Source organism: Anomaloglossus baeobatrachus, chromosome 6 (assembly GCF_048569485.1).
Source record: "Anomaloglossus baeobatrachus isolate aAnoBae1 chromosome 6, aAnoBae1.hap1, whole genome shotgun sequence".
In the NCBI taxonomy this organism is placed as follows: domain Eukaryota; kingdom Metazoa; phylum Chordata; class Amphibia; order Anura; family Aromobatidae; genus Anomaloglossus; species Anomaloglossus baeobatrachus.
The window spans coordinates 175,186,438-175,474,795 of NC_134358.1; the positions used below are offsets into that span (position 1 = coordinate 175,186,438).

General features: G+C 44.0%; 1 long non-coding RNA gene across 2 annotated transcripts; it reads left to right on the forward strand.

Annotated features, from left to right (window-relative positions):
* The first annotated feature begins 33,703 nt into the window (after window positions 1-33,703).
* Window positions 33,704-214,756, forward strand: LOC142244186 (uncharacterized). 2 transcript variants are annotated; one of them, XR_012724462.1, is made up of 4 exons: window positions 33,704-33,788; window positions 188,966-189,081; window positions 190,084-190,198; window positions 214,502-214,756. It is a non-coding gene; the product is annotated as an uncharacterized LOC142244186 (long non-coding RNA). The 2 variants fall into 2 exon arrangements; XR_012724463.1 differs by lacking the exon at window positions 188,966-189,081.
* The last annotated feature ends 73,602 nt before the right edge of the window (window positions 214,757-288,358 follow it).

Below are 288,358 nucleotides of genomic sequence, written 5' to 3' on the forward strand. Positions count from 1 at the left end.
TGATAGTGGGTGTGGGCGATATACATTGAAGCAGTCTCGGTGGGAGGATATATATATAGAGTGGCAGCTTGTGGAGGGATAGTATACAGAGGGGCAGCATATATATATATATGCACATATATTATATGTGTATATATATATATATATATATATTATACACAGGGGCAATGTATGTGTGGGGGGATATTATACAGAAGGGCAGTGTGTGGGGAGATATTATACAAAAGGGCAGTGTGTGTGAGGATATTATACAGAGGGGAAGTGTGTGTGGATATTATACAGAGGAGCAGTGTGTGTGGGGGAATAGTATACAGAGGAGCAGTGTGTGGAGGGGATATTATACATGGGGCACTGTGGGAGAGATATTATGAAGATAGGTTGTGTAAAGGGTCTATTATGGAGTGTGGCGGTGTAAAGGGTGTATTATTAATTTTCTGAGAGCAATACTTTATTTTCTGGAACAACTGCAAGGGTGCTAACACTTTTGGCCATGACTGTATATGTGTGTGCATATATAATATACTGTATATATATATATATATATATATATATATATACTTTTCAAAGAGTGGCGGTGAGACTGTAGAAGCCTTGATGGGTGGAGGAGGAGCTGGGGTGGAGCTTGGGTGGAGACTCAAGGGAGCCCCAAAATTTTGCCAGTATCGGGCCCTGAAATTCCTAGTGGCAGCCCTGCAGAGACCCCTCGAGCCACAGCGGATCCGGATCCGAGCGGCGGCAGCAGCCCGGCTGCTCGCACTGGAGCAGTACGTTTCCAAGTACTATCCATCATATAATCATTATCATAGTCAACATCATCATTATCCCTGACCTGGCTGACATTTTTCTTCATATGAAATGTTTGTTTGCTCCCCCTCCTGATTACCACCTCTAGATTTGCAATGACTGGCACTAATACCATGGCTGTCAATGCAAGTGTTCCTACCACTAACACCACATCTACCAGTGCCTAAGCTACCATGGCTGACAGGCCTGCTGCTACTATCACCAACAACACAACTATGCGTTTGTGTCATGTCCTCCACCTCCTTGCCTCAAGTCCTGTCTAAGTGCATATGCCGACTTCCAGCAAATCAACAGGAAGAAGTTGTGAAATATCTTCCTTAGCAATAGGGGTGATGGTACTTATGGGGGAAAACCAGGTTAAAAAGCAGTAGAGCAGAACCAGAATCCTTCTTAGGTAACTAGAGAAAGGATAATTTGATCCAAATTTCAAGTTTAGGTATAAAACAACCCAATGTCAAATGTCAGGGATAAAGAGCACCAGAAAAGCACCAGATTCAGTATATGTATATAAGTAGCAAAGACCACAAATTAAAGGTAGATTTCAATAGGATGCGGTTCTCGGGAATTTGCTGACTAGCCCTGACGTTTTTCGCAAACTGCGAGACCTAACATAGCTAAAAGCCTCTTTTATACTTTCTATTGGTTTACTGTATAATCAAAGCAATGCCATAAATCTTTTGGAGGAGTTATTTAGGTTTTCCAATTCTGTTTTTAAGGCAAAATATTAATGACCTAGACCTTATTGTCCTATTCATTCATTTTGGAAACAGGCAAATGTTTCCTTTAAACCGTGCTATCCATTAATACAAATTGTATATCAGAAAAGAAAACAATAGGTTTCCAATACATTTATATACAAACAGTATTCATTAGTGTCATATAATGCCATAATTAATATTGTACCTTTGTGCACCTCTAAATGCGCTCAAAGTTTTATTTCTTGCATGAATCTGTGAGAAAAAAAAGAAACATGGAATATTACAAGAAGACAATACAGTCAATCACAGCAAAATCACGATGGAGTGTCATCAAATTATATTGTTACATACATTATTTAATATGGTTGATAAAAGACAAATGTCTATCAAGTTTAAAAGAGGGATGAGAAAGAATAAAATCAATGCATGACCCACGGTAGTTCCTAATCCAATTGTGCATCCAATGAACTAAAAATTCTGAAAAGAACTTTAAACATTTTGATAATTATTGATGTTATTTTCGAGTGTGTCCCATTCTCAGGGAAACCTCTGGCAAGTCGGGGACCAGAAGCTCACCCCGCATTATAGTTTGAAAGTCTGCAGCTTGTTTTTGAGTGAATCTACTTTATTTTAGTGTTGTAGGGGTTAAGCATACTTTCCTATCTGCATGTCCTTTGTGGCCTTGAACTCTGCAGCTCTTTTGTGACCATTCATCTTCCCTATAAGTTATGTGTCTTACCATCTGATGCCGGATATAGATTCTAAAACTATGCTGTCCACTTTGAAAGGAGCCTATCTCTGGAAGAAGCTGAGGAGTCATGACTATTGCAGCTGTGGTGTTTAGCTGCATTGGAGAAGTTTGGAATGTTTTCCTTTTTGTGTTTATTTTTCCTCTGCCTGTCTCTCTTATCTTGTATTGTAATTTTGTAGTGGTGAAACTGCTGTGCTCGCTGGCATTCTCATTAGCCAGGGGGAGTTTAGGGCAAGAGAGGGCCTATGCACATGAATGCAACAGGGGAAGAACTTGCATATGGATAAAAGGAAGAGTAGGGTTCAGACTCAGGTGAATTGCAGGAGGTGTCCATTCTCCTCTCTCCCAGGGCCTTCCTTTAATACCATTCCCATTGTTACCCTTGTGTTGCGCTGCATACTGAGTAACTGAACATCTGTACGCTCTGGAGTGACAAAAAGCATCTAAGCTTTTTTTAAAAAAATATCAATGATTCCTGTGGTGACCAGGTCTTGATGTAGACTATTCCACATATTAATAGTTCTCATAGTAGAAGGTCTGACTCTTCATGAAACTGTGCCTTGATTCTCCAGGCGGAAGGAGAGCCCTTTGTTTTTTTTAGGAAAATTACAAGAATCCACTTTTGACCATTCTTTATTTTGATTTCAATTAGAACAGCAAAAACCTGGTGACAGATTCTCTTTCAAGGATATGGACACCTTTGGGGGCAAGTATCAGGCATTTTTTTGCAATAAAGAAGTCTAATTCCAAAGTGCGTTAAATGTCGGTATAATTGTTTAAACCTGTGACTTTTAATGGCTATTTAACAAATAAACATTTATACAAGGAAGATGAAGAGCTGTTTTTTTTCAATAAGATTTAATTAAAAATGCCTCCATGTATCCCTTTCACAGCCTCCATGCATCACATAGTATATCGCAGACTTATCATTACTCATCTGAATGCGCCTTTTAGTTCACCTGATTTATTACCACTTGATCTCACTAGATAAAACATGAACTAGGGGGAAAGCCTGGACCTGATATTGAATGACATTGGTCAACATATCCTCCATTACTAACATGGATTTCTTTACTTCTTAACCAGCTTCTAGGATTACAACATTATGCAATGTTTTTTTGGTTTAGAATTCAATGTTTTTTAGTTGTAATATAAAACTATCCCCCTCCCGTATAGAATATATGTAAATATTGAATATTTGATATATAATAAATCTATGTTTCATTTACATTATTCACTTCAAATATGGCCACAGATAATGGATGACCCTAAAGTGTGTTATTCTTTCCTTTTTTTACCCTACTTTTTTCAATTTCATAAATCTTTATACATGTATCCAGCAAGGTAACTTATAAATCTTAATCACAGAGAATTATACATACAGTAATATTTCCTGTAAATTCAATTATCTTTCTCTTATAAATCCCTAAAACGTTGATATTACAGGAAAGTTGTTCCATACATATGTCTGCTATTGCATTCATAACGCAAAACCTTGGAAACTTGCCATACTACCCTACCAAAACGCCCGTCCATTTTATTACTACTTACCTAGCAAACGCTACTGCACCCAATAATGAGACATAATAAGGCCGCATTGACTCACTCTGTTGAGCATGAGCATAATGTGATGTTTTCCAAAGAAGATATGTTAATGAGGCGAGATAAAATGTATAAGATTGAGCACAGTAATACATACATTACAGTACATTCAGTAGCTGTTTAAAATCGCTGCTTGAATTTAAAGCTGCTTATTGCCTTGATAATAATGGGGTATTTACAGTTTGGCTACAGGTCTACCACCTCTGAATTCATTTATTTATGCCAACATTCATTCAAACTAGAAAACTTAACTACTTACTTCATGAATAGAAATAGTATTTTCATTCAACAATGGCGCTGATTTCACTAAAATGACATGCTTGGTAGAAGAGAAATTACATAAATTATACTGTATCCTACATGCACCGTATGTTACACATAACATTCAGGTTCTGTTAGGTTTTAATAAAAGCTCATAAAATATCACACAGTGCTGCACAGCAACCAATAATATATAAAATATATATATATATATATATATATATATATATATATTACAGTGTGTATATATAGTACAGACCAAAAGTTTGGACACACCTTCTCATCTCTAGAACAACTGTTAAGAGGAGACTTTGTGCAGCAGGCCTTCATGGTAAAATAGCTGCTAGGAGACAACTGATAAAGGCAGGCAACAAGCAGAAGATACTTGTTTGGGCTAAAGAACACAAGGAATGGACATTAGACCAGTGGAAATCTGTGCTTTGGTCTGGTGAGTCCAAATTTGAGATCTTTGGATCCAACCACCTTGTCTTTGTAGAAAAGGTGAACGGATGGACTCTACATGGCTGATTGCCACAGTGAAGCATGGAGGAGGAGGTATGATGGTGTGGGGGTGCTTTGCTGGTGATACTGTTGGGGATTTCTTCAATATTGAAGGCATACAGAACCAGCATGCCTACCACAGCATTTTGCAGCGGCGTGCTATTCCATCCCGTTTGCGTTTAGTTGGACCATCATTTATTTTTCAACAGGACAATGACCCCCAAACACGCCTCCAGGCTGTGTAAGGGCTATTTGACTAAGAAGGAGTGATGGGGAGCTACGCTAGATGACCTGGTCTCCACAGTCACCAAACCTGAACCCAATCGAGATGGTTTGGGTTGAGCTGGACCGCAGAGTGAAGACAAAAGGGCCAACAAGTGCTAAGCATCTCTGGGAACTCCTTCAAGACTGTTGGAAAACCATTTCCGGTGACTACCTCTTGAAGCTCATCAAGAGAATGCCAAGAGTGTTCAAAGTAGTAATGAAAGCAAAATATGGCTTCTTTGAAGAACCTAGAATATAAGACATATTTTCAGTCGTTTCACACTTAAGTATTTCATTCCACATGTTTTAATTCATAGTTTTGATGCCTTCAATGTGAATCTACAATTTTCAGAGTCCTGAAAATAAAGAAAACGCTCTGAATGAGAAGGTGTGTCCAAACTTTTGGTCTGTACTGTATATATACTGTATATATTAATATGTGTACATATATATATATATATATATATATATATATATATATATATGGTCCAAAAGTAGGTGGACAGAAAATAATAACAATTCCTCCTGTGACTGTTCCATCAAAAAAATATTGGTCCTAAAGCACTAAAGCTTGAAATACCACCCCAAACATTGACACCAGGCTCATTTAGTTGTTGCTCTAATATTAAATGCATGTTCTCATTATACCAATAAATACAATTATGTCTGTGAATATGGCCGGATAATATGAAAGAAGCTTCATCACTTCATATATTGTTATCTAAAATTACTAGATTTTCTTCAATTTTATTAAGCATAATCTCACTAAATTGCAGCCGCCTGTCTGGATCATCCTCCAATAAACCATGAATTAGACGTGAATGATAAGCTTTCACCCCAATAGATTTCAGGATTCGCATGATAGAAGCTCGTGAAATTCCCTGTTCTCAAGAGACTTTTCTGGTGGACCTTTTTGACCTCTGAACAAATGTTTCAGCAACAAGTTGTTTATTATTTTCTGTACAGGCTGTTTTGGGTCAACCAGTATTTGGAGCATTAAGGATTGAGCCAGTGGCATCAAATTTGTCACAAATGCGGTAAATGGTTTGTCTCTTTGGGACTTGAGTACCAAATGTTTCAACCCAATTTGCTCTAACGGTTTCAGCATTTTGAGATTACCAATACTTTTTTAAAATCCATTTTATTTGATCTGTATTTTAATTATTTGCCGTTATGGGTTATCTGAATTATCTGAAAAGAAAACAGATTTAGGGTCAGATTCCACCTTTCATTTTCCAAAGAATCTGTGAAGAATGAAAAGGGGAATCTGATTGGTTGCTAAGGGCAACTGAGTCACTTTACACCATGTTTGATAAACCTCCCCCTTCATAACCCTATTACACATACTGTCCACCTACTTTTGGACCACCCTGTATATATATATATATATATATATATATATATATAAATAAAAAAATACATATATACAGAGAGAGGGATAGATGTGTGTATATATGTATATATATATATATATATATATATATATATATATATATATATATATATATGTATATATATATATACACACACACAAACAACAGGCACAATATGTTTTATTCTATGAGCATAAACAGTACTCGGCATAAAGCACACCTGTGATGATCTAGGCAGGTATTTGCTACTGGGTTTCCTCAGCGCCGGCCTGGTCATGTGAGGGGTTAATTCCTCTCTGTCTCATTCCGGTATCAGAGCACTATATCCTGGCGCTGCACCTCCGGTTCTGCCTTGCTGTGCGTGTACTGGCTCTAGTGACTGTTCCTGATCTGTCCTGCATCCCTGCTACTGTGTTCTGATCTGTATCCCCCTCCGTCTGTCCGTTGGTTACAGTCCCTGACTACCTGCTCCTGCTTACTGTTTATCCTCCCTGTCTGCTTGATCTCGGTCCTGATCTGTTTGTCCTCCCCCTACTTTAGTACTCTGACTTCATGGCTCTGACATGTATTCACATTCTTGACTCCGGCTCCCGTCTCTCCCTTTGGTATATCCATGACTCCTCGGCTTCTTGACCCTTGGCAATCACCTGACCATGATTTGTCTCTCTCTATACTATTGTCTTTATTTTCTACTTCCGACTTGGAATGCTGAGTTGTCTACTGCCCTCTTGTGGTCTGTCTGCTAACTGCCCTCTGAGGCTGCTTTGCTGGAAGCTTCAGCACTCTTCATAGTGCATTGTGACAACACCCCTACAGATTTGCCAGTAAACCTCTAGTTTTATTTTAGAATCCATATTTTCTATGAAATGTTTCTATGGACAAGGTATTCTCACCCAGAAAAGAAATTTTCTTAACAAATTATTTCAAGATGATAGTCAAAATGAATACACCTAAATGAAAGGCTTAGTAGTAAAGCTAAAGTGTAGACTACAAAATTCTAATTAACAAGAATTCAATAACAAATAAATCTAATTATTTATTAAACAGGTGTCCAGCAAACAGTTGACTAGAAAAGATGTTACTTGAGAAAGAAAATCCTTCCCATTTCATGCCTTGCCATTACACAAGAAGGATGAAGGCTACATGAAGATTAGCAAAGCTTTACTAAGTAGTCAGAATTTTGTAGCAAAAGTGATACAAAGATTAACAAAGATGGATTTGCAACCATCTCACAAAAATGTTCTGAATGACCACAGAAGTTATCACCCAAGAGGAGCGTTTTCTGATGAGAAGGGTTGAAGAAAAGTGATATGCAAGTACATCTCAGGTGGTTAAAATAGTAGAAATATAAACTAGATTTGTTGTTTCTTGGGACACAAAACAGCATACAATGCAGAGGAATGGCATGCACGGGTGTTGTCCATGAAGGAAGCCTTGCACAAATGCACAAAAAGCCCACCTACAATTTGCCAGGGCCCATGATAAAAAAATATGAAGACTACAGGGACTCTATGCTCTGGGGTGATGAGGCCAAGATAAATGTTTTTAGAACTGATGGCTTCACAACTGTATGGCATTGCAAATGAGTAATAGGAAAAATGCCTGGTGCCTACAGTGAAACATTGTGGGGGTGCGGTACTGAGAGGTTATTTCCTAGATACAGCGGGCCACAAACAGGGAACGAGACCAGACAAGGGCTGAGTGCAAACTCTTTGTCTTTATAAATCGATTTGGGCAGTGGGAAATGCAACTCAGCATGAATGTGGGATTTACCACAAACAACTGTACATACACCTGGCTCAGAAGACAGGATCAGTGTGCTAGGCTAGAGTCCCTTTCCAATATCGAGGGAACTACTGTAACACAATTTACCTAACAGGAAAACCAAATAATACTGGAATAGAACCTATCAACTAATAAAGAGTGTAAATTACTGAGTGTAACTAGGACCTGTCTCTGGATTAGCCCACTGATAATAGAATCTTATCTATTCTTCTATTCCCCTCTCTCTCCCCTCATTACATGTGCACATTAACAGCTCACCCGAGGTTACACACTTGGTAACCGCAGTACAACAGTAGCTTCAGTTCAGTTCTGCATAAGTGACTTCAGCATACTTTAACCATTTTGGCGCCAAAACCACTGTGTGCACACTTGCCCCCAAAATAGAAAAAAATATGCGCGAGGCCCTAGCTTAGGTCTTAGTTACGATGGATGGATCCAGGAAAGTCTTAAGTACAAAGGGGAAATCCTGGCAGCTTTCAGCTTCACAGCAAGTCCATAAGGCACCGGCAATCACAGAGACAGGTCACCTCAGGGATGGATCACCACAGGGACTTATCACTTCATGATGGATCACCACAGGGCAGATCACCATAGGAGTGGATCTCCTCAGGAATGAATCACCTCAGGAACAAATCACCTTAAGAATGAATCACCTCAGAAATGGAACAGCAGACTGATGGGAAGGCCCAGGTAACCAGGGAAAACAATCTGATCACATTTTTCTTTCTCAGTGGCAACAGCCTTTGAACGACGCTGGTACTTAGCTGTGAGGCCTCTATTTGCACAGCAATCAGCAGGCTGTCTCCAGCAGTCCAGGGAACTCGGACCAGTGCAGGGACAGGCGGCCACCACAATTTAGGGTCCCTCTCATTCTGTCTTTCTCTCTTTCTTTCCCTCTTCTTCTCCCTTCCGTCTCACAGCATCCTGCTCCAAGACTGAGCAGACATCCCTCTGGTGGACGGGAGGAGACAATGCAGCTGGATATCAGCATTCTCACATGGGCACTATCCTTATGTGGGGCTCAATGAGTGTTGCTGGTGTCGGGAGCTACATTTCATTGATGGTATCATGAATTCACAAAACTACTACTCTATATTGAAAGAGCAGATGCGCCCATCACTACATGCCCATTGTAGACAAGCACTTTTCCAACATAAGGCTATGTGCGCACGTAGCGTTCTGTCCCTGCAGAAATTTCTGCAGCAATTTGAACAGCACACGTGCACTTCAAATCGCTGCAGAATATGAAAAAAAAGGCGATTCCATGCGCTATGAGTGCAGCCCCTCCCATAGACAGAGCGGGGTCTGCAGGCTAAGCGCACGGAATAAGTGACATGTCACTTCTTAGAACACGCGCTTCGGGCCGCAGCTGAAGCGCTGCGCTCTAATACGCCACGTGCGCACGTCTCCTGCATAATCTTCATAGATTATGCTGGGGACGCAGGACACATGCAGTTACGCTGCGGTGCAGATCGCAGCGTACCTGCATGCAAATACGCAATGTGCGCACATAGCCTAACAGAATGACTAAAGATAGATGTTGCAATATGTCACCAACTTATTTATTTCATACCTAAAAGACTTAAACAGGCCTTAAAAATCATGCAGGTCATACAAAAAAAGAGATATGGTAGTTTTTAATGTAGGTTGTATTCACTTTTGCATCAACTAGAGTAAAACTGATGATTTTGTAATGAAAGTTATATTATTAACCTTACTGTCATGTTATATGTTAAATAATGCTCTATGAAACTGAGTATTGTCAAAATTTTGGAAATTGTCCTTATATTCAGGGAGATATTAATTATTTTTTTTCTTTTCATAGGGTGTGTATTCATTTATAATGACTACTACTGTATATACAGTATGCATAATTTAATCAGAGTCAATAGATTAAAGAAAATCTTCAGCCAATGCTTGAAATTGTTCCTATTACCCCCTACTCTGACATTATAACAATCTTTTTCTGTCTTGAATATGTGCTGTGTTAATTGTACAAATCACAGTTTGCTGGCTTTTGATCTTGTAAATTAATGTCCAATGATTCTTTGCCCAGAGAAGCAAAGCGTGACTAGATCACATTTATCTAATGCTATAATATAAAAAGCATTATGTAGAAGGCGGGTGCTTGTCCCTGGGCTGTGACAAAAAGCTCATTCAGTGGATTAAAAAATAGGCAGCACTCCAACTTAAAATGAAAAATTTAATGTCATTTTATTGACCTACATCTCCACAACATTTCAGCTCCAGATAAATAGTTAATCTTTCTAAAACATAGCAAGGAACATAATGTTCAGACATTTATGGGATGAAACCATAATCCATCAATTAACATCATTACATGTATAATTAATTCATAGACAAGTGCTATGATATATAAAATTATAAAAAATAATACATTTTTTAATGGCTTTTGACTCGATCTCGAGCCATGATGACTTGATGGATGAATGATCTGTAGGTAGGTTGATTTTATGCAAGTCTATGTGAGTCAACCAAGGTCTTCTTCACTATTTTTATTCTATCAATCCATCGGGAAGCTTGTCTTTCTCTTCACCTTCAATTAATTCATATGCTATATTATATTATACAATAGAAAGTGCATCATCAACATTTCATTATAAATAGTGAGCGAACCCCAACTGTAAATTTCAGGGTTTGTACAGTACAGACCAAACGTTTGGACACACATTCTCATTCAAACAGTTTTTTTTATTTTCAGGACTCTGAAAATTGTAGATTCACATTGAAGGCATCAAAACTATGAATTAAAACATGTGGAATGAAATACTGAACAAAAAAGTGTGAAACAACTGAAAATATGTCTAATATTCTAGGTTCTTCAAAGTAGCCACCTTTTGCTTTGATTACTGCTTTGCACACTCTTGGCATTCTCTTGATGAGCTTCAAGAGGTAGTCACCGGAAATGGTTTTCCAACAGTCTTGAAGGAGTTCCCAGAGATGCTTAGCACTTGTTGGCCCTTTTGCCTTCACTCTGCGGTCCAGCTCACCCCAAACCATCTCGATTGGGTTCAAGTCTGGTGACTGTGGAGGCCAGGTCATCTTGCGTAGCGCCCCATCACTGTCCTTCTTAGTCAATAGCCCTGACACAGCCTGGAGGTGTGTTTGGGGTCATTGTCTTGTTGAAAAATAAATGATGGTCCAACTAAACGCAAACCGGATGCAATAGCATGCCGCTGTAAGATGCTGTGGTAGCCATGATGGTTTAGTATGCCTTAAATTTTGAATAAATCCCCAACACTGTCACCAGCAAAGCACCCCCACACCATCACACCTCCTCCTCCATGCTTCACGGTGGGAACCACCATGTAGAGTCCATCCGTTCACCTTTTCTACAAAGACACGGTGGTTGGATCCAAAGATCTCAAATTTGGACTCATCAGACCAAAGCACAGATTTCCACTGGTCTAATGTCCATTCCTTGTGTTCTTTAGCCCAAACAAGTCTCTTCTGCTTGTTACCTGTCCTTAGCAGGGGTTTCCTAGCAGCTATTTTACCATGAAGGCCTGCTGCACAAAGTCTCCTCTTAATAGTTGTTCTAGAGATGAGAAGGTGTGTCCAAACTTTTGGTCTGTACTGTAGGTAGTACCAGGGTGAGTAAAGCTTGTTGAAATGTTGCAGCACAGCCAATCAACAAGGTTTTCAACTATGAGCACTTCCGCAACTATCACAGCCGTGTCGAGTTTTGGCATGGCTATGGTTGGCCGGTGCATTATGTAACGCAGCCTGTATAAATGCCAGTTCATGGGTGGGGGCCATCCATTAGATGCGACAGTCCCGGGACTCTACCCGGCTCATCCCAAATTGCCCTGGTGCAGTGACAATCGGGGTAATAAGGTTAGGTTATTCATGACAGGCGTCTCCCCGAGATACCTTCCATGATTAACGTGTAATTGAAAGTAAATAAACACACACAATGAAAAATCGTTTATTTGGAATAAAAGACAAAAAACACCCTCATTTACCTCTTTATTAATCCCCAAACAACAATCCAGGTCCGAAGTAATCTACATGACGCTTTCAGCTCTGCTACATGAAGCTGACAGGGAGCGCCGTAGAACAAGAGCGCTCTGTGTCAGCTCAACGCAGCAACCACTTCTCGATTCTCTACTGCAATACAGAGGTCAAGATTACCAAATCTTCCTATGCTTTTCATTAGAGGCAGTGGCTCAATGGGTAGAGCTACTTCTTAAGGAGTTTGAGTCCTGGCCGTCCCGGTAAAGAATTTAATTTATTTTAAATTATAATTTATTTATAATTATAATTTAATTTAATTATGCACTGAGGGGAGGAGCCGGACATCAGTTGTGAGCCGCGGGACTCACCTCTAAAATCAGAGCAGATCACGGAAAGAGGCTGCATTGCTCTCTTCTCTCTCTCCTCTCTTTCTCTTCTCCCTCCGCTCTCTCTCACTTCTCTCCTCTTCTCTCCTATTCTCTCTCTCTTCTCTCACTCTTCTCTCTCCTCTCTCTCTCTTCTCTCTCTCTCGCCCTCTCTCCTCTCTCGCCCTCTCTCCTCTCTCTTTTCTCTCTCTCCTCTCTTTCTCTCTCTTCTCTCCCTTTCTCTCTTCTCCTTTCTCTCTCTTTTCTCTCGCTATTTTCTCTTTTCTCTCTCTTCTTTCTCTCTTCTCTCTCTCAGACCTGGTGATGATCAGATGATGCGGTCACCTGACGGAATCAGCTGACACTATAAGTCGAGCGTTGAGGCCGGCTTTTTACCGCCCAGCTAAACTATCAGCTGCTGCTGTCGGACAGAAGTCTGCACAGAAGTGTGTTGTTTGTTTTTTTTTTGCACTGATGCATCAGCTGATTATATAAAAGCCGTTTATACAATCAGCTGCTGTGTCATGTGATTCAGGCCCTTGAACCTGACACATCATCTGATCGCTTTGCCTTCCAGCAAACCGATCAGATGATATTGGATCCGGATTGGACGGCGCGAGACCCTTGACCCCGGATTACGGTGGAGGGGGGTTCTTTATTTCAATAAAGATGGAGTCACTAATTGTGTTGTGTTTTATTTCTAATAAAAATATTTTTCTGTGTGTTGTGTTTTTTTTTATCTGTACTAGAAATTCATGGTGGCCATGTCTAATATTGGCGTGACACCATGAATTTCGGGCTTAGGGCCAGTTGATAATATACAGCTAGCCCTAACCCCATTATTACCCAGCGAGCCACCCGTCACCAGGGCAGCTGGAAGAGTTGGATACAGCGCCAGAAGAAGGCGCTTCTATGAAAGCGACATTTTCTGGGGTGGCTGCGGACTGCAATTCGCAGCAGGGGTGCCCAGAAAGTTTGGGCACCCTGCGCTGCGGATTCCAATCCCCAGCTGCCCAGTTGTACCTGGCTGGACACAAAAATTGGGTGAAGCGCACGTCATTTTTTTTTAATTATTTCATGAAATTCATGAAATAATTAAAAAAAAAGGCTTCCCTATATTTTTAGTTCCCAGTCGGGTACAAATAGGCAGCTGGAGGTTGGGAGCAGCCCGTAGCTGCCTGCTGTACTTGGCTAGCATACAAAAACATGGCGAAGCCCACGTAATTTTTTTTGGGGGGGGGCAAAAAATCCTGCATACAGTCTTGCTGAGCCTTATAGTTCTGCAGCTGCTGTCTGCTCTCCTCCATACAGACAGACAGCAGACAGCAGCTGCAGAACTACAAGGCTCAGCATACTCCATCCAGGACTGTATGCAGGAGTTTTTTGCCCACCAAAAAAATGACGTAGGCTTCGCCATATTTTTGTATGCTAGCCAGATACAGCAGGCAGGTACGGCTGACCCCAAACCCCAGCTGCCTATTTGTACCCGGCTGGGAACTAAAAATATAGGGAAGCCCTTTTTTTAATTATTTCATGAATATAAAGCAGATTCCCAGTACCTGTTGCAGTGAATGTGACAGTCCTAGAAGCAGAGAGAAGGATATCTTCTCAGAATGTAGCATTCAAAGCCAAAACTCCACTTGCTTGGTGATGAACTGGATGGCCTCAGTCAGGGGTTTTCCATCTATGGACAACACTGCAAGGGGAGCTTGCAGTCACTGGATAGGAATCTGATACCAGTCCATAACGGCCTGTTGCACAAAGTTTCCTTTGGAACCGGAGTCTAGATAGGCCAACTCAGTGAATCTGGTGTTACCTTAGGGTATGGATATGGAAAGAGACTGCGGCATCTCTAGAAAGTTGGAGGAAGATGCTCATCTTGCAGTCCTGTGAGCTGAGTGGTACTGGAGCCTGTGGGGTCTATGACCAGAGCAAATTGTTATGCTGGTGGGCCATTGACAACCTTGTCTTTACTAGAGCCTCTGATTGTGAGGATAGGCTTGTGCTGGAAGGTAACCACCAGGTGCTAGTCTAGGTGATATCTCAGCACTGTGGCAGCTGACCCCAGGGGTAAAGGGTAAAGGAACAAGCTCAGGTGCAGACACAATGACTGCTGCAGACTGGATGGCTGGTACAGCAGGTATGGTATATATGGCAGGTACAGGTACATCAGGTATGGCAGGTTATTGCAGGTACGGCAGTTAATTATTATTATTATTATTATTTATTATTATAGCGCCATTTATTCCATGGCGCTTTACAAGTGAAAGAGGGTATACGTACAACAATCATTAACAGTACAAGACAGACTGGTATAGGAGGAGAGAGGACCCTGCCCGCGAGGGCTCACAGTCTACAGGGAATGGGTGATGGTACAATAGGTGAGGACAGAGCTGGTTGCGCAGTGGTCTACTGGACTGAAGGCTATTGTAGGTTGTAGGCTTGTTGGAAGAGGTGGGTCTTGAGGTTCCTCTTGAAGCTTTCCACGGTAGTGGAGAGTCTGATGTGCTGAGGTAATAGTTAATAGAACACAGGTACAGATTAGTAGGCACGGGTAAAGGACACAGGATATAGGGAACAGGAACAGGACATGACAACTAACAAGCATATCCCTAGCAGTAAGACTATGTTGCCCAGACACCTTCCACAAGGGGAGGATGCATTAAGTACCTAATGCCTCTCAGCCTATGGCTGAGAGGCACTTTCAGTTTAGGGCGTGCTGGAACTGTAAGAGCAGGAAGATGCATGTTTCCTAATCACGCTCCCAGGAAACCTGTGTGGCGTGTGCAGGCCGCAGGAGTCAGAGACAGGGACTGGAGCATACGCCACCGCTGAGCGGTCACGGTCGGAAGGGTAAGTGCCCTGCTGGGAGGAGGAAGCTGGACAGTTTAGGGACGCCGGCATGGGTGTTACAGGTGTACTGTCGTTTATCACAGTTTCTGTATGTCTACCCTCTTTTTGAGAATGATCCACATTTTGTCAATGGGTTTGAGATTTGGTGAGTTTCCTATTCATGGACATAAAGTTTAAAGGGTGCTTTACACGCTGCGACATCGCTAACGATCGTCGGGGTCACGTCGTTAGTGAAGCACATCCGGCGCCATTAGCGACATTGCATCGTGTGACACCAAGGAGCGATGATCAATGATTGCAAAAGCGCCAAAAAATCGTTGATCGTTGATTTTTGACACGTCGCTCCTTTTCATAATACCGTTGGTGGTGCATGCCGCTGGTTGTTCGTCGTTCCTGCGGCATTACACATCGGTATGTGTGACACCACAGGAACGACAAACATCTTCTTACCTGTGTCCACCGGGAATGAGGAAGGAAGGAGGTGGGCGGCATGTTCCGGCTGCTCATCTCCGCCCCTCCACTGCTATTGGGCGGCCGCTTAATGACGCCGCAGTGACATTGCTATGACGCTGAATGCACCTCCCCCTTGAAGGAAGGATTGTTCGGCGGTCACAGCGACGTCGCTGAAAAGATATGTGCGTGTGACGCTGCCGTAGCGATAATGTTCGCTACGGCAGGATCACCAAATGTCGCACGAACGACGGGGGCGGGTGCTATCACGGACGACATCGCTAGCTATCGCTAGCGATGTTGCAGCGTGTAAAGCATCCTTTAACACTAGAAGTCCCAGAGAGGGGTCATTTAACATTTCTACCTTTGGAACCCAGAGACCAGTCGAATGACCTGGAGGATTTTAGCTAACTTCCTATAATCACAGTCTTTTGTTCTGTAATTAAGGCCATTACTGTCGCACTACAGGAGGTTGTTGTTTTCCATTGAGTTTAGCCATTTAGTTTCTAGTTAGTTCTATTCAGTTTATTGTATGTCATTTGACCCTCTTTCGGGACTTCAGGAGGGAGCTTGAAATTTCTAGGACTTCTAGTGTTAATGTTTTCTTCACCGAATTGCATAGTTAGCATTATTGCTTTGTGTCATGGTCTCCATCATGCTTGAAAAAGCATTCTTCATCATTAAATTGCTCCTGCATCATTGGGAGGAGTTGCTTTTGGAGAATGTTTAGATCCCATTCTTTATTCATGTCAATGTTCTTCTGCAAAATTGTGAGAGAGCCCACTTCTTGGATTAAAAATAACTCCAAACATGAATCGTTTCAGGATGCTTTACTGTTGGCATGACACAGGACTCATGTAGCACTCATTTTCCACAAGCAATTATTTCTCCAGATGCCAAAAAAATGGTCAGAAGTAAGCTTCATCAGAGAAAATAACTTTAGAGGATGTACAGAGGTTGGGAAGCAGAAGACTGCTGGAAAACTGCTAAAAAGTTAGGGTCAAGTTTGAGTCCAGAACAGAACTTCATCTACAGTAAAGTCTTGCTGAACAGGCAGAACCCGAACTTCCACAGGTCTGCTCATCTCTAGTGCTTGGTGCACCCTTGGTGTAAAACAAACCACAAGGATAACATCAGCTTACCGACTCCAGGGATGCCATGATGAAAAGTGGGTCATGGAGCTCCAGTCCCACTTGCTGGGAAAGATAGACAATGTAGAGAAAGAAGATAGATGTCTCACATATTGAAAAAGGATCCAAAATTAAAATATCACATTTCTGAGGTCCATTTAAAATAATTGTAAAAACAAATATATACCAAGTCTATGTGTTTCAAGCTGTTAAAGTTCTTAATCACCCTTCGTGTAGCCAGGAGGCTTAGTGCGCCATTCTGCCCAATAGTTTTAATTGACTTGCCTCTCCCACTGGTGGTTGACAGTGCTTGCTTGACCATTGTTTTTATACAGGTAAACCAGCCATGTCATCCACCACTGAGGGACGGAGGTCATGCAAATCCAGTAGGTGTAACGATGCACTTAGCCTCTTGGCTGCACCAAGGGTGCACCGAGTACCTTAATTAGCATGGCTGCTAAACTTCAGTTTCCAAAGGACAGAGGCAGAACATTAAAACTGTGATTTCTGTACAAGCTATATCATTTATAAGGCTATGGACTTATAGTATATACTGTCAGCTTAATATCAGCAGCATACGACTTTGAGTAGCAGTTGTCACCCACTGCATTCTTGGATTGTTGCTATGTAACCAACCAGGCACATTCTGTCTGGTATTGTATTATTCAGAAGACTACAGGAGTAACAGCATTACCCATCATGATTACAGGTGAGGATTCTTTCAGACTGCTCACATCACCAGCTCGTCTGAATGACTAACTTACAATAACTTAATCATGCCAGACCCTTATTAGCAATACCTTTTTTATGGGTTGGGGTGGGGGTGGCAATACCCAGCACTGTATGTTTTCTGAAAAATAGAAATACCAATATTGGACGGGTTTTTTTTATCAACTTTAGTGATTTGCTGCTTCATGAATTTTTAGCCTCCTCCTTTGTATCAGATTTTATAATCATCCTCACAGTTTTATGAATCCTAATTACTAGTAACAACATGAATATTTAGTTACCATTATACAATATATAAAATAATAAAGATATTATTTCTAAGGCTATACCTTACTACTATTACCATATACTGTACATGAACCTATTGTTTGGTAGATTGATATAAAATATAATATACTTTGTTTTGTTTAGTGTTTTTGGGCAGTTCCCTTGTGCCCAACATTTAAAGTTTTTTTCTTTATCATTTTGCCACTAGGATCAGCATTAATTACTGATGGCAGCACAATTATGTTTAATGAGATGATAAAAAACTAATTACATTTAGAATGTCTACTGTTTAGATAAATTCTTAATTAACTATAAACATGCGACTTTCTGCTCTGCAAACAAAGCCATCCACATTGCTTTACAAAAAAAGTATCATATTACTAGAACATTATGGGTTAAACCAATGGGATAGAATGTTACCATGGTAACGATCAGTTTTCTGCTTGTTCTGTGCTTGCAGGCAAAGTAGCCTGTGAATTTAGTTCTGCACAACTGATCTAAGCAAAGCATACAATGAAATGACAAGGGGGGTGGACTTTATGTAGACCTTGTCTTACTAGTTACAATAGGTCTTTGGAACAATGTGGTCTTTTAAAGCTTTAAACATTTATTTTTTTTAATCTTGTTTTATTGGAAAAATTCTAATGGAGTCAATGGGTTGAAAATATATTTTTTGTATCACTTGATTCTGTAGCAGGATTTAATTAATAATGATATCTGTCTTTATTCTCTTGTAACATCACCCTACACCCTTCTTATTTCCCTTCTGAAGAGCTATGAAAGCACTGGGAAAATCAATCCTGACTCCTAGTCTCCCAATAAAAGGTAGTGTCTTCTAGAAAGCTAAAGGACAGACAAGTCTTGAGCAATTACTGGACTTTTTTTCTTAGTCATGTATTTTGAGCTGACTTCTCCTTATGAATGGTGACATAATCCTTATATTTACGTCATAGGGTTCACACGCTTTTTTATGCATTTTCTCTGCATAAAAACCACAACTATAGTTAGAAAAGAGCAATGAAAATTATGTTGTATTTCATTTGTTACATGTTGTTGAGCTGTTTTTGAGTTTATTCATTTTATTTTTAGAGGTAAAAACAGCAGTAAAAACATTGAAAGAATTGTCATGCTGTGTTTTGTTTTATTTTTTAACACACTACAGGTAAAAGAAATGCAATAAAAAAATGATGTACTGCAAAATTATCATGAAAGAGTGTTGCTATGATCATTTGTTCCATAATAATCTTGCAGTGTAAGCAGACTGTGAATCGCCCTATGAATGAACAAAATGCTCATTTCTCTGGCGAAGTGATTGAGTGAATAGTGAAATATTTGGGTTTGGATTATTCTAGCTGAATAATTTCTATTATTCGTGTCATCATGAATAATGAACCCAGTGCAAGTCAATGGGACACTCAATTTTCAGGAGGGGCTTGGAAGTCGGTCTGAGAGGGCTGTAAAAATGCTGAAATGGATGGAAAAGTTTTGAACTGAATGGGAACAACATGGGTAAGATGCCTGGATGCATTTCTGACGCACATTTTGTTTTCTGGGAATAATATTTTGAGAGTATTACAGCAGGAGAGTTAGACTTACCGAGCTTCCCCATGTCTGTCACGCTACTTCCAATTCCGCTCTCTAGATCTCATACATATGCAATGCATCCCCCACCCACTGTCTCTGCCGGTGTCTGTGATTGGCTGCAGTCAGACTGATGGCATGCTAGCATCTCTGAATTGCTGCCCTCACAGTAGCCGTATGGGTCTCCTAATAGAGTGTAAAAATAAGTAAATAATGAAAAAAATTTTGCATGGTCCCCCGTATATAAATACCCAGCACAGATAAAGCATACATCTACAGGCTGCAGCCCTCAGCCATGCGCGTTATTTTGACTGTGTATCAAAAAAAGAATGATCCCATTTTTTTAAATCATTTATATTAATAATTACAAAAATAAGTGCGGTCACCCCCAATTTTCATACCCAGCCAAAATAAAGCCAAAACCTGGGGGCTGTTATTCTCAAGCTAGGTAGTCTTATGGTTATTGACCTGGTGCGGTGGAAATCGCCATAATATAATGGGTTAATGACAGCTCACAGCTGCCACTAAGTTCATTAGATGTGACCTTTCAGGCATTTTATCCAGCTCATCTCAATTGCCCTAGTACAGTGGCAATTGGGGTAATATAATGAGTTAATAACAGCTGTGATTTGTCAAAAAAATCACAGCTGCCACTAAGTCCTAGATTAGTAATGGTGAGGGATCTATGAGCTCCCCCATTAAAAATCATGTAAGTAAAAATAAATAAACACAAAACACAGAGAAAAATCTTTTATTTAAAAAAAAACAAAAATACACCCTTTGTTTCCAATTCATTAACCCCAAAGCACCTTGGACCAAATCCACATCATGATGTCCCATGACTATCCCAACGCTGCTATATACTGAAGTCACAGAGCGCAGACACATTAGAACATATGTGGCTTCATGCAAATAAAGAATGAGCCACAGCTGTGAGCCGTGATGTTACTGAGTTTATCTGTGGTCATAGCTAGAGGTTTACATGGTACTCCACCTGTGACTGCAGGTAAACTCAACTCAGGAGAACTCATTGAACTCAGTTGCCTCACTTCAGTCAAACTCATTAAGTTCAATGAGACCTGCATCTACTGGCTGAAAACCAAGCTTTTTTTTTGCAAAGAGATGCAGATTTGGTGCTTTAATTCATACATCAAATTCCTGCTCCTATACTTCATCTCCTGGCAAAAAAAGCATCAAATGCAATGCAAAAGAGATGCAGAGTTGGTAATGAAACTTAAACACCAAATTCCTGCACCAAATCTGCATCTTCTGGCAAAAAAACCTGCATTAAAACGCGTTTTATCGCTGACTGTAAGATTGTGGAATACAACGGCACACCAGTGTGACAGTCCGGTAGCTAGAGTCCCAACAGCTAGGAACTCCAAAAATCTTACAGGTTCTCTTAAAAGCTATCTTAAAGGCTCCTTTAATGTTACTGGGTTGACAACTACCTTGTGACCTGCTGGCTGTGAACTCTAGTTAGCTAAAGGTTACCAGATCTCACAGCCATCAGGTTTCCCAGCAGCTGTGAGACCTATAACCCTTAAAGAGACTTTAGGAGGTCCTTTAAGTTTCTTGGAGTTCCCAGCGGTTGGGACACCTGGAGGCTGTGAATGCTGGTAATAGGGGTTTCTTTTGGGGGAGGCCTCATGATTTCTATGTTCTCCCCTGCTGCTTTCCTTAAATTTCTGTTCTGTCTCATAATAACATAGACAATGCATTCATTTAAATGAGAAGTGTGTAATGCTTACTTCTCCCGTTTTGCAGTGGAGAAGTACTGCCAGGCAGGGACGGATTAAGTGTAACCAGGGCCCCGGGCTGTTCAGGATCTGTGCGCCCCCCTATCCCTACACACGGGTCATGTGACGGGTCCATCATCATACACCTGAAACAGATAATTTCTGAAAAATAGTTGCCGAAACTATAACCTTAAAAACATCCACTAATCTAGTAAATACTGTAAGTGTGTCCCTCCCCCACCTGTGCTCATGGTGTAATAGTCTGTCTCTCCTTGACTGTCCTGTATCTACCAATACTGAACGTGTGCTCATGACCTTAGCCTATGTTCACACAGGGTGTTTTTTTTTCTGCAGCAAAAGCTACAGCTTGTTATTAGCATGTATTTACATTAAACCAATGGAAAAAACGGCAAAACTGCCCTATGTGAACATAGCTTAAAAAATACGGTAACAAGAACTCTAATACTGAACATGTGCATGAGGCCTTGGGGCCATATGCACTCGCTGAATATTTGGTGAGTTCATTACCTCATTATTTGTAATGCATTGTCTGCACGTTCAGCGTTTAGTGACTTTTCTACCTCCGTATTTGTACAAAATACTGAGGTAAAAAAACTCACCAAATACTCAATGTGTGCACATGGCCATATTGTAGTAGTGAAAACATATATGGGGTATGGGATTGGTGTGGGCAGTTGTCCCCGGCCTGCACTCTGTGTGTGCCCCTCCATTATATCCACTATATACATTATGATACATGCAGAATATCCTGATGGAGGGGCACACACAGTATTTGGAGTCAGACATTGGAAATATCCAAGATGGAGGGTGAGCCAGTGGAGCACAGTGTGCTGGGGTGTGTAACCCATGCAGTTTCAAATCCTCTATTCCCAATCTATACATACACAGTGGATGTATTGGGAATGGACACTTGAAACTACATAGATCAGATGCCCCAGAACACTTTCATTGAAGACACCCTCGTCCCCCCCTTCACATAGTATGCTGCCATTGCCCCCCCTTTCACATAGTGTGCCGCCATTGCCCCCCCACCTTTCACACAGTGTGCCACCATTGCCTGCTGCTATTGAACAGGTCGGCAGGCACCTCCACAGAACAGGTCACCGGTCCGTCTCCATTCTTCAGGCTGCTGGACTCCAGCGTGGCCTGCAACAACGCTATCTGCCTTCACCATTACAGAGGATGCTCCTCTTCGGCAGACAGGGGGGCAGGACTCCCTCAGCCGCGCCACACCCTGTATGTTGCTCGTACATCCTGCCCAGGGCTGCCAGCAGGAATTTTGGAGCCCCATAGTACTGCCAACATTTTCGGGGCCCCTTCAGACTCATCCTCCACCACAGCTTCGCCTCTACCCCTCAAACATTCGGCAATAGAAAAAAGTTGTTTCCAGAATCATGTCCAAGAAATAAGGTTAAAAAACAAATTTTATTCCATAAGGGTAAAACCAGCACTAGGTTTGATGGACGTCCACGAAGTATAAAACAATGTCTTATGCGTTTCACACCTAAAGGAGGTTCTTAGTCTTTGACATAACCTGCTAGATTTGCACAAGTTATGGAATAAAATTGGTTATTAACCTTATTTCTTGTATATGACGCTGGAAACAACTTTTTTCTATTGCCGGACTTTGCCTCTTTGAACATGGAGCTGCCCTTCCTGCACCGTCCCCCTTGAAAAGGACCCAGGTGATGCATTTACCGGGTGAGCGGAGATCCTCCTCTGCATACTTATCTCCAACCTTCCACACCACAGTCCACCATCACTCTTGGAAAATCTCCAATTCTGCAAACAGTCCTCATCAATCAAACATTAACCGCTAGTCATCATTCTGACAGCCCGAAAAAAGCTGCATGCACCATTTTTCAGGACATTAAAATGACAAGCCCAAGACAGAATCGTCAGCCAAATGCGTATATCTAATATAAAAAGCTGTGTGTATATATATATGTGTGTCTGTGTATTTGTGTGTGTGTGTATTTGTATGTGTGCGTGTGTGTGTGTGTGTTTGTCCGCTCAAAAGGAATCCGCACCATCACATTTATAATCCCGACATTTTGCACAGACACCCCATTTCACTCAGGGAATGTCATAGACTACGTTTTGAGGGGAAAATTTAACCCCACGCCTTACAGTTGTTTGCCAAATAACCTGCTTACATTAAAGTCAATGGAGCTGTGATTGGTTGCTATAGGCAACGAAAGACATTCTTAGTATAAGAAGCTTATGTGTGAGGTAATATGATTTCTATGGAGAGACAGATAGAGACTGACAGAGAGACAAAGAGAAAGAGCCAGCCAGCCAGGAAGAGAAAAAGCCAGCCAGAGAGAGAAAAAATCAGCCAGCCAGGGAGAGAAAGAGCCAGCAAGGGAGAGAAAGAGCCAGTCAGTCAGCCAGGGAGAGAAAGAGCCAGCCAGCCAGGGAGAGAAAAAGCCAGCCAGAGAGAGAAAGAGCCATCCAGCCAGAGAGAGAAAGAGCCAGCCAGCCAGAGAGACAAAGAGACAGTAAGCCAGAGAGAGAAAGAGACAGTCAGCCAGAGAGAGAAAGAGACAGCCAGTCAGCCAGGAAGAGAAAGAGACAGTAAGTTAGCCAAGGAGAGAAAAAGACAGCCAGTCAGCCAGGGAGCGAAAGAGAGACAGCCAGCCAGTGAGAGAAAGAGACAGCCAGCCAGGGAGAGAAAGAAACAGAGCCAGCCAGCCAAGGAGAGAAAGAGACAGCCAGACAGAGAGAGAAAGAGACAGCCAGAGAGAGAAAGAGCCAGCCAACCAGCCAGAGAGAGAAAGAGACAGCAAGCCAGAGAGAGAAAGAGAAAGCCAGTCAGCCAGGGAGAAAAAGAGACAGCCAGTCAGCCAGGGAGAGAAAGAGATAGCCAGTCAGCCAGGGAGAGAAAGAGACAGCCAGTCAGCCAGGGAGAGAGAGAGAGAGAGAGACAGCCAGCCAGGGAGAGAAAGAGACAGCCAGCCAGGGAGAGAAAGAGACAGCCAGCCAGGGAGAGAAAGAGAAAGCCAGTCAGGGAGAGAAAGAGACAGCCAGCCAGGGAAAGAAAGAGTCAGCCAGCCAGAGAGAGAAAGAGACAGTCAGTCAGAGAGAGAAAGAGACAGCTAGTCAGCCAGGGAGAGAAAGAGACAGCCAGTCAGCCAGGGAGAAAAAGAGACAGCCAGTCAGCCAGGGAGAGAAAGAGATAGCCAGTCAGCCAGGGAGAGAAAGAGACAGCCAGTCAGCCAGGGAGAGAAAGAGAGACAGCCAGCCAGGGAGAGAAAGAGACAGCCAGCCAGGGAGAGAAAGAGACAGCCAGCCAGGGAGAGAAAGAGCCAGCCAGCAAACCAGAGAGAGTAAGAGACAGCCAGCCAGGGAGAGAAAGAGACAGCCAGCCAGGGAGAGAAAGAGCCAGCCAGCCAGGGAGAGAAAGAGTCAGCCAGCCAGGGAGAGAAAGAGCCAGCCAGCCAGGGAGAGAAAGAGCCAGCCAGGGAGAGAAAGAGACAGCCAGGGAGAGAAAGAGCCAGCCAGCCAGGGAGAGAAAGAGACAGCCAGCCAGGGAGAGAAAGAGACTGCCAGCCAGAGAGAGAAAGAGCCAGCCAGGCAAAGAGACAAAGAGACAGTCAGCCAGAGAGAGAAAGAGACAGTCATCCAGAGAGAGAAAGAGACAGCCAGTCAGCCAGGGAGAGAAAGAGACAATAAGTTAGCCAGGGAGAGAAAAAGACAGCCAGTCAGCTAGGGAGAGAAAGAGAGACAGCCAGCCAGTGAGAGAAAGAGACAGCCAGCCAGGGAGAGAAAGAGACAGAGACAGCCAGCCAAGGAGAGAAAGAGACAGCCAGCCAGAGAGACAAAGAGACAGCCAGAGAGAGAAAGAGACAGACAGCCAGAGAGAGAAAGAGCCAGCCAACCAGCCAGAGAGAGAAAGAGACAGCCAGCCAGAGAGAGAAAGAGACAGTCAGCCAGAGAGAGAAAGAGACAGCCAATCAACCAGGGAGAGAAATAGACAGCCAGTCAACCAGGGAGAGAAAGAGACAGCCAGTCAGCCAGGGAGAGAAAGAGACAGCCAGTCAGCCAGGGAGAGAAAGAGACAGCCAGTCAGCCAGGGAGAGAAAGAGACAGCCAGTCAGCCAGGGAGAGAAAGAGAGGCAGCCAGCCAGGGAGAGAAAGAGAAGAGAAATGCCAATCCATATCATACGCATAAATAGCCTGGGTCTCAGCTTCCCATACACGGTAGGTTTTTTAACTGCATGAGAGGACACACACAAGCTAGGGACCCCAACGTAGAGAAATACTTTGGCGTAGTGTTGGGGCTCTATTGCATTGATCAATTCAGTAGCTAAATTTCTCTTGATTCATATGTTCATGGTAGTAATGCAGATTCCATTTTTCACATATTCACTCTTACATATAGCTATTGGATTTTTCAAGTCAGTATTCACACAGCAGTTTCTTCTATTTCATGTATTCCCCTTACATAGTCACTGGTGTGCATACCTTATCTCCCCATAGTGATTTTTTTTAGGTTTTTGCACCCAGTTCGGACTTAAAATGGTGTTCCAAACGTTACTCCTATTTGTTAGGGAGAGAAAGAGAGACAGCCAGCCAGGGAGAGAAAGAGACAGCCAGCCAGGGAGAGAAAGAGACAGCCAGCCAGAGAGAGAAAGAGCCAGCCAGCAAACCAGAGAGAGTAAGAGACAGCCAGCCAGGGAGAGAAAGAGACAGCCAGCCAGGGAGAGAAAGAGCCAGCCAGCCAGGGAGAGAAAGAGCCAGCCAGCCAGGGAGAGAAAGAGACAGCCAGCCAGGGAGAGAAAGAGCCAGCCAGAGAGAGAAAGAGACAGCCAGCCAAAGAGACAAAGAGACAGTCAGCCAGAGAGAGAAAGAGACAGCCAGTCATCCAGGGAGAGAAAGAGACAGTAAGTTAGCCAGGGAGAGAAAAAGACAGCCAGTCAGCCAGGGAGAGAAAGAGAGACAGCCAGCCAGTGAGAGAAAGAGAGACAGCCAGCCAGTGAGAGAAAGAGACAGCCAGCCAGGGAGAGAAAGAGACAGCCAGCCAGGGAGAGAAAGAGACAGAGACAGCCAGCCAAGGAGAGAAAGAGACAGCCAGCCAGAGAGAGAAAGAGACAGCCAGAGACAGAAAGAGACAGACAGCCAGAGAGAGAAAGAGACAGACAGCCAGAGAGAGAAAAAGACAGTCAGCCAGAGAGAGAAAGAGACAGCCAGTCAACCAGGGAGAGAAAGAGACAGCCAGTCAGCCAGGGAGAGAAAGAGACAGCCAGTCAGCCAGGGAGAGAAAGAGACAGCCAGTCAGCCAGGGAGAGAAAGAGACAGCCAGTCAGCCAGGGAGAGAAAGAGACAGCCAGTCAGCCAGGGAGAGAAAGAGACAGCCAGTCAGCCAGGGAGAGAAAGAGAGACAGCCAGCCAGGGAGAGAAAGAGACAGCCAGCCAGGGAGAGAAAGAGACAGAGGCAGCCAGCCAAGGAGAGGAGACAGCCAGCCAGAGAGAGAAAGAGACAGCCAGCCAGAGAGAGAAAGAGACAGCCAGACAGCAAACCAGAGAGAGTAAGAGACAGCCAGCCAGGGAGAGAAAGAGACAGCCAGCCAGGGAGAGAAAAAGACAGCCAGCCAGGGAGAGAAAGAGCCAGCCAGCCAGGGAGAGAAAGAGACAGCCAGGCAGAGAGAGAAAGAGACAGCCAGTGAGCCAGGGAAAGAGACAGCCAGTCAGCCAGGGAAAGAGACAGCCAGTCAGCCAGGGAAAGAGACAGCCAGTCAGCCATGGAGAGAAAAAGACAGCCAGCCAGGGTGAGAAAGAGACAGCCAGCCAGGGAGTGAAAGAGACAGAGAGCCAGGGAGAGAAAGAGACATCCAGCCAGAGAGAGAAAGAGACAGCCAGTCAGCCAGGGAGAGAAAAAGACAGCCAGTCAGCCAGGGAGAGAAAGAGAGACAGCCAGCCAGGGAGAGAAAGAGACAGCCAGCCAGGGAGAGAAAGAGACAGCCAGCCAGGGAGAGAAAGAGACAGCCAGCCAGGGAGAGAAAGAGACAGCCAGCCAGGGAGAAAAAGAGACAGCCAGCCAGGGAGAGAAAGAGACAGCCAGCCAGGGAGAGAAAGAGACAGCCAGCCAGGGAGAGAAAGAGACAGCCAGCCAGAGAGAGAAAGAGACAGCCAGTCAGCCAGGGAGAGAAAGAGATAGCCAGTCAGCCAGGGAGAGAAAGAGACTGCCAGTCAGCCAGGGAGAGAAAGAGAGACAGCCAGCCAGGGAGAGAAAGAGACAGAGACAGCCAGCCAGAGAGAGAAAGAGACAGCCAGCCAGAGAGAGAAAGAGACACGATTACAGTTTGATTAAGGAAGACATATGCTTAGGCTAGGTTCAAACGGGAGTTGTAAAAATTGGTCATCATGGTCACAAATTGTGCAGCTGTGTGTCCATTTGCATTGCACATGGACCAGACTAGAGCATGTAGCATGTTTTGTTTTTTCCTTTCACACTGCAGAGGTAAATTTCCCGCTGGTTGCAGAATCAGAGAATGCACAGTTTGGGCAATAGGTGCAATGATGCTGCTGGTCCTAATTTTCTATCTAGCAGGCGCATAATGTGCCTCAGCAAGACAAAAGCCAGAAAACATTCATCAGGTCCCTAAAATGACCTTTAATTAAAAAAAAAACCTTGCAGTTTTTTGTTTTTTTTTAGTTTTTTCTTTTTTTTTGAGCAGTTTATGCTCTAAGTGTATGTTTTATGTGTGATTGGTGTTTTGTTCCATTTAGAAGATAATTTACCATGAGAGTGTTATTATACTATAAATGTTTTTTTAAGCCTCATCACAAGAATTCTTGAGGTTTGTTTTAGCAGTCAGCAGACTTGTTCACTAAATGAGCATTATCTTTACTCTGCAGAGGGAAACAAGAGGTGTCATTTCTCTGGTTCTGTCTCATAGAAGTTCTATTTTCTTGAGAACAATGGATCCTCAGACATTCCTATATAGTGATGAGTATGTTAAAAATGTAGAATATGGATACACTACACGTGTACATTGTTTTATAGCCACAGAAATTGAATCCATAGAACACAGATTTGGAACCACTTTACATATTATATTTGGGAAATCGTATGTCAACAGTTCTTTAACCCCTTAAAGGGAATCTGTCACCAGGTTTTTGCCTCCTAATCTGAACTCAGGAAGATGAAAGAAAAGAGATCCTGATTCCAGGAGTGTATCACTCACTGGGCTGCGTAGTGTAGTTTTGATATAATCACTGTTTAATCAACAGTAGATTATCATTAAAGGACAATTTGACCTGCTGGCAGGTAGTCCAGAATATTCATGAGCTCTGTATAACTATTAGATCTGCAGCAGAGAAATAATTGATTTTATCAAAATAACAGCAGACCGCTCATTAAGTGACACATGGCTGGAAATAGGGTCTCTGTCTCTATGTTATGCTCTCAGATGGGGGAGCAAAAACCTGGTGACAGATTCCTTTTAATGCTGAAGGGGTCTAAAAGGGCAGAGCAGATATTAGTATTTTTACTAGGCACATGATTAACTTCTTCCTAACATCTGCCATACATGTGTGGCGCCCCTGCGGCTTCAGGAGCCACAGGGTACTGCACCCCTTATAGGGTGTAGTACTCATCCTGGGTCCGAGGAAGGTTGAGGCCGGTTTACACATACACAAACATACAGTCAGTGGGTTGCTCTCCCCAATGGGGACTGGGCCAGGGCTGGATCACACTACACTACACTACACTACAGCGGTGGGTTTACAGGACACCACCACACCAGGGCTCCCTAGATCCACTGGATCTGGGGACTCAAGGTCAGGGAGAAGCAACCACCAGGGGGAGTCAGGAGCACAGTGGGAAGAGCAGGTTGACTTAGTGAGAGTGCTGAACCAGCTGGTGGCAGCGGCTAGGGGCAACAGCTCAGAATACACAACACAACTACAACAGAGAGTTCAGCTTTAGACACAGAGCAGAGCGGACGTGCTGTGAGCAGTTCTGTGGGCCAAGGTGTTAAACACAGTTGCAGGGGGGGAGAATCAGGGCAGCTGCTTCCAGAGGACTGGCGCTATCGGGATACAGAATCCTAGAGCAGGCATACTTCATGTTGTCTACCAACTCTGCAAAGGTCACAGGGAACGGCTAAGAACAGTCACCGGACCCCTCCCACAAGTCTGCAGCAAATAGCATATAGGATCCGGGGTTGAGGACGGGCCCCATAACGGAACCACGCTATCAGCATACAGAACGGGACACCTTATTGACCCCGGGACCCTCAAGTGCTTCACGCCACGGGGGTCCGATACTTAGCACATCAAAGGAGGAAAGGGCTCACAGGCGTCACACACACACACCGGACTTGGCCTTTCACGGATCCGGGATCGGCTGGAGCCCATCGTGGCAGAGAACGGTACCTTGGGCAGCATCTGAAAGACTTGTTAGTAAAAACACCTGGAACCACAGTGCCTGTCTCTGCTTCTCCTTTACTGGCGCCGTCGCCCAGCGCTGCGGCGCGAACGGGGAATACCACCCCCGCTCCGCCTGTGGGGAGCGACACCATCCCGGCTGCACCCAACATCTGCCCCGGCGAGAGACCCTGGAGCGGCAGCCCTATCTCTGGCCGCATACCACAGGTTGCGTTACGATCCTAATAGACTTTCCTAACCTCCAACTACTACCTTCATCCTCCCTACCACCCTCCAATTCTCTTTCCTGTACGCTTCAGGGTAACGAAAGAGGGCCAGGTCACCCCGTGACAAGGCAGAGAATCTGCACCCCCGGCCCGGCAATGAGTAGGTTAAAACACCTGCCCCGTGGGGCGCTACACATGTACATCCCAAGTCAGGTGCAGGTGCATGGAGCAGGTACATGAGCTGTGTTACCCATCCAGCAACTGCCAGTAACAACAGCGATTACAGATTAGCTCCAATTTCTGACGTTAAAGGCACAGTCTGCACAGAATTACTTTTCAAACCAAGTACAGGCGTTCAGAGCATCATGGCGTGACCTAACATTAAAATGCATCTTCCCACCTGCTGTCACATGTTTACATAGTTACATAGTTACATAGTTACTAAGGTTGAAAAAAGACCTAGGTCCATCTAGTTCAACCTTCCTCCACCAGTTCTACATTTGGTCACTAAGTCATTTATAACCAACAATGTTGTGTGTACTGAGGAAATCATCCAGCCCTTTTTTGAAAGCTGTTATAGTATCTGCCATTACTACCTCTTGTGGTAGGGTATTCCACAGTCTGACTGCTCTAACTGTAAAGAACCCTTTCCTATTTAGCTGTCGGAATCGCTTTTCTTCCACTCGCAGTGAGTGCCCCCTGGTCCTTAGTATTGTCTTCGGAAGAAATAAGTCATGTGCCAGTCCTTTATATTGACCACACATATATTTATACATATAAATGAGATCTCCTCTGAGACGTCTTTTTTCTAAGCTAAACATATCTAACTTTCTCAACCTGTCATCATATGGGAGGCCTTCCATTCCTTGTAATAATCTAGTTGCCTGTCTTTGAACTGACTCTAACTTCTGAATGTCCTTTTTAAAATGTGGAGTCCAAAACTGGATCCCATATTCCAGATGTGGCCTTACAAGTGATTTATAGAGGGGTAATAATACGTTGGGATCACGGGATCTAATCTCTCTTTTTATACACCCTAGAATCTTGTTTGCTTTTGCAGCTGCTGCTTGACATTGAGTGCTGCTGCTCAGCTTATTTGTAATGAGAATACCCAAGTCCTTCTCCTGTTCTGTAGTCCCGAGTTTACTTCCATTTAATGTATACGCAGTTATAGGATTACTCCGTCCTAGGTGCATTACTTTACATTTATCAACATTAAATCTCATTTGCCAAGTATCTGCCCATTCTTACATCTTATCCAGATCTTTTTGTAATATACTATCAAGGTCAGTTTTTAATATCCTACATAGTTTGGTGTCATCAGCAAAGACTGACACTTTACTATCAATCCCATCCACAAGGTCATTAATAAAGAGATTAAAAAGAATTGGTCCTAGCACAGATCCCTGCGGCACCCCACTGCTGACTATAGCCCCTTTAGAGAATGTACCATTTATGACTACTCTTTGTTTCTTATCTTTTAGCCAATTTCTTACCCAGTTGCATATAGTTTCCCCCAGTCCTTGCTTCTGGAGCTTTAGTATAAGCCTATTATGTGGTACAGTATCAAATGCCTTTGCAAAGTCCAAATAAATCACATCAGCTGCATTACCAATATCCAGGTTTGCACTTACCCCCTCATAGAACCCCAACAGGTTGGTTAGACACGACTTATCTTTCATGAATCCATGCTGTCTGTCAGTTATTATATTATTTTCTGCAACATATTTTTGCATGTCATCCCTTAAAATGCCCTCAAAAACTTTGCAAACTACTGATGTCAGGCTTACTGGACGGTAGTTGCCTGGATCTACCCTCTTACCTTTCTTAAATATCGGTACCACATCAGCAATCCTCCAATCCTGAGGCACCAACCCTGTTACAAGCGAGTCTAAAAAGATGAGATACAGCGGTCTGTCAATTACGGAGCTCAATTCCCTCAATATTCGTGGATGAATGCCATCTGGCCCTGGGGATTTGTCAATGTTTAATTTACTCAGACATAGGCGTACTTCTTCTTGTGTTCTGGTGTTCAGCTTTAAACTTACCAAGTGTCTTGGTGACTTATAACCCTGTTCACATTTCAGAATCTTACACCACCTGGTGCTATCGAGTTGCTCAGTCATACTCGGGCGTCAACCAGTTGTGTTCTTACTAGTGATCAGTCTAGCAGGAGGTAATTTCTACTGGCCTGTGGATTACTGCAAGGGTCACAGGTTGCTGGAGTCCTATCACAGCCACTTCTGCTCTTTAAAATATGGTGGAGCCTGTTTCTCCACTCCGATTATAGCTGCATTTGCGAAAACAAGTCGTTGTGCTGTGGTGATCTACTGTGCGTTATTTGGTGTGTTGTGGAAATATCCTCATTGTTTGTATTTCTTCCCTGATTATTTCCTCCTGAGCACATATTGTCTAACCTCTGTGTGTGTACAGTGAGTTTGAGTTTTATTTGTTCCCTATTTGTGTGGTATAAAGCACTCCTGTCCATGTCCTCCCTGGGCATGGGGGAGAGGGGGTACAGACCAGGGTAATTCAGGAGCTATGGTTAGGAAGGCAGTCCAAACATCATCACCATCAACCGTATCTTTGGGAACAGGGACACCTACGGTCCCCTTAGCCCTAGGGCCAGTGTAGGCACCCCATTTAAAGTTACTTTGTCACACCCCGTGACACCTGCTTGTTTTCCATCTATATCCCCCCTTCTCTGCCCCTATGAAGCCAGAGCTGTCAATAAAAGAAGTGGGGGTGAAGACCGAGGGAAAATAAGCAGGGAGCAGGTGCACTTAAAAGTTTTGCCAGGCCATGATGCACTGAGCACCTGTACTCGGTTTGAACAGTCATTCTGTGCAGACAGAGTTCATTTAAATGTCATTGTCAATCTTTGACAGCAGAACTTAAGGCGTGTATAAAAGAGGGATCTCCAATCCGGGCACCTTTCAGCCCCCTGGCTATGTGATCGTGGAGCAGATTGCACGACCCACAATGATCAGTGTTTTGCTACAGTGCTGGTCCGCGCTGTCAACATGACATAACCACTGCAGCCAAAACACGAAGATTCGAGCAACGTCAGGGAGCCAGCATTGGAACTGAGAAGGGTGAGGACCTGCAATTTTTGTTATTTTAAGTATTTTAGACCATTTAGCTTCAACTTTACTGAAAGAAGGAAAGCTCTTTATAATGACTCTCCAATTTATTTTGTTTTTGCTTTTTTAATTTTTTTAGTGACATAGCTGCATGAGTCTTTGTTTGAATGTTGAAATATTGTATCATTGTATTATGTTTAGCATTGCTTTGTGGTACATATAAATTATTGTGGAATTTATATAATTTTGGTTTTCAATGCAAATAGTTTTATAGTTTTAGGATTTTCTTTTAAATTTTCACCGTTGAATCAATTCTCCCACTTATTACTGTTATGCAGCTACCTGATATGTGTAGGCTTGTGTTTTTTCTTTTGTATGTAATTGTAGAGGAGAAGTGTTGGTATATAATGTATATAACATCTCTCTCTCTTTACGTGTATATATATATATATATATATATATATATATATATATATATATACATATATATATACTGTGTGCATATATATATATATATATATATATATAAAATTAAATATATATTACATATCAATGGCAAGTGTAGGCCCGACTGTTTTTTTTTTTTTTGTTCTTGTGTGTTGTTGGCAGAAATATTGTTTATATTGTGAACTAAGATAGGTAGAGGTTCGTAGACAAGTATCATTCAAAGTGCTATGTTATACTATGCGCCTAGGCCTTGAAATTGAGACTATTTATTTATTTATTTTAAACTTAACATGGAATTAAATAAAAAATCAAAGAACCTATTCCTAAGGGTATTAATGTTTTTCTGTTTCCTTTTTAAGAATCGTTAGGTCGTTGCAGTGATCTATACAGAGTCAGTTATTGTTTTCCAGGAAAAATCCAGCTGGTCAGAAAAGGTGTTCCAGAGAAAAAGAACTTTTAAACACAGCAGGTACAAGATGGACAACTCCAAAATGGCTCCATTAAGAGTGAGTATGGATTTATCCACCCTGAGGTGATTAGTAAAGCAGAATGCATTGCACCTAGTGTGCCCCGCTATCCCCAAATATGCAGAATTACTGTGGTATGCTCTATTGGAGCAAGTATTTAGCCTTGATAAGTTGTATAAAGACAGACGGACTGTTTTAAACAAAACAAGAATACGGCTCTATATGCATGCTAAACTGGATAGAGTTGATAAGAAATCACAGTGTAAGCCTGAAACTCAGTTGAAAGGGACAGCTTTCCCAAATGTTCAACGCCAGTGTTGTGTCAGTAATTTGAAGAGAGTTTGTGCCTTACAGACACAACTGGCAGAAAACGGTCAATGTATTATTGATAGAGAAGCCGATTTGCATACTTACATTGCAACTGCTGGAGATGAAATATCATTGTCTTGACATTGATATCCAGTCTGCTGCTGAGACCAAAGCATTTAAGGATAGAGCAGCAACTAGTGATGCTACTATTAATAAGCTGAACTTGGAACTCTCTACTAGATCTCAACTGCTAAGAAGTATGCAAAATATCATCAATGATTTTTCAAACATGCTACCAGAATTCTCATTGTCTCTGAAACCAAGACCAGATTCTGTGCCGAATTTGCCCTTTGCAGGTCAAAAAGGGGAAAGTAATGGAATAAGTGACAGATAAAATATTTCAAATTTTGATCCTGTCCATAAATGTATAGGCATGCATGTGCTTTATAAAAGAATGCAAAATAAAAATTGTTAAAAGTGCATCACTTCTAATGAAACAGATTGAAAGATGTAGACATAATGAATAGAGATGAGCAAACCGGTCGCGGTTCGGCTCGAGTTCGGTTCGCCGAACGGAGGTCTCGTTCGAGTTCGGTTCGGCGAACCGGTTCGGTGAATCGCTCGAACCCATAGGAAACAATGGGAGGCAATCACAGACACATAAAAACACCTAGAAAACACCCTCAAAGGTGTCCAAAAGGTGACAAACAACTCACAACACAACACAAACACATGGGAAAGTGACAAGGACATATACTCATGCGAAAACAAAAGAGCTGGACAAGGAAAAAGAGGAGGAGACACAGATATATGAGTATATGCAAGGGAACATCGATGCCATTACTGTGCAACTTGAGGCCTGCTCATTTTAGGCTTCCAATCTGGATAAATTGGCTGAGCTCGGCACGTACGCCTTGGGGATCTTGTCGTGTCCTGCAGCCAGCGTTCTCTCGGAACCTGTCTTCAGTGCTGCTGGGGGTCTGCTGGCAGATAAGCACACGCGTCTGTCCACTGACAATGTGGACATGGCTCTCAGAGGACTTTTCTTCCCCTGGGTCATCCAGGGGAGGCGAAAGGCACGCATATTTTTGAGAGTGCTTCATGGAAAGCATCTTTTCCATTTTGAAAAGGGGGATCAACTGATGCCAGTCAAGTGGGGTGTGTGTGGCCCAATTAGTGGAAACGAGGGAGACTGTGGTTGGAGTCCCCTTGCTGTGTTTCTAAAAGAACCAAGATGAACAAGTCATGGCTCTCAGAGGACTTTTCTTCCCCTGGGTCAGCCAGGGGAGGCGAAAGGCACGCGTATTTTTGAGAGTGCTTCATGCAAAGCATCTTTTTCATTTTGAAAAGGGGGATCAACTGATGACAGTCAAGTGGGGTGTGTGTGGCCCAATTAGTGGAAACGATGGAGACTGTGGTTGGAGTCCCCTCGCTGTTTTTTACATGATTTTCGAAGTGCATGACATGCCTAAGAGGTTTAGTTTCGGCATCTCAAACTTGTTGGCTACAGAAAGGCTGCCTTTACACCCTTTTGTCACCGAGAATTTTCGAGACCTTATGCCCATTGCAATGCCCCAAGAGCCGATGGCCATTTGCCACTCCTTCTCCAAGAAAGGGGTGCCCGCGCTAACACAGGAGGTCGCACACAACATCACCGCTTCCTTAATAAACTCTGTGTGTGACAGGGTGCATTTCACCACAGATACTTGGAACAGTAAGCATGGACAGGGGCGTTACATGTCGCTGACTGGGCACTGGGTAACTATGGTGATAGATGGAGAAGTGTCTGCTGTACAAGTCTTTCCGTCCCCACGAGTTGTGTGTTTAAATCCTTCCTCTGTATGTACAAGTTCCTCCACTGCTTCTGCCTCATCAACCTCGTGTTGTTCCTGCACCTCAGCCCAAACCCTGTGTGGTCAGGCCACCCTTCCTTGTAACTGCGCCCAAGGAATCCCACACACCTCCTTACTATGCTGGCAGCAGACCTCAAGGCCATCAGGCGGTCAAATATTTACTTTGAAATGTAGGGGAAATGTGAGACACCGCTGAGGAGTTGTGGACGGTTAGCTCTGTAGAGTGAGACCGAGTTTCATCAATGGTTGTCTCCACTCAACCAGCAGCCAGGAAATGCCGGGTGCGACAATGATGCTAAACAGTCTGCGGCCCTTCTTCAGGGCAATGTGACACATGTGCCTTGTATGGCTCACGTGTTGAATCCGAATCTCCAGCAATTTTTAAAACACTATCCTGGCCTACATGTCCTTCTGTCGAGGGCACGGTGTAACGCCTGCCTGGATTGACACACTCAGACGGGCTGTAAAGAATAGGCTAGAGGGAACCCACTCACCAAGCTGGACCCCCAGAACCCTGAAACCCTTTAATCCCTATACAGTGATGTTGAATGACACAGGGCCCAAGTTGATCAATACCTGTGGAAGGCTGCAGTTCCAGAGAACAGTAGTCATGCAGGGTCAAAACATTAATTGAGGAAGAGGAACAGAATGGGAAGGACAGGACTTAATCAGAAAACAAGCAGAGGTGAAATGCAAATCAGCCAACGAGTTACCTAAACAGCAAGCAGGAAAAGTAGTCCGGTAACAAGCACACAAACTCATAAAACTAAACTGGGGTAACAGTAACCAGAGGTTCATAGCTATGTCTGGCAGTGGTCTTCAGACAGGAGGGGCCTAAAAAAGGGTGTTGTGTCTTCCCATTGGTTGTAGCTGAATGATGGTACTTCATCTGTGAGATGCCCACCACCTGCATTCAGCCTGTGGTTCTGAATCTGTCAAGGTAACGCATCCCAGTGGGTGAGCATAACCTGCGTCCACCTGCGCCGCTGGCGTCGACTCCTCTCCCATCATCAGCACTATGCACGAAAGAAGCACGTTGTCACCTTGCGACAGGAGTACAAATTGACGTAGCGGACTACGGGGGTGACTTAACAGCCGTGTGCGGCAATGATACAAACATGGCAGCGTGCCTTCGTCAGGCCCATGTGACACACGTGACTTGTATGGCTCACGTGTTTAATCTGATTCTCCAGCAATTTTTAAAACAACATCCCGGCCTACATGGCCTTGTACAGCGGGCACGCTCACTATGTGCTCACTTCCATCGTTCGCACCCAGTAGCTCAACAACTTTCATCGCTCCTGAAGTCTTAAGGTTTGGTGGTTAAACGTCAGAAATGCGATGTTCCAACACGCAGGAATTTTAATCTGCACATGTTGCAGCGTCTGTGGCAGCACCGCAGAGCCCTGCTGAAATACGTTATGACGTATACCCTGGGCTAACTTGATCCAGAGGTGGTGCAGATCAAGGACATATGCACAGTTCTACACAGTTTACAAATGTCGACGCAGATGTTTAACACTGGTGATGACATTCTCAGCGTGACAATTTTGGTCATCTACATGATGGAACACACTGTAAGTATTATTCGGAGTCAGGTGTTGGTCAAACAAATTCCACTAGTTTAGGCATGTACATACAATTATCATAAACCCTATCTAAAACTTAACATTTATTCTTAATTTGATTCTAAAAGGTATATTACCACATTTATGTGAATAGGTGATTATGTGCACAGAAGAGAGAGGGAAACAATCCCTACAATATCCACTCCCTCCTGTGCTCTACCTAGCCATGGAGGTTGGCACCCTAAAGATACGTAATGGCGCCCCCACTCCTCAACGACTGTCCCTGCTATGACCCTATGAGCCCCTAGCCAAAAAGATAAAGTGCAGTGCATATATATAAAGTGCAGTGCAAAACCATAAGGTGATATTGTGCCAGGATGAAACTCACAATCAACCTCTAAAGAAAAGAGGCCGCAAAACTTTCTCAATGAAATTCTCAATTATAGCAGGGATGTAAAACTGAGCTTATGCTGCCTCAACGTGTTTCCCCATTTCATGGTTCATCAGGAGGCCGATATCCATCTATTGTGGCATGATAAACCTGTGGCAGTCAGGATGCTGCCAGATTCACATGAAGCTAAGTGATCCTGCCTCTGCACTGTCAAATTGTCACGTACAGTTTAAATCATAGAGGGACAGCGACATGTTTGCATTGAATGTTGCTTTTCAATATTTACATGACTGTGTTGCAGAGCTGTGTGGTTTGCATACACACTGTTATCATCTGCCTTATCTGTGAGACTTCAGGTAACAAGGGTATTCAGGGTGGGTGATGTGTTTTGTCTATGTTTAGGTAGATAACTGGGAAGCTCTTGTGATGCGCCACTAGTTAGTTGTCTTCGCACACACACACACACACGCACAAACACACAATTACTGCTGCTACGCAGAGGGCTTAGCAAGCAGTAGGCCACTGATTAGATTGTTCTATTATTTCAATTTAATGCATGGTTCTTATTGTTTGTTTTAGGAAAGTGAAAGAATCATTTATCAACCCAACTGCAAACAGTGCTTTTCATGTTGCGTAGTTTTGCTGCATACTGTCGATCCCGCCAAATACAAGACTTAAAATAAAGCATAAGTCGCAAAGGGAATTTCACTGTGCTACAATGCGGCCTAGCGGGGCTGTACAACCACCGCCTGCCCCATCAAGAGCATCTGCGTGCTCTTCATCTTCTGTGACTGTGGGGACAGCAGTCACACAGGCTTTTTCACGATGAACTTCCACCCCTTTACCCGTAAACGGGAGTGTGATTGCCAGGTCATCACTTGTTTTGGAAGTGGAAACAGATGGTATTGTTGAGCTGTCAGACATCAAGAGAACCACCATTGGATGAAGGCTAAATTATATCCACGCCTGCACCTTCGTGAAAGATTGGCTGGACTACCTGCAGTTAATTATTGCGTTCAACAAATGGAAAGGTGTGAAGAATGCACAGGTGTTGTACCTTGCTTGGCAGCAAAGGAAAACTAACTTAGTATTCCAGACAATTTTAGGATGGCAGAAAAAGTGTCAGCTCTTTGGGCAAATTAAATAGCGTGGCAAAAGTGGGCAGGTGGGTACAGTGGCCGTGTTCTGTGTGTACCAGGACAGTAAAGGAAGCCTCACTTTCTATCCCTCCTAATGGTGAAATGCAGCAAGGAATTCCACGAGTTTGCTATAAAAATAGCGTTGCAAAATGTGCAGGAGGGTGTCATGCAGAGGTGTTAGAAATAGCTTGGCACCATTGGGGCACAAATGGAGTACAACAGCCACTTTTTGGATGCCACTAACTGGCAGCATTTTTTGCTATTATTATAGCTTATTAAAAACAGAGCAGGAGGGTGTCATGCAGAGGTGCTAGAAATAGCTTGGCACCATTGGGGCACAAATGGAGTACAACAGCCACTTTTTGGATGCCACTAACTGGCAGCATTTTTTTGCTATTATTATAGCTTATTAAAAACAGAGCAGGAGGGTGTCATGCAGAGGTGTTAGAAATAGCTTGGCACCATTGGGGCACTAATGGAGTACAACAGCCACTTTTTGGATGCAACTAACTGGCAGCATTTTTTGCTATTATTATAGCTTATTAAAAACAGAGCAGGAGGATGTCATGCAGAGGTGTTAGAAATAGCTTGGCACCATTGGGGCACTAATGGAGTACAACAGCCACTTTTTGGATGCCACTAACTGGCAGCATTTTTTGCTATTATTATAGCTTATTAAAAACAGAGCAGGAGGATGTCATGCAGAGGTGTTAGAAATAGCTTGGCACCATTGGGGCACAAATGGAGTACAACAGCCACTTTTTGGATGCCACTAACTGGCAGCATTTTTTGCTATTATTATAGCTTATTAAAAACAGAGCAGGAGGGTTTCATGCAGAGGTGTTAGAAATAGCTTGGCACCAGTGGGGCACTAATGGAGTACAACAGCCACTTTTTGGATGCCACTAACTGGCAGAATTTTTTGCTATTATTATAGCTTATTAAAACCAGAGCAGGAGGGTGTCATGAAGAGGTGTTAGAAATAGCTTGGCACCATTGGGGCACAAATGGAGTACAACAGCCACTTTTTGGATGCCACTAACTGGCAGCATTTTTTGCTATTATTATAGCTTATTAAAAACAGAGCAGGAGGGTGTCATGCAGAGGGGTTAGAAATAGCTTGGCACCATTGGGGCACAAATGGAGTACAACAGCCACTTTTTGGATGCCACTAACTGGCAGCATTTTTTGCTATTATTATAGCTTATTAAAAACAGAGCAGGAGGGTGTCATGCAGAGGTGTTACAAATAGCTTGGCACCATTGGGGCACAAATGGAGTACAACAGCCACTTTTTGGATGCCACTAACTGGCAGCATTTTTTGCTATTATAGCTTATTAAAAACAGAGCAGGAGGGTGTCATGCAGAGGTGTTAGAAATAGCTTGGCACTATTGGGGCACAAATGGAGTACAACAGCCACTTTTTGGATGCCACTAACTGACAGCATTTTTTGCTATTATTATAGCTTATTAAAAACAGAGCAGGAGGGTGTCATGCAGAGGTGTTAGAAATAGCTTGGCACCATTGGGGCACAAATGGAGTACAACAGCCACTTTTTGGATGCCACTAACTGGCAGCATTTTTTGCTATTATTATAGCTTATTAAAAACAGAGCAGGAGGGTGTCATGCAGAGGTGTTAGAAATAGCTTGGCACCGTTGGGGCACAAATGGAGTACAACAGCCACTTTTTGGATGCCACTAACTGGCAGCATTTTTTGCTATTATTATAGCTTATTAAAAACAGAGCAGGAGGGTGTCATGCAGAGGGGTTAGAAAAAGCTTGGCACCATTGGGGCACAAATGGAGTACAACAGCCACTTTTTGGATGCCACTAACTGGCAGCATTTTTTGCTATTATTATAGCTTATTAAAAACAGAGCAGGAGGGTGTCATGCAGAGGTGTTAGAAATAGCTTGGCACCATTGGGGCACAAATGGAGTACAACAGCCACTTTTTGGATGCCACTAACTGGCAGCATTTTTTGCTATTATTATAGCTTATTAAAAACAGAGCAGGAGGGTGTCATGCAGATGGGTTAGAAATAGCTTGGCACCATTGGGGCACAAATGGAGTACAACAACCACTTTTTGGATGCCACTAACTGGCAGCATTTTTTGCTATTAATATAGCTTATTAAAAACAGAGCAGGGGGGTGTCATGCAGAGGTGTTAGAAATAGCTTGGCACCATTGGTGCACAAATGGAGTACAACAGCCACTTTGTGGATGCCACTAACTGGCAGCATTGTTTGCTATTATTATAGCTTATTAAAAACAGAGCAGGAGGGTGTCATGCAGAGGTGTTAGAAATAGCTTGGCACTATTGGGGCACAAATGGAGTACAACAGCCACTTTTTGGATGCCACTAACTGACAGCATTTTTTGCTATTATTATAGCTTATTAAAAACAGAGCAGGAGGGTGTCATGCAGAGGTGTTAGAAATAGCTTGGCACCATTGGGGCACAAATGGAGTACAACAGCCACTTTTTGGATGCCACTAACTGGCAGCATTTTTTGCTATTATTATAGCTTATTAAAAACCGAGCAGGGGGGTGTCATGCAGAGGGGTTAGAAATAGCTTGGCACCATTGGGGCACAAATGGAGTAGAGCAGCCACTTTTTGGATGCCACTAACTGGCAGCATTTTTTGCTATTATTATAGCTTATTAAAAACAGAGCAGGAGGGTGTCATGCAGAGGTGTTAGAAATAGCTTGGCACTATTGGGGCACAAATGGAGTACAACAGACACTTTTTGGATGCCACTAACTGGCAGCAATTTTTGCTATTATAGCTTATTAAAAACAGAGCAGGAGGGTGTCATGCAGAGGGGCTAGAAATAGCTTGGCACCATTGGTGCACAAATGGAGTACAACAGCCACTTTTTGGATGCCACTAACTGGCAGCATTTTTTGCTATTATTATTGCTTATTAAAAACAGAGCAGGAGTGTGCAATGCAGTGGTGCTGCAAATAGCTTTGCACCAGTGGGACACTAATGGAAGTCCAACAGCTACTTTTAGGATGCCACTAAGTTTACTCAGTGTTTGCTAGTATAATGGCTTAGTAACAATGAGTTTGAGTGTGCAATGCAGAGGTGCTGCAAGTAGCTTTGCACTTGTGGGACACTAATGGAAGTCCAACAGCCACTTTTAGGATGCCACTAAGTTTACTCAGTGTTTGCTAGTATAATGGCTTAGTAACAATGAGCTTGAGTGTGCAAAGGGCATGAGAGTACAGTGGCAGGGTTGTGGGTCTGGGTAGAGGAAAGGAAGCCTCACTTTCTATCCCTCCTAATGGGGAAATGCAGCGAGGAAATCCCTGACCTTAGCTACACAGCCGCTGTTAACTTGTGTAGCTGTTAAAATCTGTTTTCACGGACCTGACTGTCACCTATTGTTCTGAGCCTGCTGGTTTTAGCCCTTACAAGGGCTAATAGAAACTTCTATCCCTATTCTGTATAGCGTTGTGTGTAGAGTGTACACAGCAGTATCGGAGACAGACGCTACGCCAGCGGTGACTGACACCCAGACGCAGAAGGCAGATAATAGCGTCCAGACGGGCAGTTGCCCGTATTTATAATGCAGGGACATGTGACACGGACATCCTATCACACATGCCGTTGCTTCTCTGGCTAAAAGTCCACTTAGCTGTGTGTGTGTCTGGGATTAGCTGACATGCTGGCCGGCCCCACTACACGCGCGCGCTTAGGTAAAGAAGATAAGGAAAAACAAAAATTGGCGATCGCCATTATCCCAGCAGCAGTGATCTGAATGCGCTGTTCCCGTACACTATACGCTGAAATTTCATAATAGTGTGAGTCACAGAGTGACTTACACTATTACAGCAGAAAGCCAGCTAGTAATTAGCTTGGCTTTTTACTGCTAGAACCGTTCTCGAACGTAACTAGAACTATTGAGCTTTAGCAAAAAGCTCGAGTTCTAGTTCTATCTAGAACAGCCCCCAAAATCACTCGAACCGCAAACTGGAGAACCACGAACCGCGAACCTCGCTCAACTCTAATAATGAATAATGTACCATTAGGAACCCTAAATAAAGCATGGCATGTGATATATGTTATACCTGTCATGGCATAAGTTATATTGCCAAGTACTGCAAATGATCAAGGACTAAAATAGAAAGGAAATTTTGCTCTGTGAAATGTTTTAAATATAGTCTCTTTGGCTATATTTCAGAATTGTCATTGCATAGAGGATAGGCATTTATCTAGACAGAATAGCCATTGAAGTGTTTACTCTCAGACTCATTTGTCCCACCATGTGCCACGATGACCATGTGATAAACAGGGAAGAAATGGTAAGTTGAATTAATCATATGTAAGGCCTTGAATTGCAGCAGGTATGTATGATTTCTTTATGTATACAGTAGTTTATGTATACGGTTGTTTTGACTTATTAGTTTATATTTTTTGTGTATTACATTTGTTCTTTCATATAGCTTTAATAGCTTTACAATTTCTGTTATAATATGAACTTATGTTACTAGACCTTGGAGGCTCAGACAGGTGTCAGAAAAGTTTAATCTGAGGTATAATGTTGGTGCAATTTAAAACAGGAGTTAATTCTTAGTATGCTGGTTGTTTTCTGTGTTTTCTATCAGACCCCCTGTGAAGTGAATGAGGCTTTACACTTGGTTTAGCTATAGTTTTTCAGTACAGTTCAGGAGCAGCAGGGATAATTATTTGTGAGGGTTGTATGTTACTCTTTTGAATTGTGAAGGACTGGAGGGTGTATCTTTTATTTTAGCTCCAATTTTTCAAGGTTAGAGGTAGCACTCATCGCAGGGATAGCGATGTCTACCAGAACAGGGATTGTATATTGCTTTGTATAAGAAGTTGCAAGGGTTATAGTTTACTCTTTTTGAATTGTGAAAGACTGGATGGGGTGTATCCAGTACGTTCAGTACATTAGTAATTTACTGGGCACCTCAGGTAAGGTTCACAGGAGTAGGGCACCTTGAAGGAACAACCACACCCAAATCAATCTTATATGTTATAGAATGCATGAGTTTGGTGCAATAGGGAGCATAAAATAAGAAGGATGTTATCCAGTGTCAGTATAGAAAGGACTTGGTACTCAAACATCAGTGTTGATTTTATAATTTGGCTATTGAGAATCATCAACTTAACAGATGGTTTGTGTTATAGTCTGTCTACTGGTTTTCATGTTTTAGCAGGGTGTATAAAGTGGCTTGTTCCAGAGCTATGCACAAGGAAAAATTGTGCTAGCACACATGCAAGCATTCAGGATGTTAAAGAGCCTAGAGCCATACCTGGGAGCTGGGGAGCAAGTATGGGAAACTTGGTTGCTTAATAGTAGATGTAGAAAAAAAATACACCTTAAAGAAAGACAGCTGAGAGACCAAGAGGCCTATGTGTCGAAGGTGAACCCTTTGTTGGTATGTGTATTTTGTTTTAACTTCACTGGGAGAAATCCCAGGAGCATACTGTACCTTTAATTCCAATTTTAGGTCAATAAGACACACCTGTGCTACTCTAGAAGATACTTCATGAGTTTGGTACTGAACTGTCAGATTTCTCCTGTCAGATTTCAAGCATGAAGAGGAGACTATGAGCTAGATAAAGACTCAACAGCATCATAATGAGTAAATACAGCCCCAAAGCCACTTCTTTCTTTAACCTAACATTTATTCTGTCAGTGTCCTCCTGGTCCTGATCATAATCATATATTGGACTGTCTCTGATTTACAGAAGGACCAAAAGACTGGCCACCCAAATGCACAGAGGTTAGGCTGAGCTTCATGAACTCAGCCAGAGATGGGGGTCTAAAGCCTGCTTTACACCTTACAATTTCGCATACAATATCATATGCGATGTGACCCGCCCCCATCGTATGTACGGCACGTTCAATTTGTTGACCGTGTTGCTCAATCGATTATTTCCCGTCACACGTACTTACCTACCATATGACCTCGATGTGGGCAGCGAACATCCACTTCCTGGAGTGGGAGGTACGTTTGGCGTCACAGCGGCAGCCGGCCAATAGAAGCGGAGGGGCAGAGATGAGCGGGGCGTAAACATCCCGCTCACCTTCTTCCTTCCGCATTGCCGGCGGGAGCCGCGGGACGTAGGTAAGTTGCTGTTCATCGTTCCCGGGGTCTCACACACAGCGATGTGTGCTGCCCCGGGAACATTGAACAACCTGACGTTCAATTTTTAGTAATTGAATGACGTGCATGCCATCAACGTTTTAACGTTCAATCGCAATCGCACGGAGTTATCACACGCTACAATGTAACTAACGATGCTGGATGTGCGTCACTTACGACGTGACTCCGCCGACACATCGTTAGATAAATTGTAGTGTGTAAAGCCCGCTTTAAGGATATAAAACAAATCCATAACCCCAGAACCAATATATTTTGTACACAAATACAGTATATGAAAATATTTTGTTTGTTGTTTTGGGGTATATCACCCCTACTGAAATTCCATATCTTTGTATATAGACACTTTAGGTATAAGTGCAAGTCTGCAAATACATGGACATACTCAGGTAATGAGATTAATCGTCCACTGCAAATGTGTTCATGTGAAGGTGTTCACGCATTTATGGCTCGGGAGGTAAATCTAATTGTACATGTGATCTGCATTTTTTTTATGGATCAGCATTTTATAAGTTTAAGCTTAACTTTCTGTATGCACTCGAACCAAAGCTATTTTTGCAATAAAGTTATCTGTCATGTTGTATGAATGGGGAAAAAGAGTAAGGTTCCCTAGGGATAGGTCATCTCATTTCATAAGGTATTTTCCACTTCAACACTAGTAATTGTCAACGTTCATAAGATATGTATTAAGGGTTAGTTAAAGTTAGACATTGTTCTTTCCCGCAGTCAACTTATGTATGAGGATATTATGGCCTAGTCAAGAAATTCGGACTTGATAAGTAAAGACCAATGTATTGATCCATGGAAGAACCTCATTAACAATTTATACTTCAATCAAGGTTTCAGGAGAAGTGTCTGATGAATGTCATGCCTCTGCTAGAAAAATGCCATCCCACAATTGATTGTGCTCCAAGATCTGGCAAGCTGAGCTTTGACACAGGATAAAGACGAGGGCCAACCAACAGACTGTGATGCTGGAGCCATTCCAGAGTACAGTATTTTGGGCAGGCAGATATCTCAAGATTGGCAACAATATGACAGACAGCAAAGAGCTTTATTCCTAAACCAAGATTGATTGTATCCCAAGAAGAAGGAGGTTCTCAGAGACACCAACCAGTAAAGCCTAACTACAGTTTGTGACACCCAGCAGACCCATAATGCCAGATGTACTAATGGAAAGACTGGCAGGGTGAGGGTTGTATACAGGATAATGATGAGAAAAGACCTATCGATTGTGAGGGTGGAGCCGAATCTGACCAGTCAAACCTTAAAAAAAGAGTTTGCATAGCAATTAAAGACTGTATTCCGTGGATGGAGATGTTGGGTTAGGGTGAATGGCAGGTAAGAGGTGTCATAATGGGTGATGTCTACATACCTAAGTGCAATATTATATTTCATTACATCCTCAACTATTAGCAGTTATGCTAGGCTTGAGCAGATACATAAATCCTAGCCCAACACTTACCTAAAATGTCATTGTTGCATTCTCGTTTAAAAAGCTGGAGCGAAAAGAGCACAATAGGGTCTTACCCAGTAATAAAGAATAAAAATAATAATAAGGCAATGTGCTCACCTTATTGAGTTGTGTTTCACACAAGCAGAAGAATAGTCTGTAACCAACTGCTGCAGAGTCCACATGCTGAAGAAGCCAAAGATCACTCAGGAATACCGTAAATGTGGAACCTTTACTGCACTGCTGGAGAGACAACACACATCCAGGAGAAGTAAAATACGAGGTGGTTTCATTCAATGCATTATAAAAGTGTAACCCCACTTCTTCATCAGGAAATGCACCCATATAGTCATACTGGTGGATTTCGTGATGAAGAAGTGGGGTTACACTTCAAAACGCGTTGAATTAAACCACCTCATATTTTACTTCTTCTGGATGTGTGTCATACCTCCAGCAGTGCAGTAACAGTTCCACATACAGTGTTCCCGAGCTATTGTTGCATTCTTGACAACAGGGAGATTGCAGAGGGGAAGTGTTGGTATAGTATATGACATCTCTCTCTATATTTACACTATATATATATATATATATATATATATATATATATATATACAGTATATCTGTATATGGATATATGGATTAATATATATTACATATATCTCTACCACATGTACTGGGTGGGCAGGGAAGGAAAGCAAAAGAGACAAACGGTCATGTGCTGAAATCAGGAATAACCAGTTTTTCCACAATCTGATTTTAGGCCTCTGCTAGGATGAGTGGAGAAATTTTGGTCAGTGGGTTAGGAAAATACAAAGTTACATTATAGCCAGTAACAGATGGATGAATCTTAGTACAAACCCTTGTTTCTGTTGGTTTATACAGTGTGTCCACCCATATGCTGTCCACCACCATTAACTTGAGAACGGTGGCAGCTATAGGCATAGAAGTGGTGTCTGGGTATAGTAAAGTAGTGATGCGCTACGCAATGAAACCACCTATAGCGCCACCTGGTGGAAAACAACAGCGTTAGCATTTTTATCTCGTAAACGGAACGAGATAGAGAAAAAAAGTGAATTAAAAAATTGTAGGGCATCATCAATTCAATACGAATCGACACCTTGCATACAGAAATGCTATGATATGAAACCAATAACCCCCCCCAAAACATTGAATGCTAGTCACGCATATGGCACTCATATAACTTTGATGCTCAAAGTGGCCACCGTGCACATCTGGACTCTGGACAGCATACTGTATTTTGCTGCATGTTGTGCAATATGGTAGGTGACACGTTTGCACAAGCATCTGTGATACGTCGTCGTAAGTCCTGCAATGTTGGTGGATGGGTCGCATACACCTGCTGTTTGATGTGACCTCACAGAAAGAAGTCCAATGGGGTCAGGTCAAGTAAGCATGGAGGCCACTCCACGCAGCCACCATACTCAATGACATGTAGGAAAGTCTCCATGAGGTATCGCTTCACGTCCGCAGCCTTGTGAGTTTTACACGTTCTAATCTTAGCATTTCTGTATGCAAGATATCGATTCGGATTGAATTGATGATGCCTTACAACTTTGTAATTCTTTTTTTCTCTATCTCATTCCATATTCGAGATAACAATGCTAAAGTTGTTTTCCACCAGGTGGCGCTATAGGTGGTTTCATTGCGTAGCGCATGGCTACTTTACTATACCTAGACACCACTTCTATGCCTACAGCTGCCGCTGTTCTCAAGTTAATGGCGGTGGACAGGATATGGGTGGACACACTGTATACAAGAAGAGAGCTGACATGTGCTCTTATTCTTTCTGACCAGTGGACCACCAGGCAAGGATCAGAAGCATAATTGTCTATTTGTATTAAACCCCACTGAATTACATTCCTGTACCCACTGTATGCTCTGTACGGACAGTTAGAAAGTGATAGATTAGGAGGTTTGCTGCCATTGTGTGGGAGTGTCTTTTTTTAAGTGGTTGAGTGAAGGTACAATCACTGGTGTTCTCATGCATTATAATTAGGTGTAATAGAGTATAATGTATTTTATATTGATTCGTATATGTATTGACATGTGCTAATATTATATTGTGAATTAAGCTTGTTTGCAAATAAACTTGTTATATTTTATTGACGTGAGTCTGCTCATGTATGAGAGACACCAGAGTAACAGAAATATGTTAGTAGGATATCTCCTTTAATCATGGTGATACAAGTAAAATATATCTTTGTACCGTGTTAGCCAGTAGAGATAAAAAAATTGTTTAAAAGAACAGAGAGTCCTCAGTGGTTGATACCTTTTAATGGCTAACTGAAAAGATGAATGCCTGATGAAGAGACCTGAGTAGTCTCGAAAGCTTGCAATTATTACCATCTTTTCAGTTAGCCATTAAAAGGTATCAACCACTGAGGACTCTCTGTTCTTTTAAACAATTTTTTAATCATGGTGGGTATTCCACCTTTTAACAGTAATAAAATACATTTTATATGACAAATTCTTATTTAGACTTTTTACTACTTTTTTTGCATATTTTATATACTTTTTTTTTGCATAATTTTTACACTACAAAGCTCAAATGTACTGCCATGTAGCTGGTGAAATAAAACACACAAGCAATAATACACCACTTCTCTAGAATGCATGAGATTTAACCTTGCACCATAAATAACAATAGCACCGAGTTAAACACTGAGAATAAAGCACAGTAAAGGTGTATATAAAAGAAAATAATATTTGTTTTTATTTTTACATGTGCATGTGTTGGGGACATGATTTTGTGGCATATGTGGCACACTGTCTTAATCCTTGAGCATGCTCTTGATCAGATTCAAGCATGTCCTTACCAAAATCTGATCCCAAGTTCTTCTATACAGTTCCAATGTTGATGCATACTGGTTGATTAACATGAGTATGTATACAGCTTTTTGTCGATTGGGTTGACGTCTAGGGACTGTAGAGGCCAATAGAGCACCTCTACTTCATTGTGATTGAACCATTTCTCTGCCAATCTAAACATATGCTTCGGGTTGTTGTCCTGCTGGAACACTATGTCGTCCTTTTCATACACATAGTACTCAATTCTACAAAGTAACTAGTCTTGTAGGATACTCACATATAGCTCAGCACTGAGACCACCGTCGATACTGGTCAAATATCTAATGCTTTTGGCTGTGAAACAACCCCATACCATCAGGTTTCCTCTACCAAACTTTACAGTTCCTTCAATTTCTTGATTCATTAACCCCTATTTTCTCGTTTCTTCCAGACCCATTTGCACCCATAAGAGCCTGGTTTATTGACTTATCTCTCCAAATCACCTGCTTTCAATCTTGTACAGTCCATTTTACGTACCTTTTTGGAAACTTGAGCAGACGCTTCTTAGAAAAATATTGAAGTCAAAGCAGCTTCACCTTTTTTCGGGCTATCATTTGATCGTTGTTTAACATGCGTTTTTGCATAAAAGTCTGTGATGTTACTATTATGAAGCTTGCCTTTTAAATAGATGGATACAATTAATTGTATGTTCTTCCAACTGTCATGGCACTCACATGATGCAGTTTGTCAATTTTCTTAGCTGAGAGACCACTATCGATGAGCTGAATAAGGCTATTTCTCTTTTGTTGGGAAATGTTCATGGCTGCTCCTTGATTCATACCAGTGACCTTTCACTTGGGAACCAACCATATAACACATTGAGCTATTAGGGATTGTGAGAAGAGGTTGTAATTTGTAGTATATGGGAAGAAATTTTTTTTCCACCACCAGGAGTAAAACAGTAACAACACAGTGACATGACAAGAATCTGCATAACCAATCATATGCTTAATAGTCAAGTTTATGTATGACATAGCCAAGATGATTATCTATAAAATGAAGGTAGTCTCACGTTCGAAACTGTAGTGGATGGTGAGTAGAGTTGAGCGCGGTTCGCGGTTCGAGGTTCTCTAGTTCGCTGCTCGAGTGATTTTGGGGGCTGTTCTAGATTGAACTAGAACTCGAGCTTTTTGCTAAATCTCGATAGTTCTAGATACATTCGAGAACGGTTCTAGCAGGAAAAAGACAAGCTAATTACTAGCTGGCTTTACGCTGTAATAGTGTAAGTCACTCTGTGACTCACACTATTATGAATATTCAGCGTATAGTGTGCGGGAACAGCGCATTCAAATCACTGCTGCTGGGATAATGGCGATCGCCATTTTTTTTTTTCCTTGTCTTCCTTTCCTAAGCGCGTGCGTGTAGTGGGGCGGGCCAGCATGTCAGCCAATCCCAGACACACACACAGCTAAGTGGACTTTTAGCCAGAGAAGCAACGGCATGTGTGATAGGATGTCCATGTCACATGTCCCTGTATTATAAAAACGGACATTTTCCTCCAGCACGCCATTATCTGCCTTCTGCGTCTTGGTGTCAGTCACCGCTGGCGTAGCTCCTGTCTCCGATACTGCTGTGTACGCTCTATACACAGCACTATACAGAATAGGAATAGAAGTTTCTTTCAGCCCTTGTAAGGGCTAATACCGGCAGGGTCATAGCCAAAGGTGACAGTCAGGTCCGTGAAAACAGATTTTAACAGCTACACAAGATGACAGCGTCTGTGTAGCTAAGGTCAGGGATTTCCTCACTGCATTTCCCCATTAAGAGGGATAGAAAGGGAGGCTTCCTTTCCTCTACCCAGACCCACAACCCTGCCACTTTACCCTCCTGCCCTTTGCACACTCAAACTCATTGTTACTAAGCCATTATACTAGCAAACACTGAGGAAACTTAGTGGCATCCTAAAAGTGGCTGTTGGACTTCCATTAGTGTCCCACTGGTGCAAAGCTATTTGCAGCACCACTGCATGGCACACTCAAACTCATTGTTACTAAGCCATTATACTAGAAAACACTGAGGAAACTTAGTGGCATCCTAAAAGTGGCTGTTGGACTTCATTATTGTCCCACTGGTGCAAAGCTATTTCTAGCACCTCTGCATGACACCATCCTGCTCTGTTTTTAATAAGCTATAATAATAGCAAAAAATGCTGCCATTTAGTGGCATACAAGAATTGGCTGTTGTACTCCATTAGTGTCCCACTGGTGCCAAGCTATTTCTAGCACCTCTGTATGACACCCTCCTGCTCTGTTTTTAATAAGCTATAATAATAGCAAAAAATTCTGCCATTTAGTGGCATACAAGAAGTGACTGTTGTACTCCATTTGTGTCCCACTGGTGCCAAGCTATTTCTAACACCTCTGCATGACACCCTCCTGCTCTGATTTTAATAAGCTATAATAATAGCAAAAAATGCTGCCATTTAGTGGCATACAAGAAGTGACTGTTGTACTCCATTAGTGTCCCACTGGTGCCAAGCTATTTCTAGCACCTCTGCATGACACCCTCCTGCTCTGTTTTTAATAAGCTATAATAATAGCAAAAAATGCTGCCATTTAGTGGCATACAAGAAGTGGCTGTTGGACTTCCATTAGTGCCCCACTGGTGCCAAGCTATTTTTAGCACCTCTGCATGACACCCTCCTGCTCTGTTTTTAATAAGCTATAATAATAGCAAAAAATGCTGCCATTTAGTGGCATACAAGAAGTGGCTGTTGGACTTCCATTAGTGCCCCACTGGTGCCAAGCTATTTCTAGCACCTCTGCATGACACCCTCCTGCTCTGTTTTTAATAAGCTATAATAATAGCAAAAAATGCTGTCATTTAGTGACATACAAGAAGTGACTGTTGTACTCCATTAGGGTCTCACTGGTGCCAAGCTATTTCTAGCACCTCTGCATGACACCCTCCTGCTCTGTTTTTAATAAGCTATAATAATAGCAAAAAATGCTGCCATTTAGTGGCATACAAGAAGTGGCTGTTGGACTTCCATTAGTGCCCCACTGGTGCCAAGCTATTTCTAGCACCTCTGCATGACACCCTCCTGCTCTGTTTTTAATAAGCTATAATAATAGCAAAAAATGCTGCCATTTAGTGGCAAACAAGAAGTGGCTGTTGGACATCCATTAGTGCCCCACTGGTGCCAAGCTATTTCTAGCACCTCTGCATGACACCCTCCTGCTCTGTTTTTAATAAGCTATAATAATAGCAAAAAATGCTGCCATTTAGTGGCATACAAGAAGTGACTGTTGTACTCCATTAGTGTCCCACTGGTGCCAAGCTATTTCAAGCACCTCTGCATGACACCCTCCTGCTCTGTTTTTAATAAGCTATAATAATAGCAAAAAATGCTGCCATTTAGTGGCATACAAGAAGTGGCTGTTGGACTTCCATTAGTGCCCCACTGGTGCCAAGCTATTTTTAGCACCTCTGCATGACACCCTCCTGCTCTGTTTTTAATAAGCTATAATAATAGCAAAAAATGCTGCCATTTAGTGGCATACAAGAAGTGGCTGTTGGACTTCCATTAGTGCCCCACTGGTGCCAAGCTATTTCTAGCACCTCTGCATGACACCCTCCTGCTCTGTTTTTAATAAGCTATAATAATAGCCAAAAATGCTGCCATTTAGTGGCATAAAAGAAGTGGCTGTTGGACTTCCATTAGTGCCCCACTGGTGCCAAGCTATTTCTAGCACCTCTGCATGACACCCTCCTGCTCTGTTTTTAATAAGCTATAATAATAGCAAAAAATGCTGCCATTTAGTGGCATACAAGAAGTGGCTGTTGTACTCCATTAGTGTCCCACTGGTGCCAAGCTATTTCTAGCACCTCTGCATGACACCCTCCTGCTATGTTTTTAATAAGCTATAATATTAGCATAAAATTCTGCCATTTAGTGGCATACAAGAAGTGGCTGTTGGACTTCCATTAGTGCCCCACTGGTGCCAAGCTATTTCTAGCACCTCTGCATGACACCCTCCTGCTCTGTTTTTAATAAGCTATAATAATAGCAAAAAATGCTGCCATTTAGTGGCATACAAGAAGTGGCTGTTGTACTCCATTAGTGTCCCACTGGTGCCGAGCTATTTCTAGCACCTCTGCATGACACCCTCCTGCTATGTTTTTAATAAGCTATAATATTAGCATAAAATGCTGCCATTTAGTGGCATACAAGAAGTGGCTGTTGGACTTCCATTAGTGCCCCACTGGTGCCAAGCTATTTCTAGCACCTCTGCATGACACCCTCCTGCTCTGTTTTTAATAAGCTATAATAATAGCAAAAAATGCTGCCATTTAGTGGCATACAAGAAGTGGCTGTTGGACTTCCATTAGTGCCCCACTGGTGCCAAGCTATTTCTAGCACCTCTGCATGACACCCTCCTGCTCTGTTTTTAATAAGCTATAATAACAGCAAAAAATGCTGCCATTTAGTGGCATACAAGAAGTGGCTGTTGGACTTCCATTAGTGCCCCACTGGTGCCAAGCTATTTCTAGCACCTCTGCATGATACCATCCTGCTCTGTTTTTAATAAACTATAATAATAGCAAAAAATGCTGCCATTTAGTGGCATACTAAAAGTGGCTGTTGGACTTCCATTAGTGCCCCACTGGTGCCAAGCTATTTCTAGCACCTCTGCATGACACCCTCCTGCTCTGTTTTTAATAAGCTATAATAATAGCAAAAAATGCTGCCATTTAGTGGCATACAAGAAGTGGCTGTTGGACTTCCATTAGTGCCCCACTGGTGCCAAGCTATTTCTAGCACCTCTGCATGGCACCCTCCTGCTCTGTTTTTAAAAAGCTATAATAATAGCAAAAAATGCTGCCATTTAGTGGCATACAAGAAGTGGCTGTTGGACTTCCATTAGTGCCCCACTGGTGCCAAGCTATTTCTAGCACCTCTGCATGACACCCTCCTGCTCTGTTTTTAATAAGCTATAATAATAGCAAAAAATGCTGCCATTTAGTGGCATACAAGAAGTGGCTGTTTTACTCCATTAGTGTCCCACTGGTGCCAAGCTATTTCTAGCACCTCTGCATTACACCCTCCTGCTTTGTTTTTAATAAGCTATAATAATAGCAAAAAATGCTGCCATTTAGTGGCATACAAGAAGTGGCTGTTGGACTTCCATTAGTGCCCCACTGGTGCCAAGCTATTTCTAGCACCTCTGCATGACACCCTCCTGCTCTGTTTTTAATAAGCTATAATAATAGCAAAAAATGCTGCCATTTAGTGGCATACAAGAAGTGGCCGTCGGACTTCCATTAATGCCTCACTGGTGCCAAGCTATTTCTAGCACCTCTGCATGACACCCTCCTGCTCTGTTTTAATAAGCTATAATAATAGCAAAAAATGCTGCCATTTAGTGGCATACAAGAATTGGCTGTTGGACTTCCATTAGTGTCCCACTGGTGCCAAGCTATTTCTAACACCTCTGCATGACACCCTCCTGCTCTGTTTTTAATAAGCTATAATAATAGCAAAAAATGCTGCCATTTAGTGGCATACAAGAAGTGGCTGTTGGACTTCCATTAGTATCCCACTATTGCAAATCTATTTCCAGCACCTCTGCATTGCACACTCAGACTCATTGTTACTAAGCCATTATACTAGGAAAGAGTGAGTAAACTTAGTGGCATCCTAAAAGTGGCTGTTGGACTTCCATTAGTGTCCCACTGGTGAAAAGCTATTTGCAGCACCTCTGCATGACACCCTCATGCACATTTTGCTACGCTAATTTTATAGCAAACTCAGGGAATTCCTTGCTGCATTTGATCATTCGGAGGGATAGAAAGTGAGGCTTCCTTTACTGTCTTGGTACCCACAGATCACGGCCACTGTACCCACCTGTCCACTTTTGCCACGCTATTTAATTTGCCCAAAGAGCTGACTCTTTTTCTGCCTTCCTAAAATTGTCTGTAATACTAAGTTAGTGTTCCTTTGCTGCCAAGCAAGGTACAACACATGTGCATTCTACACTCCTTTCCATTTCTGGAATGCAATTATTAACTGCAGGTAGTCCAGCCAATCTGTGACGAAGGTGCAGGTGTGGATATAATGTAGCCTGCATCCAATGTTGGTTTTCTCGATGTCTGACAGCTCAACAATACCATCTGTTTCCACTTCCAAAACAAGTGATGACCTGCCAATCACACTCTCTGTTGCGTGTAAAGGGGTGGAAGTTCAGTGTGAAAAACCATGTAAGACTGCAGTCCCCACAGACACAGAGGATGAAGAGCACGCAGATGCACTTGATAGGGCAGGCGGTGGTTGCACAGGCACGCTAGGCCGCATTGTAGCACAGTGAAATTCACATTGCGACTTATGCTTCATTTTAAGTCGTGTACAGGGTGGGCTCCCCAGTATGCAGCAAAACCAGGCAACAGGAAAAGGACTCTAGGCAGTTGGGTTGATAAATGATTGTTTAACTTTACCAAAACAAACAATATGAACCATGCATACAATTTAAATAATTGAACAATCTATTCTGTTGCCTACTACCTGCTAATCCCTCTGCGTAGCAGTAATTGTGTGTTTGCGCGTGTGTGTGTGCGAACACGACTTACCAGTGGCGCATCACAAGAGCTTCCCAGTTATCTACCTAAACATAGACAAAACACATTACCCCCCCTGAATACCCTTGTTAGCTGAAGCCTCACAGATAAGGCAGATGATAACAGTGTGAATGCAAACCACACAGCTCTGCAACACAGTCATGGAAATCTTGAAAATCAACAGTCAAACATGTGTCGCTGTCCGTCTATGATTTAAACTGTACGTGATAATTTGACAGTACAGAGGCAGCAAGTCTTATTGTCTATAAATAATCGGCCTACCCAGAACAGATATGTGTTTTGCTAATAAAACAAAGTGTTGCATGCCCGCATTATTGTCTGGGCACAGCCTACCGTACCCGGGTACTGTGATGTCCAATTGCCAGAAATACAGACTTTACGCTCCTCTCACGGTAAGCAGTATAGACAGCACCGTAAGAATGTTGGTCTGTGGCACAGGATGCTGCTCACTGGCGTTACGGTACTCCTCACCAAACTCTAAAATGGCTCCCCTCACAATTGAACGAAGTGTTTCCGCGGTGGCTCCTTGCTGTAACACACACCTTTAGCTTTTCTTTCTGTTCATGGACAGCATCTCCAAGTCCACACCCGAAGAGCAATTTCTCCTCCACGTCTAAGTGTGGAGAGGCAGCTAGTGCGCATGCGTGTGCCGATTTACCCCAGCCGCAGCCTCACTACAGTGTTTCGCCTAGTGAGTATGCTCAGCCTGACTGTGCCATTCCTGAGGCTAAGTCTTCATTTCGGGATACAGCGCATGCTCCCACACTTAGTGCGAAAAGCCTCTTTGCACAGGTACTTGCATTCCGTGCCGGGTCTAGGTCCTGTTTTGTGCCTAGACACCATGCTAAAGCTGATAGTCTTTTTTCAGAGACTGTATTTCATGCTACTGAGCATGCTCAGGCACTTACTGCATCAGAGACTAGGTCCGGTAATGAACTCTTTGGCCCTGCCCCTGATGTGGGAGGCCCCTATAGATCACAGGGCATCAGGTGTCCTGACGATGTGGCCAGGCCACTCCCAAATGGTTTGCAGAGGCCCGCCCCTATGACTTGTCACCTCATTATTGATGGTCAGATAATGACTGGTGAGGTGTTTATGTCGTGGCAGCCATGAGGTCATTATTGAAGTTGCGGTTCCAAATAGGACGCTAGTTATGCCACTCATGACATGTCACTCTGCTTTTGTCTCCAGGAGGTGCATTGTGGTCCACCCTGGTTTGGGGCGGACCCAGGTTATAAAACGGGCTGGAGCCAACAAGGAGGTGCGCAGTCTTCTATTATGCTCCGAAAGAGCACACCTCTATGTGTTGAACCCATTGCGGCTTTAGGCCAGAGGTAGGCAGGGATAGGGCGTCGATGCAGGCCGCCACCACAGTTGGTAACGCAGAACGGTTAAGACCAGCTCCTGTCCTACCAGTCCTGCTTGTGCAGCCCAGTGGCATTAACAGGCCTGCTGCTGCTGATGCGCCTGCTGTCCACAGGTGTGGCCCCAATGCACACGGTCAGCGTACTCAATGGCCCCTGTGATGTTAACAGGGAGTTCCTGGGCTGGGTGGGCGTGTGGACCCTGTGACGCTAACAGGGCTCCCACTCTCAAGATCCGAGTGGCGTCTAACTCGGTTCAGGCTACTATTAGTTTCATAGCCACACAGCTCTGTATCCTCCACCTAACCTTCCAGTTGCTAACCTCTCCTTTTCCATCTGGGAGCACGGTGGACACTGACTGCTGATGGGGATATATACCTTTCTCTTTCTTTTCTTATTAATTTTTGTTATATAGCGGTAACATAGTATATACCACCTTATCCAAATCTGCCAGTTCCACCGTAGCAGATGGTGTTTCTTCAGCAAATGTTACTTTTGCTTAACCACCAAACCCACGGACAAAAACTTTTTTCCCCTTTCCAACACACCTGTTCCCCTTTCCACCAGCATCTGTCCTTTTTCAACTCATTTTGTATATGACCAAAAGTGCAACTCAGCAGGGACACCATACTCAATGCCATCTCAGCACAGCAGCCAGCCCTCAGTCACTCAGATGTGGACAAGTAAAAGACCATTTCCTCCTATCCATGACAAAGCATTGAGATTCACTTTGTGCAGCACTGGTGTTTACTGGAAAAGCAGATCGAAGATTGCGTACCACCTTCTGCAGATACTCCTGTATACGTGCGTCCCTTTCTATGGCAGGAATTATTTCGCCAAATTTTGTCTTGTACCGGGGATCTAACAGTGTGGCAACCCAGTAATTAGCATTACTTCGAATTCGTACAATCCGAGGGTCATGTTGTAGGTAGTGCAGAAGAAGGCGCTCATGTGTCTTGTGCATCCAGGAGGACAAAGTCCTTGGTGTGTTAGTGGCAGAGAGGTGAGAATCGTGCTTCCTTCTTCTGCCCTCTCCCCCCAACCTCGTACAACCGAAATGTGAGCAAGCTCTCACTCATCTGCTGTGTCTTCCATGTCCATCGCCAGTTCGTCCTCCATTTCTTCATGGGCTCCTGCACCTTCCTCAACACTTTTTGCTGATACTATGCGCCCTTGTTAATCCCTCTCCCCCACCATGACTGCCGCCTAGGTGCCGCTGACCATCTGGACCTCGTAGATCTTGTTATCCCTTCCGCATATGACTCCTCCTGTAGTTCCTCCCCTTCCTCTTGTCCCAACACCTGACTCCGAATAATGCTTACAGTGTGCTCCATCATGTAGATGACCAGAATTGTCACTCTGAGAATGGCATTGCCAGTGCTAAACATCTTCGTCGACATTTGTAAACTGTGTAGAAGGGTGCATAGATCCTTGATCTGACACCACTCCAGCAGCGTGATCTGCACCACCTCTGGATCAAGTTAGGCCAGGCTATATGTCATAACGTATTGCAGCAGGGTTCAGCGGTGCTGCCACAAACGCTGCAACATGTGCAGATTCAAATTCCTGCGTGTCGGCACATCGCATTTCAGGCGTTTAACAACCAGACCTAAAGACTTCTGGAGCGACGAAAGTTGTTTGTTGAGCTTCTGTGAGCGAACGATGGAAGTGAGCACATAGCGAGTGTACCCGCTGCACAAGGCCATGTAGGCCGGGATGGTGTTTTAAAAATTGCTGGAGAATTAGAGCCACACAAGGCACGTGTGTCACATTGTCACGGCAAAGGGCCGTACCCATGTTTGCATCATTGTCACACCCGGCCTTCCCTGGCTGCTGGTTGAGTGGAGACAACCATTGATGAATCTTGGTCTTCAGAGCTAAACCGTCCACAACTTCTCAACGGGGTGACTCACATTTCCCATACATTTCAAAGTAAACATTTGACCGCATGATGGCATTGAGCTCTGCTGCCAGCATAGTAAGGAGGTGTGTGGTTTTCCTTGTGCGCAGTTACAAGGAAGGGTGCCCTAACCACACAGGGTTTGGGCCGAGGTGAAGGACCCACACGAGGTTGAGGAGGCAGAAGCAGTGTATTAACTTCTACATACAGAGGAAGGATTGATACAACTCGTGGGGACAGCAAGACTTGTACAGCAGACCCTTCTCCATCTCTCCCCATAGTAACCCATTGCCCAGTCAGCGACATGTAATGCCCCTGTCCATGTTTACTGGGCCAAGTATCTGTGGTGAAATGCACCCTGTCACACAATTTCTCAAAGAAGTGGTGATGTTTGGTGCGACATGCTGGTGTAGCACGTGCACGCCTTTGTTGGAGAAGAAGTGGCACCTGGGCATCGGCTCTTGGGGCACTGCGATGGGCATAAGGTCTTGAAAATCCTTGGTTAAAAAGGTTGGAAAGGAAGCATTTTGGTAGCCAACAGTTTGCATATGCTGAAAGTCAAGCTCTAAGCCATGTCATGCCCTTCTAAAAGCATGTAAAACACAGCAAGGGGACTCCAACCACAGTCTCCCTCATTTCCACTAATTGGGCCACACACACCCCACTTGACTGGCATAAGTTGACCCCATTTTCAAGATGAAAAAGATCCTTTGCATGAAGCACTCTCAAAAATACGTGTGCCTTTCACCTCCCCTGGCTGAGCCAGGGAAAGAAAAGTCCTCGGAGAGCCATGACTTGTTCATCTTGGTTCTTTTTTCAAAAGCGAGAGGACTCCAACCACAGTCTCCCTCGTTTCCACTAATTGGGCCACACACACCCCACTTGACTGGCATCAGTTGACCCCCATTTTCAAGATGAAAAAGATGCTTTGCATGAAGCACTTTCAAAAATACGCGTGCCTTTCACCTCCCCTGGATGACCCAGGGGAAGAAAAGTCCTCTGAGAGCCATGACTTGTTCATCTTGGTTCTTTTTTCAAAAGCGAGGGGACTCCAACCACAGTCTCCCTCGTTTCCACTAATTGGGCCACACACACCCCACTTGACTGGCATCAGTTGACCCCATTTTGAAGATGAAAAAGATCCTTTGCATGAAGCACTCTCAAAAATACGCGTGCCTTTCGCCTCCCCTGGCTGAGACAGGGGAAGAAAAGTCCTCTGAGAGCCATGACTTGTTCATCTTGGTGAACGTTAATCTGTCCACATTGTCAGTGGACAGATGCCTGTGCTTAGCTGTCAGCACACCCCCAGCAGCACTGAGGACACGTTCCGAGAAAACACTGGCTGCGGGACACAACAAGATTCCCAAGGCGTACGTGGTGAGCTCAGGCAATTTATCCAGATTGGAAGCCTAAAATGAGCAGGGCTCAAGTTGCACAGTAATGGCATCGACGTTCCCTTGCATATACTCATATCTGTGTCTCCTCCTCTTTTTCCTTGTCCAGCTCCTTTGTTTTCACATGAGTATATGTCCTTGTCACTTTCCCATGTGTTTGTGTTGTGTTGTGAGTTGTTTGTCACCTTTTGGACACCTTTGAGGGTGTTTTCTAGGTGTTTTTATGTGTTTGTGATTGCCTGCCATTGTTTCCTATGCGGTTCGAGTGGTTCGTCGAACGTTCGCCGAACCGAACTCGAGCTGAACCACGGCCGGTTCGCTCATCTCTAATGGTGATATATGGAGCCAGAAAATCAAAAGTTCAAAACATTGTTACCCTTTTACTAATCTGTGCAAGTGCTAGTGAAGAAAGGAGTTCCTCACACCAAGTACTGTATGTTTGAGGTTTAATAGAGATGTCGTATCTGCGATGTCAATAGCCTTTTATATTTATTGTATAGTCATCTTACAATTTGTTAATTTCTTCTTCATCCCTCCAGTGAATACTTTGTGTCAGTATGATAATCTGTAGCTTTCTTCACATACAATTTAAATCATGCTTGGATGGTATTTTACATTGAAACTTTTTAAATCCAAATCAAATAAATTAACCTTGAATCGACAATTCTAAATAAAATTCCTTTCTGCTTGTTAATTGTAATTGAAACCATGGAATGGTCAGGGTCAATATTTGAGTCTATTTTTTAAATCATAACACTGAAAAAGCGAAAACAATTACAGACATGTACATATAGTAGCAACTAGATTTTATTTGTTAAAGCTAAAATCAGAGATACATTAAGAGGCATGAATATAACAGACATATAATTGCAAATGGACAGCTGAATAGGATTATGTATTCAATGGAAGGGTCATGAAAAAGTCTGGATACATATCAAGTATAATGGAATAATGAAAATGTAGAGATCAAAAGGCTAAGTAGTCATCCTAGATAAACCATAACAGATGTAAACACAGGTCTATGTAGAAAGCACCACTAACAAGCAAAATGTTGAACATCATTGTTGTAAATATAACCAATGTAATGTAAGGACATGTGCGCACATTGCTTTTTTTTTTGCTGCGTTTTTGGTGCAGTTTTGGGTGCAGTTTGTGGTTCTAAACTTCATGCATGACCTTCCCTGGCTAAGTCTATGAGAAATTCGAAAGGCTGTGCGCACGTAGCTTCTCTTTTTGCCTGCATTTACTTCTTTACTGCATTTTCCCCTGCGTTTTTCCATTCAATATAGTGAAAAAAATGCACCAAAACCACAGCAAAAACAAGGTTTTTTTATGCGTTTTTTTCAACCAGAGGTGCATTTTTCGGCCAGAGGGTGCGTTTTTTGCTCAAGAAACAAAACTTCTGTGTTCACACATACCCTGAGATGGATACCTCATAAGCCACAAGGAAGCAAACAAATGTAAAAAAAAATCATAGGTGTGAGAGAATAGAATCCATTTTGTTCTTATAGTATTCATCTTATACTTAACTCTGATGTCATCGTGATCAGGTAACACGGAATAGACGGGGAAGTGTCACATTTCTGTTCAGGCCCCTACTGCTCTTATTGGTTCATAGTTCAGAGTGGACTTGTCCTTTCTCCGTGACATTATATAAACTGGTCACATGTACTAATAAATGTGAATTCTTTCCGTACACCATATTAAGTGTGTGCTGTGTTGATTTCCCGAGTGTTTGTAAAACAATTCTTATTAATTTGGAGTTCAAGAGGCATAGAAGTGTATTTCGCCCAAATAGGTTTAATTAACCATGATTAAAGAATTGTATGCATGCATGCATCAATGGAAACACACCAGACACACGCTTTGCTGAAGGCTCGAAACGTGCATTGGGTGGATTTCAATGATTGGATGTTTGTATACATATTGCCTTAGGGGTACTTTGCACACTACGACATCGCAAGCAGATGATGCGATGCCAAGTGCGATAGTCCCCGCCCCTGTCGCAGCTGCGATATGTGTTGATAGCTGGAAAACAAGGAGAAAGCTTGGACTAATAATGCACTCCACTCACTAGTATACAAAAAAATCAAACATGTTTATTTAGACAGACAATTAAAAACATGTTAAAAACAAGGTGCCATCCATCATAAATGCAGCATAAATAGACTATAGTTGTCACAGGCAGAGTCCATATGGATCAATAAACAGACAGTGGATATCAATAACAATAGGAGGCATAAACAGTTAAAGAAAATATCCACATATAACAGCCCTCAATAAACAGGATAAAGCTGAGATGATTTGAGTCATTGGGGTCCAATAAATGACAATAATATATAGCAAATAGCACCAGAATTAATCAATATACAATATACAACCTGTATCAGATACCCATACTGCCACAACCAAATGGACAAAAAATCTCATCATTATTTAGATGCTGGCATGATGTGCAAGTTCATAAGTCCCCAGACACCTGCGATGTCGTAGTGTGCAAAGTACCCCTTATAGAGTTGCTGTGCATTCTCTAATTCAACTGAAAGTTAGTAAAAAAAAATCAATGCATGAGTATAACTTATGTCTATTCAAGTACAAAGAGACTATTTTTTTCATCTGAATGATTCTTTAACAAGTCTTTTATGTCCCATCTGTGAATGCTTGCTTTACCTTTACATTCCCAATTCTTATCTAACAGAATATTATAGACTACCAGCAGAATGTTTCCCTTTAGTTTACTGATTCTTTTCTGAAATTCTTTAAGAAAAGATTCAGGTCCTTGGTCAAGATCCATATAAATTTATAAGTGTAAAGGGTATAATATTTAGCAGTGCAATAAAATATATCTTTTGTTTTATGTAGTTAAAAATCCAGTTGGACTTGATGTGTGACTGCAATAAAAATGTTAGCAGTTTCTTTTCTAGTCTTCGGCAAAAAATTGTGGGACAAGGTTGTGAGCATAGTTAAAATAATCTTTAACCCATTTCTGCATCTTCCATCCTGACCAGGTCAAAATTTGTGACAGTACAATTATAGCGACACCAGATGAATATAGTTAAATATGTGTTTCGATACTTTTGCGCAAAACCTTAATTTGAAAACTACAACTTTTTAAATTTTTTTCCTACAAAACAGCTGAGTGAGGGCTTGTTTTTTCTTTTGGCCAAGTAATGTATTTCTCAGACGCTATTTTTCGTTATGTACAACTATTTGATTTTGTTTTCTTCAACTTTTTGTGTGGTGGATGAAAACAGAAACAGTATTTTAGAGGAGTCTTAATTTCTTTTTTACAGTATCCACTTTTGGAATTGTAATTGGTTTTTATATGTGGTGATACCAAATATGTGTTGTTTTTTGTTTATACATAAAAAATGTATTTTTTTTAAGTATTCCTTTTATGAAGCTTGAACACAGAATAATCTAATGCACTATAATAGAATTGTCAGTGGCGTAACTAGAGTGCGATGGGCCCCGGTGCGAAATTTAGACCTGGGTCCCCCTCCGGACGTTGGTCAGTAGAGTTCTAAGTCATATATATATATATATATATATATATATATATATATATATACACCAGGATAGGCCCACACCCTGGGGGAAAAATATATGTCACAATAGGGCCCAGTCTGGGAGACAAATATATATATATATATATATATATATATATATATATATATGTCTCCCAGACTGGGCCCTATTGGAATATATATATATATAATGTCCCCAGGCTGGCCCCTACGCTGCCATATACAGTTAGGTCCAGAAATATTTGGAAAGTGACACAATTTTCGCGAGTTGGGCTCTGCATGTCACCACATTGGATTTGAAATGAAACCTCTACAACAGAATTCAAGTGCAGATTGTAACGTTTAATTTAAAGGTTTGAACAAAAATATCTGATAGAAATTGTAGGAATTGTACACATTTCTTTACAAACACTCTACATTTTAGGAGGTCAAAAGTAATTGGACAAATAAACCAAACACAAACAAAATATTTTTATTTTCAATATATTGTTGCGAATCCTTTGGAGGCAATGACTGCCTTAAGTCTGGAACCCATGGACATCACCAAACGCTGGGTTTCCTCCTTCTTAATGCTTTGCCAGGCCTTTATAGCCGCAGCCTTGAGGTCTTGCTTGTTTGTGGGTCTTTCCGTCTTAAGTCTGGATTTGAGCAAGTGAAATGCATGCTCAATTGGGTTAAGATCTGGTGATTGACTTGGCCATTGCAGAATGTTCCACTTTTTTGCACTCATGAACTCCTGGGTAGCTTTGGCTGTATGCTTGGGGTCATTGTCCATCTGTACTATGAAGCGCTGTCCGATCAACTTTGCGGCATTTGGCTGAATCTGGGCTGAAAGTATATCCCGGTACACTTCAGAATTCATCCGGCTACTCTTGTCTGTTGTTATGTCATCAATAAACACAAGTGACCCGGTGCCATTGAAAGCCATGCATGCCCATGCCATCACGTTGCCTCCACCATGTTTTACAGAGGATGTGGTGTGCCTTGGATCATGTGCCATTCCCTTTCTTCTCCAAACTTTTTTCTTCCCATCATTCTGGTACAGGTTGATCTTTGTCTCATCTGTCCATAGAATACTTTTCCAGAACTGAGCTGGCTTCATGAGGTGTTTTTCAGCAAATTTAACTCTGGCCTGTCTATTTTTGGAATTGATGAATGGTTTGCATCTAGATGTGAACCCTTTGTATTTACTTTCATGGAGTCTTCTCTTTACTGTTGACTTAGAGACAGATACACCTACTTCACTGAGAGTGTTCTGGACTTCAGTTGATGTTGTGAACGGGTTCTTCTTCACCAAAGAAAGTATGCGGCGATCATCCACCACTGTTGTCATCCGTGGACGCCCAGGCCTTTTTGAGTTCCCAAGCTCACCAGTCAATTCCTTTTTTCTCAGAATGTACCCGACTGTTGATTTTGCTACTCCAAGCATGTCTGCTATCTCTCTGATGGATTTTTTTCTTTTTTTTCAGCCTCAGGATGTTCTGCTTCACCTCAATTGAGAGTTCCTTAGACCGCATGTTGTCTGGTCACAGCAACAGCTTCCAAATGCAAAACCACACACCTGTAATCAACCCCAGACCTTTTAACTACTTCATTGATTACAGGTTAACGAGGGAGACGCCTTCAGAGTTAATTGCAGCCCTTAGAGTCCCTTGTCCAATTACTTTTGGTCCCTTGAAAAAGAGGAGGCTATGCATTACAGAGCTATGATTTCTAAACCCTTTCTCCGATTTGGATGTGAAAACTCTCATATTGCAGCTGGGAGTGTGCACTTTCTGCCCATATTATATATATAATTGTATTTCTGAACATGTTTTTGTAAACAGCTAAAATAACAAAACTTGTGTCACTGTCCAAATATTTCTGGCCCTGACTATATATATATATATATATATATATATATATATATATATATATATATATGCGCCCCCCATACTACATTGAACAAATAAAGCCTTCAAACTCTCCTGCTTCAGGGTTCTCCTGGTGGCCCCAGCGCCGACGAATCAGAGCAGTCTCATCGCGTGCGCAAGATATCAAAGTCCCGGTGCTTTGCGGTGACGTCACCACGCTGGGACTCTGATGTCCTGCGTGTGCGCTCATGCAGCAGTGCAGGGAAATCATATTTCCCAGCACTACCGCAGAGGTTAACTACATCAGCACGCTCTATGCTACTGTTTGAAAGTAAACTAACAGCTGAGAGGAGCGGCTGTTTCTCTGAACGGGGGGCGCTGGCCGTGGGCCCCTAACCTGCCTGGGCCCGGTCGCAGTGGTGACCGCTGTGACCGCGGTCATTACGCCCCTGAGTATTGTAGTACTTTAGACCTGTCAGTGTCTCTAGTAGTGCTTATTTCACAACTTAACACGAAAATGTACCTTGAAGATTCAGAGTTCATTGTTAGTTCTCCTGTTGCCATTACAACCATTGGCTCCCCATGATCTGAGTAAGGGAGTGCAAATGAGGTTAAAGCCAACCATCTAAATAGCCGAGTTACTATTGACTGGGGCATCTAGAGGGTTACACAGCCAGGGACAGCTTGGGCTGGAGGAGCATGGCTGTCAATTAAGTTGAGCTCAGGCTGTGATCATGCCCAGGACTGATCCTGTGCCCGCATCATCACCTAGACCGGTGCTTCCATCTGAGGCAACATCTTTAGAAATAGAATGTATCGGTACGTCCAATGTCAGAAATAACAAATAAGACTTTTAAATGTGTAAGAATGTTAAAGAAACAGTTTCAGACCAAGTTAAAACAGAAGAACAGCATTTTTGCTGTGACAAGCTGGGTGGTTACAAATCTCATGTGGCGAGACATATCAAAAAGAATCTCAGTCTCCTAACTCGCAAAACTAATTATAGAAAAAGGCCACACAGTGCATACACTATCTAATTAAACAGCTGCTCAGTGAGAAACATAAAAAAGAAAAAGGAAAATAAGAATATCACTGAGTGTTAAAAAGTAACTTTTATTAGATACACTAAAAAACAAAAGGGTAAAAATGTTTTCAACTTTTGACATTTGGGCTCCATATGTCACCATCCACTGCAGCTTGAGCGGTTTATAGCATTTTATAGACAATGAGCTTAGCTATCTCATACATAAATTTAACTTGCAACTGTGACACCGTGGACTAGTCAGGTCGTCACAGGGTTCTGCACAATCTTTCTCTCCCCGAACAGGGCTCAACCCCCCATGGTTCTGGGAACCTAACCTTCAGTACTGCCTCCACCAGCATTCACAAATCCTAGCACCACACCTGTCAGGCACACCAGTGGGCTGCTTAAGTTGGAATAGGGCCGCCCACTTAGGGGTCAGGCAGAAAGGTGGGAGGTGTCAAGTCAGTTGAGTGGTAGCCCTCCAGCTGTGAGCAGTTTTGAGGAAGCTGGGAGTTGTAGCTCCCAGGGGAGAAGCAGACTAGGTCACAGACAGTGGTCTGGACCTAGAGGAGTCGGACCCCCGGACGCAGGGGATTGAGGCTAGGTGCCTGGGACTTGTCTTGAAGGATGGTCAGCAGCCTGAGCCTAATCACCGGTCCGAGACTGAAGGCACGACGGGGTCCACGGACCATAGGTCAAGGAGAAGCTTCAGGCAACCCGGCAATTAACCTGCGGAGGACAGGACCTCTATGGACTGTTCCCACGAAGCTCAGAGATCGGGGCACTAGCGCAACGAGGGGGGTAGGGCTTTCCAAGCAAGTGGCCCACTGAAATCCCAAGCGTGAGCCCCTGAGAGCAAGCTTTTCTACTTAGCCACAGTGGGCAGCGGCGCCCGGAAAGCTCCAGGCTGAAGGGCCACAAAGGACACTCTAAAAATACTGTGCCAGGAGGCAGGTCATGGACCACCAGGCAGTGCTGCAGGGGACGGGACCCGGACGAGCTACCCCAAGAGGGCAGCGGCACCCAGAGACTTGGTTTACCCTGTTGTCAGCCTCTGCTTTATTGCTGAGTGAATACCAGAATAACCCCTGCAACCAGCGAGCCTGCGCTCCCCCTGCACCCCACTCCACCATCTAGAGTCCCGGGGCCTTCCCCTACCCATGGAGGGTAACGTCATCTCGCTGCCCCCACTCCATCACCCCGTGTACTCCCCAACAGCAGCGGCGGTACTCCCTATTACCGCACACCACAGATGGCGTCACAAACTATATCTCCCCTGTAAATACCCCCTTCTTCATTCGGGTGTTATCCTTAGCCCCCCCGGGTCCGGAGACCCTCGAACCATGAGCAAAGACATCCGGATCCTTTCAGCAAACAACTTTTCTCTGTGGCAAGGAGAATATAAATTAAGTCTTCTGTCAGACCAAATGGACAGTATAAATTAAACACATGCAAAATGTATTTAATATACAGTAGATTCCTAATAAGTCCGAAAGATTAGGATGTTAATCATTTCATGTAATCCCCTCTATTTCTCCTTTCTCTGTCTTGAGGCACAGATTTGAAATTAAGCTTAAATGGGTTGTATGTATATGATGCGTTATCAATATGAGATTAGTGTGAGTTCTTTACCTGGTACTAATTAACTGATATCAATTCCAACAATGGCCAGAAGTGAATAATGTACAGAGTGGAACCACCACATCACAACTCACCCTATCTTTCTTAGTAACCACTGCTGAGTGATTAAGTTAATTCCCTTGTCTGGCTGTTGTTTTCTCCTCTCCCACCTTTGTTTAGTTTCGCCAAGTGCCGATAGATATATAGGTGAGTTAAGGCCCAGTCACACACAACGACTTACCAGCGATCCCGAAAACGATGCGACCTGATAGGGATCGCAGGTAAGTCGCTGGGAGGTCGCAGGTGAGATATCACACAGTCATATCTTACCACCAATGCAGGAACAATACAGGTCGCAGTAGCGACCTGTATAACAATCTCAACAGTCACTGTGACCCTGTCACACAGTGTCAAACACAGCGATGTGTCCTGCCCAGCAGGACATCGCCTTTGAAGAAAATGGCCTTTGACCATTCTGCAACGACTCGAGATCTCACAGCAGGGGCCTGATCACTGGTAGGTGTCACACATAACAAGATCGCTAACGGGATCGCTACTGCGTCACGGAAACCGTGACTCAGCTGCGATCTCGCTAGCAATCTCGTTATGTGTGACGGTACCTTTAGGCCAATAGCTGTTTTATGTTTATAGCAAGCTTTAGTTAAGATACTAATGTTGATAGGTTATCATGTGATATAAATTTTAATGGAAAACTGGCACAGGCATCCCCTCACAGTCCTGTCCTCCTTCCCTGGAGGAGACGCCAGTACAATAACCCTCCTGGCCACTCAGCAGTGGCTGCTCCCTCACCTGTTCCTGATGCCGACTCCCAGGGCCTGTGCAGGCCGCACAGGCTTCCTGGGAGCTCTTTTAGGACACACCCGAAATCATGCACCTTTTGTTAAAGGGTCAGTACACCCTAACCCATAAGTGCCTCTCAACCTATGGCTGAAAGGCACTAGGTATTTAAGTCACCCTCCCCTTAGGGAAGGTTCCTGGGCAACATGATCTATATGTTACACATGGGAAAAAAATCTGGTCCGCCATACTCCATTTTGGAAGTTCAATGACGGTTCAGTCTTCCAGGATATCGGGGCACGCTCAGCAAATGCATCCCCCATTTTCTGGAAGTGTGGGCACTCCATGTGAGGAGTGTGCCTGCAGTGATCTCAGTGACTCCCTGGCTCTCATTGAGGGCAGTGTGAACTGCAGTAACCTCAGTGACATCACTGCACTGATGTCACTGCAAGTTCACTCTTGCTGCTGATAGCCGGCTCTTTGCGCATACACCCACCATTTTTTAGAAGATGATGAGAAGGAGAGGCCACAGGGCACTCAGTGCTGCAGGAAGTACCGGGGTACAGAGGGAGTACCATGGGTCACAGGGGGTGACCTGGGCAGGACTTTTGTATCCCATCTGACATGTACCAAATCTGCATCTGTTGGCAAAAATTGCACAAAAACAGTTTTGATGTATTTTGGTGCAGTCTTCTGCCAGTAGATGCAAATTTGGTGCTGAAATGTCTGCACCAGATTTCTGCACCAAATTTGCATCTTCTAAAATAAAACTGCACCCACACGGCGTCAAATGCACAAAAACATTTCTGATGCCCTTTTGGTGCAGTTTTCTGCCAGGAGGTGCAAATTTGGTACATAAATCTGGTGCAGACATTTCAGCACCAAATTTGCATCTCATGGGAAAAAAACACACCGAAATGGTGTCAAAACCATTATGGGGATTTTTTTTTTTTGCCAAGAGATGCAGATTTGGTGCTGAAATTTATTCACCATATTTCTTCACCAAATCTACATATCCTTGCAAAAAAATCACATTACTATCACATCAAAATTACATGTTTTGGTGCATTTTGTTACCAGATTAGCAGATTAGGTGCAGGAATATGGTGTATAAATTTCAGCACCAAATCTGCATCTCTTGGCAAGAAAAGTGCTTTTCTGTCAGGAAATGCAGGTCTGTGAACTCAGTGAACTCACCTGAGGTGTAGTCACTAAGTTTAATGAGGTCATATGAGGTCAATTTACCTGCAGTTAAAGCTCTGGAACTGTGGGAATCTCCCACTGTGACCACAAATAAACTGAGTGATGTCAGCACTCATCACTGGGACTTAGTCTTTGCCTAAAGCCACAACATGCGAACATGTTCTGTGCCGAGCGCTGTCAATTTAGTATGTATGTAGCAGAGAATAGTAGAATCGTCCTGGGACCCTGTGTGGATTACATTGGAACTGTGTGTTATTGGTTAATAAAAAGAGCAAAAAGGGTAGAGTTTTTTGTATTTTATTTCAAATAAAGATTTTTTTGTGTGTTTGTGTTGATTTCTTTTCACTTACAGATTAGTAATAGAAAGGTTCTCATAGACCCTCTCTATTACCAATCTAGGGCTTAGTGGCAGCTGTGGCAGCTGTCATTAACCCCTTATCACCTCAATTGCCACCACACCAGGGCAATTGGGATGAGCCGAGTAAAGTTCTATGATTGTCGGATCTAATGGATGTGACATTTGTGTGACTGCAGGCTGCTATTTTTAGGCTGGAGGGGCTCAATAACCATTAGTCTCACTAGCCTTGGAATACCAGCCCCCAGCTGTCAGCTTTATCATGGCTGGGTATCAAAATTGGGGTGGACGGCAAGCCATTCTTTTTTTTTTAAAAAATACTTGAATAATTTTGTAAAAATCTGCATAATGTCCCTCTTATTTGGATACACAGCCAAGAAAAGTACACAGCGGGGGGCTGTAGCCTGTAGTCATGGTGCGCGGTCTGACTGCAACCAATCACAGACCCTAGGACTGCCGGTTGGCAGGTGAAACAATGCATATGGTTAAGGGATAATGAGCAACCCCGGGAGTAATGTCACAGACGCACAGAGAATGATAAGTATAATGCGCCTGCTTTAATCTTATTTTTTTTTTCTTTCTATTATTTTAATTACCTGGGTGGCCAGATCTGAACAATTACCCGGAATTCCCTGAGAACTCCAGTACCTGGATCGGTGCACGGGTACTAGGTAACCCATGCAAATCCGGACTTTTACTGTCCGCCCATCACTAATAGCTCCAACTGCTGGATTTAAATGGAGCAGTTGTCAGAGCGCACTCACACTGGCTTGTATTGTCCTCCAGAAATGGGATCATAGTGCACAGATTTCATAGTTTCTAAAGTTACGAGTACACTTAAGTCCATTGAGCTCCACCTATAGTGTAGCATGTTGATCCAGAGAAAGGAGAAAGGCAAAAAAAATCATAGTGCAGACACTAAGCTCCATATTAGGGGAAAATTCCTTCCCAACTCTACATATGGCAATCAGACTAGTTTTCTGGTTTATCACCCAATAGCAGAATCTAGTGCATGCAACCGGTATTTTCTTTTTCAAGAAAGACATCCAGACCTCTCTTGAATTTTAATAGTGAATCAACCATTATAGCATCATGTGGCAGGAGTTTCACTGTCTCACTGCTCTTACAATAAATATGTGATTATGATTAAACCCCATATGATCTGATAGTCAGTGTATTTCCAACCAAGGATGTACAGGGTACGTCCTGGCATTTGTGCAAGCACAAAAGCTGTGCATGAAGAGATCACTGCAGAGACTTCATCTTTCCCGACAGCTGAGACTGGGCTCTCACAGCCAGTGATGCTCCCCACGCTGTCCCTGACTGTTTAACCCCCTAAAGGCCGCTATCAATTGCAGCATTTAAGCACCTGGGAGAGAGATTGTGCTCCAATTCCCATCTGATCGATGCCCCTGTGATGTTCTCACAAGGGCCAGAGCGTTGGTGCTGTAAAATGTATTTTTGCTGTTTTTAAAGCTTTTCTATTCCCCCTAAAGGTGTTTTCCCTGCCTTATGTTTCGCCTGCCATTGAAGTCAATGAGGTTCGAAAAGGTTCGTCAAACGGTACGACCAACAGTTTGATGAATGTAGTGTTGGTAAGGCTCGGAGAACCAAACTTTGAAAGGTTCGCTCATCTCTACTGCTAGGTTAAGCAAGTGAAATTTAATGGATAATTAATGGTATCCCTGATCATGTCATCTTTCATAGTATTTTCTTGTATACATACTGTTGAGAAGATTGTAGCAGATTGGCCTTGGCCTCAACATCTACCACCATTTCACCCAGAATAGTTTTGAGGGGGGAAACACTATCATTTTTGAGATCTTACTGTTTATTAGAGATGAGCAAATTTTTTCGATAAAGGCTCGCCAAACTCAGGTTCGGTACGAGCCTGAGCTTGTTTGTCTGGGCTCGCCAAACACGAGCATTACACTTAAAACTAGGTAGTCGATTTGGTTTTCCCATGAACACTACTTTTGCAAAAATATATTTGGAATCCGGCACAAAGGGGTAGGAGCAAGTGCTTCATATTCACCGGGCTTTCACACTGCTCCCGCGTGGCTGTACGCTACTCTCACGGCCTTTCTTTCACTTCCTGTGCTGCTTATCGCATATGCAATGATTTCCTTGCTTTCCCTGCCCACCAGTCGTCTTGGTGTCTTTGATTGATTGCAGTCAAATGCGCCCCCAGCCTGTGTGACAGTGTCTGTCTGCAACCAATTACAGTAAGCGCTGTCTGCGGGTCAGTACGTTTCATGGTATAACAATAAATAAATAAATAAAACAATTGGTGTAGGGTCCCCCTATATTATGATACCTAGCACAGATAAAGCCCATGACTACAGGGTGCAGCGCTCAGCCATGCACTTATCTTGGCTGTATATCAAAATAAAAGGAACTGAATGTGGCTTTTTTTTAAATTATTTAAATAACTAAAATAAGCAACGACCCTCTACCTAAAAATATCAACCTGTATCCTCTCGAGATTGTCGCAGCCATTGGTTGCGACAATCTCGGCGCTTTAGCTGGCTCTTCCCGATTGTCCTGATGCATTGGCAATCACGGTAATTAGGGGTTAATAACAGCACACAACTATCATCAAGCCCAAAATCAGTGATGGGAAGAGGTCTATGAGATCCCCCTATCACTAATCAATAAAGTAAAAAAAATACATAAACAAGAAAAATCCTTAATTTGGAATAAAATGTAAAAAAACCCACACATTTTCACTACTTTATTAAACCCAAAACACTCAGGTCCGATGTAATCCACACAAGGTCCCACGATGGTCCTGGCTCTGCTATATCCGAGCCTGGAGAGACCGAAAACATGTCCAATATTTCCAGGCTCTGGGAAACATTGACAAGAAGGACCCGACTGGCAGCACTGTTCATCAGAGATCATACCTGGGTTTCCACAGTATGACCTTTGGTCACCTGAAGCACTCTGGCTTAAAGTGCGGGGCCATGTCCCACACCCCACCAACACTTTAACAGTGACAGTACCAGCATAGAGGTGCAGGCTACCCTGCACTCCCCGAATGACATTGCCAGTATTGAAGGACTGGTGGGGAGTGTGACATGGCTCCGACCTTAACAGTGGCAGTCCTGGCAGGGGGCCACCCACAATCAGCAGTGACATCACTCAGGGAAGGAAGACCATGAGAACCTTCCTGCTGTGCCTGCAACTTACCCGAGTGACATCACCGCTGATCGCGGCGGGCCCCCTGCTGGCACCCAATGTTAAAGTGTGAGGCTGTGTCCCACTCCCTCCCAGCCCTTCAACACTGACAATGCCATCCGAGGAGTGCGGGGCAGCCTGCCCTTCCATGTCGGCACTGTCATTGTTAAAGTGCTGCCGGGTGCGGGACATGGCCACACACTTTTACAGTGGCAGTGCTGGCAGGGGGCCAGCTGTTATCAGCGGTGACTTACTGTAGAAAAGCTAGAACCAGAACAGAATAAGGAAAAGTTAGAAGATAGGTTTATTAAGAAGGGGACAGAATTTATTCTAAAGCACTATTCGGAATATGAGGACAATTAGTCACACCCTTTACATAAAATAAGTGGTATCTTATAAAGACTATCCAGGGCTGGTAGGGGAAACTGAAGGTTTAGGATGATGAGCATATAAGTATATATGTGTGTGTATATGCATATATATATATATATATATATATATATATATATATATATATATATATTTACCATACAATGTATGCTGTAAAAACAAAGCCAAAATAAAATAGAATTGCATTTTTCACCACTTTATTACAAATGTAATTTTTGTTCCAGCTTTTCAGTGTAGTGTCTGGGGCCCACTAGAGGAATTGACTCTAGGGGCCCATCCTACAGCTATATGTAAATACCTGTTAGCCGCTATCCCTGTTATAGTAGAGCACTGACTGTAAAGCACAGGTGGCTCCTGCACATCTCCTATGAGCACAATAACTGATGTACAATTACAGTAGTTTGTAGTAAAAATGGTCTTTGGTGAAAACAACTTATCACCGATTCACAGGTTAGGTACATGATAACTTATTGATTGATGGTACCAGACCAGTGGAAACCACACCGATTGGAAGAATGGGGAACTTTTATCCCTGACAGGGCACTTTTATCCCCATTATAAAATGCAGCGGCAGGTTGGATGTGTGACCGCAGCTCTATTCATCCTCTTTGGGGGCCAGATAAAAACAAGTGCAGCACTTGGCAACCACTGAGGGAACAGATCAGTGGTTGAGATAGACATGAGCTTCAGTGTAATGGGGGATAAAAGTTGCACATTTTGCCAATCACTGCGGATCCCAGCAATCGGTCCCCACTGATGAATAAGTTATAACTAATCCTTAGATCACATTCACACGTTCAGTATTTGGTCAGCATGTTACATCAGTATTTGTAGCCAAAACCAGGAGTGGGTGATAAATGCAGATGTGGTCAGGGCTGTATTTTGAGTTCATGCTGCCCTAGGAACTGTCAGTGGTGGTGCCACTTTCTATGTGCACACAGCATTTTTTTTTATTTAGACCGATCCGCTCTGTAACCCACCTGAAAAACACAATAAATAAATACTAAAGGAATTAACTCAATCTAAAAACAACTTTCTGTCCATATGTTCAGTCTTTAGAGGTTTTTTAACTGCGGCAGGTTTCCTCAGACATTAAGCTGCTAAAAGCGACCAGTCCATTATATTGATGCTGTTTACTAGTTTATTAAAAAAAAAAATAAAAACTGAAAGCTAAAAGATGTTGGAAAAAATAACCAAGAAGAAAAAATAAATTGCTTCAGGATAAAATGGCGACTGTGTCCTAAAGTGTCTTCTGTCTGAATAATTCAGGGAGTTCACAGACATCTACAAGACCTCGTGTACACATGCCCTGAGAGTGCCCATAGCCTTCAGATATTAGTTATAACCTCCATACACATTAATCTAAAGTTGTCTAAACCCGCCAATATCGACAGGTTCTGCTGACAGTCCAATATGTATGGGGTCTATAACATCTGACTGTCGGGGGAATAAGGATCCAGCATATCAAATTACGGAGTGTAGATCCTATTATCCGCTGAATGATAAGCAGCTGCTGGAGACATCTAGCAGCAGCTCCAATAGAGAACACAGAAACACGTGGCAGAATGAGTGCTCCTGTATATGGAAGAGCCAAGCAAGATAGCTGCAGATCGAAAGATCAGACTGTAGTTTATTGGGGCTTTAGTCTCTTATTCGGCTAACAGACCTACAGAAATCTGTATGTTTAGTCCAGCACACTGACCCTATGTTTTAGGATCATGTCTGATAAGGTAAAGATTACAACTTCCACATGACTATCACCAGAACCACCATCAGTACAGTAATACATAATTAAAAGTACACTAAATACAATAATACATCACCAAAACCACCGTCAGTACAGTAATACATCACCAGAACCACTGTCAATACAGTAATACATCACCAGAACCACCGTCAATACAGTAATACATCACCAGAACCACCGTCAATACAGTAACACATAACTATAACTACACTAAATACAATAATACATCACCAAAACCACCATCAGTACAGTAATACATCTCCAGAACCACCGTCAATACAGTAATTACAGTAATACATCACCAGAACCACCGTCAATACAGTAATACATCACCAAAACCACTGTCAATACAGTAATACATCACCAGAACCACCGTCAATACAGTAATACATCACCCAAACCACCGTCAATACAGTAACACATAACTATAACTACACTAAATACAATAATACATCATCCAAACTACCGTCAGTACAGTAATACATCACCAGAACCCACTTTCAATACAGTAATACATCACCAAAACCACCGTCAATACAGTAATACATCACCAGAACCATCATCAGTACAGTAATACATAACTAAAACTACACTAAATACAATAATACATCACCAAAACCACCATCAGTACAGTAATACATCACCAGAACCACCGTCAATACAGTAATTACAGTAATACATCACCAGAACCACCGTCAATACAGTAATACATCACCAAAACCACCGTCAATACAGTAATACATCCCCAGAACCACCATCAGTACAGTAATACATAACTAAAACTACACTAAATACAATAATACATCACCAAAACCACCATCAGTACAGTAATACATCACCAGAACCACCGTCAATACAGTAATTACAGTAATACATCACCAGAACCACCGTCAATACAGTAATACATCACCAGAACAACCGTCAATACAGTAATACATCACCAGAATCACCCTAAATACAATAATACATCAACAAACCCTTGGTACAGCAATCAAGTGCAGTGTCAAGTTGGCCCATATACAATTGTATTGTATTAACTTACAACTCCCAGTATGTCCTTAACTATGGCAAGGAAATGCTGGTAGTTGTTACCAGCCATCATCAGACTGTGGACCATATAGGAACCACAGTACTGATTAGTCGCAGGCAGTAGCTTTATTAAACATATAAAGAGTAACTTAACTTTTGGAAGATGTCGTATATGTTTAGGGTCATTAATTGTGAGGAAATTAATCGGGGCGGAGGTGGTCTCAGTAAAGAGGAGGATCATCATGGGATGGGACCAGAGACTTAAGTGCACGGCCCCAAAATGTGCCCCATTAAGTTTCCCACTGCCCCATAATGTCCCAATTTGTTCCATAATGTGCTCCATTTCACCATAAAGTCCCCCACTGCCTCATAATGATCCTTGTAAAGTAATACCGTTCCTTCCCCACCACAGCCCCCTCATCTAAAATTATTCTACAGGTCATTTTTGGCACCTCTGGAGCGCTTACCTGTGCCTGCACATCATCCTCTTCTCTGCATCTGCTGCCTTTTGATGATGGTATGTTTGTGCATTGAGTGCTCCTCTGCCTCAGTCCTGTCTGAAAGACACGCATACATTTTAATAGTGGCATGGTCTTCAGGTCCTGTGCACCTCATAAGCAGGACTGTGCACTGTTAGGACCTTTGATGAGTCACATGACTGTGATGTCACCAAAGGCCATTATGTAACTGCGGAAACTTCAGTGATAGTACGGAACTTGTACTATCTCTGAAGTTTATGATTGAAAGGTTTGGAGCCCCTTAGAGAGTAGGGGCCCTGGATCAGCTGCCCAGTCTGCCCACCAATAAATAAGGAATAACGTTTGGAACACCATTCTAAGTCTGAACTGGGTGCAAAAACCTAAAAAAAAACAAAAAAAAAACATCACTATGGGGAGATAAGGTAGGCACACCAGTGACTATGTAAGGGGAATACATGAAATAGCAGAAACTGCTGTGTGAATACTGACTTGAAAAATCCAATAGCTATATGTAAGAATGAAAATGTGAAAAATGGAATCTGCATTACTGCCATGAACATATGAATCAAGAGAAATTTAGCTACTGAATTGATCAATGCAATAGAGCCCCAACACTACGCCAAAGTATTTCTCTACGTTGGGGTCCCTAGCTTGTGTGTGTCCTCTCATGCAGTTAAAAAACTTACCGTGTATGGGAAGCTGAGACCCAGGCTATTTATGCGTATGATATGGATTGGCAATAGGTGTGGTTGGGGAGGGTTCACAAACGAAAAACTACTAACAAATAAGGAATAACGTTTGGAACACCATTCTAAGTCTGAACTGGGTGCAAAAACCTAAAAAAAAAACATCACTATGGGGAGATAAGGTATGCACACCAGTGACTATGTAAGGGGAATACATGAAATAGCAGAAACTGCTGTGTGAATACTGACTTGAAAAATCCAATAGCTATATGTAAGAATGCTATTTCATGTATTCCCCTTACATAGTCACTGGTGTGCATACCTTATCTCCCCATAGTGATTTTTTTTTTTGTTTGTTTTTTTAGGTTTTTGCACCCAGTTCAGACTTAGAATGGTGTTCCAAACGTTATTCCTTATTTGTTAGTAGTTTTTCGTTTGTGAACCCTCCCCAACCACACCTATTGCCAATCCATATCATACGCATAAATATCCTGGGTCTCAGTTTCCCATACACGGTAAGTTTTTTAACTGCATGAGAGGACACACACAAGCTAGGGACCCCAACGTAGAGAAATACTTTGGCGTAGTGTTGGGGCTCTATTGCATTGATCAATTCAGTAGCTAAATTTCTCTTGATTCATATGTTCATGGCAGTAATGCAGATTCCATTTTTCACATTTTCATTCTTACATATAGCTATTGGATTTTTCAAGTCAGTATTCACACAGCAGTTTCTGCTATTTCATGTATTCCCCTTACATAGTCACTGGTGTGCATACCTTATCTCCCCATAGTGATGTTTTTTTTTATGTTTTTGCACCCATTTCAGACTTAGAATGGTGTTTCAGACGTTATTCCTTATTTGTTAGTAGTTTTTCGTTTGTGAACCCTCCCCAACCACACCTATTGCCAATCCATATCATACGCATAAATAGCCTGGGTCTCAGCTTCCCATACACGGTAAGTTTTTTAACTGCATGAGAGGACACACACAAGCTAGGGACCCCAACATAGAGAAATACTTTGGCGTAGTGTTGGGGCTCTATTGCATTGATCAATTCAGTAGCTAAATTTCTCTTGATTCATATGTTCATGGCAGTAATGCAGATTCCATTTTTCACATTTTCATTCTTACATATAGCTATTGGATTTTTCAAGTCAGTATTCACACAGCAGTTTCTGCTATTTCATGTATTCCCCTTACATAGTCACTGGTGTGCATACCTTATCTCCCCCTAGTGATGCCCACCAATAAACGCTGGCCCTGAGAAACAGATGGCCCCATTGCCTTGTACAGCTGCCCCTCACTATATAAGGCATGGGGGCCCACTGAGGGCCCAGGGTCGCCGTGGGATTCCCTGGTACCCGGAGGGCCAGTCTGACCCTGTCAATAAAGAAATAAAACAGTTGTGGCTCTGAAAACACTGAGAGGGAGAAATGTTAATGTAGGAATCAAAATTATCAGTGCCTTTAAGGGGTCTATTAAAATTTATCATGCACTGTGATGGTGGGATATTGTGGGTCATGTACCATTTTGTGTGCGTTAATGTTTAGGCGTGGTTCACTGTCCATTATTTGTATTGCTCGTGTGTACATTCTATTGTCTGTAGGTAATCAATCCCTGTAGTGTTTGTCACTAAGTGTGGGGGGGGAAGGGGGCCTACAATCCAGAAACCATTTTGCTTACCTGGGGCATAGACAGTCTGTTTGAGAACTTCAAGAGTGAAGCAGGAAGATTGAACCTCTGGGAGAAACTGGCTTCTCAGAGAGACCTGGATATTTATCGCTTGCCGGATTATATTTGTGTTACTGGACTAATTTTACCCTCTGTTTTGTGGATTATAATCCGGCACTCAAACTTATTGAAATGAAATGATTTTTTTATTTAAACAAGCAATTTGTGTATTCAAAAAAACGTTTTCGGTCAAACGACCTTCATCAAGTTTTAACATTATGACAAAAGAGAAAAGAAAAACATTGAGATATAAGAAAATCTTGTGGCATAATAAGCTTTAACATGCAATATACACAAATAAAAAAATATATTAACGATTGGTACAGTGCAATACAAAGAAAAGGATTCTGATGATAATCAGAATGTCCAAAAAATTAAACATATATTGGTAGACATCAAAAAACACATTATAATGAAATGTGATTCATAATCAATATTCAATAAGCATTCGAACCTGCATCCTACGAATAAAAAAGAACAATAAGTAAAAAGCTGTCATAAGAATTCACACTGTGAAACAAATAGCTGCAATAGCATTGTTCACAGTTTTTGTCTCAATAGTAACTGAGTAAATACACAATGAAACTGTCAGACTTACCAAAGCTGGTGAAGTGATGTAAGTAAGCTATAAATTTAGATAAGAAAGCTGCCTCTCCGGGTCTGTGGTGCATATGGCCTGCCTGCATGACTTCTGGGTTTAAATAGACCACTTCACTTGATAAGCTAATGGGCGTGTGGATAATGACATCATAACTAGAGATGAGCGAACCTCTAGAGACTCGAGTTCAACTCGGTTCGTTGAACGGAGGCTGCGTTCGAGTTCGGTTCGGCGAGCCGTTCGACGAACCTCTCGAACCCCATTGAAACCTATGGGAGGCAAACACAAACACATAAAAACACATTATAAATGTACACATACAGTTAATAAACATTGCCATAACTCTTACCTGTCCCCGCGATGCATCCTGCACTCTGTCTCCCGCCACTTTTCCTTCTGATAATCGCTGCATCCTCCCGGTAACCAGCACCAGCATAGGACCTATCGTGACGTCAAAATAGCCATGTGACCAGTCACGTGTCTATTATCTCATTGGCTACAGACTAGTCACATGGCTTTGATGTCATGCTAGGACCTGTCAGTGCATCTCTCCAGTACGCGGTGATAGTTTGTGTATCTCCGTGTACCAGCGACATGCTCTGGCACACGGTCGACTCCCCGTTCGGCTTCCCCGTTCCGTTATTTACCGGCTGCCACAGCCGGTCAATAACAGAGATCACCGTTGCTATAGCAACTTCACCGCTTACAGGCAGCAGCTTCTGGTCACTCACGGAGTGATATAGACTGCACGGGAAGCAGCGTCTTCCTCCCATGTAGCGGTTCTGATTTAGCAGAGCTGCATGGGTTGAAGGAGAAAGAAGACAGAAGAGTAGGATCGTGGATGGATCAGAGGGAGTAATAAACATGGAGTCTCTAAGTGTTTCTGTGTATTTATTTCTATTAAAGTATTTTTTCTCTGTGTGGTGTCTTTTTTTTAACCCTTTATTGGAGATTCTTAAAGGCCGGCTCAAACTTGCTTGACATTAAGAATCTCTGACTTAATACTAGCTAGTAAAACAAAGCTAGTATTAACTCATAATTACCCAGCAAGCCACCCAGCTCCAGGGCTGTTGGAAGAGTTGGATAGATGATGGCGCTTCTGTGAAAGTGCTATTTTCTGGGGCGGCTGCGGATTGCAATTTTCAGCAGAAGGGCCCAGAAAGCTTGGGCCAACCTGTGCTGCAGATTCCAATCCCCAGCTGCCTAGTTGTACCTGGCTGGACACAAAAATGGGGCGAAGCTCATGTCGATTTTTTTTTTAATTATTTCATGAAATTCATTAAAAAGAGGGCTTCACTATTTTTTTTGTTCCCAGACGGGTACAAATAGACAGCTGGGGGTTTGGGGCAGCCGTACCTGCCTGCTGTACCTAGCTAGCATACAAAAATATGGCAAAGCTCATGTCATTTTTTTGGTGGGCAAAAAACTCCTGCATACAGTCCTGGATGGAGTATGCTGAGCCTTGTAGTTCTGCAGCTGCTGTCTGCTCTCCTGCATACACTAGTGAATGGAGCATGCTGAGCCTTGTCGTTCTGCAGCTGCTGTCTGCTCTCCTCCATACAGATAGACAGCAGCTGCAGAACTACAAGGCTCAGCATACTCCATCCAGGACTGTATGTAGGAGTTTTTTGCCCCCCCCCCAAAATTATGTGGGCTTCGACATTTTTTGTATGCTAGCCTATTTGTACCCAACTGGGAACCAAAAATATAGGGAAGCCCTTTTTTTATTAATTATTTAAGGAATTTCATGAAATAATTAAAAAACAAATGACGTGGGCTTCACCCTATTTTTGTATGCTAGCCAGGTACAGCAGGCACCTACGGGCTGCCCCCAACCCCTAGCTGCCTATTTGTACCCGGCTGGGAACCAAAAATATAGAGAAGCCCTTTTTTTATTAATTATTTCATGAATTTTATGAAATAATTAAAAACAAATGACGTGGGCTTCGCCATATTTTTGTATGCTAGCCAGGTACAGCAGGCACCTACGAGCTGCCCCCAACCCCCAGCTGCCTATTTGTACCCGGCTGGGAACCAAAAATATAGGGAAGCCTTTTTTTTATTAATTATTTCATGAATTTCATGAAATAATTAAAAAACAAATGACGTGGGCTTCGCCATATTTTTGTATGCTAGCCAGGTAAAGTAGGCACCTACGGGCTGCCCCCTACCCCCAGCTGCCTATTTGTACCCGGCTGGGAACCAAAAATATAGGGAAGCCCATTTTTTTTAATTATTTCACTTATTACATGAAATAATTAAAAAACAAATGACATGTGCTTCGTTATATGTTTGTGTCCAGCCAGGTACAACTAGGCAGCTGGGGATTGGAATCCACAGCACAGGTTGGCCTGAGCTTTCTGGGCCCCTCTGCTGTGAATTGCAGTCCGTACCAGCCCCAGAAAAGGGTGCTTTCATAGAAGCGCCATCTTCTGGCGCTGTATCCAACTCTTCCAGCTGCCCTGGTGACGGGTGGCTCGCCGGGTAATAATGGGGTTGGAGCTAGCTGTAAAATATCAACTGGCCTTAAGCCCGAAATTCATGGTGTCACGCCAATATTAGACAAGGCCACCATGAATTTCTAGTACCGATAAAAAAAACCACAGCACACAGAAAATATTTTTATTAGAAATAAAACACAACACAATTAGTGACTCCATCTTTATTGAAATAAAGAACCCCCCTCTGCAGTAATCCTGGGTCAAGGGTCCCGCACCGTCCAATCCAGATCCAATATCATCTGATCAGTTTGCTGGAAGGCAAAGTGATCAGATGATGTGTCAGATTCAAGGGCCTGAATCACATGACACAGCAGCTGATTGTATAAATGGCTTTTATACAATCAGCTGATGCATCAGTGCAAAAAAACCCAAAACAAACTACACACTTCAGTGCAGACTCCTGTCCGACAGCATCAGCTGATAGTTTAGCTGGCCGGGCGGTAAAAGCCGGCCTCACCACTCGACTTATAGTGTCAGCTTATTCCGTCAGGTGACCGCATCAGCTGATCAAAGAGAGAGAGGGAGAGAGAGAAAAGAGAGAGAGAGAGAAGAGAGAGAAGAGAGAGGGAGAGAGAGAAGAGAGAGGGAGAGAGAGAAGAGAGAGAGAGAAAGAGAGAGAGGAGAGAAGAGAGAGAAGAGGAGAGAAGAGAGAGAAAAGAGAGAGGAGAGAGAGGAGAGAGAGAAGAGAGAGGAGAAAGAGAGAGAGAGGGGGGAAAGAGAAAAAGAGAGACTGAGAAAAAGAGAGAGAGTGAGAAAGAGAGAAAAAGAGAGAGGAGAGAGAGAGGGAGAGAGAGAGAGAGAGAGAGAAAAAAAAGAGAGAAAAAGAGGGAGAGAAAGAGAGAGAGGGAGAGAGAGAGAAGAGAGAGAGAAGAGAGAGGATGGAGAGAAGGGAGAGAAGAGAGAGAAGAGAGAGAGGAGAGAGCAATGCAGCCTCATTCCGTGAAATGCTCCTCCCCTCAGTGCATAATTAAATTAAATTATAATTAAATAATAGTTAAAATTCTTTACCGGGGCGGCCGGGACTTGAACTTGTGAACTAATGCTTCTTAGGCGAGAGCTCTAACCATTGAGCCACTGGCTCTATTAAGAAACATAGGTAGATTTGGTAATCTTTAGCTCTATACTGCAGTAGAGAATCTAGAAGCAGATTGTTCAGCTGCAAGGATGGATGGGCGGGCAAAGTACCACACTCATCACCGCACACATGCAGGCACTACAACCCCCATCATCACCGTAGACACTACAACCCCCATCATCCTCTCCTCAGTGCATAATTAAATTAAATTATAAATAAATAATAATTAGAATTATTTCCCGGGGGGGCCAGGACTTCAACTCGTGAACTAATGCTTCTTATGCGAGAGCTTAAACCATTCAGCCACTGGCTCTAATGAGAAACATGGGCAGATTTGGTAATCTTGACGTCTGCATTGCAGACTGAAATCTCCGCTGACAGCGCGATTCACTTCAGGTGCTACATGGAGAGGACACAGCGCTCGTGTTTTACGGTGCTCCCTGTCATCTTCATGTAGCAGAGCTGACAGTGTCGTGTGGATTAATTTGGACCTGGATTGTTGTTTGGGGATTACTAAAAAGGTGAATGATGTGATTTTTGTCTTTTATTCCAAATAAAGGAATTTTTGCTGTGTGTGTTTCTTTACTTTTACTTACAGTTTAATCATGCAAGGTGTCTCGGGGACACGCCTGCCATGATTAACTCCTTAATACCCCGATTGCCACTGCACCAGTCCCGGGAATGCCGCATCTAATGGATGCGGCAATTCCGGGCGGCTGCTGGGTGATATTGTTAGGGTGGTGGGCTCCTCATAATGTGGCACTCCTCATCCTGACAATACCAGCCTCAAGTCATGTGGCTTTATCCTAGCTGGTATCAAATATGGGGGGAACTGCATTTTTTTTTTTTATTTATTTATTTTACGGCACGATATAGACCCGCCCGCCGGCGGCTGTGATTGTTTGCAGTGAGACAGCTGTCACTCATTTAAGGGTGACCAGCCTTCTTGGGCGACTTGAAAGAGTTTGTGATATTGTAAAGATGCAATATTCTCGAAATCACAGACTTGGGACGAACAACTTCTCTTGCTATAGCTGATAGGTCAACCTTTTGGCCTTCATCTGGACAACCTGCTTTTGGTCAGTTTGGAAAGGCACACCATTTCAAAGTCAGTGAAAACTGGAAAGTTAAGCTGTCAGTTAAATAAGGTTTGTCAGATAATTAAAAAATTAGCACCAGGTGCCAGATTAACACCAAAATCTTGCAGGTATCTGAAATTGTTCTCTAATTTTGATCATTGTTCTTTTTCATTTTACCTCATTCACATTTTTATTATGTGCTTAAGAATAAATTCAATTTATGAAATAAGCTCAAAATACTACTGTTTCACTCATGTTAGGATAAAATCACATAGGACTACACAGTGACCTTAACATTTACGAAATTGTGTGTTGTTCTCTAACTTTGATCTCCAGTGTATATATATATATATATATATATATATATATATATATACTGTATGTATAGGGTGGTCCAACAGTAGGTGGACAGAATTTGGACAAAAATGTTTCTCAAAGCGTAAGTGGTAGACTTCAAACCTGTGAAAATTGTAATGGAAAACAGTTTGAGCACCTGCGTTGATAAAATGTAAGGGTTTTTGTACTATTGTTCAGAATAAAATGTAATTGTCAATGTAATGCTTGTGTTAGTAAATATAATTTTAAACATAAATCAAAATACATGTTATTATTTTCTGTCCACCTATGATCAAATAAAAGAAGTTTTAATCCCTTCACGACCCATGACGAATATATCCATCATGGATCGTGTGAGATTAATCCCCAACCCCTGTCGTGGGCAGGCCGTGGCGATCCGCGCACATATCAGCTGATTTCAACAGCTGACATGTGTGCCTGCAAGTTACGAGTGGAATCGCTTTCCACCCGCAACTATTAACCCCTTACATCTTGCTGCCAAAATCTGTGCGCACGTGGCCATTACTTTTACTTACCGCCGCCCCCATCGGAAGTCACATGTGCGATCACGTGACTTCCGGTGGTTACCATTGTAGCACAGGGTCATGTGATGATGCCTGTAGCTAACATGAGTCACTTTCTCTCAGTGCTGGCATAATTCCGGCATTGAGAGTAAAGCAGCATATCTGCAGTTCTCAGCTCTGTAGCTGAGATCTACAGATATGGAAAAGGAATCGGCTTTTTGATCCATATAGCCCCCTAGGGGGACTAGTAAAATAAAAAAAAGTGAAAAAAAAGTTTAAAAAAACACACAAAAAACCTAAAACTTCAAATCACCCCCCTTTCAAACCATTATTGAAAATTAAAGGGTTAAAAAAAGAAATAATATACACATATTTCGTATCGCTGCGTTCAGAAATGCCCGATCTATCAAAATATAAAATCAATTAATCTGATTGCTAAACGGCGTAGCGGCAAAACAATTCAAAACGCGAAAATTATGTTTTTTGGTCTCCGCAAGTTTTGTGCAAAATGCAATAACAGGCGATCAAAATGTAGCATCTGTGAAGAAATGCTACCATTAAAAATGTCAGCTCGAGATCTAAAAAATAAGCCATCACTGACCCATAGATCCCGAAAAAGGAGAACGCTACTGGTTTCAAAAAATGGCGCAAAACGTGCGCCATTTTTATTGGACAAACTTGTGATTTTTTTTAACCCCTTAGATACAAGTAAACCTATACATGTTTGGTGTCTACAAACTCGCACCGACCTCAGGCATCACAATTACATATTAGTTTTACCATATAGTGAACATGGTGAATAAAATATCCCAAAACCTATTGTGTGATCACACTTTTTTTTGCAGTTTTTTCATACTTGGAATATTTTTGCTATTTTACAGTACACTATATGGTAAAACTGATAATTTCATTTAAAAGTACAACTCGTCCCACAAAAGACAAGCCCTCATATGGCAAGATTGACAGCAAAATAAAAAAGTTATGACTCTCGGAAGAAAGGGAGCAAAACGGAAAAGGGGAGCAAAACGGAAAAACGGAAAACGCCCTGGGGCTGAAGGGGTTAAATATTCATCTATTGCCCTCCTTGGATGCTCGAGGCTTTTTGCTTTCTTCAGATATCCAACCCTGACCAGGGTTGCTCCGTGCGTCGGCTGCAATCTCTACTGAGATCCAACTATGGGGTGAGCTGAATTTCTTTTGTTTCACAAAAGCATAAGTGTTGCATTTATATTTTTGTTCAGTATAATTGTAGTGTGAAATTTATAATACATGTCCTTTTTTCTGAAATACATTATATTGTTTAATCAAGACACATTGTTATATTACACATCCCATTTTCTGTTTGCGCTAGTAGAGACCAAAATATCCATATTAAGTATATACATATGTAGCGCACATTTGGCTGCTTTACCAGTATGTTTATAAAACAGTCAGAGCTGTTGCTGCCATTTACATTCAGTAACAGAAACATTTCTTTTTCCTAAAAATCTAAGTGAGCTGCATTTCATTAGAACATTATAAATTCTTTTGCTAAATTTCTATGGCTTAACAAATGTAATGCTACAATATTAAAGCATATGTTGATTCTATATTTTTCAAGCAACATTTACCTTCAGTCTTCTTATGTTCTCGAGTAGAGATGAGCGATGTTCAATTCGAACCATTCACCAATTTCAAATTCAAGTGATTTGGGGCGGTGTTCGAGTCGTTCGACGAACTTGAACAATTTGCTTCAAGTTCGGCAGGTCGAGTTACCATTCGATAACGGTTCGATCACCAAAAGTGTAGCTAGTTGCTAGCTGGCATTTCACTGTAATACTGTCAGTCACTATTAATAATGTAACGAGAGAAGAAGAATCTGTACAAAGACTTTATAGATGAAACAGAATATATAAATTTTATTGAGTAGAAAATACATAAGGCAAAAAAGTGATTAAAAAATGTAGAGACAGGCGATAAATACCACCAAATGGCACCCCCACAGCATACTGGTACATATATAGATATTCAGAGCAGTCAGTGAGCCAAGAGACCAAGGTAATGGATGATCAATAGCAATCAATCAGCATAATTTCAAAACCCACTGACTTCTAGACATTACCTGTGCCAACGTTGTAATATAATACCACCAAGATTCTTGCAAGTGCAAGTATAACTAGTAGCACAGGGTGTCTAATCACACAAAACTAACGTACCGGAAGTGTGGTGTGAGGGTGAGAAGCCCCGACCTATAGGTTTCGGTGTTATAATCCTTCTTCCGGGGGTGGTCTCAGAATAAAAAGAGCGTCCTTATAAATAAAATACATCCAATCCAAAGCCATGTCAGTCCAGACCAATCAGAGCGTCTCATTATACACTGTCCCACCAAAGTGCATTGCAACAGTGTCTGCCATTGGGAAATGGCCCAAAAAGCCGAGTCAGGCTCTGCCCCCATGAATGACGCGATACCGGAAATGTACAAATATGGGCATCGTGTCATCAACTAGGAGGCGTGTCCATCGCGTCATACAGGGGGGTGTGTGCGTGCCGTTCGGTCCACATTGGTGAGTGACCCAAGATGACGAGTTGGGCTCCGCCCCCATGAATGACGCGAAACCGCAAGTGCACAAATATGGGCATCGCGTCATCAACTAGGAGGCGTGCCCATTGCGTCATACAGAGGAGTGTGTGTGTGCCGTTCGGTCCACCTATAGAGGCCCTCGGACTGAGTGCCATAGCAACCAGATACACAACAACAGCAAGACCATTCCTCCCTATCCTCGGCAGAGGCCACGCCTCCCCTCATCCACATCCAGTGTGAGTACACAGGGGAGGTAACTTTCAAATGGCAGAATCGCACATGTGATTCACAAACAGGGGGCGTGCTAGTCACATGATACGAAACGATAGGTCCTGTTATGTGCACATATCTGATCATATCATAGTTATGAGGTCAAATCAGTATAAAATATAACAATATCGGCACTAGGTCATAGCACATTATGTATACATTAAATATCGGGACCATTGTTCGATCTCGGTTAACCATTAATGGTGCGCGGGCGGATGCCCGGGAAGCACCGCGTCACCACGAGCGCGTCCAGCACCGACCACGGTGATCAGATCACCGCGGAAGGAGCCACAGGGGACACGCACACGGCGACACAACGCAACCAAGGCTAACGCGCGCACTGGTACCGAGAGGGAAATAGTCACCGAATGGAGAAGGAGTATCCATATCTCAAAGGAGAACATCCACCCGACACTGCTAGCCATATGAACCATTCAATAACTATATAAAGACAATATACAAATAACAGACAATATTCGTTCAGTGAATTGTGGCGAGTGTCAGGTAAGGTAGTCCTATTCGTCCTTGCAATAATCCAATGGATCACAAACTTCTCCAAAATTCTATATAGACGCGATGATGGATCAGGAAAGGCATGGGAATATGGATATAACTATAAATTAAAAAAATATATAAAGAGTTAAAAAGGACCAAACGGATCAAGAACAAGGGGATCATATACAAAGCTGCAGATTAATAAATTGCAAACTCACAAACATTGAGACAAGACGGGACATTGTCTGGGAAAACCTATAGGAAGGATACAAAGCTTAAACACTCATTCAACCCATGGGGTTGTAGAGTCTTCAAGGTTCATATCCATTCCGTCTCACGCTGTGTGAGGAGACGGGTAACTTTGCCGCCCCGAATCCCAGTTATGATTTGATCAATGCTCCGTACCTTTAATGCAGTATGGTCACAATGGTGATGTTTCCTGAAATGCCTTGGTATTGTCTTAAGGCTCTCAATGTCTGTCTCGTCTCTGGCGGCCTGAATGTCTCGAACATGTTCTCTCACACAGACCTTCAAGGCCCGCGTAGTCAGGCCGACATAGACGAGAGGACATGGACAGACAGCATAATACACCACGGCCTTAGAAAGGCAATTAATCTTCTTCCTGATGGGAAAAACTTTCCCATCAGAAGAAGTAAACTCTGTCACTGTTTCAATGTTGGGGCATGCAACGCATGCCCCACAAGGTGATCAGCCAAATCTTGACCTCGATGTAGCGGAGGAGGAGGACACAAATGGGAGAACATTTTTATCCTTTTTGTTATAATGACTAGAGGTCAATATGTCCTTCAGATTCCTGGCCTTGCGGGCCGCAACCGATGGTCTATCAGACAAATAGTTCTGAAGAATGGGATCAATAGTAAGTATAGACCAGTATCGGGACATGACTTCCAGCATCCGTTCCCAATGTGAATGGTACCTGGTGATCATTCTAACAATGTTCGTGTTCTTAATCCCATGGTCACCAAATAATAGATCAAAACGTGGGGAATTCCTCGCTCTATTATATGCCTTTTTAATAGACCTATTGCTGTGCCTACGATCACGGAATCTTCGTTTGAGATCCAGGGCTCTGGATTCAAAGGAAGAGTCCATAGGCGAAGAAATTGTCCCACGGGGACCGCTCGTACAACATGTGCGGGGTGGGCAGAGGTGGCATGTAAAACTGAATTTACAGAAGTGTCCTTACGATATAGATCAGTTTGTAAGAAACCCGATGTATCTCGTATGACCAGAACGTCCAGGAATTCGAGGGACGTGTCGCTGAACCTATGAGTCAGCCGTATATTGACCAAACGAAGATTCCGTGATCGTGGGCACAGCAATAGGTCTATTAAAAAGGCATATAATAGAGCGAGGAATTCCCCACGTGTTGATCTATTATTTGGTGACCATGGGATTAAAAACACGAACATTGTTAGAATGATCACCAGGTACCATTCACATTAGGAATGGATGCTGGAAGTCATGTCCCGATATTGGTCTATACAGTCAGGGCCAGAAATATTTGGACAGTGACACAAGTTTTGTTATTTTAGCTGTGTACAAAAACATGTTCAGAAATACAATTATATATATAATATGGGCTGAAAGTGCACACTCCCAGCTGCAATATGAGAGTTTTCACATCCAAATCGGAGAAAGGGTTTAGGAATCATAGCTCTGTAATGCATAGCCTTCTCTTTTTAAAGGGACCAAAAGTAATTGGACAAGGGACTCTAAGGGCTGCAATTAACTCTTAAGGCGTCTCCCTTGTTAACCTGTAATCAATGAAGTAGTTAAAAGGTCTGGGGTTGATTACAGGTGTGTGGTTTTGCATTTGGAAGCTGTTGCTGTGACCAGACAACATGCGGTCTAAGGAACTCTCAATTGAGGTGAAGCAGAACATCCTGAGGCTGAAAAAAAAGAAAAAATCCATCAGAGAGATAGCAGACATGCTTGGAGTAGCAAAATCAACAGTCGGGTACATTCTGAGAAAAAAGGAATTGACTGGTGAGCTTGGGAAATCAAAAAGGCCTGGGCGTCCACGGATGACAACAGTGGTGGATGATCGCCGCATATTTTCTTTGGTGAAGAAGAACCCGTTCACAACATCAACTGAAGTCCAGAACACTCTCAGTGAAGTAGGTGTATCTGTCTCTAAGTCAACAGTAAAGAGAAGACTCCATGAAAGTAAATACAAAGGGTTCACATCTAGATGCAAACCATTCATCAATTCCAAAAATAGACAGGCCAGAGTTAAATTTGCTGAAAAACACCTCATGAAGCCAGCTCAGTTCTGTTAAAGTATTCTATGGACAGATGAGACAAAGATCAACCTGTACCAGAATGATGGGAAGAAAAAAGTTTGGAGAAGAAAGGGAACGGCACATGATCCAAGGCACACCACATCCTCTGTAAAACATGGTGGAGGCAACGTGATGGCATGGGCATGCATGGCTTTCAATGGCACTGGGTCACTTGTGTTTATTGATGACATAACAGCAGACAAGAGTAGCCGGATGAATTCTGAAGTGTACAGGGATATACTTTCAGCCCAGATTCAGCCAAATGCCGCAAAGTTGATCGGACGGCGCTTCATAGTACAGATGGATAATGACCTCAAGCATACAGCCAAAGCTACCCAGGAGTTCATGAGTGCAAAAAAGTGGAACATTCTGCAATGGCCAAGTCAATCACCAGATCTTAACCCAATTGAGCATGCATTTCACTTGCTCAAATCCAGACTTAAGACGGAAAGACCCACAAACAAGCAAGACCTGAAGGCTGCAGCTGTAAATGCCTGGCAAAGCATTAAGAAGGAGGAAACCCAGCGTTTGGTGATGTCCATGGGTTCCAGACTTAAGGCAGTGATTGCCTCCAAAGGATTCGCAACAAAATATTGAAAATAAAAATATTTTGTTTGGGTTTGGTTTATTTGTCCAATTACTTTTGACCTTGCTTGCTTGTAAAGAAATGTGTACAAGTCCTACAATTTCTATCAGATATTTTTGTTCAAACCTTCAAATTAAACGTTACAATCTGCACTTGAATTCTGTTGTAGAGGTTTCATTTCAAATCCAGTGTGGTGGCATGCAGAGCCCAACTCGCAAAAATTGTGTCACTGTCCAAATATTTCTAACTGTACTTACTATTGATCCCATTCTTCGGAACTATTTGTCTGATAGACCATCGGTTGCGGCCTGCAAGGCCAGGAATCTGAAGGACATATTGACCTCTAGTCATTATAACAAAAAGGATAAAAATGTTCTCCCATTTGTGTCCTCCTCCTCCGCTACATCGAGGTCAAGATTTGGCTGATCACCTTGTGGGGCATGCGTTGCATGCCCCAACATTGAAACAGTGACAGAGTTTACTTCTTCTGATGGGAAAGTTTTTCCCATCAGGAAGAAGATTAATTGCCTTTCTAAGGCCGTGGTGTATTATGCTGTCTGTCCATGTCCTCTCGTCTATGTCGGCCTGACTACGCGGGCCTTGAAGGTCCGTGTGAGAGAACATGTTCGAGACATTCAGGCCGCCAGAGACGAGACAGACATTGAGAGCCTTAAGACAATACCAAGGCATTTCAGGAAACATCACCATTGTGACCATACTGCATTAAAGGTACGGAGCATTGATCAAATCATAACTGGGATTCGGGGCGGCAAAGTTACCCGTCTCCTCACACAGCGTGAGACGGAATGGATATGGACCTTGAAGACTCTACAACCCCATGGGTTGAATGAGTGTTTAAGCTTTGTATCCTTCCTATAGGTTTTCCCAGACAATGTCCCGTCTTGTCTCAATGTTTGTGAGTTTGCAATTTATTAATCTGCAGCTTTGTATATGATCCCCTTGTTCTTGATCCGTTTGGTCCTTTTTAACTCTTTATATATTTTTTTAATTTCTAGTTATATCCATATTCCCATGCCTTTCCTGATCCATCATCGCGTCCATATAGAATTTTGGAGAAGTTTGTGATTGTAAAATAGTGAGTTTATGGAGATTTGATTCATAGACTGGATTACATGCATTCATATAATGTATGTATATTTCGCCCATCCCTTTAAGGAGAGTCTGTAAGTTGGAAAATGTTAACCAAGAGTTTGAGATGGTAAAACCAAGGCCATCTGCTAGTTGTTCATCAAAGCCATCTGACATTGTTCATCAAAGTTGTCAGCATATTGCTATATTCTGTTTGGAATGTTGGGCTAAGAGCTGAAATAGCTATGAGAACTTCTTACTGTTTCTTTAAGGTCAAAGTTCAGCGAGCTTCAAAGGGTTTATATATATAAGTTGAAGTAGGTTTTGTTACAAGTCTCTAGTGCGCAAGTACACTTATTTCGCGGGTAAAACGTACCACGTGACATGATGTAATGCTCAACTAAATTAGGATAGTTAGTTTTTGTGTTACCATGTAAAGAGATAAGGGCAATCAGGAGGAGGGGTTTGGGTTATAAAAGAAGCCCACACTTCAAAGGTTGAGGAGAAGGAAGGAGAAGGAAGGAGAAGGAGGGAGAAAGAAAGACGGACTTATCCGACCAGACCATCTACAGATCATCCCGAGACGGCTTACACACTACAGCGATGTAAGATAAATGAACTGTTATTTTTTCTATCTGTCTATCCATCTATTAACTCAAGCCAAGACAGTTATTTTTTCTCTAATGACTGTAACCCTCCAATTCTTATCTGAATAAATCCATAATATGTTTTTGACCTATCTTCGCTCCAATCATTTGTATACTGGCTATGCAGTTGTCGCCCAAAACCCATTATTTAACATTTGGCGAGCACCAGCCTGAATGATTGTGAAACACAGCTGTTTTCTGTGCGAGGTGATTTTTTTCACGCTGCCTATTCACAGCGATAAGGACTCTTTTTTCTCTCACGTCATTCCCTGCCCTTTGTCCAAGAAGGGGGGTCTGTGAGTTTGTGAGTAATTTCTGTCCAAGTGCTGCAGGCAAACGACGATACACTGTGTCCACATCAGAACCTAAGAGAGGTTTAACGTGACAAGCTGCAAGGAGGTCGTATGTGTCAAGCCTTGACGGTTGGAGCCATCTCAGGACCATCCATGCAAAAGACGGTTGGAGCCATCTCAGGACCATCCATCCAAAAGACGGTTGAAGCCATTCAAGGACAAGCATCACATATTGGTGAGAAATGGATTTTATTCATGATTATTTTAGTAACTGTCATGTAGAGTATTCATTTGATCATACACATAGTGACGCACAGTTATGGTCAAATCTGTACCGGCAATGTGAAATTGAGAATACTAAGTTAGATAAGAAGTTTTTTACTGTGAATCGGTTACAGAAAAAGATACAGAATGTATTGGGTATGGTATACACTTACAACTCCATGGTGGGTGGGGCACAGCCATATGCACACACTATCTGCATGGTGACTGACACACCCATAACAACAGACACACACGTCACAGATGCAGAGACAACAGATTGTCCAAATTGTTCGATATTAGCAGAACATATCGAACATCTGGAGGATCAGTTGGATACAAGAGCAGATTTAATATCAAAACTACGGAAAGATATTAAATATGTATCTGTTAATACGAGACAGAACAAGACAGATCCTTCCCAGTCACCTGCATCAGGTTTAGGTTCAGACGTACCAGACGGGCTGGATACGGCCGAGGACGGGACTCTGAATGAGGAGGAACTTCGGAAAAAGAAGTTACATGATAAGGCCGCCCGTCTTAACATTAAAATCCATGACCAATTAATGAAAATCATTAAAGACATACCCAAATATGATGATAAAATGGACGCCTTCCATAATGCGGACATTTTTGAGTCACATTCCGATAAATATAATCTAACAAATGAACAGAGAAACAAGATTTTCAGGGTATGGCTTCCCTCCCACATGGCAAAAAGGTTACAAGCAACACCTAGGACTGACGAACACAATGACCTGATCCATGACACAAAGGAAGATAGGCTGAGACAGTTAATTCTTTTTACCACAGGAGAGACTACCCCAACAGTCGAATTGTTAGAAAACCTTAAGACACACATACAGGAGGATCCATTTGTCTTTGTAGTCAAATTTGAACAGGCCTACAGAATGATAATGGAAATCGGATCTGATCAAGAACCGCCTTCCATGATCAAGGCCTTTGTTAAAAAGTTTAAATATTTGGACCCTGCTTCATTCGAAATAGCTTCTAGAATGGAAAGTCTACAAGAGGCCACATCATTTATTGATAGAATACGTAGACGAATGAAGCAAAATCAGGTAAAATCAAAAATAGCCATGATAGAAGGGAACACTGACACATTAGTATCCCAGGAAAAACAAATCAAAAACAACAAAAGACCGGTGTTGAATTCTAAAAACAAGAATTCAGGGGGGGGTAGCAGGAAAAGCACAATTCACTGCTTTTTCTGCGGCCTACCCGGACACCTGAAGTGGGAATGCAAGAAATTCCTGAGGGCGGGAGTTGAGGAAAGGCTGGGTAAGGAAAATGGACTGATGCCAAACACATCCAGTGCACCTCCCCCATCTTCAGCACCTCCACCTTCATACACGCCCACTCATACTGACAACAGAAATAACCAATCACCATATACGCCCACTCATACTGACAACAGAAATAACCAATCACCATATGCACCTCTGACCAGACAGATAAGAGAAATGACCATACAGGGATTGCATGGAAGGGGCAAGACACCTGCTGCTCTTCTCCCTTCTCCATCATCCTGACTGGCAAAGCCGGTCCCCAGGCTCCATCCACTGGAATTTGTTACTCGAGTTTCAATGGATAGCTGTGGTCGACCATTTTTAAAGGTAAATCTTGAAGGTCAGGAAGTAACATTTCTCCTTGATACAGGTGCGCAATTGAGTGTCACAAATGTTGATTTACATTTAAAGCCAGATTCCCCTGTATGTACAATTGTTGGTTTCAGTGGTAAAAATGGAACAAAGGTGACTTTAGCGCAGGATGTTTCTTTGGAAATACCTGGTTTTTTGAAAACGAAAATGGATATTTGGTGTTGTCAGGATACTGAGAATATAATTGGCACTGATTTTATGGAAAAGCATGGCTGGATTATTGATTTGGGTAACAAAACAGTTTGGAAAGATTCTAACGGTTGTAAGGCGGTAGTTCTTGATCCAGATGAATATAGTCATGTCGGGACCATTTGTTTGACCGATGTAGTGTCAGCAGATCATTTGTGGCCTGAAACTGGTGGTGATGAAGTATTGACTGAGTTAGTACAGCGGTTTCCTTCTTTATGGGCTCAGTACAGGAATGAGGTTGGAACAATTAAGGATGTAGTTGTCAAAATTGAAGGCCGAGACCCACCTCCACAGCGTCAGTATAAGTTGCCTCCGGAGTCAGTTGCTCCGATGTCGAAGATTATACAGGAATTGTTGGCTCAAGGTGTGATACGTAAGGCAAATTCTGTTTGTAACAATCCATTGTGGTGTGTTCTGAAAAGCGATGGTAGCTATAGGATGTTGTTGGACTTGAGGATGTTCAATAAGTGTACTCCCAATGTAGCACCGATTGTAGCTGATACACATGACATGATGTCGAGATTGGATGCTAAGGCAAGGTATTTCTCAGTATTGGATATCAGTAATGGTTTTTTCAGTATACCGATTGAGCAAAGTTGTCAATATAAGCTTGCATTCAACCACCTCGATCAGCAATTTGTATGCTGTCGTCTTCCTCAGGGGGCAAGTATGTCGCCGAGCATTTTTCATCAGGCGCTAGCGAACGTTTTGTCGAAATTTTCTCGTCCGGAATGTTTATTGCAATATGTGGACGATATCTTGTTGAGCACGGAGGATGAGGAGTCGCACGTGATCTTGCTTGCAGAATTGTTTGAGCTGCTGCATGATGCAGGTTTAAAACTGAATACCAAAAAGGTCAAGCTGATGCAGACTGAGGTCAGGTTTTTAGGAGTTCTGTTAAATCCAGGTACACGGCGACCCCTACAGGACAGAATAGAGGCAATTGCATCTCTTCCAATTCCAACATCACACAAGGCACTAAGACATTTTTTAGGGCTTGTAAATTACTCAAGGGATTTCATTGAAAATTTTGCTGACAAAGCCAGACCTTTGTATGATCTTTTAAAAGGTGACAATGATGATTATTTTGGTCCCTGGAGTGTTGAACAGGAAAAAGCCTTCACACAATTGAAACATGATCTACAACACGCACCTGCGTTAAGTATGGTGGAAAGGAACGCACCTTTTGCGCTTCAAGCACACACTTCAGAGACAAGTGTCTCTGTGGTTTTGCTGCAGCTGCAAGGGGGGGAATGGAGAATCTTGGGGTACTTCTCTAAGCTTCTCTCACCTGTTGAGAGGGGGTTTGAGGTGTGCGCAAGACACCTGGTGGGAGTGTATTTTGCGATAAAAATCACTCAACACATCATCGGGTTCCAAAAGGTTATTCTCCAAACGCCACATTCCACACTGAAACTTCTCTTTGAGAAAAACATCCCAGGTGTGTCAAATCAGAGATTTGCCCATTGGTTGCTCTCATTGTCTCCAAATCAAATTGAGGTAGATTACAAGGCCAAGTATGTTCTTCCTCAATTGATGCAGTATGAAGGACAAACCCATGATTGCATAGAAACGTTCCATGAACCAAGTCCATCTCTCTTCAGACGACAGTCGGAAGACGCAGATGAACCTGTGTTTGTAGACGGTTCTAGATTTTTTCTGGAAGGACACTATCACACAGGATATGGAATTTTCTATTCCAAGCGAGGACAAGTGGTAAAACACAAGTTACCGAGTCATTTCTCAGCTCAAAGGGCAGAGATAGAAGCGGTAAGAATGGTCCTTCAGCTGAATGAAGCTGATGATCAAACTCCAATGGTAATCTACAGTGATAGCTCCTATGTTGTCAGATCCCTAACCGATTACCTGCCTGTTTGGGAAAGGAGAGGCTACGTGGACTCATCCAACAAAGCCTTGCTGCACCGCGATACGCTAGAATCAATTTTTGAGATGGCATCTAGGGCCCCAAATAGATTTGCTATAGTGAAAGTCGCTGCACATCAAAGATCTGATGATGAGTTATCTGTAGGAAATGCAACCGCAGATGCTCTAGCCAAAGAAGCTGCCCTGACAGGAGAGGAAGTGTTTGACTCTGAACCTTCTGAGATTTCAGCGGTTCAAAGAACAGACACGTACATACCTTCATTTGCAGAAGAACAGAGAAAAGATCCTTCTCTTGTTATTTTTCTGGATGATCTAGAACCTCCTTTTATCTGTGAAAATGGGGTTTTGTGTCACAGTTCAAATGAAGAATTGCGTCCAGTTGTACCAAAACATCTACAGGTAGAATTCACTCGATACAACCATGAGAGTTTAGGTCACTTGGGACAACAGAAATTGTTAGTCATTCTCAAGGAGAAATTTTATTGGGAAAAAATGGACGAAACAGTTCAAAGTGTTGTACTATCATGTCTCATTTGTGCCCAAATAAATCCAAGACCTAAAGGACAGAAGCCACCACTTCTATGGATCGCACCTGCAGATGGTCCATGGTCTACACTGCAGATAGACTATATTGGTCCTTTACCCTCAGGTAAACATGGTCTCAGGTATGCATTGATTGTGGTAGATGTGTTCTCAAAATGGGTAGAAATATTACCTGTTAGGAAAGATGATGCTTTGTCCACAGCAAGGGAATTGGTACAACATGTCTTTTGTACTTGGGGGATCCCAAGGATGATTACCTCCGATCGAGGTAGCCACTTCACAGGTAAAATCATGCAAACTGCTTGTGCTATTCTAGGGGCGCGACAGCAATTTCATGTCCCCTATCATCCACAATCTGCGGGAATTGTGGAAAGAATGAATAGGACAATCAAGTCCAGAATTGCAAAGATGCTTTTGGACAAAGGTAACACTTGGGTTGACAAGGTACCTTTCATACTGATGAGTATAAGAGGTTCAATCTCTTCTACAACTCAATTCACTCCGTTTGAGTTGATGACGGGAAGAAAAATGCCATTGTGGTTTCCACATGAGCCATTTTTATCCACTCCACAAAAAGATGCTATCTCAAGGTCCCAATGGTTGAGATCGCTACAGGAGAACCTGAAAGCGATTCTGCCATATGCGGCATCGAGAATGCAGAAAATGGAGCCACCCTATGAGTCCAAATTCAAGAAAGGTGCTCTAGTGATGATCAAAACCTTTCGCAAGAGTGGTCCATGGGAGTGTAATTGGGAAGGTCCTTTTGAAGTCCTTGAGACTATGGGACAAGTCATGATTCTTGTGCACCGAGTGTCAAATGTGGTAAAAAAGACCCGGAAAACACAAAAAGTGTGGGTTCACGTTGACCAGTGCAAAATATTTGTGACAAAATAATGATACTGCATTTCTTTCCAGGAAGAAATGGATTCCTATACGAACTGGAATAAAGAACCTAAAGACTTTGAAGGAAAGATGACATCAAGCCTTCTGCAGAAAGAACATCTTCCCAAGCTCAAGACAAGCTTCTACGTGATGGGATCTACTTTCCTGCTGCTTTGCTTTATTTTCGTCATTGTTTACATGTTACATCAAGGAACAATCGCCAATGATGTGAATGAACGGACTAGAGAGATTCAACATTCTCGAAGACCAAGAGGATCAGATACACGGAACTTACTGACAGAGAACATCACGGACGATTCTGTGGAGATAACAGGAAATATCTGCATGGGATATGGAACAAAATGTTGCATTGAATTACATTTCATACACGACACAGACATAATATTACAAATGACATGATTGCAAGGGGAAAGTTTGGAAGATCCAAAACAGAAATTTTGTTAAAAACTCAGGTTTTTGGGAAAATTCTGGATCCTTCTTTACTCTCCATTACAGAAGGAGATAAAGATTGGGTCAAAACATGGAATTTCCAGATAACACGGGAACCTGTGCAAGTTCAGGTATCTGTAGTGTTTACCGTTACTAACACTATAGTTCCGGAAATAAGGGTTTCACCACAGACAGTACATAATAAAGTATATACATTACCCATAATGTTAAAATGTAACACAAGGTTGAAATTGCCTTCTGAGTCTTTGTTGACATGGACCAAAAATTCATCGTTTTTGGGAAGTTTTTTAAACAGTCCAACTAATGTCATTCACAGAGGTCAGATTGGTAATATCAGGTGGATGGATGATAATTTCATTTTTTCCATAGAGAATCCATCTTCCAGGGACTCTGGAATTTACCAATGTTGCGTTGAAACAAAGACACATTACAGACATTGTAAAGACGTTAGTGTGAATATTTGGTCAGCAGCAGATAGTGCATGCACAGACACGAGGTTCATGCCGTCTACTCCTTTCCAAATTAATCAATTTCAGTCCAAGTCCTTATTAAGGGATGGAGAATTTATGACAATGGTGTGGACTTTCAATATGTCTCATTGGAAGATCTCTACCAGGTTTCCTCAGTGTCAATCACATCTCATAAACATGGAGATGGGGATAGAACAATGGTTTGGGAAAAGAACTGCTCAGACTAGGAGTAAGAGAGGAGTGTTAGAAGGAATTCTGGGAGGAATTGGGACAGTGGGAAGTCTGACTAATGCCATAGATATACAGACACTTAAGTCAGATTTGGATAATATTGGTTTTATTGGAGGAAAAGGTGTAAAGGTTCAGAAGAGTCTGAATCAACTTCTTGAAAAGATGGTAATGAATACAGCTGCTGTACTAGGCTCTTCCGTGTCACATCTACAGGATGCTACATTAGCTCTCGTGGAAAGCACACACGAAACACAAGTAGCTAAAGCGTGCCTGGAGATACAGGTAGAGTACTCTTCTAATTTAAAGTTGATTGCACAAGCTTTACAGAGTGGAATTACTCCACTGGGAATACTGCGAAATTTACCTGTAGAGTATGATTTTGCATTGAATCATACGGATTTGTGGGTAAATAAGTGGTTAGGATGTGAACGAAACATTTGTGTTGGCACATCACTAATCCCGGTGATTGGAAGAGAGGGGACTATTGTTCCTGTTACAGTTTTGGGTATACCTGTGAGCAACACACAACAAGTGTTCTATCAACTGCAGTACACAGATTTTGCATTTGATGGAGTGAACACTGAACAAGTAGACATTTCTTCATGTTTGCATTTTGTTTCTAAGGTGATGTGTTTACCTGGACAGGATAAGATGATTTATCATTCATGTTTTCATAATCATTCTTCTTGTCATGCGAGAATAGAGACTGTACAGACACTACATGATCTGGTGACTCCAGTAAGTCCAACTAAGATTTGTTTTCAGGTCATGTCTGAGACAGAGAAGGTTTCTGTTTTCTATTCTACTTGTGTACATAAGGAAAACCTACCTATGGGTTTGTATTGTATAGAAGGAAATGTGAGGTCTCTTTCAAAGAAGGAAGGAAGTTTTAATATCACTTCTATAGGAAAGAGAAACTTAACGGCATTTCCCATACAATTCAATTTATCACAGATAAATGATTTTCCTTGGGATATGTGGACAAGTGAAATAAAGAAAGACAAGGGTTTGTTAGATTTATTAACGAAACAATTAAAGGAAGCAGAAATTATATTCAGGCATGAACAAGGTGAATTAAGTGATATTGAACACGAATGGAATGGAATGTCAGGTAGAACTTGGTGGAAGAGTTTTAGTAAATCTGTACATTCCTGGTCTCAGTCATCTTTTCAGTCAGCGGTTGGTAATGTTTTATTTAATCCCATCATAATCATATTTTTATTAGTTTTGATGTGTATTATATATCAAGTTTTTGTGATGTGTAGAATTCAGAAGATATATAGGAACATAAAAATAGAAATGAAAAAGGAAGATAACATTCTTAGAGGAATGTTAAATCGCAAGATGACTTTTTGACAGAAAGTTGCAGATTGGTTTATCAAGTCAAATATTGGTCTAGAATTTCCAACAAGAATGTATGTGATACGAATGATGACACGATTGAGTTAGGGTTTCCCGGGGTTCATCAAACTTCCATATAAGGGGGGACTGTAAAATAGTGAGTTTATGGAGATTTGATTCATAGACTGGATTACATGCATTCATATAATGTATGTATATTTCGCCCATCCCTTTAAGGAGAGTCTGTAAGTTGGAAAATGTTAACCAAGAGTTTGAGATGGTAAAACCAAGGCCATCTGCTAGTTGTTCATCAAAGCCATCTGACATTGTTCATCAAAGTTGTCAGCATATTGCTATATTCTGTTTGGAATGTTGGGCTAAGAGCTGAAATAGCTATGAGAACTTCTTACTGTTTCTTTAAGGTCAAAGTTCAGCGAGCTTCAAAGGGTTTATATATATAAGTTGAAGTAGGTTTTGTTACAAGTCTCTAGTGCGCAAGTACACTTATTTCGCGGGTAAAACGTACCACGTGACATGATGTAATGCTCAACTAAATTAGGATAGTTAGTTTTTGTGTTACCATGTAAAGAGATAAGGGCAATCAGGAGGAGGGGTTTGGGTTATAAAAGAAGCCCACACTTCAAAGGTTGAGGAGAAGGAAGGAGAAGGAAGGAGAAGGAGGGAGAAAGAAAGACGGACTCATCCGACCAGACCATCTACAGATCATCCCGAGACGGCTTACACACTACAGCGATGTAAGATAAATGAACTGTTATTTTTTCTGTCTGTCTATCCATCTATTAACTCAAGCCAAGACAGTTATTTTTTCTCTAATGACTGTAACCCTCCAATTCTTATCTGAATAAATCCATAATATGTTTTTGACCTATCTTCGCTCCAATCATTTGTATACTGGCTATGCAGTTGTCGCCCAAAACCCATTATTTAACAGTGATCCATTGGATTATTGCAAGGACGAATGGGACTACCTTACCTGACACTCGCCACGATTCACTGAACGAATATTGTCTGTTATTTGTATATTGTCTTTATATAGTTATTGAATGGTTCATATGGCTAGCAGTGTCGGGTGGACGTTCTCCTTTGAGATATGGATACTCCTTCTCCATTCGGTGACTATTTCCCTCTCGGTACCAGTGCGCGTGCGCGTTCGCCTTGGTTGCATTGTGTCGCCATGTGCGTGTCCCCTGTGGCTCCTTCCGCAGTGATCTGATCACCGTGGTCGGTGCTGGACGCGCTCGTGGCGACGCGGTGCTTCCCGGGCGTCCGCCCGCGCGCCATTAATGGTTGACCGAGATCGAACGATGGTCCCGATATTTAATGTATACATAATGTGCTATGACCTAGTGCCGATATTGTTATATTTTATACTGATTTGACCTCATAACTATGCTATGATCAGATATGTGCACATAACAAGACCAATCGTTTCGTATCATGTGACTAGCACGCCCCCTGTTTGTGAATCACATGTGCGATTCTGCCATTTGAAAGTTACCTCCCCTGTGTACTCACACTGGATGTGGATGAGGGGAGGCGTGGCCTCTGCCGAGGATAGGGAGTACAAACAAGAGAATTACGACCAGAGTCCAGGGTACAAAGTGAAAAAACTTTATTGGTAAATAGGTGCAGGGCGGCACAAACAAGTGTGGACATAGGCAATGATCTATAGCGGACTACTGACAAACCATAAATAATAATTGCTAATACTGGTAGCGGTTACATGTAAACCGGTGTACCTATGTATGCAGTCAGATAATTAATAGTCCACCAAGGAAACTGCATGGAATACACTCAAATATAAATGGGTCATAGACCAAAACAACCTCCTCAGAAGACCATGGCAACCACATAGAGTATATGTAAAGTATATAAATAACAAACAGGGTTGCACAGGGTTGGTGGAGGATTGTGGAAGAGACCCCAGCCTCCATTGATGAGGGAGACAATGGCAAATGCAGTTTTACCTGAGAAGTATGGAGACCAAAGGAGCCTGCGTCCAACCCGACGGCCGTTTCGCCTGTAAAGCCTTCGTCAGGGGGCATGGCAAAGTGAGGGGAAGTGGGAATTAAAAAGGGGGCGTCCGCCAATCAGAGTGGATGGAAGAATTGGCATCTCCAAGTTGCGCGCGCTGTCCAGGGCAACCAGGGACGCTTAGTACGCGCCGCACCGCTCCCTGCCCGACACTTCCGGTCACATGACTGCCATGTGTGCACATCACATGGCAGTCACGAGAGCGGACGTCACGCAGGGTGATACAGTGCGGCGCCGCAACCACGTCCCGGCGCCCATGGCACGCATGCGCGCACATCTCATACGGCCGGAGCAATAAGGTATTAGAGGATAAGGACAATATATGGCCACAATATAATACCATGGGATATACCATGGTTACCCACCATGAGGCCAGATGGATTTGGACTCTCAAAACGCTTTATCCCATGGGCTTAAATGAAAACATCTCTTATTCCTCATTTTTGTGATGGTCGTGGTCTTTTTCTTTGAGGGGGTTTCCTCCTCTATGTTTTTATAATACATTAATATATGTTCTTTTTATGATTTTATTAGGCGTCCTCCTTTCCTTTTGCCGGATTTGTCCTGCGTGTGATGTTGGATTACCCATATGTTCGGCCGGACCATTTTGAGGAATCATCAATTCAATACTGTCAGACTGATCAAGAACTTTCATTATAGGATAATGTTTGGCTATATGTACCGGAAGTGACCGGAAGTGTCGGGCAGGGAGCGGTGCGGCGCGCACTAAGCGTCCCTGGTTGCCCTGGACAGCGCGCGCAACTTGGAGATGCCAATTCTTCCATCCACTCTGATTGGCGGACGCCCCCTTTTTAATTCCCACTTCCCCTCACTTTGCCATGCCCCCTGACGAAGGCTTTACAGCCGAAACGGCCGTCGGGTTGGACGCAGGCTCCTTTGGTCTCCATACTTCTCAGGTAAAACTGCATTTGCCATTGTCTCCCTCATCATTGGAGGCTGGGGTCTCTTCCACAATCCTCCACCAACCCTGTGCAACCCTGTTTGTTATTTATATACTTTACATATACTCTATGTGGTTGCCATGGTCTTCTGAGGAGGTTGTTTTGGTCTATGACCCATTTATATTTTAGTGTATTCCATGCAGTTTCCTTGGTGGACTATTAATTATCTGACTGCATACATAGGTACACCGGTTTACATGTAACCGCTACCAGTATTAGCAATTATTATTTATGGTTTGTCAGTAGTCCGCTATAGATCATTGCCTATGTCCACACTTGTTTGTGCCGCCCTGCACCTATTTACCAATAAAGTTTTTTCACTTTGTACCCTGGACTCTGGTCGTAATTCTCTTGTTTGTATTCAAATTTAAACGACTTGTCCTAGTCCCCAATCAGGTATTATGATCACTATGGTTTTACTACTGTGTTACATAATTTCCTGGTAAACTATGGAGTGGCTGTGGCTTTTCTTGTACGAGGATAGGGAGGAATGGTCTTGCTGTTGTTGTGTATCTGGTTGCTATGGCGCTCAGTCCGAGGGCCTCTATAGGTGGACCGAACGGCACACACACACTCCTCTGTATGACGCAATGGGCACGCCTCCTAGTTGATGACGCGATGCCCATATTTGTGCACTTCCGGTTTCGCGTCATTCATGGGGGCGGAGCCCAACTCGTCATCTTGGGTCACTCACCAATGTGGACCGAACGGCACGCACACACCCCCCTGTATGACGCGATGGACACACCTCCTAGTTGATGACGCGATGCCCATATTTGTACACTTCCGGTATCGCGTCATTCATGGGGGCGGAGCCTGACTCGGCTTTTTGGGCCATTTACCAATGGCAGACACTGTTGCAATGCACTTTGGTGGGACAGTGAATAATGAGACGCTCTGATTGGTCTGGACTGACATGGCTTTGGATTGGATGTATTTTATTTATAAGGACGCTCTTTTTATTCTGAGACCACCCCCGGAAGAAGGATTATAACACCGAAACCTATAGGTCGGGGCTTCTCACCCTCACACCACACTTCAGGTACGTTAGTTTTGTGTGATTAGACACCCTGTGCTACTAGTTATACTTGCACTTGCAAGAATCTTGGTGGTATTATATTACAACGTTGGCACAGGTAATGTCTAGCAGTCAGTGGGTTTTGAAATTATGCTGATTGATTGCTATAGATCCTCCATTACCTTGGTCTCTTGGCTCACTGACTGCTCTGAATATCTATATATGTACCAGTATGCTGTGGGGGTGCCATTTGGTGGTATTTATCGCCTGTCTCTACATTTTTTAATCACTTTTTTGCCTTATGTATTTTCTACTCAATAAGATTTATAGATTCTGTTTCAACTATAAAGTCTTTGTGCAGATTCTTCTTCTCTCGTTACATTAAATTTCTGTATATGGCTTTTTCCATATGCTAATTATGGCACGAGATTTCTCGTGTGTTATGGTATTGTTTGTTCACTATTATTAATGATAGGTGCTAAATTAAGCGTATAGTGTTCGGGGGGAGGGGGGGACAGGGTTTAAATCAGTGCTGCTGAGTGGTGAAAGAATGGCGTTGGCCATTTTTTTTTTCCTAACCGCGCGTACAGTGGGGCGGGCCAGGCTGTCAGCCAATCACAGACACACACACAGCAAAGTGGATTTTGCCAGACAAGCAAGGGCATGTGTCATAGGCTGTGCATGTCACATGTCCTTGCCCTACAAGACCCGGCTATTTATTTCCCCCATCGCCGCCATTATCTCTCTGCTGCGGGTGTGGGACAGTCACCGCTCCTGCTTCCGCTGCTGCTGCTGTGTGCGCTATAGCCATAAAGTACAATCTACACAGCGCTTTAGGGATTAGGGACTACTTGTCATTTCAGCCCTTTTCAGGGCTGCATTACAGCATTTCATAGCCATTTTTACTAGGCAGGGCTGTGCCAGCGCTGTGCCAGGGTTTATCACAGTATCTGTTTAAATCAGCTCAGGCAATTCCTTGGGGCACAATTTCATTGTCAGGGATAGTAAGTGAGGGTTCCTCTGCTGAAAAGAAAGCTATACCACCTCTGCATTGTACACCACCTCTCCTTTTTGCTACACCATTTTAATAGCAAAAAGTGCAGCCAGTTTTAGGGGCATAGTTTCATTGTCTGGGATAGTAAGTGAGGGTCCCTTTGCTGACAAGAAGGCTATACCACCTCTGCATTGTACACCACCTCTCCATTTTTTCTACGACATTTTAGTAGTACAAAGTGCAGCCAGTTTTAAGGGCATAGTTTCATTGTCTGGGATAGTGAGGGTTCCTCTGCTTAAAAGAAAGCTAGACCACCTCTGCATTATACACCACCTCTCCATTTCTGGTACGCAATTTTAAACTGCAGGTAGTCCAGCCAATCTGTGAGAAATGTGCAGGCGTAGATATAATGTTGCCTTCATCCAACGGTGGTGCTCTCGATGTCTGATAGAGCTCAACACCAGCAGCTGTTTCCACTTCCAAAACAACTGACGACCTGCCAATCACACTGCCTGTTGCGGTTAAAGGGGTGGAAGGTCTGTGTCCAAACGTATGTGTTACTGCTGTACCCACAGTCACAGAGGATGAAGAGCACTTGATGGGGCAGACGTTGGTTGCACCACCCCGCTAGGCCGCATTGTAGCACAGTGACCTTCCCACTGCAACTTATTCTTCATTTAAAGTTGTGTACAGGCTGGGCTCCCCAATATACAGCAAAACCACGCACTAGAAAAAGGACTCTAGCCAGTTGAGTTGATAAATGATTGTTTAACTGTACCAAAACAAACAACAACAACCATGCATAAAACTGAAAGAATAGAACAATCTTTTCACAAGTCCAAAAGCCTACACCCCTATGCTGCGACACTCGTAATGGCGATTTATACCCCCTTCTCACCAACCTTTGCCTAACCAAGGGACTGTCTAAACAGTTGCCTACTACCTGGTAATCCCTCTGTGTAGCAGAATTCATTGTGTGTGTGTATGTGTATGTGTGTGCGAACACGACCTACAAGAGCTTACAACTTATTTACCTAAACATAAACAAAACCCATTAACCCCGCTGAATACCCTTGTTTGCTGAAGCCTCACAGATAAGGCAGATGATAAAAGTGTTAAGGCAAACCACACAACTCAGCAACACAGTCCTGGTAATCTTGTAAAGCAAAAGTCAATGCAAACGTGTCGCTGTCCCTCTAGGATTTTAACTGTAACTGACAAACTGACAGAGCAGAGGCAGCAAGTCTTATTGTCTATATAGTATGACTAAGCAGAACAGCTACGTGTTTTCTTACCAAAACAAAGTGTTGCGTGCACGCAGTCCTGGCTGGGCCCAGCCTACTGTGCCCAGGTACTGTGGTGTCCAGTTGCCATAAATACAGAGTTGACGATCCTCTCATGGTAATCAGTATAGCCAGCACCTGAAGAATAGCGGTCTCAAGCACAGGATGCTGCTAACAGGCGTTACGGTCCTCCGCACTAAATTCCAACACGAGTCTCCTCACAATCCACCAAAGTGTTTCCGCAGTGGCTCCTTTCTGTTCCGCACACCTTTCGCTTTTCCTTCAGCTCACATACAGCACCTCCTCCAGTCTCTAAGTCCCCAGCCGAAGACCGTTTTGATATTGCTATAGTGACCAAACAGTCAAAGGCAGATGCAAAACAGCGTCCCCTTGTGAGTGGTCGGCATTGCAATAATGCATACAATGAACGGCAAATAAGCATCTTGCATTCACAGTGAATAAAGGTCATCAATACACCCTCACCCTATCACTTCATATCCATGTGACGATTCATGGACGAAGTACTCAAACTAGTGATTTTGAATGCATCCTCTATTTGCGCCTTGCTTTTGGAAACACATTTTAAGTTATTATCAAGATGGTATTTCACTCCTTAGAGAATTCATCAATTCAATCACAATAGTTCTTCTTTGTGTTGGAGGAACTGTGGTAGTCCATGCACATTATTACATATTTTTTGGGACTGTCCGGTGCTGCAGAATTTTTGGAAAGAGGTCTCTAACTTGGTTAGTGATGTCACACATTCAAATTTAATATTAACTCCACAATTGGTCCTTCTTTCTCTGGATTCTGATTCTTTGGACACAGTTTAAAGGCATTTGGTTATCAGCAGCCTCATGGAAGAATCCCCTTCCTCAAACCCTTACCATTTTAACTAACTCATTAAACTTACATAATAAATTTGAAGAAAGATCTGCAACTTTCAATAATTTGTTTGCTAGATACCACGAACAATGGCATCTTTGGAACAGCTACCAGCAAGGTCTATCGTAATTTCTAAGCCGTTTATGTTTTTCATGTATTTTGTTCAGCTTGCTCCTCATACCTGAAAGAAATCTCCTCCTCCATTTGAATGCTTCAAACTTTTGCCCTTTATTTGCCAACGTGGTTTCAGAAATATTGTACATAGTTTTTTTTTCTTTGTGTAATTATATTCTTTATAAATAGCTATGATATTTTCCTTTCTTTTTAAGGATTCATGATATATGGTTCTCCTACTTCCCATTCTTTTTTTTCTTTTTTGCCAGTTTCCCTATTAAACTTTTGCAATCCTTCACATCCTAACTTCCCCTTCTCTTGCTCCTTCCCTATCCATCAACATTTATTTATTACTTGTAAGAAATCATATGACTTATTACAAATTAATATGATGTTTTTACATGACCTTTCCCATATATGTTATATAATCCCTAATACAAATATTTTAAAACAAACTAGTGATTTTTTGACCTCTACTTACAGATTGGTAACAAATCTTACAGATGACATGGGTTGGTTAATCCTTTGCGATGTCAAAAAAGGCCCAGGCTAGGCAAGCCTTGCAGCCCATGTGACCTTCAGAGCCACCACGACTTGTGCTCAGAGGCAGAGTTGTGGCTGAGGATTCAGTTGTTGACGTGCTTCCAGTACTTCGTCTCTGTCCAGGAAGACGCAACCTAACCCCGTTGTCAGAAGCATCCTCCTCCACCTCCTCCGCTGACCTCATCGACTGGCTGTCTGTGGTTTGACAGTAAGTGGGCTCTCCAACTTGATCATCACCCTGTGTGTTTTCACTCCTCTCATACTGACTCCTCAGAGCCAACCTCTTCCTGCCCTGACCAAATAGTACAGTTGTCGTTCCAATCAGGTATCTGAGTCTCATCAGCATGTTCCCCATTGTCTCCACCAAGAGGATTTACAGTTTGGGAATGAGGGTCTACATTATGCTCAGAACCTTCTTCATCAGGGCCTGGATCTGACTCACAAAGCTTCTGTCCATCAGTGCAGACCATTTCCTTGTCTGGACTCACTTCTGCTTTGGAGCAGACCTCTGATTCCCAGGCTATAGTGTGACTGAACAGCTCTTCAGACTCAACCATCTCTGTTACCCCATACTCAGCAAGGTGGGTGGAAACTTGAGAGCTGGTAGGAAGCAAGTGCGATTGGGTTTACACCACAGTGGAATGGAGTATTTGGGATATTGAAGTTGAGGTAGAGGAGAGGCCACTTGAGATCCATTAAAGCACCTGCTGTTTTGGTGCCTCATCTACATTTGGTAGCGATGGTCGTGTCCGTAAACAAAGGGATCATATCAGATTATCCACGGGAAGAAGTAGACATCTTATTTTGGCTGGAAGTTGGTGTTACGAATCGGTGCCGCCGTAGCCGCAAGCAGCCTGCTGTGGTTCCATTTGCGCCCAGGCATCAGCTGCCATTTTTTGCCATGCCTCGGGTCGTCCAGCTGGCTGCTTCCTCCTCCACGTCAAAGTGTGGAGAGGCGGATAGTGCGCATGCGTGTGCTGATTTACCCCAGCCACAGCCTAAGTCCAGTGTTTCGCCTAGCCTAGTGAGCATGCTCAGCCTGACTGTGCCATTCCTGAGACTAAGTCCTCAGTTAGGGCTACTGAGCATGCTCCCACACTTAGTGAGAAAAGCCTCTTTGCACAGGTACTTGGCCTCCGTGCTGTGTGTAAGTCCTGTGTTGTGCCTACAGAGCATGATTAAGCTGATAGTCTGTTTTCTGAGACTATTGTTCAGGCTACTGAGCATGTTCAGGCACTTAGTGCATCAGAGGCTAGGTCCGGTAAGGACCTCACTGGCCATGTCCGTGAGGTGGCAGTCCCTGATAGGCCAGAGGGCATCAGGTGTCCTGATGATGTGGCCACTCCGGACTGGCTCGCAGAGGCCCGCCCCTATGACTTGGCACCTCATCATTGTTCGTCAGACGATGACTGGTGAGGTGTTTGGGGCGTGGCTGCCATGAGGTCAGCAGTGAAGTGGCAGTTCCGGATAGTCCGCTGGTTAAGTTACTGATGACGTGGCACTCTGCTATTGGCTTTTGGAGGTGCATTGTGGTCCACCCTTGGTTGGGTCGGACCCAGGTTATAAAAGGGGTTGGAGACAACATGGAGGTGCGCAGTCTTCTATTATGCTCAGACAGAGCACACCTCCATGTGTTGAACCCATTGCGGCTTTAGGACAGAGGTAGGCAGGGATAGGGCGTCAGTGCTTGACGCCACCACACTTGGTAACGCAGAATGGTTATGGCCAGCTCCTGTCCTACTAGTCCTGCTAGTGCAGCCCAGTGGCATTAACTGGGCTGCTGCTGCGCCTGCTGTCCACAGGTGTACCCCCTATGCACATGGACAGCGTACCCAATGGCCCCTGTGTTGTGTGGGAGCTGGGTGTGTGGACCCTGTGATGCTAACAGGGTTCACAGTCTCCAGATCTGAGTGTTGTCTAACTCGGTTCAGGCTACTATTAGTTTCAGAGCCACCCAGCTCTGTATCCTCCGCCTAACCTTTGCGTTGTCAGCATCTCCTTTCCATCTGGGAGCACGGTGGACCCCGACTGGCGATTGGGATATATACCAGTTAATCTTAATCTGCAAGTCCCCCTGTAAAAGATGGTGTTTCTTCAGCAGATGTTACTGTTGCTTTATACCAACCCCACGGACACAAACTTTTTTCCCCTTTCCAACAGACCTGTTCTCCTTTCCACTCATTTTGTCTATGACCAAATTTTCAACTCTGCAGGGACACCCTACTCAATGCCGTCTCAGCACAGCAGCCAGCCCTCGGTCCCTCAGATGTGGACAAGTAAAAGACCATTTCCTCCTAGCCATGACAAAGCGTTGAGATTCACTCTGTGCAGCACTGGCGTTTATTGGAAAAGCCAATCTAAGATTGCGTACCAGCTTCTGCTGATACTCCTGCATACGTGCGTCCCTTTCTATGGCAGGACTTATTTCGCCAAAATTTGTCTTGTATCGGGGATCTAAGAGTGTGGCAACCCAGTAGTCAGCATTACTTCTAATTCTGACAATCCAAGTGTCTTGTTGTAGGTAGCGCAGCAATAAGGCGCTCATGTGTCTTGTGCATCCAGGAGGAACAAGACCTTGCTCTGTTGTTGGCGGCAAGGTGAGAATCATGCTTCCTTCCTCTGCCCTATCCCCCCAACCTCGCACAACAGCAATGTGATCAAGGTCTCCCTCATCTGCTGAGTATTCCATGCCCATCACCAGTTCGTCCTCTATTTCTTCCTGGGCTCCTGCACCTTCCTCAACAGTTTGGTTGCTACCATGCACCCTTGTTAATCCCTCTCCCCCACAGTCCCATGCCTGCTGCCTTGGTGCTGCTGACCATCTGGACCTTCTAGTTCTTGGTATCCCTTCCACATATGACTCCTCCTGTACTTCCTTCCCTTCCTCTTGTCCCACCACCTGACTCCGAATAATGTGTAGAGTGTGTTCAACGGGCTCAGCGGTGCTGCCACAGATGCTGCAACATGTGCAGATTCAAATTCCAGTGTGTCGGCACATCGCATTTCACGCGGTGAACCGGCAGGCAGAAAGACTTCTGGAGTGATGCAAGTCATTCAGCTGCGGGGTGTGAACGGTGGAAGTGAGCACATAGCGAGTGTGCCCTCTGCAGAAGGCCATGTAGGCTGGGATAGTGGTTTAAAAATTGCTGGACAACCAGGTTAAACACGTGAGCCATACAAGGCACGTGTGTCACATTGCCCTGGCGAAGGGCTGCACCCAGGTTTGCATCATTGTTGCACACGGCTGTTACGTCACCACCAGAGTCCGCACCAGCGACTTGTACTCCAATCGCCAGGTGACACCGTGTTACTTTTGTAGATAGTGCTGGTGATGGTAGAAGAGTCGATGCCAGCAGCACCGGTGGGTGCAGCTTCCGCTCATCCACTGGGCTGGGTTACCTTGAGATCTGCAGTACCACTGGCTGACTGTAGGTGGTGGGTGTCTCACAGCTGAAGTACCATCATTCAGCTACAACAAATGGGAAGACACCACACCCTTTTTTATGCCTCTCCTGTCTGCTGACCACTGCCAGACATAGTTCTGAACTTCTGGTTCCTCTTCCTCCCAGTTCTGTTTTGTGATTTTGTGTGCTGAGTACCGCTTGTTTCCGGACTATGTTGACCTCTGCTTGTTTTCTGATTCCGTCCTTGCCGTCCGATTCTGTTCCTGTTTCTCAATTCATGGTTTGACCCTGCCTGACTACTACTACTCTCTTGGACTGCAGCCTTCCACAGGTATTGATCACCTTGGGCCCTGTGTAATTCCAAATCCCTGTATAGGGGTTAAAGGGTTTCAGGGTTCTAGGGGTCCTGCTTGGTGAGTGGCTTCCCTCTAGCCTATCCTTTACAGCCCGTCTGAGTGTGTGGATCCAGGCAGGCATTACACCGTGCCCTCTGCAGAAGGCCATGTAGGCCGGGATAGTGGTTTAAAAATTGATGGATAACCAGTTTGAACACGTGAGCCATACAAGGCACGTGCGTCACATTGTCCCGGCGAAGGGCCGTACCCAGGTTTACATCATTATCGCACACAGCCTTCCGTGGCTGCAGGTTGAGTGGAGACAACCATTGATGAAACTCGGTCTCCAGAGCTAACCGTCCACAACTCCTCAGCAGTGTGACTCACATTTCTCATACATTTCAAATTAAAGAGTCAACCACCTGATGGCGTTGAGCTCTGCTACCAGCATAGTAAGGAAGTTTGCGGGATTCCTAGTGCACAGTTACAACACGGGTGGCCTTACCAGACAGTATTTGAGCGGAGGTGGATGACCAAGACGAGGTTGAGGAGGCAGAAGCAGTGGTGGAACTTCTACATACAGAGGAAGGATTGACAAACAACTCGTGGGGACGGCAAGACTTGTACATCAGACCCTTTTCCATCTCTCACCATAGTTACCCAGAGTCCAGTCAGCGACATGTAACGCCCCTGTCCATGCTTACAATTCCAAGTATCTGTGGTGAAATGCACCCTGTTACACACAGAGTTTCTCAAGGAAGCAGTAATGTTGTGTGCAACATGCGGGTGTAGCGCAGGCACACCTTTCTTGGAGAAGTAGTGGCGACTGTGCATCTGCTCTCGGGGCACTACGATGGACATAAGGTCTCGAAAATCCTCTGTGTCCACCGGGCGGAAAGGCAGCATTTCTGTAGCCAAAAGCTTGCAGATGCAGAAAGTCAACCTTTTAGGCATAATAACGAATTTTTTTGTTTGTTTTTTTAGGTTTTTGCACCCAGTTCAGACTTAGAATGGTGTTCCAAACGTTATTCCTTATTTGTTAGTAGTTTTTCGTTTGTGAACCCTCCACAACCACACCTATTGCCAATCCATATCATACGCATAAATAGCCTGGGTCTCAGCTTCCCATACACGGTAAGTATTTTAACTGCATGAGAGGACACACACAAGCTAGGGACCCCAACGTAGAGAAATACTTTGGCGTAGTGTTGGGGCTCTATTGCATTGATCAATTCAGTAGCTAAATTTCTCTTGATTCATATGTTCATGGCAGTAATGCAGATTCCATTTTTCACATTTTCACTCTTACATATAGCTATTGGATTTTTCAAGTCAGTATTCATACAGCAGTTTCTGCTATTTCATGTATTCCCCTTACATAGTCACTGGTGTGCATACCTTATCTCCCCATAGTAACCTTTTAGGCATGTCATGCCCTTCTAAAATCATGTAAAACACAGTAAGGGGACTCCAACAAGAGTCTCCATGTTTTCCAAAAATTTGGACACAGACACCACTTAACTGGCATCAATTGTCCCACAGTTGCAAACTTAATATGGTTATTTGCATGAGGCACATTCAAAAATCCACAAGCCTTTAGTCTTCCCAGGATGACACAGGGGTAGAAAAGTCCTTGCGGATACATGATTTGTTCATCTTGATGAAGTTTAGTCTGTCCACATTGTCACTGGACAGACGCGTGCGCTTATCTTTCAGCATACATCCAGCAGCACTGAATACACGTTCCGAGAGAACGCTGGCTGCGGGGCACTATAGGATCTCCAAGGGTAGGTGGCGAGTTCAGGCTATTTTTCCAAATTGGAAGCCCAAAATGAGCAAGGCTCCAGTTGCACAGTCATGGCATCGATTTTCATTTGGAGATACTACTACATCTGTGTCTCCTCCTCCTTTTACTCATCCAGCTCTTTTGTTTCAGTATGAGTATATGTACTTGTCACTTTTCCATGTGTTTGGGGTGTCTTGTGAGTTGTTTGTCACCTTTTAGACACCTTAGAAGGTGTTTTCTATGTGTTTGTATGTGTTTGTATGTGTTTGTGTTTGCCATTGTTTTCAATGGGGTTCGAAGGTGTTTGTCGAACGTTCACCGAACGTTCGCTTAACTGACCCGCCGTTCAACGAACCGAACCGAACTCAAACACTAGGGGGATGGCTCAACACTATTCTGGAGCTTAAATATTCTGGTGCATAATTAAATATTAACTAAACAGAAGATTTTTTTTAATGGAATATTGAAAAAAAAATACTACTGTATCTAAAAAATGATAATTTGTTATGGTGACCCCATACTGTCATTTTAATTCTCTCTTAGAAGATCCGCTTAATATATCCACATTGTGGCTAGTCACACTTTCTTAGTAGTTCAGTGTACCCAAATTACAGATATTATATTTACAAAACAGGTGTGCCTTCAAAAGAATCATTAGGGCACAGTCAGACATTGAGTATTAGTGAGATTTTTACCTAAATATTTGTAAGGTAAAACCAGAAGTGGGTAAAAAAATGCAGAAATGGTGCTCACGTTTCTATTTTCCTTTGACTGTTGCACTCCTTTTGGGCTACAAATACTGAGGCAAAAAAACTCCCCAAATACTCAACATGAACATGTGGCCTAATGCAAATCTGAGTTCAAACTCTTTATGCCACATGCACACATTGACATTTTCGTCCATATTTTACCTCAGTATTTGTAAGCCAAAACCAAGAGTGGGTAATAAATACAGAAGCCCAATATCCAGACCTGAACCCCATTGAAAACCTCTGGAATGTAATCAAGACGAAGATGGATAGTCACAAGCCATCAAAGATCAACTGGTTAAATTTTTGCACCAGGAGTAGAATAAGGTAACCCAAAAACAGCGTGAAAGACTGGTGGAAAGCATGCCAAGACACATGAAAGCTGTGATTAAAAATCATGGTTATTCCACACAATATTGATTTCTGAACTCTTCCTGTGTTAAAACATTATTAGTATTGTTGTTTCTAAATGATTATGAACTTATTTTCTTTGCCTTATTTGAGGTCTGAAAGCAATGCATTGTTTTGTTATTTGACCATTTCTCATTTTCAGAAAATAAATACAAAATGAAATTTGGAGACATGTTGTCAGTAGTTTATAGAATAAAAGAACAATTTACATTTTACTCAAAAAAATACTTATAACGAGAAAAATCAGAAAAAAATGACAATTTTGCAGTGGTCTCTTCATTTTTGCTAGAGTTGTACAATCAGGTCCAAAAATATTTAGATAGTGACATATATTTTGGCATTCTGGCTGTTTAGCAAACTATATTCAAGACACAGTTATATACGGTAATGCTCAAAAGTGTTGGCACTGTTGAAATTATTTCAGAAAGTGAATTTCTTATTCATTTTATTTATGAATTTATGTGATTAAAATCAGCAGTGAATTACAGTATTAGGAAAGTGAATTTCATTTTATATATCTCCCCACGTGCCACAGACATATGCAATGTGGAAAATTGAGGATGTTGCAGATCTTACATGAACATTCATATCGTTGTACAAATTTTTTTTGAACAGGAAATAAGAAGCACAAATGGCAATAAAATCTGCCTGAAAAAAATACATTTTTTTGCAGTAGATTCTAAGTAAATTTACAATTGAGATCCATGGTGGACATCCATACTGAGATCTACCATGATTTCTAGACATACACTTTGGGCTCGCTCACATGAGCGTATACATTGGAGAAACTACTATCCAATTTTTTTATTGGATAGCACAACAACCAATGACATGTAATGGGGCAATGCTTATAAGAATATTTTTCTGATACTGATTCGGTATGAGAAAAAAAATCAGATGTCACCCATTCAAGTCAATGAGTGCATGGAAATCATCAGACTGCACTTGGATGATATCCGAGTGCAGTCCAATTTCCGCAGACTCACACAATGGAGAAGCTTGAAAACATTTTGTTTTCCATCTTCTCTGCGATGTGCCCGTGTCGCACAACCGATGGGGGCGGGTACGCTCGCTAGCAATATCGGTACCGATATCGCAGCGTGTAAAGTACCCTTTAGATATGGGAGAGCAATACAATTGGTAGTCCGAAATTGAACATGACTGATGTCCATCTTTCCCATCTGTCAGTTGGCTAGTGCCATACACATTAAACTTTTGACTGAACCCATCAATATTGGCAAACATTAGACTTTAGACACAGTTAAGGCTACTTTACACACTGCGATATCGGTCCCGATATCGCTAGTGTGGGTACCCGCCCCCATCTGTTGTGCGACACGGGCATATCGCTGCCCGTGCCGCACAACATCGCCCACAGCCGTCACACATACTTACCTGTCCGGCGACGTCGCTGTGACGGGCGAACCGCCTCCTTTCTAAGGGGGCGGTCCATGGGGCGTCACAGCGACGTCACTGAAACGTCACTGAACCGCCGCCCAATCGCAGCGGAGGGGCGGAGATGAGCGGGACGTAACATCCCGCCCACCTCCTTCCTTCCGCATAGCGGCCGGGAGGCAGGTAGGGAGAGCTTCCTCGTTCCTGCGGCGTCACACGCAGCGATGTGTGCTGCCGCAGGAACGAGGAACAACCTCGTTACTGCTGAAGTAACGATAATTGGGAATGGACCCCCGTGTCGCCGATTAGCGATTTTTCACTGTTTTGCAACGATGCAAAATCGCTAATCGATGTCACACGCAACGGCATCGCTAATGCGGCCGGATGTGCGTCACGAATTCCGTGACCCCAACGACTCCGCATTAGCGATGTCGTAGCGTGTAAAGCCCGCTTTACTCTGTCCTAGTAAAAACTGATCAGGGAAGGCTCCAGTGATCAATCGTTTATCACTATGGTAGGTAATGTATTTCATGGAATCCCCTTTACCATGTAAAGTATTCTTTATACAAAGTCTTAAAAAAACAAAACAAGAGGACATTTTTACAGAAATTGAAAAAAAATATATTTTCCCATGTACTAGTTTCCATGTATAATGTACGAAATATCATTTTTCATGCTCTAGTTCTCTTTGATAAGTCTCAGTGACTAAGTAACAATGAAATAAAGAGCTGCCTGGAAAAGTTCTCTAATAAGGGAACCTGTTAGTGTGAGATGATATGGGGATCAAGAAAATTATACAGAAAATATATGTCAGAGAGGTTGAAGCCCACATCTCAATGAGACAGTAATAAACCTAGCTGAATCACATTTCATCAGCTAGAAGCTAATCTCTAAATGTCAAGTGCTTGCAGTTTTGTACAATTCGCTTGAAATGTTGTTTCTATCCCTTATCTGTATGTTTCAGACTGGTTTAGGCACTAATACCCAAATATCAATGCACACATTGTGTGGTCACATTGATGTACAGCATATGCTATGTACTGTGGTAAGTATGAGTAAGGACCATGTTTTAGGGTCCGAAACATGTCAGGTTTTTGGGCATGTTTTTTAATTTTTGTATGTTTTTTAACATTATGATCTAAATAAAACAGAAAAACTTTTTTTTATCTATTTCCTGGTTGGATTCCTATTATGGTGATGGAGTTTTTTCCACATATTTTGAAGTTCATTTCCCTGGGCCTCCAATCCTGGGGATCCTCCGTGCATCAGAGAACTTTTGATATTCAAGGCATACAACGGTAGGCTGAAATTTTTTTTTGTTTTTCGTTTTTTGTCTACTCATTATGGGCACCACCTCCCAGTGTCAGGCCATCTCGCCGAGCTATCTAGTGCAACACTTCCAGCCCAACTAAATCCTCCTGTAGCTGGAGAGTCTCTATCCATCTCTAGTGAGGTGTGGCTAGATTCACCTGTGGTTTGCAGAGTTTAGCTTCCTTAGCCTATCCTATGCCAGTGTTGGCTATATTAATCAGATCTTCCTTCTAATACTTGCCTAAGCTTAGGTTCTCATCAGTCTGTTTCTAATCTCCTACATTGGTGCTTTATAGAGTAGGTTCTCCTGTTATCAACCCGGTTTGTTACCCGTTTATGTTGACCTCTGCTTTGTACATCGAATCTGTGCTGACTGCCCGATTTCAGACCATCTGACCCCTGACCACGTTTCTGTTTTTGCTCTATACTTGCACCTTGACCTGCAGGTCAGCTGCTGCAGACTTGGGGACTGCACTCAAGTATCACTTGATGACTATCCTAATAGCCTAAGCCTAGCCTAGCCTTGCCATCAGATGCTCTAGTGAAGTCCAGGTAGTAATTTAGCACAAACAAAAGAATACATCAGAAGTCTGATGAGTCATAAGATATATGCAAACATATAATATATGAAATTTAAACTGCATTATGGAATATACTTAGAAAAGTGAAGATATTTGACACATAAATTGCCGCAGGTGATGGTTTCACATGAATTGTCCAAGGTGACCTTCCTTTGATGAGACCCTAACTTATTTTGTGCCTCTTCTGGACTTAAAGTCTACAAATATATGGATAGTTAGGGTCCAGCACCCTGGAGCTGAGAAGAGGAAAGACAGAAAATGAGGCAGTAAATGCCTTCTCTACAAAAAAAAACAACTGACCAGCATCTCTAAATAGAACAAAGCAAGTGTGAACAAGTGCGAGCTGCTATGAATAGACAAAACATAAACAAAAGAATACAGCAGCACTCTGTAAGCGCTAAGATATATCTAAACATTGAATTTATGAAATTTAAACTGAAATAATGCTATATGGAATATACTTAGAAAAATAAAAGTACTTAGTGCATAAATTGGCCAATTCATGTGAGCTCATCCGCCTAGTCAAGGGGACCTTTCTTTGATGGGATCCTAACTTATTTCATGCCTCTCTTGGACTTAAAGTCTACAAATTAAGGGCAGATAGGGATCCAGCACTAAATAAAACACTCTGAAGCTGAGGGGAGGAAAGCACAGACAAAAAATAAGGCAATCAATACCTCCAATAATAGGTCACCTTGCCGCAGTTGATGGGCTCATATGAACTGGCAAATTTATGCGCTAAGTAATTTCATTTTTCTAAGTATATTCCACATAGCATTAATGCAGTTTATATTTCATATATTCTATGTTTGAATATATCTTAGTGCTTACAGACTGCTGCTGTATTTTTTGTTTGTGTTTCGTGCAGTTATATTAGCTCGCATCTGTTCTCACTTGGCTTGTTCTATTTGTAGATGTCGGTGAGCTTTTTAGTACTGTATTCAGGTAGTAACTTAGTTACGCCCCTCGAGGGTAATCTTGGCCAGTGGTGCAGTAGCCACTGTCACAGTAAGCACCCCGCTAATAAATTGGGATCTAGAGACTTCAATTTAATGTGCAAGTACTGTATGAGGAATAGAGATGAGCGAACCAGCCGTGGTTCGGCTCGAGTTCGGTTCGTCGAACGGAGGTCTCGTTCGAGTTCAGTTCGGCGAACGTTCGACGAACCGAACTCGAACCAATAGGATATAATGGGAGACAATCACAAACACATAAAAACGCATTATAAATGTACACATACAGTTAATAAACATTGCCATAACACTTACCGGTACCCGCGATCCCTCCTGCACTCTGTCTCCTGCCGCTATTCCATCCTATGATCGCTGAATCCTCCCGGTGACCAGCACTGCCAGCAGTGATGCAGGACCTATCGTGACGTCAAAATAGCCATGTGACCAGTCACGTGGCTATTATCTCATTGGCTACAGACTGGTCACATGACTATGACGCGTCATGTAGGACATGTCATTGCACTCTCCGGTACACAGTGCACATTTGTGTATCGCCGTGTACCGGCGACATGCTCTAGCACACGGTCGACTTCCGTTCCGTTAGGAACCATCTGACACAGCCGGTCATTAACGGAGATCACCGTTGCCATAGCAACGCAGTTAGCGGAGACGTCACCGCTAACCGCGGCTCCAGGAGCACCATTGCTATGGTAACGCGTCTGTCAGCGTTACCGCTGTTACCGCTAGCAGCACTGATCTCTCACGGAGTGAAGGCTGCACGCTGCTTCCCGTGCAGCCTTCATGGAGTGAAGGCTGCACGGGAAGCAGCGTCTTCCCCCATGCAGCAGTGATGTAGCAGAGCTGCATTTGTTGAACGAGAAAGACAGAAGACCATGGATCGTGGAGGGCTGACAGGGGGTAATAAAGATGGAGTCTCTAATGTGTCTGTGTATTTATTTCTATTAAAGTTTTTTTTCTCTGTGTGGTGTCTTTTTTTTAACCCTTTATTGGAGATTCTTAATGGCCGGGTCAAACGTGCCTGACATTAAGAATCTCTGGCTTAATACTGGCTAGTAAAACAAAGCCAGTATTAACTCATGATTATCCAACAAGCCACCCGGCTCCAGGGCTGTTGGAAGAGTTGGATACAGCACCAGATGATGGCGCTTCTATGAGAGCGCCATTTTCTGGGGCGGCTGCGGACTGAAATTCGCAGCAGAGGCGCCCAGAAAACTCGGGCTAACCTGTGCTGCGGATTCCAATCCCCAGCTGCCTAGTTGTACCTGGCTGGACACAAAAATGGGGCGAAGCCCACGTCATTTGTTTTTTAATTATTTCATGAAATAAGTGAAATAATTAAAAAAAAACGGGCTTCCCTATATTTTTGGTTCCCAGCCGGGTACAAATAGGCAACTGGGGGTTGGAGGCAGCCCGTGGCTGCCTGCTGTACCTGGCTAGCATACAAAAATATGGCGAAGCCCACGTCATTTTTTTGGTGGGCAAAAAACTTCTGCATTCAGTCGTGGATGGAGTATGCTGAGCCTTGTAGTTCTGCAGCTGCTGTCTGCTCTTCTCCATACAGACAGACAGCAGCTGCAGAACTACAAGGCTCAGCATACTCCATCCAGGACTGTATGCAGAAGTTTTTTGCCCCCTGAAAAAATAATGTGGGCTTCGCCATATTTTTTTATGCTTGCCAGGTACAGCAGGCAGGTACGGCTGCCCCCAACCCCCAGTTGCCTATTTGTACCCGGCTGGGAACCAAAAATAAAGGGAAGCCCTTTTTTTATTATTTCATGAATTTCATGAAATAATTAGAAAACAAATGACGTAGGCTTCGCCCCATTTTTGTGTCCAGCCAGGTACAACTAGGCAGCTGGGGATTGGAATCCACAGCACAGGTTGGCCTGAGCTTTCTGGGCCCCACTGCTGTGAATTGCAGTCTGCAGCCGCCTCAGAAAATGGCACTTTCATAGAAGCGCCATCTTCTGGCGCTGTATCCAACTCTTCCAGCACCTGCCTGCTATACCTGGCTAGCATACAAAAATTTGGCGAAGCTCACGTCCTTTTTTTGTAGTTTTTTGGCAAAAAAAATAAAAAATGCTTCCCTGGATTTTCCATTGCCAGTGAAGGTAACACCAAGCAGTGGGGGTTAGCAGCCAGTAGCTGCTTGGATTACCCTTAGCTAGCAATACAAAAAATGCAGCGGGAGCCCATATATATTTTTTTTAATTATTTATTTAAATAACTAAAAACAAAATGGGCTTCCCTGTATTTTGATTGTTGGACATCACAGTGCTGTAAAAATAAATCTTTAAAAAAAATGACGTAGCGCTCCGCGGTATTTTTGATTCTCAGCGCAGATAAAGCAGACAGCTAAGGGTTGCCACCCACATCTGCCTGCCGTTACCTTGGTTGGCAATCAAAATACAGGGAGGCCCATTAATTTTTTCTATTTAAAAAATAGTTAAAAAAAAATGACGTTGGGTCCCCCCATTTTTGATAGCCAGCTAGGGTAAAGCAGACGGCTGTAGCCTGAAAACCACAGCTGGCAGCTTTACCGTGGTTGGGGAGCCAATGTGGAGGTCCCCCCAGGCTCTTTTTTTATAATTATTTTATAAATATTAATAATTACACAAAAAAAGTAGGGTCCCCCCCAAATTGGATCACCAGCCAAGGTAAAGCTGACAGCTGTGGTCTGGTATTCTCAGGGTGGGAAGGTCCATAGTTATTGGGCCTTCACAGCCTAAAAATAGCAGGCCGCAGGCACCCCAGACCTGGCGCATCCACTAGATGCGCCAATCCTGGCGCTTCACCCCAGCTCATCCCATGCCCTTGTGCAGTGGCAAACGGGGTAATAAATCGGGTTGATACTAGCTGTAAAGTCACCTGAGATCAAGCCCAGCAGTTTGTGATGTCATGGCGTCTATTAGATACCCAACATCATAAACTGTCAGTACTAACAAAAAAAAAAAAATCGACAAAAGAAATTTATTTGAAAAAACAGTCCCCAAAACATTTCCTTTTTCACCAATTTATTGTAAGAAAAAAAATAAAGGGGTCCCACGACGACTCTGGACCGTCTAGAATATGGGCGGGAGACACTCAGGGAATGTATCCCCCATTTTCTAGGAGTGCAGACCCTTCATGTGAGGAGTGTGGGTGCAATGAATCTGCACTCACTCTCCCCGGGTCCACAGCAGCAGAGTCCATGTCGTAATGGTTGCTACCAAAGCTGCAATGCCCTGCTCATGAGGTAAGGGCATGCCTAATCAGGAGAACTATTCTACATTTCCAAATATTGGTATTTGCTGATATTATTGCTATTCCACCTACTATATATTGGGGATAGGATCTTGGAGATGGAATACCCCTTTAAGTCCAGTTATCCAGCTGAATGAATACTTAACAACAGAGCTCGCTATTTAGATGTGTTTTCTTGTGGCGTATAACGGACTCTCATGTTTGGTAGTCGTTTAGCAGGGAAACTATAAAAGCAAATCCCTCCATTTGGAAATGTAGTATATAGCTCTCCTGATCAATTATGTTCCTTACCTCATGAGCAGGGCATTGCAGTAATAATAATAATTTATTCATTTATATAGCGTTATTAATTCCATAGCGCTGTATGTTTTTGGAGTGTGGGAGGAAACCGGAGTACCCGGAGGAAACCCACGCAAACACGGGGAGAACATACAAACTCCTTGCAGATGGTGCCCATGGTGAGATTTGATCCCAGGGCCTCAGCGCTGCTAGACTGCAGTGCTAACCACTGAACCACCGTGCCGCCCATTTAGCTTACAGATGCATAACCTTCACTCACTGTGTCTGAACACAGGAAGCTGAGCTGACAGCCGCTCTGTGCATGCGGCAGCATCTATTGTGAAGGAGAGGGCTGTGGGGGGATCAACGCTGCACAGGTACCGTGGGACACCGGGGAACACCGGTGGGGTTATAGGGGGTGACCTGGCAGGGCCTGGGGAGGAGTTTGGTACATGGCACATGCGACAGAAATCAGAGGAGTAGGGTGAATGCGGCCGGCGCGCTGCTGTGCGCGCGGCCATCTTGGATTTCTGGGAGGGCATCAGGGGGGCACTTTGGCGACACCGGGGGACCGGAGGAGACCGGGGAGGAGATTTATCATGTTTGTTCATGCCAGATGGGAGATAAATAATTTTTTACTGCCGCTGTCATTTACTGTAACGTGATCATCGGTGTACGGTGTATACCTGTGATCACGTGAGCGGGGACCGGAAAAAACGTTCTGAATCATGATCTCCAGGGTCTCAGCTACCCCCTGAAACCCCGGAGATTTTCTGACACTGGGGGGCGTTGTTCACTTATTTCTGCCTGCTGTTTATAAACGGCAGATCAGAATAAGGCTACATTAACACGACCGATCCATTTTTGTGGTCTGCAAAAAACAGTCCGGTTTTTTTCACGGGTGCATCCGTGTGGCATCCGTTTCCGTTCCGTTGACGGTCCGTATGTCATCTGTTTGTCATCCGTGTGCCTTCTGTTTTTTTTGTGTACTGCAAAAAAACTGAAGGAGGGTAAATGCATAAATTTACCCAGGATCCATAGCTTCATCCTACATGAGGCGGTCACATGTTCACTCCAGTGCCATTTTCTACTGCTTTTCACAGCGTAGAGCGCGCTGGTGATTTTCCTGTGCTTGTGAACTTCATATCAGTCTTTTCTGTCATTATAATGGCAGAAAGACACATAATGTCCCACTCTCCTGCATTTTGTAATTTTGCAACCTTTGGTGCCTTTCATGTGGCACCAGGGCCGGATTATAGGCGGGGCAGGCGGGGCTTCAGCCCCTGGGCCCCCACCAAAAGAGCTTCCAAGGGGGCCCCCACCACCAGGGCCATACTTGCCACCCGTCAGCAATTTTTTTTCTTTTCTTCACACCCGCTCCCCCTCCGTAAAGACAGTCTAAATCAGCTGTGTTTTGGGGAGGGGGGGAGCACCTACATTTATTTGTATCTGCGTCTCTAAGACGCAAAAACAAACTGTGGGCGCAGGACGCTGATTGACCTTGGAAGTACCATCGCCTGTACTTCCGGGGTCAGAGGTGTGCCTGCTCCCTGCTCTGCTGCGGCGTCCAATGCTGCAGACGTCACAGCAGGACGCTGCGGACATCACAGCAGGACGTCGCGGAGGAGAAGACCCACGCGCGCGGCCGCGGAGGAGAAGACCCACGCGCGCGGCCGCGGAGGAGAAGACCCACGCGCGCGGCCGCGGAGGAGAAGACCCACGCGCGCGGCCGCGAGAGGAGACTAACCGGAGCAGGAGGATGGCCGCGGCAACGGAACAGCAGCAGGAGGATGGCGGCCTATACCGGAGCAGAAGGAGGATGGCGGCCTATACCGGAGCAGCAGGAGGATGGCGGCCTATACCGGAGCAGCAGGAGGATGGCGGTCTATACCGGAGCAGCAGGAGGATGGCGGCCTATACCGGAGCAGCAGGAGGATGGCGGCCTATACCGGAGCAGCAGGAGGATGGCATCAGAGCAGGTAGGGGCAGAGCTGAAGAAAGATGTGTGGTGTGATGCAGAGCTGTGTGTGTGTGTGAAGCAGAGCTGAAGAAAGATGTGTGGTGTGATGCAGAGCTGTGAGTGTGTGAGAAGCAGAGCTGTGTGTGTGTGTGTGTGTGAGAAGCAGAGCTGAAGAAAGATGTGTGGTGTGATGCAGAGCTGTGTGTGAAGCAGAGCCGTGTGTGTGTGTGAAGCAGAGCTGTGTGTGTGTGTGTGTGTGAAGCAGAGCTGAAGAAAGATGTGTGGTGTGAAGCAGAGCTGTGTGTGTGTGTGTGTGTGTGAAGCAGAGCTGAAGAAAGATGTGTGGTGTGAAGCAGAGCTGTGTGTGTGAAGCAGAGCTGTGTGTGTGTGTGTGTGTGTGTGAAGCAGAGCTGAAGAAAGATGTTTGTGTGTGAAGCAGAGCTGTGTGTGTGTGAAGCAGAGCTGTGTGTGTGTGAAGCAGAGCTGAAGAAAGATGCGTGTGTGAGAAGAAGAGCTGTGTGTGTGTGTGAAGCAGAGCTGAAGAAAGATGTGTGGTGTGAAGCAGAGCTGTGTGTGTGTGTGTGTGTGTGTGTGAAGCAGAGCTGTGTGTGTGTGTGTGATGCAGAGCTGTGTGTGTGAGAAGCAGAGCTGTGTGTGAAGCAGAGCTGAAGAAAGATGTGTGGTGTGAAGCAGAGCTGTGTGTGTGTGTGTGTGTGAAGCAGAGCTGTGTGTGTGTGAACCAGAGCTGTGTGTGTGTGTGTGAAGCAGAGCTGAAGAAAGATGTGTGGTGTGAAGCAGAGCTGTGTGTGTGTGAAGCAGAGCCGTGTGTGTGTGAAGTAGAGCTGTGTGTGTGTTTGCGTGTGTGTGTGTGTGTGTGTGTGTGTGTGTGTGTGTGAAGCAGAGCTGAAGAAAGATGTGTGGTGTGAAGCAGAGCTGTGTGTTTGTGTGTGTGAAGCAGAGCTGTGTGTGTGTATATATGAATCAGAGCAGTCTATGCGGCACCCCAGAGCTATATGGGTCCCCCAGAGCGCTAAGCCACCCATCCCAGTAATGTGTACGCCACCAGAGCTGTTTGCCACTCCAGTAACGTCTATGCCTGCCCCCCAGTAATGTCTATGCCCCCTGCCCCTCCTGTAATGTATATATTGTAGGCCCCAGCCCCTCCTGTGATGTATATACAGCAGGGCTGTGTCAGTGTGCATGGTGTGCAGTCATGTCAGTTAGTGATGGCCATCATGCAACACAGCCATATGTCCTGGAGGAGCTGGAAACAAGCGGGAGAGGTGAGTGAGGCTGCCAGTGACTTCTCCATATTAACACCTGTAATGCATCTGTGTCTGCATGTATGTCAGTGTATATGACTGTGCATATATTTGTCTGTTTAAATGTATTTTTGTGAATTTGTCTTCAAATATGTATATGTACGTATGGCTGTATGTGTATGTGCGTGTATGTGTGTGGATGGGGCCCACTGAGACTCAACCGGGGACCACAAAAACCTGAAGCCGTCCCTGGCTGCCTTAACATTGGGATCAATTAAAAATATGTGAGTAACTCTACTTTCTGTGTATAAGTGATGGCTGTGAGTGATCCTGGACTGTGTCTGTATTGTACTGTGTATAAGTGACGGCTGTGAGTGATCCTGGACTGTATCTGTATTGTAGTACTGTAAATCTGAATGTGGCAGAACAGGGTAAGATACATGTTCATTGGATTTATATCTAAATGCTGCAGTTCGTGCTCTACTGTTATGGCTAAAAATGTTAACGTTTATGGGTCCCCACCAGATTTTCTGCCCAGGGGCCCCCACCAACCCTAATCCGGCCCTGTGTGGCACTAAGGGGTGCTTAGCTTTGTATTTAGCCAAAAAAATGAAAAAAAAAATGACGTAGGGTTTCCCCTATTTTTGTAGCCAGCTAGGGTAAAGCAGACGGCTGCAGCCTGCAGACCACAGCTGGCAACCTCACCTTGGCTGGTAATCCAAAACTGAGGGCACGTCACGCTGTTATTTTAAATTAAATAAATAATTTAAAAAAAAAAACACGTAGGGGTCCCCCCAAAATTGGATCACCAGCCAAGGTAAAGCAGACAGCTGGGGTCTGATATTCTCAGACTAGGGAGGTCCATGGTTATTGGACTCTCCCCAGCCTAAAAATAGCAGGCCGCAGCGGCCCCAGAAGTGGCGCATCCATTAGATGTGCCAATCCTGGTGCTTCGCCCCAGCTCATCCCGTGCCCTGGTGCGGTGGCAAACGGGGTAATATATGAAGTTAATACCAGATGTGTAATGTCACCTGTAGAGTTGAGCGCGGTTCGTGGTTCGTGGTTCTCCAGTTCGCGGCTCGAGTGATTTTGGGGCATGTTCTAGATCGAACTAGAACTCGAGCTTTTTGCAAAAGCTCGATAGTTCTAGAAACGTTCGAGAACGGTTCTAGCAGCCAAAAAACAGCTAAATCCTAGCTTGGTTTCTGCTGTAATAGTGTAAGTCACTCTGTGAATCAAACTATTATCACATTTCAGTGTATAGTGTGCGTGAACAGCGCCTTCAGATCACTGCTGTTTCTATAATGGCGATCGCAATTTTTTTTTTTTCCTTGTCTTCCTTCCCTAAACGCGCGCATCTTGTGGGGCGGGCCAGCATGTCAGCCAATCACAGACACACACACACCTAAGTGGACTTTGAGCCAGAGAAGCAACGGCATGTGTGATAGGATCTGCATGTCACATGTCCCTGCATTATAAAACCGGACATTTTCTTCACGAACGCCATTATCTGCCTTCTGCGTCTTTGGTGTCAGACATCAGTGTCGCAGCTCCGTCCTCCTGAGTCCTATAGCCGATACAGCTGTATGCGCTGCATACACAGCGTTAGACAGCTTAGGGAGAGCACATTCTAGCAGTCCTTTTAAGGGCTCAAAGCGGCAGGGTCAGAGAGCCATAAGTGACAGGTCCTGCAAACAGCAACAGCGTCTGTGTAGCCCAGGTCAGGGATTTCCTCCCTGCATTTCACCATTAGGAGGGAATAGAAAGGCAGGCTTCCATTCCTCTACCCAGAGCACCACAATCCTGCCACTGTACCCTCTTGTCCTCTGCACACTCCAACTCATTCTAAGTAAGCCATTATACTAGCAAACACTCAGTGTACCTAGTGGCATCCTATACGTGGCTATTGGACTTTGCTATAGTCCCACTAGTGCCAAGACATTTGCAGAGCGCATCTGCCTGCGTTGCACACTCCAACTAATTATAACGAAGCCATTATACTAGCAAACACTCAGTGTACCTAGTGGCATCCTATACGTGGCTATTGGACTTTGCTATAGTCCCACTAGTGCAAAGACATTAGCAGAGCACATCTGCCTGCATTGCACACTCCAAGTTTTTTAAACTAAGCAATTTTACTAGCAAACACTCAGTGTACCTAGTGGCATCCTATACGTGGCTATTGGACTTTGCTATAGTCCCACTAGTGCAAAGACATTTGCAGAGCACGTCTGCCTGCATTGCACACTACAACTTTTTTAAACTAATCAATTTTACTAGCAAACACTCAGTGTACCTAGTGGCATCCTAAACGTGGCTATTGGACTTTGCTATAGTCCCACTAGTGCAAAGACATTAGCAGAGCACATCTGCCTGCATTGCACACTCCAAGTTTTTTAAACTAAGCAATTTTACTAGCAAACACTCAGTGTACCTAGTGGCATCCTATACGTGGCTATTGGACTTTGCTATAGTCCCACTAGTGCAAAGACATTTGCAGAGCACGTCTGCCTGCATTGCACACTACAACTTTTTTAAACTAAGCAATTTTACTAGCAAACACTCAGTGTACCTAGTGGCATCCTATACGTGGCTATTGGACTTTGCTATAGTCCCACTAGTGCAAAGACATTTGCAGAGCACGTCTGCCTGCATTGCACACTACAACTTTTTTAAACTAAGCAATTTTACTAGCAAACACTCAGTGTACCTAGTGGCATCCTATACGTGGCTATTGGACTTTTGTCAATTCACAGTATTGGAACGTTATTTGCATGACATCTGCCTGCATTGCACACTCTAACTTTTTTAAACTCAGCCATTATACTAGCAAACACTCACTGTACCTAGTTGTATCCTAAACGTGGCTATTGTACTTTTGTCAATTCACAGTATTGGAACGTTATTTGCAGGACATCTGCCTGCCTTGCACACTCAAACTTTTTTAAACTCAGCCATTATACTAGCAAACACTCACTATACCTAGTTGTATCCTAAACGTGGCTATTGTACTTTTGTCAATTCACAGTATTGGAACGTTATTTGCAGGACGTCTGCCTGCCTTGCACACTCAAACTTTTTTAAACTCAGCCATTATACTAGCAAACACTCACTGTACCTAGTTGTATCCTAAACGTGGCTATTGTACTTTTGTCAATTCACAGTATTGGAACGTTATTTGCAGCACGTCTGCCTGCATTGCACACTCAAACTTTTTTAAACTCAGCCATTATACTAGCAAACACTCACTGTACCTAGTTGTATCCTAAACGTGGCTATTGTACTTTTGTCAATTCACAGTATTGGAACGTTATTTGCAGGACATCTGCCTGCATTGCACACTCAAACTTTTTTAAACTCAGCCATTATACTAGCAAACACTCACTGTACCTAGTTGTATCCTAAACGTGGCTATTGTACTTTTGTCAATTCACAGTATTGGAACGTTATTTGCAGCACGTCTGCCTGCATTGCACACTCAAACTTTTTTAAACTCAGCCATTATACTAGCAAACACTCACTGTACCTAGTTGTATCCTAAACGTGGCTATTGTACTTTTGTCAATTCACAGTATTGGAACGTTATTTGCAGGACGTCTGCCTACATTGCACACTCAAACTTTTTTAAACTCAGCCATTATACTAGCAAACACTCACTGTACCTAGTTGTATCCTAAACGTGGCTATTGTACTTTTGTCAATTCACAGTATTGGAACGTTATTTGCAGGACATCTGCCTGCCTTGCACACTCAAACTTTTTTAAACTCAGCCATTATACTAGCAAACACTCACTGTACCTAGTTGTATCCTAAACGTGGCTATTGTACTTTTGTCAATTCACAGTATTGGAACGTTATTAGCAGCACGTCTGCCTGCATTGCACACTCAAACTTTTTTAAACTCAGCCATTATACTAGCAAACACTCACTGTACCTAGTTGTATCCTAAACGTGGCTATTGTACTTTTGTCAATTCACAGTATTGGAACGTTATTTGCAGCACCTCTGCCTGCATTGCACACTCAAACTTTTTTAAACTCAGCCATTATACTAGCAAACACTCACTGTACCTAGTTGTATCCTAAACGTGGCTATTGTACTTTTGTCAATTCACAGTATTGGAACGTTATTTGCAGCACGTCTGCCTGCATTGCACACTCAAACTTTTTTAAACTCAGCCATTATACTAGCAAACACTCACTGTACCTAGTTGTATCCTAAACGTGGCTATTGTACTTTTGTCAATTCACAGTATTGGAACGTTATTTGCAGGACGTCTGCCTACATTGCACACTCAAACTTTTTTAAACTCAGCCATTATACTAGCAAACACTCACTGTACCTAGTTGTATCCTAAACGTGGCTATTGTACTTTTGTCAATTCACAGTATTGGAACGTTATTAGCAGCACGTCTGCCTGCATTGCACACTCAAACTTTTTTAAACTCAGCCATTATACTAGCAAACACTCACTGTACCTAGTTGTATCCTAAACGTGGCTATTGTACTTTTGTCAATTCACAGTATTGGAACGTTATTTGCAGCACGTCTGCCTGCATTGCACACTCAAACTTTTTTAAACTCAGCCATTATACTAGCAAACACTCACTGTACCTAGTTGTATCCTAAACGTGGCTATTGTACTTTTGTCAATTCACAGTATTGGAACGTTATTTGCAGCACGTCTGCCTGCATTGCACACTCAAACTTTTTTAAACTCAGCCATTATACTAGCAAACACTCACTGTACCTAGTTGTATCCTAAACGTGGCTATTGTACTTTTGTCAATTCACAGTATTGGAACGTTATTTGCAGGACATCTGCCTGCCTTGCACACTCAAACTTTTTTAAACTCAGCCATTATACTAGCAAACACTCACTGTACCTAGTTGTATCCTAAACGTGGCTATTGTACTTTTGTCAATTCACAGTATTGGAACGTTATTTGCAGGACATCTGCCTGCATTGCACACTCAAACTTTTTTAAACTCAGCCATTATACTAGCAAACACTCACTGTACCTAGTTGTATCCTAAACGTGGCTATTGTACTTTTGTCAATTCACACTACTGCAAATCTATGTGCAGCACCTCTGCATGACAACCTCGTGCTCTGTTTTTAATAAGCTATAATGATAGCACAAAATACTGCCATTTTGTGGCATCATAGAACTGGCTGTTGTATTCCATTTGTGCCCCACTGGTGACAAGCTATTTCTAGCACCTCTACATCACACCCTCATGCACATTTTGCTACGCTAATGTTATAGCAAACTCATGGAATTCATTGCTGCATTTCATAATTCGGAGGGATAGAAAGTCAGGCTTCCTTTAGCTTTTCCTTCTGTTCATAGACAGCATCTCCAAGACAAATTTCCCCTCCACGTCTAAGTGTGGAGAGGCAGCTAGTGCGCATGCGTGTGCCGATGTACCCCAGCTGCAGCATAATTACAGTGTTTCGCCTAGTGAGTATGCTCAGCCTGACTGTGCCATTCCTGACGCTAAGTTTTCATTTCGGGATACAGCGCATGCTCCCACACTAAGTGTGAAAAGCCTCTTTGCACAGGTGCTTGCATTCCGTGCCGGGTATAAGTCCTGTTTTGGGCATAGACACCATGCTAAAGCTGATAGTCTTTTTTCAGAGACTGTATTTCATGCTACTGAGCATGCTCAGGCACTTCCTGCATCAGAGACTAGGTCCGGTAATGAACTCTTTGGCCCTGGCCCTGATGTGGGGGTCCCATATAGACCACAGGGCATCAGGTGTCCTCCCAAATGGCTTGCAGAGGCCCACACCTATGACTTGTCACCGCATTATTGATGCTCAGACGATGACTGGTGAGGTGTTTGGGTCATGGCAGCCATGAGGTCATCATTGAAGTTGCGTTTCCAAATAGGACGCTAGTTATGCCACTCATGACGTGTCACTCTACTTTTGTCTCCAGGAGGTGCATTGTGGTTCACCCTGGTTTGGGGCGGACCCAGGTTATAAAAGGGGCTGGAGCCAACAAGGAGGTGCGCAGTCTTCTATTATGCTCCGAAAGAGCACACCTCCATGTGTTGAACCCATTGCGGCTTTAGGCCAGAGGTAGGCAGGGATCGGGTGGTGGATGCAGGCCACCACCACAGTTGGTAACGCAGAACGGTTAAGACCAGCTCCTGTCCTAACAGTCCTGCTTGTGCAGCCCAGTGGCATTAACAGGCCTGCTGCTGCTGATGCGCCTGCTGTCCACAGGTGTGGCCCCTACGCACACGGTCAGCGTACTCAATGGCCCCTGTGTTGTTAACAGGGAGTTCCTGGGCTGGGTGGGCATGTGGACCCTGTGACGCTAACAGGGCTCACAGTCTCCAGATCCGAATGGCGTCTAACTCGGTTCAGGCTACTATTAGTTTCATAGCCACACAGCTCTGTATCCTCCACCAAACCTTCAAGTTGCCAACCTCTCCTTTTCCAACTGGGAGCACGGTGGACACTGACTGCTGATGGGGATATATACCTTTCTCTTTCTTTTCTTATTAATTTTTGTTATATAGCGGTCACAGATTATATACCACTTTATCCAAATCTGCCAGTCCCACTGTAACAGATGTTGTTTCTTCAGCAAATGTTACAGTTGCTTAACCACCAAATCCACGGACCAAAACTTTTTTCCCCTTTCCAACACACCTGTTCCCCTTTCCAACAGCATCTGTCCTTTTTCAACTCATTTTGGGATATGACCAAAAGTGCAACTGTGCAGGGACACCGTACTCAACGCCATCTCAGCACAGCAGCCATCCCTCGGTCCCTCCGATGTGGACAAGTAAAAGACCATTTCCTCCTATCCATGACAAAGCGTTGAGATTCACTCTGTGCAGCACTGGTGTTTAGTGGACAAGTAGATCTAAGATTGCGTACCACATTCTGCAGATACTCCTGTATACGTGCGTCTATTTCTATGGCAGGAATTAGTTCGCCAAATTTTGTCTTGTACCGGGGATCTAACAGTGTGGCAACCCAGTATTCAGGATTAGTTCAAATTCATACAATCCGAGGGTCATGTAGGTAGTGCAGCAAGAAGGCGCTCATGTGTCTTGTGCATCCAGGAGGACCAAGTCCTTGGTGTGTTGGTGGCAGAGAGGTGAGAATCGTGCATCCTTCCTCTGCCCTCTCCCCCCAACCTCGCACAACCGAAATGTGAGCAAGCTCTCACTCATCTGCTGAGTCTTCCATGCCCATCGCCAGTTCGTCCTCCATTTCTTCATGGGCTCCTGCACTTTCATCAACACTTTTTGCTGATACTATGCGCCCTTGTTAATCCCTCTCCCTCACCATGACTGCCGCATAGGTGCCGCTGACCATCTGGACCTCGTAGATCTTGTTATCCCTTCCGCATATGACTCCTCCTGTACTTCCTCCCCTTCCTCTTGTCCCAACACCTGACTCCGAATAATAATTACAGTGTGCTCCATCATGTAGATGACCAGAATTGTCACGCTGAGAATGACATTGCCAGTGCTAAACATCTTCGTCGACATTTCAAAACTGTGTAGCAGGGTGCATAGGTCCTTGATCTGACACCACTCCAGCAGCGTGATCTGCACCACCTCTGGATCAAGTTATCCCAGGCTATATGTCTTACCGTATTTCAGCAGGGCTCTGCGGTGCTGCCACACACGCTGCAACATGTGCAGATTCCAATTCCTGCGTGTCAAACATCGCATTTGCGGCGTTTAACTGCCAGACCCTAAGACTTCCGGAGTGATGAAAGTTGTTGAGCTGCTGTGTGCGCACGATGGAAGTGAGCACATAGCGAGCGTGCCCACTGCACAAGGCCATGTAGGCCGTGATGGTGTTTTAAAAATTGCTGGCGAATTCGGTTCAACACGTGAGCCCTAAAAGGCACGTGTGTCACATTGCCCTGAGGATGGCCCGCAGCCAGGTTTGCATCATTGCCGCACACGGCTGTTAAGTCACCAACGGAGTCCGCTCCGTCAATTTGTACTCCGGTCGCCAGGTGACAACGTGTTCCTTTCATGAATAGTGCTGATGATGGGAGAGTAGTCGATGCCAGCGGCGCAGGTGGACGCAGGTTATGCTCACCCACTGGGCTGCATTACCTTGACAGATGCAGAATCTCTGGCTGAATGTAGCTGGTGGGTATCTCACAGATGAAATACCATCATTCAGCTACAACCAATGGGAAGACACCACACCCTTTTTTATGCCCATCCTGTCTGCAGACCACTGCCAGACATAGCTATGAACCTCTGGTTAATTTTACCCCCAGTTCAGTTTTATGATTTTGTGTGCTTGTTACCTGACTACTTTTCCTGCTTGCTGTTTATGTACCTTGTTGGCCGATACGCATTTCACCTCTGCTTGTTTTCTGATTCTTTCCTGGCCGTCCCATTCTGTTCCTGTTCCTCAATTAATGTTTTGACCCTGCCTGACTACTATTCTCTGTAATAGCGGTGTGACTCACATTTCCCATACATTTCAAAGTAAAACTTTGACCGCCTGATGGCATTGAGCTCTGCTGCCAGCATAGTAAGGAGGTGTGTGGTAGTCCTTGTGCGCAGTTGCAAGGAAGGGTGGCCTGACCACACAGGGTTTGCGCCAAGGTAGAGGACCCACACGAGGTTGAAGAGGCAGAAGCAGTGTATTAACTTCTACATACAGAACAAGGATTGAAACAACTCGTGGGGACGGCAAGACTTGTACAGCAGACCCTTCTCCATCTCTCACCATAGTTTGCCAGTGCCCAGTCAGTGACATGTAATGACCCTGTCTATGCTTACTGGTCCAAGTATCTGTGTTGAAATGCACCCTGTCGCACACAGATTTTCTCAAGGAAGTGGTGATGTTGTGTGCGACATGCTGGTGTAGCGCGGGCATGCTTTTCTTGGAGAAGCAGTGGTGATTGGGCATCTGGTACTGGGGCACAGCGACAGACATAAGGTCTGTAAAATCCTGTGTGTCCACTACGCGTAAAGGCAGCATTTCGGTAGCCAACAGCTTACAGAGGGATAGAGTCAACCACTTAGCTTTGTCATGGGTCGCAGTAAGTGGCCTTTTATTTGACCACATCTGAGGGACAGAGATCTGGCTGCTGTCTGTAGACGGTGTTGAGTAGGGTGTCCCTGGAAAAATGCAGGTTTGTGAGAAAAGTGCAGGCGGAGACATGATGTTGCCTTCATATCTGTTCATCTTGTATCATTTTTAAAAAACACAGCAAGCAAGGGTTACTCCAAGCGGAGTCTACCTTTTTTCCCCAAATTGGGCACACAGACACCCCATCAGTGGCAGGACTTGTGCCCTAGTTGCAAACAGGATGTTTTGATTTGCATCAAGCACATTCCAAATCCACAAGCATTTACTCTCCCCAGGATGACACAGGGGTAGTAAATTCCTTCTGGATCCATGACTTGTTCATTTTGATGAACATCAGTCTGTCCACATTGTCACTGGACAGACGCGTGCGCTTATCTGTCAGCACACACCCAGCAGCACTGAAGACACGTTCAGAGACAACGCTGGCAGCTGGACACGACAAAATCTTCAAGGCGTAACTGGAGAGCTCTTGACATTTTTCTAGATTTGAAGCACAAAAGGAGCAAGGCTCCATTTGCAAAGTCATTGCATCGATGTTCATTTGGAGATACTCCTGTATCATCCTCTCCATCCGTTGACTATGTGACACACTTGATGTCTCTGGTGGCCTTGCAAAGGAGGGTCTAAAAAAATTATGAAAAGATTCCATAAAATTGCTGTTACCAGCACCAGATACGGTCCTACTGGTACGGGTAGACTGTTGAAGATGACGAGGCCGTCCCATGTTTGTCAAGTTACAACTGGGAGAATCACTCCCTTCACCTGCACGGTTGTTTGGTGGAAAAGCCAAGCTAAGATCGAGTAACAGCTTCTGCTGATACTCCTGCATACGTGCGTCCCTTTCTATGGGTGGAATTATGTCACAAAATTTGGACTTGTCCCGGGGATCTAATAGTGTGGCAAGCCAGTAGTCATCATCACTTCTAATTTTGACAATACGAGGGTCATGTTGGAGGTAGTGCAACAAGAAGGCACTCATGTGTCTTGCGCAGCCATGCGGACCAAGTCCACGCTGTGTTTGTGGCATAGAGGTGCTAACCGTTCTTTCTTCCTCTGTCATCTCCCCCCAACCTCTTTCAACTTAAATTTGACCAAGGTCCCCCTCATCAGCTGAGTCTTCCATGTCCATGGACAGTTCGTCCTCCATATCTTCATGTCCTCCTGCACCTTCCTCAACATCTCGCCTGCTACCATGCGCCCTTGTTGATCCCTGTCCCCCATGGTCCCATGCCTGCCGCGTTGGTGATGATGAACGTCTGGACCTTGGTGATGTTGTTGTGTCTTGCGCATATGAATCCTCCTGTAGTTCCTCCCCTTCCTGTTGTCCCACCCCCTGACTCCGAATAGTGTTTAGCGTGTGCTCCAGCATGTAAATGACTGTAATCGTCATGCTGATAATGGCATTGTCAGCGCTAAACATATTCGTCGCCATGTCGAAACTGTGCAGAAGGGTGCATAGGTCCGTGATCTGAGATCACTCCATCAGGGTGATCTGCCCCACCTCTGCATCTCGTTGGCCCAGGCTATACGTCATGACGTATTGCACCAGGGCTCTGCGGTGCTGCCACAGTCGCTGTAACATGTGGAGAGTTGAATTCCAGCGTGTCGCCACATCGCATTTCAGGCGATGAACCGGCAGGCCGAAAGACTTCTGGAGCGATGCAAGTCGCTCAGCTGCGGCGCTTGAACGGCGGAAGTGAGCACTGCAGACAGTTTCCGTGCCCTGGTCAGAAGGCCATCTAGGCCGGGATAGTGTGTTAAAAATTGCTGGACAACAAGGTTCAACACGTGAGCCATACAAGGCACGTGTGTCACCTTGCCCAGGCAAAGGGCCGCACCCAGGTTTGCAGCATTGTCGCACACGGCCTTACCAGGCTGCAGGTTGAGTGGAGACAACCATTTATTAAACTCGGACCGCAGAGCTGACCACAACTCCTCAGCTGTGTGACTCTTATTCCCAAGACATGTCAAGCTAAAGACCGCCTGATGCCGTTGCGCTCTGCTGCCAGCATAGTAATGAGGGGTGCGTGATTCCTTCTGCGCAGTGAGAACGCTGGTGGCCTGACCAGGCAGGCTTGGGGCGGAGGTGGAGGACCCAGATGAGGTGGAGGATGCAGAAGCAGTGGCGGAACTTGGACAGACAGAGGATTGACACACAAGTCGTGGGGACGGCAAGACTTGTGCAGCAGACCCTTCACCATCTATCACCATAGTTACCCAGTGCCCAGTCAGCGACATGTAACGTCCCTGTCCATGCTTACTGGTCCAAGTATCGGTGCTGAAATTCACCCGTTCACACACAGAGTTTCTCAAGGAAGCGGTGATATTGTGTGCGACATGCTGGTGTAGCGCGGGCACACCTTTCTTAGAGAAGTAGTGGCGACTAGGCATCTGGTACTGGGGCACAGCGACAGATATAAGGTCTCTAAAATCCTGTGTGTCCACTAGGCGGAAAGGCAGCATTTCTGTAGCCAACAGCTTACAGAGGGATAGAGTCAACCTCTTCGCTTTGTCATGGGTCGAAGGAAGTGGCCTTTTATTTGACCACATCTGAGGGACAGAGATCTGGCTGCTGTGTGTAGACGGTGTTGAGTAGGGTGTCCCTGGAAAAATGCAGCTTTGGGAGGAAAGTGCAGGCGGAGACATGATGTTGCCTTCATCCAAAGTTGGTGCTATCGATGTCTGAGAGAGCTGTACACACTCACTTGTTTCCCCTTCCAAACCAACTGACGACCTACCAAGCAAACTGCCTGTTGCGGTTACAGTGGTGGAAGTTGTGGGTGGAAAAACAGGTGTGACAGCTGTCCCCACAGTCCTAGAAGATGACGAGCGCGCGGATGCCCTGGAAGGGGCAGGCGGTGGATGGTTGGCTCCACTAGGCCGCATTGCAGCACGGTGAGCTTCCCACCAGGCCATATGATATTTATTCATGTGACGATTCATGGAAGAAGTTGTCAAACTGCTGAGGTTTTGACCTCTACTAAGATAACCATGGCAAATGTTACAGATCACATAATTTGGCCGATCTTTTTTTATGTCAAAAAAGGACCAGGCTAGGCAAGGCTTAGAGGCCATGCGACCTGTTGATCCACCCCGAATAATGCTCAGAGGCAGAGTGGTGGCTGAGGATGCAGTTGTAGACGTGCTACCAGTGCTCCGACTGTGTCCAGGAAGGCGCCAGGTTACTTCGACGTCGGTTGCATCCTCCTCCACCGCCTCTATTGACCTCCTCGAGTGTCTGACTGTGGGTTGACAGTAGGTGGGATCTAGAACTTCATCATCAATTGTTGTGTTTGCACTCCCCTCCCCCTCAGACCGAGTTTCTTCTTGCCCTGACCGAATATTTAAGTTGTCATCCCAATCGGGTATCTGCGTCTCATCTTCATCAGTATGTTCCTCATTGCCTATAACCACAGTTGTTGGAAAGGCAGCATTTTGGTAGCCAACAGTTTGCATTTTATGAAAGTCAACCTCCAAGCCATGTCATGCCCTTCTAAAAGCATGTATAACACAGCGAGGGGACTCCAACCACAGTCTCCCTCGTTGCCACTCACTGGGCCACACACACCCCACTTGACTGGCATCGGTTGAGCCCCCTTTTGAAAAAGAAAAAGATGCTTTGCATGAAGCACTCTCAAAAATACGCGTGCCTTTCCCGTCCCCTGGCTGACCCCGGGGAAGAAAAGTCCTCTGAGAGCCATGACTTGTTCATCTTGGTTCTTTTAGAAACACAGCGAGGGGACTCCAACCACAGTCTCCCTCGTTGCCACTCACTGGGCCACACACACCCCACTTGACTGGCATCGGTTGAGCCCCCTTTTGAAAAAGAAAAAGATGCTTTGCATGAAGCACTCTCAAAAATACGCGTGCCTTTCCCGTCCCCTGGCTGACCCCGGGGAAGAAAAGTCCTCTGAGAGCCATGACTTGTTCATCTTGGTTCTTTTAGAAACACAGTGAGGGGACTCCAACCACAGTCTCCCTCGTTGCCACTCACTGGGCCACACACACCCCACTTGACTGGCATCGGTTGAGCCCCCTTTTGAAAAAGAAAAAGATGCTTTGCATGAAGCACTCTCAAAAATACGCGTGCCTTTCCCGTCCCCTGGCTGACCCCGGGGAAGAAAAGTCCTCTGAGAGCCATGACTTGTTCATCTTGGTTCTTTTAGAAACACAGCGAGGGGACTCCAACCACAGTCTCCCTCGTTGCCACTCACTGGGCCACACACACCCCACTTGACTGGCATCGGTTGAGCCCTCTTTTGAAAAAGAAAAAGATGCTTTGCATGAAGCACTCTCAAAAATACGCGTGCCTTTCCCGTCCCCTGGCTGACCCCAGGGAAGAAAAGTCCTCTGAGAGCCATGACTTGTTCATCTTGGTTCTTTTAGAAACACAGCGAGGGGACTCCAACCACAGTCTCCCTCGTTGCCACTCACTGGGCCACACACACCCCACTTGACTGGCATCGGTTGAGCCCCCTTTTGAAAAAGAAAAAGATGCTTTGCATGAAGCACTCTCAAAAATACGCGTGCCTTTCCCGTCCCCTGGCTGACCCCGGGGAAGAAAAGTCCTCTGAGAGCCATGACTTGTTCATCTTGGTTCTTTTAGAAACACAGCGAGGGGACTCCAACCACAGTCTCCCTCGTTGCCACTCACTGGGCCACACACACCCCACTTGACTGGCATCGGTTGAGCCCCCTTTTGAAAAAGAAAAAGATGCTTTGCATGAAGCACTCTCAAAAATACGCGTGCCTTTCCCGTCCCCTGGCTGACCCCGGGGAAGAAAAGTCCTCTGAGAGCCATGACTTGTTCATCTTGGTTCTTTTAGAAACACAGCGAGGGGACTCCAACCACAGTCTCCCTCGTTGCCACTCACTGGGCCACACACACCCCACTTGACTGGCATCGGTTGAGCCCCCTTTTGAAAAAGAAAAAGATGCTTTGCATGAAGCACTCTCAAAAATACGCGTGCCTTTCCCGTCCCCTGGCTGACCCCGGGGAAGAAAAGTCCTCTGAGAGCCATGACTTGTTCATCTTGGTTCTTTTAGAAACACAGCGAGGGGACTCCAACCACAGTCTCCCTCGTTGCCACTCACTGGGCCACACACACCCCACTTGACTGGCATCGGTTGAGCCCCCTTTTGAAAAAGAAAAAGATGCTTTGCATGAAGCACTCTCAAAAATACGCGTGCCTTTCCCGTCCCCTGGCTGACCCCGGGGAAGAAAAGTCCTCTGAGAGCCATGTCCACATTGTCAGTGGACAGACACGTGTGCTTATCTGCCAGCAGACCCACAGCAGCACTGAAGACAGGTTCCGAGAGAACGCTGGCTGCAGGACACGACAAGATCCCCAAGACGTATGTGGCGAGCTCAGGCAATTTATCAAGATTGGAAGCCAAGAATGAGCAGGGCTCAAGTTGCACAATAATGGCATGTTTCCTTGCATATACTCATATATCTGTGTGTCCTCCTCTTTTTCCTTGTCCAGCTCTTTTGTTTTCGCATGAGTATATGTCCTTGTCACTTTCCCATGTGTTGTGAGTTGTTTGTGACCTTTTGGACACCTTTGAGGGTGTTTTCTAGGTGTTTTTCTGTGTTTGTGATTGCCTGCCATTGTTTCCTATGCAGTTCGAGTTCGGTTCGTCGAACGTTCGACGAACCGAACTCGAACGGGAGGTCCGTTCGGCGAACCAACCTCGAGCCGAACCGCGACCGGTTCGCTCATCTCTAGTCACCTGGCATCAAGCACTGGGGTTGGTGAGGTCAGGCGTCTATCAGATACCCGACATCACCAACCCAGTCAGTAATTAAAAAAAATAGATGACAAACACATTTTTATTTGAAAAAACACTCCCCAATACATTCCCTCTTTAACCAATTTATTAGAAAGAAAAACAAATCCAGGTCTGGTGTAATCCAAGGGGTTGCCATGACGATCCACACTGTCCCAGTCAATGAAGAGCAGGATGTTCCCCATTGGCTGGGAGAGCAGTGCAGTGACCTGAGCTAACATCAATGGGTCAGCCCAGGTCACTGCAGGGGATGACAAGTGCTGCCTTCAGCGAGGTTCATTACCTGTGCTGATCTCCTGCACTGCTGACAGCACCTGTCACTGAGTTCAATGACTGCCGCCTTCACAGCCAAGTATCGCGAGCGGCCCATGACGTCACCGCTTGTCAGTCTCGGGTACGAAGCGAGAGAAAGTGATGTGACAAGCGGCGGCCATGGAGGACAGTGACAGCGCTGAGGTCAGGACTTCATCACCGCAGGTAAGCCGAGCGGGACCATGTGTGCAGAGTGCCAGGTGGGCGGAGCCTAGTGGGGGTAATGTGTGCAGAGTGACAGGTGGGTGAAGCATAACGGGACCATGTGTGCAGAGTGCTAGGTGGGCGGAGCCTAGCGGGACCATGTGTGCAAAGTGACAGGTGGGCGGAGCCTAGCGGGACCATGTGTGCAGAATGCCAGGTGGGTGGAGCCTAGCGGGACCATGTGTGCAGAGTGCCAGGTGGGCGGAGCCTAGCGGGATAATGTGTGCAGAGTGACAAGTGGGCGGAGCCTAGCGGGACAATGTGTGCAGAGTGCCAGGTGAGCGGAGCATACCGGGACCATGTGTGCAGAGTGACAGGTGGGCGGAGCCTAGTGGGGTAATGTGTGCAGAGTGTCAGGTGGGTGGAGCCTAGCGGGACCATGTGTGCAGAGTGCCAGGTGGGCGGAGCCTAGCGGGACCATGTGTGCAGAGTGCCAGGTGGGCGGAGCCTAGCGGGGTAGTGTGTGCAGAGTGACAGGTGGGCGGAGCCTAGCGGGACCATGTGTGCAGAGTGCCAGGTGGGCGGAGCCTAGCGGGACCATGTGTGCAGAGTGCCAGGTGGGCGGAGCCTAGCGGGGTAATGTGTGCAGAGTGCCAGGTGGGCGGAGCCTAGCGGGACAATGTGTGCAGAGTGCCAGGTGGGCGGAGCATACCGGGACCATGTGTGCAGAGTGACAGGTGGGCGGAGCCTAGTGGGGTAATGTGTGCAGAGTGTCAGGTGGGTGGAGCCTAGCGGAACCATGTGTGCAGAGTGCAAGGTGGGCGGAGCATACCAGGACCATGTGTGCAGAGTGACAGGTGGGCGGAGCCTAGCGGGACCATGTGTGCAGAGTGACAGGTGGGCGGAGCCTAGCGGGACCATGTGTGCAGAGTGCCTGGTGGGCGGAGCCTAGCGGGGTAATGTGTGCAGAGTGACAGGTGGGCGGAGACTAGTGGGACAATGTGTGCAGAGTGCCAGGTGGGCGGAGCATACCGGGACCATGTGTGCAGAGTGACAGGTGGGCGGAGCCTAGCGGGACCATGTGTGCAGAGTGACAGGTGGGCGGAGCCTAACGGGACAATGTGTGCAGAGTGCCAGGTGGGCGGAGCCTAGCGGGACAATATGTGCAGAGTGACAGGTGGGCGGAGCATACCGGGACCATGTGTGCAGAGTGACAGGTGGGCGGAGCCTAGCAGGACCATGTGTGCAGAGTGCCAGGTGGGCGGAGCCATGTGTGCTGGCGGCGGAGTGCGAAGTGGGTGGAGCCTAGCGGGGTCATGTGGCGCTGAGGACGTCAGTGTCGTGGACTGCTTAGCTGGGGACAGGTGTGTGTGTGTGTGAGTGTGTGTGTGTATATGCCGCGTGCAGGAGGGGGCGGAGTGAGCTGAGCGGGGAAGTGTGGGCTTCCTGCACGTAACTAGGATAAACATCGGGTTACTAACCAAAGCGCTTTGCTTGGATACCCGATGTTTATCTTGGTTACCAGCTTCTGGCAGGCTGCCAGCGATGGCTCCTGCACACTGTAGCTGTAAAAAGCCCTGCTTTTTGCTTCTAGAACCGTTCTCGAACGTAACTAGAACTATCGAGCTTTAGCAAAAAGCCCGAGTTCTAGTTCGATCTAGAACACCCCCCAAAATCACTCCAACCGCGAACTGGAGAACCGCGAACCGCGAACCGCGCTCAACTCTAATGAGGAAGTCACTTCACAATTGTAGCCTCAAGACCGGGATAGGTAGGCAATTAATGTGGTGGCAACTCAGCTGCAGGATTTGTCCTCCTCACTTTCTATTTTGTCTAGTGCCTCTATCATGACATGCCATCTTTACTCAGAATTGACATCCTCTCCACGGGATCTATCTAAGTCTCGAGATTCTGGGAAAGTAGATAAGCTCCAGCTTCAAATCCTGTTCCTCTAGGATGGTGGCCCCGAGGACAGCCACGGCATCATTAACCAGTGTGCAATCTACTTCACACTCCTCACCCATCTCTTTCTATCAGACCAGGCCAAAACTGCATTCATCGTCTCTCTTCTGTCCAGTCAAGCCCTTGCTTGGGCAAATTCCTATTTGGTAGTGTGAGTGTCCAGAGACCCATGACTAAGGGAAGTTCCTGGAGAGGTTCTGAGTGGTATTCAAGGTTCCAGGCTGAACCTCTTCAGTCACCTTGTTCCTTCTAACTCTAAGAAAAGGCATGGACACCATTGCTCAATATGCTTTATGCTTCTGTATTCTGGCTGCAGAGCTGGCTTGGAATGAAGAAGCCCTAGTAGCAGCCATCAGTCAGGAACTCTCCGGTCAATTAAACAATGAATTGGCAGGCAAAGATCTACCATACTCACTGGACACTCTTATTTACCCGGCTAGGAGGATTGAGCTCTGGAAGAAGCTCAAGAATCTCCCCGTGTTAGAGGACACCTAAGGGTGACCCCAAATTTCCTGTACCCCTACTGCCGCAGGTCACACCTCCTGCTATTGAGCCAATGAAAGTTGAGAGACCTATATTTTCTCTACAAGAGCAAAAGCAAAGGTATTGAGAACTAGGGCATGTATTTTGGAGGTAAAGGATATTATATAAAGTCCCAGTCACACACAACGACTTTCCAGTGATCCCGAAAATAATATGACCTGATATGGATCGCTGGTAAGTCACTGGGAGGTCGCTGGTGAGATGTGACACAGTCAGACCTTACCAACGACGCAGTAACGATCAGCGACCTGTATAACGATCTCAGCGGGCATTGGGACCGTGTTAGGAGGTCGTTGGTAGGTGTCAAACGCAGCAATGCGTCCTGCCCAGCAGGACATCACCCTTGAAGAAAATGGTCTGGACTATTCAGCAACGACTAGCGATCTCACAGCAGGGGCCTTATCGCTGGTAGATGTCAGCCATAATGAGATTGCTTGCGAGATGGTTGCTGTGTCACCGAAACGGTGAATCAGCACCAATCTCATTAGCGATCTCATTGTGTGTGACGGGACCTTTAGTCAGTTCGCTGGTGATTCGCTTGGGTAGTTGGTGCCTTTCTACTCACTATGGAAAATGCTCTGCAGTGTCAGACCATCCCATTGAGCTGTCTTGTGCAATATTTCCAGCACTTTTACATTCTCCTGTTGCTGGAGAACCTCTTTCCTGACCCCAGATTCATACATCAAACCTGTGCTGCCTGCCCTGACATTAGACTGTCTGACCACATCTCTGCTTTTGCACATAACTTTGTACTTGCACCTTGACTAGTAAGTAAGCTCCTGCAGATCCGGGAACTGCACTGGAGTAGCACCTGGTTACTACCCTAACCACCCATGCCTAACCTCACTATCAGAGTCTCTAGTAAAGACAAGGTAGTCACTTAGTTACACCCCTCCATGGCATACCTGGACAGTGGCACAAGGGGTCCACACAGTGGCGTAACTAGAGTTTGATGGGCCCCGGTGCAAAGTTCAGACCTGGGCCCCCCCCTCCACGTACACCGACACTTAGGGTACAGGATAATGACACTGACACTCGGGGTACAGGATAATGATGCTGACACTTCGCTCTTACCCACAGCACCCACTTTTCCCATGATCTGAAATCCCTCTATCAGCACCCAGCTTTCCTATGTTCTGATATCCATCTTGTCATCGGCACACTGCTTCCACATGCTATGCTATACATCTTTCCGTCAGTACCCAGCTTTCCCATATCAGAGCATGGGAAAGCTGGGTGCTGAGAAATGAAGTATAGCAGAGCATGGGAAAGCTGGGTGCTGAGAGAAGATGTATAGCAGAGCATGGGAAAGCTGGGTGCTGAGAGAAGATGTATACCAGAGCATGGTAAAGCTGGGTGCTGAGAGAAGATGTACAGCAGAGCATGGGAAAGCTGGGTGCTGAGAGAAGATGTATAGCAGAGCATGGGAAAGCTGGGTGCTGAGAGAAGATGTATAGCAGAGCATGGGAAAGCTGGGTGCTGAGGGGAAGAGCCTTTTTCCCTCAGCACAAAACGTTCCCATCCCCTGCTTGTATCTTTGTCCCCCCTTGTATATAGTTCTCCAAATACAATAATGGCACCCACATAGCCTTCCATATAGTATAAAGGGTCCCACATAACCCTTCATATATTAGAATACACTTCCATAGTCCTCCATGCATTATAATTCACCCCATAGTACTCAATATATAATACTGCACCACATAGTTCTCCATATATTATAATGCACCCCCATAATCCTCCATGTATAAAGTAGCCCTTCAATTATCATGAATTTCTCATAGTTCTCTATGTATTATAATTCACCCCATAGTTCTCCATGTATTATACTGCACCACATAATCCTTCATGTATAAAGTAGCCCTCCAATTATTATAATGAATTTCTCATAGTTCTCCATATATTATAATTCACCCCATAGTTCTCCATATATTATACTGCACCACATAGTCCCCAATGTTTTATAATGCACCCCCATAGTCCATGTATAAGGTAGCCTCCATATTCCTCCATATATTATAATGTAGCCCCCATAGTCCTATATGTATTATAACGCAACCCCATAAAACTTCATATTGCATTATGCAGCCCCATATTCCATGTATAAGGTGTCCTTCATTTTGTATTATGCAGCCCCCCAGACCTCCATATATAATAATGCAGCCAGCCTCCTCAGGCCTCCATGTATAATGTAGCAGCCAGCCTCTCCAGGCCTCCATGTATAACAATACACCCAGCCTCCTCAGGCCTCCATGTATAATGCAGTATCTCCAGGCCTCCATGTATAATGCAGTATCTCCAGGCCTCCATGTATAATGCAGTATCTCCAGGCCTCCATGTATAATAATGCAGCCTCCCCAGACCTCCATGTATAATAATGCAGCCTCCCCAGACCTCCATGTATAATAATGCAGCCTCCCCAGACCTCCATGTATAATAATGCAGCCTCCCCAGACCTCCATATATAATAATGCAGCCTCCCCAGACCTCCATGTATAATAATGCAGCCTCCCCAGACCTCTATGTATAAAGCAGCCTCTCCAGGTCTCTATGTATAAAGCAGCCTCTCCAGGCCTCCATGTATAAAGCAGCCTCTCCAGGCCTCCATGTATAATAATGCAGCCTCTCCAGGCCTCCATGTATAAAGCAACCTCCTCAGACCTCCATGTATAAAGCAGCCTCTCCAGGCCTCCATATATAATGCAGCCTCCTCAGACCTCCATGTATAAAGCAGCCTCTCCAGGCCTCCATGTATAATAATGCAGCTTCCCCAGACCTCCATATATAATGCAGCCTCCTCAGACCTCCATGTATAAAGCAGCCTCTCCAGGCTTCCATGTATAATAATGCAGCTTCCCCAGAACTGCCTTCCCAAGCCTCTGGCTACCGTTTACTCACTTATATTAGAATAAAAAAACAAAAGAAAACAACAAGTACTCACCTTCTCTCTTCCTTCCACCGCTGCTGTCCTCCCAGCTGCTCGTTCTCCCGGTGCTGCGGTCGGCGTCCTCCCGTCCTGCACTCTGTGCACTCAGCACAGCAGTCGCTCGGGAGTGACGTCACCGCACAGGGGGAGAATGGTGATGCATAGCGCGGCACCGGCCGCGCTACGCTTCATCATTACTGTGCGCGGTTACGGGGGAGACGCCGCAGCCGCTGACACCAGGTAGGGGGCCCCGGTGCCGCCGCTGACACCAGGCAGGGGGGCCCAATGTCGGCGGCGGCAGCGGGTCAAATAGCGGCGGCGTGGTCTGTGACAGATCAGCGCGGCTCCTCTCACACTGACAGGAGCTGGCTGCTGATCTGCCGGGCGGCCGCTGGGCCCCTAACCTCCCGGGCCCGGTCGCGATCGCGACCGCTGCGACCGCGGTAGTTACGCCACTGGGTCCACCCACACAAACCGCTGTCCCATGTTACATGGTCACAATCACAACAACTCTAGTGATTTCAATTTATACTGCAGTTACCTACATTGTTTACAAAGTAGAAATAAATGCCAAAGTTGTTACTTTTAGCCTTTTATGATTTCTTTTATTCAAATAGCAAGCAATGAATTCTAAGTTGACAACAACTTGTGGTAATTGTTATAATGTCCAGAAGGTTGTCACCCTACAGACCATAATTTTGTAAAAACATCTGCATTGCCAGGTGGTTATATACACTTACTGCCTCCTACACCTCTCTCTTTCTGTTGTGCTTGTGAACGAGTTACATTAGTACTTGCAGTTCTGTTATTCCAGCATTACATTTCTAAACCTGGAAGCTTATGACGTACAGCACTATAGATTCCATCCAGATACGAGAGCATTGCTGTGCATGGAATTGAAATCTTTTATACTATAATTTCCAGATCGACATTCACTATGTGGGTAATTAGGAGTCTTTATTCATCTTTGACACCATTGACAATTACAAAATGCTTCCTTTTACCATATTGTGGTGAGACATATACATTATACCTTAAGAAAGCCTCTGCATGTGTGCCCTTTCCTACAGCTAATATTTACAATTCTTTTCATACTGGTTAAATTACAGTAATGTTGATAGACAAGTTGTAAATTCAATGAATAAAACGAATTAAAATCTGAGTTCATAACATGAAACATATAGTACATATGTACATATTATATTCCAGTAACAATTGTGGGACAATGATACAGTATTTTTATGTTCAGCAAATGCTTTATATGAAACTATTGTTTAACTGCTTTCAATGATTCAAAGCAACAATTACTTTCTAAATTAGGCTTTTTGTGGATCTATTTTAGTCCAGTCTAATTTAATTGCACGTGTGCCATCTTTGTTTTGTTGCTCATATTTGTATTACTGTTTTCATCATTGTGGCTCATGAATCTTAGTCAAGTATACATAAAAGTGCAATAATCAAATGTACTGTAACACACATGTCTCCTCACCCCAGTACGCTGGACATTGTAATCCCCACTGGGCTTGCAGGTGCCTTGGTGTGCTCCCATGTGATTGCCTGCCTCGGGTTAAGCACATAACTGTGTCTTTTTAGTTTCCTTCTGTCCTGTCTTCCTCCAGTCTCCAGTGCTTCCTCTGCAGTATTTTTCCAAAAATCAGACTTCCCCCAAAAATAAGCCCTAGCAGGGATTTTCAGCAATTTCAGAGCAAGGCTTAAATATAAGACCTACCCCGAAAATCAGCCCTAGTCGCGGTTTAATAATGAAGTGTTCGTGCAGCTAAAAAAGCTGCAGAATACTGCAGGACACTTCATTACACTCAGCGGACACCCCGCAATCATTCTCACCAGATGATGGGCAGGAGGACCTGCAGTGCACACTGACACACATCAGATTGCACACCCGTAAATATCATATCGCACACTCACACATCAGTTCGCATACACACATCAGATTGCTCACACAATAAAATTGCACACCCACAGACATCAGAACTTACACAGACAAACATCACATCACACACACAATCACACATCAGATCGGTCACACAATCACACATCAGATCGCTCACCCACACACATCAGATAGCACACACAGTCAGATCTCACACATATAAACATCAGATCACACACACAATCACACATCAGATCGCTCACTCAATCACACATCAGATCGCACGCACACACTCATGACATCCAGCGATACCGATTTCTTCTGACTTGCAGAGACTCCTGAGATGCAGTACGGTGGAAGACATAGGACCTGAGATGGAATGCATTGATACGTTCCACTGCTGGGTCCTCCGTGCGTTCCACTGCACCACGTCCCATCTTTCCCTGCTGGCCGGAAGCGAACCATATTGCCGGATATGGTGAGTGTGTGTGTGCAATTGGATGTATGATTGTGTGTGATCTGATGTGTGATTGTGTGTGTGATCTGATGTATGTATGAATATGTGTCTGTGTGTGTGCCACCTGATGTATGTGAGTGTGTCGGCAGAAGCAGGGGATGCAGCATGGAGCATACCTGCTAGGAGCGCCTGCCAAAGATCACAGGAGGACCTGGGAGCCATGCACATGTCCAGGGTCTGGTAAGTATGAGTCTCCTGGGAAGGGGTTTCTGCTTTTTTGGAGGGGTAAACTTACCCCCAACCATGTTTCTCCAACAATAAGACCTACCCTGAAAATAAGCCCTAGTGCTTTTTTCGGGTCAAAAAAAAAGTATCAGACAGTAACGTATTTTTGGAAAAACACGGTACCTGCTTTCTGGTCTTCTATCTTCTTTTGACCTCCAGTACTTCTACTACCTGTTTCCTAGGTATGCCTCACCTGCCTGCTGCACTGACACTCATGGCCTATGTGCTCACCCAGACTTTGGGCTTGGAGGATCCACTTCACCACAGGAAATTAAACATGTACATGTACTTAATCTATACCAGTGGTGGACACAGATTGAAGAAAGCCCCTGTGCAAGACCAGTATATGGGCCTTTTTCATTATCATAGCTCATCATAATGCACATTTCCATCTTTTTAGGAGATAGAAGTGGGCCACCTTACCTATTGGGCCCCTATACAGCGGCAAAAGTTGCACCAATGATGATATATCCACTTCTGACCTTCGCAAGTTTGTAATGAATATTGTCTTTGTGGGATCACCCTGCATTCATGGCTTTCCTCTATTGTCTGTATCCTCTTAAGAATCATACTCTGCTTTATGTGCCATGTGTCTATATGGTAAATATACCTGGGCACCACAGGGCTTCTCAGTGCTTCTCATAGACTAGAATGGAGTATAAACATTCATTGGTCTGTTGCACATAGACCACACAGGACATTAAAATGAATGCATCCAAAAAAATCAGGGTAAAAATCCATCATCAGATTAAACGTTCCAATCCTTTATTTATTCATATTACATGATGCATGTTACATGGAGTACAGATTTAGCCAATGTATTATTAAAACTCAGCTATATTAGACATAGTGCTAAAAGCAGTGGCATGCCATCAGTGGCGGCAGCTCATGCAGCTGCAATGGGGCCCTTGAATCAGGGCAGAACAAGCTAGTGCCAGCACCGGGCCCTCCCCTGCCCAGCATGCACACTATGTGGGGGTGCATTAAAATATATGAAAGATTATGTGAGTGCATTATAATTTATACAAGACTATTGGGTTGCATTCATATATGGGGGATTAAGGAGTGCAGTATAACATATAGGGGACTATGGGGTGCATTATAATATCCGAAGAACTATGGCAGTGGATTATAATATATGGAGGACTAGGCTGTGTGAGGGTCAAAGCTCAGGGGATCATACTGTGTTGAGGTCACATTATTTTGCTACTATAACCATAGAGATCTGACATATACAGGATTAAACATACAAAAACCAAAGAAAAAAACTCTTAAAACAAACTTTATTTTACTCTATTAATATCAAAATTAATTGGGTTAAGACCATACGGAAAAATCTCCATGTAATAAAGTACCAGACAGATGTCATATAGTGGTGAAAAACACACAGTGAGGTATCAGGTTGAGTTGTTATTTTTTGCCCTCACTGGTGTTTTTCACCACTATATGACATCTGTCTGGTACTTTATTACATGGAGATTTTTCCGCATGGTCTTAACCGAAGTACTTTTGATATTAATAGAGAAAAATTGTTTTTGGAGATTTTTTTCTTTGGTTTTTGTATGTCACAATATTTTGCCAAAGTAGATGAGTGTGGGTACAGTAGGCTCATCATCCTTTGGGTGTGGATGGTACTGTGGAGGAATTCACCATGGGAATATAATACAGTGATTGTGGGGCACTTTTGTTGGCAACATACTTAAAGGGTTTTTCCCAAGAACAAAGAATTTTAAAGTTGATTTTAATCAATATATCTTGGAATAATTATAATTTATTCAATTGGAAGTGTTTAAAGAAAATGTTCCTGAGCTGAGATAATCTTATATATTTGTCCCTGTTATGTACCGTGTAATAGCTGTGTCTGACCGCACAGGGACATGGTCTGATCATACCGCATCTCCTGAGAGATCTTCTGGGAGGAAGCAAAAGAGAGTACACAGATAGCACAGCATGGGATCGTATCTGATTCTTATTTTGAGGCAAGCATTTTCCTGCCTGTTTTTAAAAAATATTTTGCCTCATAGAAAGAATAATTTCTTTCCCCGGTCCAAGAGATGTGGTATGATCAGACTGTGTTCCATGCATGGCCAGAAATAGCCATTACATAGTACATAGTAGGGACACATACAGTGCCTTGCGAAAGTATTCGGCCCCCTTAAATTTTTCAACCTTTTCCCACATTTCAGGCTTCAAACATAAACATAAAAATGTTAATATTATGGTGAAGAATCAGCGGGGACAAAGTGGGACAAAATTGTGAAGTTGAATGAAATTTATTGCTTATTTTAAACTTTTGTAAAAAAGAATAAACTAAAAATTCGGACGTGCAATATTATTCACCCCCTTTAAGTAATACTTTATAGTGCCACCTTTTGCTGAGATTACAGCTGCAAGTCGTTTGGGGTATGTCTCTATCAGTTTTGCACATTGAGAGACTGAAATTCTTGCCCATTCTTCCTTTGCAAATAGCTCGAGCTGAGTGAGGTTGGATGAAGAGCGTTTGTGAACAGCAGTTTTCAGCTCTTTCCGCAGATTCTCGATTGAATTCAAGTCTGGACTTTGACTTGGCCATTCTAACACCTGGATACGTTTATTTGTGGGAAGACAAATCTATGTCCCAGTCTCAGGTCTTTTGCAGACTCCAACAGGTTTTCTTCAACAATGGTCCTGTATTTGGCTCCATCCATCTTCCCATCAATTTTATCTATCTATCAGGATTTGGTGACTTCCGGTACAGCAGGATATGGCGCCCATTGAAATACATAGGGATCCATTGACATGCAGTATTTTACCCGAGGACAAAAACGCTGCAAGTAGTGTTTTTGAAAAAAGTAAAATACCGCAAAGCAACGGATCCAGTGTGTGCCACATTCAACCGCATGTGACCGCATATTGCCACGATTCCATTGCAAATGCATTGAAATTACAATGCATTTGTAAAGAATCCGGCTTTGCGGCAAAAAAATCCATTTGTAGAATAAGGGGGCACCTTTCCCCTATTGGGATCACCATCAGCAAAGTTGGGGCAAATTCAAACAAGAGAAAAAGAGTTGCTGTATATAGGGATCAACCAATGCCTTTTTGTTCAATTAAAAAATATATATTTTATTGGTACAAAATTTGTGCATACATAGAATCCACACAAGACAGTGAAAGGGTTAAAAACATTTAAAATATGTATAATCAACGAACACCCCAATACATGGTTCCATGTCAGGAACCTGACACCGAAAATACGAATATCACTATACGAGATGAACCATACAACAATAAATCCAGGTAGGATACAGAGCATAAATGTCATCCGTTACTGCAATCATATACCCAATTGCACTTAAAAGTATAGCATACTATCTGACACCACCATTGTTAAATACAATGTAATAATTATAGCCCACCAGCAGGACAAATGAAAAAAACCTTATATAAAGGAAATCAGCGTGCAGCAGACACCAATTTAAGTAAGGTAAAACACCAGCTAACCAAAGGCGTCCAAGATGAAACACCAGGTTATATTACCACCTGCTGAGGTCCAGATTTAAAGCAGTGCAAGGTCCCAGGATCGGTGTAGGTATGGGGTGTTGCCCAGGTTCCCAGGTTATGATTCCCCAGGTCAGTATGACATCATAGATACCAAACATGTATAACTATTTTTAATTAATGGTGAAAAAAATCAGAAGTTTGTAAAAAAAAAAAAAAAAAAAAAAAAAGAAATGTTCATTTGGTGCCATTTTCCGAGACCCGTAATATTCTCAGTTTACAGGATCTGGGGCTGTGTGAGGTCTTATTTTTTGAATCCAGAGATGATTTTTTTTAATGATAGCATTTTGGTGTAGATGTGATGTTTTAAGATCACCTCTTCTTGCATTTTATCGACATAAAAAATATTATTCTGACATTTTTATTTTTTTTTTTACCGATCAGATTTGTTTCCTACTTTGATAGTTATCAAAAATAGCAACAAAAAGAGGAGCTAAAAACTCCCCCAAAAATGTATTATAAAATGTACTCACAGCAAAAAAGGGCAACCAGTCCAGTTAGCCCAGGCCAACACATCTAATGCACAAACAGGATGCAGACAAGCCTCTCAACATGATGGACACTTCACAGGTGCAAGGTAAATTGCACACCAGTGGCGCGCATAGGACACTGTTCACACTTGTATGCGCATGGTGTCCAGCCAGCAACCTATTACCACGCCCTTACTATTAGATTAGGCGGGTTACCCGGACACTACTCACTGCAGCACGTAAGGGACAGAAATTCCACTATGCACGGCCGTATTAAGAGGCCCGGCTGCACCCCACATAGTCAAAGTGCAAAAAATACATATAAAATATATGTGAGGTATTAGTTTGTAAATTGGCCAATGTACGTAAGCCCACAATCCTCATCACGGATCCTCACGCTTGCGGGTCCCTACACTGATAAATATCAAAAATAGCAATAAAAAGAGGAGCTAAAAACTCCCCCAAAAATGTATTATAAAATGTACTCACAACAAAAAAGGGCAACCAGTCCAGTTAGCCCAGGCCAACACATCTAATGCACAAACAGGATGCAGACAAGCCTCTCAACATGATGGACACTTCACAGGTGCAAGGTAAATTGCACACCAGTAGCGCATAGGGCACTGTTCACACTTGTTCGACATAAAAAATATTATTCTGACATTTTTATTTTTTTTTTTACCGATCAGATTTGTTTCCTACTTTGATAGTTCTAGCATTTTGATCATTGTGATACCAAATATGTATTTGGCTTTTTTTTAATTGTTTTATTTACAATGGGGAAAAAGGGGGCTTTTTTGAACTTTCGTGTTTTTTTTTTTACATTTTTTCATATTTTTAAAAACTGTTTTTTTTATAGTGTTTTAATAGTCATCCTAGGGGACTTGAATCTGAGATATTTTGATCTTTTGCGATGTACGTACAGAGCAGGGCATCAGCAGCACTCTGAACAGCACAAATGCTATTTTCCTATGACGCTCAGCTGGTGTTGACAGGAAGTACGTCATGACAGACACAGGGGCCATCAACTGAACCCCAGCTGTCATGACAACCCATCAGAACCCTGTGATCACATCACAGGACCAGAGATGGGAGCAGGGAATGACTGGCTCCATACTAGCACACCTTAAATCCTACTGTTAATCCCTTGTCAGCAGGATTTAACTAGTTAACAGGCACAGGCACTTCTCTGGTCCACCTGCGCCTGTTTGAAGCACATGTTGGCTGATCAGATCTGCTGACATGTGCAGGGAGAGGTGCAGGCTCAGCGTGTGAACCTACATCATAGCAGGGAACATGACCTATGATGTCTCAGTATGTCATAGGTCATTAAGGGGTTAATGTCTAAACTACTGGCAACAAAGGTCAATACACCCCAAAGTAAAAATGGCCAAATTGTGCCCCAAGTATCAATATTTTCTGTGGTCACCATTATTTTCAAGCACAGCCTTAACTCTCTTGGGCATGGAGTTCACTAGAGCTTCACATGAGCCACTATAATCCTTTTCCACCCGTCCATGATGACATAGCAGAGCTGGTGAATATTAGAGACTTTGCACTCCTCGACTTTGAGGATGCCCCACAGATGTTCAAGAGGGTTTAGTCCTGGAGACATGTGTGATACCCCTGTGGTAACCAGGTGTCACAAAAATAAGGTAACAGCCTAGGTCCAACATAAGTGTGCCAGCCACTACACACACACACTAGCACACCAGGACATTTACACTTGCTGTACCCAGCTGGGAGCCTCACCTTGCCATATGACAGGGCTGGGCACTGTTAGATAACAGGCAGCCAACTGGGGAGGAAGAGACCAGACCTGGGGGAGGAGAAAGTGACCTGGGGAATATGAGTGGATAGTGTGGCTGGTCAGGCGTGAAAGGAAGTGAAAGAGAGTGGAGTTTAGGAGGAGGAAGTAGAAGGTTGTGAGTGAGGAGAGGAGTAGTAAGAAAGGTGTCACGATAGACCAGAGACTCTTGAGACACAGAAAGAAAGTGGAAGGAAACAGAAAGGAAAGTGAGGAGTAAGAAAGTGTGCGGAGTGGTAGTAAAGAAACTGCAAAGACCTGAGTAGAAAGAACAGCCACTCAGAGGAGGAAAGTAGCTGCAGAGCGAGAGAGCAAGCTCCAAGGACAGAGGAATCCTGTGGGGTGGACATCCAGGGCTCACAGTACTTTGCACGCACAAGTTGCAGATCCCAGAACAGAACAGGACTTCAAGCCATCTGTTAACTCTGCCAGGCGGGTGGGTTTTCAGGACTCATCTGCCACCATTAATGTCCGAGGCATCAGCAGCAAAGAGGGGACCGGGACATATTCCCTTAAATAGTCCAAGCTGCCTGTGGCAGGACCGAGACATCAGGAGAACCTCCAAGTGCACCACGCCAGGGAGGACCCACATATACCAGAGTGCACAGGTGGAGGTAGGCAGGCACAGCCATCAGGTACACGGGCGCACCTGGGATCCAGTACGTCCCCAGGGCGTGAATCCAGTGAGTAAAAACCATCAAACTGCCCTCTTTGTCTGGACTGCTTCATTGTCGCGCGCCTCCACGTTAACCCTTCACTTACCCTTGGGGAAAAGCCCTGCTCGCGGCGGGCTCCACCATCCATGCTGTCCCCATCCATCATCCCAAGTGGGAACCCGCAGCGGCGGCCCTACTATCCCTGACCGCAAACCTCGAGTGGCGTAGTCAGACTTTCTTTTACTTTTTCTTTTTCATTTAAAACTGTTCGACGGTGCCCCCGGATCCAGGACCCCTTGAGCCACGGACCGCCCGGATCCCCGGATCCGAGCAGCTCGGCTGCCCTAGGGCGCGACACATGCTTGGCCAGTCCAGCACCTTTATCCTCACTTTCTTTAACAAGGCAGTGGTCATCTTTGCGGTGTGTTTGTGGTCATTAACATGTTTGCATTCTTTCCAGCGACGCAGGTTTTGAAGGGAGGGGATCATGCTCTGCTTCCATATTTCATAGGACATATTGGCATTCATGGTTCCCTCAATGAACTGTAGCTCCCCACAGCCAGCACCTCACACGCAGACCCATACCATGACACATCCACCACCATTTTGGACTATCGGCAAGGCACACTTGGCTTCTACTCCTCACCGGCTTGCCACTACACACGTTTGACACCATCTGAACCAAATAAATTTATCTTGGTCTTATCAGACGACAGGACATGAATCCAGTAATGCATGTCTACTTGTTACATGCTTAGTCTGTCTTCAGCAAACTGTTTGCTGGCTTTCTTATGCAGTACCTTTGGAATAGGATTCCTTGGAAATGACAGCCAAGCAGACCAATTTGATGCAGTGTGTGGTGTATGGTCTGAGCACTAACAGGCTGACCCACCATCTCTTTAACCATTGCAGCAATGCTGGCCAAAATAATACATCTATTTTGAAAAGACAACCTCTGGATATGATGCTGAGCACGTGCACGAAACTTATGTAATTGACCATGACGAGGCCTGCTCTGAGTGGAACCTGTCTTGTTAAAGTGCTGTATGATCTTGGTTACCATACTGCAGCTCAGGTTCAGGGTACTGGCAATCTTCTTATAGCCTAGACCATGTTTATGTGGAGCAACGATTTTTTTTTTCAGCTCCTCAGAGAATTCTCTGACATGAAGCACCATGTTGAACTTCAAGTAACCAGTATGAGAGAGTGTGTGAGCGATAACACCAAATTTATCATACCTGCTCCCCATTCACACCTGACATCTTGTAACACTAATGAGTCACATGACCCTAAAGGGGAGGGAAATGGCGAAATGTGCATAACTGAAACATTTCCATCTAGGATCATACTCACTTTTGTTGCCAGCGGTTTAGACATTAATAGCTGTGTGTTGAATTATGTGAGTTGCGTAATACAAGCTGTACACTGACTACTTTACATTATATCAAAGTGTCATATCTTCAGTGTTGTCCCATGAAAATATATTATAAAATATTTACAAAAAAATATGAGGGGTGCACTTGCTTTTGTGATATACTGTGGATATATCATCTAGTTACACGCAAATTTTATCTGACCTTACAGAAAGAAAAAACACAATTTTATCATTAAATATATAATTTGAATTCCATATTATGCAAAACTTGCCCTTGCGTTTTATAGTGCAGACTGTAAATTATTTTTGAACATTTTTGGAGCATTTATAATTGATTATTGTGTGTGTGAAATTCATATTGGTCCAAAATGAACACCTTCCTGTAGGCCAAGTAACATACTAAACCTCAATGCTGCAAAACAGATGCCTATACATGAAAAACAATTGTGCAGTGCCCGGCCGGCTTTATATTGATGATGAGTAAGGGTTACCTGGAGCACGCTCACTACAGCTATTTATAATAGAGCTGGGCTGACTGCCAGGAAACCTTCACAAGGAGAACAGCATGTGTTGAAGATTATTGTGCTTGCATGATAACACATAGCTACTGAACCACAGTACAACTGGCAAAAACATTTGCCTAATATTTACTTGTATCACCCAACATATTATTAGAATCAACACTTATGCTAGCACTTAAATTAATCTGAATCTTGATATTTATCATTCAGAAAGATAAAATTATACTTATCATCTTTGAGTTTTTTATAGCTAGTATACTTACATCTTCAGACATGTACCTGGTTTTAACTGTAGACTTACAAGATTATATAGTCCACAGGTAGAACAAAATTCAGAAATCCAGTTCTACAGTTTTCCTCCTTTCAAAAATAAAACAAAATACAGCACCATTGGTGAAATGGATTGGCAACTGTACACTGTCACCAGAAGCCTTAAAGGGAATCTGTCAGCGGATTTTTACTGCCTCATCTGAAAGCATCATGATGTCGACAAAGAGACACTGAGTCCAATGATGTATCACTTTGATTACTGGGTGCAGTCGTTCTGACACAATCAGAATTTTTAGATTTGGCCTTGTAGCAGAGCTGAGAGCTTCCCACGCTAGTCTCTCTATAGAGATTGTATATATTGATAGTGAGGTGCCAATCAGAGGAGGGTGCATGCCAGACTGCTGTGTGTGTTACATTATAGTCCAACCAATGATAATCAGAAGGACTTAAACAAAGATAGCAAATAAACCTCAAATGAATCTTGACAAGACAAGCAACCCTCAATTCTTTGTGTTAACCCTTGCAGCATGCTGTCTCCAGCTTACATAGCAAAAACCTGCTGACAGATTCCTTTAGGCCTAAAACACACTTCCGCAAAAAAAACGTCCGTGTGACACGGTCCGTTTTTCGGGTCCATGTTCCGTTTTTTTGGGGCGTTTCTCCGGTACATATGGCATCCGTGTGATGGTGTATGCGTGCCGTGTGTACGTGTTTGTGTGTAAAATGCCCGTGTATGTGTACGTGGAATGTCCGTGTGGAATGTCCGTTTGTGTGTTGCACAGTGTCGTTGATACATGTCGGCTGACAGCAGACAGAGTTGCGCGATGAGAATGAACTCGGGTGAACTTCACCCGACTTCATTGTCATGCCGCGGCTCCGTCTGTGTGCCGCGTACTGATTTGCGGTCACCTGTGAAGGACTCACCAGTGACCGCTAATCCACCGAGTGACTGAAGTGAGCAGCCCTCTCTCATACTCACCGCTCCCCGATCACCAGCGCTGAGAGGAACAGCTGTGCAGAGAATACGCGGCAACAATTACTTTGAATATGCCGGCCGCTCATTAATCAATCTCGTATTCCCTACTTTCCCCACCCACAGATGCCTGTGATTGGTTGCAGTCAGACACGCCCCCCACGCTGAGTGACAGCTGTCTCACTGCACCCAATCACAGCAGCCGGTGAATTGAATCTTGGGTCTCCGCGTGTACGTGTCTCTGGTACGTGCAAATACGTACCGCACACGTACAAAAAAAACGGATGTGTGTTGCGGGTCTTAATGCTATAGGTGTTTGTAGCCCTGCATTAGGCTTAAAGGTTCTTATTCTCTATAGTGACCAGAACTATTAAAGCCATGTAAAAATTGGTGGGTTATCGTAAAGATTTTGCAGTGGTCTCCAGTTTCTTCTTTTTTTTTTTTAATGATCATTTCAAATATATAGTCAGACATATGTAGCTATGCTTATTGTAAATAAGTTGTAAATGTGTCCTATTGAATGCTATAATGAAATAATGAAATATAGAATATGAGTATTTTAGAATTTTACCTTCCTAGATCTTTCTATGGCTGTGAGTTAAAGAACTGCTTACAAAATTGCATCAATAACCTTATGTGCAAACAGTCTAAGATGGCAGGGAATCCTGTCAGCTGTCTTTTTGATGTCACTTTAATTTTTTCTCTTAAAAGAAGTAGTACAATTAGGATCACTCACAGAATCCAATTCCTTGAATACTAACGGTGAGTATTCATTTGTTTCTGCCGCCAAATAAAGCTATCACAATTAATCGTCTCGTCTTGTCTTGTGTAGATCTCCAGGTACTGACAAACAAATTAGGAATATTATGTTTTCTGTGCTCTGTATGTAGCTCAAACATTATTTGCTTTTTATCTTTATAGTCATTATATCGTTGGCATTTTATGGAATAGAGACAATCCACGTTTGGAGCAAAAATATTATAGAATATTATAGAAAAATATGAATATTTCTTTGTAACACTTTTTAAATAAATCATTACTCTTAAAAGTGTTATTTCTCAATTATAATGTAGCACCTGTCTGTGAAAAGAGTCTTACCACAGGTATTTTCTAATGCTAAGTATGTCATTGGGACACTGTTTTCCCAGCTTCATTGATGTGGCACATAAAATAGATAAACTGCCAGCACTTCCTAACCTGAAGGTCTGAATTGATGCATACTGAACATAACATATACTAGCACAATGACAGTTGTACTCAAGCAAAAAGGAAAAAAAACAGGCTGAAGGATAAAAATAGTGAACATTGCATAGAAAAAAACAAGAAAAAAGTATTTTTTTGAAAAAAATGAGATACTTAGCAGATAAAATGGCCATTTTTATTTAAGCCCAGTTACCATGTGATGGTGTACTTCTCAATTAAGTCCTTACCTAGTGAATGTCTCTCTTTGTGTCAAACCTGACCTCTTATATATGGGCTGGAAAAAAACCAGCTAACAGAGAATTAAGAACACCTAAAGTATTTGGGAGGAGTGCACAGATAGAGGGCATGACAAAAATAGAGAAACTGATGGCATTTCCTAACCTGAAGGTCTGAACTGGAACATACTGAACATAACATATACTATCACAATAACAGTTGCACTCAAGCAAGAGGGAAAAAAAAGGTTGAAGGATACATATAGTGGACACAGGAGTGTGAACAAGCATTATTGGAAAGAACATGACAAAATATCCTTCAGCCTTCTCTTTCTCCTCTCTTGCTTGAGTGCAACTGTTATTATGAGTAGAGATAAGCGGACTCATGGAAGTTCGGTACGCCGAGTGCAGCCGGACTTTAGATAAAGTTCAGTTTGGGACCCAGACTTGACCTGAACCCCAAAGGAAGTAACTAGTTGGGCAGTTGGGGTCTCCGCCCACATGCAGCCAGCCATAAACAGAACACTTCCGGAGGAGGGTAGGCGAGCTTTTTAAATATTTTTTGGTGCACACTACATCTGATCATGCTGTTGTTACCCCCAGTGAGAGCCGTTCAAACACTGCAAGCAGCTAGCACTGGGTTGAGCACTGAGTTTACCTGAGCACAGCACTGCTCTTGCGAGTGGTGTTCATACGTAAAGCACCCAAACTCCGAATTCGAACTCTACTTTTTTTTACAAACACCAAACCTCTGGTTCGCTCAGCTCTAAATGTGATAGTACAAAAGTGAGTACACCCCTAACATTTTTGTAAATAATTTATTATATTTTTTCATGGAACAACACTAAAAATATGACACTTTAATACAATGTAAAGTAGTGTACAGCTTGTATAACAGTGTAAATTTTGTGCACCATCTAAATAACTCAACACACACCTATTAATGTCAAAACCGCTGGCAACAAAAGTTAGTTCACCCCTAAGTGAGAATGGCCAAATTGTGCCCAAAGTGTCAATATTTTGTGTGGCCACTGTTATTGTCAGGCACTGCCTAAACTCACGGAGTTCACTATAGCTTCACAGGTTGCCACTGGAATCCTCTGCCATCCTCCATGACGACATCACAGAGCTGGGGGATGTTAGAGCTCCTCCACTTTCTGTATGAGGAGGCCCCCCCACATGCTCAATAGGGTTTAGGTCTGGATACATGTTTGTCTAGTTCAGCACCTCTATACTAATTTTCTTTAGCAAGGAAGTGGCCATCTTGGAGGTGTATTTGGGGTCATTATCATGTTGGAATGTAAAGGGTGGAGCTCATGCTCTGCTTCAGTATGTTACGGTATGTCAAGGACATGATGGCATTCATGGTTCCCTTAATGAATTGTAGCTAACCACAACTGACAGCATTTATGCAGTCCCAAACCATGACACTCCCACCACCATTACAGCATTGTATGATCACTTAATTTTGGATATATTGAAAGATAAGAACATTTATTGAAAGCTACAACATGACCCCACTTGTATGTTTAAAAATACTGTAAATGATTTTTTGCATTTTGGGCTTAACAATAATGTAGTAAATAAAAAAAGAATTTGATTATCTATTGGTAAAATGTCCTATAACACTGATCTCATTTTTCATGAACTTCCAGAGGTACATAAGGAGGTTTTCCCTCTTTCTTTTGGACCTTTGATCTCAGGCATTTGGTCTCTGAATGAGAGGCTCAGCGCCTGGTTAGATACATATTTGCAGCCAATCACCAGAAATATCGAAGGCTATTTGTGAGACAGCACTGAAGTACTCAAACATTTTCAGAAATTTAACTGGCATGATCATTACGGCTTAATTACAATTGGAGCTGAAGAAAAAAGGTAGTTTGCAAAAAGCCAGGGATACACCTGTATAAAAGTACAAAGGTTTTTATTAATAAAGCAAACAATTATGTGGGCACAGACATATATATATTCCCCCTTTTCTTACTGGCTTAATTACAATTGACATAGTCAGCCTGTATTCAAATAGACCTCATTCTTTGGCTGTGGTAGTAGGTGTTAACATTTTTGAAAAATAGTTGGACATTACACAAAATATTCACGATTTTCTCATCATGTCTACTCAATACTTGCTATGTCAATTTCTTTTTGTATAACAATCAATTTTACATTAAGTTACATGGAGTCCCAATGGGCTCCAAATTTTCACCATCCTTGCTAGTTTTGTTTGTTGTGTGGTGGGAGTAGCTTTACATTTTTTCCTTTTCAAATCCTTTATGTGGACAGTATATTCTGGTACAGTCGCTTCATTGATGAGATCCTCATTGTGTCGAAGGGAGATGAAGCGGCCATGCCAGAGTATGTCAATTATGTCAAGAAAAATAATTTCAATCTAAAATTTACCAAATTAGCCTATTCCAACTCCTTTCCATTTTGGATCTTTTTCTTCAAAGTTATTGTTAATGTCACTGTCTTTAGAAAGGCAACGGTGGGTAACACAATTCTAGAGGCGGGCGGTTTCCACCCCAGACACACTTTTGCATCTATTCCATGTGGAGAAATGCTACGGAGAATTCTTTCCCATGAGGTGCCATTTCGAACTTCCAGTGACCAGTATGAGAGAGTGTGTGAGAGATAACACCAAATTTAACACTCCTGCACCCCATTCACCCCTGAGACCTTGTAACACTAATAAATCACATGAAACCAGGGAGGGAAAATGGCTAATTGGGCACAATTTGGCCATTTTCATTTAGGGGTGTACTCACTTTTGTGTCCAGCTGTTTCAGAATTTCATAGTGTTTAAAGTTGAAGGTATCCTTAAGTCCATAGAGTTCAACCCATGACCTAACCTAACACATTGATCCAGAGGAATGCAACACATATTCCTAGATGCAGTGTCGCCAGATCATGGGGACACAGCCTAAAAGTGAGACATTTGGTGCTACAGCAACATTTTTATGAAAAAATAAATAACATTTTCAATATGACGACCTAATGTTCTCAAATTCTGCAAAGTACCTGTGGGTTCAAAATGCTCACTATAGCCCTGGTTAAAATCCTTGAAGAGTGTAATTTCCAAAATGGTGTCACTTGTGTGCGGTTTCTGCTGTATAGGTACCTTAGGAGCCCTGCAAATGTTACGTGCCCACAATTTATTTCAGCTGTTCCAAAATTGAAATATTACTCTTTCTGGTCTGAGCCATCCCGTTTGTACAAACAGACATTTTGACTATAAGTGGGATATCGCTGTGCTCATAAGAAATTGGGTAGCAACCTGTGGGGTCCACTTTTTGGTGTTAAATCTTGTAAAAGTGAGAAATTTGGTGCTAAATCAACATTTTTTGGAAAAAAAAAAAAAAAAAAAATTTCAATATGAAGACCTAAAATTCTGTGAACTACCTGTGGGTTCAAACTGTTCACTATACCTCTGCATAATATCCTTGGGAAGTCTAGATTACAAATGGCATCACTTGTTGTTTACTGCTGTTTCGGCACCTAAGGGGCTTCTGCATATTCTACATAGTGCCAGCAATCTATTTCAGCCAAATTTGCTTTACAAAATTCAATTATTGCTCCTTCAGTTCCGAGCCCACCTGTTTGTCCAAACAGAAGTTTCTGACCACATGTGGGGTATCCATGTGCTCATGAGAATTTGGGTAATAAGTTGTAGGGTCCACTTTTTGGTTTGGACTGTTTAAAAAGTGAGAAATTTGGTGCTAAAACAACATTTTTGTGAAAAAAATGAAAATTTTCAATATGACACTCTAATGCTATCAAATTCTGTAAAATACCTGTGGGTTCAAAATGCTAACTATACTCCTGAGTAAAATCCTTGAGTGGTCTAATTTCTAAAATGTGGTCACTTGTGGGGGTTTTCTGCTGATTAAGCATCTTAGGTACCCTGCAAATGCGACATGGTTTCAGTCAAACTTACTTTACAAAATTCAAGTATTGCTCCTTCTGTTCCAAGCCCTCCCATTTGTCTAAACAGAGGTTTCTGACCACATGTGAGGTATCCCTGCATTCATAAGAATTGGAGTAACAATCTATGGGGTCTACTTTTTGGTGTTACCTCTTGAAAAAGTGATAAATTGGGTGCTAAAGTAAAATGTTTGTGAAAAAAAATGAAAATGACCAATATGACCACATAATATTATCAAATATTTGAACCTATGGGTTCAAAATGCTCACTATATGCCTCAATAAACTCCTTTAGGAGTCTAGTTTCCAGAATTAGATCACTTGAGGGTAATTTCTGCTGTTTAGGTACCTTAGGCGCCCTGCAACATGGTGACGGCAATCTATTTCAGCCAAATTTGTGCTCCAAAATTCAAAAGGAGCTCCTTCCGTTCTGAGCCTTTCCTTTTGTCAAAACAGAGGTTTCTGACCACATTTTGGGTGTCGAAGCTGGGTAACCAGTTTTTGTTCTATTTTGTCATGCTATTCTTTTAAAACATGAATAAATTGAGGCTAAAGCAACATTTTTAGATACAATGTAAATTTATTTATTTTTTCATTCAACTTTGCATTCATTCCTGTGAAGCACATGAAGGGTTAACAAACTTCTTCAATGTAGTTTTCAGCACTTTGAGGGATATCATTTTTAGAATGGTGTAACATTTGGGCACTTTCTGTCACCTAGCCCTTTCAAAGTCACTTCAAATGTGATGTGGTACTTTAAAAAATGGTTTGGTAAATTTTGTTGGGAAAATGAGAAATTGCTGATAAACTTTGACAAAACTAACTTCCTAACAAAAAAAAATGTTTACAAATTTGTGTAGATTATGAATTAGACATGTGGGAAATGTAATTTATTAACTATTTTAATTGCAGGGTAGAGAAATTTCAAAAGCTGCTACATCTATCACAACTAACCAGAACCTTTCTCTTTACGCATGAGCAACAAACCTGTATTATTGCTGTTTACAAGCGCCTTTCATACTATTCAGACATTTATGGAGTATTTCCTGATCATTTCATTTTTGGGACAATCGAAAGGACTAGCATTTTATGAACGGTTTTAATGATGCTCAATGTGTTGCCAGCAATTACCTCATTTTTCATGTTTATCCTGAATTGTCACTTGCTGATAACATGAATATCTTTATTTATCTTGGACAGTCTATACTTCAATGAAGAAGCCCATTTGTACAGTGTTGTACAGCTTAAACAGCAGTAACTGTCTTTAACATTATTTCTAGTGATGAGCAAGCACTAAAGTGCTTGAGTGCTAGTTACTAGAATCAAGCAGGTCTGATGCTCTGAGCCACTCGATTTAAGTAAATCGTATAACTGAAGTCTATGTGGAATTTGAGCATTTTTCCGGCAGACACCGCTAGAGAGCAGGGGATGCCAGAAAAATGCACGGAGAAGATGCATGGATGGATCTCTGACTCCGAGGTCACTGCTAAGAAGTAAAAAAATTAAATGATTTAAAAAAAGAATGGGCTTCCTCCCTCTATTTGCTTTACTTTCGCTGGCTATTAAAAATACCCTAGGCAATTTTTTTTAATTATTTATTTAAAAATAAATAATAAAAAAAACAGATTGGGGTCCTCCATTTTTGTTAACCAGCCAAGATAAAGAAGATAGGTGGGAGCTGGTATCATGAGGCTGGGAAGGTCCATGTTAAATTGGCCCTTCCCTGCCAAAAAATAGCAGCCCGCAGCTGCTTCAGAATTGGCGCATCACACTAGAGGCACCAATTTTGACATTTTGCCCAGCTCTTCCTGATTTCCCTGGTGCATTGGCAATCAAGGTAATAGATTAAAGGAGTTGTTGTCAGCTGTGTAATGCCAGCTGGCATCAAGCTTATGCGATAGTAATGGAGAGGAGTCTATCAGATACACCCATTACTAACCCTGTGAGTGTAAAGTAAAAAAAACAGACACACATAGAAAAAAAAAATGTTTATTTTAATATAAACTCCCCAACATTTTCCCTTGTTCACCAATTTATTTTAAAAAAAATTCCCAAGAAGCTCCATCATAGTTCAAAATCCAGGATTCAATCTACAGGACTGTGAATAGCAAAAAAGTACAGCTATTCACAGGCCCCAGGTGACTGCAATGCTCATCTATTATGCGCACTAAAGTGCACACATGGAAAATAATGTAAAATAAGGTCTAACTCAAAACAACCGCACTTGACCCGCTTAGTTCTTGCACAGACTAGAGGTGCCAGTTGCGCAGTTCCTTAAGGCTCCTGTGCAGATTGAAACAACCCTAACTGGAAGATTAGGATGACCACTCTATCCTATTCTTTCTAAACGTCCATCAAGGTTTACATGTACAGTACAGACCAAAAGTTTGGACACACCTTCTCATTCAAAGAGTTTTCTTTATTTTCATGTCTCTGAAAATTGTAGATTCACATTGAAGGCATCAAAACTATGAATTAACTGCACCTCTTTAAAGGGAACCAAACATCAGGATTTTCGTGTATAAGCTGCAGCCAGTGCAGTACTGGCACTATCAGGCACATTGTGTACATACCATCAGGGTGCAGCTCGGGTGTTTAGTCAGTGAAATACAACTTTATAAAGTTTGAAATTTCGTGCACTTTTTGATTGACGTGTGCACCTCTCTGTTAATGTCCGGGCAGGTTATGCAGGAGTTCCCCGCCCCCCACCAGCCTGTTCCTCCCTCTCTCCTGATGTCCGGGCGGGTTATGCACGTGTTACCCGCCCCCCCGCGCCGCCTGTTCCTCCCTCCCTCCCTCTGGCTGTATGTAAATATCTAATCTTCAGAAACATGGCGCCGGAGTGGGCCTCTGCGCATAGCGCTTATCTCCGGCGCCATGTTTCTGAAGCCCCCGCATTACACAACTTGGTGTCTGAGAGGGCGGCGCCACAGCGATGTCACACCGGCTGGTGTGTTGGCCCGGTGTCCTGGGGCGGCACGATACAGGAGCAGCAGGTAATCGCGTCCTCCGATCAGCTGTTCTGTCCTGTTGTGATCGCGCTCGCTCCTGCAGTCACAACGGGATCTGAAGGAGCGAGGGCGCATGCGCCGCCCTCTAACACCAAGCTGTGTGATGCGGGCTTCAGAAACATGGCGCCGGAGATAAGCGCTGTGCGCAGAGGCCCACTCCGGCGACCTGTTTCTGAAGATTAGATATTTACATACAGCCAGAGGGAGGGAGGGAGGAACAGGTGGCGCGGGAGGGTGGGGAACACGTGCATAACCCGCCCGGACATCAGGAGAGAGGGAGGAACAGGCTGGTGGGGGGGCGGGGAACTCCTGCATAACCCGCCCTGACATTAACAGAGAGGTGCGCACGTCAATCAAAAAGTGCACGAAATTTCAAACTTTATAAAGATGAATTTTACTGCCTAAACACCCAAGCTGCCCCCTGATGGTATGTACACACTGTGCCTGATAGTGCCAGCACTGCACTGGCTGCAGCTTATACACGAAAATCCTGATGATTGGTTCCCTTTAATATTCTAGTGGAAGATGCAGAGTAAAAATACGGTAAACTAAAAGAAACCATCTGCCAGGAGAAACACTTGGCAGACAGGCTATAATTCCAAGCAGGGTCTACTTCAGAAATATCGCCAGCAGGAAATGTAAGCATAGGACAAGCTTTAACTTGTAACACACCTATGGATGATAGGGCAGATTAAATTACAGCATTAGAAAAACTTGTTGGCAGAAAAGCAGTGAACACACAAAATGTTCAAAACCAGGGTAGAAACTGAATCTCACTATGGCTCAGTACAGTGGGAAGCGAGCCACAGCACAGGAGCTGCCAAATCAAGTATGAGACATTACAGTACCCCCCTTCCATGAGGAGCCACTGGACACTCAAAAATACCAATCATCTAAAGTTGTTGATAAAACTCTTTTACCAGCAATTAACATGCAGATATTTTGCATTAACCCATGTCACACCCAGAGGCGTGGAGAGGTTTCTGTGGACTCACTTGACCATCGGGTGAATGGTGGCAGCAGATTCCCTGATACAGCACAAGACTGGAGAGAACTTGAAGGAAAACAGAAGAAGATTTATTTACAAGGATAGTGAACAAAGCTGAAGATGAGAAGGCCCAAAGGGTCATGATGTTGAGTACTGCTGGAGGTGAAACTGGAAGGAAACCCCTATCACACAGCCCCGGAAAGTCAGGGAGCCGCTTGCCAAGGGGATGACTCAATAGTCCATAATAGTTCGTACTGGACAATGGAATACCGACCCAGTCAGAGGAGATAATCCGGAATGCTTTGGACTATCCTGGACAAATGGATCTGGCAGTAGAAGGAATCTGTGATGCTCTGCAAATCCTGGCAAAGCAGTTCCAGCTGTTGTAGGAATCTGGAATGTTCCAAGATGACCTCAAGAGTTAAGACGGCCATAGTGGAATCCATAGCATAAAGTGAAGCTGTGGCGCCCCTGACCTGGTCAGGCACCACTGAGTACTGCACCCATGCTGGGGACAGTACAATACAGGTAATCCAGAAGGCTGACAGGGGTGTGGAACACAGGCGCATAGTGATCAGGTCTCACACATGTACCCATGAGAGGACCCCTGGGGATCCCAGGAGGGGGCAAAGCCTATACCTCCACTGGAATAGTGGCAGGGGGTTAAAAAGCCTCCATCTCCTCTCAAGGGGTGTGGTGGAGAGTCTGGTTGCTAGGTGGCGTAGGCAAGAACAGGAGAGGAGGAGCAGTGAGTCAGTTAGAGCAGAGAACTCCAGAGGGCTCAGTGAGGAGCAGACCTGTGGGGCTGATGCTGTCTAACAGCGCCCGCGCAGTGACTACAGACGGGGGAGAACGGTCAACTAGAAGTGCTGCCTGAAAGCCAGCTTCAGCTAGAGAGTGCACGGAGTGGGAAGTAAGGAGACTTCTAGAGAGCACCAGGCCCAACCGGGCGGCAGATCCCGAAGCGAGGATAGATTCACCTTTCCCTGCTAAACCTGCCGGTGTGGGGCTCTTACAGCCCACACCACAACAACCAAAAGCCGCAGCCACGTAACCGCAAGTAGGGCCCATAGGTCACAGGAGGCAAGAGGCTGGAGTGGCCTGGCCCGGGGAACAAGCACACGGCAACACAAGAAGGGGAGAGAGGCTTGGAGCATCTTCCCTGGGTGACCCCCATAGGGACTCAAAGTCGGGGTCACCCCAAACCACCAAGGGCTAAGGAAGGCGAGTTTGTAGTCACCCTCATACAGTCAGCCGGAAGGATACCTGGTTCCCACCTGGTTCATCCCAGCTACGCCCGGGTTACTCACCCTGCCACCTGAAGTGAGTAAAAACCCTGAAAGACACTCTGCCTGTGTGTGGTCATTCTGCGACTTGTGGTACTACAGCTTTACAAAGGGCCCTGGGGCTTGCCTCACTCTCAGGAGGCTACTACACCCGACTGCACCCACCATCAGCCCCAGGCGTCCTCTAACCTGCAGTGGCGGTCCCCTCTGACCGCAAATACTGAGAGTGGCGTCACGATCAAACACTGAAGATTCCCTACCTGTGACCAGCACCAGCTACGTGGAGTCCCTGAAGGTATGCACTGATACAACACCTGCGGGGCTTCACATCTGGCGTCACGAACAGGATAAGGACTAGACCTGTTCAGACAGGTGACCATGTGCCTGGGCGGTCCGCTTGAAAAATTGGAAGCGCCGCCATATTGCCACCATGAAAAGCGCGCTGAAAAACAACAGCAGCCCGCGCTGGAAGAAGTTACCGCCCACGAAGAGGTGTGGCTACCCAGAGATCCCCTGCAGAGTTCTGACCTTGCCAGCTATGAGAGTGGAAGCGTCGAGAGACGGCGGGAAGGAAAGGAAGCCACAAGCCTGCTGCTGGGAGAGGAGCTGCTGAAAGAGGCAGAGCAGAAACTGGACAGCTTGTTACAGGAGGCCGCGAAGAGTCCACTGCTGGGAGACCGTGCAGAAGACGGCGCAGAAGAAATGGCGTCTGACCGCAGGAACCCAGAACCAGGCTCCGCTGCCTGGTGGTACCGAGAGCTGGCCCAGTTTTGCAACCGGCTGGAGACCCGGGTCGTGGAGCAGATTCGGGAGGAACGGATGGAACTGCAGGAAATGACCGCGGCGGTTCGGGCCTATGAAGGGAGAGCTGCGCGCCGGGTGTCAGGCGGGACGGCGACGACGCAGACCCCAGTGCTACCAACAACGGGTGAGTCGAATGATGCCCCGGCCCGCGCAAGTGCCCCGACCCCTGCTGCCACGTCCGCGGTCCCTGAGGAGGCGTCCGGTGCGGCGACGCTGAAGCAGGCCGCAGCCACGCCAGGTGCGGCCCTCCAAGCCCCAGCGGCTGCAGCGATGCCCTGCTCGGCCCACCAAGATCCAGTCCCTGCAGCGATGCCCTGCCCGGCCCGCCAGGACCAGGCCGCCGCCATCCTGGGCGCGGCCCGCCAAGACCAGGCCGCCGCCATACAGGGCGCGGCCCGCCAAGCCCAGACTGCTGCAGCGACGTCCAGCCCAGCCTGCACAGAGCCTCCTGCAACAGCGACACTGATCCAGGCCGCCGCCATCCCGGGCGCGGCCCGCCAAGACCAGGCCGCCGCCATCCCGGGCGCGGCCCGCCAAGACCAGGCCGCCGCCATCCAGGGCGCGGCCCGCCAAGACCAGGCCGCCGCCATGCCAGGCGCGGCCCGCCAAGGAAAGACTACCTCAGCATTTACCCCGGCCTGTAAGGCCAGAGCAGACACCGCTCCCCGGTCCACAGAGGTCCCTGATAGGCAGCCCACGGTGGGTGAAGACCCTGCATATTGGCAGATGAAGGCTGACCTGGAAGCCAAATTTCCACAATGGCTGGTGAGCCAATACATACCCCCTCCGCATACCCCAAAGAGTCTCCTGATAACTCCTGCAGCAGCTACACCAAAGAGTCCCCCGCCTGGGCCGGCTGAAGAGCATCCATCCCCGGCACTGCCACAGCTGGAGTGCCAGGAAGAACTAAGGGGGAGAGGAGGCCAGGAAGCAGAAGGGTTGACTCCGACTCCAGTGCCACCAGTAGCAGTTGTGTATTCAGAGCCGGAAATGCTGCCATACTCCCGCTGGGACGAGGAGGACCTGACCCCCTCTGCAGAGGAAGAGCTGCCTAAGAGCTTCACCTGGGAGCCCACAGGCATGGATCCAGCCCGCAAGACACGGCGCAGAAGAACACAGTTTGCTCCAGCACCACAGTCTCCTGAACAGAGAGCAGTCACCGCCAGAGACCTAAAGGAGAAGCGTTTGTTGAGAGAGTCCAAAGCCCAGGCTAGAGGACCCCTGTGTTATGGCGTAGTGGAAGATTTCAACTTGAAAAGTGGTTATGGCTTCATTGTAGCACCAGGAATAAAAGAAGGGATATTTGTAAACCGCAGAGATGTGAACGCTCATCTGCCAAGAGGACACCCTTGCAGAAATCTAAAGATGGGAGATTCTGTTCAGTTCACCCTGCATCAAGGCGAAAGAGGACTGTATGCTCTGGGCGTAACGCTATGTCCCAACAAACCTTACAGCCATCCCCTGCAACAAGAAAGACAAGAAAGACAAGACAGAGATAAAGAAACAGATACAGAAAAGGAATCAGATGCAGACCAAGAAAGGAAAGACACAGAACCTATAGATGAGGCAACCACAGATGAAGACAGAGACAAAGAGCAGGAAAGTCACAGGTGCCAGAGCCCAACAGGCCCAAGCCCTGGTATGGAGGAGTAGAGAAAAGTAAAGTAAGAAGAGAAGTTACTGTTTTGACCAGTTTGAAAAGTTTGTTTTGCAACGTTTACGTTTAAGCATGTGCCCACAAAAACTGATGTGAGAAATAAACTTAAGGCTATGAACTTGCTATAGCCACAAACTCTCGCAGTGTAAATAGTTACACCAGTGGCACCACCACCAGGGCCAGCCTGTTTAGGGGCTTGGCTCGTCTGCAACCAGGGGGGCCCGTCCGTAGAAAAGGGCCTTGGCTCACCTGCGACCAGAGAGCACGCCTGTTTATGGGGCCTTGGCTCACCACCGCAAAGAGGGTACCTGGCCAGCACCAACTGTGGAGGCCGCCTCTGCATCCTGCCAGAAGAGGCTGAGGGCGCGGATCCACCAGGCCAGGTATACCCTGAAACCACCAGCCCATGTAAGCCGCCTCTACATCCTGCCAGAAGTGGCTGAAGCCGCGGCCAACGGGAGAGGAAGATTGGAGGAAAGGTCTGGGGAAACGGATGGCCCAGACCTGGTTACCAACAGGACCGGTGACCTGCCTCCTGAGAGGGTTTTGGGTGGGTTAACGGACTTGTGGGTGGAGGGTGGTGATGTCTGATACCTGGTGCTTTTAAATGTTTTACATGTTTTAATGTTTTATGCATTTTAAAATGTTGTCTTGCAGCCCGAGGACGTGCTGGTGATAACTAAGGGGGAATGTGGCGCCCCTGACCTGGTCAGGCACCACTGAGTACTGCACCCATGCTGGGGACAGTACAATACAGGTAATCCAGAAGGCTGACAGGGGTGTGGAACACAGGCGCATAGTGATCAGGTCTCACACATGTACCCATGAGAGGACCCCTGGGGATCCCAGGAGGGGGCAAAGCCTATACCTCCACTGGAATAGTGGCAGGGGGTTAAAAAGCCTCCATCTCCTCTCAAGGGGTGTGGTGGAGAGTCTGGTTGCTAGGTGGCGTAGGCAAGAACAGGAGAGGAGGAGCAGTGAGTCAGTTAGAGCAGAGAACTCCAGAGGGCTCAGTGAGGAGCAGACCTGTGGGGCTGATGCTGTCTAACAGCGCCCGCGCAGTGACTACAGACGGGGGAGAACGGTCAACTAGAAGTGCTGCCTGAAAGCCAGCTTCAGCTAGAGAGTGCACGGAGTGGGAAGTAAGGAGACTTCTAGAGAGCACCAGGCCCAACCGGGCGGCAGATCCCGAAGCGAGGATAGATTCACCTTTCCCTGCTAAACCTGCCGGTGTGGGGCTCTTACAGCCCACACCACAACAACCAAAAGCCGCAGCCACGTAACCGCAAGTAGGGCCCATAGGTCACAGGAGGCAAGAGGCTGGAGTGGCCTGGCCCGGGGAACAAGCACACGGCAACACAAGAAGGGGAGAGAGGCTTGGAGCATCTTCCCTGGGTGACCCCCATAGGGACTCAAAGTCGGGGTCACCCCAAACCACCAAGGGCTAAGGAAGGCGAGTTTGTAGTTACCCTCATACAGTCAGCCGGAAGGATACCTGGTTCCCACCTGGTTCATCCCAGCTACGCCCGGGTTACTCACCCTGCCACCTGAAGTGAGTAAAAACCCTGAAAGACACTCTGCCTGTGTGTGGTCATTCTGCGACTTGTGGTACTACAGCTTTACAAAGGGCCCTGGGGCTTGCCTCACTCTCAGGAGGCTACTACACCCGACTGCACCCACCATCAGCCCCAGGCGTCCTCTAACCTGCAGTGGCGGTCCCCTCTGACCGCAAATACTGAGAGTGGCGTCACGATCAAACAAGAAGATTCCCTACCAGTGACGGAGATCCAGCAACGTGGAGTCCCTGAAGGTAATGCACCGACACCGATACAGCACCGGCGGGGCTTCACAAAGCCAGGAATGATGGACCAGCTGCTGGAGATTCTGTGATGACAAAGAAGTAAGTATCTTGCACAGCAGAAGAGAGCACAGTCAGCGAGAACAGAGCACTGCAGTAAAGGGCCTGAACCCCAGCAACGTTCTAAAGGAATGAGCATGTTGCCCAGGCACCCCCCATAGAAAAAAGGTGCTGTATAAGCAGGGAGAAATCCTGCAATCAGAATCAACACAACAAGGAACAGGTGTACTGCTCCTTTAAATCATAGCAGAATGTGGCACGTGCCACATAAGCGTGCTCCCAGAGGACCTGCTAAAAGAACGCAGGTTCCAGAAGGACAAAGAGGTGGAGAAATACTCAGCACATCGGACCGAGTGAGTGACACGCCACGCAGCAGCGATGGAGCCAGCAGCAGAAGCATGCCCAGAAGCAGGAATAGGGGTGCGTGGAGAACGTTAATTTCCCTGCCCAGAGGAGACCGACCCCACGACCAAGGGCATGACAGTACCCTCCCTTTATGCCCCCTCCCTTTCACAGCTGCTAGAAATCTTTTAAGATGAACCGGAGCATCAATGTTCTCTGTAGGCTCCCAAGATCTCTCTTCAGGACCGAATCCCTTCCAGTCAACTAGAATGAGAGTTCTGCCTGCTCTTCTCTTCATGGCTAGGATGTCCTTTACCGTAAATACATTCTCAGCTCCAACTGGGGAAGGAAGAGTATCTGGGTCTTGGAAGTAACGGCCAAAAACCACCGGTTTCAACAAGGAGACTTGAAAGGAGTTGTGCATTCGGAAACAGTAAGGCAATTTCAACTGGTAGTAAACCTCATTGATCCGACGGAGAACCTCAAAAGGACCTATGTAGTAGGGAGCAAGCATAAAAGAGGGATCTTTCAGATGGATATACCTGAAAGACAGCCATACTCCAGGAAGAAATTTGAAGAATACGGGCGTTTCTTGTCCGCATGCTCCTTGGTCCGAACCGTAACATTATTTATTTTATGTTAGTTAGCCATTAAAAGGTATCAGAACTACAAAATTATAATTTTGTTTCTCTCACTGAGAGCAATCAATCATTCTGCAGTCCCACAACAGATGACACAGTGATATCTCTGAGTACAGATAAAGTGGTAAATGAGAACTGTAGCCCTCTGTGACACCACATATAAACACAGTAATATCTCTGTCCAAAAAAGCAGGGAATGGCTGACACCAATATCCACACACAACTCAACTATACATGCCGCAATATGCGGTGTAGCAGGGAAGCCAGTAAAGAGACAGACCAAACACAGTGGTGCATCACCTCCAAAGAAAAACATAAGACGAACTTCAACAAGAAAAAATAAAAAAAGTGTCACTCACCAAATGCTAATATTCATTTATTGAGACAAAGGGGACATCAAAAAGCGGTGAGGGATGTAGGGGTGTCAAAGATGACGGTGGTCGTTTCGCGCTCACATACGCTTCGTCTTTGACGCCCCCGCATCCCTTCTTGCTTTTTAATATCCCCTTTGTCTCAATAAATGAAGATTACAATTTGGTGAGTGCCACCTTTTTTCTCCTTTCCTGTTGAGGACAGATAATATAGTAAATGTAACCTACAGTTCTGTGTAACACCATACATAACACAGTAATATCTCTGAGTACAGATAATGTAGATGTAACCTGCAGTCCTACGTATCCCACAGATAATGCATTGAAATATCTGCATCTGCTGCTTTGCGCTGGGCTGGTGGAACAAGTAAGGCAAAACCAGTGCGGGATGAGACCAGACTATATCTATCTATTCGGCTGGAGTCACACTTGTGACATCCCATCGACTGGCTCGAATGGCTGCTGTCCCGACAGGAGCAGGTCAGCTTCATGTTTTTTATATGGCTGACACGCTATTGTCAGGTGAGCACCCGGCTGTTTTAGGCAATGCAATGCAATCCTCGTGCAAGTGACTCCTGCCATAATGATGGATCGGTACAAACGTGTTTCAAAACCACAGATCTTCATAATTTTTGCATTAGCTCAACCCAAAATCACAAGTTGATTACATATCATGTAAACATCCTCACCTTGCACCTCAAATATCACAGATCCGAAACCTTGTGCTGCTGTAAAATGTAGAGTATTTTTTAGTGTGCAGTAATACAGTTTGTGCAGAAATAAAACAAATATGTGCAGTAATAAAACAAATTTTATGCAGTAATAATAGTTACAAGACAACTATATATAACAAGAGGAAAGCAATAGCCTTGTATTCATAGAAGCTTGCATTGTATTTTATGAGTTACAGTTACAATCCCAGAAAACAAGAGTAAAGCCTGCGTTACACGAGTCGATCTATCGTGCGATCGCACGAGCGATCGTACCCGCTCACGTTATTTTTGCGTCACGGGCAAATCGCTGCCCGTGGGCACAAGCTCGTTTAACCCCTGTCACACGCACTTACCTTCCGGATGACCTTGCTGTGGGCGACCAACGTCCACTTCCTGAAGTGGGAGGGACGTTCGGCGTCACAGCGATGTCACACGGCAGCCGGCCAATAGAAGCAGAGGGGCGGAGATAAGCGGGATGTAAACATCCCGCCCACCTCCTTCCTTCCGCATTGTCGGCGGGTGCCGCGGGATGCAGGTAAGCTGTGTTCATCGTTCCCGTGGTGTCACACGGAGTGATATGTGCTGCTACGGAAACGATGAACAACCGGCGCCATTTTAATTAAACAATTTTATGAAACCTAGTGACGAGTACACGACTCACGATTTGTGAGCGATACTGTGTCGCTAGGAGGTGTCACACGAGACAACATCGTGTACGATGCCGGATGTGTGTCACGAAAACCGTGACCCCGACGATGCATCGCACGATCTGTCGTCTCGTGTAAAGCCCGCATAACTTGGTTTGAGAGTGAGACAAGCTAACATTTTTTAAAAAAATGATAACTCAGTAAATGAGCAAGATTTCACAATTCGAGCATCATGTGAGCCTTCCCCACCCCCTTACACTTCTGTACCTCCCTCCCTGCACAGATACAGCAAGACTCACTGCTTCTAGAGCATGCTCTTCAGCCATCAATCAAGGTTTTTTCCTCACTTCCAGGTTTCAGCCTTTGCGTGGTCACCGGGATCCATACTTGATACGCCGCTACTAATCCAATTTTAGATAGCTGATTAAGTTCCTGTACATCTGTGATACGTGTGGCGCAGTCACGGGCTGCGATACGTGTGGGACAGGCGTGGGCTGTATATATAGGTCTCTCTGGCCGTACCGTATGCTGTACAGTATTTTGTATTACTGTTATAGTTTTATATGAATACAGTAAATGTTTTTGGGCTGTGGAACAAATCATCTGCGTTTCAATGATCACTTATGGTAAAATTTGCTTTGATATAAGAGTGATTTGGATTACAAGCACATTCCCGGAACGAATTATACTCCATTATATCCATTTTTTCCGTTGTCCAAGTAATGTAAACAATTGTGGCATAATTATTAAAATTAACTCGTAACAGCCAGCAGTATCTTAGCATGTTTTTGTGGTGCTATCCTCCTGTGGGCTCTCCTAGATGTTTCTCGGCGCAGCTGAATATGCAAGTGAAATACCCTTGTTGTAACAGCTTTGATCGGCCATGCAGCTAGAAAAGCAGCTTTGATCTGTGAGTACTAGTAGCACTCTAGGGGAATACTTACTTCTTAGAGGAGATGTCACTGTCGTCTCCCTACTGGTTTGAGACTAGTGTCAGCCTTAGGACTGGAGCCTCCCATCTCCATCTTGACTCCTCATTTAAACAAAGTTTCCTTTCCTTTGGCACCTCATGAGTTAATTTCAGGTTTTGTTGCCAGCAGCTCTGAGCAGGGCAGGTCAGCTGTTGCTGCTTTGGGTCCACGCCTATTTAGGTTAAATACTGGAGCCTTCCCAGCAGACCTTGCTGCTGTTAGTATCATTTCTACTTTGGCCAGCCTGGTGGGATGAGCTACAGAGGAATTGTCCTGTGCCCATCCTTCTGCTTCGTTTGAGTCCGTCTGCTGCTGTCAAGTTTGATGTTTTGTATTCTTCTTTCTATTTCCTCTGTCTGTCTTTCTTTCCCTCCGTGTTTATTAGTGTAGTGGCGAGTCTAGTGTATATGTTGGCCTGCTGAGGGACCCAAGTTATCCTGCTAACCGACACGTAGAAAGAACTTGTATAGGGACAGTAGGTAACTCAGGAGTCAGCTTGAGATGAGTTCAGGAGGTCTCCTCTCACCTCTCTCCCTAGTGACAGGGACTTCCAGTGTATTGTTACACTGGTGTTTTTCCCCTTTTGTAGTGTTTTTTGGTAGTGTATCAGACGCCCATTGGTCTGATCGCGTGTGTCACGCATTATATACAGACATCTTTAACTCCATACGTGACAGGAGATTCTAGCTAGAGTACAGTATGCATGGTATGGCAGCCATATATCGATTTGAGCAGTATTAAAAATTGCTTAAAAAATACTCTGCTGCAATAATGCAAAACTGTGTGGGCAAATTTCCTTGTGGTCAATTTTCCTGTGGGCATTCATCATTGTGGGCTTTATTCTGTGGGCATTTTTCCTTTGGGCATTTTTTTTATTGAACTGGAGAAATTCATATCAATAGCATGTTAGAAATATAATTACTTAAAAATTGTTGATGTGTTCAATACTTATTTCACCCTCTGTAAATAAAAATCAGACTTTGGTTAAACACGTCTCAAGTAGATGTAGAAACTTGGCACTCAAGATAAATGTGAATAGTGGTCTTTTATTGAGAAGAACTTGTAGGACCAGCACAAGCACAGACGTTCGGTCAAATACCTTCATCAGTGTGCGTGCAGGGGGTCCTCAGAAGGTATAGCAAACTGACGTAGTCACTTCACACTGATGAAGGTCTTTGACCGAAACGTCTGAGCTTGTGCTGGACCTACAAGTTCTTCTCAATAAAAGACCACTGTTCACATTTATCTTGAGTGCCAAGTTTCTACATCTACTTGAGATGGTTTTGACCCTATTTGAGCACCACCCCGGAAGTGCCATGCGTATCAACTCACGCATTTTTAAACATGTCTGCATCATAATATTTTTCAGAAATTGAATTCTGATGCTTTTTTAATGCATATGAAAATAAAATAAAGTATTTTAACCCACATAGAAATAAAGATTTACTATTACCCAACTATCTGGAGACCAGACCGAGACTAAGGGGTACTTTGCACACTACGACATCGCAGGTGCGATGTCGGTGGGGTCAAATTGAAAGTGACGCACATCCAGCATCGCAGGCGACATCGTAGTGTGTAAAGCCTAGATGATACGATTAACGAGCGCAAAAGCGTCGTAATCGTATCATCGGTGTAGCGTCGGCGTAATCCATAATTACGCTGACGCGATGGTCCGATGTTGTTCCTCGCTCCTGCAGCAGCACACATCGCTGTGTGTGAAGCCGCAGGAGCGAGGAACATCTCCTACCGGCGTCACCGCGGCTTCCGTAGGATATGCGGAAGGGAGAAGGTGGGCGGGATGTTTACATCCCGCTCATCTCCGCCCCTCCGCTCCTATTGGCCGCCTGCCGTGTGACGTCGCAGTGACGCCGTACGACCTGCCCCTTTAATAAGGAGTTCGGTTCGCCGGCCAGAGCGGACGTCCCAGGACAGGTGAGTCTATGTGAAGCTGCCGTAGCAATAATGTTCGCTACGGCAGCTATCACAAGGATATCGTAGCTGCGACATGGGCGGGGACTATCGCGCTCGGGCATCGCAGCATCGGCTTGCGATGTCGCAGCGTGCAAAGTACCCCTAATTCCTTCCTTGCAACTCACACAATGAAATTCCCATATCCCCATGAATATAACAGTCCTTGTTTTCTTTTTTTGATACTTTATTTTACATACCGTGCATATTGGATATCAAAGATATAGGTTTAAATCTTTAAATAAAAGCATACCGGGACCATCTTGTGCTGAATAATGAACACAACTTTCAGAATTACTTGAACTCTGGCATTTTTTCTGTTTTTGCAATAACATTTTCACATTTCTCCTTTAGAATGTAAAAGCTTGTTTGAAATTTAGAGCCATGCATATTACAATGAATAAATATGATGTCTGGCTGGCTTGACTGCAGGAGCAGCTTTTCTAAATAATCAAGTTACATGCAAACACTAACGGAACAAAGGCAAACTGACTTATCCGTTCAGCAAAGAGATATTTGAATACAGCCTTGCATGAAATGAAATATTTGAGGCACAGCAGAAAAAATGGTAATTCTTAACACAAACAGATATCACAGGAAAAAAAAATCATTTCAAGGCCACTTGAAAGCTGGCTTAATCAGTGTGAGCTAACCTCTGTGCAACAGGAGGTTAATGAGCCTATATTTAAAGGATGAAGAATTCTTTACCTTCCTTTTGATAATTAAATGTTACGACAAAGTGTTACTAATTGCCATTTTATTTTTGGTTTTATAGCCATTTAAATGTTATATATAAGAAAATAATCTTTGATGTAATCATCTTTAAATTTGTATTGTCTACACCTGCAACCCATTTTATTACAGTGGTACCTCGCTTAACGAGTAACCCTGTTAACGAGATTTCGCTTAACAAGCAAAGCTTTCTGTAAATTTGTAACCCGCTTTACGAGAAAGCTTTGCTATACGAGCAAATTTGTCACCGCACACACTTCCGGTTTCGTCCCATCCACCACACTCTGACCCGCACTTGCAGTCCACACAAACACACACATGTACGCACAAACACACACGAACACACACGCACGCACACACATACAGTATTATGCTCCCCTTACCTTCCGTTCCACCGTCGGCCTCATGGTTCTTGTAGTTCCGGGTACATCGCGATGTCCCTCGCGGTGAACTACAAGACCCAGGAGGCCTGCGATGGAACGGAAGGTAAGGTGAACATATAATATAACATAATATGTTTACCTTTCGTTTTATCGCCGGCCTCCTTGGTGCTGTAGTGCGCCGCTGCGCTCCAGTCCACGCTGTGTATCGGCATCCATAGCGACGAGGGAGGAACTTCCTGTCACCACTAATGAAAGGCAGCGCACTGGCCAATCAGAGGCAAGCGGCTCTGCCTTTGACGTCAGCGCTCTGGCCGTGAAGTTCCTGCCTCGTCGTTATGGTAACGCGTTACACAGCCCGGCCCCGTACCAGAGAACAACAAGTCCCTGTAGAGCGGCGATGGAACGGAAGGTAAGGTGAGCATATAATATGTGTGTGTGCATGCGTGCATGTGTGTTTGTGTGAGTTTGTGTGAGTTTGTGTGTGTTTGTGTGTGTTTGTGTGTGGTTGTGCATGTTTGTGCATGTGTGGCATGATAGAATAGGGGACCAGGATGGGACATTTTAGAAGTTGTGGAATGGATCGTCAGCATTGCAATGATTTCCTATGGGAAATCTTGCTCTGCTGAACGAGTACCTTGATTAAAAAGCACAGTCCCAGAATGGATTTATTCTCGTTAAGCAAGGTCCCACTGTATTATTGTTAATTAGATTCTTTGCAAATATTTTCACTTAGAGATTAGTGATGGGTGAACCTGAACTGTAAAGTTCGGGGTCCATACCGGTTGTCTACTGTCCGTGAAGATGTTCGAGTTCAAGTCCAGTCCCGAACCACATTTTTTTAAAACTCCGGCCAGACCAGCCAAATCTGAACATCTGTTGCTTCGCCCATTTCTATTTGGCTGTATTCACACAATGGTATGGCATCCGATACGAGGGCTTCGGATGCAATATGCTAATGACCCAGTTCCCTTTGTGCTGCCAGCATGAGCAAAGTGTCATGCCACTGTGATCTGATCCTGCGATTGGATCACAGCTGTTGAAGAGAGAGAAGGATTAATCTCCTCCATTGTCAGCTGATGCGATTATCTCACTGCATTTGTAAGTCATCCAAGTGCAGTCCAATGTTTCACTCCCACCTTAGATTTGTATGGGTGCGAGTGACACAGCTCTCGTTGACAATCGCATCATGCTGGGACTTTTCTCTCATCCAGAATGTGGATGAGATAAAAGCTGACCATCTGCTCTCCCTCATTGAATAATATTGGTCCGAGTGCAGTGCGAGAAAATTTCTCGCATTGCACTTATCCAATTCATACGCTCATGTGAGAATACCCTTAGAGATCCTTTGCTTTTTTGTGGAAGGAGCACTAATACAATCTTGCAGGTTTTTCACACATGCTCCTTTCTCCTAATTCTTCCAAATCTATGTAAATTTTGTGGGTTGGCAAGAAGTACTGAAAGATACCAATACACCAGTAAGGCAATACAGCTAGATTTTTTAACGATACATTTTTATAGTATACAATACCTTTACAGCAATTTTGGTTACAAAGCTACAAACACCTTAAAATACATACAGTCATGGCCAAAAGCATTGGCACCCTTGAAAATTGTTCCAGAAAATTAAGAATTTCTCCCAGAAAATAATTGCAATTACCTAGGACTTGTTATACATATCTTTATTTTCCTTGTGTTTATTGGAGCAACAAAGAAAAACAGAGAAAAAAAGAAAATTGGACATGATTTCACACAAGATCCCAAAAACGGGCAAGACAAAATTGTTAGCACATTACAAATTTGTGGGTAAACAACTATAGCTTTCACTCATCTGGTCCATGTGCTGTTGTGGTGAAAAAACTGGTGATTTACTGTTGTTGCTAGTATACTGAGGAATTCCCGTCATCTGGTTATTGCCTTCTTGCTCTTTATTTTCTTCCTTATCATTTGTTGTTGAGTTTTGGTTTCCCCAGTTTGTCTATATTTGTGGGTTCTACCTCTCCTGTCTAGATTCTCCTCTTGGGTGGGGAGAGGGGTTATTAGATCAGGGTTGGCCAGGAGCAGGGCAAGGAAGGCGGCCCAGACATCGGCACCATTAGACATATCTCTGGGAGTAGGGACAGCTAGGTGCCCCTAGCCTAACCTAACACTTTCAGTCATGATTATGTAAAGAAAACAAAAAATTGTCAGCCACGCATGCCTCGTCTAGATGCATGGCTGATATAGATAACTGCCTGCCCCCTTCTGCTGACGCACCTCCTGTGTCAGCCTATCACATAGTCTGTCTCACCGAGCCAATCGTGTGCAGTCGCATCAGCCTAGGATTCATCCTCATTATAGGACAGAGGCACCTCGGTGTTGCTCAGATACAGAAGGACACTGTATAATCCTGGAAGCCAAGTAAGTTAGATTTAACTCATACATTGCATTCACAAATGTTGCGCTTATGTTATACTTACTAAGCTATGAATGATACATCCCATTTTTTTCACCTATTCACCTCAACAAAGCCTGACTATCCCATAGGTACTCAGCTTTTCAGGTACAGGGAACAAGTCTGCACAAATGCCATTGTCCCAGAGTGACCTCTAAAACCAAGTGCTTAAGATTTCTTAGATCCCTATGCTGGATAGATTTAATGTCATCAATCTGAATTGAGGCCACTTACAGAATATACCTCTTGATCAGTGGCTATGTCGCGGGCGGGGAGGAGGCCGCCGCTGCGCTCTCTCTGGCGCTTGGGTCCGGCGCTGCTGCTGCCTGGCTGCTCGGTGGCTCGAGCGGTGGGCCGGATCCGGGAACTCGAGCGGCGCTCCTCGCTCATGAGTGAAAAGGGTGGTTTGGGTTTGGGGAGTTGGTCCGTGACGCCACCCACGGTTTGTGGTGAGGTTGGGACACCACCGCTGCTCTGGACGGGGATCCCAGGAGCGATGACAGGGAGCAGCCGAGATGTTTCTCTCCCCTCCGTGGGTAGGGGGTTGGTGGTCCCGGGGCCCGGTGAGGTGGGACGGGGATGCAGGGTTGGCGAGGTGCAGGGTCGCGGGGGGCAGCGCGGTGCCGGATGGCACGGTGGTACTCACTCAGCCAATGATGGATACAGAGTCTCCGGTAAAACAAACGGCTGGATGGATGGGTCCCCGCAGCCGGCTGCTGTGGTTACTCCCGGTAGGTTGGTGGTGGCTGCCTTTCCCTGCACCTGTTGTGTATCTTCGGTCCCGATGGCTTCCCACCTGTAACCCGCTACCCAGCTTGGATATGGGCCGGAGGAGCCCCTTTTGCCCCCAGGCTCTGGCCCTGGGAATTCTAACTGTGGCGGTAGTTGTATTTCCCTTTCTTGGTTTGGACGGTTGCCTTCAGTCTGGTCTTTGTTGCTAGGAAACCCTGGAGGTTCCGGTTGCTAACGGATTTGACCGGTTTAATGGCGACTCCAAGCCTGGTCGGGGTCCGTAGGCCCTGCCGGTTTGTGCTGGCTTCTCTTCGCTCTCCGGTTCGGTACCGGCGGGCCACCGCCCGTCCCCAGTCCTACGGTTCCGCGTCGATCGGCCTCTCCTGCAGACGGCCACCACCGTCTGCCAACCTTGCTCTCGGTGCCCGGGCCACGTACCCGGACACGGTCAGTTTGCTCCTCACTTGCCACTTCACTCCTGCTCCTTCACTCTCCCTAACTGATCTGACTTCCTTTCTCGCCTCCAGGACCATGAACTCCTCAGTGGGTGGGGCCAACCGCCTGGCTCCACCCCACCTGGTGTGGACATCAGCCCCTGGAGGGAGGCAACAAGGATTTGTGTGTGACTGGTGTGCCTATCTCAGGGTGTGGGGTGTGTTGTTGCAGTACCTGTGACGACCTGGCTTGTCCAGGGCGCCACAGCTACAAATACAAACCCTTTTGTCAAACACATTCGATGCCATGGTTGCTATTGTCCATGACATCTAAGGGGCTAAACTTCTGGAGTTGGAGTCATCTCCAATCCACTTGTGTTAAATAAGTTATATATGTGCTTCTGCATGATACTGTGAGTACATAGGACTAACCAAGAGATTCTTGTGATGGACGTATGTGTCACTGAGGTACACATCCACCAATAACTAACATATACATCATTTATCAGTGAAGGGTTAACTAGATATGTGTCAAAAGTATGACCTAAAAAAAAGATTTATTTAATGTAGCATGTTATTTTCTGAGTGCGCTTTTACATTTCTTAGAGTCTGCTTAAGTTTTAATACAACTTTCCCATTTTATGTTCTCTTTGAAGTAATATAATTACAATGCGCTGCCAACACACACTGTATACGTGGGTGTCTACATTACTATACACATCAATTAAACTAATATGATCAACAATTAGATGCTTATATTGGAGGAGAAAAAAAGAAAATCTCCTATCTAGTAGCAAATAGCTAAATTGGCAAGTCAGTGGAGTCTTCAGGGTTAATGAATCTCAGGTTTCATATAAAGTTGACACGGTCTTCCAAATTTCCTATGCTCTTTTTTTATTTTGAAGGGCAGACAAGGGCAATGCTATTATAGTACGTTAGCCTCAAGATAAATGACTTTCATGTCTCTCCAGATGATTGCACGTTTTATAAGATCTGAGATGTCAGCTATGTGAAAATGCCCATTACATGCCATGCAACAAGCTAATCATCCAGAGTCTATTGTACACTTTTCACCAGTAAAAAATTACTTAACAGTTATGGTTGTCCTCCTTTGTCGCTCGTCTAATGAATAATTGATAGTGTTATAAAAACTATGGACCTGATTCATCAAGGCTGGCATTCACGCATCGGATAAAGGCGTGCACCATGGACTGGAGCAAGATTTGTGGCATAAGGAACAATAAGAATTTGATAAGTGAGGTTTGCCACAGCTTCGTCCCTCCCCATCTACGCCCACTTTGCTGAAGCTGGGCAGAAATTAAGTGAGCATGCCATAAGTTACAAAATTTTAGCAAATTTTTGTTTCAAAATTTTGTAACTTTTCAAAGCATTTTACATGAGAATTCTGGCTTAAAAGCTTTGAAGACTTGTACCCTATGTACTTAATGTAAATTGCAAATGTTCACGTACTATGGTACTGCAGAGAAGCTGTTGTCAAGTATGGCCAATAAACTCACTGTCTTGGACCCTTCACACATTAGTGATTCTGGTACATATGTTGCAGTTTCAATATGTACCAGTATCACTGACATATGCAGACTCATTAAAATCAATGGGTCTGAGCACACAACAGTAATGTTTTGCACTTATTGTGTTTCCGTACGGCGCACACACGTGTCTGTGTGTTCCGCATGGAGACATGTCTGTTTTTCTCCAGCATCACTGATGTTCCACAGACCACACAGTGGTGTGGTCCGTGAAACACATACATTTAAAATAAAAGCTTTTTAAACTCACCCTGTCTTCAGCCGCTACTGTCTCCTGCTTCCAGCCAACTAATTATGCTCATGCATATACAATGCACAGCCAACCTGGAAGTAACTGCAGAGAGAAGACAGCAGTGGCTGGCACAGCATCACGGGAGACTTCAGCACAATGGACAGCAGTAGCGTGAACAGGTGAATATAAGTGTCTGATCTCCCTGTATTGTCAAGGATAGCACACGGAGATCACACGTGTGCCAACATCATGGCACACAGACAGAGAGACATACGCACCTTTATCAAGTCAGTGAAAAACGTGTGTGTTTTTCACTGACGTGTGAAGGGGGCCCTGGAAAAAGGTTACATTTTGAGAAACAAGAACATCAATGTTTGATAGATGCACTTATTGTTTGCTGATTAGTTAATTGTTACAGGCTATACATGAAAAGAATTAAGATTTTGTTGAATATGTGGACTGTATTTTAATGGCCAGTACTGTATTCTTTAGTTAAACTTTTAAACAACAAAGTGTTTTAATCATAAATTACCACTAAACAGTTTGGTGCAATGCCTATATCTTTGTTTTTTCTTGGACAACCAAGACCATTTTTACTGCACTTTTGTGTAATACATAGGGCTGTTGACTAATGTTGATACTGATTCTATTTTGTTTTTCTTTTAAGGAGATGATCAAGGTTTTGGATGGATCAAAATATTGTCCATTTATGTAATTTGTTAAAGCAGATATTACTGCATTCCCATGTATGGGACAATGGCATACATTTCCGAAACAACTCTGGTATGCATGAATTACTGCTTACAACATATCATTTAGTAGCTTCGTCTACAGTATATGCTCAAATGACCTTATATATACTGCGGAATAAATGAATGTGATTGGGTAAAGCCCCCCTGAAGACCCAGCCTTTAATCTCTTCCAAATATAGACAAACCCCATCATAATTATAATCAGTTATCTTATAGCAAACATGAACATAACGCAAGGTTGATGATGGATGAGATCATTTGAGATGATATGAAGATTGGTTGATTGACTAAACTCTTTTTAGGTTTCTGGAAATAAGGAAATATTTACAAATCTTCAGTATTTAGAAAATGATTTCATGCTCTTTCTTGGCGTCTTTCCTATAGCTGTGTCAGTGTGGTTGTCCTCTCATAGTTCATATTTACATTTTGGCAATTAACTTCAAGTACCCACATTTGCCATCTTGCAATGTTAAGATAGGTTCATATGAGCATATAAAAAAATCACTTAGAGTTTCATATAAAAATCTCGGACTATTCTGTCCTTACTTGTCATCAATGTGCAATCTGTGTGCAGTCCGTATGGCATCCATTTTTAAACAGTAGTAGCAAATAGTAATGTACAAGACCATATACAAATTTCTGTGTTACAGAATTGCTATTTATCTGTAAAGGTCAATGCAGTACTGTGGCTCTGTATGGGGTTTTATTTTTTTGTTCATCTATAGACTTGAATAGCTGAGTCTCATCTGATTGATGGAAAAAACAAGTGTATGCTGCGATTTGTTTCACATGCAGATTTGGTCAGTGAAAATAAATTGTACATCTGCACTGTCCCATTGAATAACATTGATCCAAGTGCTGAGCAAATTTTTAATGGCCAGGTCTGGGACCAAAAATATGGTTGTGTGAATGAGCCTTTATATTGTATTTTCATTGTGAAACTTTTATGCCTTTCTGTGACTATATTGTGATGCTTCTAATTTGTTGTTATCGTTTTTACTGCTTTGTGTTGTTTTTGTCATTGCATTCATAGAATTGTGACACTTCCTGGTATATTCAGTAAGAACTGTCTCTTCAAGAGTATCAACATTCTTGCATTAGCCGACGGCACCAGGAAAGACATTGCTGGATATCGCTCTGCAAAAGCAGTAAGTGTTAGATGAGATAGATGTGAATCCTAATAAGATTGAGTGTTTGGCTCCTCTTGCGAATAAAATGTATGTAAGACAGAGTCATAAGGCACATGTCTTGACCTAGTCAGGGACTAAAACTGGCCAAACTCATTAGCTGGTTGCTGGCTGAACAATGCTTCAGCTGATTGGTCAACAGCCATCCATGCCACAGGAGCACTCATTCAGCCGAACACTTCTATGTTCTCAATGAGAAAACCAATAACTTACATGTTGACCAAATTCACCTCTATATTCATTAGAGTTTTGGCAGTACTCGTCAAGATTAGCGGATTCAGCTGATACTAGTTTAAAGTGTACAGGGGCCTTAAGGAATATGCCTATTGGTTGCGAAAGAGGTGAGGAAGTGACTGGAGGTTCAACACAGTGAAGTTCTTCTTACTATCTTATGATGACTATTGGACTATTCAGGGAGCCAGACATCAAGTATTGTGGAGGAGTATCCCCATGAAGTTTAGAATCATATTTAAACTAGTAGCCTCATGGCATGGTGAAAGGTCATTAGAACGTAGTCTTTTAAAGGTATGTCCACTGTCTAGAAGAAGTAAGCATGTAGACGTTCACAGTAGCAAAACTAATACAGGACTGGTGTCTGTAGTTATCCTTGTCTTGTAAGTAAAGAGGCAACATATAAGAAGGAGATAAGAATAAAGCTATTGTCAAGTCAACCTGTATATATTTATATATTATCTCTCTCTCTCTCTCTATATATATATATATATATATATATATATATCTCTCTCTATCTATATATATATATATATCTATATATATATATATATATATATAGATAAATATAGATAGAGAGAGAGAGAGAGAGAGAGATACTGTTCAAAAAAATAAAGGGAACACTAAAATACCATTTTGTTGTTTAAGTTATCTATTTCAAGTGTTTATTTATGTTAATGTTGATGATTATGGTTTACAGGCAATGAAAACCCAAAAGTCATTATCTCAGGAAATGAGAATATTATATAAGACCAACTGAACAAAATATTTTAAACTCAAAAATGTTGGTCTACTGAATAGTATGTTAAGTAAGTTCACTCAAAACTTGATCGGGGCTCCTTTTGCATGAATTACCTCATCAATGTGGCGTGGCATGTAGGCGATCAGTCTGTGGCACTGCTAAAGTATTATGAAAGCCCACGTTGCTTTGATACCAGTCTTCAGCTCATCTGCATTGTAGGGTCTGGAGTCTCTCAGGAGGGTCACATCTAATGGATACGGCAATCTTGGGTGGCTGTAGGCTGCTATTTTTAGGCAGGGATTGCTCAATAAAGCATGGATCTCCCCAGCCTCAGAATACCAGCTGTCGGGCATTATCATGGGCAACCGAGAAGATCCGGGTAAAGCGCCTGGCTTGTTACATCTAATGGATGCAATAATCCCGGGTGGCTGCAACCTGCTATTTTTAGGCTGGGTCTCCCCAGCCTGAGGATATTAGCCCCCAGCTGTCAGGCTTTATCTTGGCTGAGAATCAAAATTGGGGGGACGCATGCCGTTTTTTTAGATTATTTATTTAAATAATTAATAAAAAAGCCGCATGTGGTTCCTCTTATTTTAATACACAGCCAAGACAAGCGCATGACTAGGGGCTGCAGCCTATCGTCGTGGGCTTTATCTGTGCTGGGTATTATAATTTGGGAGATCCGAAATAAATTTTTTTTTAGTTTTATTTATTTATTTTGATACCACGACACCAGTATGTTTGAAACTGCACTGATCTGGCCATTCACTACTTAGTACTCCTTTTATAGGGAATCTGTTTTGCAGGTTTTTGCTATGTAATGTAAGAGCAGCATGATGTAGGCACAGAGATTCTGATTCCAGTCATGTATCACTCTGGATACTGTGACTCTGGATATGAAAAATGACTCTGCTGTAAAAACTGTGCTCCACGGACCTCTGATCAGTGATGGCCAAGGTACTAACCACTACTGTACAAGGTACAATAATCCGCTAAATGTCTTAGCTGTGGAGCAGTGTAGGGAGGGCTGCACGGTAACGCAAAATGAGTCTACCCTCTGATACTTCAGCATTGTGGGAAATGAGGCCACACAAGTTTTTGTTAGTGAACAGCAAATCAAATCTCAAAATGTTCACATTTGCATGAAACCGCAAATTTCAGGAAACTCAACACAAACTCAGTCTTTTGCAGATTGATCTGCTCTAATCTTGAACAAATAAATCCTTGATAACCAATATCATGTCACTTTGGTTGCCAGTTTTGTAGTGTACCTATGAGATCAGATGAATTTGTCCAACTTATGAGGAAAAATAAAAGAAGAGAGCTCCTCATCATCTAGCATCTTTGTCTGTCCTAATGATTTTATATGAATAAACCGTAGATAAAGAAGTGAAGGGGTTAACACCGCGCTCCTAGGTTCATGGATCAGACAGAGATTATTGAAGATGATTTTATTACGCATTTTGGAGGCTATGCCTCCTTCCTCAAGAAGACAAATCACAAGTGTACCAATTCTCTGTTTTACATCCCTCTATTCCACAAGGATAATTCCCCATATTGTATTGCCTTTGTCTTTTTCAGTAATTTGTCAATGATTTTATATGGACAGCCCAAGGGCAAAACAAAAGTGACAATGCCTACTTGGTCATGTCCAAAAAGATGCCCGTTGCATAGTTCTAAGTTGATCATCTAGCTCAGGGGTGGGGAACCTCCTCCCAGAAGACAACATACGGTATGATCTTTTTTGCAACCCTAGGGCAGATTCTGCGTTTTGCTGGCAGTTAAGTATTTAAACCCCCACATTTGAAGCAAGGATGCTCACACAGTGTTTACTACTGAACGCTGAGTGCTCATGCAATTAGAACCTCACTGGCTAATGCCAGCATGCTCAGGAAGTGGCACCCTGCGGCAGTGTGTTCCCCTGAGCGCTGTCAGACCCACCACTGTTCATGCTCCCCAGTGCTGTTTGTACCCCTCAATCATGTCTATGCCTCCCAGTGATGTGTATACCCTTCAGTGATGGATTTGCCCCTCAATGATGTCTATGCTTTCCAGTGATGTCTGTGCCCCAGCATCTCCTGTGAAGTATATGCCCTCAGCATCTCTTTTAGTGTATATGCCCCAGCCCCTCATATGATGTATATGCTCCAGCCTCCTCATGATGTATATGCCCCAGCATCTCCTGTGATATCTATGCCTCATAGTCTTCTGTGATGTATATTCCCCCAGCATCTCCTGTGATGGATATGCCCTAGTGTCTTGTCTTCTGTGATGTATAGAACCCCAGTATCTCCTGTGATGTATACGCCCCAGCATTTTCTGTGATGTATATGCCCCGTGTGTCTCCTGTGATGTATATGCCCCAATCCCCTCCTGTGATGTATATGCCACAGTGTCTCCTGTGATTGACATGCCCAAACCTCTCCTGTGATATATATTCCTCAGCCCCTCATGTGATGTACTGTATATGCCTCAGCCCTCCTGTGATGTATATGCCCCAGCATCTCCTATGATGTATATGCCCCAGTCTCTCCTGTGATGTATATGTCCCAGCACCTCCTATGATGTATATGCCTCAGTCCCTGCTGTGATGTATATGCCCCAGACCCTGTTGTGATGTATATGCTCCAGCCCCCCCGTGATCCCCAGCCCCCCCTCATAATGTATTTGCCCCAGCATCTCTTGTGACTTATATGTAAGAAGCAAAATGACCAAAATCACCGCACATCAGAGTCACACCAAGGAGAAGCAGCTCCAGCCACCACAGTAAGGATGAATTAATTAATTGTTTGACCAAATATAGCAAGACATTTTCAAATTGTTTTGTACAGCCCCCAAAGATTGATAGAAATTTATAAATGGCACATGGAAGAAAAAAGGTTCCCCCCTCTGCCATAGCTGAACACTGTAAAGTATCTATTATAAGATAAATCCTTGATCATAAGCATTTTTGCTACTTAAATTGTAAAGGGAATTACAATTTTCACATCTTAAGGAATTAGCTCATGTATTATATAAAAGTATATTTTTTGGCAGCTACTCATTCGGATGCTATATATTTTAACCTCTTCAGCTTTCAATCTATGGACTTTAAATTGTTGAACCTTGAAGGAGTTTTCCACTACTAGTACAAGCCCTTCTGATTCAAATGGTTTCCCCCAGTTAAAATAAATGTTCCTGTAGTGACCTCTCTTTCTGGCACTTTTCACTGTCGAGTGCTGTTGGTAATCGTGGTTTGGGGCTCACATGACATTATAAGATTACACGAACCCCAAGTCCAGTCACCACCAGCTTCTCTCATCACACCTTCGGACCATTGGGAAGTGAGTGGCAGCTGCAGCATCATTTCCTGTTGATTAACTCATTTGATCTCAAGGCAGGGAGACAGAAGCTGGCAGCGATTGGACATGGAGCTTGCATGATGTGACAATGCGAACCATGGTCACAAACAGCGCAGGAACATTACCAGAACGGGAGGTGAGTACAGGGTCTTATATATTAATTGGGAGAAACAGAATGGATTGTCCTAGTAGTGGACAACCCTTTTAATACATATTTGATACATATCACCCTGTCCCATCTTTGTCACTAATGCCTGCTTTACACACTTCAATAAATCTTTCAATCCGTTGTCGGGGTCCAGTTGTAAGTGACGCACATCCGGCATCGTTCGTGACGTATTTGCGTGTGACACCTACGTGCGATCAAGATTGAACGCAAATACGGTGATCGCATACACGTCGTTTATTCCTCATACATTGGACGTTCCGTTGTATGAACCTAGGCAATTGTAACGTGTGACATCCCTCATACGATTGTGATGTCTGAGGCTATGTGCGCAGGGGTGCGCTCTGCACCGCAGCTTCCGCTTCAGAGCGCAGCTGAAAAGCTGCGTTCTGAAGTGCCTCACAATGTCTGTCATGCACTAATCTCTGTCAGTCGGTCACTATCTCTGTCCCTCTCTCTCTGTCCATTTCAGTTTATCCCTCTTACCCCCCCTCTCATACTCACCGATCCCCGGCGCGGCGCTGCACGGCGTTCACACTGCTCCGGCGGCTTTTACTATTTTGAAAAAGCCGGCCGCCCATTAAACAATCTCGTATTCCCTGCTTACCCCGCCCACCGGCGCCTATGATTGGTTACAGTGAGACACGCCCCCCACGCTGAGTAACAGGTGTCACACTGCACCCAATCACAGCATCCGGTGGGTGTGTCTATACTGTGTAGTGAAATAAATAATTAAAAAAAATGGCGTGCGGTCCCCCCTAATTTTAAAACCAGCCAGATAAAGCCATACGGCTGAAGGCTGGTATTCTCAGGATGGGGAGCTCCACGTTATGGGGAGCCCCCCAGCCTAACAATATCAGCCAACAGCCGCCCAGAATTGCCGCATACATTATATGCGACAGTTCTGGGACAGTACCCGGCTCTTCCGGATTTGCCCTGGTGCGTTGGCAAATCGGGGTAATAAGGAGTTATTGGCAGCCCATAGCTGCCAATAAGTCCTAGATTAATGATGTCAGGCGTCTATGAGACACCTTCCATGATTAATCTTTAAGTTACAGTAAATAAACACACACACCCGAAAAAATCCTTTATTAGAAATAAAAAACACAAACATATATCCTGGTTAACCACTTTAATCATCCCCAAAAAGCCCTCCATGTCCGGCGGAATCCAGGATGCTCCAGCGTCGCTTCCAGCGCTGCTGCATGGAGGTGACCAGAGCTGCAGAAGACACCGCCGCTCCTGTCAGCTTCCCGCAGCAAATGAAGACAGCCGTGCGATCAACTGAGCTGTCACTGAGGTTACCCGCTGTCATTGGATCCAGCGGTGGCCGCGGGTAACCTCAGTGACAGCTCAGCTGATCGCGCTACTCACCGCCGCTCCTCTCACCTCCACGCAGCAACTGAGGTGAGTAGCGCGATCAGCTGAGCTGTCACTGAGGTTACCCGCGGCCACCGCTGGATCCAGTGACAGCGGTTAACCTCAGTGACAGCTCAGCTGATCGCGCGGCTGTCTTCAGTTGCTGTGTGGAGGTGACCGGAGCGGCGGTGTCTTCTGCAGCTCTGGTCACCTCCATGCAGCAGCACTGGAAGCGACGCTGGAGCATCCTGAATTACGCCGGACATGGAGGGCTTTTTGGGGCTGATTAAAGTGGTTAACCAAGGTATATGTTTGTGTTTTTTATTTCTAATAAAGGATTTTTTCGGGTGTGTGTGTTTATTTACTGTAATTTACAGATTAATCATGGAAGGTTTCTCGGGGAGACGCCTGACATGATTAATCTAGGACTTATTGTCAGCTATGGGCTGCCAATAACTCCTTATTACCCCGATTTGCCAACGCACCAGGGCAAATCGGGAAGAGCCGGGTACAGTCCCAGAACTGTCGCATATAATGTATGCGGCAATTCTGGGCGGCTGTTGGCTGATATTGTTAGGCTGGGTGGCTCCCCATAACGTGGAGCTCCCCATCCTGAGAATACCAGCCTTCAGCCGTATGGCTTTATCTGGCTGGTTTTAAAATTGGGGGGGGACCGCACGCCGTTTTTTTTAATTATTTAATTATTTATTTCTCTGCACCATATAGACACGCCCACCGGCTGCTGTGATTGGGTGCAGTGTGACACCTGTCACTCAGCGTGGGGGGCGTGTCTCACTGCAACCAATCATAGGCGCCGGTGGGCGGGGAAAGCAGGGAATACGAGATTGTTTAATGGGCGGCCGGCTTTTTCAAAACAGTAAAAGCCGCCGGAGCAGTGTGAATGCTGTGCAGCGCCGTGGATCGGTGAGTATATGAGAGAGAGCTGCTCAATTCAGTTACTCAGGAGTTTAGCGGTCACCGGTGAGCCCTTCACAGGTGACCGCTAATCAGGGCGCGACACAGACAGAGCCGCAGCATGACAATGAAGTCGGGTGTGGTTCACCCGATTTCATTCTGACAGTGCGGCTCTGTCTGTGTCTGCTGTCATCTGCCATTCACCTCTGCTACATGGCTGTCTGTGTCTGCTGTTAGCGGCCATGTAGCAGAGCTGAATGGCAGATGACATAGTAAAAACGCATCCCTACACATTACACACGCTTGGCAAGTCAATAAATTAAAAAAAAAAAAAGGTGCCCAATGCATACGTCACAGAACACATGATCTAAAGGATCGCACATAAAATTGATCAATTTAACATAGACTACTAACGCACGTGTGACAGCAAATGAACGACATACGTGCAATCTCATTCAATCGCATAAGCGACCTGGGCGTGTCACATCGCATACGAGATCGCACACCTAATTGTAAGGTGTAAAGCTGGCTTAAGAACACAATGAATGAACAGGCCTATTTACAATTGACTGATTTATTACAATCATTTTTAACCACTTGGACAGAACATTGCATGTTCCATAGCCACCAAATGATGTCCTCTCAACTGTTATAAATTACTGTAAGAACTCAGGCATGACTTTTGTGCAGCAAATGTCTGCAGGCAAGATAAGCTCATTTAGGGTAATCAGATATAAGCAGGTCAGTCAAAACGCATATCGTCATTAAATGCTGACAGATGCATACGTGGCAATGCATTTAGTGTTAGAGTACATCGCTGACCCCTAACTTTTCCCTAGTTATTTCAAAGGATTGATGCACAGTTGACTTCGATTGCTTTGTAAGTGATTGCTCAAAACTATATCATCAAGGGCACAGTGAATGTCTCTACAGAACCATGTACCATAAATGACTCTACATTTCAATTTCACCCTGAAAGTCCTTCTGTTATGTTAGCCTATAAATTTAACCTTGCAAAATGAAGGCATTAAAGAGAAGAAAACAAGACCGCTATCTGGGAGAATGCTTGAAAATATCCAAGGTGTTAAGAAAGATTTATGTTCTATTATTCTCTATTACACTGCCTTTTACAAAAAGACAGTAGAACTAGAATTCTTCAATGTGATTGCACCCATTAGATAATGCTGGATATTGGAAGTAGCCATTATGCAAATGTTGTGCTCTCAAATTAATTATGCGCTCTGTGTTACATGACCTGAGCATCACATAATTATTGTCTGTGCTATCATGCACACATAAGTTGTCACACAGGTTATTTTTTGTGTTGTTTGAAAGGAGGTGTCAATCATCTTCCAACCTCATGATTTCTTCACTGTAATGAGTAACTCGTTGTTTGCTTTTACTCTTGTGAGAGCACAATAAAAAGACAGCCAAATTGCTGGTTTTGAGAATATTCTCGGCTTTTCTCGTATGTTTCATTTGTAAAAGCATTTGTAAGTGCTGATTTGGACAATGGTGACCTTTTTGCCAGTTTCAAGTACAATTAGAGAGGAGCAAATTTATTGTAGTGTAATGGAATTCTCCTAAAATTGTATTCTCCAGAATGCAAGTCTTTTGCAATTAGCTCAGTGCAAATTCAGGAAAATAGCGATCAGCTGTGGCAAACATATTGCTGAAGCATAGAAGAATAAAGCGGGCTTTACATGCTACGATTTCGCTACAGCGATCTCGTTGGGGTCACGGATTTTGTGACGCACATCCGGCCGCTGTAGCGATGTCATAGCGTGTGACTCCTAGGAGCGATTTTGGATCGTTGCAAAAACGTCCAAAATCGCTCCTTGTTGACATGGGGGTCCGCTGCCAGTTATCGCTGCTGTCGCAGGGGCGAAGTTGTTCCTCGTTCCTGTGGCAGTGAACATCGCTACATGTGATGCCGCAGGAACGAGGAACATCTCCTTACCTGCTTCCGGCCACAATGCGGAAGGAAGGAGATGGGCGGGATGTTACGTTCCGCTCATCTCCGCCCCTCCGCTTTCATTGGGCGGCCGCTTAGTGACGTCACTGTGACGCCGAACGGACCGCCCCCTTAGAAAGGAGGCGGTACGCCAGTCACAGCGACGTTGCTATGCAGGTAAGTATGTGTGACGGGGGTGCCAGATTTTGTGCTCGACGGGCAGCGATATGCTCGTTTCGCACAAACGATGGAGGTGGGTCGCATGCTAGCGATATCGGGCCGGATATCGCAGCATGTAAAGCCACCCTAAGCAAACAAAAAAATAATATTCCCATCAACACACACCTGTCCCACAGTCTCTGCAGTCCATCATCTCCGCAGTCTGCTTTCTGATCCTCTGCATCTCTTCTTGTTTTGCCTCATTGTGCACATCTTTTTTGGCTTCTTGATTCCAGGCCATGGTTTATGGCTGAAAAAGGCCTCTGCTGCAACTGTGCGTTGTGCTATTATGGCGCATATTGTGATGGCATTACACGCATCACCTAAATGACCTTATGGAAAGATGTTACATCTGAGGCCCAGTCAAGCAGGAAGACAAAGCCTGGAGTGGGGTAAACAATTGTTTTGTTTTTTTAATAAAACCTAGATTTATGCTTTGGGGTCTGAAATGAATACTTTATCTGGAATTATACTTTGATGCAAAACTACAGTAAATCTTGACATCAGGCAAGCCATTTCCAGATTTGTATACTTTGATAATAAGACTCTAAGGAGCTGAGGAATTATATTTGAAAATCTTTTGTACATGTACTTTATTGAATAGACTTTAGCTGCATTCTACAGAGTGTCTTTAGACCTTCCTACTTCTCCTTTTCTCCCCTATGTAAATGCCTTCATTGACTCCCAATTCACCGGAGTATCCAGTTCAAACTACTAACACTGACTTACAAAGCCATCCATAATATGTCTCCTTAATACAGTGCCTACAAGTAGTATTCAACCCCCTGCAGATTTAGCTGGTTTGATAAGATGCAAATAAGTTAGAGCCTGCAAACTTCAAACAAGAGCAGGATTTATTAACAGATGCATAAATCTTACAAACCAACAAGTTATGTTGCTCAGTTAAATTTTAATAAATTTTCAACATAAAAGTGTGGGTCAATTATTATTCAACCCCTAGATTTAATATTTTGTGGAATAACCCTTGTTTGCAATTACAGCTAATAATCGTCTTTTATAAGACCTGATCAGGCCGGCACAGGTCTCTGGAGTTATCTTGGCCCACTCCTCCATGCAGATCTTCTCCAAGTTATCTAGGTTCTTTGGGTGTCTCATGTGGACTTTAATCTTGAGCTCCTTCCACAAGTTTTCAATTGGGTTAAGGTCAGGAGACTGACTAGGCCACTGCAACACCTTGATTTTTTCCCTCTTGAACCAGGCCTTGGTTTTCTTGGCTGTGTGGTTTGGGTCGTTTTCTTGTTGGAAGATGAAATGACGACCCATCTTAAGATCCTTGATGGAGGAGTGGAGGTTCTTGGCCAAAATCTCCAGGTAGGCCGTGCTATCCATCTTCCCATGGATGCGGACCAGATGGCCAGGCCCCTTGGCTGAGAAACAGCCCCACAGCATGATGCTGCCACCACCATGTTTGACTGTAGGGATGGTATTCTTGGGGTCGTATGCAGTGCCATCCAGTCTCCAAACGTCACGTGTGTGGTTGGCACCAAAGATCTCGATCTTGGTCTCATCAGACCAGAGAACCTTGAACCAGTTTGTCTCAGAGTCCTCCAAGTGATCATGAGCAAACTGTAGACGAGCCTTGACATGACGCTTTGAAAGTAAAGGTACCTTACGGGCTCATCTGGAACGGAGACCATTGCGGTGGAGTACGTTACTTATGGTATTGACTGAAACCAATGTCCCCACTGCCATGAGAACTTCCCGGAGCTCCTTCCTTGTTGTCCTTGGGTTAGCCTTGACTCTTTGGACAAGCCTGGCCTCGGCACGGGTGGAAACTTTCCAAGGCTGTCCAGGCCGTGGAATGCTAACAGTAGTTCCATAAGCCTTCCACTTCCGGATGATGCTCCCAACAGTGAGACAGGTAGGCCCAACTCCATGGAAAGGGTTTTGTACCCCTTGCCAGCCTTGTGACCCTCCAAGATCTTGTCTCTGATGGCCTTGGAATGCTCCTTTGTCTTTCCCATGTTGACCAAGTATGAGTGCTGTTCACAAGTTTGGGGAGGGTCTTAATTAGTCAGAAAAGGTTGGAAAAAGAGATAATTAATTCAAATATGTGAAGCTCATTGTTCTTTGTGCCTGAAATACTTCTTAATACTTTAGGGGAACCAAACAGAATTCTGGTGGTTTGAGGGGTTGAAAAATAAATGACCCTCTGAATAAACTTTTCACAATTTAAAAAAAAAAAAAAGAAATAACATTCTTTTTTGCTGCAGTGCATTTCACACTTCCAGGCTGATCTACAGTCCAAATGTCACAATTCCAAGTTAATTCCGAATGTGTAAACCTGCTAAATCTGCAGGGGGTTGAATACTACTTGTTGGCACTGTATATATACAAACTAATATCTCGATATCTATCATCACGTTAATCTCTGGTCCTATCAAGACCATCTTCTTTCCCCAACCAATCACAGATGCCGGTAAAGAAGGTAGGAGCACAGTCTGACTGCAACCAATCATGGATGCTGTTACTGAGCTTGGGCTGAGAAACAGTGAATATGCTAAAGACTTAATGAGCAGACCTGGAAGCAGTGTGACAGCCATTTGAAAACTTAGTAAGTTCAATTGTTCTGCTATAATCACCATTTTAGTTCCCTTTGCAGCATCCTAGCCCTTACTAACACCATTTTATAGCACTTAAGCTCGGTTCCCCATAAACTTTTATGGGGTTTGGGGTCCAAGGCTCAAGTCTGGGTTAAGTCCGGTCCCGAACAGGACTTTGTTTATAAGTTCGTCCAAACCCGAACATCTACAGGTTCACCTATCTCTAGACATGACACAAATTGTAAGGTCAAAGATTACAGTATAGTGATGCTGGTTTAAAGCAAATTAAAGTATATCTGCTCTAGATCATGTGCACTGTGCTCTGATTAAAGATGAGCCACCCCCTGGCATTCGAGTTCGGTTTGGTTCGTCGAACGGAGGCTCCGTTCGACGAACGTTCGACGAACCGTTCAACGAACCACTCAAACCCCATTGAAAACAATGGGAGGCAAACACAAAGACATAAAAACACATTATACATGTACACATACAGTTAATAAACATTGCCATAACACTTACAGGTCCCCGCAACGCGTCCTGCACTCTGTCTCCCGCCACTTTTCCTTCTGATAATCACTGCGTCCTCCCGGTAACCAGCACTGATGATAGGACCTATCGTGACGTCAAACTAGCATGTGACCAGTCACGTGTCCATTATCTCATTGGCTACAGACTGGTCACATGGCTAGACGTCATGCTAGGTCCTGTCAATGCATCTCTGCGGTACGCATGATCGTTCCAGCATCTCCGTGTACCGGCGAAATTCTCTGGCACATGGTCGGCTTCCCCGTCCATGCATGTGGGTGCTCTTTACAGAGTCAGCCCACATGCAAGGGCTAGATGCCACAACCAGTGAATTGTGGCACCGGGAATCACGTGATCGGAGAACCGTTGCTATGGTAACTGGAATGTCAGTGGTGATGTCACTGCTTGCAGCATGCAGATTCTGCTCACTCACTGAGTGATTCGACTGCACGGGGAGCAACAGTGTCTTCCTCCCATGCAGTTCTGTCTGATGTAGCAGAGCTGCATGGGTTGAAGGAGAAAAAAGACAGAAGAGAAGGATCGTGGAGGGCTGACAGGGAGTAATAAACATGGAGTTTCTAATGTGTCTGTGTATTTATCTCTATTAAAGTATTTTTTCTCTCTGTGGTGTCTTTTTTTTTAACCCTTTATTGGAGATTCTTAATGGCCGGCTCAAACTTGCCTGACATTAGGAATCTCTGGCTTAATACTAGCTAGTAAAACAAAGCTAGTATTAACTCATAATTACCAAGCAAGCCACCCGGCTTCAGGGCTGCTGGAAGAGTTGGATACAGCGCCAGCTGATGGCGCTTCTATGAAAGCGCCATTTTCTAGGGCGACTGCAGACTGTAATTCGCAGCAGAGGTGCCCAGAAAGCTCGGGCGAACCTGTGCTGCGGATTCCAATCCACAGCTGCCTAGTTGTACCTGGCTGGACACAAAAATGGGGCGAAGCCTATGTCGATTTTTTTAATTATTTCATGAAATTCATGAAATAATTAAAAAAAGGGCTTCCCTATTTTTTTGTTCCCAGCCGGGTACAAATAGGCAGCTGGGGGTTGGGGGCAGCCGTACCTGCCTGCTGTACCTGGCTAGCATACAAAAATATGGCGAAGCCCACATCATTTTTTTGGGGGGCAAAAAACTCCTGCATACAGTCCTGGATGGAGTATGCTGAGCCTTGTAGTTCTGCAGCTGCTGTCTGCTCTCCTGCATACACTGGTGAATGGAGCATGCTGAGCCTTGTCATTCTGCAGCTGCTGTCTGCTCTCCTGCATACACTAGTAAATGGAGCATGCTGAGCCTTGCAGTTCTGCAGCTGCTGTCTGCCCTCCTCCATACAGACCGACAGCAGACAGCAGCTGCAGAACTACAAGGCTCAGCATACTCCATCCAGGACTGTATGCAGGAGTTTTTTGCCCCCTTCAAAAAATTACGTGGGCTTTGTCATGTTTTTGTATGCTAGCCAGGTACAGCAGGCAGCTACGGGCTGCCCCCAACTCCCAGCTGCCTATTTGTACCCGGCTGGGAACCAAAAATATAGAGAAGCCCTTTTTTTTTTAATTATTTCATGAATTTGATGAAATAATAAAAAAAAAAATGACGTGGGCTTCGCCCAATTTTTGGGTCAAGCCAGGTACAACTAGGCAGCTGGGGATTTGAATCCGCAGATCAGGGTGCCCAAGCTTTCCGGGCACCCCTGCTGCAAATTGCAGTCCGCAACCGCCCCAGAAAATTACGCTTTCATAGAAGCGCCATCTTCTGGTGCTGTATCCAACTCTTCCAGCTGCCCTGGTTACGGGTGGCTCGCTGGGTAATAATGGGGTTAGGGATAGCTGTATATTATCAACTGGCCCTAAGCCCGAAATTCATGGTGTCATGCCAATATTAGACATGGCCACCATGAATTTCTAGTACAGATAAAAAAAAAACACAACACACAGAAAAATATTTTTATTAGAAATTAAACACAACACAATTAGTGACTCCATCTTTATTGAAATAAAGAACCACCCTCCGCAGTAAACCTGGGTCAAGTGTCCCTCGCCGTCCAATCCGGATCCAATATCATCTGATCGGTTTGCTGAAAGGCAAAACGATCAGATGATGTGTCAGGTTCAAAGGTCTGAATTACATGACACAGCAGCTGATTGTATAAACGCCTTTTATACAATCAGCTGATGCATCAGTGCAAAGAAAAACTACACACTTTTGTGCAGACTCCTGTCCGACAGCATCAGCTGATAGTTTAGCCGGCCGGGCGGGAGAGAGAGAAAAAGAATGAGAGGGAGGGAGAGAGAGAGAAGAGAGAAGAGAGGAGAGAGAAAGAGGGGGGGGAAGGAGAAACTGAGAAAAAGAGAGAAAGAGAAAAAGAGAGAGAGAGAGAGAAAAAGAGAAAAAGAGAGAGAGAGAAAGAGAGGGGAAAAGAGATAAAGAGAGACTGAAAAAAAGAGAGAGAGAGAAAAAGAGAGAAAGAGAGAGAGAAAGAGAGAAAGAGAGAAAAAGAGAGAGAGGAGAGAGAGGGGGGAGAGAGAAAGAGAGAGAGAAAGAGAGAGAAAGAGAGAGAAAGAGAGAGAGAGAGAAAGAGACATTAAGAGAGAGAAAGAGAGAGAGAAAAAGAGAGAGAGAAAGAGAAAGAGAGAGAGAGAGAGGAGAGAGCAATGCAGCCTCATTCTGTGAACTGCTCTGATTTTAGAGGTGTGTCCCGCGGCTCACAGTTGATGTCCGGCTCCTCCCCTCAGTGCAAAATTAAATTAAATTATAATTATAAACAAATAATAATTATAATTTAAAATAAATTAAATTTTTTAACGGACTCGAACTCGTGAACTAATGCTTCTTAGACGGGAGCTCTATCCATTGAGCCACTGCCTCTAATGAGAAACATAGGTAGATTTGTTAATCTTGACGTCTATGTGACGCCCTGCACCCCAGATGTCACAGGTCACAAAACTCACCACATACACCCCCACACTAGAAAGGTACCACCAGTCAACCACAAAGACCTGATTGCCTTCCTGTGAGTAAGACAGGCACACCAGGTGGGCGGAATCAGGAAGAAAGACACGCCCCCCGAGGAGTCTGCTGGCCTGAGGCAGGAAAGACAGAGGAGTAGAGTTCAGCAAACAGTTCAGTACAGTACAGCGGAGTGTAGAGTAGTGGAGTACAGTTCTGCTTGGGGCCTGGGCTGGAGCCTAGGACCCCAGATCAGTCAGGCAGGCAGACGGCAGTGGCCGCCTGCAGGAGACCGGGAATACGACCTGTGGAACCGTGAGGGTAGTGGCCTTCCGCAACTGAACCGGGGAGCTAACAGGATACCGGAGCACCAGGCAGGGTACGCAGACCCCGAACTAGGCTATATGCCACCACCATAGTCGAATTAACTGATTGCGGTCTGGACCTCAGGGGCTCATTCACACCAAAGTCCTGTTTGAAGGCAACAGCCCAACCTGTCCGGATAGTAGCCACCGCCAGAGGTCAGAGATCCAAGGGCCAGCGCCTGCGGGCTAAAAGGGCTCCTATGACACATACACGCCGGGGAGTGGACTACCAGTTCCCAGTCACAGTGGTCACACTACAAACACAGGTGCAGGAGAAAGGCGGACATTGTCAACCTGACTAGGAAGCTGCAGCCGGCTGCGGGCCCCGTTCATACCTTTGTTTGGTTCACCAGTGACTCTGTGTGGTTTAATCGTGAGTACACCAGTGCCATCCGGCACCACGCCACATCGCAGCCCTGCGCCCTGGACCCCGGCCCTCGCACAACCGGGCCCCGGGACCAACATCCCCTACCCACGGAGGGGTCAACACCTAGCTGCACCACTACACCACTCCCGGGAGTCCCCGTACCTTCACCGCAGTGGTGGTGTCCACCATCACCACAACCCGTGGGTGGCGTCACGGACAATCATCCCAAAACCAAACACCCCCGCGTGTAGCGCCAAACACCCCTTCCAGAGCGACGTGACCCCCGGGTCCGAAGGCGCTCGAGCCACCAACACACGTGAGCCCGGACCCGAGCGGCTCGGCGGTCGCAGCTGAGGCCGCGGGGCGGTACATCTACATTACAGAGTGAAGTCTGGTGACAGCGTGGCTCACTTCAGGTGCTACGTGGAGAGGACACAGATCACTCCCTTTATTCGTATAGACCTGGCTCACTATGAATGCGGGTGCTCTAGGGAAACAGTCAATACTCCAAAAATACAAAATTATCCCCGGCACTCCAAGAGAAAAAAGAAACAATGTCTGGGTATTTTTGATGTTTTTTATTGTGAATAGTCTTATCTCGACGTTTCGGTCATACCTTGACCTTTATCAAGAGAATTAATCAGACTATGAAGCAGAGAAATCAGTATGTGCATACTACTCGAGGGAGGGAGCAATACGAGTCACCACTCATATGAAGAGGAACTTATCAGGTGCGTATGAGCGCTGTGACTGTATAATAGACAATCGGGATCAGCCAGTCAATAGTCTATGGGGTAATCATGTAGTGGTATTCCACCGAGGTAGAAAGTCGTATGTCGTGACTGTCCAATAATTGGCTACTGTATAGGTGCCATGCCAATCTTGTTAGTGAGCAGAGGACCTGTCAAACAGCATGAAATGGTGTGCGGGAGGTAATGTGTCTCTGGAAACTTGTGACACCAATACATTAGCTATAAGACATATAGCCCACAATGCCACAGGTTAATGTTAATCTATGAGCAGCCGTGAAATAAGGTCGTATAGGAGACCTTCTTAAAGGAGTAGTGGAGTAGGTGAAATTGTCATGACAGTGTCGGTATTACACCTATGCTGCGGACTAGTGACATAAATAGACAGAGGTTAATGCAATGGTGTACTGATAAATCACCAGACCATGGACAAAACTGATAAATAGCATAACAATACCTCAAAAGGGAAACAGCCTATATGGTAACAGTGTCCTATGCCAGGGCTATGCTCAAAAGTGGTAACTTGGAAAAAGGTCAAAGACCTGGTGTATGAGATGATACAGGCTTGTGTCCAGGGGGAATGGTGACAAGTTTCCAGAGACACATTACCTCCCGCACACCATTTCATGCTGTTTGACAGGTCCTCTGCTCACTAACAAGATTGGCATGGCACCTATACAGTAGCCAATTATTGGACAGTCACGACATACGACTTTCTACCTCGGTGGAATACCACTACATGATTACCCCATAGACTATTGACTGGCTGATCCCGATTGTCTATTATACAGTCACAGCGCTCATACGCACCTGATAAGTTCCTCTTCATATGAGTGGTGACTCGTATTGCTCCCTCCCTCGAGTAGTATGCACATACTGATTTCTCTGCTTCATAGTCTGATTAATTCTCTTGATAAAGGTCAAGGTATGACCGAAACGTCGAGATAAGACTATTCACAATAAAAAACATCAAAAATACCCAGACATTGTTTCTTTTTTCTCTTGGAGTGCCGGGGATAATTTTGTATTTTTACAGATCACTCCCTGTCATCTTCATGTAGCAGAGCTGACAGTGTCGTGTGGATTACTTCGGACCTGGATTGTTGTTTGGGGATTTTAATATAAAGGAAAATGAGGTGTTTTTTGTCTTTTATTCCAAATAAAGGATTTTTTGCTGTGTGTGTTTCTTTACTTTCACTTATAGTTTAATCATGGAAGGTATCTCAGGGAGACGCCTGGCATGATTAACTCCTCATTATCCCGATTGCCACCGCACCAGGGCAATTTGGAATGAGATGGGTAGAGTCAGGACTGTCGCATCTAATGCATGCGGCAATTCCGGGCGGCTGCTGGGTGATATTGTTAGGGTAGTGGGCTCCCCATAATTTGGTGCTCTCCATCCTGACAATACCAGCCTCCAGCTGTGTGGCTTTATCCTGGCTGGTATCAAATATGGGGGAACCGCATTTTTTTTTATTTATTTCACTGCACGATATAGAGCCGCCCGCCGGCGGCTGTGATTGGTTGCAGTGAGACAGCTGTCACTCATCATGGGGGCGTGTCTCACTGCAACCAATCATGGGTGCCGGTGGGCGGGGAATGGATGGAATAACTAATTGAATAATGAAGCGGCAGCCATTTTCAAAAGAGGAAATGCCGCTGGAGATTTGTGACAGCCGTGCAGCGAGACGCCCGTGATCGGTGAGTAGGAAAGAGAGAGGGATTGTGCTGGGAACGCAGGACGCATGCAGATACAAAAGGTGAACACATACTTACTGTGAAAAGCCACGCTTTTGGTGCTTGAACCGTTCTTGAACGTAAATCGAACTGCCGAACTTTTAGCAAATCATTCGAGTTCGTTGAACGACTCGAACACCCCCTTAAATCACTTGAACATTAAATTGCCGATTCTCGAACCTCTTTTCTACCTGAATAAAAATATATTGTTTTTCTATTTACCAAAGTTACAGCTGCATGCAAAAGTTTGGGAGTTTGGGCATCTCTTGTCATAATTACTGTTATTGTGAACAGTTAAGCAAGTTGCAAATGAAATGATCTCTAAAAGGCACAAAGTTAAATATGACACATTTCCTTAGTAGTTTAGACATGTTTAGATGTTCTTTTGCATAATTCTGACTCTGAATTTTATGGTGAGGACACAGGAGAGGTTTTCTTCTGATGACTCTTTCATGAAGGTGATATTTGTGCAGGTGTCTGAACAGTAGAATAATGTAACACAACTCCAGAGTCTGTGAAATCTTCATGAAGGTCTTTTGCAGTCAAGCGAGGATCCTGTTTTGCCTCTCTAGCAATCCCATGAGCATCTCTCACAGAAATTTTGCTTGTCTTCCAGACATTATCTTGATCGCCATTGTTTCTGTTAACAGCTCCTTCTTAATTACATTTCAAGCAAAGGAAAGGGCAACTTGAAAACACTTTATTATCTTCTTATAGCCTTCAACTGCTTTGCGAGGTTCCACCATTTTCATTTTGAGAGTGCTAGACAGCTGTTCAGAAGAAGCCATGGCTGCTGTCTTTTGGCACAATTTTAGAGGAGGCTGGGTTTTTATAAAGCTGTGAAATGTACATCACCCGACCCTTCCTAACGATGATGGTGAACAAGCCATAACCCTATCAGGCTAATAAAGGTCTGAAACATTGGTCAAAGTTATCTGAGCCCAAAAATCTCCTAAGGTGTCCAAACATTTGCATTGACCCATTTTTCGTTTTGTAAATTTTAAAAGATTAAAAATGAAAAAAGAAATATAAAAAAAATATATATATGCAGTACAGCCCAAAGGTTTGGACACACCTTCTCATTGAAAGAGTTTTCTTTATTTTCGTAACACTGATGAATTAACATATGTGGAATGAAATACTTAACAAAAAGTGTGAAACAACTCAAAATATGTCTTACATTCTAGGTTCTTCAAAGTAGCAACTTTTTGCTTTGATTACTGCTTTGCACACCCTGGAGAGACAATTTGAATATTCCCCAGAGGGGCGTGGCAGCTATAAGTCCCCTTACTTTACTGGCAGCCAGACTGGCTTGAAATATCTTCTTAAGGAGAATAGTGTTCCCCCGCGGTCCCCACAAAGCTTCTCATGAGCCAGATGAGACACCCCATACTTTGCACTGACGAGGGGCAAGCACCCCGAAACACCGTGTCTGCAAATTGGGATTCTGATCTGGCTTATATATCCTAGGTCATATGCAAAGGATTGTTAAAAATCCACATTTGACTTTTAGAATCGCCACTTCCAATAAGTGGCGCTGCGCTAGAGTTTGTCTCGTTTACTGGAGAGACAATTTGAATATTCCCCAGAGGGGCATGGCAGCTATAAGTCCCCTTACTTTACTGGCAGCCAGACTGGCTTGCAAAGTCTCCTTAAGGAAAATAGTGTTCTCCCGTGGTCCCCACAAAGCTTCTCATAAGCCAGATCAGACACCCCATACTTTGCACTGACGAGGAGCAAACACCCCAAAACACCGTGTCTGCAATTGGGATTCTGATCTGGCTTATTTATTCCTAGGTCATATGCAAAGGATTGTTAAAAATCCACATTTGACTTTTAGGATTGCTACTTCCAATAGGTGGCGCTGTGCTAGAGCAAGATCTCAAATTTGGACTCATTAGACCAAAGCACAGATTTCCACTGTTCCAATGTCTATTCCTTGTGTTCTTTAGCCCAAACAAGTCTCTTCTGCTTGTTGCCCATCCTTAGCAGTGGTTTTCTAACAGCTATTTTACCATGAAGGTCTGCTGCACAAAGTTTCCTCTTAACAGTTGTTCTAGAGATGTGTCTGCTGCTACAACTCTGTGTGGCATTGACCTGGTCTCTATTCTGAGCTGCTGTTAACCTGCTATTTCTGAGGCTGGTGACTCGGATAAACGTATCTTCCGCAGCAGAGGTGACTCTTGGTCTTCCTTTCCTGGGACGGTACTCATGTGAGCCAGTTCTTTGTAGCGTTTGATGGTTTTTGCCACTGGGCTTGGGAACACTTTCAAAGGTTTCCCAATTTTTCAGACTGACTGACCTTCATTTCTTAAAGTAATGATAGCCACTCATTTTTCTTTACTTAGCTGCTTTTTTCTTGCCATAATACTAATTCTAACAGTCTATTCAGTAGGGATATCAGCTGTGTATCCACCAGACTTCTGCACAACACAACTGATGGTCCCAACCCCATTTATAAGGCAAGAAATCCCACTTATTAAACCTGACAGGGCACACCTGTGAAGTGAAAACCATTTCCGGTGAATACCTCTTGAAGCTCATCAAGAGAATGCCAAGAGTGTGCAAGACAGTAATCAAAGCAAAAGGTGGCTACTTTGAAAAACCTAGAATATAAGATATATTTTCAGTTCTTTCAAAATTTTTTGTTAAGTATTTCATTCCACATGTGTTAATTCATAGTTTTGATGCCTTCAATGAGAATCTACAATTTTCAGAGTCATGAAAATAAAGAAAACTCTTTAAATGAGAAGGTGTGTCCAAACTTTTGGTCTGTACTGTATATATATATATATATATATATATATATACACTACAGTTCAAAAGTTTGGGGTCACCTAGACAATTTTGTCTTTTCGATGAAAAATCCTACTTTTATTTATAAAATTATTTCCTTAATGAATAGAAAATATAGTCCAGACAGTGACTAGGTTAGAAATAATGATTTTTACTTCAAATAAACATTTTCTCCTTCAAACTTTGCTTTCGTCAAAGTATGCTCCCTTTGCAGCAATTATAGCTTTGCAGACGTTTGGCATTCTAGCTGTTAATTTGCTGAGATAATGTGGAGATATAATGTGGAGATATTTCACCCCATGCTTCCAGAAGCCCCTCCCACAAGTTGGATTGGCTTGATGGGCACTTTTTGCATACCATATGGTCAAGCTGCTCCCACAACAGCTCAATAGGGTTGAGATCTGGTGACTGGGCCGGCCACTCCATTACAGATAGAATACCAGCTGCCTGCTTTTTCCCTAAATAGTTCATGCATAATTTGGAGGTGTGCTTTGGGTCATTGTTCTGTTGTAGGATCAAATTGGCTCCAATCAAGCACTGTCCACAGGGTATGGCATGGCATTGCAAAATGGAGTGATAGCCTTCCTTATTCAAAATCCCCTTTATATTGTACAAATCTCCCACTTTTCCAACACCAAAGCAACCCCAGATCATCACAGATGGCATCAGGCACTCTTCCAGCATCTGTTCAGTAGTTCTGCATCTCACAAATGTTCTCCTGTGTGATCGAAACTCCTCAAACTTTGATTCGTCTGTCATAACACTTTTTTTTCCAATCTTCCTCTGTCCAATGTCTGTGTTCTTTTGTTCATATTATTTTTTTCCTTTTAATAGCCAGTCTCAGATATGGCTTTTCTTTGCCACGCTGCCCTGAAGGCCAACATCCCAGAGTCGCCTTTTCACTGTAGACGTTGACACTAGCGTTTTGCGGGTACTATTTAAAGAAGCTGCCAGTTGAGGACCTATAAGGCATCGATTTCTCAAACTAGAGACTATAATGTACTTGTCTTGTTGCTCAGTTGTGCAGCGGGGCCTCCCACTTCTCTTTGTATTCTGGTTAGAGCCTGTTTGTGCTCTCCTCTGAAGGGAGTAGTACACAATGTTGTAGGAAATCTTCAGTTTCTTGGCCATTTCTCGCATGGAATATCCTTCGTTTCTAAGAACAAGAATAGACTGTGGAGTTTCACATAAAAGTTTTCTTTTTCTGGCAATTTTGAGAGTTTAATGGAACCAACAAATGTAATGCTCCAGATTCTCAACTAGCTCAAAGGAAAGTCAGTTTTATAGCTTCTACAATCAGAAAAACTGTTTTCAGCTGTGCTAACATACTTGCACAAGGGTTTGAGGGATTTCTAAACATCCATTATTCTTCTAAGGCCCCCTTCACACGTACGTGCCTCCGGTATGTGTTTGGCAGTTTTCTCATGTACCGGACACTTGCACATGTACACCTAGGTTTTCCTATGGTTTTGGACACACGTAAGTATTTGCTCACGGAACGTGTGTCCGTTCTGTACTTACGTGTGTCCGTGTGTTTCTCACGCCGACATGTCCATTGTCTCTCCGGCATCACGGGTGTCACACGGAACGCAAACGTGTCACACGTAACACACACGGACCACACGGATGTGTTCCGTGTGACACGTTCCGGAGAGAAGACATGTGTCTGTGAGAAAAAAAAAAAAACTTTACTCACCTTCTCCTGCCCTCCTGCCTCTGCTGCTGCTGTCACTTGCTGCCGACTGCTGCTCATTATGCTAATTGAATATTCACTTCACTGCGGCTGGAAGCAGCAGCAGCGGGGAGTCGGCAGGACCGGAGTCCAAAGATCAGTACCACGGACAGCGATGTCAGGGACAGGTGAGCATAAACTTCCCGTTCTCCGTGTGTTATCATGGATAAACATGGAGAACACACGTAGCCCATAAACACGGGTCACGGAGGGCAAAACGCACCTCTGACACGTCCGTGAAAAACGTGCATGATTTTCACGAACGTGTGAAAGAGGCCTAACACAGTTAGCAAACACAATGTACCATTAGAACACTGGAGTGTTGGTTGTTGGAAATGGGCCTCTATACACCTATGTAGCTATTGCATTCAAAACCAGACATTTGCAGCTAGAATAGTCATTTACCACATTAACAATTTATAGAGTGTATTTCTGTTTAATTTAATGTTAGCTTCATTGAAAAAAATGTGCCTTTCTCTCAAAAATAAGGAAATATCTAAGTGGCCCTAAACCTTTGAACTGTAGTCTATACTGTGTATATATATATATATATATATATATATATATATATATTTTTTTTTTTTTATTTTTTTTTGCCTAAATGCAAAGGAGATGGGTCTTCTTTGGCTTCATACCTGTTAGAGATATTTTCATCTTCAGCTTGCTTAACTATTGACAATATCAGTAATTTTAATAGGGGGAGATAAAGAGATCTGTGCTCTTCTCTCCGGCATTGCACTCAAAAGTTGGCCTTTTTACTGGTATTAACAAAAAATTCCCTTCAAAACTTAGCAATTCAACCAAAGCCTGATGATAGCAGAAAAAAAAAATCAGAGGATTCACAAAGAAAGTCTATGGAGATCTTATGTTTGTCCAAATGCCAGTTAACTGATGCAGTAGCTGACTGTTATGATTCTGTCTTATAAGAAATAGCAACTATTTCTTAAGGCATAAAAACAAGAAAATAATCAAGGATGTCAAGATGGTAAAGACTATAATTCCATCGTGCATAATTGAGGTCATGTAGTCTATTTAGTCACTCTCTCAAAGCCAGAGTGTCTGTAGGAAAATTATATTTTTAAGCTGGATATTCTCAAAGAATTACTAACAATTTTAGAATTAATAAATCGATGTAATTGTAAACACATTTACATACATTAGTTTATTTTTGCTATAGACGGTTGGCACAAGTGCCTATTGAAGGTCATATTTTATAGGCCCAGTCGTGTATGAATGTAGCATTAGTCTTTTTCATTTATACAATAACTTGTTATGCCTGAACATATCTCAAGGACATTGAAAATGTTGAACATAAAATATGCATGACAAAACATAATTATAAAGCATTGCTCTTATGGCTTGATTGTGAACGCAATGGTAGATTTATCTGTATAATTTCTTTCTCTGTTCCTTGGGTGCCTCTTAAGAGAAGCCTATATTTACTCGAGTTGAGGCCTTTGTCTAAATGATCAATTGCACAGATAGTTGTAAATATTAGGTAGAATTCAGAGAAGGTAACCTTAATCAATCTATGTTATTGTTTTTCAGGACACACGCTGCTTGGCCATGTCACCACCTGGAAGAACTGGGGTAAAAGATATTTGTCATTTAGCTGCCAAGGAGATAAATCACAAATAATTTCGCTAGATTATTTCCTTGCATTCTTCTTTGGCACCTTAATTGAATAGTCCAATTTTAGAATACACAGTTTTCCACACCATCACTTTCAATTTGATGATGTCTTTTGTGGATATAAGAAGGATTCTTGTAAGGAAAATGCAGTGCCTTAAAATGCAAATGTAATCAGCCAACTAAAATATAAATGATAATTGATAGCAAATGAAATTACCACCATAGATCAAATAAATAAACAAAAAGTGTTCAAGTAATTGTGTTTTTCTTCTCTCAGAAACATTTTTCTCAATTAAAAAATAATCTTATATGTAACTTGATTGTTACTGTATCCATACTATTTGTGCTAACATAAGTTAATATGTATTGCTTTAATTAATTTAATTGTACACAGGCCTTTTTAGTCAATCTTACTAAAGCCACAGAAAACAAAGGAATGATTATTTGACAATTACATTGAATGAAAACAGGAACATAAATATTCAGGAGAACCTTAATGTAAGTAGCTGTAAAGCGCTCAGCATATGAGTATACCCCTTCTGAGAAGTAAGATTTTAATCACTATCATACTCAAGATTAAACCAATTTTCAAAATTTTAAAATTTTCACAAGACTGAGTTTCATAAACCATTTTTTTAGCTCATAATATGAAAGTAAGGTTAATAATGTAATTTTTATTGCACAACCTTCAGTTTTACTCAAATTAGTTGATGCAAAAATGAATACACCCCACAATTACTATATCTATTTTTTGTGTATGATTTTTAAGGACTCTAGTATTCTAGGCATAGAATAAATAAGGCACCATACTGCAGTTTGCTTCCAGCAGGTGAAAATTTGGTGCTGAAATGTCTGCACCAGATTTCAGCACCAAATTTTTACCTCCTGGAAGAAAACTGGACCAAAATGTTATCAAAACCACATTTGTTCATTTGTTTGCCAAGCGATGCAGATTTGGTGCTGAATTTATTTTTTACACCATATTCCTTCACCCAATCTACACCTCCTCACAAAAAATCGCATCACTACCACATGATACCGCATGCAGTAGTGATGCATTTTTTTGCCAGGAGGTGTAGATTGGGTGCAGGAATATAGATATAACCTAAGTTACATTACTGCTCATTGCTGTGGCCAAGTCTCTGCCTGAAGTTGTTACGTGCAGGCATGTTTTTTTTTGCCACACGTTGATAGTTCAGAAGTAGCAGTGCTGTAATTGTCGTGGAATCTCATGTGGATTACATCGCACCTGTATGTTTTGGGGGTTAATTAAGTGGTGAAAGAGGGTGAGTTTTTTGTTTTTTATTTTAAATGAAGGATTTCTTCAGTGTTTGTGTTTATTTAATTTTCTTTACAGATTAGTAATGAGGGGCCCCATAGATGCTCCCCATTACTAATCTGGGGCTTAGTGGCAGCTGTGAGCTGACATTAACTCCTTATTACCCCGATTGCCACCGCAAATTGGCAAGAGCCAGGTGAAGTGTCAAGCCTGTTGCATCTAATGGATGTGACTATCTTGGGCAGCTGCAGGCTGCTATTTTTAGGTTGTGGAGGCCCAATAAGCATGGATCTCCCCAGGCTGAGAACACCAGCTCCCAGTTGTCAGGCTTTATCATGGCTAGGTATCAAAATTAGGGGGGACCACACATATTTTTTTTAATTATTTTTTTAAATAATTTATTAAAAAAAAGACATGTAGTTCCTCTTATTTTGATACACAGCTAAGATAAGCAAATGACTGGGAGCTGTAGTCTGTACCTGTGGCTTTATCTGTGCTGGTATGAATATATAGGGGGACCCTACACCAATTGTTTTATTTATTTATTTTCTATCACAATAGCTTCATGCAGACAGGGTCAGGGATTCCACCAGTCAGAGATGCTATCTGTAGGTGGGGTCTGACTGTAGCCAATCAGAGATGGTGGCCGAAGAAAGCAGTGAATATGGGTGAGAGATAATTATTGGTCGCCAATCACTGCGACCTTCTACAACTGGACACCACAGGACTGTCTGTCAACCGTGACCCACTTTTAACAGTACCCCCCCTTCTACGAGTGGTCTCAAAGCAATCAGGACCAGGCTTATCTGAAGGGGAAGCGTGAAATAAACAAACCAAACTTGTGGCATTCATATCCAATGCTGGGATCCACATCCTTAACTCCGGACCATAACCCCTCCAGTGCACCAAATATTGAAGGGAATGATGCAGAAAACAAGAATCAACAATATTTGCTATTTGAAACTCTAAATTACCATAAACCATGATTGGGGCTAGCAATAAGGGGAAAGGCTCCAAGGGAACCGCATTCTAATTGATCAGATACCTGTGGAACACATTGTGGATCTGAAGAGCCTGAGGTAACTCCAGACAAAATGGTACAGGGTTAATTATGGTTATTGCTTTTAAGGACAAATAAACCTAGGTCCCAGCATCCAGGAAGGAACCTTAAAATTGATATTCCTGGTAGACAAACATAAACAGTCATTCACACTTAGTTCCTGACAAGGCAAGCATTTCCTGTCAGCCATACTTTTTTATATGTCTGCCATCAGCTTCAAATTACTCATAACCTCTTGCTACACAGAAGAGCGTGATAAAGCAAAACACTCCTCATCAGGAACTCCGGAAGCCACTCTACCACTAAAGGTACCAAATTGCGGATGAAAACCATATGCACCAAAGAAAGGTGACTTGCCAGTAGAGGTCTGGGTAATATTGTTTATACCAAATTTGGCCAACAGTATGTGAGATACCCAATCTTCCTGGTTCTCAGAGACTAAACACCTAAGGTAAGTTTCCAAATTTTACTTTATGTGCTCAGTCTGACTATTCGACTGAAGATGGAATGCAGAACAAAAGACAACTGCACCCCATTCGAGCACTAAATGCTTTTTTTATTGATATACCAGGGCCTACTAATCAGAAGATCCTAATACTGTAACTAGCCACCCATATATATGAGGTAGGAGATTTATTTGCAATTCTGCAGTGGTGAGCGCATTTGTTACCACTACAGGTATCCCGTGCTTCTCCTTTAGCACTTTATCACAAATTGATCCATGTCTCTCTGCATAAACCATTTCTGTGCGTGAATAAAGGTCAGAGTTAAAGAATAAAACTTTGTATACTCACTTTTGGTTTGCAAATAAAATTTCAACTTCATATTTATGAGGGCCTAGTACTTTGTATTTACAGTATACAAGGACTGGACCCCTACTAGTGCACCATCCCATCTGGAGTGGCGTGATTTAAACAGATACTACTCAGAAGACGTACCAGGAATGTCACAAGTAGTAGAAGGCTAATAGTGCTCTAGAATTACAATGTGGATGCTAAACCAGAGTTCAGTGAATTTTTTTGCTAAACTTTAATATCAATAAAATATATAATTTACCCTTTAGCGTTCATTTAGGTATTTATTTTTTTTACTACTCATCCATTTAAGGAGTCACTTTACTGGTGATTATTTGTATCCCCAAAACATACTACAATATCTAACTACCCTCCTGGACAGGCTAGATATTTTAATTCTGACTTGTCAATATATGTGTTAATATGTTTTATGGTAAAATACAATATATTGAATACTGCTATACAGTATAAAAAAGTGAGTACACCTCTCACATTTTTGAACATTTTTCATTATATCTTTTCATGGAACAACACTGATGATATGACACTTCAATACAATGTAAAATAGTCCATATACAGCTTGTATACATGTGTAAAATTGGTGTGCCCTCCAAAGAATTCAACACATAGCCATGAATGTTTAAACCGCTGTCAACAAAAGTGAGTAAACCCCTATGTAAAAATGGTCAAATTGTATCCAAAGTGTGCATATTTTGTGTGGCTACCATTATTTTCACGCACTGCCTTAACTCTTTTTGGCATGGAATTCACTAGAGCTTCACAGGTTGCCTCTGGAATCCTCTTCCACTGCTCCATGATGACATTACAGAGCTGGTGGATGTTGGGGACATTGTGCTCCTTCACCTTCTAATTGAGGATACCCCACAGATGGTCAAAGGGTTTGAGTCTAAAGACATGTTTGGCCAATCCAGCATCTTTACCCTCAGTTTCTTTAACAAGGCAATGGTCATCTTAGTGGGGTTTTTTTTGGGTAATTATCATGTTGGAACACTTCCCTGTGGCCCAGTTTCTGAATGGAAGGGATCATGCTCTGCTTTAGTATGTCATAGTACATGTTGGCATTCATGGTTCTCTCAATGAACTGAAGCTCCCCACAGCCGACAGTACTCATGCAGCCTTAAACCATAACACTTCCACCAACAAGTTTGAATGTAAGCAAGACAAATTCTCAAAGTCTCCAGTAGTGGAAATCTGTTAGCATTGCTTACTGTGCATTTACTTGAAAATAGGATTTCTTTCTTGTGAGTGATTTTTCTTATAAACCCCACCTATATGATCACATTTTTTCATTAAATCCATCCTTCTGCTATCACACAGTCACTGTGGCATATAATATCTGTAATAACACTAAGCGTTGTGTAAAAGGGGGAAATTATATTCCTACAAGTATATTTCTCTTTTTGTCCTTTTTAGTGTCCCATACATGCACAGACTAACCACACTTTATTATAGTAATAAAGTATAACAAGTTTATTCGCTATCACTGAGGCTCATTATAGTAAGGAAAACAGCAAGGACCAATCATAGATCGCATGATCAATAAAAGCAACAACTCCCTACAATTGATACATAAGGCAAGAATTGGAGTCTTTGACTTTGCAAAAATAAGCACATACCCAAACGAGCAAAATATTGTGAAATATTTCTTGCAGTAAGGTGCTCAAGGATATATTAATACATAATGGTAATAAATTCATGTAAAAGGAAGGAAGGGGTGTGCTGAAGGGGAAAAGAACCCCACGTGTCCCGGAATAGATTGAGAGAAAAGATATTCTTTATCTCCACTACAGGGTAACTATAAGTAGATTTTGGCATACTGCCCAGGGTAGAGGTGGTGCTGCATCAGTAGCAATAGTAAGCTCACAAAGAGTCACATTATATTCCTAGATCAGAAAAAAGCAAAGCCACTTACCCAGATCTAGTTACCATGGAAAGCTGGGTTAACACGTGGGGACCAGCGTCCCAACACATGTTTTGCGCTGATGTGCTTCGTCGGGGGACAGATAAGAAGTGTGCAAAAGTACCAACCTTAAAAAGCCCAGGAATAGCCTTCAAACCGCCCATAACGATTATGCGCTGAACAGGTGTTCTGTATCCAGAGGCATGCCGCGGCTCGGCGTCACAGCGGGGACCGGAAGGAAAAATGTTTCCTGTGACGTCATTATTGTTTCCGGATCACCGCTGTCACAGACGCTGCCACGGCCATGCATAGAGGGCAGACACTCCCCGCAGCACGTCATGGGCCCCACCCCATCAGATTAGGGGAATCACAAACAACATAGTAGGTAACGGGATAGATATAAATAGTACCTCCACTTACATAGAGCGAGACCGTACCATGAGAAGGAGGGTGCCCCAGGATAATGCACATATACCCTCCACCGCAAATATGTGAATCATATAATGAGAAGGGAAAGAGAAAAAGAAGGGAATTACTACACGAACTATGGATATAGATTGCAGATATAGATCAGGGATAAGGAAGAGCAGGGGTAGGGAAAGGTGCATCAAAAATACACATTACATAAGTACATAAAAATAAGTAATTATTCCATTATGGTGCAGATGCAACCTCTTCACAAATCTTTTTTCCACCGAAACCCTAATATTCTAATAGTCCAAGGTCTGTGGTTGTCATGGTTAGTCTCTTCTTTTCTCGTGATTCCCAGGGGGGAAGGCAAGCATGGGGAAAGAGGGATGAATGGTTTGGGCAAGATAAGGTACTAGACAAAAAGAAACAAAAGGAGACACACTGTTAAAATTTAGAACCATAAAATAAACCCACTACTTGAGACGCAAGAACAGTCAAAATCCGCATAGAAAAAGTACATATGTCGGCACCAACACATGCGTACATGCACACCAGGCCATATATGCATGCACACACGTGCACGTCCCGACATTTTGGTGAAACTAGAGGTCAGTGCTACGATCCAGGGAGGGGACAAAGATGAAATAATCACCAGAGGAAAGGAAAAGAATTAAGGCATGATAAATGGATCCCCTACTAGAGAAATGGAGAAAAGCTAAAGCGTTCATTGAGACCATGGGGGGAATTTGTCCCTAAGGTAAAAATCCAGCGGCACTCTACCTGTGCCAGTCGTTTATTAATATCGCCACCACGAATGCCCAATTGTATCTTGTCGATTCCATAAATTTTTTACGATTTCGGATCACAGTTATAGGCCTCCCTGAAATGGCGAGGTATTGTCTTCAGAGCATTCATGTCTGTGGCTTCCCTGGCCGCCAGGATGTCAAGAACATGTTCTCTCATGCAGATATGGAGCTCCTTGAGAGGTCAGCCCAATATATATCTTCCCACAGCCACACACGGCGTAATAAATCACGCCGTATGTGCTGCAGGAGATATAATTTCGAATACGGAACTCCCTCTTTTAGTCCACCGAGCAAAAGGTAGTAGCATGAACAATGTTTTGACAGCCACGACACGAGTCACAAGGATAACAACCAACACGTTGGAGGCCACAGCCAAAGAGGGGGTGAGTTTCCGCCACATAGTGGCTATGCAGCAAGATGTCTCTCAGGCTCCTACCCCTCTTTGCCGTCATCTGGGGGCGTTCTGGCAAATAGCCAGCCATGGATGGCTCTGTTTTGAGGATGTCCCAATGTTTATTCAACACTCCCCTGATCTGGTCCCATTGTCGACACTAGGTTGATATTAATCTGGCCACGGGTCTGGGTGATGGCTCTATTGTTTTCCCTCCGCCAGTCAAAAGCTGGTCACGTCGGGAATGTTTTGCCCACTGGTACCCCCGCTTTAGGCATCTCCCACTATATCCCCTATTCACAAACCTCTCCCGCATATCCACTGTTTCGTCCTCAAAAATGCGATCCGAGGAACACAGTCTGCATAACCGCAGAAATTGGCCAGTTGGAATCACATTCACTGTTGACCGTGGATGTCCCGAAGTGACCTGGAGGAGGGAATTTACCGCGGTAGATTTGCGGAAGATGTTGGTGGATATCATGCCGCTTGATTCAATAGAAATCTGGATGTCAAGGAAATCAATAGTCTTTAAACTAATACGATGTGTCAGTCTGATATTAAGATCGTTAGAGTTGAGTTGACGCACAAAATCCTCCAATACAGAAACAGTTACCCCCCAGACGACCAAAATGTCGTCAATATAGCGGAGCCAGCACTGCGCATGGGAGCTCGCTGACATGCCGTCCCCGAAAACCTCTCTATACCAACAACCGAGAAAGAGGTTTGCGTAGTATGGCGCGCAAGCCGCCCCCATCGCAGTGCCACGCCGCTGGAGGAAGAACCAGTCCTGGAAAATGAAGAAGTTGTGCATCAACACAAACTCTAACAATTCCATGATTAGCTGGGATATAGATTTATCCAGATTGTTCATGTCCAGAAACACACCCTCCTCTAGTGCCAATCCCTCCAGCCGCCTCAGGACGTCAGAAGTGTCTCTGACATAAGAGGGCAACGTCTCCACTAATGGGTGCAAGTAGTGTTCAATAACTTTGCACGTGACGTCTCAAAGCCCTGCTATGCCAAAGACTATAGGACGTCCTGGGGGCACAGTAGGATTTTTGTGAATTTTTGGCAGGAGGTAAAAGGTTGGTGTCACTGGCGACTTCACAAGGATACCCTCATATATTTTTTTGGGGGATAATCCCCGCCTCAAACAATATCATCAGAATCATCTCCAAATCATGTGTATATCCCCTGACTTGATTGTAATGGAGGAGTTCATAAGATTCCCTATCCTTTAATTGTCTCCATGCCTCCTTTTCATAGAGGTCCACCAGCCACAAAACTACATTCCCCCCTTGTCCGCGGGTTTATAAACAACTCCCACCAAGGCATGTAGTTTCCTCTGTGCCTTTTCCTGTTGTTTAGGAGATTGTTATTCCCACTCCACCAAGATAGTTCCTGTAGATCCCTGGTCACTAAGTCACCAAAGATCTGTATTGGAGGGCTGAGTGACAGGGGGGGAAAAGTAGTTGACTTCAGCATAATGTGTCGAGGAAAATTACCTGGTTGGTGACCCGTGGGCTCCTCCTCCAACTCCTCAACTGCCTCTAAAGCTTCCTGTTATGAAATGGACATGCTGGACTCTCCAGAATATTTATTGGCATGTAGTTTGTGTAATACCAACTTCCGCAGGAACAGTTTGATGTCTTTGGTTACTGAAAACAAATTAAAATTAGACTGGGGGACAAAAGTTAATCCCATCTTAAAAACCTCTATCTGTGGAGAGGTCAGCTGGTGTTTAGTTAAATAATTACCTCGGGGTTTGTGTCCCCCCCTCTCCTGTTTAGAGATGGAAGAGGAGTCCCGCGTCCCCCAACAGGAATTATAGGGTGTTTATTTCTAGCCGCAGTGGCTCTGGTGTTGGGCCTGATGTTTCTTGTCCTCTCTGATATAGATTCTTCATCCAGTGAAGAGATAGATGATGCCGAGATAGATGCTGAGGAGGCATTATGTTTCTTTTTGTTATGGGGAGCACCCCACCAACGGAAAACCTGGCTGTTTTTATAATCTGACACATCCCATTTATATTTTTTGGTTTTCGTACTCAGAATCTCCCTCTCCCATTTGGAGAAATCTTTATTCAAAGATTCATTGAACTTAGCCAATTCCTCTGGAGTCAGCGCCGAGGATAATTGGGCCTGGGTATCAGTAATTCCCATTTCTATCTCCCGGATAGATATTTCATTCATCTCAATCAGGAGTAGCAGGAAGACCTTTGAACAATTTGCAGTGGCTTCCTCCCATCTTTTTTTGAACGACTCCTCTGAGACAATGAAAGAGGGAAACACCTTCACCCTCAGTCCCCTCGGTACCAAACCCCTCTCTAGATACCTCCTCATGAATGCAACATTCCACCACAACCGTGTCTTTCTGTTAAGCATAGACTTAAGACTATTCATGCGGTCCAGGGCTGTTCTGGAATTCAAAATATGTAAATCATCCCCTTAAGCATCAAAAACCCGATCCAGTTGAGTCTCCCACGTTTTTTCGCGGGCTTTAAGATCCATTGGACCCTGTAGATAAGCTGTGATAAAGCACAGTAACACAATGAATAGAAAACAGCAAGGACCAATCATAGATCGCATGATCAATAAAAGCAACAATTCCCTACAATTGATACATAAGGCAAGAATTGGAGTCTTTGATTTTGCAATAATAAGCACATACCCAAACGAGCAAAATATTGTGTAATATTTATTGCAGTAAGGTGCTCAAGGATATATTAATACATAATGGTAATAAATTCAGGTAAAATGAAGGAAAAGGTGTGCTAAAGGGGAAAAGAACTCCACGTGTCCCGGGATAGATTGAGAGAAAAGATATTCTTTATTATTGGAGAATACAGGGTAACTGTAAGTAGATTTTGGCATACTGCCCAGGTATACACGTGCATATCCCGACATTTTGGTGAAACTAGAGATCAGTGCTACGATCCAGGGAGGGGACAAAGATGAAATAATCACGAGAGGAAAAGAAAAGAATTAAGGCATGATAAATGGATCCCCTACTAGAGAAATGGGGAGAAGCTAAAGCGTCCAATGAGACCATGGGGAGAAATGGTCCCAAAGGTAAAAATCCAGCGGCACTCAACCTGTGCCAGTTGTTTCATAATATCGCCACCATGAATGTTTTGTGATTCCTCTAATCTGATGGGGTGGGGCCCATGACACGCTGCGGGGCGTGTCTGCGCTCTATGCATGGCCATGGCGGCGTCCGTGACAGCGGTGATCCGGAAACAATAATAACGTCACAGGAAGCATTCTTCCTTCCGGTCCCCGCTGTGGACGCCGAGCCGTAGCATGCCTCTGGAAACAGAACACCTGTTCAGCGCATAATGGTTATTGGTGGTTCGGAGGCTATTCCTGGGTTTTATAAGGTTGTTACTCTTGCACACTTCTTATCTGTTCCCCATCGAAGCACATCAACGTGAAACACGTTTTGGGACGCTGGTCCCCACGTGTTAACCCGGCTTTCCACAGTAACTAGATCTGGGTAAGTGGCTTTGCTTTTTTATGATCTAGGAATATAATGTGACTCTTTGTGAGACTACTATTGCTACTGATACAGCACCACCTGTACCCTGGGCAGTATGCCAAAATCTACTTACAGTTACCCTGTATTAGAGATAAAGAATATCTTTTCTCTCCATCTTTTCTGAGACATGTGGGGTTCTTTTCCCCTTCAGCACACCCCTTCCTTCCTTTTACCTGAATTTATTAACATTATGTATTATTATATTCTTGAGCACCTTACTGCAATAAATATTTTGCTCGTTTGGGTATGTGCTTATTTTTGTAAAATCAAAGGCTCATTATAGTAAGTACCATACACCACTAGGAAATTTCAGTCTTAACCATATCATTTTGGGACAATTTCACTAACGGCAATTCGCAGCAAATTTGTGGCAATTCCAATATTCGGAAAAAATTCACTGACACTATTAAATTCGATTTTAAAAATTTTTGATCATCTTTAGCTGTATCTCTTACAACAGCTTAAATCCAATATCAACACAGCCCATGAAAAAGAATTACTCTATTTCTGGAACAACGCAGTTATGCTTTTCAAATCTTATGTAACTTATTGCAACCTCAGATCCTCACAAGATCTCCTTCTCTACTCCTCTCTTATCTCCTCTTCCCACAATCGCGTACAAGATTTCTCCCGTGCCTCCCCCATACTCTGGAACACTCTACCACAGCATATCAGACTCTCCCCTACCATGGAAAGCTTCAAGAGGAAACTCAAGACCCACCTCTTCCAACAAGCCTACAACCTACAATAACCCTCAGTCCAGTACACCACTGCACAACCAGCTCTGTCCTTACCTATTGTACCATCACCCATTCCCTATAGACTGTGAGCCCTCACGGGCAGGGTCCTCTCTCCTCCTATACCAGTCTGTTTTGTACTGTTAATGATTGTTGTATATATACCCTCTTTCACTGTAAAGTGCCATGGAATAAATGGCGCTATAAAAATAAATAATAATAATAATAATAATTGTATTTTTTTTCATGAGATATTATCAAGTAACTTATTTAACACAAGGAAGTAACACAATTACTGTCCATTACATGTTTCCTACTTTTTTTACAGTTTTCTAATGACTAGAGCAACTTTGCAGACTTTAGCAACTAGAAGCTCCAGCAGCTTCTTTGTGTCGATACGATTCTTTCTTCCTCCAGCTCTTTCAACCTCATCTCTCCAAAGTCCTTAAAAGATAGTAAATGGGATAAGCCTGCTGAGTGTATAAACTTCTGAAGAACATTTGAGCAGTTTTTGATAATCTATAGTAGTAGCAGTAAATCCAGCTTACCATTATCGTTATCTACTCCTTGTTCAGTGCCCGGACAGCGGCCCCGCCATGACCCGATTATTGAACGAGTAAAACAGAAAGGTCCACCTCAAATGAACAATTTCTTCTTTATTGCTTGAAAAATTCAAGTACATGGGACATCAAACAGTCACAAGAAAACCAAAGTTTTTGAGAATGCTGAAAAGAGATGGGGATTGAAAGAAAAAATGATAAATAGAAAAGGAGACAAATATTGCAAATTGTATTATGTTTGTACTGTTGATTTCTGAAAGAAAATTAAAACCTTAGTTTTCCTGTAATATAATATTGTAGTTTAGAAAAAACATATTCATAAAAAAAGTATGAAAAAAGGAACAACAAAAAGACCATGATTTTGTTCTTGTTTTTTTCAGTTGCTTCTTTTTTTGGCTGTAATAATACTCAGCATTTACAACCAATAAGGCTCAAATACACAACACATTTTTAATAAAACAAATTGCATTGAACAAACATTCTCTTAAACAGTGAGTGATTTTAGTTGATGGATTGTTTAATACTACAAATCAGAATACTTAGGCTAGTTTCACACTTGCGTTCAGCGCATTCCGTCACTATGGAGAATAGCGCAGTCCGTAAACGCACTGCGCTATTCTCCATAGACTTATATGGACGACGCACTGTAACGCAAGTGTCTGCATTGCATCCGCTGGACGACGCAGCGTCGTTATTTTGACGCTGCGTCGGGCAGATGGAACGCTGCATGTAGTGTTTTTCTGCGCTTGGCGGAGTGTCAAAAAAACGCAACCTGCAGGAATCCGTTTGGCGTCCGTTGTTTTTAAAATGGACGCCTATGGTGGCGGATTCCGTTAGAATGCATCATTTGACGGATTCCGTTAACGCATCCGTCTTTACACAACTGCGCATGCCCAGATGTGTAAAGTCAAGGAAAAAACCTATAACGGATTGCGTTATTTTGTACGATCCGTAGCATCCGTTGTGCCACTATATCCAACGCATCCGTTGCATGCGTCACGCAACGCAATGCTACGCATCCCGTCCAACGCAAGTGTGAAACTAGCCTTAATTGCATACATGATAATTCTTAATTTTTTTCTGTGCAGTCAACAGATCATTTATTATATCTATGCTTTCTAGGATTTCTTTTCCTGAGGAAGGAGACAGATGTCTCTGAAACGCGTAGGAACTGTCAAATAAAAAGGAAATCTTTAAATTTACACGCATCAGTGGTTTTTAGCGCGGCATAAACCCGGTCTTCTCTTCTACCTGTGTGATACATTATATCTATGCTGTAAGAATATAATAAAATCAGACCAAGTTTCAAGATAATAAACAATTGTTACCTAAATTCCTCTGTGGTGAAATGAGAGAAATTTACAATTATTTAAGATTTATGATAGACCTGATATTTATGTCAAGGGACTTAACACAGAATTGAAATAACTATTTAATGAACAAAACTTTCTAAACCAGGTTAGCATATGAAGCTATAAAAGTATATATATACAGTACAGACCAAAAGTTTGGACACACCTTCTCATCTCTAGAACAACTGTGAAGAGGAGATTTTGTGCAGCAGGCCTTCATGGTAAAATAGCTGCTAGGAAACCAATGCTAAGGACAGGCAACAAGCAGAAGAGACTTGTTTGGGCTAAAGAACACAAGGAATAGACATTAGACCAGTGGAAATCTGTGCTTTGGTCTGATGAGTCCAAATTTGAGATCTTTGGATCCAACTACTGTGTATTAGTAGAAAAGTTGAATGGATGGACTCTACATGGCTGGTTCCCACTGTGAAGCATGGAGGAGGAGGTGTGATGGTGTGGGGGTGCTTTGCTGGTGACACTGTTGGGGATTTATTCAAAATTGAAGGCATACAGAACTAGCATGCCTACCACAGCATCTTCCAGCGGCGTGCTATTCCATCCGGTTTGCGTTTAGTTGGACCATCATTTATTTTTCAACAGAACAATGACCCCAAACACACCTCCAGGCTGTGTAAGGGCTATTTGACTAAGAAGGAGAGTGATGGGGTGCTACGCCAGATGACCTGGTCTCCACTGTCACCAGACCTGAACTCAATCAAGATCGTTTGGGGTGAGCTAGACCGCAGAGTGAAGGCAAAAGGGCCTACAAGTGCTAAGCATCTCTGGGATCAAGACTGTTGGAAAACCATTTCTAGTGACTACCTCTTGAAGCTCATCAAGAGAATGCCAAGAGTGTGCAAAGTAGTAATGAAAGCAAAAGGTGGCTACTTTGAAGAACCTAGAATATAAGACATATTTTTAGTTGTTTCACACTTTTTTAAGTATTTCATTCCACATGCTTTAATTCATAGCTTTGATGTCTTCAATGTGAATCTACAATTTTCAGAGTCCTGAAAATAAAGAAAACTCTTTGAATGAGAAGGTGAGTCCAAACGTTTGGTCTGTACTGTATTTACTACAGTATATATATATATATATATATATATATATATATATATATATTAGCCTCCTTTTTGTTCACCAGCTGATCTTGTAGGTTTTTTTTTTGCCGCGAAGGGGCACTGGGGTGGTATTACAATGGCCATCATAATATTCTAAATACCTCCATTTATGTTATAAGGTAGAATTTATTTTGTTTTTTTCACAGTGTGCGACTGGTCTTTTTTGTCTCATATATATATATATATATATATATATATATATATATATTATGCATGATAGTTAGATATGACTTAAGGTTGAATGTCTCAAATTGTACATTTGCAGGTTAACAAAAAAAAACATTGTGGCCCTCGTATAAGGAGTTGAAAAAGTATAAAAGTATTGTGGATCATAACATATCCTTTCTGTCTTATATGTAGCTGTGAATGTCATAAGTTGGAAGATACACTTTTAGCTCTTTTTAAACTCTATTACGAATTTGCCATTACCACCTTAGCCAGAGACATTTCACAGCTAAAATATTCTTACACTCTAAAGTAACATATATTGATAAAAAAAAATGTCTTTCTTCCTTGGAAAGCCAAAGGGGCATACTTCTGCATCTATTTCTTTTGAAAACCTAGATTATCTGCAAATAAAGACTAGGCAGTCTTAAAATGTGGCAAATTTACTATAATGGTTTGTGTCCTTTGATAAAATTGGTATATAAGTTTAGACTGTCTAGAAAAGCTTACCACCCATTAGTTGGCTAACTTGGTACACCATAATTTTTCTGCACTTGTTAAAACACACCTCTTTCCCATCAATCCACATCAATTCTTCATGAGGCCACATACCTTGCAGGATAATTATGGGGCAAGTCAGTCACGCTAGCTTTTTTTTCATACTTTTCATAAGTCTGTCCGCATAAGTTTCATACATTTCTCCCACTGTCTTTTTTTCTAGCTGTCAATTATCCCTGTTTATCAGCTTATTTGTCCCGTCACTCATTATTACAATTCAATTGCTTTTAAAAGTATTGTATCCAAAACTTTACTCACCAGTCAAGATACGACATTACAATTTGTAACAAGCCAATTTTATAATTGTACATGTTTACCAGACTATAAACATATCATGGGCTTTTCTATATGCTGCCTAATAGTGATAGCAAATCCTTCTTTTTATTTAATCTAAAGAACCAAAGCAGCCAAGGTGCAAAAATAACATTTTTTTCTTTCTTTTTTCCTTGGATAAAACTTATGATCTTTTCATACAATTCTACTTGTTAATTGTAGAGAATGTATGTTTTATTAATCTCCATTGATTTCTATTTAAAGAATATAATTCCAGATTGGACAACAATAACAAATTATTAATATGTATAAAATATGATTTTCTGGAATTTATTTTTTTATTCTGTCTTTCATAGTTGAAGTGTACCTAAGATAAAAGTTACAGACCTCTCCATTCTTTGTAGGTAGGAAAACAAGCAAAATCGGAGTCCTTTCAAATACTTTTTTTTCCCAACTATAAATATGTACATTTGATGAAATAAATACTGAACACGTCGCCAAGGTTCTAAGTATTTTTTTTTCTAAAGATGCCATTGACATGAATTTCTCACCCATCCAATCCATATAGGCAAAGAAATCAAACCATAAATTAAGTTATGTGTAATAATGAAATTAATACAAGAAATAGCATTGAACACATGAAAAAAGAGATGAGCAAAAAGCCATTGAAAGTCATGACACCAGCTAAAATCTATAAGTAATTAAAAAAAAATCCTGCCCCTTAGTGAAAAATAATATCCACTGGTTCAACTGCTCAAGTGAATAAAAGTCTCTCTTACTAAGGTGCCACACAAGAAACATCTTATGATGGGTAAAACCAGGGAGCTGTCTCAAGACCTTTTCAACCTTATTGTTGCAAAACATACTAATGGCATTGGTTGCAGAAGAAATTCAAAACTACTTAAGGCTCCAGTGAGCACTTTGGGGCCATAATCTAGGAAAGGAAAGAACATCATTTCACCATAAACCAGCCATGACCAGATGCTTGCCGCAAGATTCCAGATAGAGAAGTGAAAACTTGTCCAAGAGACAAGAACCATCTGTGGAGAGCTACAGAAATACCTGTAATCAGAAGGTACAATTGTTTAAAATTAAACAATAACTAATACACTCAACCCCCATGGCTTGTTTTCATGCTCATCACGCAAGACACCATTACTGAACAAAAACCATGTTCAAGCATATTTAAATTTGCTCAACAACATTTAGAAAAGCCTGTGAAATATTGGGAGAATACTAATAACCTAATGAACCATGTTTGGAGGCCATGAGGCACTGCAGATAATCTTCAAAACACCATACCGACAGTGACGTTTGGTGGTGGGAAGTGGAACATTATGGTGTGGGGCTGTTTTTCAGCATGAGGCACTGGCAAACTTCATATATTTGAAGGAAGGATAAATGGACAAATGTTTAAAGGCACTCGATAAAAATCTGCTGCCATCTACCAAGATGATGATGATGATGATAAAAAGAGGGTGTACATTTTAGCAAGACAATGATTCTAAAAATGCAGCCAATGAAACTACCAAATGGTTTCAGAGAAAAAAAAAATAAAGCTGCTAGAATGGGCTAGCCAATCACCTGACCTGAATCCAATAGAAATTTTATGGAAGAAACTAAATCTCAGAGTTCATAGAAGAAGCCCCTGAAACTCTTAGGATTTGAAGAGTGTGTAGAAAAATGGGTCTAAATCTCACCTGAGCAATGCATGTAACTAGTTTCTCAGTACAGGGGGTGTCTTGAAGCTCTCATCACCAACAAAGGATTTTGCATGAAGTATTAAATACATTTACGTAAGCATGTTCAATACTTTTTCCCTATGTGATTTCTCATTATTACATATAACTTAATTTATGGACATCTATGGTTTGTTTTCTCTGCTTGTGTGGATTGGATGAATTGTTACTGATATCTGGTTAGAAATTCATATCAATAAACCCTTTAGAATTATGTTTAATTAGAAAATTGGTAACATGTTCAATACTTATTTCACCAGCTGTATAATGAGCATGTGATTCGCTTTATTTAATAATATGAGCTCAGTGTTCAGAGTTTAACCCCTTTACGACCATGGACGGATATATCCGTCATGGAGCGTGTCCCGTTAAGCCCCACCCCCTGCCGCGGGCAGGCGGTGGCAGTCGGCACACATATCAGCTGTTTTCAACAGCTGACATGTGTGCCTGCTAGCCGCGGGTGGAATCGCTTCCACCCGCGGCCATTAACCCCTTAAATCTTGCTGCCAAAGTCTGGTAGCAAGATCTAAATGCGCGTGGCCATGTTTTTTACTTACCGCCACCCCCACCGGAAGTCACGTGCGTGATCACGTGACTATCGGTGGTTGCCATCGTAGCACAGGGTCATGTGATGACGCCTGCAGCTATGATGTTTCACTTTCGTTTTCCCTCGGCACGGAGCAGAGGGAAAAAGAAAGTGACTGTATCTGCTGTTTACATCTTTATAGCTGTGATCAGCAGATAGATAATAGTGATCGGATTGCTGATCACTATAGCCCCCTAGGGGGACTAGTAAAATAAAAAAAAAGTTAAAAAAAAGTTTTAAAAAATAAAAAAAATTTTAATAAAAAATTAAAGGGTTAAAAAATAAATAAATATACACATATTTGGTATTGCCGCGTTCAGAAATGCCCGATCTATCAAAATATAAAACCAATTAATCTGATTGGTAAATGGCGTAGAAGCAAAAAAATTACAAACGCCAAAATTACGTTTTTTGGTCGCCGCAAGTTTTACGCAAAATGCAATAACAGGCGATCAAAACGTAGCATCTGCGCAAAAATTGTACCATTAGAAACTTCAGCTCGAGACGCAAAAAATAAGCAATCACTGAGCCATAGATCCCAAAAAATAAGAACGCTACGTGTTTAGGAAAATGGCACAAAACGTGAGCCACTTTTATTGGACAAATTGTGATTTTTTTTAACCCCTTAGATACAAGTAAACCTATACATGTTTGGTGTCCACAAACTCGCACCAACCTCAGGCATCATACCCACACATCAGTTTTACCATATAGTGAACACCGTGAATAAAACATCCCAAAAACTATTGTGCCATCACACTTTTTTTGCAATTTTTCCGCATTTGGAATTTTTTTGCTGTTGTCCAGTACACCATATGGTAAAACTTATGGTTTCATTTAAAAGTACAACTTGTCCCGCAAAAAACAAGCCCTTATATGGCAAGATTGACAGAAAAATAAAAAAGTTACGGCTCTCGGAAGAAGGGGAGCAAAAAACAAAAACGCAAAAACGGAAAGTGCCCTGGGGCTGAAGGGGTTGAAATAATAAACTGTTACATGTTCTGTAATGCATATACTAGTGCAAGGTCTAATCTTTAAACCAATGAAAATGCATCAGCACATTACATGCACTGTATCTTGTGAATTAACAAACTGACATCTACAAATGAGGGCTTAGTTAATACAGAAACAGAGAATGAGAAAGTAAAATGACCCAAATTACATGTTTCTCAATCTGTAGAATTAATGTGACAGAAAGCTGTCTTTTCTTTTCCCGTTAATCATTTTCTTATGATGACATATATCCTCAGGGCCCTTACACAATTAATCTATCACACTAGCTGCAGTTACTAAAACATCATGTAATGATCTTTTTTTTTTATTTTCCGATTTACAAATTAAACCTAAGTGCTACAAAAGGAAGGGAACCTTTCATATCAGTTCAATACAACTTGTAAAAAATAGCACAAAAATCAAATTAAAATTAAAAGGTTGGTGTTACGTGTCCATGCGGATTATTCTGTCTTGTAACGGCATACAGGTTAGCCTGCTTTACAAAGGTGTATTGGCAATCATGTTTTTGATACAGGTGAAGAAAACATGGTACTAACATAACATAGATTCAAATTTACAGGTAGCTAGCCATGGTCATATCGAATCTGCAGCTGGTCTCTGCGTTGTCTCATAACTTGAATTCTGGCTCATCGTTATACATGTGTATACAGTACAGACCAAAAGTTTGGACACACCTTCTCATCTCTAGAACAACTGTTAAGAGGAGACTATGTGCAGCAGGCCTTCATGGTAAAATAGCTGCTAGGAAACCACTGCTAAGGACAGGCAACAAGCAGAAGAGACTTGTTTGGGATAAAGAACACAAGGAATGGACATTAGACCAGTGGAAATCTGTGCTTTGGTCTGATAAGTCCAAATTTGAGATCTTTGGATCCAACCACCGTGTCTTTGTAGAAAAGGTGAACGGATGGACTCTACATAGCTGGTTCCCACTGTGAAGCATGGAGGAGGAGGTGTGATGGTGTGGGGGTGCTTTGCTGATGTCACTGTTGGGAATTTTTTCAAAATTGAAGGCATACAGAACCAGCATGCCTACCACAGCATCTTGCAGCGGTGTGTTATTCCATCCGGTTTGCGTTTAGTTGGACCATCATTTATTTTTCAACAAGGACAATGACCCCAAACACACCTCCAGACTGTGTAAGGGCTATTTGACTAAGAAGGAGAGTGATGAGATGCTACGCCAGATGACATAGCCTCCACAGTCACCAGACCTGAACCCAATCGAGATGGTTTGGGGTGAGCTAGACCGCAGAGTGAAGGCAAAAGGGCCAACAAGCGCTAAGCATCTCTGGAAACTCCTTCAAGACTGTTGGAAAATCATTTCCGGTGACTAGCTGTTGAAGCACATCAGGAGAATGCCAAGAGTGTGCAAAGCAGTAATCAAAGCAAAAGGTAGCTACCTTGAAGAACCTAGAATATAAGACATATTTTCATTAGTTTCACACTTTTTTAAGTATTTCATTCCACATGTTTTAATTCATAGTTTTGATTCCTTCAATGTGAATCTACAATTTTCAGAGTCCTGAAAATAAAGAAAACTCATTGAATGAGGGGTGTCCAAACTTTTGGTCTGTACTGTATGTATGTTATATTACATATGTTATTCTATGAAAACATCTGCTTTTTCTTGCACCATTATCAATCCTTCATTACCCTAGATCTCCAGGAAAACAAGCATTATCCTCTCCACTTCCTCTCCATTACGTTAGACACCAAGAGAAACAATTATGAGCCCCTGCTCTACCTTAGATCAACAAGAGAGTTGGCAATATCTTCTTGAATATGCTAGGTCACCAGGGAGGCAGTCTTCTACTCCTTTACTACCTTAACTCTATACCTCTCACCTTTCATAGTGACTAGCGATGGCTGAATCCAAACTGTAAAGTTTTGCGTCCGTACCGAACACATAGTGTTTGTGCACACGATCCGTAACACGAGCTTTCTTGGGAAGCTTGTGTTACAGTTCGGGTCCAGTTTGGGTCCAGGGGCTGTAAAAAGAAGCAAATTATTAAAATACATTATGATTATACTTACAGGTCCCGCGACGCATTCTGCAGACCCGCTCAGCCGCTGTCTCCTGGCCGCTTCTGCTTCCAGATCTGATCATTAACTTCTGGGGGTATTCACTACACTGCTGTCACTTGTCAGTCTTCGCCTGTGTTCAGTAATGTTTGCGGTGACGTCAAGGTTTACCCGAGTCCATGGCTCATGGACCCGATTAAAGTTTGACTGTCACTTTGCGAGTCTTGCATTGCATCAACCCGCACAGTGCACACTCTCCCAACAGGAGCAGGTCAGCTGCATGTATTTCCATGCAGCTGAGGTGCTCATGTCAGGAGAGTGTGCGCTGTGCACGGTGATGCAATGCAAGACTCGCAGGAGTCATACGCAAGTTGAATCATACCCTCACTGTCAGCCTGCTTCTCGCTCTGTAGAGACAGTTGTCTATACGGAGTGATGAAGCAGAGCTGACATTGCTTTACCTGTTTCTCGCTCTGTAGAGACACTTGTCTGTATAGAATGATGAAGCAGAGCTGACATGTCTCTCCCTGCTTCTCGCTCTGTATAGATGCTTGTCTGCACAGAGCAATGAAGCAGAGCTGACATTGCCCTACCTGTGGAATATGTCGGACTAAGGATTTTTTTATAATAAAGATGGAGTCTCTAAATTTTTTTTGTTTCATTTCTAATAAAAAAAAAATTTGTGTTGTTTTTTTTTAACTGTTTACTAGAAATTCATGGTGGCCATGTCTAATTTGGCGTGACACCATGAATTTCAAGCTTAGTACCAGCTGAGAATACAAAGCTGATATTAACCCCTTTATTACTTAGCATGCCACAGCTACCAGGGCCACTAGAGGAGCAGGTGTAAAGCACCTGGAAATGGCGCTAAGAAACAATATACCATTTCCAGCTGCGGGCTGTGGTTTTTAGCATGGAGGTCCAGAACACTCGGGCTTTATCATGGCGAGAATCCCAGCCCTCAGCTGGTTTTACCTGACTGGCGATCAAAATATGGTAGGAGCCTACATATTTTTTCATTATTATTATGCTTTTAAATATTTTTTTAAAAATTAATGGGCTTCCTGTATGTTGATTGCCAGCCAGTGTAAAGCCAGACAGATGTGGGTGGCAGCCCGTAGCGGTCCACTTTATCTGTGCTGAAAATGAAAATTACCGCAGAGTGCTATGTCTTTTTTTAAATGATTTATTTTTACACGACTATATGTGTGAGGGACCCAACAGCCAATCACAGACGCTGTCACGCAGAATGGGTGTCTTTGATTGGTTGTTGGAGTAACCTTGAATGTGCCCATACATTCTAGATGCCCACTCTGTGACAGCGTCTGTGATTGTTACTTTAACAGTAAAATAAAACAACAACATAGAGAAAAAAATATTTTATTAGAAATAAAACAAAAGACATTTAGGGCTCCATCTTTATTACCAAGAAAACAGCTCCAACGCAGTCCAAAAGTGGGTGAGCGTCTTCAGCTCTGCTACATCTGTGCAAGGAGAAAAATCACAGGTCTGCTCACACAGACTCAGCTGAGAGCTGTCAGATACTTCACCCGAGTGCATAGCTGAGGCCGGTCAGCTGTGCCCTTGGGTAATGTCACGCTCCCCGGGTCCTCGGCTCCCCTCCCCGGGTCCTCTGCCCCGCTCCCCGGGTCCTCAGCCCCGCTCCCCGGCTCACCTGCCACGCTCCCCGCTCTCCAGCCTCCGGTGCCCGTCCTTCCCAGGTTCCCTGGCCTCCGATCCCGGCGTCCGACGGCTTCCCAAGCCCTGGCCGGCTCCCCTGCGTCCTCCTCTCAGCTTCCTTCCCTGGCTTCTGGCACCCGGGCGGCGCGCATGCGCATTAGGGCGCGTGCGCGGTCACTGACCCTTTCTTAAAGGGCCAGCGTCCATTAACAGGAAATGAAGCTAAACAGGTACAGGGTATATAAGGGTTTATTGTCCAAGGGGGCGGGGCCTGATCTTCGTGTTTTCCAAGCTAGGAGTCAGGTCTCCTTGTGTCTCCTTGCCATACTCACGTATCTCTCTTCTAGAGCTGATCCTGCCTCGGCATCCGGTCCTGCTGAATCCTGAACCCCGCACGCTGTCCGTCTGCCATCTGACAGTCCGTACCATCTCGGATCCCTGCGGTGACCCGTCATCTCGCTCCAAAGGTTCCGGACCCCGCCTGACATCATCTCGGCTTCCGAACCTGAGCTACGTCACCCGGACTACCATCTGTGACTCCGTGGTCCCAGGGACTTCTCCGTTACACTCACTTGCACGGACTGTTCTGCTGCCCATAGTGCTTCAGCTACCGGACTCCTTACTACCATCTTAGAGTTCGGCCCAGTGGATCCACCTCCTGGGTCTGCCCGACCGCCTGGCCCTGACAGTAAGATCAGGCCATGGATCCCGCTGCAGCACTAGCGGCCTTGCAAGAGGAACTCCAACGCCAGCGTGAAGTCCAGACCCGCATGCTGAACTTTATGACTTCCGTGGACACCCGCCTGTACACGTTACAAGCGGCAGTTACGCCTTCAACATTCCGGGCCTCCACTAGTCAATCCACGGCTCCCGCACCCGTGGCAGCCTCTTCGGATGCTTCCCGACTCCGTTTGGCTTCACCACCTCGTTATGCCGGAGATCCCAAGACCTGCAGGGGCTTCATAAACCAATGCTCCCTTCATTTCACGCAGCTGCCACATTTGTTTGCCTCCGACCAAGCCAAGGTCGCCTTCATCATGTCTCACCTAGAGGGCGAGGCACTGGCGTGGATGAATCCCTTGTGGGAGAAGGAGGACCCTATGACCAAGGACCTTCAAGAGTTCCTGCAGGCCTTTCGCAGCACCTTCGACGAGCCGGGACGCGCCTCTGCGTCTGCTTCATCCCTTCTCCGCTTACGTCAAGGAACACTGACGGTAGGCCAATATGCCATCCGTTTCCGCACTTTGGCTTCAGAACTCGGGTGGAATAACGAGGCCCTAACAGCCGCCTTCTGGGAAGGACTCTCGAGTCGCATCAAAGACGAGTTGGCGGGTCGTGACATGCCCTCCACCCTAGATGCCCTGATTGCCCTAGCAACTCAAGTGGACATTCGCTTTCAGGAGCGCTCCAAAGAGCTATCTCGTGAGAGACGTCCGGTACGGCATTCCTCTCCTCCACAGAAGCCCTCCGTACCTCAGTCGTCAACAGCTGGGATTCCCGTCCACGAGCCCATGCAGATCGAACGAGTACGGCGGTCTGAACAACGTCGAGCAGAACGGCTCGCCAAAGGTCTCTGCTTTTACTGCGGAGAGGGCACACATCTCCTACGCTCCTGTCCGGAAAGGCCGGGAAACTCCAAAGCCTAGGGTTGGTAGGAGAGGCCACCCTAGGTGCTGGGACTCTCTCAGACCCGGTTATGTGGACCGTGCAAGTGTCAGCGGGAGAGACGCGCTTCACGGCTGAGGCATACCTCGACTCTGGAGCAGCAGGCAATTTCATCCAGCAGGCCACGGTGGACAAGTACCAGTTGCCTGTTACTCTACTCGATAAGCCCCTAGTGATTGCCTCTGTGGATGGGAGACCCCTCGCTGATACCATCTCCTGGGTCACCAGGCCGGTCGAACTGCGTATCGGTGCCCTGCACACCGAGAACATCGCTCTCTACGTCCTTCCACACATGTCCCATCAAATCCTGCTGGGCCTCCCCTGGTTGCGGACACACGAACCATCAGTCAGCTGGGGTACTGGCGAAATCACCCGATGGGGCTCTGCCTGTCATGAGAGGTGTCTGAAGTCCATACAACCCATCCGACGACCTCCGGTTCCAGAGAGCCTACCGGAACTGCCCTCGGCCTATTGGTCCTTCGCAGACGTTTTTGACAAGAAGGAGTCTGAGGTACTTCCGCCACACCGTCCCTACGATTGCGCCATCGACCTGCTCCCAGGAACAACACCACCTCGAGGACGGATATATCCGTTGTCTCCAGCCGAAACCAGGGCCATGTCTACCTACATCACAGAAAGCCTGGCAAGGGGATTCATCCGGAGATCCTCCTCTCCTGCGGGAGCAGGCTTCTTCTTCGTTAAGAAGAAAGAGGGTGACCTACGCCCATGCATTGACTACCGGGGTTTGAATCAGATCACCATAAAAAACAAGTACCCTCTGCCGCTCATCCCCGAATTGTTCGACCGGCTCAGAGGAGCCCGTGTGTTCACCAAACTGGATCTTCGGGGTGCCTACAACCTAGTTCGTATCCGCTCTGGGGACGAATGGAAGACCGCGTTTAATACTCGCGATGGGCACTATGAATACTGCGTAATGCCCTTCGGTCTGTGTAACGCTCCTGCCGTATTCCAAGAATTGGTGAACGACATTTTCCGGGACCTCCTCTACATCTGTGTAGTAGTTTATCTGGATGACATCCTTGTCTTCTCTCCGGACCTCCAGACCCACAGAGAGAACGTACAGCTGGTTCTACAAAGACTGAGAGAGAATCGTCTCTACGCCAAATATGAGAAGTGTGTCTTTGAGCAGTCTTCTCTCCCTTTCCTGGGATACATCATCTCGGGTACAGGGCTGCAGATGGATCCAAAGAAGGTCTCCTCCATTCTCAACTGGCCTCCCCCTTCTGGACTGAAGGCAATCCAACGGTTCCTGGGATTCGCCAACTACTACCGCCAGTTTATCCCTCACTTCTCTGCCCTGACTGCTCCTCTCTCCGCCTTGACCAAGAAGGAGGCTAATCCAAAGGACTGGTCACCTGCGGCAGACGCCGCGTTTTGCTCTCTGAAGCGAGCATTTGCCTCCTCTCCGGTACTTCACCGACCGGAGTTAAACCGCCAGTTCACCTTGGAGGTGGATGCCTCCTCCTCAGGAGCAGGAGCAGTGCTCATGCAGAAGTCCTCCTCCGGGAAGATGGTGACTTGCGGTTTCTTCTCCAAGAGCTTCTCAGCGCCTGAACGTAATTACACCATCGGTGACCGAGAACTATTGGCGGTCAAACTGGCTCTGGAGGAGTGGCGCTACCTCCTGGAAGGAGCAGTGTACCCCGTGATTATCTACACGGACCACAAGAACCTGTAATACCTTCGGTCCGCTCAGCGACTGAACCCACGACAAGCCAGGTGGTCCTTATTCTTTGCCAGGTTTGATTTCCAGCTCCATTTCCGACCCGCGGACAAGAATGTACGCGCTGATGCCCTGTCTAGGTCTCTCATGCCCATGGAGCGGGAGGAAGAAAGTACCCAACCTATCATCTCTCCTAGCAAGATTATTCCGGTGGCTCCTGTCACCCTGGCCCAGATACCGCCCGGGAAGACCTATGTCTCTGAGACCGACAGGCAAAAAGTCTTACACTGGGGTCATGCCTCAAAAACAGCCGGTCATGCAGGTCAGAAGAGAACATGGGGTGCGATTGTACGCCATTACTGGTGGCCATCCCTTCGCACGGACGTCGCTGCTTTTGTCTCTGCCTGCTCCTCTTGTGCCAGGAACAAGACGCCCAAGCACCTGCCATATGGCCGTCTTCTGCCTCTGCCTATACCCTCAGTTCCATGGCAACACATAGCGATGGACTTTATTACGGACTTGCCATTATCCTCCGGGCACACAGTCATATGGGTCGTGGTGGATCGGTTCTCCAAAATGGCTCACTTCGTCCCTATGGCCAGACTGCCCTCTGCTCAGGAACTCGCGGAAGCCTATATACATCACATCTTCCGCTTGCATGGCTTTCCATCCCACATCGTGTCCGACAGGGGAACTCAGTTCACCTCCCGCTTCTGGAGGGCGCTCTGCAAACATCTGGGAGTGACTCTGGACTTTTCTTCTGCTTACCATCCTCAGTCTAATGGCCAAGTGGAGAGGGTCAATCAAATCTTGACCTCCTTCTTACGTCACTATGTCAACGCCCATCACGACGACTGGTCCACGCTTCTGCCTTGGGCTGAATTCTCCCATAACCACCACATCAGTGAGTCGTCCTCCAAATCTCCCTTCCATGTCGTTTACGGACTTCAGCCCTCCGTCCCGTTGCCTATATCCCCTTCTTCGGATGTCCCTGCTGCTGATACTGTAGCCCGTGACTTCGCTACCATTTGGGACTCTGTCAAGGCGTCCCTTGGGCGCGCTTCCCAGCGGATGAAGAAACACGCTGACAAGAGGCGCCTGGACCCTCCGTGTTTCTCTCCTGGTGACCTGGTCTGGCTTGCTTCCCAGTACATCCGATTGAAGATACCTTCCTACAAGCTGGGTCCTCGCTACATCGGGCCGTTTAAGGTCCTCAGCAAGATCAATGAGGTCTCCTACAAACTGAGGCTTCCGGCCACGATGCGGATTCCCAACTCCTTCCACGTCTCTCTGCTCAAGCCGGTTTTCCTTGGTCCCTTCTCCGCTGCTGCCAGTCCGGCTCCTCCTCCTATTGCTGAGGACGACATCTATGCGGTAAGGGATATCGTGGCCATGAAGACTGTTCGAGGCCGACAGTTCTTCCTGGTGGACTGAGAGGGGTATGGTCCTGAGGCTAGGTCCTGGGAGCCCAGGGAGAACGTGGGCACTCCTCTGATCCGTGCCTTCATGTCCCGGTTGCGGGGAGGGGGGCGTGGGGGGGGGGGTACTGTCACGCTCCCCGGGTCCTCGGCTCTCCTCCCCGGGTCCTCTGCCCCGCTCCCCGGGTCCTCAGCCCCGCTCCCCGGCTCACCTGCCACGCTCCCCGCTCTCCAGCCTCCGGTGCCCGTCCTTCCCAGGTTCCCTGGCCTCCGATCCCGGCGTCCGACGGCTTCCCAAGCCCTGGCCGGCTCCCCTGCGTCCTCCTCTCAGCTTCCTTCCCTGGCTTCTGGCACCCGGGCGGCGCGCATGCGCATTAGGGCGCGTGCGCGGTCACTGACCCTTTCTTAAAGGGCCAGCGTCCATTAACAGGAAATGAAGCTAAACAGGTACAGGGTATATAAGGGTTTATTGTCCAAGGGGGCGGGGCCTGATCTTCGTGTTTTCCAAGCTAGGAGTCAGGTCTCCTTGTGTCTCCTTGCCATACTCACGTATCTCTCTTCTAGAGCTGATCCTGCCTCGGCATCCGGTCCTGCTGAATCCTGAACCCCGCACGCTGTCCGTCTGCCATCTGACAGTCCGTACCATCTCGGATCCCTGCGGTGACCCGTCATCTCGCTCCAAAGGTTCCGGACCCCGCCTGACATCATCTCGGCTTCCGAACCTGAGCTACGTCACCCGGACTACCATCTGTGACTCCGTGGTCCCAGGGACTTCTCCGTTACACTCACTTGCACGGACTGTTCTGCTGCCCATAGTGCTTCAGCTACCGGACTCCTTACTACCATCTTAGAGTTCGGCCCAGTGGATCCACCTCCTGGGTCTGCCCGACCGCCTGGCCCTGACAGGTAACCACCTCTGACTATTATCAACTTAACTATGTGGTAGTTTTAATTGTATATTGTTTGTCGGTATCAGTCCAAATCACATTAGAAAATCAGACTAATTGTATAAAAATCCATTCAAAACTAATCAATTTCATTTAAAATTTCCCAAAATTTCAGGATGCTAGTTAATCCGAATTTTCAGGGATTCGATTTGAGCAAATACAGCATAATGACAGCCATAGAGCCATTATCTTGACCACCACCTCCAGCAACAGCTCCCAGCTGGTCCTTCATTTGCTTTTTAACGTACTAAGTCCAGCTCCTGTCTTCTTGTCACCTACACTTCTGCTGCCAACTATTTGTTAACCCATGTTAACGTGCCATTACATGATAACATGCATTACAAATTACATACATGTTATGACAAGCATCAAGATCTAGCCGGCACTGGAATGTCCAGCAAAGAGACAATCAGAAGTTAGGGAGCTAGGGTCGCAGGGACAGTTAAGAAGAAACAAGAATGGTATTTTAATGGTTTCTAAATGTAATCACTTTTGTTCATTTTGATTAGGGATTAAGAGACCTAATAGCACCTAATAACACAATACACAAGTTTTTTTGTTTTTTTGGGGTTTTTTTTATAAATAGTGATTGGGGCACATTGGATTTGTTTAAAATAAATTAAAAAAAAATAGAATTTTCTGGATTGATGGAGTGAAATGGGAAATTTCAGCAGATTCTCCCATCATTAGTTCTCTCCTATTTGACTTTTTCAATCAAATGTAAGCGCTTTAGAGTAAAAAAGAGCAAATAAACATTAGATAGCACTTCCTTAGAAAATTTTAACTTTCCGCTTTGTAATTTGGTCTTACTTTGAGAAGAAAGGAAAGATCAGATATTTCATTTGTGGTGTAAAAACAGTTTTAACCCCTTCAGCCCCGGGGCACTTTCCGTTTTTGCGTTTTTTTTTTTTGCTCCCCTTCTTCCGAGAGCCGTAACTTTTTTATTTTTCCGTCAATCTTGCCATATGAGGGCTTGTTTTTTTGTGGGACAAGTTGTACTTTTAAATGAAACCATAAGTTTTACCATATGGTGTACTGGAAAGCAGCAAAAAAATTCCAAGTGTGGAAAAATTGCAAAAAAAGTGTGATGGCACAATAGTTTTTGGGATCTTTTATTCACGGTGTCCACTATATGGTAAAACTGATGTGTGGGTGTGATGTCTGAGGTCGGTGCGAGTTTGTAGACACCAAACATGTATAGGTTTACTTGTATCTAAGGGGTTAAAAAAATTCACAAGCTTGTCCAAAAAAAGTGGCGTACATTTTGCGCCATTTTCCGAAACCCGTAGCGTTCTCTTTTTTGGGATCTATGGCTCAGTGACGGCTTATTTTTTGCGTCTCGAGCTGATGTTTCTAATGGTAGCATTTTTGCGCAGATGCTACGTTTTGATCGCCTGTTATTGCATTTTGCGTAAAACTTGCGGCGACCAAAAAACGTAATTTTGGCGTTTGGAATTTTTTTGCCACTACGCCGTTTACCAATCAGATTAATTGATTTTATATTTTGATAGATCGGGCATTTCTGAACGCGGCGATACCAAATATGTGTATATTTTTTTTTTTTTAAGCCCTTAATTTTCAATGGGGGGAAAGGGGGGTGACTTGAACTTTTAGGTTTTTTGTTTTTTTGTAATTTTTTAAAACTTTTTTTTTACTTTTTTTATTTTATTTTACTAGTCCCCCTAGGGGGCTATAGCGATCAGAAATCCGATTGCTGATCGCTATCTGCTGATCACAGCTATACCGCTGTAAACAGCAGAAATAGTCACTTTCTTTTTTCCTTTGCTCCGTGCCGAGGAAAAAGGAAAGTGAAACTTCTTAGCAGCAGACGTCATCACATGACCCTGTGCTACGATGGCAACCACCGAACGTCACGTGATCACTCACGTGACGTCTGGAGGGGGCGGCGGTAAGTAGAAAACATGGCCGCACGCATATAGATCTCGCTGCCAGACTTTGGCAGCGAGATCTAAGGGGTTAATGTTCCGGGTGGAATGCGATTCCACTCGGAACATGTAGGCACACATGTCAGCTGTTGAAAACAGCTGATATGTGTGCCGATCCACGCCACCTGCCCACGGCAGGGGGCGGGGCTTACGGGACACGATCCATGACGGAAAGATACGTCCATGGTCGTGAAGGGGTTAAAGAGGTTGTCTGACCCAAAAATCCAACTTTTTCTTAAGTTATTCTGTGCTGGTTTGTAATATATAATACTCCTATTAATTTAGGTTTTTTTATTCTACCTTTCGTTCCACAAAATTTCACGTCATTACCTGCCCCCACTTTGCTTACATGCGGTTCTATAAAATTTTGCAGCTCCCTCTGTTTGTGTATCTAGCCTCAAAGCCAGAGGTGGCACTGCTCAGTCTCAGTGTCTAGCCCTTCCCTCTGCCCGCCCACTGCACACTTATTGGCTGTCAGTAATCTGCATCAGCCATGCTCTCTATCATCACTCCAGGATTGGAAAAAGCAGAGCAGACATCCTGGGTAGGGATGGGCGATCCCGAACTGTAAAGTTCGGGGTCCGTACCGAACACATAGTGTTCGTGCACATGATCACAAGCTTTCCTGGGAAGTTCGTGTTACAGTTCGGGTCCAGTTCATGTCCAGGGGCTGTAAAAAAACCAACACAATATTAAAAAAACATTATGATCATAATTACAGGTCCCGCGACGCATCCTGCAAACTGTCTTCCGGCCGCTTCCGCGTCTGTCCGATCATTGCTGTGTCCTCCCTGTAACCACAATGACTAAAGGACCTTCCGTGACGTCATGGCCATGCGATCAGTCAGGTGCATATGTTGTATTACCTTATTGGCTACAGATTGGTCACATGACTATTACGTCATCAAAGGTCCTGGTGCTGCTGTGATACAATTGTCGCATCGCATTATGGCATACAGTCTCCCAACAGCAGCGGGTTAGCTGCATTTATTTCCATGCAGCTGAGGCACTCCTGTCCTGAGAGTGGGGTGATGCAATGCGAGACACAAGTGCAATCATACCCTCACTGTCAGCCTGCTTCTCGCTCTGGGCAGAGTGATATAGCAGAGCTGACAATGCTCTCTTTCCTTCTCCCTTTGTATAGACACTGTCTATATGCAATGGGTACCCCTGTCGCATGCTCATTAGCTAATATTTTTCTCTGCATTTTCGAAAGCCATTACGTTTTTTCAGTACAGAATCCTTTTTTAAAAAATCTAAAATTTCTTGTCAGATATGTGGACGACATTTTCATTGAGTGGGATGGTGCAGCAGATTTATTTTCTGACTTTGTCCAACATTTAAACCAAAAAAACACAATGAATATGTCCTTTACACACACTTTTGGGGGTGATTCTCTAAATTTATTAGATGTATCATACAAAAGCCGCATTACCGTTCAGTCAGTTCTTAAGATTAAAAAGGATCAATAATAATGGGGATAGTTTTATGGAACAAGCAATGGATTTAAAAACCCATTAAGCAGAGAGAGGGTACCCAAAAACCCTCCTAGACAATTCTTTATCTAAAGTGTTGGAAAGATCGAATATTTCATCCATTCATAGAAAAGAAAAAGTAAAAAATGACGAGAAACAATCTAAGAGATTTATGTTTAACTTTAAATTTGGCCCCCTTAATCAAAAAATTAAAAACACAATACGTAATAACTGGCATATTTTGGAAAAAGACACAGATCTAACTGAAGTTACTAAATTGAAACCATTAGTGACCTACCGCAGGTGTAACAACCTAAAAGACCTTCTTGTTAAAAACAGAATAAAACGCCTTGTAACATGGCTAGATAAAGCATGTCCCGTAGGCAACTTTCGTTGTGGAAACTGTTGTTTTTGTCAATTGCATCTGACAAGCAACCCTATACAATTTGGCCCTTTCTTCCATGAAGTTAAACAATTTATTTTACGTGAAACGAAGTACGTGGTTTACGTAGTTATATGTCCATGTAATAAATTCTATATTGGCAAAACAATCAGCTCACTTTATGTTAGATTTAAAGAACATTACAACTCAATTTCCTCAGGAAAAGTCTCCCCCCGTTTAATCAGCCATGTTCATGAATATCATGATGGCAATCCCAATATATTAAAATTTGCAGGGTTGGAAAGAGTTAATCTTCCCCCCGCAGGGTGGAAACCTACACAAAATATTATTACAGACTGAGGCTAAATTAATTATGAAGTATCAGGCACAAGGCCATTTAGGTTTCAACGATCTAAATGACTTGTCAGTATTCCTATAAGATTTGAGGGTTAATAAATTAATAACAGTTGAATAAATATAAAGAAAATAAAAAACTATTGAACATAAAATATATCCTAGTGCTTTTATGTATATTTTTCCTTTGTCTTTCTGTGTTCATTGTCTGTTTTTTTCTCATTTATAATTCTGTTTGACATTCTATATACTGTTGTAAATTATACTGCATATTTTTATGGTATTTTTTTGCGCATGTTTTGTATCTTGTTGCAATCAAATTGTTTTTAATGGCAACGATGGAGACCGGGTGTTTCTCCTTTATAAGGGGTGGGTTTTCCATAAGCCATTGTAGACCCATAGAAGTGTCATATAGCACGAAACGGCCGTCGTCCTAAGGAGACCCACACCCAGCTCTCCTCTTGCCTTTTATATACACCTTTGGAACCAATAAAAAAATCTGTTTTTCTGGAAATCGGATGGTATGTGCCGTTGATTCTCTACTTTCCTTGGTGACTGTCTGTACAGAGTGATGAAGCTAACAATGCTCTACCTGTGAATTACGTCGGGCTAAGGATTTTTTATAATAAAGATGGAGTCTCTAAATGTTTTGTTTTTTTTCTAATATTGTTTTTCTCTGTGTTTTTTGTTACTGTTTCCTAGAAATTACTGGTGACCATGTCTAATTTGGCATGACACAATTAATTTCAGGCTTAGTACCATCTGAGAATACAAAGCTGGTATTAACCCCTTTATTACCAAGCGTGCCACCTGGCACCAGGGCCGCTGGATGAGTCGGGTAACGCGCCTGGAAATAGCGCTAAGAAACAATGCGCCATTTCTAGGGGTGGCTGTGGGCTGCCAAGAATCCCAGCCCCCAGCTGCCTGGCTTTACCTGACTAGCGATCAAAATACTGCGGCAGCCCATGTATTTTTTTTTTAATTATTTTTTTTAATAAAAACAAAATTAATGCCTCTCCCAGTATTTTGATCACCAGCCAAGGTAAATCAGGCTGATGGGGGTGGCAGCCCTAAGCCGTCTGCTTTATCTGCACTGAGAATCAAAAATACCATGGAGCACTACGCCAATTTTTTTTTTAGTTATTTACAATTATTTAAAAAAAATGTCTGGGTTCCGACTGCATTTTTTTAGGGTAATCCAAGCAGCTACTGGCACCACTGCTTGGTGTTACCTTCACTGGCAATGGAAAATCCATGGAAGCCCTTTTTTTTAAGTTTTCACCATTTTTTTTATGCTAGCCAGGTACAGCAGGTAGGTACGGGCTGCCAGGGACCCCCAGATGCCTATTTATACTCGGCTCGGAACCAAAAATATAGGAAACCATTTTTTTAATTATTTCATGAAATAAATTAAAAAAAAAGACATGGGGTTCGCCCAATTTTTGTGTCCAGCCAGGTACAACTAGGCAGCTGGGGAATTGAATCCGCAGCACAGGGTGGCCCAAGATTTCTGCCCCCCGCTGCAAATTGCAGTCGGCAGCCCCCCAGAAAATGGCGCTTTCATAGAGGTGCCATTTTCTAGCAATGTATCCAACTCCACCAGCATCCCTGGTGCCAGGTGGCACGCTGGGTAATAAGGGGTTAATTCCAGCTTTGTTTTACTAGCTGGTATTAAGCCCAATATTGTTAATGTCAGACCAAGTTTGAACCGGCCATTAAAAATCTCCAATAAAGGGTTAAAAAAAAGACACCACACAGAGAAAAAATACTTTATTAGAAATAAATACACAGACACACTCAGGGATTCCAACTTTATTACTCCCTCCCACCCCTTCACGATCCTGGTCTTCTGTCTTCTTCAACCGATGCAGCTTTGCTATATCAGAAAGCACGGGGGATGAAGAACGCTGCTGCTCCCCGTGCTGTGTAATCACTCAATGAGTGAGCAGAGGCTGCGGGTTTGTAAACGGTGACGTCACCGCTGCCACCATTGACATAGTAAATGAACGAGCGGTTTACTATAGCAATGGTGATATCCGATCACCTGATTCCCGGCACCGCTTTTCACCGGCTGTTGCATTACAGTGTGTGACAGCCAATCCCTGTATGTGGGCTGACTCTATAAATAGCGCCTACATGTAGGGAGGGGGAGCCGAGCATGTGCCCGAACATCTCGTCGGTACTCGGCACTTGCTGAGTATACCGAGTACTGAGAAGCTCGGGCGAGCACCGAGTACCGGCGAGCATACTCGCCCATCCCTATCCACTGACACTACAGGACCTTGTATGACGTGATAGGGACCAGTCTGTAACAAACGAGGTAATACAACATTCACCCAGTGACTGGTCATATGGCTATGACATCATGGAAGGTCCTTTCTCTCAGTGGTGGTTACCGGGAGGGCACAGTGATGATCAGACTTGGAAGCAGAAGCGGCAAGAGACAGAGTATGCAGGACGCATCGCGGACCCTGTAAATATGACAATGTTTATTATTAACTGTATTATTTATTTTACAGCCTCCCCTGCCCCATCCCATAACTGTAAAGTTCAAGATCGGTGTTCGGATGCAAGTTTGCGTTATCTCAGAACCCGAAATTTAAAAAATGTTCGGGTGAGTCTCCCGAACACGAAAATCAGTGGTTCGCCCACCACTAATCCTGGGAAGTGCAGCTGAATCATTGCACTCCACATCACCTCCACAGGGTGATACAGCTTCACATGTCCCCAGATTACCCTTGACATATGAGTAATGTGAAGTGAAAAGTATATACTTATGTGTGTGTGTGTGTGTGTTTGTGTGTGCGTGTGTGTGTTCAAGAGTGTAAAACATAAATTAACACTAGAAGTCCCAGAGAGGGGTCATTTGACATTTCTACCATTGGAACCCTATGGAGCTCGAAATTCCTGGGACTTCTAGTGTTAACTGTGGTTTATCATTAGTGTTGAGCCACCCCCTAGTGTTCGAGTTTGGTTCGGTTCATTGAACGGTGGCTTAGTTCGGCGAACGTTCGACGAACACCTTCGAACCCCATTAAAAACAATGGCAGGCAAACAAAAACACATACAAACACATTATACATGTACACATACAGTTAATAAACATTGCCATTACACTTACAGGTCCCTGCGACGCGTCCTGCAATCTGTCTCCCGCCGCTTTCCCTTCCGATCATCGCTGCGCCCTCCCGGTAACCAGCACTGATGATAGGACCTTCCGTGACGTCGTCATAGCATGTGACCAGTCACGTGTGTATTATCTCATTGGCTACAGACTGGTCACATGGCTAATGATAGAATTAGTGTGCAAACAGCCGGTTAAATTAAGAGGTGCTGGTAGATGGGATATAACCTCCCAGGTAGCATATAACAAAGTTCACCACACTCTCCAATAGTTTTTCATGCAACAGTGAGATTTATTTAGAAATATGGATGGTGGACAGTAGAAGGCAAGGGGAAAAATGACTACAAAACGTTTCGACCTGTAAGGTCTTTATCAGAAAATCGCTTGATGTAATGTGATCTGGGCGCTCCCGCGCCTGTGTCCCAGCTGATCCGTCAATGTCGGATCAGCTGGGACACAAGTGCGGGATTTTCCAGATCACATTACATCAAGCGATTTTCTGATAAAGACCTTACCGGTCGAAACGTTTTGTAGTCGCTTTTCCCCTTGCCTTCTACTGTCCACCGTCCATATTTCTAAATAAATCTCACTGTTGCATGAAAAACTTTTGGAGAGTGCGGTGAACTTTGTTATATGGTCACATGGCTAGACGTCATGCTAGGCCCTGTCAGTGCATTTCTCCGGTACGCGGTGCTCGTTTGAGCATCTCCGTGTACCGGCGAGATGCTTGGGCACATGCTTGGCTCCCCATTCCTGCATGTGGGCGCTCTTTACAGAGTCAGCCCACATGCAAGAACTGGATGCCACAGGCGGTGAATAACGGAGATCACCGTTGCTATAGTAACCCGCCTGTTAGATTACTATTTCAACGGTGGCAGCGGTAACGTCACCGCTTCCAACCCGCAGCCTCTGCTCACTCACTGAGTGATTAGACTGCATGGGAGCAGCAGCATCTTCCTCCCATGCAGTGCTGTATGATGTAGCAGAGCTGCAGGGGTTGAAGGAGAACGAAAACAAAAGACCAGGATCATGGAGGGGTGAGAGGGAGTAATAAACATGGAGTCTCTAACTGTGTCTTTGTATTTATTTCTATTAAAGTTTTTTTCTCTGTGTGGTGTAGTTTTTTTTAACCCTTTATTGATTGGAGATTCTTTATGGCCGGGTAAAACTTGCCTGACATTAAGAATCTCTGGCTTAATACTAGCTAGTAAAACAAAGCTAGTATTAACCCATTATTACCCAGCGAGCCATCCGTCACCAGGGCAGCTGGAAGAGGTGGATACAGCGCCAGATGATGGCGCTTCTATGAAAGCGCCATTTTCTGGGGCGGCTGTGGATTGCAATTCGCAGCAGAGGGGCCCAGAAAGCTCAGGCCAACCTGTGCTGCGGATTACAATCCCCAGCTGCCTAGTTGTACCTGGCTGGAGACAAAAATGGGGCGAAGCCCATGTCGTTTTTTTAATTATTTCATGAAATTTGTGAAATAATTAAAAAAAGGGCTTCCCTATATTTTTAGCTCCCAGCCAGGTACAAATAGGCAGCTGGGGGTTGGGGGCAGCCGTACCTGCCTGCTGTACCTGGCTAGCATACAAAAATATGGCGAAGCCTATGTCATTTTTTTGGTGCGCAACAAATGCCTGCATACAGTCCTGGATGAAGTATGCTGAGCCTTTTAGTTCTGCAGCTGCTGTCTGCTCTCCTGCATACACTAGTGAATGGAGCATGCTGAGCCTTGTAGTTCTGCAGCTGCTGTCTGCGCTCTTGCATACACTAGTGAATGGAGCATGCTGAGCCTTGTAGTTCTGTTCCCCCTGTCTCTCCCTCCAGCATACAGTCCTGGATGCAGCATGCTGAGCCTTGTAGTTCTGCAGCTGCTGGCTGCTCTCCTGCAATAACTAGTGGATGACGTATGCTGAGCCTTGTAGTTCTGCTTCCCCTGCCTCTCCCTGCAGCATACAGTCCTGGATGAGTGATGCTGAGTCTTGTAGTTCTTCAGCTGCTGTCTGCTCTCTTCCATACAGACAGACAGCAGCTGCAGAACTGCAAGGCTCAGGATACTGCATCCAGGACTGTATGCAGTAATTTTTGCACCCCCAAAAAATTATGTGGGCTTCGCCATGTTTTTGTATGCTAGACAGGTACAGCAGGCAGCTATGGGCTGCCCCCAACCCCAGCTGCCTATTTGTACCCGGCTGGGAACCAAAAATATAGGGAAGCCCTTTTTTTTCCAAATTATTTCATGAATTTCATGAAATAATTATAAAAAATGATGTGGGCTTCGCCCAAGTTTTGTGTCCAGCCAGGTACAACTAGGCAGCTGGGGATTGGAATCAGTAACTCAGGGTGCCCAAGCTTTCTGGACACCCCTGCTGCAAATTGCAGTCTGCAGCCGCCCCAGAAAATCTTCTGGTGCTGTACCCAACTCTTCCAGCTGCCCTGGTGACGGGTGGCTCGCTGGGTAATAATGGGGTTAGGGCTAGCTGTATATTATCAACTGGCCCTAAGCCCGAAATTCATGGTGTCATGCCAATATTAGACAAGGCCACCATGAATTTCTAGTACAGATAAAAAAAAACACAGCACACAGAAAAATATTTTTATTAGAAATAAAACACAACACAATTAGTGACTCCATTTTAATTGAAATAAAGAACCCCCCTCCGCAGTAATCCTGGGTCAAGGGTACCACGCCGTCCAAACAGCATCCAATATCATCTGATCGGTTTGCTGGAAGCCAAAGCGATCAGATGATGTGTGAGGTTCAAGGGCCTGAATCACATGACACAGCAGCTGATTGTATAAATGGCTTTTATACAATCAGCTGATGCATCAGGGCAAAAAATAACCAAACAAAAAAACAAACTACAAACTTCTGTGCAGACTCTTGTCCGACAACAGCAGCTGATAGTTTAGCCGGCCGGGTGGTAAAAAGTCGGCTTTACCGCTCGATTTATAGTGTAAGCTGATTCCGTCAGGTGACCACATCAGCTGATCATCGCCAAGTCTGAGAGAGAGAAAAGAGAGAGAAAAGAGAGAGAAAAAAAAGAGACAGAGAGAGAGAAAAGAGAGGGAAAAGAGAGAGAAAAGAGAAGAGAAAGAGGGAGAGAGAGAGGGAGAAGAGAGGAGAGAGAGAAGAGAGAGAGAGAAGAGAGAGAGAAGAGAGAGGAGAGAGAGAGAAGAGAGAGAGGGCAGAGAAGAGAGAGAGGAAAGAGAGGAGAGAGCAATGCAGCCTCATTCCGTGAACTGCTCCGATTTTAGAGGTGTGTCCCGTGGCTCACAGCTGATGTGCGGCTCCTCCCCTCAATGCATAATTAAATTAAATTATAAATAAAAAATAATTATAATTTAAAAATAAATTAAATTCTTTACCGGGATTCGAACTAGTAAACTAATTCTCCTTAGGCAGTAGCTCTACCCATTGAGCCACTGCCTCCAATGAAAAGCATAGGAAGATTTTGTAATCTTGACCCCTGTATTGCAGAAGAGAATCCAGAAGGGGATTATTCAGCTACAAAGAGGAGAGAGAGAGAGAAAAAGAGAGAAAAAGAGGAAGAGAGAAAAGATAGAAAAAGAGAGAGAGAAAAAAAGAGAGAAAAAGAGAGAGAGAAAAAGAGAGAGAGAGAAAAAGAGAGAGAAAAAGAGAGAGAGAGAAAAAGAGAGAGAAAGAAAAAGAGAGAGAGAGAAAAAGAGAGACAAAGAGAGAGAAAAAGAGAGAAAAAGAGAGAGCGAAAAAGAGAGAAAAAGAGAGAGAGAAAGAGAGAATAAGAGAGAGAGAAAAAGAGATAAAAAGAGAGAGAGAAAAAGAGAGAGTGAGAAAGAGAAAAAAGAGAGAGAGGGAGAAAGAAAGAAAAAGAGAGAAAAAGAGAGATAGAGAAAGAGAGAAAAAGAGAGAGCGAGAGAGGGAGAAAGAAAGAAAAAGAGAAAAAAAGAGAGAAAAAGAGAGAGAAAGAGAGAAAAAGAGAGAGAGAAAGAAAGAAAAAGAGAGAAAAAGAGAGTGAGAGAGAAATAGATAGAAAAAGGGAGAGAGAGAAAAAGAGAGAAAAAGAGAGATTGAGAAAAAGAGAGAAAGAAAGTGAGAAAAAGAGAGAAAGAGGGAGAAAGAGAGAAAAAGAGAGAAAAGGAGAGAACAAGAGAGAGAGACAAAAAGAGAGAAAAGAGAGAAAAAGAGAGAGAGAAAAAGTGAGAGAGAGAGAGGTGAGAGAGAGAAGAGAGAGAGAGAAGGGACAGTGGAGAGAGCAATGCAGCTTCATTCCGTGAACTGCTCCGATTTTAGAGGTGTGTCCCACGTCTCACAGCTGATTTCTGGCTCCTCCCCTCAGTGCATAATTAAATTAAATTAGAATTAGAAATAAATAATAATTATGATTTAAAATTAAAAATAAAATAAATTAGTTACCGGGACGGCCAGGACTCAAACTCGTGAGGTAATTCTCCTTAGGCAGTAGCTCTACCCATTGAGCCACTGCACCTAATGAAGAGCATAGGAAGATTTGGTAATCTTGCCTCCTGTATTGCAGTAGCGATATAGGGGTCATAGGCACTACCTGAGTGAAGTCTTCGGTGACAGTGCGGCTCGCTTGCTGCATGGATCTGACATAGAGTGCTTGTGTTCTATGGCGCTCCCTGTCAGCTTCATGTAGCAGAGCTGAAAGCGTCGTGTGGATTACTTCAGACCTGTTTTGTTGCTTGGGGATTAATAAAGAGGTAAATGAGGGGTTTTTTTTGTCTTTTATTCCGAAAAAACGATTTTTCGTTATTATCCCGATTGCCACTGCACCAGGGCAATTCGGGATGAGCCAAGTAGAGTCCCGGGACTGTCACATCTTATGGATGCGGCAATTCCGGGCGACTGCTGGCTGATATTGTTAGGGTGGTGGGCTCCTCATAACGTGGCGCTCCCCATCCTGGCAATACCAGCCTCCAGCCATGTGGCTTTATCTTTGCTGGTATCAAAATTGCGGGGAACCGCAGGTTTTTTTTTTAATTATTTATTTATTTATTTTCATGCACGATATAGACATGCCCACCGGTGGCTGTGATTGGTTGCAGTGAGACAGCTGTCACTCATGGGGGCGTGTCTGACTGCAACCAATCATGGGCGCTGGTGGGCGGGGAAAGCAGGGTTGAGTAATGAGCGGCAGCCATTTTCAAAAGAGGAAAAGCCGCCGGAGCTTTGTGACAGCCGTGCAGCACCGCGCCCGTGATCAGTGAGTAGAAAAGAGAAAGGGATTGTGCTGGGGATGCAGGACGAATGCAGATACGCAACATGCGCACATAGCCTTACTGTGAAAAGCCAAGCTTTTGGTGATCGAACCGTTATCGAACGGTAACTCGAACTGCCGAACTTGAAGCAAATCATTCGAGTTTGTCTAACGACTCGAACACTGCCCAAAATCACTCGAATTTGAAATTGGCGGATGGTTCGAATCGAACATCGCTTGACTCTATTTATCACATGTTTGGGAAGCAGAGTTTAATTTTCCTAGCCACACCGAGGCCTGATTACTGCCACACCTCTTCTCAATTATGAAATCAATTAAATAAGACCTGTCTGACAAAGTAGACCAAAAGATCCTCAAAAGCTAGACATCCTTCCGCACTCCAAAGAAATTCACTAACAAATGAAAAAAAAATTATTTGAGAGACAGGTTCCAGGACATACCTGTGCATGTGCAGTTATGTACCCGGTCTATTCATGGTTGATGTCAAGCTTTAGCGCAGTATTCCCAAACTTCAGTCCTCAAGAGCTACCAAAAGTGGATGCTTTCAGGATTCCCTTAGCACAGGTGTTAGAATTATCACCTGTTCAGGTAATTAAATTATCATCTGTGCAATACTAAGGACATCCTGAAAACAGATACTGTTCGTGGCTCTTGTGGACTGGAATTGGGGAACATTGTTTTAGAGTGGGAATCATAAGGACAAGGGGAACATTGTGACATCATAACATTGCTCTAACCTTAGAGTGAGCATGATATTATGGGCTTGATCCCAGCCAAATATCTAGGGTTTCAGCAACAATGAAAAGAAAAGGCACCACGAACTGTACAACATAGAACAAGTAACAGAGGTTACTAGAGAGGTGAGCATGTGTTAAGTATTTGATTTTTTTCCTTTGTTTTATAACATTTTGCCTTTCAACAATGAATCATCTAAATGACGGCCAGCCAGCCTCAATTTTGCTGAAATCGCGGGGATCAAATTTTTAAAAAATTCACAATTTGGATAATATGGATTTCTGTAAAATTCTAGTAGAATTCCATCCTACTCGAATATATTCATCCAACTGTAATTAAAATAATAAAACAATATTTAAAGGGATCTGCTATCAGCTTTTTCCCATATAAACTGCAGCCACCACTAATATGTTCTTACGTATATACAGCATTCTAGCATGCTGTATATAGGTCCCCAAGCTAATCTGTATAACACAAAAAAGACATTCTATTATATTCACATGCGGGGCGGTCTGGTTTGATGAGAATTGCTGAACATGATCCTGTGCTTCTTCTGTGCTTGCAATCACTGTCCTCTTTCCCTGTTTTGTGGGGATGATGCATCCTACGTCATCCACACAGTGTCCTCCATTGCGCTCTTGCGCACTTCTCTTTGCCCTACCAAGGACAGAGTATAGTAGTTGTAATGCGCATGCACTAACATTTTTTACCTTTCCCCACCCCTGTGCATTACTGTACTTTAAATGCACACTATTTCATCAAATTAAGACCAATTAAAATTATGCAGAACAACAACACTGTTAAAAAAATCCCTTTGCTACACACTTTAACTGTATTCTCTGTGGAAACATCATGCCAATTTCCAGAGACTGAGTTATTGTGACAGAAAAATTCTAGTGGAGTGAACTTGTCAGCAGTGATAATATGCTGACTATAGACAGCAGTACTCATTGTGGAGAGGGTCACCCAAAGCAGATAGACTCTAATTAAGGAAAAATGAAATATGAAAGAATATGTGAGATCAACGGAACAAAATTAAATTAGTATATTCAGCATTAAATTTTTACCTTGTCTTGTACTCTACAATATACGATATTGCTACTGGAATATAGTTGAAATGACAGCCGGGCTGCAACAGACTACACATCACAGAGCAAGGGAAAATACCGAGGATCACGGTAATGGTGGAAACATGATGTGAATTAACAGAATGTTCTTATCTCTGCACATGGGTTTAAAAGTGGTAATTGCATAGGTCCTAAAAGAGGATGCACAGTACTTCAGTTAGGGAAATATATCGGGTCTTATTAGTTTAATAGCACTGATAAATTTAAAATGAGTTATAAAATACAAATGCTTATAGCTGTCGTACAGGTTTTTTAGGTGTCAGGTGAGACCCGCTTAGTCACCTATACTATTGTCATAACAACGTTTATAATAACAGCATTAAAAATCAAGGGAAATTAAAATTGCCTCATTAACTTAAAAGGGTTCTCCAGCAATAAAGAAGAATGAATGAAAATGTTTTTATAAATAAATTCTGTAATACCTTTAATTAGCAAATAACACTTGTTTTGTCTAAAGAGATCATCCCTATAGTACATTAAAAAGACTGATGTCTTGCTACGCTGACAGAAAGATTTAAGGGTGGTTTAATATGACAGGGGAATGTGAGTATGTGCAGTAAAAAGTTCTACTTCTGTGACCTGTAAATAACATATACTGTGGAACTATTGATCTTAAATCTTAATGTTCAGAAAGACAGAGTGGACAGCAGTGGGAACAAAGCTCTTCTTATTCAGCACCCTGGTATATTCAGTGTTAGATCAGATGGACAAGTGGACTGCAGTGCAAGCAACCTCTTCTTACCTCAGCACCCCTGGTATATTCAGTATTAGATCAGATGGACAGGTGGACTGCAGTGTGAGCAGCGAGCAGCATCTTCTTACCTCAGCACACCTTGTATTCTCAGTATTAGATCAGATAGAAAGGGTGGATAGCAGTGTGAGCAGCCTCTTCTTACTTCAACACCTCTGGTATCTTAAGTATTAGATAATATCTACTGAGAGTTTATCTTTCTTCACATGTGTGAGAGAACATATCCATTCTGTTTTTTTTTGTATCATTGTCTTATAATTTTATGATCTCATGGAGATCAGGTAACACTGATATTCAAGGAATTTTCACATTGCTGTTCACACCTTTACTGTTCTTATTGGTGCATAGTTCAGAATGACCTAGTTCTTTGTTTGTGACCCTATTTTAACTGGTCACATGAGCTAATAAAATAGAAGACAAAAAACACACAAGTGATATAATTTCGAAAGACAATGTCAGGAATAGTAAAGGAGCAAAAAAAATTAAGATCTGAATGTATTAATTATGCAGACAATGCTAATATATTAACACCAGTTGTTTTGTCTGAAGAACAGATAACAATTTTATCTAAAGGTTTAAATTTTGTTCCAGATAGTAAAATTGATTTATTTTAAACATTTGTAGATGTTAAGACATTTTCTAGGTTACAGAAAGTAAAAATACAAAAAAAAATAAATAAAACACACTTTTTGAATGATGATAGCAATTCGAAACAAGTGTCGGTGGATGTGTCTTTATATAATGAATACGAGGGGTTGAATTTAATGCTCTGATCACCTTACAAGAATTAAAGGATAGAGATGGAAAGGGAATAATGAATAAAGAACATGTTAATATTAGATTAAAAAATCCTTACTATTAACCTAAAAAAGATCAAGGCACTGTATTGGACAGGTTTCAGAGTGTTGAGGAAAGAGAATTAATTGCATTAGAAAAAAGTGTGACGCCCCTGAACTAGTCAGGGTGTCACAGGGTACTGCACTTCTTTCTCTTTTGGTGTAGGGCTCAAACCCTCATGGTTCTGGGATTCTAACCTTTGGTATTGCTCCATCAGCATTCAAATCGTAGCCACACCTCACACCACAACCTGTCAGGCACACCAGTGGGTGGTCTAGCTGGAAAAGGGCCACCCACCTAGGGGTCAGATAGACTGGTGGGAGGGGCTGAGGAGAGTCGATTAGTAGCTCCCAAAGAGTGAGGAGCTGGGAGTAGCAGCTCCCAGGAGTTGAGTGGTAGCCCTCAGAGAGTGAGGAGCTGGAGGGAGTTGGAGCTCCCTGGGAGACGTTGGCTAGGTCGCAAACGGTGGGCTGGGACCAGAGGAGTCGGAGACCCGGTCGTAGGGTATTAGAGAGGCGGGCAAGACTTAGTTTTGGAGAACGGTCGTCACCAGAAAATCTAGTAACCAAATCGGTACCGAGCATGGCGGGGTACTGGACTCTAGATCAGGGAGTAGCTTCACGCAACCTGATAATTAACCTGTGGAGGATAGTCTCTTTATGAACTTTCCCCAAGAGCTCAGAGATCGAAGGCATCAACATAACGAGGGGGATAGGGCTTTCCAGCTTATGCGACCCACTGAGATCCCAAGTGTCAGCCATCGAGAGCACAGCTCCTCTAACTAACCGAAGGGAGTGAGACCCCGAAATCTTCAGGCTGAGGGGTCACTCAGAACAGTCCAAATTTATGGAGGAAGGTCCTGAACCATCAGAAATACCCACGAGGACGGATTCCCAGACGACCTCCCCCTGAAGTGGCAGTGGCACCAAGAGACTTGGTTTACTTCTGTGTCAGAGTCTTCTTAACGGTCGCACCAACATCCATACGGCCTGAGTGAGTATGCTGCTCTTCCCTGAATCTCCCTGCCTGGCCTGAACCCCGCTCCCCTACACCTCCACCATCCAGAGTCCTGGGGCTTCCCCTACCCTTGTAGGGAATATCATTTGGCTGCCCACTCCATCTCCCCCAGGTACTCCCATCGGCAGCGGCGGTACTCATCTTACCGAGAACCACGTGTGGCATCATGAACATCCCTGTAAATAGCCCCCTTTTACTTTCGAGTGACCGCAAGCCCCCTAGTCCGGAGACCCTCAAGCCACAGCAACCCCGGATCCTAGCAGTCCGACTGCTGCAGGGGCGGTACAAAAGAACATATTCAAAAAATAGTAATGTTTAAAAAAAAACATAGGGCTGCTATATCAGCATTAAAAATAATGACACAATCATTATAAAAAAAAATCTGACAAATTAGGAGTTGTGGTGTGAGATAAAGCTATGTATTTGAAGGAGTCTTATAATATACTAGATAACAGTCAGAAATAAAAACGATTAGCAAGCAATCCTAGCAACACTTTCAAACAAGTATTGGATACACTCATCTCTAAAAGTACTAGTCTAAATTTATTAAGTGACAAAGATAAAACTCGTATTATTCCCAATTTCCCTATAACTCCCATACTTCATGGATTACGAGAAATGCAAAAAAGGCTTTTACTCCCCCCTTAGACCGATGATAGCAGGAATAGGTTCCCTTAACAAAGGGTAAGTTCTTGGATTGATTAGCACCTGCGATCACTGGTGCACACCATTCCAGGATATATAAAGGACACACATTCTGTGTTAAAATCTATGAGTGATCTAAGGAGGGAGAAGGAGTACAGTTTTATATCTTGTGATATTAAAACTCTGTTTTCGTGTATCTCGCACCATTTAGCAATTAAATCAGTTGAATTTAGTTCCTATAATAATGCTCTCAAGTAACTCATTATAATGGCTGTTGAATAGCTGCTGAAGCACATTTTTTTTAAATTAATGCAGAATATTTTTTGCAATTGTAGGGAACCCCAATAGGGTCATGCTTCTCACCATCCCATGGTATTTTGATTGTATCTTGGTTTGAGTGATTTTTCATTTATGGAGAGAACAATCTATTTGAAGGTTGCATTAGGTGGTATGGCCACTATGTTGATGATATCCTTTTATAGCCATAGCATCTTTTATTAATTATTTGAATTATAATGAGTTTAATTTGGCATTTACAGCCAACTACTCCAGTGATGAAATGATTAAATACATTTTTTGGATGGAAAATTCTCAGTGAATCATATGGAAAAGAAAGTAGTTAAATCTCTTTTTCGTAAACCATATATTGGGAATGCTATCCTACATGCTGATAGCTGCCATGAGCAGCAAATAATCAAGGCTATCCGATATGAGGAATTTTTAAGACCTAAAAAGTTGTGCTCAGAGGAAAAAGATTTTTTGATGAATCAGTTTTCATTAAAAATAGATTGCTTAATAGGGGATACAAAAATGTATCAATTAATAATGCCCTTAAGATGGTAGTTGGTCGGGATAGAAAAAGCATCTTGGAGAAATAAAAAAGATGTAATAATATTTATGTACCAACTTTCAGCACCAGTACAGGGGAGGCACTGTGGAGCCCTTGGCTCCTTTACTAGACGTTACCTCTCTGAGAAGAATGTCTCCAAAATGCCCACTTTGGTGTTTAATATTCCATGTATCTCCCTCATACCGCGTACTTAGTGACCTATGAAAGGGCTGGATATGCCTTCAAGTACCAAAAAATTATGAAATGGCTGCGTTCCTCATCTCTTCACCTGTGAACGTCCCATGCAGAAGATAGACTCATCATGTTTCCTATTATGGTTTTATCTATCCATAGCTAGGAAACATGTGTCTATTGTCTTCCTGTGGCTAGTAATTAATTATGGACTGAAATACATGTGCCACGATTAAAGCAAAATGTGTGCTACATGTGTACTGCTGTCCTGAGGCCAAAAATATGCTTACCATCTTTATTGGAGCTACGTACACCTCAATTTAATAATGTTTACATGTTCCAGTCTGTCTTCAGGTCCCCTTTAAAGCTTTTCTGGGTATATCAATTTCCCACCCATTTCCCTAGCTGAATTACTTTGTCACCAGGGAGTCTTGCTGTAGTCAGGGGCTTCTTCCTTATTATAATTAACTTTCCCCCTTATTATATGTTCCAGAATGGAGGTATTAGATTTCTATCCTGAATAGGGTGACCTCTAGATGCAGGTCAGAATGTGTGGAAATATGTATGATTGGCAGCTGACTGGCATGTATGGATATACCCTATTCCTCACAAGAGCATATTTACAATATAAAGAAAAAAATAATAAATATTCAGGTATAACCAAATACTTTATGGATGTACATATAGGAGATTATGACAGTTTAAAATGTTTTTTTTGCATTGAGAGAGTTACTCGTCCACAGAGTGGAGAAGATTGGAAAAAAAAGTGCTTTTGAGAGAAATCTATTGGATATAATGATTAAATACTAAACAGCCTAATGGCATGAATTTCCTCAATTATACTATGCTGTCATATTAAAAGCTTTGTGTATATGTATATTTCTATAGACAATGTTTATAAGTTGGTCATATTTAAAAATGTACAATTTGTGTACATATGTCTTGTTTTAAGTTAGAACGTTCTGATTGGCTATCTTGATGTTTAGAATTAAGGGAGTTGTAACACCAGTGTGTTTTTATGTCTAAGGGCGATATGTGTTTGCCGGAAACGCATCAGACCTGATGGATATTAAATAAAGAAACTATTGTATTTTATAAAAGTGGAATGTCTCGATCTTCAAATTATCTCATTTTTTTTGCAAACTAGGCTGCGTGCTGTTTTGATTTCTCGAGCATTCATAAGACAAATGGCATAGAAGGAGTATATTTCACTCACAAATCATGGAGATCAAACAGAAACCAGATGGATATTATACCATCTGGATCTCGAGTGAGAATGGATTCTCTGGAAAAAGTAATGCTAAAAAAACCTGCAGCATAAGGTAACAAGCTTATTCTTACCATCTTGCCTTACTTTTTTTGTAAGCTTGGCCTATCTAATTTTTGAGTGAGTTATTTTGTATTAAACAGTCTGGTCCAAGAACTTGGAAAGTTACCTATGCCTTTGTGAACTGTGTGCATATCATGTGATCAGTGTGTGTGCATTTAGCGCTACTGGTCATTGGTCCGTAGGGTTTGATTGTAGCATTAATGGATTCATCTAATGATATAGTCAGGCAAGGATAGACAGAGAGCAGACCACTGCTGGCTCACTGTTGGCTCCTATAAGTGCTCCTATAAGTGTGGACAGAAAAATTGTGGACTTTGCAAGTTCATGACAGGCACTACTAAAGTAGTTTCAAGTGTGTCTGAACAAGAATTTAAAATCCGCAGAATGATAAATTGCGGCACAAGTGGTGTGATATATGTTGTGACTTGTACACAGTGCCATATCCAGTATGTGGGCTCTACATCACATGCACTAAGAAGACGCATATGTGAGCATGTTTATGATGTCAGTCACACTACCACTCGCACTTTGTCTGCGGTATCCAGACATTTTCAGAGCCAACATGCGGGCAACCTGGATTCTTTAAAAGTTGTTGCAGCTGAAAAGATTGTTTTACCAAAGAGAGGTGGCGATATGGGGGAAACTTTATTGCGTAGAGAGGCTAAATGGATGTATTTACTAAAAACAAGAATGCCGCATGGCATGAATGTGAAAAATGAGATTGCCAATGTCCTCTAACTTTAATTTTTTTTTTTTTCACTCTCCCCTTGCCTCTCTGTGTGAAACCTGTGAAACATGTGTATTTCACTCGACTTGATTATTTTCCTACTTCCTGTTCTAAACCTTTATAGTAACATGTCATTCTTGCTTAGTGTTATCTAGACTAAGGACATATACGCCCGAAACGCGTCCTCCCTTTTTACACCTGCTATGATGCGTTTTTAATGCAACCATGGAACATGGAATTTTAATGAAATTTTGAATAAAATCTGATGTTTTAAATTTCTGGAACTGGATGCTGGATTATCTCCTCCTCCCTGCAATTCGTGGTAGTAAGGTCTAACTACCAAAAGTCCGTGCACCGTTCTTGGCTGATACTCTAATCTCCTGAAAGGGTGAGCTGGTTTTTTTCTTCTCTTTGCTCAGAGAGCAGACCATAGTGAAAGGTAGGAGTCACACTGGTTTATCTCTGTAGTCTGTAGTCGTGTGTCTCCATTGAAATAGACAGAAAATGGATAGTTTGTACACAGAGGAAGAGATCATAGTGAAAGTTTGGCGCCCCCGCTGGTTTTATCTCTGTAGTCATGCATCCTTGTTGAAATAGACAGAAGATGGGTAATCTGTACGCTAATGAATAAACTGGTCAAAGTAGGGCTGCTGTTTAAGCCGTTGAGGACAAAAGACACTCAAATAATGTGACTAAGGGAGGTGTGGGGAAACCCCATGTTGTATGAATGTTTTGACACCAGGATGGTGGATATGTACAGTATGCATAGAACAGAATTCATGATGGATATTATTGTTTAAATTGTGAAGTGATCAAACCTAAAGGGTGCTTTACACGCTGCGACATCGCTAGCGATTGCTAGTGATGTCGAGCACGATAGCACCCGCCCCGTCACTCGTGCGACATTTGGTGATCGCTGCCGTAGCGAACATTATCGCTACAGCAGCGTCACACGCACATACCTTGTCAGCGACATCGCTGTGACCGCCAAACAATCCCTCCTTCAAGGGGAATGTGCTTTCGGCATCACAGCAACGTCACCACGACGTCACTAAGCGGCCACCCAATAGCAGAGGAGGGCGCAGATGAGCAGCCGGAACATGCCGCCCACCTCCTTCCTTCCTCATTGCCGATGGACACAGGTAAGGAGATGTTCGTCGTTCTTGCGGTGTCACACGTAGCGATGTGTGGTGCTGCAGAAATGACGAGCAACATCGTACCTGCAGCAGCAACGATATTATGAAAAGGAGTGACGTGTCAATGATCCACGATTTTTGACGCTTTTGCGGTCATTGATCGTCACTCCTTGGTGTCACATGCTGCGATGTCGATAACGGCGCCGGATGTGCGTCACTAACGATGTGACCCCGACGATATATCATTAGCGATCTCGCAGCATGTAAAGCACCCTTAAGATTAATATCTAAATGCTATCATGGTTGTTGAAATGAAAAATAACTAGCGTAAACAAAAGACACCACATCCCCCATATCTGTAGATATGTAGAGTGGAAGTTGAGGAACTCCCGGAGAAAAATAAATAAACTGATTGAACATTAAATTAACACATAATTATGCTGGGTTTATATGTGAAGTAGTTTTTTCTACTTCAGAAGTTTAATGAATTCTATCAGCACTGGTGAGACTAAAGGCCCAGTCACACACAACGACTTACCAGCGATCCTGAAAACGATGCGACCTGATAGGGATCGCAGGTAAAGCGCTAGGAGGTCGCAGGTGAGATGTCACACAGTCAGATCTTACCAGCGATGCAGGAACAATACAGGTCGCAGTAGCGACCTGTATAACGATCTCAGCAGTCACTGGGACTCTGTCACACAGTGTCAAACACAGTGATGGGTCCTACCCAGCAGGACATCGCCTTTGAAGAAAATGGCCTGGACCATTCGGCGATGACTAGAGATCTCACAGCAGGGGCCTGATCGCTGGTAGGTGTCACACATAACAAGATCGCTAACAGGATCGCTACTGCGTCACGGAAACCGTGGCTCAGCTGCGATCTTGCTAGCGATCTTGTTATGTGTGACGGTACCTTAAAGGAAGTTTGTAAAGTCAAAGAATCTTTGTAATCTTGAATCCCTGAAGCGTAGACTCTTTATTTTGTACTACATATGAAATATGCATAAATGCAGGTGCTTTTAAAATAGTGAAAAAATAACAGAATACATAGCTGCATAGTAAATAGAAACACACCCAGCATTCACCCTGTGATGGTGGGATATGGGGGGAGGTGTATCTTGCTGTACAGATTCCTATTTTTAGCATGGTTCACTGTCCATTATTTGTACTGCTTCTGTGTACATTTCTATTGTTTCTAAGTAATCACCCCCTATAGTGCAAGGTTATATCCTCTTGAGGCGCTTCCGTCCCTGGGTGTAGGGGGAGGTGGGCTTAGAGTCCAGCCAGCTGTAAACCCTTTGGTTACCTGGGAGTTTTCAGGCAGTCTGTTTGAGAACTTGAAGGAAGAAGGATTGATCCTCTTGGAGAAGCTGGGATTTCTCAGAGAGATGGGGACATTTAAGCTACTACTGGACAATTTTACCCTCTGTTTTGTGGATTATGCTATGGACCATTTGATTTGCTTGGAATAAATACTCTTTGGATTGTACAGCCATCTCCCGCTCTGTTGATTGTGTAATATGGGAGAAAAACCCCGTGACACACCTAGCTTAGCCAAATCCAACAGCTATTTGTTTCAAGAATGGAAACCCGCCTCAAATAAACTTCAAAAATTATGTTCTGTCATTCAAATATTCAACAGATGCAAGTCAGATAGTCATTGAGGAATTGGTAAGTGAAAGATGTGACTGCACATATTAATAAAGTAGTAGATATAGGACTGAGTATTTGCAGATTTGACTCGGGAATCATTGCTTTAAAATCCTGCAGCATTAAATCTGGCAGAATAGGGAGAGCAATTAAAAAATCATAAATGACATACCTCAGAGACAGATGAGATGATAGGGTGTATTTTATCCATTTGTAAATTAATTAAATAGATCTGAAAGATGTGTTCATTTTGTAAATGCCATTTGTGAAGTGAAGAAAAAAATAGAAGCCCAATGGGGAAGGGCAGGGTAATATGTGCTTTGGAGAGAGAAGATTTAAAAGACCTTTTGTAATTGGCTGAGGGGAGAAGCAGAAGTTGTTTCAAACTTGAAGAACAAAGGGAGCTAAGTTTTACTTTAATAGAAAGGGAAAAGGGGGAAGAAGAAATAAAAACAACTGCCTCCTCCAACTCACAGGGCGAGAAGCACGGTTCTATTGTCTGTTCACCTGCATGATATTAAAATATTGACAAAAGTAGTTATTAATAGTTTGTTTTTATTTTACTGATCATTCCCCAATGGCTAAATTAACTTTAGATAGAAGTTTAGATTTTTTAATAGATACTGGAGCAGGGAAGACTGATGTGTATGTGAATAATGGATTTCTGTGGGAAATCATCAAAGCATTTTATGGTGATGTACTGGGAAAATCCATATTTATTCTGTGTCTCTGCACTCAGATAGCCAGTATTGATATTTTTATTTTTCTCCTTTCGTGGACAAAAACAGATGACAATGTCTATTGTTTCAATGATATCAGTTCCAAAAACAAAATATATAAATGGACTTCTCCATATCTGGAGGTTGTGTGGCTTTACTTTATAGTATGTAGACAATTTATTGCTTGCTGCCCTTATCACATCTTAAGTCAGTAGTCATCTATTTTCATTTTGTATTTCCCAGTAAAGAACAAACAACAGTTCTGTCAGTAGAGGCTAGTCTCATAGTTGAAAGGAAGATTGTAATACACCAGCCTAAATTGGCCCAAAAACATGGTTTACAGCAGAGACCTGTGGCTTAATATTAAGCTAAACTGGACCCTATCACCAAGAGTGCATCTCTTGTATCAGAGCCACATTTGTGGTTCAAGCTATGGTTGAAAAGGCCACAGAAATAGTGTTCTCGGGTACAATCTAGAAACAATGTGCCTGTCTTTTGCATGAAAAGGAGAACTAAGTGATATACCGTTTTGAATCCAGCTATGCATTGGATACTGGATTCCAAAATGGAGCAAATATGTCACCTATTATATTCTCTACCAGTGGAGGGCACAGCAGACAGACATACTAGAGACAACCTGAAACTATCCCTTTGCCTGCAACAGTCATATTTTCTGGGTCAGTAAGAACATGTCTCCTAGATCAGAAAGTGAAAAATAGGAAACTCTTGTCCTATATGTTATTTATTTAGTTCCTTCAACCATGTCAAGTATAGATGACCACTTCCTGTATCATAATCAGAGCTAAAGTTATAGATTGTTCTAACACAGATTGAAAGGTTGAACTAGATGGACCTAGGTCTTTTTTCAACCTAAGTAACTATGTAACTATTTGAGTTGAGCGCGGTTCGAGGTTCTCCAGTTCTAGGCTCGAGTGATTTTGGGGCCTGTTCTAGATCGAACTAGAACTCGAGCTTTTTGCTAAAGCTCGATAGTTCTAGAAACGTTCGAGAACGGTTCTAGCAGCAAAAAACCAGCTAATTCCTAGCTTGCTTTCCGCTGTAATAGTGTAAGTCACTCTGTGACTCACACTATTATGAAATTTCAGTGTATAGTGTGCGTGAACAGCGCCTTCAGATCACTCCTGTTTGTATAATGGCGATCGCCATTTTTTTTTTTTTCCTTGTCTTCCTTCCCTAAGCGCGCGCGTGTAGTGGGGAGGGCCATTATGTCAGCCAATCCCAGACACACACACAGCTAAGTGGACTTTTAGCCAGAGAAGCAACGGCATGTGTGATAGGATGATAGGATGTCCATGTCACATTTCCCTGCATTATAAAACCGGACATTTTCCTCCAGCACGGCATTATCTGCCTTCTGCGTCCTTGGTGTCAGACATCACTGGCGCAGCTCCTTCCTGAGTCCTATCGCCGATACTGCTGTATACGCTCCATACACAGCGCTAGACAGCTTAGGGATAGCACTTTCTATTAGTCCTTTTAAGAGCTCGTACCGGCAGGGTCAGAGCTATAGGTGACAGGTCCTGAAAACAGAGACAGCGTCTGTGTAGCTAAGGTCAGGGAATTCGTCGCTGCATTTCCCCATTAGGAGGGAATAGAAAGGCAGGCTTCCATTCCTCTACCCAGAGCCCCACAATCCTGGCACTGTACCCTCCTGTCCTCTGCACACTCCAACTCATTATAACTAAGCCATTATACTAGCAAACACTGAGTGTACCTAGTGGCATCCTAAACGTGGCTATTGGACTTTTGTATAGTCCCACTAGTGCAAAGATATTTGCAGCACGTCTGCCTTCATTGCACACTCAAACTCATTATAACTAAGCCATTATACTAGCAAACACTCAGTGAACCTAGTGGCATCCTAAACGTGGCTATTGGACTTTTGTCTAGTCCCACTAGTGCAAAGATATTTGCAGAACGTCTGCCTGCATTGCACACTCAAACTCATTGTTACTAAGCCATTATACTAGCAAACACTCAGTGAACCTAGTGGCATCCCAAACGTGGCTATTGGACTTTTGTCTAGTCCCACTAGTGCAAAGATATTTGCAGCACGTCTGCCTGCATTGCACACTCAAACACATTATAACTAAGCCATTATACTAGCAAACACTCAGTGTACCTAGTGGCATCCTAAACGTGGCTACTGGACTTCTGTATAGTCCCACTAGTGCAAAGATATTTGCAGCACGTCTGCCTGCATTGCACACTCAAACTCATTGTTACTAAGCAATTATACTAGCAAACACTCAGTGAACCTAGTGGCATCCTAAATGTGGCTATTTGACTTTTGTCTAGTCCCACTAGTGCAAAGATATTTGCAGCACGTCTGCCTGCATTGCACACTCAAACACATTATAACTAAGCCATTATACTAGCAAACACTGAGTGTACCTAGTGGCATCCTAAACGTGGCTATTGGACTTTTGTCTAGTCCCACTAGTGCAAAGATATTTGCAGCACGTCTGCCTGCATTGCACACTCAAACTCATTGTTAGTAAGCCATTATACTAGCAAACACTCAGTGAACCTAGTGGCATCCTAAACGTGGCTATTGGACTTTTGTCTAGTCCCACTAGTGCAAAGATATTTGCAGCACGTCTGCCTGCATTGCACACTCAAACTCATTGTTACTAAGCCATTATACTAGCAAACACTCAGTGAACCTAGTGGCATCCTACACGTGGCTATTGGACTTTTGTCTAGTCCCACTAGTGCAAAGATATTTGCAGCACGTCTGCCTGCATTGCACACTCAAACTCATTGTTACTAAGCCATTATACTAGCAAACACTGATTGAACCTAGTGGCATCCTAAACGTGGCTATTGAACTTCTGTATAGTCCCACTAGTGCAAAGATATTTGCAGCACGTCTGCCTGCATTGCACACTCAAACACATTATATCTAAGCCATTATACTAGCAAACACTCAGTGAACCTAGTGGCATCCTAAACGTGGCTATTGGACTTTTGTCTAGTCCCACTAGTGCAAAGATATTTGCAGCACGTCTGCCTGCATTGCACACTCAAACACATTATAACTAAGCCATTATACTAGCAAACACTCAGTAAACCTAGTGGCATCCTAAACGTGGCTATTGGACTTTTGTCCAGTCCCACTAGTGCAAAGATATTTGCAGCACGTCTGCCTGCATTGCACACTCAAACTCATTATAACTAAGCCATTATACTAGCAAACACTCAGTGTACCTAGTAGCATCCTAAACGTGGCTATTGGACTTTTGTATAGTCCCACTAGTGCAAAGATATTTGCAGCACGTCTGCCTGCATTGCACACTCAAACTCATTATAACTAAGCCATTATACTAGCAAACACTCAGTGTACCTAGTGGCATCCTAAACGTGGCTATTGGACTTTTGTCTAGTCCCACTAGTGCAAAGATATTTGCAGCACGTCTGCCTGCATTGCACACTCAAGCTCATTGTTACTAATACATTATAATACCAAAAATTGAGTAAACTTAGTGGCATACAAGAAGTGGCTGTTGTACTCCATTAGTGCCCCACTGGTGCCAAGCTATTTCTAGCACCTCTGCATGACACCCTCCTGCTCTGTTTTTAATAAGCTATAATGATAGCAAAAAATACTGCCATTTAGTGGCATCATAGAACTGGCTGTTGTATTCCATTAGTGCCCCACTGGTGCCAAGCTATTTCTAGCACTTCTGCATGACACCCTCGTGCTCTGTTTTTAATAAGCTATAATGATAGCAAAAAATACTGCCATTTAGTGGCATCATAGAACTGGCTGTTGTATTCCATTAGTGCCCCACTGGTGCCAAGCTATTTCTAGCACCTCTGCATGACACCCTCCTGCTCTGTTTTTAATAAGCTATAATGATAGCAAAAAATACTGCAACTTAGTGGTATACAAAAAATGTCTGTAGGACTCCTTTATTGTGCCACTGGTGCCAAGCAATCTCAAGCACATCTGCATTCTACCCTCATGCACATTTTGCTATGCTAATTTTATAGCAAACTCAGGGAATTCCTTGCTGCATTTGATCATTAGGAGGGATAGAAAGTGAGGCTTCTTTTACTGTCCTGGTACCCACAGAACACGGCCACTGTACCCATCTGTCCACTTTTGTCACGCTATTTAATTTGCACAGAGCTGACTCTTTTTCAGCCTTCCTAAAATTGTCTGGAATACTAAGTTAGTGTTCCTTTGCTGCCAAGCAAGGTAAAACACATGTGCAATCTACACTCCTTTTCATTTCTGGAATGCAATTATTAACTGCAGGTAGTCCAGGCAATCTGTGACGAAGGTGCAGGCGTAGATATAATGTAGCCTGCATCCAATGATGGTTCTCTCGATGTCTGACAGCTCAACAATACCTTCTGTTTCCACTTCCAAAACAAGTGATGACCTGCCAATCACACTCCCTGTTGCGGGTTAAGGAGTGGAAGTTCAGTGTGAAAAACCATGTGTGACTGCTGTCCCCACAGTCACAGAGGATGAAGAGCACGCAGATGCACTTGATGGGGCAGGCGGTGGTTGCACAGGCACGCTAGGCCGCATTGTAGCACAGTGAAATTCACATTGCGACTTATGCTTCATTTTAAGTCGTGTACAGGGTGGGCTCCCCAGTATGCAGCAAAACCAGGCAAAAGGAAAAGGACTCTAGGCAGTTGGGTTGATAAATGATTGTTTAACTTTACCAAAACAAACAATAAGAACCATGCATACAATTAAAATAATTGAACAATCTATTCTGTTGCCTACTATTTGCTGATCCCTCTGTGTAGCAGTAATTGTGTGTTTGTGCGTGTGTGTGTGTGTGTGTGTGTGCGAACACGACTTACCAGTGGCGCATCACAAGAGCTTGCAAGTTATCTACCTAAACATAGACAAAACACATGACCCCCCCTGAATACCCTTGTTAGCTGAAGCCTCACAGATAATGCAGATGATAACAGTGTGAATGCAAACCACACAGCTCTGCAACACAGTCATGGAAATCTTGAAAAGCAACAGTCAATGCAAACATGTGTTGCTGTCCCTCTTTGATTTAAACTGTACGTGACAATTTGACAGTGCAGAGGCAGCAAGTCTTATTGTCTATATAGTCGGCCTACCCAGAACAGATATGTGTTTTACTAATAAAACAAAGTGTTGCGTGCCCGCATTATTGTCTGGGCACAGCCTACCGTACCCGGGTACTGTGATGTCCAGCTGCCAGAAATACAGACTTTACGCTCCTCTCACGGTAAACAGTATAGACAGCACCGTAAGAATGTTGGTCTGTGGCACAGGATGCTGCTCACTGACGTTACAGTGCTCATCATCAAAGTACAACACAACTCCCCTCACAATTGAACGAAGTGTTTCCGCGGTGGCTCCTTGCTGTAACACACACCTTTAGCTTTTCCTTCTGTTCATAGACAGCATCTCCAAGTCCACCCCCGAAGAGCAATTTTCTATTGCTATAGTGACCAAAGGCAGATCCAAAAAAACAGCAGCCCCTTGTGTGTAGTCTGCAACAATGCATGCAATGAACGGCAAATAAGCATATTGCGTTGACAGTTGCTAAAGCTGAGCAATACACCTTCACGCTGTCAATTCATATCCATGTGATACTTCATGGAGGAAGTACTCAAAAGTGTGAGTTTTTGCCTTCTACTTACAGATTGTTGACAAATCTTACAGATTCCATGACTTTGGTGATCCTTTGCGATGTCCTAAAATTCACAGGCTAGGAAAGGCTTACAGCCCATGCGACCTGCATAGCCAACACGACATCTGCTCAGAGTCAAAGTTGTGGTCCAGGATTCAGTTGTTGACGTGCTTCCAGTACTTTGTCTCTGGCCAGGAAGACGCAACGTAACCTCGTCATCAGTAGCATCCTCCTCCACCTCCTCTGCTGACCTCATCGACTGGCTGACTTTGGTTTGACAGTAAGTGTTGTCTCCAACCTCATCAATAACCCTGTGTGTTTTCATTCCCCTCGTCCTGAGTCCTCCAAGACAACCTCTTCCTGCCCTGACCGAATAGTAAAGTTGTCCTTCCAATCAGGTATCTGTGCTCCTCATCATGTTCCCCATTGTCTCCACTCGGAGGATTTACTTTTTGGAAATGAGGGTGTAGATTAGGCTCAGCACCTTCTTCATCGGGGCCTGGATCCCAGTCACAAAGCTTCAGGCTATCTGCGCAGATCATTTCCCCTGTCTCATGGAACTCGCTACCTCAACACGTTAGAATATCTGCTACACACGCAAGCTTCAAACTGAATCTGAAAACTCATCTGTTCAGAAATGACTATAACCTTCAATGACACCACCACCATACGTACTTGACGCTCAACCTAAACAACTCCTACTGTCTCCTCCCAAAAATCCTTTAGAATGTAATCCCGCAAGGGCAGGGCCCTCTTCCCTCTGTACCAGTCTGTCTATAGTTACTTGTATATGTATTCTGTATGTAACCCCCTTCTCATGTACAGCACCATGGAATCAATGGTGCTCTATAAATCAATAATAATAAAAATAATAATAACTTCCTTGTCTGTACTCATTGCAGCTTTGGAGCAGACCTCTGATTCCCAGGCTATAGTTCGACTGAACAGCTATGCAAACTCAACCATCTCTGTCACCCCATACTCAGCAGGGCTGGTGGAAACTTGAGAGCTGTTAGGAAGCAAGTGCAATTGGATTGACACCACAGAGGAATGGAGTATTTGGGATCTTGAAATTGGGGTGGAGGAGAGGCCACTTTATGGAGCAATTCAGATCCATTGAAGCAGCTGCTGATTTGGCCTCATCTACATTTGTTAGCGATGGTCATGTCCATGAAAAAAGGGATCATATCAGATTATCCATGGGAAGAAGTACACCTGTTCTTTTGGATGGTATTTGTTGTTACAAAACGGTGACGCCTTAAACGCAAGCAGCCTGCTGCGGTTTCAGTTGCGCCCAGGCATCAGCTGCCATTTAGGTCTGTGCCTCGGGTTGTCCAGCTGGCTGCTTTCTCCTCCACGTCTAAGTGTGGAGAGGCAGCTAGTGCGCATGTGTGTGCCGATTTACCCCAGCCGCAGCCTAACTCCAGTGTTTCGCCTAGTGAGTATGCTCAGCCGGACTGTGCCATTCCTGAGGCTAAGTCTTCATTTCGGGCTACAGCGCATGCTCCCACACTTAGTGCGAAAAGCCTCTTTGCACAGGTACTTGCACTCCGTGCCGGGTCTAAGTCCTGTGTTGTGCATAGACACCATGCTAAAGCTGATAGTCTTTTTTCAGAGACTGTATTTCATGCAACTGACCATGGTCAGGCACTTACTGTATCAGAAACTAGGTCCGGTAATGAACTCTTTGGCCCTGCCCCTGATGTGGGGGGCCCATTTAGACCACAGGGCATCAGGTGTCCTGACGATGTGGCCAGGCCACTCCCAAATGGCTTGCAGAGGCACGCCCCTATGACTTGTCACCTCATTATTGATGGTCAGACGATGACTGGTGAGGTGTTTGGGTCATGACAGCCATGAGGTCATCATTGAAGTTGCGGTTCCAAATAGGACGCTAGTTATGCCACTCATGACGTATCACTCTGCTTTTGTCTCCAGGAGGTGCATTGTGGTCCACCCTGGTTTGGGGCGGACCCAGGTTATAGAAGGGGCTGGAAACAACAAGGAGGTGCGCAGTCTTCTATTATGCTCCGAAAGAGCACACCTCCATGTGTTGAACCCATTGCGGCTTTAGGCCAGAGGTAGGCAGGGATGGGGCATCGATGCAGGCCGCCACCACAGTTGGTAACGCAGAACGGTTAAGACCAACTCCTGTCCTACAAGTCCTGCTTGTGCAGCCCAGTGGCATTAACAGGCCTGCTGCTGCTGATGCGCCTGCTGTTCACAGGTGTGCCCCAATGCACACGGTCAGCGTACTGAATGGCCCCTGTGATGTTAACAGGGAGTTCCTGGGCTGGGTGGTCGTGTGGACCCTGTGACGCTAACAGGGCTTCCAGTCTCAAGATCCGAGTGGCGTCTAACTTGGTTCAGGCTACTATTAGTTTCATAGCCACACAGCTCTGTATCCTCCACCGAACCTTCCAGTTGCCAACCTCTCCTTTTCCATCTGGGAGCACGGTGGACACTGACTGCTGATGGGGATATATACCTTTCTCTTTCTTTTCTTATTAATTTTAGTTATATAGCGGTAACATAGTATATACCACCTTATCAAATCTGCCAGTCCCACCGTAACAGATGGTGTTTCTTCATCAAATGTTACTTTTGCTTAACCACCAAACCCACGGACCAAAACTTTTTTCCCCTTTCCAACACACCTGTTCCCCTTTTCACCCGCATCTGTCCTTTTTCAACTCATTTTGTATATGACCAAAAGTGCAACTCTGCAGGGACACCGTACTCAATGGCATCTCAGCACAACAGCCAGCCCTCGGTCCCTCAGATGTGGACAAGTAAAAGACCATTTCCTCCTATCCATGACAAACCGTTGAGATTCACTCTGTGCAGCACTGGTGTTTAGTGGAAAAGCAGATCGAAGATTGCGTAACACCTTCTGAAGATACTCCTGTACACGTGCGTCCCTTTATATGGCAGGAATTATTTCGCCAAATTTTGTCTTGTACCGGGGATCTAACAGTGTGGCAACCCAGTAGTTAGCATTACTTCGAATTCGTACAATCCGAGGGTCATGTTGTAGGTAGTGCAGCAAGAAGACGCTCATGTGTCTTGTGCATCCAGAAGGACCAAGTCCTTGGTGTGTTGGTGGCAGAGAGCTGAGAATCGTGCCTCCTTCCTCTGCCCTCTCCCCCCAACCTCGCACAACCGAAATGTGAGCAAGCTCTCACTCATCTGCTGAGTCTTCCATGCCCATCGCAAGTTCGTCCTCCATTTCTTCATGGCTCCTGCACCTTCCTCAACAATTTTTGCTGATACTATGCGCCCTTGTTAATCCCTATCCCCCACCATAACTGCTGCCTAGGTGCCGCTTTCCGTATGGACCTTGTAGATCTTATTATCCCTTCTGCATATGACTCCTCCTGTACTTCCTCACCTTCCTCTTGGACCAATACCTGACTCCGAATAATGCTTACAGTGTGCTCCATCATGTAGATGACCAGAATTGTCACGCTGAGAATGGCATTGCCAGTGCTAAACATCTTCGTCGACATTTGGAAACTGTGTAGAAGGGTGCATAGGTCCTTGATCTGACACCACTCCAGCAGCGTGATCTGCACCACCTCTGGATCAAGTTAGCCCAGGGTATACGTCATACCGTATTTCAGCAGAGCTCTGCGGTCCTGCCACACACGCTGCAACATGTGCAGATTCCAATTCCTGCGTGTCGGAACATCGCATTTCCGGCGTTTAACTGCCGGACCCTAAGACTTCCGGAGCGATGAAAGTTGTTGAGCTGCTGGGTGCGAAGGATGAAAGTGAGCACATAGCAGCGTGCCCGCTGCACAAGGCCATGTAGGCCGGGATGGTATTTTAAAAATTGCTGGAGAATCAGATTCAACACGTGAGCCATACAGGGCCAGTGTGTCACATTGCCCTGACGAAGGGCCGCAGACAGGTTTGCATCATTGCCGCACACGGCTGTTAAGTCACCAACGTAGTCCACTCAATCAATTTGTACTCTGGTCCCAATGGGAAGACACCACACCCTTTTTTAGGCCCCTCCTGTCTGCAGACCACTGCCAGACAAAGCTATGAACCTCTTGTTACTGTTACCCCCAGTTCAGTTTTATGAGTTTGTGTGCTTGTTACCTGACTACGTTTCCTGCTTGCTGTTTATGTACCTCGTTGGCCGATCCGCATTTCACCTCTGCTTGTTTTCTGATTAAGTCCTGGCCATCCCATTCTGTTCCTCTTCCTCAATTAATGTTTTTGACCCTGCATGACTACTATTCTCTGGAACTGCAGCCTTCCACAGGTATTGATCAACTTGGGCCCTGTGTAATTCCAAATCACTGTATAGGGGTTAAAGGGTTTCAGGGTTCTGGGTGTCCAGCTTGGTGAGTGGCTTGCCTCTAGCCTATCCTTTACAGCCCATCTGAGTGTGTCGATCCAGGCAGGCGTTACACCGTGCCCTCTGCAGAAGGCCATGTAGGCAGGGATAGTGTTTTAAAAATTGCTGGACAACCAGGTTCAACACGTGAGCCATACAAGGCACGTGTGTCACATTGCCCTGAAGAAGGGTTGCAGACTGGTTTGCATCATTGTCGCACCCGACCTTCCCTGACTGCTGGTTGACTGTAGACAACCATTGATGAAACTCGGTCTCACTCTCCAGAGCTAACCGTCCACAATTCCTCAGCGGTGTCTCACATTTCCCCTACATTTCAAAGTAAATATTTGACCGCCTGATGGCCTTGAGCTCTGCTGCCAGCATAGTAAGGAGGTATGTGGGATTCCTTGGGCGCAGTTACAAGGAAGGGTGGCCTGACCACACAGGGTTTGGGCCGAGGTGGAGGACCCACACGAGGTTGAGGAGGCAGAAGCAGTGGAGGAACTTGTACATACAGAGGAAGGATTGACACACAAGTTGTAGGGACAGCAAGACTTGTACAGCAAACCCTTCTCCATCTCTCACCATAGTTACCCAGTGCCCAGTCAGCAACATGTAACTCCCCTGTCCATGCTTACTGGTCCAAGTATCTGTGTTGAAATGCACCCTGTCACACACAGAGTTTCTCAAGGAATCGGTGAGGTTGTGTGCAACCTACTGTGGTAGCGTGGGCACGCCTTTCTTGGAGAAGGAGTGACGACTGGCCATCGGCTCTTGGGGCACTGCAATGGGCATAAGGTCTCGAAAATCCTCGGTCTCAAAAGGGTGTAAAGGCAGCCTTTCTGTTGCCAACAAGTTGCAGATGATGAAACTCAACCTCTTAGGCATGTCATGCCCTTCGAAAATCATGTAAAACATAGCGAGGGGACTCCAACCACAGTCTCCCTCGTTGCCACTAATTGGACCACACACACCCCACTTGACTGGCATCAGTTGACCCCCCTTTTGAAAAAGAAAAAGATGCTTTGCATGAAGCACTCTCAAAAATACGCGTGCCTTTCCCGTCCCCTGGCTGACCCAGGGGAAGAAAAGTCCTCTGAGAGCCATGACTTGTTCATCTTGGTTCTTTTAGAAACACAGCGAGTGGACTCCAACCACAGTCTCCCTCGTTGCCACTAATTGGGCCACACACACCCCACTTGACTGGCATCAGTTGACCCCCCTTTTGAAAAAGAAAAAGATGCTTTGCATGAAGCACACTCAAAAATACGCGTGCCTTTCCCGTCCCCTGGCTGACCCAGGGGAAGAAAAGTCTTCTGAGAGCCATGACTTGTTCATCTTGGTTCTTTTAGAAACACAGCGAGTGGACTCCAACCACAGTCTCCCTCGTTGCCACTAATTGGGCCACACACACCCCACTTGACTGGCATTAGTTGACCCCCCTTTTGAAAAAGAAAAAGATGCTTTGCATGAAGCACTCTCAAAAATACGCGTGCCTTTCCCGTCCCCTGGCTGACCCAGGGGAAGAAAAGTCCTCTGAGAGCCATGACTTGTTCATCTTGGTTCTTTTAGAAACACAGCGAGGGGACTCCAACCACAGTCTCCCTCGTTGCCACTAATTGGGCCACACACACCCCACTTGACTGGCATCACTTGATCCCCCTTTTCAAAATGAAACAGATGCTTTGCATGAAGCACTCTCAAAAATACGCGTGCCTTTCCCGTCCCCTGGCTGACCCAGGGGAAGAAAAGTCCTCTGAGAGCCATGACTTGTTCATCTTGGTTCTTTTAGAAACACAGCGAGGGGATTCCAACCACAGTCTCCCTCGTTGCCACTAATTGGGCCACACACACCCCACTTGACTGGCATTAGTTGGGCCCCCCTGTTGAAAAAAAAAAAGATGCTTTGCATGAAGCACTCTCAAAAATACGCGTGCCTTTCCCGTCCCCTGGCTGACCCAGGGGAAGAAAAGTCCTCTGAGAGCCATGACTTGTTCATCTTGGTTCTTTTAGAAACACAGCGAGGGGACTCCAACCACAGTCTCCCTCGTTGCCACTAATTGAGCCACACACACCCCACTTGACTGGCATCACTTGATCCCCCTTTTCAAAATGAAACAGATGCTTTGCATGAAGCACTCTCAAAAATACGCGTGCCTTTCCCGTCCCCTGGCTGACCCAGGGGAAGAAAAGTCCTCTGAGAGCCATGACTTGTTCATCTTGGTTCTTTTAGAAACACAGCGAGGGGATTCCAACCACAGTCTCCCTCGTTGCCACTAATTGGGCCACACACACCCCACTTGACTGGCATTAGTTGGGCCCCCCTGTTGAAAAAAAAAAAGATGCTTTGCATGAAGCACTCTCAAAAATACGCGTGCCTTTCCCGTCCCCTGGCTGACCCAGGGGAAGAAAAGTCCTCTGAGAGCCATGACTTGTTCATCTTGGTTCTTTTAGAAACACAGCGAGGGGACTCCAACCACAGTCTCCCTCGTTGCCACTAATTGGGCCACACACACCCCACTTGACTGGCATCACTTGATCCCCCTTTTCAAAATGAAACAGATGCTTTGCATGAAGCACTCTCAAAAATACGCGTGCCTTTCCCGTCCCCTGGCTGACCCAGGGGAAGAAAAGTCCTCTGAGAGCCATGACTTGTTCATCTTGGTTCTTTTAGAAACACAGCGAGGGGATTCCAACCACAGTCTCCCTCGTTGCCACTAATTGGGCCACACACACCCCACTTGACTGGCATTAGTTGACCCCCCTTTTGAAAAAGAAAAAGATGCTTTGCATGAAGCACTCTCAAAAATACGCGTGCCTTTCCCGTCCCCTGGCTGACCCATTGGAAGAAAAGTCCTCTGAGAGCCATGACTTGTTCATCTTGGTTCTTTTAGAAACACAGCGAGGGGACTCCAACCACAGTCTCCCTCGTTGCCACTAATTGGGCCACACACACCCCACTTGACTGGCATCAGGTGACCCCCCTTTTGAAAAAGAAAAAGATGCTTTGCATGAAGCACTCTCAAAAATACGCGTGCCTTTCCCGTCCCCTGGCTGACCCAGGGGAAGAAAAGTCCTCTGAGAGCCATGTCCACATTGTCAGTGGACAGACACGTGTGCTTATCTGCCAGCAGACCCCCAGCAGCACTGAAGACAGGTTCTGAGAGAACGCTGGCTGCAGGACACGACAAGATCCCCAAGGCGTACGTGGCGAGCTCAGGCAATTTATCCAGATTGGAAGCCTAAAATGAGCAGGGATCAAGTTGCACAATAATGGCATCGATGTTTCCTTGCATATACTCATATATCTGTGTGTCCTCCTCTTTTTCCTTGTCCTGCTCTTTTGTTTTCGCATGAGTATATGTCCTTGTCACTTTCCCATGTGTTTGTGTTGTGTTGTGAGTTGTTTCTCATCTTTTGGACACCTTTGAGGATGTTTTCTAGGTGTTTTTATGTGTTTGTGAATGCCTGCCATTGTTTCCTATGCGGTTCGAGTTCGGTTCGTCGAACGTTCGACGAACCGAACTCGAACGGGACCTCCGTTCGGCGAACCGACCTCGAGCCGAACCGGGACCGGTTCGCTCATCTCTAGTAAATATTTAACTATGTAAGATATTTAGGTTTTTTTATGGATGGAACAAGATACTAAGAAGCTGGTCAATTCTACACTGGATATGCTGTGATTACACAACATGAGGTAGTTAAAGCAAAACCACTCCCATCTTTCTTATCAGTACAGGAGTCAGAGGTGAAGACACTCAATCACTGAAGCGTGTAAAACGGCAAAGGGTAAGATGGCCAAATGTGAATATAGGCAACAGATCTTTCTTAATGTCACATGAGAAACCTATAAAAACCGCAAAAATCATGCAAGCCTGGATGGAGGCTCGGCTCTCCTGTTATCAAATAAACCTGGAATAGAAAAAATAAAGCGCACACCTGAGCTGACACTGATGAAGCCAGAGGAAATGTTCTCACAGATGCAGTTGACAAGGAAAAGGCAAACAGTAATTAATGTCAAAATCGCTGATAACAAAAACTGTTGTGAATGTCATCCGAGTGGGTACTGCTGTGGAGCTACCTCTGGTGGCCAGGAATGGTAATGAAGCTGAGTTGGAATCTGTGATTCAGACAGTTGAATGAATTAGGGTATGTGCGCACGTTGCTTTTTACCTGCTTTTTACCTGCTTTTTTGCTGCTTTTTCTTCTGCGCTGTTTAATGCCAAAATGGATGTGTTCTTCTATTCAAGCAAAGTCTATGGGAATTTGGGTTTCTTGTTCACACTATGTTATTCAAAATGCTGCCTTTTTGTGGCAGAACTTTGGTCAAAAACTCAGCTTTGCAGTGCAAAACCCAAATGGCAAAAACAATTGACATGTTGCTTCTTTGAAAAGCTGAGTTTTTGACCAAAGTTCTGCCACAAAAAGGCAGCATTTTGAACAACATAGTGTGAACAAGAAACCCAAATTCCCATAGACTTTGCTTGAATAGAAGAACACATCCATTTTGGCATTAAACAGCGCAGAAGAAAAAGCAGCAAAAAAGCAGGTAAAAAGCAACGTGCGCACATACCCTTAATTGGGAATCCAGGAAATCCTCTTGCAGATCAGCCTAGTTTATCTAGGAGAGCATTATGTGCTTGGCTGTCGCCGGTGATAAATGTTCCTGGCTGCTTCTGAAGATGACGGGTAGTTCTCCCCTCTGATTTTCCGATTTATTTGGTGTCTGAATCTACTCTAGATAAGTTTACTGTTTCTGTGCTTAATTGCTGGATTTGCACTTAAGAGTGTTTTTGCATATTCTATTTGGTTCTGTGTTTGGTTTCCTTGTATGTGAGGATTTGCCTTCTGCTTTTTTGAGCAGGGAAGGTCCTCCAGCAAGAAAGGGAGCTTGCTCCCTGGTCAGTTTTGGATTATTTGCACTTTAGAAATGTACTTGTTCTGTGATTTTGTTTCTTCCCATTATATCTGCAGTTCTGTTTAAAGTGTCAAGCACAAGTGTACCGGACACAGTGGGAGAGAGACCGTGTGGTCTCAGGTCTTTTTTTCTTAACAGGAGATTGGTATTTTTTCAGGTTTTTTTGCTGGCCGCAATCAGTTATTTTTCCTGTTCTTTTCTACCTAGTAAGTCGGGCCTCACCTTTGCTGATCTATATTTTCTATCTGTGTATTGTGTTTTCTAACATCACCGTTGTTGCTTGTTGGAGGCTTGCTATTTCTTTTTGGACTACTCCGAGGCAAGTTAGGATTCCTCATTTCTATCTTTGAGGTGTAGCAAGCTTCTCAGGCTGTGACGAGGTGTCTGGGTGTGTTAGGAACATCCCACTGCTACTTCTAGTGTTGTCTGATAGATAGGGGATTGCAGTCAGCTCAGTTTCCAACTACTCTTGTGGTTTTGTTTTTTTCATTATTAATGATTTTTTTCGTGATCGTCCACGGTTACCAGATCATAACAGTAAGCTTTATCTGAAAATGGTCAAATTGTGCCCAAAGTATCAATATTTTGTATGAACACCATTACTTCCAAGCACTGTCTTAAATTTATTGGACATGAAGTTCACTAGAGCTTCACAGGCTGCCACTGGAATCCTTTTTCACTCCCTTATTAAGACATTACAGAGCTGGTGTATGTTAGAGGATTCCCAAAAGATGATCAATAGTGTTTAGTTCTAGAAACATGCTTGGCCAGTCCAGCACCTTTACCTTCAGTTTCTTTGGCAAGGCAGTGGTCATTTTATAGGTGGGTTTGGGATTGTTATCAAGTTGGAATACTGCTCTGCAGCCCAGTTTCTGAAAACTGATCATGCTCTACTTCGTTATTTCACAGTACATGTTGGCATTCATGGTTCCCTCAATGAACTGTGGCACTCAACAGTCAGAAGCATTCATGCAGCCCCAAACCATGGCACTCCTAACCACCATGCTTGCCTGTAGGCAAGACACACTTGTCTTTGAACTCCTCCCCTTGTTGTTGCCACACGCACTTGACACCATTTGAAACAAATAAATTAATAAATTTATCTTGGTCTCATCAGACCACAGGACATGGTTCCAGTAATCCATGCCCTTAGTCTGCTTGTCTTCAGCAAACTGTTTGCTAGAGATGAGCGAACCTCTAGAGGCTCGAGTTCGGTTCGGTTCGTCAAACGGAGGCAGCGTTAGAGTTCGGTTCCGCGAACCGTTCGACGAACCTCTCGAACCCCATTGAAAACAATGGGAGGCAATCACAAACAAAACACATAGAAAACACCTTCAAAGGTGTCCAAAAGGTGACAAACAACTCACAAGACAACACAAACACATGGGAAAGTGACAAGTACAAATACTCATGTGAAAACAAAACAGCTGGACGAGGAAAAAGAGCAGGAGACACAGATCTATGCGTATATGCAAGTGAACATCGATGCCATTACTGTGCAACTTGAGCCTTGCTCATTTTAGGCTTCCAATCTGGATAAATGGCCTGAGCTTGCCACTTACGCCTTGGGGATTTTGTCGTGTCCCGCAGCCAGCGTTCTCTCGGAACGTGTCTTCAGTGCTGCTGGGGGGTGTGCTGACAGATAAGCGCACGCAACTGTCCACTGACAATGTGGACAGACTAACGTTCATCAAGATGAGGAAGTCATGGATCACAGAGGACTTTTCTATCCCTGTGTCATCCAGGGGAGGCGAAAGTCTAGTGTATTTTTGAGAGTGCTTCATGCAAAGCATCTTTTTAAGATTGAAAATAGGGGACAACTGATGCCAGTCAAGTGGTGTGTGTGTGTGTGTGTGTGTGTGTGGCCCAATTTTTGGAAACGAGGGAGACTGTGGTTGGATTCTCCTTTTTTTTTAAAAAAAAATGAGCCAAGATGAAGAAGTCATGGATCAGAGGGGACTTTTCTACCCCTGTGTCATCCAGGGGAGGCGAAAGGCAGGTGTATTTTTGAGAGTGCTTCATGCAAAGCATCTTTTTAGGATTGAAAATGGTGGACAACTGATGCCAGTCAAGTGGTGTGTGTGTGAGGCCCAATTTTTGGAAACGAGGGAGACTGTGGTTGGAGTCCCCTTGTTGTTCTTTACATGATTTTAGAAGGGCATGACATGCCTAAGAGGTTTACTTTCAGCATCTGCAAGCTGTTGGCTACAGAAATGCTGCCTTTCCACCCTTTTTACACAGAGGATTTTCGAGACCTTATGCCCATCACAGTGCCCCAAGAGCCGATGCCCAGTCGTCACTCCTTCTCCAACAAAGGTGCGCCAGTGCAATACCAGCATGTCGCACACAACATCACCGCTTCCTTGAGAAACTCTGTGTGTGACAGGGTGCATTTCAACACAGATACCTGGACCGGTAAGCATGGACAGGGGAATTACATGTCGCTGCCTGGACACTGGTTAACTATGGTGAGAGATGGAGAAGGGTCTGCTGTACAAGTCTTTCTGTCCCCACAAGTTGTGTGTCAATCCTTCCTCTGTATATAGAAGTTCCTACACTTCTTCTGCCTCCTCAACCTCGTCTAGGTCCTCAACCTCCGCTCAAAACCTGTATTGTAAGGCCACCGGCGTTGTAACTGTGCACAAGGAATCCCGCACACCTCCTTACTATGGTGGCAGCAGAGATCAATGGCAGCAGGTGGTCGACTCTTTACTTTGAAATGTATGGGAAATGTGAGTCACACCGCTGAGGAGTTGTGGACGGTAAGCTCTGGAGAGTGAGACCGAGTTTCATCAATGGTTGTCTCCACTCAACCAGCAGCCAGGGAAGGCCGGGTGCGGCAATGATGCAAACATGGTTGCGGCCCTTCGCTGTGACAATGTGACACACGTGCCTTGTATGGCTCACGTGTTCAACCTGGTTGTCCAGCAATTGTTAAACCACCACCCCGGCCTACATGGTCTTCTGCGGCGGCCACGCTCGCTATGTGCTCTCTTCCACCGTTCACACCCAGCAGCTCATTAACTTGCATCGCTCCAGAAGTCTTTTGGTCTGGCGGGTCACTGCCTGAAATGCGATATGCCGACACACAGGAATTTTAATCTGCACATTTTGCAGCTTTTGTGGCAGCACCGGCGAGCCCTGCTGCAATACGTTATGATGGATAGCCTTGGCTAAAGAGATCCAGAGGTGGTGAAGATCACGCTGCTGGAGTGGTCTCAGATAAAGGGCCTATGCACCCTTCTTTGACGTTTAAAAATGGCGACGAAGATGTTTGGCACTGACGTTGCCATTATCTGCATGACAATTGCGGTAATCTACATGCTGTTTTTTTTTAAAAAAATGAACCAAGATGAAGAGGTCATGGATCAGAGAGGACTTTTCTTCCCCTGTGTCATCCTGGGGAGGCGAAAGGCAGGTGTATTTTTGAGAGTGCTTCATGCAAAGCATCTTTTTGGGATTGAAAATGGGGGACAACTGATGCCAGTCAAGTGGTGTGTGTGTGTGGCCCAATTTTTGTAAACAAGGGAGATTGTGGTTGGAGTCCCCTCGCTTTTGAAAAAAGAACCAAGATGAACAAGTCATGGATCACAGAGGACTTTTCTTCCCTTGTGTTAGCCAGGGGAGGTGAAAAGCTGGTGTATTTTTGAGAGTGCTTTATGCAAAGCATCTTTTTATGATTGAAAATGGTGGACAACTGATGCCAGTCAAGTGGTGTGTGTGTGTGTGGCCCAATTTTTGGAAACGAGGGAGACTGTGGTTGGAGTCCCCTTTTTTTTAAAAAAAAAATGAACCAAGATGAAGAAGTCATGGATCAGAGAGGACTTTTCTAACCCTGTGTCATCCAGGGGAGGTGAAAGGCAGGTGTATTTTTGAGAGTGCTTCATGCTTTGTAAGCTTGAAAATGGGAGTCAACTGATGCCAGTCAAGTGCTGTGTGTGTGACCCAATTTTGGGAAACAAGGGAGACTGTGGTTGGAGTCCCCTTGCTTTGTTTTACATGATTTTCAAAGGACATGACATGGCTTAGAGGTTGACTTTAAGCATCTGCAAACTGTTGGCTACAGAAATGCTGCCTTTCCAACCTTTGGACGAGAGGATTTTCGAGACCTTATGCCCATCGCAGTGTCTCAAGAGCCGTTGCCCAGTCGCCACTGCTACTCCAAGAAAGGCGTGCCAGCGCTAACCCAGCAGGTCGCACATATCACTGCTTCCTTGAGAAACTTTGTGTGTGACAGGGTGCATTTCACCACAGATACTTGGACCAGTTAGCATGGAAAGGGGCGTTACATGTTGCTGACTGGGCACTGGGTAACTATGGTGAGAGATGGAGAAGGGTCTGTTGTACAAGTCTTGCCATCCCCACGAGTTGTGTGTCAATCCTTCCTCTGTATGTAGAAGTTCCTCCACTGCTTCTGCCTCCTCAACCTCGTCTGGGTCCTCCACCTCCGCCCAAACCCTGTCTGTTCAGGCCACCCGCGTTGTAACTGCGCACAAGGAATTCCACACACCTCCTTACTATGCTGGCAGCAGAGCTCAATGGCATCAGGCGGTCGACTCTTTACTTTGAAATGTCTGGGAAATGTGAGTCACACTGCTGAGGAGTTGTGGACGGTAAGCTCTGGAGAGTGAGACCGAGTTTCATCAATGGTTGTCTCCACTCAACCAGCAGCCAGGGAAGGCCGACAATGATGCAAACCTGGCTGCGGCCCTTCTTCAGGGCAATGTGACACACGTGCCTTGTATGGCTCACGTGTTGAATCTTGTTCTACAGCAATTTTTAAACCACCATCCCGGCCTAAATGGCCTTCTGCAGCGGGCACGCTTGCTATGTGCTCACTTCCACCGTTCATAGCCAGTAGCTCAACAACTTGCATCGCTCCAGAAGTCTTTCGGTCTTGCGTTTTGTGACGCCCTGGACTATCCAGGTCGTCCCAGGTAGACACAACATCACTACACACCCCCCTTCCCAGTTAGGTAACAGCAGTCAAACTAAAAGCCTTGTCACCACCCTCCAGGTTTGATGTCCACACCAGAGGGGTGGAGCCAGTCAGTTGGCTCCACCCACCAAGGAGTTCACAGGCCTGGAGGCGGAAGAACCAGAGTAGTTGTATTTGTAGTTGTAGTTGTAGTTGGGGTTGTGAGAAGAGAGAGTGGAAGACAAGTTCAAGTCCAGAAGCAAACCTGTGCTCAGGCCTGCCAAAGACTACTCCGGTGGCTAGGTTGGAGCTCAGTCACCATTGGCAAAGAGACAGACGGTAGTGGCCGCCTGCAGGAGACCGGGAAGACGACCGGTGGAACCGTAAGGGACCGGGACAGGGTAGTGGCCCGCCGGAACTGAACCGGGGAGCCAACTGGATACCGGAGCACCAGAAAGGGTACTCAGACCCCGAACTAGGCTAGAAGCCACCACCATAGTCAAATTAACTGATTGTGGTCTGGACCTCAGGGGTTCATTCCCACTTAAGTCCCGATTGAAGGCAATAGCCCAACCATTCCGGATAAGTGCCACCGCCAAGGGCCAGAGATCCAAAGGGCCAGCGTCTGCGGGCAAACGGGCTCCTACAACAGATACACGCCGGGGAGCGGACTACTGGTGCCTAGGCACAGGAGTCAAGATTCACATATATAGGTGCAGGAGAAAGGCGGACATTACCAACCTAACCTGGGAAAAGCTGCTGCCGGCTGCGGGCCCCGTTCATCACTCCGTTTGGTTTACCAGCAACTCCAGTGCCTTGTGTCAGAGTGAGTACACCAGTGCCATCAGGCACCGCGCCGCGCTGCACCGCAACACTACCCGCTGCACCCGGGCCTCGGCCCACCGGACCCCGGGGCCAACTACCCCCACCCACGGAGGGGTCAACACCTAGCTGCACCATTACACCGCTCCCGGGATCTCCGTACCTTCACCGCAGCGGTGGTGTCCACAATCACGACAACCCGTGGGTGGCGTCATGAACTATCACCTCAAATCCAAACACCCCAAATCCCCGCATGTAGCGCCAACTCCCTTGCAGAGCGATGTGACCTCCGGGTCCATGAGAGGCTCGAGCCACCACCCGCAGTGCGAGCATGGATCCGAGCGGCTCGGCGGTCACAGCTGAGCCCGCGGGGCGGTACACGTTTCACCATCTGAAATGCGATGTGCCAACATGCAGGAATTTGAATTTGCACATGTTGCAGCGTCTGTGGCAGCACCGCCGAGCCCTGCTGCAATACGTTATGACGTATAGCCTGAGCTAACTAGATCCAGAGGTGGGGCAGATCACGCTGCTGGATTGGTGTCAGATCAAGGACCTATGCACCCTTTTTCACAGTTTACAAATGTCGACAAAGATGTTTAGCACTGGTGATGCCATTATCAGCATGACAATTCCGGTCATCTACATGCTGGAGCACACTCTAAACATTATTCGGAGTCAGGTGGTGGGACAAGAGGAAGGGGAGGAAATACAGGAGGAGTCATATGCGGAAGGGATAACAAGATCTACAAAGTCCAGACGGTCAGCTGCACCAAGGCGGCAGGCATGGGACGGTGGGGGAGAGGGATTAACAAGTGCGCATAGTTTCAGGAAAACTGTTGAGGAAGGTGCAGGAGCCCATGAATAAAAAAAGGACGAACTGGCGATGGGCATGGAAGACTGAGCAGATGAGGGAGAGCTTGCTGACATTTCGGCTGTGCGAGGTTGGGGGGAGAGGGCAGAGGAAGGAGGCATGATTCTCATCGCTCCGCCAACAACACAGCAAGGACTTGATGCTCCTGGATGCGCAAGACACATGAGTGCCTTCTTGCTGCACTACCTACAACATGACCCTCTGATTGTCTGAATTCGACAGAATTCGACTAGAATGCTGACTAGTGGGTTGCCACATTGTTACATCCCTGGTACAAGACAAAATTTGGCGAAATAAGTCCTACCATAG